Source organism: Pyrus communis, chromosome 3 (genome assembly GCF_041283825.1).
Source record: "Pyrus communis isolate YQ-2024b chromosome 3, ASM4128382v1, whole genome shotgun sequence".
Lineage (NCBI taxonomy): Eukaryota > Viridiplantae > Streptophyta > Magnoliopsida > Rosales > Rosaceae > Pyrus > Pyrus communis.
In genome coordinates, this window is record NC_142567.1 from 6,335,854 (window position 1) to 6,596,601 (window position 260,748).

The 260,748-nt window shown below is 36.5% G+C and overlaps 25 protein-coding genes, 1 long non-coding RNA gene, 2 other non-coding genes and 6 pseudogenes across 44 annotated transcripts; 15 read left to right on the plus strand and 19 right to left on the minus strand.

Moving 5' to 3' along the window:
* Positions 1-1,087: 1,087 nt before the first annotated feature.
* LOC137715081 (protein SUPPRESSOR OF GENE SILENCING 3) lies at positions 1,088-4,697 on the plus strand. Its single transcript, XM_068454303.2, has 6 exons — positions 1,088-1,336; positions 1,797-2,760; positions 2,893-3,187; positions 3,382-3,626; positions 3,873-4,030; positions 4,159-4,697. Exons 2-6 carry the CDS (start codon positions 1,825-1,827, stop codon positions 4,376-4,378), a joined length of 1,854 nt encoding a protein of 617 aa, XP_068310404.2. The 5' UTR covers positions 1,088-1,336; positions 1,797-1,824; the 3' UTR covers positions 4,379-4,697.
* A 5,310-nt stretch (positions 4,698-10,007) lies between these two features.
* Positions 10,008-10,826, minus strand: LOC148697814 (uncharacterized; annotated as a pseudogene).
* A 1,334-nt stretch (positions 10,827-12,160) lies between these two features.
* On the plus strand, positions 12,161-15,518 carry LOC137715599 (transcription factor ILR3). Its single transcript, XM_068454939.2, has 5 exons — positions 12,161-12,572; positions 13,828-13,890; positions 14,519-14,596; positions 14,691-14,853; positions 15,028-15,518. The coding sequence occupies exons 1-5, from the start codon at positions 12,454-12,456 to the stop codon at positions 15,292-15,294; spliced, it is 690 nt and encodes a 229-aa protein (XP_068311040.2). The 5' UTR covers positions 12,161-12,453; the 3' UTR covers positions 15,295-15,518.
* A 489-nt stretch (positions 15,519-16,007) lies between these two features.
* On the plus strand, positions 16,008-17,141 carry LOC148697815 (uncharacterized; annotated as a pseudogene).
* Positions 17,142-17,505: 364 nt separating this feature from the next.
* On the minus strand, positions 17,506-22,781 carry LOC137714174 (putative galacturonosyltransferase 12). Its single transcript, XM_068453454.2, has 6 exons — positions 22,372-22,781; positions 19,655-19,707; positions 19,407-19,562; positions 18,644-19,234; positions 18,212-18,514; positions 17,506-18,111 (listed from the first exon to the last, which is right to left on the minus strand). The coding sequence occupies exons 1-6, from the start codon at positions 22,580-22,582 to the stop codon at positions 17,827-17,829; spliced, it is 1,599 nt and encodes a 532-aa protein (XP_068309555.2). The 5' UTR covers positions 22,583-22,781; the 3' UTR covers positions 17,506-17,826.
* A 16,667-nt stretch (positions 22,782-39,448) lies between these two features.
* Positions 39,449-47,349, minus strand: LOC137715324 (autophagy-related protein 18f). 7 transcript variants are annotated; one of them, XR_015960571.1, is made up of 9 exons: positions 47,003-47,127; positions 46,256-46,894; positions 43,157-43,621; positions 42,639-43,070; positions 42,168-42,395; positions 41,242-42,060; positions 40,961-41,127; positions 40,425-40,779; positions 39,449-39,693 (listed from the first exon to the last, which is right to left on the minus strand). XR_015960571.1 is itself a non-coding variant. In XM_088690790.1 (9 exons), exons 2-8 carry the CDS (start codon positions 46,532-46,534, stop codon positions 40,427-40,429), a joined length of 2,757 nt encoding a protein of 918 aa, XP_088546916.1. In that variant the 5' UTR covers positions 46,535-46,894; positions 47,003-47,169; the 3' UTR covers positions 39,449-39,693; positions 40,425-40,426. The 7 variants fall into 7 exon arrangements, 4 of the variants coding, with proteins under 4 accessions (XP_088546916.1, XP_088546917.1, XP_068310708.2 ...); XM_088690790.1 differs by having other exon boundaries at positions 40,425-40,793; positions 47,003-47,169; XM_088690791.1 differs by having other exon boundaries at positions 39,449-39,685; positions 40,425-40,793; positions 47,003-47,124.
* A 1,588-nt stretch (positions 47,350-48,937) lies between these two features.
* On the minus strand, positions 48,938-49,741 carry LOC148697816 (uncharacterized). Its single transcript, XR_015960302.1, has 4 exons — positions 49,593-49,741; positions 49,420-49,497; positions 49,200-49,308; positions 48,938-49,099 (listed from the first exon to the last, which is right to left on the minus strand). It is a non-coding gene; the product is annotated as an uncharacterized LOC148697816 (long non-coding RNA).
* A 15,357-nt stretch (positions 49,742-65,098) lies between these two features.
* LOC137714806 (uncharacterized) lies at positions 65,099-75,960 on the plus strand. 3 transcript variants are annotated; one of them, XM_068453941.2, is made up of 20 exons: positions 65,099-65,574; positions 65,646-65,734; positions 66,022-66,128; positions 66,212-66,266; positions 66,937-67,025; positions 68,690-68,756; positions 68,845-68,907; positions 69,043-69,213; positions 69,352-69,445; positions 69,550-69,629; positions 69,747-69,822; positions 70,045-70,088; positions 70,489-70,556; positions 71,007-71,092; positions 71,217-71,374; positions 71,470-72,802; positions 72,954-73,240; positions 74,570-74,776; positions 74,852-75,008; positions 75,302-75,960. In XM_068453941.2, the coding sequence occupies exons 1-20, from the start codon at positions 65,463-65,465 to the stop codon at positions 75,601-75,603; spliced, it is 3,645 nt and encodes a 1,214-aa protein (XP_068310042.2). In that variant the 5' UTR covers positions 65,099-65,462; the 3' UTR covers positions 75,604-75,960. The 3 variants fall into 3 exon arrangements, with proteins under 3 accessions (XP_068310042.2, XP_068310043.2, XP_088546918.1); XM_068453942.2 differs by lacking the exons at positions 65,099-65,574; positions 65,646-65,734; positions 66,022-66,128; positions 66,212-66,266; positions 66,937-67,025 and adding an exon at positions 68,359-68,577; XM_088690792.1 differs by lacking the exons at positions 65,099-65,574; positions 65,646-65,734; positions 66,022-66,128; ... (1 more) ...; positions 66,937-67,025; positions 68,690-68,756 and adding an exon at positions 68,524-68,633.
* Positions 75,961-76,244: 284 nt separating this feature from the next.
* On the minus strand, positions 76,245-80,600 carry LOC137714809 (polycomb group protein FIE1). Of its 2 annotated transcripts, XM_068453943.2 has the most exons (13): positions 80,323-80,600; positions 79,713-79,778; positions 79,446-79,568; positions 79,141-79,221; positions 78,968-79,060; positions 78,731-78,806; positions 78,242-78,321; positions 78,076-78,147; positions 77,587-77,646; positions 77,102-77,198; positions 76,870-76,933; positions 76,712-76,771; positions 76,245-76,571 (listed from the first exon to the last, which is right to left on the minus strand). In XM_068453943.2, exons 1-13 carry the CDS (start codon positions 80,500-80,502, stop codon positions 76,508-76,510), a joined length of 1,116 nt encoding a protein of 371 aa, XP_068310044.1. In that variant the 5' UTR covers positions 80,503-80,600; the 3' UTR covers positions 76,245-76,507. The 2 variants fall into 2 exon arrangements, with proteins under 2 accessions (XP_068310044.1, XP_088546919.1); XM_088690793.1 differs by lacking the exon at positions 77,587-77,646.
* A 914-nt stretch (positions 80,601-81,514) lies between these two features.
* LOC137716201 (pentatricopeptide repeat-containing protein At4g04790, mitochondrial) lies at positions 81,515-90,635 on the plus strand. 2 transcript variants are annotated; one of them, XM_068455614.2, is made up of 16 exons: positions 81,515-81,833; positions 82,151-82,198; positions 82,653-83,279; positions 83,968-84,147; positions 84,335-84,399; positions 85,002-85,109; positions 85,299-85,412; positions 86,056-86,151; positions 86,326-86,424; positions 86,618-86,737; positions 87,662-87,766; positions 88,982-89,146; positions 89,219-89,346; positions 89,515-89,593; positions 89,947-90,164; positions 90,290-90,635. In XM_068455614.2, the coding sequence occupies exons 1-16, from the start codon at positions 81,602-81,604 to the stop codon at positions 90,441-90,443; spliced, it is 2,538 nt and encodes an 845-aa protein (XP_068311715.2). In that variant the 5' UTR covers positions 81,515-81,601; the 3' UTR covers positions 90,444-90,635. The 2 variants fall into 2 exon arrangements, with proteins under 2 accessions (XP_068311715.2, XP_068311716.2); XM_068455615.2 differs by having other exon boundaries at positions 81,543-81,833; positions 82,154-82,198.
* A 439-nt stretch (positions 90,636-91,074) lies between these two features.
* CRR41 (potassium/sodium hyperpolarization-activated cyclic nucleotide-gated channel protein) lies at positions 91,075-91,879 on the minus strand. The gene has a single exon (XM_068455616.2). It carries the CDS (start codon positions 91,811-91,813, stop codon positions 91,157-91,159), a length of 657 nt encoding a protein of 218 aa, XP_068311717.1. The 5' UTR covers positions 91,814-91,879; the 3' UTR covers positions 91,075-91,156.
* A 1,474-nt stretch (positions 91,880-93,353) lies between these two features.
* Positions 93,354-96,120, plus strand: LOC137715108 (polyubiquitin). The gene is made up of 2 exons (XM_068454333.2): positions 93,354-93,576; positions 94,830-96,120. The coding sequence occupies exon 2, from the start codon at positions 94,830-94,832 to the stop codon at positions 95,973-95,975; it is 1,146 nt and encodes a 381-aa protein (XP_068310434.1). The 5' UTR covers positions 93,354-93,576; the 3' UTR covers positions 95,976-96,120.
* On the plus strand, positions 93,884-94,009 carry LOC137716643 (small nucleolar RNA SNORD14). Its single transcript, XR_011065708.2, has one exon. It is a non-coding gene; the product is annotated as a small nucleolar RNA SNORD14 (small nucleolar RNA).
* Positions 96,121-99,033: 2,913 nt separating the features above from the next.
* On the plus strand, positions 99,034-103,730 carry LOC137716402 (putative multidrug resistance protein). Its single transcript, XM_088690794.1, has 7 exons — positions 99,034-99,229; positions 99,333-99,383; positions 99,505-99,735; positions 99,852-100,309; positions 100,389-100,929; positions 101,135-103,086; positions 103,184-103,730. Exons 1-7 carry the CDS (start codon positions 99,053-99,055, stop codon positions 103,557-103,559), a joined length of 3,786 nt encoding a protein of 1,261 aa, XP_088546920.1. The 5' UTR covers positions 99,034-99,052; the 3' UTR covers positions 103,560-103,730.
* On the minus strand, positions 102,883-105,366 carry LOC137716403 (protein NDR1). The gene is made up of 2 exons (XM_068455851.2): positions 104,650-105,366; positions 102,883-103,011 (listed from the first exon to the last, which is right to left on the minus strand). The coding sequence occupies exons 1-2, from the start codon at positions 105,241-105,243 to the stop codon at positions 102,967-102,969; spliced, it is 639 nt and encodes a 212-aa protein (XP_068311952.2). The 5' UTR covers positions 105,244-105,366; the 3' UTR covers positions 102,883-102,966.
* Positions 105,367-115,710: 10,344 nt separating this feature from the next.
* LOC137714189 (protein NDR1 pseudogene) lies at positions 115,711-116,794 on the minus strand (annotated as a pseudogene).
* A 658-nt stretch (positions 116,795-117,452) lies between these two features.
* LOC137716322 (uncharacterized) lies at positions 117,453-120,088 on the minus strand. Of its 2 annotated transcripts, none has more exons than XM_068455760.2 (2): positions 119,976-120,088; positions 117,453-117,829 (listed from the first exon to the last, which is right to left on the minus strand). In XM_068455760.2, the coding sequence occupies exon 2, from the start codon at positions 117,783-117,785 to the stop codon at positions 117,579-117,581; it is 207 nt and encodes a 68-aa protein (XP_068311861.2). In that variant the 5' UTR covers positions 117,786-117,829; positions 119,976-120,088; the 3' UTR covers positions 117,453-117,578. The 2 variants fall into 2 exon arrangements, with proteins under 2 accessions (XP_068311861.2, XP_088546921.1); XM_088690795.1 differs by lacking the exon at positions 119,976-120,088 and adding an exon at positions 119,620-119,747.
* A 1,391-nt stretch (positions 120,089-121,479) lies between these two features.
* LOC137716617 (gibberellin 2-beta-dioxygenase 8) lies at positions 121,480-128,688 on the minus strand. 2 transcript variants are annotated; one of them, XM_068456061.2, is made up of 4 exons: positions 128,529-128,688; positions 126,673-127,129; positions 123,132-123,453; positions 121,480-122,230 (listed from the first exon to the last, which is right to left on the minus strand). In XM_068456061.2, exons 2-4 carry the CDS (start codon positions 127,110-127,112, stop codon positions 121,997-121,999), a joined length of 996 nt encoding a protein of 331 aa, XP_068312162.2. In that variant the 5' UTR covers positions 127,113-127,129; positions 128,529-128,688; the 3' UTR covers positions 121,480-121,996. The 2 variants fall into 2 exon arrangements, with proteins under 2 accessions (XP_068312162.2, XP_068312161.2); XM_068456060.2 differs by having other exon boundaries at positions 128,517-128,688.
* A 2,521-nt stretch (positions 128,689-131,209) lies between these two features.
* On the minus strand, positions 131,210-132,540 carry LOC137715000 (uncharacterized; annotated as a pseudogene).
* A 5,169-nt stretch (positions 132,541-137,709) lies between these two features.
* On the minus strand, positions 137,710-142,155 carry LOC137716243 (uncharacterized). The gene is made up of 6 exons (XM_068455667.2): positions 142,022-142,155; positions 140,303-140,395; positions 140,093-140,190; positions 139,652-139,751; positions 138,803-138,985; positions 137,710-138,126 (listed from the first exon to the last, which is right to left on the minus strand). Exons 2-6 carry the CDS (start codon positions 140,357-140,359, stop codon positions 138,004-138,006), a joined length of 561 nt encoding a protein of 186 aa, XP_068311768.1. The 5' UTR covers positions 140,360-140,395; positions 142,022-142,155; the 3' UTR covers positions 137,710-138,003.
* A 7,413-nt stretch (positions 142,156-149,568) lies between these two features.
* Positions 149,569-150,615, minus strand: LOC137716307 (polyubiquitin). Its single transcript, XM_068455746.2, has 2 exons — positions 150,542-150,615; positions 149,569-150,147 (listed from the first exon to the last, which is right to left on the minus strand). The coding sequence occupies exon 2, from the start codon at positions 150,145-150,147 to the stop codon at positions 149,686-149,688; it is 462 nt and encodes a 153-aa protein (XP_068311847.1). The 5' UTR covers positions 150,542-150,615; the 3' UTR covers positions 149,569-149,685.
* Positions 150,616-153,312: 2,697 nt separating this feature from the next.
* On the plus strand, positions 153,313-156,146 carry LOC137714983 (protein translation factor SUI1 homolog 2). The gene is made up of 5 exons (XM_068454178.2): positions 153,313-153,494; positions 154,034-154,120; positions 155,375-155,580; positions 155,657-155,710; positions 155,860-156,146. Exons 2-5 carry the CDS (start codon positions 154,084-154,086, stop codon positions 155,902-155,904), a joined length of 342 nt encoding a protein of 113 aa, XP_068310279.2. The 5' UTR covers positions 153,313-153,494; positions 154,034-154,083; the 3' UTR covers positions 155,905-156,146.
* A 1,787-nt stretch (positions 156,147-157,933) lies between these two features.
* On the plus strand, positions 157,934-160,560 carry LOC137714916 (thiamine thiazole synthase, chloroplastic). The gene is made up of 3 exons (XM_068454077.2): positions 157,934-158,615; positions 159,394-159,882; positions 160,156-160,560. The coding sequence occupies exons 1-3, from the start codon at positions 158,187-158,189 to the stop codon at positions 160,315-160,317; spliced, it is 1,080 nt and encodes a 359-aa protein (XP_068310178.2). The 5' UTR covers positions 157,934-158,186; the 3' UTR covers positions 160,318-160,560.
* Positions 160,561-164,712: 4,152 nt separating this feature from the next.
* Positions 164,713-167,852, plus strand: LOC137715290 (DDRGK domain-containing protein 1). The gene is made up of 8 exons (XM_068454561.2): positions 164,713-165,055; positions 165,165-165,273; positions 165,823-165,926; positions 166,346-166,447; positions 166,547-166,708; positions 166,981-167,037; positions 167,245-167,281; positions 167,401-167,852. Exons 1-8 carry the CDS (start codon positions 164,936-164,938, stop codon positions 167,604-167,606), a joined length of 897 nt encoding a protein of 298 aa, XP_068310662.2. The 5' UTR covers positions 164,713-164,935; the 3' UTR covers positions 167,607-167,852.
* An 895-nt stretch (positions 167,853-168,747) lies between these two features.
* LOC137715288 (COBRA-like protein 10) lies at positions 168,748-172,572 on the plus strand. The gene is made up of 3 exons (XM_068454560.2): positions 168,748-169,663; positions 170,324-171,775; positions 172,202-172,572. The coding sequence occupies exons 1-2, from the start codon at positions 169,063-169,065 to the stop codon at positions 171,745-171,747; spliced, it is 2,025 nt and encodes a 674-aa protein (XP_068310661.2). The 5' UTR covers positions 168,748-169,062; the 3' UTR covers positions 171,748-171,775; positions 172,202-172,572.
* A 2,808-nt stretch (positions 172,573-175,380) lies between these two features.
* On the minus strand, positions 175,381-182,177 carry LOC137715229 (rab GTPase-activating protein 22). The gene is made up of 11 exons (XM_068454478.2): positions 181,536-182,177; positions 180,542-180,637; positions 179,958-180,061; positions 179,228-179,472; positions 178,832-178,954; positions 178,598-178,686; positions 178,217-178,322; positions 177,781-177,878; positions 176,896-177,156; positions 175,868-175,951; positions 175,381-175,708 (listed from the first exon to the last, which is right to left on the minus strand). The coding sequence occupies exons 1-11, from the start codon at positions 181,623-181,625 to the stop codon at positions 175,691-175,693; spliced, it is 1,314 nt and encodes a 437-aa protein (XP_068310579.2). The 5' UTR covers positions 181,626-182,177; the 3' UTR covers positions 175,381-175,690.
* A 2,577-nt stretch (positions 182,178-184,754) lies between these two features.
* On the minus strand, positions 184,755-189,686 carry LOC137716562 (ent-kaurenoic acid oxidase 2-like). 3 transcript variants are annotated; one of them, XM_068456016.2, is made up of 9 exons: positions 189,352-189,686; positions 188,769-189,093; positions 187,732-187,881; positions 187,122-187,373; positions 186,746-186,829; positions 186,235-186,313; positions 185,258-185,364; positions 185,058-185,176; positions 184,755-184,964 (listed from the first exon to the last, which is right to left on the minus strand). In XM_068456016.2, exons 1-9 carry the CDS (start codon positions 189,594-189,596, stop codon positions 184,874-184,876), a joined length of 1,452 nt encoding a protein of 483 aa, XP_068312117.2. In that variant the 5' UTR covers positions 189,597-189,686; the 3' UTR covers positions 184,755-184,873. The 3 variants fall into 3 exon arrangements, with proteins under 3 accessions (XP_068312117.2, XP_088546923.1, XP_088546924.1); XM_088690797.1 differs by having other exon boundaries at positions 189,406-189,664; XM_088690798.1 differs by lacking the exon at positions 186,746-186,829 and having other exon boundaries at positions 189,352-189,663.
* A 9,566-nt stretch (positions 189,687-199,252) lies between these two features.
* Positions 199,253-199,927, minus strand: LOC148697817 (uncharacterized; annotated as a pseudogene).
* Positions 199,928-204,132: 4,205 nt separating this feature from the next.
* On the plus strand, positions 204,133-205,561 carry LOC137716571 (early nodulin-like protein 9). Its single transcript, XM_068456025.2, has 2 exons — positions 204,133-204,432; positions 204,959-205,561. Exons 1-2 carry the CDS (start codon positions 204,237-204,239, stop codon positions 205,372-205,374), a joined length of 612 nt encoding a protein of 203 aa, XP_068312126.2. The 5' UTR covers positions 204,133-204,236; the 3' UTR covers positions 205,375-205,561.
* A 1,690-nt stretch (positions 205,562-207,251) lies between these two features.
* Positions 207,252-215,820, minus strand: LOC137715475 (protein disulfide-isomerase 5-3-like). 2 transcript variants are annotated; one of them, XM_088690799.1, is made up of 15 exons: positions 215,506-215,820; positions 213,730-213,820; positions 213,261-213,355; positions 212,658-212,715; positions 212,352-212,533; positions 212,173-212,230; positions 211,449-211,489; positions 211,196-211,270; positions 210,098-210,154; positions 209,322-209,388; positions 209,043-209,189; positions 208,232-208,453; positions 207,830-207,982; positions 207,647-207,728; positions 207,252-207,571 (listed from the first exon to the last, which is right to left on the minus strand). In XM_088690799.1, exons 1-15 carry the CDS (start codon positions 215,544-215,546, stop codon positions 207,498-207,500), a joined length of 1,443 nt encoding a protein of 480 aa, XP_088546925.1. In that variant the 5' UTR covers positions 215,547-215,820; the 3' UTR covers positions 207,252-207,497. The 2 variants fall into 2 exon arrangements, with proteins under 2 accessions (XP_088546925.1, XP_068310918.2); XM_068454817.2 differs by having other exon boundaries at positions 207,252-207,575; positions 207,651-207,728; positions 215,506-215,800.
* A 3,772-nt stretch (positions 215,821-219,592) lies between these two features.
* Positions 219,593-223,441, plus strand: ETFALPHA (electron transfer flavoprotein alpha). The gene is made up of 8 exons (XM_068454671.2): positions 219,593-219,789; positions 219,914-220,096; positions 220,378-220,589; positions 221,032-221,195; positions 221,456-221,614; positions 222,057-222,109; positions 222,682-222,822; positions 223,143-223,441. Exons 1-8 carry the CDS (start codon positions 219,706-219,708, stop codon positions 223,218-223,220), a joined length of 1,074 nt encoding a protein of 357 aa, XP_068310772.2. The 5' UTR covers positions 219,593-219,705; the 3' UTR covers positions 223,221-223,441.
* A 356-nt stretch (positions 223,442-223,797) lies between these two features.
* TRNAG-CCC (transfer RNA glycine (anticodon CCC)) lies at positions 223,798-223,868 on the plus strand. Its single transcript has one exon. It is a non-coding gene; the product is annotated as a tRNA-Gly (tRNA).
* Positions 223,869-225,041: 1,173 nt separating this feature from the next.
* On the minus strand, positions 225,042-226,170 carry LOC137716123 (vascular-related unknown protein 3). Of its 2 annotated transcripts, XM_068455523.2 has the most exons (3): positions 225,699-226,170; positions 225,502-225,570; positions 225,042-225,363 (listed from the first exon to the last, which is right to left on the minus strand). In XM_068455523.2, the coding sequence occupies exons 1-3, from the start codon at positions 226,065-226,067 to the stop codon at positions 225,226-225,228; spliced, it is 576 nt and encodes a 191-aa protein (XP_068311624.2). In that variant the 5' UTR covers positions 226,068-226,170; the 3' UTR covers positions 225,042-225,225. The 2 variants fall into 2 exon arrangements, with proteins under 2 accessions (XP_068311624.2, XP_068311625.2); XM_068455524.2 differs by lacking the exon at positions 225,502-225,570.
* Positions 226,171-235,788: 9,618 nt separating this feature from the next.
* LOC148697818 (PKS-NRPS hybrid synthetase cheA-like) lies at positions 235,789-238,434 on the minus strand (annotated as a pseudogene).
* Positions 238,435-260,748: the final 22,314 nt, after the last annotated feature.

Here is a 260,748-nt window from a genome sequence, read left to right on the forward strand (position 1 = left end):
TTCCTTTCCACGCCATTAGAAGAAAAAGAAAATATATAAAACAAACGAGATTTAATAATGATTTGGAATCCAGACCCAACATCACAATAAAAGAGGCCTTGTCCTAAGATTTCCCTTCCACGCCATTTCTTCTGCTACCATGAATATCGAACCGTTCATGTTTCTGCGTCCATTAAAACATCATGCTTAAAATTTTTTTTGAAAAACGAGATTCGGTGAGAAGAATAGAGCGTAAACAACAATCGATGATTAAATATAAATAGTAGGTTTATGGATTATGGTAAAGAATTTCGGAGTTGACATCTTCACAATAGTTATAAAGCTTGTCGTTACGAGTAATTGAATTTTTTTTTATTTTTTTTATTTTTTACATTTTCTGATTTTCCACATTTTTTATGTTAATTATTATGATATTTTTATTAATTTTGCACTCAAATGATAAACACTATTCATGATGATTTGGAGGGTTTTAAAAATCTAAATAACAATGTAATCATCGTTTAAGCGCAGAGAATATAATTACGAGCATTTTGTATATTCTTTTCACACATTTACATTAATTATTACGAATTTTTGTTTATTTTGAACTTCTCCTAAAAGCCCTATTCACTAGGGTTTATAGGGTTTAAAAATATAAACGACGATGTATCTATCGTCATAGTGTAGATAATGTGTTCACGAGCTTTTGCTTTTTTCTTTTTTTTTTTTTTTTTTTTTTTACATTTTTTACAATTGTAAAATTAAATATTACAAAAATTTTAATGTGCTTTGGTATTTTTAAATTGCTTTACTATTTTTAATTTGCTTTGAAATTTTTTACTCTCACTTATAGTAAGGTTTTCTTAATGTGCTCTGAAATTTTATGTGAGATTAAATACATTGTAGAAATGTTTTTAGTAGTTTAAAATTATCAAACTTAATTTTATCTTATCAAGTTAAAACGGATTATTCACTCGTAATCTTGTACAACGATCTAATAAGTTATCATATGAAATTATTAATTTCGTTATTTTTATAACGTTTCGACTCAACTTGTCATGTAAAAAAGGCATTGTCTTCTTAATGATTAAGACTTCCCTTCCATGCCATTAGAAGAAAAAGAAAAGATGTAAAACAAACGAGATTTAATAATGATTTGGAATCCGGACTCACAGTAAAAGAGGCCTCGTCGTAAGACTTCCCTTCCACGCCATTTCTTCTGCTACGACTTACTCTCACTCTCACTTCCTCGACCTCGCTTACACTTGGAGAGCGCGTGATTCACACCACCCATCGGGAATCTCTCCCTCTGAGGCACATTACTCCTTTTCCGACTACGATCGGCGTTGTTCATCAGGTAATCGCTCACTTTTCTCTCTCTACCGTCTACTTATAAGAGGGGTTTTGAGGGTTTTTGTTGTAAATATTCAACTTTTGGGCGTAGCAATGTGGATCGGAGTTGAACTTGTGTTTTGATTTTCTGTGTCCAGAGCGTTAGATCTGCCTCATTTCTGTGAATGGAGTGGAAGCTTGCTCAAATGTTTTAGGGTTTTTGCTTTTATTATTATGTGTTGAGCGTTTGACCTAAAAATCTTGTTTTTTGCGCTCTGTTTGGTTGATGGGAAAATGAAGAAAGGTAAAAAAAAAATTCAAGGGACAACTGGACATGGGTTTCCTTATATTTTGGTTAAAATCATGTCAAAATTATTATAAAAAAATAAATAAATCGGAAACGTAGCTGTGAGGAGATTACACGCATGTACATTATTCTGTGAATATTTTCCATATTTTCGTTGCATTTTTTTTGCTTAAAACAGTGTTGCAGAAAAGGGATTGTTTGGTACGATGAGTGCGAGAAGAAGTGGTGGAAATTTCAAAGGAAAAGATGTCTCGGGAGGAAGTAGCCCCAAGATCGAAGAGTTGAGTCATGGTGTTGCAGACGTGAGCCTGGGTTCGGCCAAGGGTGACGGAGAGTGGGAGGTGATTGCCAGGAAGTCAAAGAACAGAGCTGGAAGCAGTGCTGCAAGACAATGGGGTGCTCAAAATTCTAATTCTAAAGCTTGGACACCGGTCGATGCTCAGAAGCCAATGCGGAACAATGGTGGATCAGGAAGGGGTGCCGGAAACTTCTGGCCTTCACAAACTTCTAATACGAGAAAACCAGCGGGAAGAGGAAATGCGATTCCCCCTCCACTGGACCATGGATGGAACTGGCAATCCAGAGCTGGTTTCACTCAACCCAGGGGTTCAGAAGATTTCCACGGAAAAGATGACAAGGACAGTGATGCGGCTGCTGCTGATGCTGCCAATGATGATGATGACAACTCTGATGCTGCGGGTGATACTGACGATGAGCTGTTCAGTGATGAGTTTGACTCGGATTCAAGTGAAAAGAGCCATGAAACTCGAAAGAATAGCAGATGGTTCAAGAAGTTCTTTGAGATTTTGGATAGTTTAACTGCTGATGAGATTAATGATCCTGCTAGGCAGTGGCACTGTCCGGCATGTCAAGGAGGTCCTGGTTCCATTGATTGGTACCGAGGCCTGCAGCCCCTGATGACACATGCCAAAACAAAAGGATCAAAAAGGGTAATGCTCCATAGAGAGCTTGCAGAGCTTTTGGATGAGGAGTTGAGGAGGAAGGGAACTACAGTTGTACCTGCTGGTGAAGCGTTTGGTAAATGGAAAGGTTTGAAAGATGAGGAAAAAGATCATGAAATTGTCTGGCCTCCTATGGTTGTCATCTTAAACACTAAACTTGAGCAGGATGAAGATGACAAGGTATTAATTATGTTTTTCAAATTGGTATCTCAAGTATTGGTCGGTTTACATTCTCATGATTGTTTATAAAGCCAAGGTTCCTTGCGTTGTTATCATTTCCAGTCCCTCATTTTCTGTTGCTTTGAATTTCAGTGGATTGGCATGGGAAATCAGGAGCTTCTTGACTACTTCAGCTCTTATGCTGCTGTGAGAGCTCGACACTCATATGGTCCTCAAGGACACCGTGGGATGAGCGTTTTGATCTTTGAGGCCTCTGCAAGGGGTTATTTGGAGGCTGAGCGTCTTCACAAGCATTTTACAGAGCAAGGAACTGATAGAGATGCATGGGACCGTCGTCGTGTCTTATTTCATCCTGGTGGGAAGCGACAGCTCTATGGGTACATGGCAATGAAAGAAGACATGGACAGTTTTAACCAGCATTCTCAAGGTGTGTTCCTCTCTCTTCCCCTTGCCCTCTATGTGTTTTGGTTTTGGATGGTCATTTTGGGCATAAAATAATGAGTTTTCACTTAAAATCTCTGAAGTTCACATGCTAACTTTGATCCATTGAATTTTATTCTGCAATCAAGATCCCTGGAAATGTTGTATATGGATGTCTGACATGCTCCCATTACTAATTAGGTAAATCTAAGCTGAAATTTGAGATGAGATCATACCAGGAGATGGTTGTGAACCAAATCAGGCAAATGAGTGAGGACAACCAACAGCTTATGTGGTTTAAGAACAAGGTTGCTAAGGAACAGAGACATGCAAAAGCCCTTGAGGAATCTCTTGGTATAGTGAGTGAAAAGCTCAGGAAGACGACGGAGGAAAATCGTATCGTAAGACAGAGGACCAAGTTGCAGCACCAAGAGAACAAGGAAGAGGTAAGTTTCGCTGTCAGATAATTATGCCCCAATATTAGAGTAGAAACTAGTTTACACTTGCATCAGGGTTTGGCTTGTCTACAGTTGGTATTTTTCACCATATTGCGTGGTTTACCACCGATTGTTTTTCCTGTGGCTTCCAAATATTACGTATGTATTTGTTGTTTGTTTTTTTTTGCAGATTTACTTGCTCTTTTGTTTTGTTTCGTTTATTGGTTTGTTTGTTTGTCTTTTTGGTGTGAAAAGATGTATCTGCAAGAACAATTTTTCAAAGACCAGATCAAGATAATTCATGAATCAAGGGATGCAAAGGAAGAAAATTTTGAGAGGCTGCAGCAGGAGGAACGTGACAAGGTGAAGCACTCATATCTCAACCCTTCAACCGAAGAGGAACAAAAATACAGGTAATTTGTGTCAAAGAATACGCGTGGACTAGAGAAAGTTAGGGCCCCAGTAGTGGGTTCAATACTTTTAACCATGTGGTGCTTCTGGTTTTGTTTGATTTATATTTCTTCCATACTCATGGCCGTAGGTCGGAGGAAATTGAAAACTTCATCAAGTCTCAAGAAAAAGAGATGGAAGAATTTGTGGCAGAGCGGGACATGCTGATGAAAGCTCATGTAGACAATAAAGCTGCAATGAAGCGGAGGCATTGGGAGGAAGAGGTAGAACTGGAGAAGGATTTTGATGCCAAATTAACCCATCTCATGGAGAAGTATTCCCCACACCTCCCGGAAGAAGTTGCTAAATGACTTTGAAGGTTAGATGTTAGTAGTGCATTTGGTTGGAGGAAAGAGAGAGAGAGAGAGTGGCACATGAGCTATAAGTCACCGAAAGTTTAGGGTATTTTAATCTCTTTCGTGGTCTGGTTAATCATAGATTCCAAGAATTATGCCTAGAAGGAAAAGGCAAAGAAGCAAACATTTTGAGCGTGTGGTATTTTAGAGATGTCAAGTTTTGGCATCAGTTGCGTTGTGTTACTCGTGCTGTGCAGAATCTATTTTGCATTTCAGTTTGGTTTAAATGCTGTTTTCAACAGCTAATATTAGCTACTAGTGCCATTCCTCTTCATTCGTAAGTACGTGGAATGAGTTTGATATTTATATGCTTTTTTTTATGAAATCTGAACGTCACATACTTCGGGCTGGTTTGGTATTGCTGTTTTTTGAAAGAAAACTACTTCTGTTGCTGTGTTGTGGAAATAAACTTATTTTTGGAGCTTCACGATTTTAGCTTTTTTTTGACCTAAAATTGTGAAAATAAGCTGTTTTTAAGTGTTTACTAAACATCTTTTTAAGCTTAGTTTTTTTTTATACTCATTTTTTATGAAAGCATCTTAGTATCAATTCAGTATTTCATATTGTCGTAAAACGGTTGAGTGGAAGCTGAAAAAGCGTGTGCACAAATAATTTCTGAGTAGGAATTAAGAAGAATTACAAATTTTCTAGAGGATAAATTGAATATAAAATACGGAAATGAGTAGCTTAGTTTTTGGTGAATTAAATTTGGATGAATTAGTGCAAGGAATGCAGGCTAGCTAAGGGCAGTGTTGCCGTTCGGCTAGTGCCATATCATAGAAGTGTAAGTTCATTTTTAGAGGAGATGTCAAATATGCTAAATATGATTATAAGATATTTAGGTGTTCTCTAATAGATATGTTATATATGATGTGACAATTGAGTCGTTTAATATCTTGCTTTTAGCTTTTTTTTTTTTTTTTTTTTTTTCACAGCAAACAAACGAGTCGAATATATTTAATTTAATTTTTCAATGCATAATTCCCATTAACAACTGATAGAATGAAAACTAAAATTAGTTTTGATTATTTTTTAATAGTTAATATAACTCTAAGTTCAATTAAATAAATATTTGACATATTCATTAAAAAAGAAGAAGATTTAGTATTTATATTCAATTTGTCACATCAACCATCAAATAAAATTTTGACATATTATATTTGACGTCTCTTTCGGAGATGCTCAAAGCAAAGAGGACCAGATCCAAAACAAAGGGGTAGGGGGAGGCCACTGCAGACCCTAACTACGGTCTACCCCCGAGACAAGCTCAAAACTGCTAAGTCAGTGCCGGTGCGGTCCGTGAATTCGACAAGAAGAGCTCGGAAGAGAAGAAGAAAATTAGGACAGAATGTACAAAGTCTGTATTTGTGTCCAAATTTGGGCCAGTGTTTTTGTAGCGTTTCCTTTTTAAAGTTGAAATGCATTTGGCGGGGGTTATGGTGGTTTAACATTTCCGTGTAGCCTATGCGACGTTAATAACCCAAACACTAATTTGAGAGGATTTGTTCAGATACTAATTTCTGTTTATACTTAACCACCGTACTTGTACTCTAAACCTACCCACTTTCAACTCTATAAATACAACACTACATGAACGAAAATGTCAAAAGTATAGAGCACTATTTGTAAGTCTTTCTTCTATTCTAAAATAATAATTTTAGGGGGCGTTTGTTTCCCGGTCTTAGCTCTCATTGGACTAGATTAGATTAAATATTAGTCTAGTCCAATGTTTGTTCCCTTGCGGGACGAGTGTTAATGAGATTAACTAGGACTCGCTTTTGCTAGAGACGTCGCTAACCGGTCTTCACGAGTCCCCCCAAAAACCATGGGATCAGCTAAGAACTTCTCTTCGTTTTGCCTGATTCACCACCTCAACCTCGATTGCAACGGCACATCGCATCGTCCTACTCAATTCACTTGAAATGGTTTATATCTTTGGCTTTTTAATCTGCAAATTTCAAAGAGAGAGAGAAGTGCAGGGTGATGGAACTCGAATATGGAAAGATAATTTTTAGGATTTTGATTTTTGTGTTTTGGTTTTGAATATTTAGAATTGGTTTTATTAGAGAGATGTTTTGATTTTGAATATTTAGAATTGGATTTTACTAGAGAGACAAGCTCACTACTATGGTTTTTTCACGTTCAGTGTTTTATTTGATTCTGGGTTTGAGTTGGCCATTTTGGTTATGTGCTTGACATTCTACAGAGAGAATGTGTGATAAATGGTGAGAGAGAGAAAAGGTTGGTATCAAAAATATCAAATTCCAAAAATATTTTAGTCCACTTGCTAGTCCGACACTACATCAAACATTTCATTATTCTTATACTGCTTAGTCGATGTTAAGCCAGTCCAACTTAGTCCCTGAAGCTAGTTTAGTCCGAGATAGTCTGGTGCAACAAACGCACCCTTAAAGGTTAAGATGGCCAAATCACTGTCGCTCCTTAATCATCTTTGTTCTTCTTGGTTCAGGTAATCTTCAAATGTCCTATATATTGCAAGTGTCCATACAATTAATTAGTCTATGTATAGTACGAACTAACTCAGTTTTAATATTGGCTTCTATGTTGATCGATTTGAAGTGAAAGACTAATACGGAGTCCAAGTTCATATTTTTCCCAAACAAGAAAACTGTTGATATCGATCGCCCCACGTCCTATTGCAAGTATCAACTCATTGTGTTGATTCTTGAGAAATTGTACTAATTACATCTCAATTGTCATTTGTCCAGCTACCAATATGGAGGCATTGAGATCCTTGGATACTATCATTGGAAATGGCTACTCCAGATGCAGCTGCAATGTGCATAAATGTCCCCGGCAGCGACTGGATTGCTTTATCTTGCGTATGCACATATCCATGTTAGGCTAACAATAAGAAAATAAAATAAAATGTACATCTATATTTCATGCCGGACTATTCTCCATTGTGTGTCTCTTCATGGATTGAATCTCAATCCATTCGCTAATGTTCACACCAAAAAATGTAAAATTTCAATGGTTTTTAGGATTAAACAACCAAGTTTTATACGCTAAGACTTGGTGGAATTTCCGCCACTGCTGGACTCGCAATTGCTTTCGATGTTTTGAACAGTTTACTCGAGCAGAATATAAACACCACTAGACGTCCCAAACTTTCAACTCTACTCCAAGAATTTAGAGAAGAATCAAGTCGGTAAACATACCAAAATGTAATCAGATATGATCATTGTCGGCACAATAAACCGCCAATAAGAGCTCCCCATCAGACTCAACCAAATAACGTTCCACTGGTTCATAGAGAAAAGATTCTCTTGGCATGCATGTAGTAGTTTGTTCATTGTTTCCAGGCTTGGAGTGAAATATCGAAGGCATCCAAGGCGAATGAAGAAGAAGTATTCCCCACGCCATAGACATACAAAATTCCATCCACATATGCGATATCACTGGCTTCAGCTAGATTAAAATCATAATTACTACGTGCACATCTCCATTGTTTCTCTGTCGAATTATATGTGAATATAAAGCTATATCCTTTACTGCAAGGATAAGATGTTATGTTTTCGCCTAGGACAAGGATGGAACAATCAGGAGAAGTTGGAGTGGTCGTAAAGATTGCAAACCCTACCCTTTCACCCGTGTTCAAATCTAATGGAGGCATTTCCAGAATCTGATTGCAGAAGGGATTGAAGAAAAAGAATGCTGTCCTCACGCCACCGGATAAGTTTTCCACAGTTGAGAACAGTAACCAACCATATTTTGAAGCATGAAGTCGAGCATTGGCAATGAGTCCTTTCCCTTCTTCTATCAGATGCGTGCTTCCAATATGATGATACGTTCGTTTGGATGACAGATCAAAGAGCTAGAACGCCTTCACGGTTTTACCATCGCTCTTCTGGCACCAAGAGGGCACACTATTTAGGCATGGTGATGATGGCAAGTTTGCACTCAGTTGAACCCATTGTAGAACAACCCGCCAACTCTTGCACACCGCAGAAAAGTGACAAGGATCAAGATATGAGAGATATTACGAGTATTTATCAAATATAACCAAATATTTGTTACTAATTTTAAAAATGTCAACTTTATAAAAACTTTCAAATATATCTAAAATATTATTTAAATAGATACAAATACTCTTAAATTTTAAACCTAATAAATTAAAAATAAAATATATCGTTGCATTAAAAAAAATAAATCAAAAACCCTATTAGATGAATGAGTTCTCATGGCAAAACCTAAAAATGGTGTTTTCTCTTAAGTTAATCTTTCGGCTAATAGTAACCAAATAAGTTTCTCTTTGAAAATCTAGTAGTTGACAGGGAAGATGGAACAATACATCAAGCAGTGGTAAAGATAATCAGGAATAGATGAAGAAAGCAATATACCAGAGTGAACAAACAAAAATAAATTAACTTTTACTTGTCTCAAATTTAAAGGATTGTACAACCAATATAAATAATAAAATGATAGAAAGAAAATTGTATTCATTAAACTGTAAATTTAAAAGGGTTCTACAAAGTAGGATGAAGTTGAACGGGATTTCTACAAGTTTGCTTATAATGGCCATTTGAACCACATTTTGAACACTTTTAAGTTGATTTTTCTTCTCCACGTGATGGGATCCTCTTTTCTTTGCGCCTACCATATCTTCTTTGTGTAATTGGATGTAGGACAATTCTTTCACGTACATCATCAGTTACTATCCCATCGGTCTGATCACGAACTGGCCATATAACTTCTGCATATGCAATGACTAAGGAGTTTGTAGTATAATAATGAGAACACGTAGGATAACATGAAATTTGTCTGTGTCTACATGCAGCACAAGCATGTGAGCAAGGTAGTTGGTCAAGATCAAATTGCCGGCATGTGCAACTCTTTTCCTCTAAATTCACAACTTTAATATGAAATCCATATATATATGAAATGAGTAAGCTGCGATGGGCGATACCTACATATTCACACACACACACACACACACACACACACACACACACATATTACTCAAACAAAAGAAGAACTAAACAACAACAAAAAATCCGTATAAAAACTACAAAAAGCAATTTGCATAAAACTAAAACAAAATTACGTTGAAGTTACATTAGATATAGGTTTTAACTTTTTTTTTGTCAAACCCAAGTTTCAACTTTACTTTCTTTCATTGCAAACATACATATATTTATTCTTTACTAAACATGGTGCTGATGGATAAAGTTACATATTATTTGATATGAGAATCATTAAAATAGTTCAAAAACTTGAGAACAAATCAAAATGTGCCAAAATTAAGTAGACAAATTAAAATAAATTCTAGTTAAGTGAATGAAGTAAAATACCTGGAATGATAATCCTTGCTTGTTATTTTCTCGTACCAACTTGTCTGCCCAATCTATCAAATGTTTATTCATTTTGGCTGCCTCGGTTCGACACTTATAAAACCACTTTTGGAGAATATTCATTCTCAAATACTCAAGAAATCGTGTGATAGGTAGCTTTTGAGCATCTCTAGTGATTGCATTAAGGCATTCAGCAATATTTGTTGTCATGATGTTGTACCGCTTTCCATCAAAATACGCACGAGTTCACTTTTCATATCCAACCAAATTTAGTCACCCACCTCAGAGTCGACTTTATATATTTCTGTCATGAGACGATGAAATTCAGGAACTCTGTATGCCTTAGCAGTTGTAAAATACAGTTTGTGTACTCTCTCATGCTTAAAATTGTGCCTAATGTTTTGACTTATATGAAATATGCATGCACCACGATGGGCATTGGGAAAAACAGTCAAGAGAGCCTTCCGAATGCTTTCACGTTTGTCAGAAACGAAGACCAAGTCATCAATTTCCCCAATTGCTCCCCGTAATTTTGTCAAAAACCAATTCCATGATGCGTCGTTCTCTGAATCTCCAACTCCGAATGCTAGAGGGTATATTTGTTTATTGTCGTCCATGCATGTGGCAACAAATAGAGTGCCAAGATATTTACCCCTTAAAAACGTCCCGTCGACTGCTATTACCGGCCTAATAGCACTTCGAAAACCTCTTATGCAAGGTCCAAGTGACATAAAACAGTACAAAACATAATTATTCTCATCCGTTTCAATATGTGTTATCGTACCTGGATTTTTGGCTTTTAATACAGCAAAATAAGATGGAAGTAACGCGTAAGATTCCTCTGGTGATCCCTTAACCAACTCCATTGTATGTTCCTTAGCTCTCCAAGCCTTCACATAGCTTATACTCACACCCATGTCCTTCCGCATATCTTCTATGATGTCACGTGGTCTATGTACTCATGATACACCCTCGTACTTAGACTTTATGCATTGACCAATAAGAGGACTACTTGCTTGTCGATCATGGCGATTGATAACGTCTAATGAGCATGAGTGCATAGTAACATATTTCTTGACCTTGAAATAAGATGATTATCGTAATTTAGAAGCACATAGTTTCCACTTGACTGTATCGCCGGCACAACCATCTTCAAACCTTTCTTTGCTTGATCTCTTCACTTTGAATTCATAATTGTTCTTCATAGTATCAATACCCAACTTTTTATTTATTTATTTATTTTATTTTTAATTTTTTTATATTAAATCCTCCTTAGTCTTGTACAATTGACCTATAACTATCTCTCTATCTGAATTGCACAGGTCCGCTATGTTTGATTCATGTACAAGATTTTTACCCTTGTGAAAATTTGATCGGTTAGAACTGGGTTCATTAGATTGCACATTATTACTAGACATTTTCCTAAACAATAAGCAAAGAAGAAAGTGACATACATATTGAAAAAATTAATTTAATATTGGCCAAATTATTGGTACAACTAATTGACAATTGCAGACTAAAAGAAAGAAAAATAAATAAATAAATAAATAAATAAATAAAAATTATATCATAAAGTAAACCCTAAATTTTCTAAATGCAGTACATGAATTTCTTGGTCCCCATGGCTACGGGAAAACAACCTTGTTATTGGCCCTTGCAAGAAAACTCGATAAATCTATCGAGGCGAGTATTGCAAACCACGAAGTTTACAAACTTCATGACAACTTCATGACTATTCAAATGTTAATCTCAAAATAAATATATAATGGAGTGTAAACCGTGTTACAATCGTCATAAAAGCTTATGTTCTTTTTTTCTTCAGGTTGCAAGGGAAAATTAAATACAAAGGAAAGAACTACAAAAACAAAGAGAAAACGTAGACAAGGAAAAATGCAAGAAATTAACCATCTATACTCACCTTTGTTTTGGGGGTGCACAAGTCTTCACCAATCGTCAATGCTTTCACCAGGTCTCCACCATTTTTTAGGTTTTGTCGTGAGAATTCTTAATCTAATAGAGTTTTGATTTTTTAATTTGTTAGTTTAAAAGCTTAAGGGTATTTGTATCTATTTAAGTGATGTTTTGGATACATTTGAAAGGTTTAATAAAAACTGACATTTTTGAAATCAGGGGCTAATATTTGGCTATATTTAATAAATACTCGTTCAACTACTTTGTTTAATATATCAACTAGAAGATCAGACCATATTTCATCCATATAATATATATTTTTTTTATACCGACGATATTTTACAATAAATTCAACTAAACTACGAGGAAGAATTTGAATTTGTTTACGACGATCTTCTATAGCAAATCACTGATCTTTGTATATGTGACTTTGCTGCCCTAGCTAGCGTTTCAAACTTGGCTTTACTTTATACAAAATAAATAAAAACGTGATGAAATAGAGCCCAAGCCCATGACTTATTACCTAGGTCCATACCCAGCAACCCAGCAAAAAGCGTGTGGGTGAGATGTGTAGGTTTGGATCAACGACGAAACACACACCCAGCAAACACCACGCACCACCTGTGCTGTGCCATCAAATCCCCACGTGAGCATCAGCACACAGATTCTTCCCCTCTTTCCATACGAACCCGCCTCCTCCACCAACCCACCAAGACGGCGAATTGATCCCACTGTTTGGTTCCGAGGATTGACTAGTCCCCAACCGGAAAACCGCTTCCCAATTTTTTCCGGCAGTGTCCAAACATGGTCTCCCCGGAAAACACCAACTGGCTCTTCGATTACGGGCTCATCGACGATACCCCTGTCCTGGATGGCAACTTCACTTGGCCCGTTCAGCCCATCGCTGGTTCGGCTAGCGCCAGGTACATCCATTTCTTCTGTAATTTTGTACTAATGATTAATTAATTTTTGCTTTTGGGCAATTAATCCGACTGGGACAAATTAGGGTTTTTTGAGTTTTCGTTTCTGCTTTGATTTTGGGGTTTCTGGATAACCTCTGCGAAATTGGGTGGTTTTTGGTTCGTGGGTTGGGACTGAATGGTTGTAATTTGCTGATTTTAAGATCCTTTTGTCTTATTCCCAATCTGTTGTTTGGGGCGTTGGTTGTGATTGTGGGTATTTGGTTAATTGGGACTGTTTAGGACTGGGAAATGTGTGATGAGAGAGGCTTGGATTCAAGCTGGTAACTGATTGAATGGCTTGAATTGTACTGTGTTCTTTTGCGGGTGGGGGAAAAATATCGAATTTAACTGATACAATCACGAATTGTACTGTGTTCTTTTGCGGGTGGGGGAAAAAATATTGAATTTAACTGATACAATCACATTTTTAGGGTGTTTGGCTGAATAAAAAATAAAACGTAGCTTTTTAAGAACAAAGAAGCGACTTTTCCAACAATTTAGGGAATCCATGGTTCAAACAGACCAATTGCTTGTGCTATAGGATTTGAGTGTAATACATTTGTGGGACGAACAGAATTTGTCCACTAACTTGAAGTTTTCGTGGAAGCCACTGTGAGAGCGATAACATGTCAGTTTGTTTTGATCACTCAAAACCTTTTTCTATGAATTGTAACATTAGTGTATGAGATTTGCTGAGTACTAGTGTTGGTTGGAGTTGTGAGGGTCTGAGGTTATTTTCTACTGAGAGAAAAAGATGACTTTGGTGGTGGGATTTATACTTTAACGGGGTGACAGTCTGTTCTTGCAATGAGGGTTCCTGATGAAAAGTGGTACACATATATGCGTATATTCATGCATTTCCATATAAAGGTTTTACAGTTATATTTAAGCAATGGCCTTTGCATGGACTGCTGGACCATTTTTTGAACGACTGTTTACAGAAGGCTTCATGGGCTTGGTTTATATTGTGGATTCATTATGTGAGCATCTATTGTCTGTATGAGGTCAGAAAGCTTTGGTCATAATTTTATATATTTTTGGTTGGTTGGAGGCGACAGAGTTCAGAAATGTATTGGATGTTTGTATCATGATCTTTCTTTCTATTGTGTATTGTTTACTTTGTCGTATGCAAGGGTTTGTGTTGTTTATTCATTTTCAGATTGGGTCATGTGGTATGGTTGCTCATTTATTTTCTTTATTCTGTGGCATTCCCTAGTGTTGAACTTGATGGCTCATTGGGGGATGCTGAGGCACTTAAGGAATCTGGCTCAAAAAAGAGGTACAAAACTTTGAATTTTCTCATCAAAGAGATCACCATGTGTAACCACTTCAAAAAGCGTATTCTCATTCTCTTTTATGTACTTTATACCTTGTCATAGTTGACTATTTTCTTTAGGGAACTTTAACGAAAAGCTCTCAGTACTGTTCACTTTAATGAAAATCCACATTTTTACACTAAAAAGTCAATCCTGGTACTATTCACTTTACCCTTTATTTTGTCCTTATAGTTAAAACTCAAAGTTTTCAAGCCCTTTTCATTAGTTTTCCTTTTTCTTTAATGCATGTGCTGCTGTGCAAGAGATCATGAATTTGTGCTACAGCAGCCTTAGTCGAGGATACTAAACTAAAGTTTATAATGATCTGTTCTATCACTAACTTGCATGCTTACTGTCACCATCTATCTGTGGTTTTTCAATCCTGGATGATTTAATTTCTTGTTTTCTTTCAATATGGTTTTAAAACACCTCATGTCATATCTCCACAAATTATCAATAATTGTTCTGAAAATCACCACCTAGAAGTTACATGTTAGTATTACAAGTGAGTTCATCAAAAGCTAGGAAGTTTGTTTTAATTCATCTTATTCCAGCTGTCTTCCTCTGTCTGTTGCTTTTTTCTCATTGCAGGGTCAGATCTGAATCATGCAGTGGAACAAGCTCGAAGGCATGTAGGGAGAAGTTGCGAAGGGAAAGGCTAAATGACAAGTACATTCTATTGTTCTCTTTCGTTTATTAGTCCCCTTCTTTTCCTCTTGTTTGTGACAGGCTTGTCTTATCACTTGACATGTACCAATAATAGGTTTGTGGAATTGGGCTCCATTTTGGAGCCTGGAAGGCCCCCCAAGACGGACAAGGCTGCCATTCTGGTTGATGCTGTACGAATGGTGAATCAATTACGTGGTGAAGCCCAGAAGTTGAAGGACACGAATTCAGGCCTCCAGGAGAAGATCAAGGAATTGAAGGTAAGCCTTTGTTTCTTTTGATAGAAAATTTGAGGATGGATCACGTGTAAGAACCCTTAAATTCTAGATGGTTTGTACTCTTTATTCTACCTGGTAGAAGTTGATAGGACATACGGACTTAGATAAAAAAACTGCAGATGTGACAACGTGCAAGACATGTTTTCCCTTGTGCAGACAGAGAAGAATGAACTTCGTGATGAGAAGCAGAGGCTGAAATCAGAGAAAGAGAAGTTGGAACAGCAACTGAAATCCATGAATGCGCAGCCTGGCTTTTTGCCTCCCCCTCCTGGAATTCCTGCTGCATTTGCGGCTCAAGGCCAAGCTCACGGCAACAAGTTGGTGCCTTTCATTGGTTACCCCGGGGTTGCCATGTGGCAATTCATGCCACCTGCCGCTGTGGATACTTCGCAGGATCATGTACTCCGCCCACCGGTTGCTTAAGTCCGGCTTAATCTAAAATGATTGGGGTGGTGATTTGGGATAACATTTTGTCCCAAACAAATGTATCATTATCGTGTCATTGTTCATGTATTTTTGTTTAACTATGTATTAACTGAATTTGGTGGGTGAATTGACTGTATTTGCAACTGCATTTGCAAACCTGGCTACTTTTATGAATTAGTATGCTGGTATTTACATGTAAATCGTATGAACTATTAAGTTAATCTCGCAACTTCTCGTTACCAATTTTTAGGATGCTCTAGATGTGAATCATCTTATGCACGTTATCGATTCGGACCTATATGGAACGTCTTCACCACAATGTGCGGCCCAATAATACAGAATTCTGGACACTGCGTGGCAGTGAACGCCTTTATTTTACGTAAGTAGCTCTTGAAGGTTGCCTTCTCTCCAGATGGCTCCATCCCAATTTCTGTAGTCGTATGGCCGGTAGGAGAGCTCGTAGATAAGTGGTAGATTGCTCGTCCCCAAATGAAGAGCAACTTTCACCAGTGATGCAATGGTGGCGGTATTACAAGTCTATTATACACTACTACGTATTTTAACATTCTTATATAGCGATGCGTGATTAACTTAAAATTGTAACCAACAAACGCTTGCAAAAAACCGAAGTTAAAAAAGTACCAAAAAGTGGAAGTGCTTTTGTAACCTTATCACGAAGTGCTACTGGCAAACTACCTATTTTCGGCTTTCTTCCCCTACTCTGTTAAAACGCTCAAATGGCTTTCAACCTGCTCAAAATCCACACAAAAACCATCAAAACTCCAAACAACCCCAACCCCACCAACACCAAAAAATCAATTCCCATTCCCATTTCCCAAACACCACCAAAACACTTGCATCTCCATCCCTTTAACCCTCCCCCCAAACCCAAAATTACCACTCTATCCGCACTCTGCTCCTCCTTGTCCTCCTTCCCCACCCCTCCAACCTCCAAAGAAGCCGCCATCAAAAAAGCCAAAACCTGCCTCTCCACCACCCTCTCCAAGCTCCTCAACAATCTTCGCCTCACCACCAAGCTCAAGAAGCCCAAACAACCCCGATTCCGACTCGAAATCCCCCTCGCCGACGACTCCCCGGAATCCATCTCCCACCTCGCCCTCCAGCTCTTCCAAGACCTACCCATAAAACGAATATCCTCCAAAGTCAACGTCTTGATCGTATGGTCAAACGCCGCCTTCGCAGAAGCCGCATTGCAAGCCTTTGGGGCTTGCCCTTCGAGCCCGGTTGAGCATTCGGACATTTCCTCCATCGCCGACGATAATACCGGAAATTTGAATTCTGCTGACGTGGCGGTGTTTTTGGCGCCGGAGGGAACCCAACTGGCGGTTACAAAAACGGTCACTGATTTGTTGTTCCGTGGCTGGTGGTGATCTTCAACCCCAAGTGCGCGTTCGAGGAGGAGGCGGAGTTGGGCGAGCTCGGCGGGTTTGTGAATTCGTTTGAGGTGATTTTTTCGTTCGTGGGTTTGGAGGTGAAGGGGCTTTTGAGCAGAAGGAGGGGAATTGAAGGTGTTTCGACGTTTAAATCGCGGCCCTCGATCGGTGAAGTTGAGAACGTTTTGTATAAGTTGGTGGCCATTAATTCGCCTGTGACGAAATCAGTGAAGTTTTTCAGGGATTTGGTGTCGAATGTGACTGGAAACAAGTAAGTTTTCTTCAAGGACTGTTTGTATACTCTCTGATTGATAAGTTTTGAATGTGTACGAGGTGTTTGTTGAATTGTGTGACTTTTACATGTCCTGAGCTCGCGGTTGTGTATTTTGTTGATTACAAGGGAAAGAATTTGGATTTATGTTAATGGATTCATCATTCAATCTTGCTGTACATGTTCTCTGTCTTCATTGTAAGCTATAGAGGCAAATGTCCTCGTAAAATGATTGCTTTTCGAGAATGTACAAGGAAGAGAGACTCTTATTACGCAGTTTCGCTTTCTGCCATCCTCACTCAAGGGTCTCGATACTCATTAATGGCCGGACTAGTTATGATTTCTATAAATTTAACAGTCGGTAGGAAAAACCGAATCCTGATGCTGTCCTTCCAGCCACCTTGTTAACTTGGCACCGGGAATGCACCGTGCTTTCCATTAAGCGTAGGCAAGCAATTCATAGTTAAACGTATTTCTGACCCTTTCAGTTCTCTTTCTAATTGTTTTCCAAAGAAACAAACTTCACTCTCTTTATCTCATGTATTTGAATCTTATGAAGTATGTGGTCTTGTATTTTATTGCATGTACTACTTCTAACATATAGTCGTTAAACAAAACTGTATGATCAGAAGTTCTAATCACCGTGTAAGGGGAAAAAGGAAAGAAGAATACAGAGTGATAGGTGAAGGAATGTGCACTGAGGGAAGCGGGTTCCGCGTATCAGAGGCCCCTGCTGTTTTTTCATCTTGCATTTAAGTATTGAACGCCGTGAATTGGGGAAGAACTCTCTCTCATTTTCCTTTGCCTCATATGCAATAAACTCTTATCATCAACATATTCGATATATTCCTCTGAAAATCCAACTTAGGTTGCCGTGATACGGCAGCCCTTGATGAATTTATCTGAGAAATTGACATATTTTGCCCAAAATGGCCGAAGTTTTGGAAATGCAATATCTAGCCAGGGCTTTGCTCTCCCGTTGAAATGGATGACACCGGCACTCTTAACATCGGCAGAACTTGTGTTTTCCTGATATCCCAGTCCCAACATGTGCCAGAATGGATCGATAACATGGACATGCCCGTGGAATGCTATTAGGCCGGGGGGCAACGTTCCTAGCTGCCAAAGGCTCAGGTCTGATTTCAAGTTCTGCATTAAGATAGGATGATTTTTAGTAGACAGTAACGCATTTTCTCGCTAAATTCTTCTTGGGAAATTTTGAAAGTTACAAAGTTAAAACTTCTTTCACCTGTTCAAGCCAATGGTGGTACGTGAGGCTTATGTTGGTTTTTCTCCAAGCATCTAGGTCGAAGATGTTCATGCCATAAGCCCAGGCACATGTCTTGGGGTTGAAATTCTTAGATATCAAGGGATGAGAGAAGTTCAGATAACTCTTAAACCGCTTCGACATCACAAAGTTATCTTCTCCCTTGCATGTCTCAACTGCTCCATTGACCTTTCCATTCATTTCGATATCCCATAGCGGTGAAAGATCAGTTTGAACGACTATGTCGTCGTCCAAGAACACTATCTTATTAAGACTAGGAAACAGCTGCATTGAGATTTAGTGTAGATTAGCACGAATTGGAGAGAAAATGCAGCAATTTGTCTAGTTAAAATAGGCTTATGGAAGCACTATAAAATGTTCTAGACGCTATTAAACCATTGTTAAGCATGCTACCTCTGGTAGATGTATTCTGATGTGGTTCATCAGAGAGTTGTACTTGGGACTAAGTGCCTGCAACTTTGCTGCAATAACATTAGGCTTCTCGGTATTATTTGCCACAATGGCCGAGGACCCGCCTCTAAACTGCGACCTCACCCTTTGGTCTTTCTCCATTGCTTCCAATACCGGCACCTTCCCCTTTGTAAACCAATCGAAATGGTGCAGCGCCTTGACCTCAATTATGGCAGGTGATAACGAATGCAGAGAAAACCACGCTTGCATTGGATAATATGTCTTCCTGTCTGTGATAATGTGGAGGACAACTTTGTGAGGGTGCAATGAGTTGCGAACAAGGGATGTGGCAACAACAGAGGCGGCAAGCACATTGTCTGAGGCGAGGACAAAGTGGTAGTAGGAGTTGTCAACGAGGGCAGGGACGAGTTCAGCAGAAGGGAGCTGGAGGCGAGCAGCCGCGTTGGAGGCGTGCTCGTTGGCTAACCTCAAGGCTAGGCAGTGAAGCTGTTTAGGTATGCTGCTTGACGCTACATGCCGGTATAAGTACTCTTGGATTTTGGCATTTCGGGTTCTTTGCTCAAGAAGTGTGACCTGAAAAACATGCACCATGTCTTATAACTCAAAATACGCTTGCACCAAATACATGAGACATAATTTGGAGCCAAAATTTGGAGACCCTAGCATTATCGGAATTTCATTGCCGATTAGAGAAATGTCTTATTAATTACTTTTCGAAAAACTAAAACATTGAGAACAGAAGTACCATTTCTCTGAGCTTGACAGCAAAAGTCCTTGCGTCTAATTTTCCATCCTTTATTTCAACCATAAACTCGTCTAAGGACTGAGGAATATCAGATCTTCCTTGTAATTCATGCTTGCCGATGGGTTCGTCTAATATTTGGTATATTACTTCTGGGACCTTTCAGAAATTAATTGCATTGTTATAGACGAAAATAAAATCAAGTAATTAAATAATATCTCATCAACCAGAAGTAGGGTTTAAGAAATTACCCTTGATTCTCTTCTTCCCAATATTTTTGGCCCTAATCTTTTCCCCAAGCAACCTACCATTATAACAAAAATTAGGTGTTACAAATAACTGAAGTAATGTGTCTAATTATATTTATTTGTCCCAAGTTTAACGTCTAGTCTTCTGTATAGCAATATTTAACTGTTAAAATTAAATGATGTTTTTGTACTGAGCGCTCAAGTTATAACTAGTTAATAAAAATGAGTACAGGTTACTGTCCTATGCTGTTCATCTGATGGCTCAGAATTTATGGTTTAAAAAAAAGAAATTATGGTGGGATAAATTATGATGTTGCAGAGACAACAGATACAAGCAGCACATTTATCAGATCCTGAAAGGAGCTTTGAGCCTTCACACATGACAAAACACATTTTAAATAATTAAGCATATTTAATTATATCATTCAGTAGATTTTAAATAGATTGGATATCGCTTGACATATGACAAGACACATTTTAAATAATTAAGCATATTTAATTATATCATTCCATAGATTTTAAATAGATTGAAGCATATTTAATTATATAATTCAATAGATTGGATATCACATTAACATTCGTATTCACGTCACTTAGTACTACGGTCTAGTGATATTTATTTTCATTTATAAGTGAGAGGTCTTATGTTTGATTCTCACTAAAATAAAATTTGAACCACATTATTTCTAGCTCATTATGATGCTAAGCCCAACCCCTAGTAGATAATATCTTTTATTCAAAATGTTTTTTTTTTTTTTTTTGACAATGATAATATCTACAGGAGAGAGTGGCCATAGCCTTACAATAGACTAGTAATAATGTGGTTCAAATTTGCGAGAATCGAACCTAAGACCTCTCACTTACGTTTGAAGAGGAATATTACTAGACCGTAGTACTAAGTGGCAAAGAAAAATGAAATTTGAGTATTGTTTTTAAACTAAAGCTCAATCAAAGCTTTGGTTTCTAACAAAGTTCTAAAAGACGCTAAACGCTAGTGGGGTTGGTGAGCTAGGGCCTAGCGCCTAGGCGGATTTAAGTAAATCTATTATATTTCGTGTAAATAAGTGTATGTTTATACTTAAGATATATATAATTTCATTATAAACTACAAAATAGAATGACATATATATTAGGAATTATTGGAAAATAATAAAATAATGGGGAACATGCATATAATATGTATTCATTTAAGTATTCAACAAGTCTCTTACAATTTATTGAAGAAAATAAAATGCAAAATGAAAGTTATATATTTTCTGTCTAAGTGAGTCGTAACCTAGGCGGGTGCCTAGACGGGTCTGGATGGGCTAGGTGGGTGCCTAAGAAGGCGCCTCAGCAGGTCTAGGGCCCCATTCTTAATTTTCAAACGCCTAGGCATTAATCCGGACGGTGGCCAACCGCCTAGCACCTAGGCGGCGCTAGGCAGGGATTTTTAGAACAGTGGTTTCTAAAATAAAATTTGTAAGTACTGAATTAGTAATTATTTTGAATAACTTTAGATTCGTTTATAAGTGTTTTTAAAATGACCGAAAGCGTTTTTGGTGAAAATATTTTTGAAACCAATCCTTAGTAAAAATCCAAGCGGATTCTTTAAAAAGCACTTTAAGTGCTTCTTGTCTAGTGCATTTTCAAAAAGTGCTTTTTGAACCAAAAATCAGTTTTACCAAAAGTTCTTTTAAGTCATTTTAAAAGTATGTCAAAATGAGTCATTCGTTAGAATTTTTGTCCTTTATTTAATTCTTCAAGTCTTTTATTTTAAAAGAAAACTATAATTGAGTTACTTAAAATGATCATTGATCAACGTTGTGGTAAATTTAAGAACCAATACTCAAAAGATTAGTTCTTCAAGAACCAAAACTCATAGATTAGTTCTTCAAGAACCAATTTTCCAATTTTCTGAAAGAAAACTAAAAAGTTTAATGTTATAAGTTCCTCTTGTTCTTGCAGTGACCATTGTTCTAAAAATTCCCGCCTAGCGCTGCCTAGGCGCTAGGAGGCTGGCCACTGCCTCGATTAATGTCTAGGCATTTGAAAATTAAGAAGGGGTACCTAGACCTGCTGAGTTGCCTGCCTAGACCGCCTAGGCACCCATCTAACCCATCCAGACCCCCTTAAGCACCCGTCTAGGTTGTGACTCACCTAGACAAAAAATAGATAATTTTCATTTTGCATTTTATTTTTTTCAATAAATTGTAAGAGACTTATTTACACGGAATATAATAGATTTACTTAAATCCGCTTAGTCCGCCTAAGCGCTAGGCTCTAACTCGCCGTCCGATTAGCGCCTAATGTTTTTTAGAACCTTGACACTGACTAGAATCTTTGTTATCTGAACAAGTTTTTCTAGCAGATCATTGCTTGTTGGCAAAGAATTAATAAATTAATCAAGCCATTGGTTGATCACTATTGTAATATTATTTGCCTGCAATTGATAATTTCAAGACAGAAACGACATGCTTTTATATGAAAACCTAGATAATATTGAACAATCTATGATAAGTCTCTCACGTGTGTATCTTAACACTGGCAATTCTTGTTCCTTTCCGTTTGTATAGGAACTACTTTTCGTATCTACAAGATTACAAATAACTTGAACATGTTACGTTGTTAAATTTTCAAGATAAAGGTACATATTTAAACAAGAATCTGTCCGTACTTGTTTAGATTAATCTATAGAGAGTTGCTAGAATAATATTGGGTTTGAAAGTACATGCACGTACCTAGTGAGGAGCACTTGCTTTCCCCATCAATGGTGTCCACAGCAGTCATCACAAACGCGAACCTGAGAAGAAAAGTGAAGAACAGAATGGAGTAGAAGAGCATCCGGTACGAAAGCCGCCTTAATCCAACTTTCACCTTGATGAATTCCCTCACCCCTTTTCCCGGAAACACCGTCACATGCCTCAGGCTGGGAGATATGTGAAGCTGCATTTTTATTGTTTTGTTCAGGACACCAACAAAACTAACACATACGCACCCAAAATGTTATTTTTGGGTGGGAAACGGCAAATTCCAGTCTGATCAGGCAAACCAGGACAGAATAGAATTGCAAGAAGCAATGTTGTGTAAAAGGAAGGGTTTTGATGGTGTTAAGGTAGCTATCTGTTACCTAACCTTGCTTAGTTTTTGGGCTATAGGAGGAGATATATTAGGGTATTAATAATATTATTACGACGTGGAGAGAGATGAGGAGGGGAGTTGTTAAAGGGATAGAGACATGGGACTTGTGGTGTTTGCTTTTCTGGTTTGGGGAGTTTGGCTTGGTTTTGAAGGAGGGAAGTTGACGAGGGAGATGAGAGAAAAAACAAAATTAAAATTCATAAAAATAAAAAATTAGAATATAATAATGCACTAAATGTTTGGTTTGGTGTTTGCTTGGCTTTGCCTCCACATGAGGTTCTTGTTTCGAAGAGCTTCGACTAAGAGAGAGAGTGTGTTTGACAGAACAGTGCTTCTACATGGAAAATGACTCTGCCTCTCTCTCTCTTTCTATGGGCTTTTGGTAGTTGGAGTAAAATTGCAGGAACATTTGATTCTAATATTTTTTTTTCAAGCAAATTGTCATTGTTTGAACTTTGACTTTCAACTAGAGCAGTTTTGGTTAAAATTATTTACATTTGCACCCGACATATCGAGTTCAATTTATGGATGGTATTTATGCACATTTTTGGGTTAGTATTTGTTGTATGTTGTCATGATATCCTTCCTATCCATGGACACTACCCATGAATTTTTGGGGGAAAATCTACTTGTTGCCATGTATTTATGCTTATTTTCTTTTGTTTTTCCTGCTTTTTTTGTTATATTTGTTATATAGGGTAGAAGGCCCAAAACAACCAATAAACCCAAGTAGGGATATCCATGGGTTGAGCAACTCTATATATTTGGTCCTTCACTAGAAGTTAAGGATGGTATGGTTTCAAATCCAGTTAACATACTAAATTTGTTAAAATGTTTGTCTTCACTATCTTTGCAAATTTAATTTAAGATGTAAATTTATCTTTACATACATTTAAAAAATAAAAATTCAAAATCAAAGCATACGTTCTCTCCTTTCAGCAGGTCCCTCGTCTTTCCTTTTAATTCTTTATTATTTAATAGAAATAGAAATTAGTAAGAATTGAAGAGGATTAATTTATCGTTTGGTTTTACAGGATGATGCCTGAAGGACATTGCTAACACCAAAACACTTGCTTTAATGGAGTCTTCATCACCCTCTACAGTGTTGCGCTGGATAATGAAACAAATATTTTTGTGTTGAAGGAATAATATGTCAGTGGCTGAAATTACGATGGCCTCAAGCTATCAATAACATTCATCACATCTCTTGCCTTTACTTTGATCTGGGAAATCTTACATTCAAAGAAAGGCTTTGAAGTCAAGAAAATGGCAACATCATGATACAATAGTTTACAGACATTACAACAAAACCAAGTTGAAGATTATGCTTCACAAATGCTTCAAAATAGACGAGGAAATGTGGTACAGGTCATCTATGCGAATCGAAAAGAGACTGAGGGCGAATGCAAGTAGGATTGCATGAGATCGTCTATGTGGTACAAAACTTTTTGTTTTATATGAAGTCTTCCCAGTTCATTTTATGACAACGCCTTAAGTTTTTAGCCAAAATAGAATACAGGAGAAAAATTGTGTAATAGTAAGAGTTTGATTACTGAGTGTGGGTTTATAATAGATTTTTGTTTTATCGTTACTTTCATCTTATACTTGATAATAATAATAATAATGCAGTAAGGTAAAAAAAACAATTTGTATTTAAAATTTAAATTGATGTAGAATAATGTTATATGAGTTCAAATAAAATTTTCTAAAAAACAAATTGGTTTGAAATGATTCCTTACATAATGGGTATTTCAAATGCATATAAAGTGTAGTACATCAAATTATTTCAAATACATTCAATATAATGTAGAATCTTTAGGAAAAGTAACCGTGTTTCGAACTCTAAATTCGTTACATGCGGCGCAAGTACCAACTTAGCAAAACTGCAGCAAAGAAGCGTGATGAGATGAAAAAAGTTACCGAGGAGTCATGCAATCTTCCAATACCTATAGAAGAGAGGAAGCCGAGTGATATAGTGGTTGAGCATATTTCGGCGCCTTCTCTTGTTGGTCAGAAAGCACCAGAGATCCTAACGCATCTTATGGAACTTTTGGCTGTTAAAGAGATTACAAGGATTGCTGTTTATGGAGGGGGTTCTAGGAAGACTACGCTGGTGAAAACGTTGAATAATCAGCTTGACACTTCTGGCAGAGTTATCTGATATGGTCATTTCGGTCCCCGTGTCAAATGACCTGGATATGAAAAAGGTTCAATCTCGATTTGCTGAGAAGTTGAAGGAGTACACCATACGGATTGGTCCAAGCAGCTGCGATTCAATCTATCTACCGACTCAGCATGATGAGAAAAGAGTCATCCTTCGAGGAGTTGGCCTCTTGCAACGAGGCCTCGAGGGGCTATTGTGCACAGAAAGTTCCCTGGACCTGTTCACATGCGGAGGTATAAGTAGTTTATCTGATATAATTACTAACAAGAGTTTGTGTGGCCTGCCAAACTTGAAGTCGCTCACCATATCAAATTGTGACTGCATAACTACATTGTTAGTCGGCGAAACAACTCTTCGGAGCACATTGCGAAATTTGGAGCACTTAACTCTGAGTCACCTGGATAACTTAGCAACATTGTTGGGCACGAAAGTCCCCAGAGGATGCCTTGAAAATTTAAAGACCATCAAGGTGGTGGGATGTCGACTTCTAAAGAACCTCATATCTTTTGCTATACTTCGACTGGTTCCAAACCTCGAAGAAATCAAGGTGAGTGACTGCAGGATGATGAAGCTGCAGGTTATCGCGAAAGATTTTTTTGAAACACTTCCAAAGTTGAAAACCATTGAAGTCAGGGATATGGAAAGCTTAAGGACTATCTGTTCAAGGGAATCAGGACTGTCAGCTCTAGAGAGGATAGTGGTGAGCAACTGCCCCCAGGGTATTCATGTGCACAAATTGCTATATAGTAAATGTATTTTCTGTCGGATTCTTAACGTAATTTGGAAATTTGCTTGTTTGTAGGCACGAAGATGTGAGATACATACAAAGGTGGTGAGCAAGTCCAAGAATAAGTTCCAGAAACTGTTCATGGGTTTCATCTCCTTGTTTGTAATGTAATGCATAGATAATAACACCATTGTTTGTTGGTGCATTTTGCTTTTTAAGACACCAACAACTTTGTTCTGGTGGAGTTGTCCTTGTCCATAGTTGTACTTTTTGAGATGATATGTTACATTTTTGTTTTGTTCAAGGGACAACACTTTTAGTTACTCTAATATATGAAAATCGGAATTTGAACTTGGCTGCAAAATGGGCAGACACTATTTTATCAATTGACCGAACTCACATATGATATCAACTAGTTCTTTTGATTGTACTATAGTTTTGACAATTCAAACTTAATTTGTAGCCTTGTTCTTGTCTCGGACAGATAAATTAAGAAATTTTAGGTGGTGTTCGATTGAACAAACTAGACCGAACATGAATTTAATTAAAAACCAGATTAATTAGGTCACACCTTTACTAGTAGGGCTTATTTTAAGCCATTTAAGCGTGATACTTAGATAAGGGAAAAGACAAGCCTATTCAAACTAGTCTCCACAATTATTCGAAGCTAAGCATATTCCGTGCAACAAACAACCCCTTAAAGACTTTGAAGGTTATTATCAATAAGATACTAGAAGAAGTTGTGTGACGACACGTCTCCAATTTTACGATTTTATAAATTTCAAAAGAGTGAATTTAGGAAAATGCCACTAGAGGTGAGATTGTTGACTTTTGTTGACCGTCATGTACGAGCTTCTATTTTACCGTATTCTCGAAGTACTCAACGATACAAATGTGTAGCCGTAGACGGAATCGAAATTGGAGCTACGGTTAAAATTTTACGAAATATTGAATATCGAAGGTAAATTGGTAATTTCATGTTTAGAGATATTTTGTGGGTTGTTTTGTGAGCCACGTGGGCGCACACCCCACTCCCGCCTGTCCCATGTCCCTTCTCTCTTCCTAACACTCTCTTTTTATTTTTCAAACTTTTGGACCACTCTCTTGCTGCCATGTGTCCCTTTCCTCCACACATTCCCGGAGCTCCCTTTCTTCACTCACCTCTCTTGTGCTGCCATGACATCCCATTTCCCTCTAACCTTCTCAGCTCTCTCCTCCCTTCTCTCTCATTTCTCTGTTTTGCAAAGACCATCAAAATGCAACCACTTGCCCACTCCGGCAAGACCCCTTATCACAGAAACACCATCGCCGACAGTCATGACACTTTCCCCTTCTTTCATCATCTTTCTCTCTGGTCTCTCTTTACCTCGGCTAGCATGGAGATGCAACAGTGCATCACCATCTACGAAGCTAACTCCAGCGAGTTTCGGTTTTCTGACCAAGGGTAAGTCTCGGGAGCCCTCAACCTTAAATCTTATTGTTTTTGGGACTTTTGATAAGGTCTTTAACCTTCACAATGAAATTTGGTAGAGTTGATGCAGAAAAACATCTCGAGGGAAATTTTCCCAGAAATTTTGGAAGCTTGAACTGTGGCCGTTAGGCATTTTCAGAGGATTTTTTTGGCCAACTTTGACCGTGTCTTGGCCCCGATATAGTATAGATCTATTCCTTGCATTCCTAACTTATTTATGTTGAAGCATGGATTTTGGTTGAGAAATGAGCTTGTTTGGAGCTCTAGAAGTTGGACCAAAAACTTGCAAAATTTTAAGAACTCGCGAGGAAGGCGAATACGTACGTACTTGCAGATGCGTGGGTGCGCGTGGACATGTGGGGTGATCAGCCCATGGCTGCCTGTGCAGCCACCTTGTGGCGGCGCGTGCGGTAGTGTGTGGAGGAAACTGAGGTCCCTCCTTAGGTTTCTCGACGTGCCGAATCTAGGGCTGGGTTCGGTTTTTTTCGGTTCGGTTTTTTCTCAAAACCGAAACCGAACCGAAATTTCGGTTCGGTTCGGTTCGGTTCAAATTTTTTTCGGTTTTTTTCGGTTCGGTTTTTTTTCGGTTCGGTTTTTTCCGGTTCGGTTTCGGTTTTTTTCGGTTTTTTTTTTTTTTTTTTTTTTTTTTTTTTTTTTTCTTTCTCCCTCCAAAATTATTAAAAAAAAAAAAGGAAATATAAAAGTTCACATTCATATTAATAGGCTAGGCGGAATGAAAAATAAGGAGGAGGAGGGTTAGGGTTGTTTTGTTAAAAAGATTAAAAAATTAAAAAAAATCTCACAAATCCTGGAGGCATGAGGGTTCGAACCCATGCCTCCATGCTTGTAAAGTTTCACTGAAACCAACTTGGCAACAGGTTCTGTTTTGTTATGATTGTATGACTAAACTATTTATAAATATTCAAAAAAATTATATATATATATATCGGTTCGGTTCGGTTCGGTTCGGTTTCCGAGCCTCAAAAACCGAAACCGAACCGGTCAGATTCGGTTCGGTTCGGTTTGACAATTTCGGTTCGGTTTTTTTTTCGGTTCGGTTTTTTTCGGTCTCGGTCCGGTTCGGTTTTCGGTTTTTTTCGGTTTTCGGTTTTTTGAACCCACCCCTAGCCGAATCCGAATCGGCAATCCGTTTTCCAAAATTCGACTGTTTCAAAATAGTTACTTTATTAGTTGTACTTTGAACAAAAACGCGTTTATAAGTTAATACGTTACGTATTTACATAAATGGTTTCATTTCTAAGCGAAACACATCACAAGGACTCTCGATGCTATGAGGCGGGTTTGACTCGACAACATGATATGTGAATGGGTCTTTTCTTTGATATATACATATATTCATTTAGTTTCCATATATACATCTAGTAATGAATTCTCTATGTGATTGCCATAATTAAATTAACGCTCGTAAGAATTGCCTCATGGTTGAGAAAGTATAAATTAATCTTACGGGATGCTCAGGTAAGCTTACTATAAGGGGATGCCTTAATTATATTTATGTTCATGAATAATGTTGCGTCAACTAGAATTATCGAATCACTGTGGCATGGTTATATTTGTGTTATCTGCTCATCATTACTGTACCGGTGTTAGTAATCGCCTGGGCCAAGACCAGTCTTTCACATGTATGTGCACATTGCACCGTACGCTCACCTTAGATCCATTGTAGGTGACAGTCATGTCCTAGATTGCTATAGGCAATTATGACTCGTATGTGCTGTGCATAGCGCGAGTTTCACATGATTGTAGTACTAGAACGTATATCATTGTTACACTCAGTCCCGTTCATGTCAGAATATCTCTACATGAACTCGTGTGTCAACATATGTCGATGAGCACTCGATATGATATATTTATTTATGCGAGAATATGTGATTATGGACATCAGGTATTTATTTACGAAAGTTATGGCATATGGCATTCTTGAAATACAACTGGCTATGGTAAGTATTTTTATACTATACGTAGTATGTATATTTTGGAGACTATACTTGTTTTACAGTGAGGGGTTATTATGTTTTCAAAAAGGTTTTTACAAAACTTTATTCTCAGGCCCACTCATCCTTATTTTTTGCCCCTCCAGGTTTTAGTAGCTGAGATTTCGTATCGACGAGGATTCTTGGCAAATCTTGGTATTGGAGAATACCTCCAATGGTATAATTCTCATCCTACTTTACTGTACTTTACTTATGCTTTGACATTACGTGTGAAATGGGTTCATTCTCACTCACCAAGGCACTCTTAAAATTAGGCACTTTTAGGTTTAAATTTATTTACATGTTCCACTACACTACACCTTATGGTTTCATCACCTTCCAGGTGGCAGCTAGCACAGCTTGATTCGAAGTCCAAGTGAACATTACGGGTCGGGGTGTGTCAAGTTGGTTTAGATAGCTAATTAGTTGGTCTGAAAGACAAATGGTACGTTTGATAACTAGTTTTTTTATTTTCCTTTTTTGTGCTTAAGATATGAGTATATAAGGAAAATGAGAATGGAGAAGGGTGATGAAAGAAAAGGAGGTAAGAAACAAAGAAGAAATAAGGATAACTTTTACCAAGTAAAAAATTAAAATAGTTTTTGTTGACGGAAAATTTAGAGAGTGAGGGTAGGAGGGGAATGGCAAAAGAGAGAAAAATGGAGCTTATCTGGTTTGTAATTGCTTGCTTTTTTTGTGGCCAACATTTATTTATACTAATCGCATGGGCTTTACTTGCCCTACAAGATACAAGTTAGGGATTTGATCCCTGATCTTATAGATATTCTACTTGTAGATTTACACAATTACACTCTTAAATAATATCAACTACAACAGTTTTTTGGTTTTAGAATTCTTTTTTATCTCTTCTCTTATATATATGTTTTACATATCTTTGACCATTCTTCCTCCACTTTTTATACCGCCCGCATCTCCTCTCTATTTCCCTTTTTCTTAAATACAAACCAAAAAAAAAAGAGAAAAAGAAAAACTAAAATTTAGGTTGCCTAATAAAGAAAATTAAAAACTAGAAAGAAAACTAATCTTAAAGTGAATATAACTTAATATATTAAACTCATGAATGTCATACTAATATATTGAACTCACACTAATATAGCAGTAGTGTTATAGATATCAAATTCAGGTTGCTTGATTTCTATATGTAGCTATCACACTCACTTAAACTATTGTTGAAGCCCTTAGTATCTTTCTTATTACATAACACATCGCATAACGAGAGATGCCGATAAAAAGGATGTTTTGGTTATGCGACAGCAGCATCATGAACTTCTTTCATGCTAAAGATAAGAAATTTGAACTTCAACGTCCATGTTTTGTCAAAATCAGAAAAGAAAGGTCCATGGTGACTCATATACTAATCTAGTTTCTGGTCAAAGTTGCTTATTGAAGGTCACTGAGGTTTTTGGTTATAAAATTCAATACCTAATAATTAATAATTATGTTAAAACAATATCGATGATGCTAATGGTAAACTATATTGCGCCAACAAAATTTATCACATATTACACAAAAAGGTAAGAAATTTCAACTTCAAGTGCATCTCTTATTAAATCGAAAAAAAGAATGGTCCACGGTCGGTCATACTCATAGAGATTCCAGTTCACATGTGAATCCTTCTCCAATAATTGAACTTGAGATCCAAGACAAAAAAATTCTCATGTATGCATGAACAAGTGGCGTATTGTAAAGCCCTCTGTCCAAAAATGATAAAACAGATTGTATGAATAGCCAAACTTCAAATAGAACCTTTGTAATAGAGTTTGTTTCCATTTCACTCGAACAAGTTGAAGGAAAGAAACTGTAGCTAGCTGCTGCCCGCTGGCTCCTGCAAAACGAAATATGTTTTTGGCTGTCCTTAAAAAAAAACGTGGTGTACCATCTGTATTCCAGCCATAATAAAAAATTTCTCACAGTAGTAGGTCAAAAAAAAAAAATGGGCGGGTAACTTCTTTGAAAACAATTCAGGTTTCAACTAAGTGGTTGAATTAGTTTTGCTGATAAAGTGTGGACTAAAAACACTTAAAAACTCCATTTCAAAGACGAAACTTAATCTGGATCAATTGTTCTATAGTGCATTTTTGCTCACCGCTATGTTAATAGCTGTTAGATGAGTATTATTTAATCTATTTGCTACACGAGTCTTGAAATTTAAACTGATCTAACGACAATTAATCTATTCACACATTGCGCTATATATGATATTTAAGTTGCTCTTGTTGTCGAGCACAGGGGGAGGGGGGTTGGTGTGTGTGTGTGGACAATGGACATCTGTCCAAGAAAAAGATGTATATATGTCTTTGTTTTTTTGGTAGCTCCTTGGTGCAGATGTATGTCCTTAGACTAGTGTGTCTTTGTGCTTTGTAGCTTCTATAGTTTTAACATCCAGAAATACGATGGCAGTGTCATTTCCAAGGAACTTGGAAAACTTTGGTGTATAGTTACTCAATTTTTTATTTAAATGCACTGCCGATGGTTCTGTCATAATCTCGGAATATCATATCACATCTCCCACTCCGGACATAGTATGGACTGTCATTACATACTTGGCATTGTTCTTGTTTGAATATCAGGGAGCCGGGAAGGCCGAGTAAAACGAAGACCTGCTTCACATTGTGATGTAAATAACTAAGGACTTAAAGTTAATGAAGCCAAGTAGAACATTTAATCACATTTTCCTCATTTAGAACCTTGTATCAGATGTCACTAAAAACAAGTTTTTCTTGTTCTTGTTTCCTTCTCTTTCCCTTGCTTCCTATTGGTCCCTCGATGATTTTCGCTCCTCATTATGTTGCTTGTTCTAGGTTTCTGAGACTCTAAATATTATGGCCAACTTAACACTGCCTATAAAACTATATGCTTAACAACGATTAATTTGTAATATCAAACCAACTATCTGAGCTCCCATAACTCCAATAGGGTATCCACTCCCTCCCCCTCAAACCCCAAGCATAAAAAAAAGGTACTAGTATTGTGAAACCATGGAAACCTTGGGTGCTTCCATCGTTGAAGTTAGTAGGTGTGTAGGCAACTCAGTGTGGTCACTGTTGTCCACCCCAAAAATTTTCCAGAAAAACATCCAAACTTTGAAGGAGGAGCTGCAGAAGCTCTCTCGCAGAAAGTATGATATAACAGAAGAGATCGATGTATCAAGATTAGAAGGGAAGCACCCCCCTTGCCAAGTTATAGAGTGGCTTGAAAGGGTTGAGAAGATCGAACGTGAGGTGGAGGGGATTGAACATGAAGGCCGGCTACTTTTGGAGGCAGATCCCATTGATTCTCCCTTTGGCCCGGGTTGTATGCTTGACTCTAATATGAGGCGCAAGTACCAACTTAGCAAAACTGCAGCCAAGAAGCGTCATGAGGTGAAAAAAGTTACCGAGGAGTTATGCAGTCTTCCAATACCTATGGAATATAGGAAGCCAACTGATATAGTGGTTGAGCATATCCCGGCGCCTTCTCTTATTGGTCCAAGCAGCTGCTATTCAGTCTGTCTACCGACTCAGCATGATGAGAGAAGAATCATCCTTCGAGGGGTTGACCTCTTGCATCGAGACCTCGAGGGGCTATTGAGCACAGCAAGTGCCCTGGACCTGTTCACATGCGGAGGTATAAGTAGTTTATCTGATATAATTACTAACAAGAGTTTGTGTGGCCTGCCAAACTTGAAGTCGCTCACCATATCAAATTGCGACTGCATAACTACATTGTTAGTCAGCGAAACAACTCTTCGGAGCACATTGCCAAATTTGGAGCACTTGGCTCTGAGTCACCTGGATAACTTAGCAACCTTGTTGGACACAATAGTCCCCAGAGGATGCCTTAAAAATTTAAAGACCATCCAGGTGGTGGGATGTCGACTTCTAAAGAATCTCATATCTTTTGCTATACTTCGACTGGCTCCAAACCTCGAAGAAATCAAGGTGAGTGACTGCAGGAGGATGAAGCAGGTTATCACGAAAACTTTCCCTGAAATGCTTCCAAAGTTGAAAACCATAGAAGTCAGGGATATGGAAAATTTAAGGACTATCTGTTCAAGGGAAGCAGAACTGTCAGCTCTAGAGAGGATAGTGGTGAGCAACTGCCCCAGGTTGGTGAAGCCTCCCTTTGCAGCCCGTCATGCAGTGACTATTAAAGAGATTAGAGGAGATTTAAACTGGTGGAGAACTCTTTTGTGGAAAGATCGTGCAGATAAAATCAGTCTTCAGCAACGATTCCAAGCGTGCGCAGACACCGGGCTGCAGCCGATGGAGGATTAAATAGGTAGAGATAATTATCTCATAGCATCATCATCTCTTGTAGTTTTTTTTTCATTTTGAGTTTACGTAGTTTTCATCTACGAATCCAACAACCCATGCCATTTTTTTAATAGCAATGATATTCGTGTGCACAAATTGCTATATAGTAAATGTATTTTCTGTCGGATTCTTCGCTTCATCGGAAATTTATTGCTTGTTTGTAGGCATGAAGATGTGAGGATACATACACAGGTGGTGAGCAAGTCCAAGAATAAGTTCCAGAAACGCTTCATGGGTTTCATCTCTTTGTTTTTAGCAGGTGTCTGTCAGCTGCTTGTAATGTAATGCATAGATAATAAATAAAGTGTGTGCGCGCTTTTTTCAGAGGATAAATTATGGGAATTGGATCCCTGAATGGTGGGGATCCTCGTGACCACACAGTACAGACCGTTAGATTTTGATCCAGCAGTTATAAATATGAGGGTCCTTATAAAATTATAATAATTATAATCGTTAGATCAAAATTCAACAGTCCGTGTTATGTGATTATGAGGATCCCCACCATTTGCCACCATTTACCCACCATTTGCTCAGGAGGCGATTCAATTCCTAAATTATGTTTCATTTTTGTTTTGTTGACAAGACAACATTTTGAATTAATTACTCTAGTAAATGAGAATCGAGAATTTGAATTTGTCTGCAAGAAAAGGACAGACTTATTACTCTACCAACTGGCATAATCCACGCATTCTATCAAATAGTTCTTTTGATTGTACTACAGCTTTAACAATTCAAAATTTGTAGCCTTGTTCTTATCTCAAGCAGATAAATTAAGTAATTTTAGGTAGTGTTTGATTGACCGGACTAGAATGAACACAAAGTTAATTAAGAACTAGATTAATTAGTATAACACCTTCACTAGTAGGATTTAAAGCGTGATCCTTAAATGAGGGAAAGACAAGCCTATTCAAACCAATCTCCAGAATTATTCCAAGTTACACATATTCCGTAAACAAACAACCCCTTAAGGACTTTGAAGGTTATTGGTTTAGCTAATTACATGGAATTTGCTTGCCCTACAGGTAATACAAGTTATAAAGGGATTTGATACCCAAATATTATTAGAATTCTACTTCTAGATTTACGCAACCACTCTTTATAATATTAGCTACAACATTTTTGTGGTTTTTAGTTTTCTTTTGGTATCTCTTTTCTTAGTCATATTGTCTACATATCTTTGACCATGCTTCCTCTACTTTTAATACCACTCATATCTCTTATCTATTTTCCTTTTATCTTAAAATAAAATAAAAACTAAAACCAGGTTGCCTAATAAAGAAAATTAAATACTAAAAAGAAAATTAAATTTTTGAAAGTGAATATAACTTATTATTATATTAAATTTTTGAGTGTCATACCAATACATTGAATTCATACTAATATTACAGTATTGTTTTAGGTATTAAACTCAAGTTGCTTGATTTCTATATATAGCTATCATACTCACTCACTGTTGAGAGCTTTAGTATCTTTCTCGTTACATAACGAGAGAATGTTTTGGTTATGCGACAGCAGCATCATGAACTTCTTTTAGATTTTTCTTTGCTGGGATGCCAAAAATAAGAAACTTCAACTTCAAGGTCCTTTTTTTTGTCAAAATCAACTAAGAAAGGTCCATGATGACTCGTATACTTATCTAGGTCAAAGTTCCTTATTGAAGATGACCGAAGCCTTTAGTGATAAAATTCAACACCTAATAACTAATAGTTAAGTTAGGATAATATCGATGCTGCTAACACTCGATTATAACGAGCCTTATTGATGCACAAATCAGCAAGGTTTTGGAACAACATAAAATGCCCGTCACCTGGTGAGAATAATATAGAGATAGGAAGCAAACACAAGATACACGTGGTTCACCCTAAGTTTGGCTACATCCACGGGGTAGAGGAGTTCTCATTAATAGTGAAGAGTTTACACAATGCATAGGTTCAAGTATAATCATCATTAATGGGTTCTGATGATGAGTTTAAGTACAATAATGACATTAGGGATTAATTGTCGAAGAATGGTCTTCTTTTATACTTGATGACAGTCTCTGACTTTCACCCGCGATTGATGTGGGACTCTAGGAGTTTTACTCTGATGTTGACACGTGTCGTGCTGTGATTGACTTCTTGGTTGGAGAGAAACTCTTATGCTTTGGTAAGGGTGCCTTAGCATGAACATTTCAGTGGATCTTTGAAGGTATAAAGTTACTAGTGCTTAATAATTTCAATATTAGTCAAGTATGGTACAAAGAAGCCTAAGGCCTCGTTTGGCAACTCGGACTGTACTAACTATTTCAGTCGGATAAGATAAATAGTCACCATATAGTACTAACTAAATTAGTCAGGCGTTTAATGAAAATCGGACTAAAAATCTTATTATTTATACTGCCATTGTACAGAATAGGAACACTTCAAACTATTATTATTTTTGAAACTTTGATGATCAATGAAAAAGAAAGGAGAAAAATTGCTTCAAACCAAAATAATTTTAGTAACTTTTCACATAACAACCTCTGTTAAATGGAAGAAATGAAAAACTAAAGAAAAACTGAAGGGAAAAAAAAGGGTAAAGTACAAAAAACCACCTCAACTATTGGGGTTACGACAGTTTCATACCTCATCTTTTAAAATTGACAATGTCATACCGCATCTTACGAATTTATGACAATGTCATACCTCCGTCAAATTTTCTGTTAGTTTTTCTATTAAGTGCTGACGTGGCAAAAGATGGGGACCACTTTCTATTAAAAAATTATTAAAAACAAAAAAGAATTTTAAATATTAAAATAATAAATAAAAGTACAAAAAATAATAATAATAATAATAATTGAAAACCCAACCCCACCGCTCCCCTCCCCATCTTCATCTTAATCTTTAACAAAAACAAAAAACAAAAAAATTTGAAAACCCAACCCCACTCACCCCCCCTCCCCCAGGAGAAGGAGGAAGAACCGAAGAAGAAGAAGGAGGAAAAAAAAAAAAGGAAACCGCACCAATTTCAATTTTCTTCCTCCTTCTTCTTCTTCTTCTTCCTTCTGGTTTTTTTTTTTTTTTTTTTTTTAACTTTTATTTATTATTTTAATATTTAAAAATATTAAAAAAATTTTAATTTTTAATAATTTTTTAATAAAAAGTGATTTCCATCTCTTGCCACGTTAGCGCTTAACAGAAAAATTGACGGAAGTATGACATTGTCACAAATTCGTAAGATGCGGTATAACATTGTTAATTTTAAAAGATGAGGTATGACATTGTCAATTTTAAAAGATAAAATATGAAACTGTCGTAACACTAATAATTAGTTGAAGTAGTTTTTTTCTACTTTATCCAAAAAAAAACGAATTAATCATACACCGACCAAATTTTGGGATAGGCATATCAGATAAGCATCTTTGATCCGGCATGATGTACCTTTCAAGCCAACAAAACCCCACCTCTCCAATTCTCATACTACTCTTCCAAGAACCAGATTAAAAGCTCCAAAAATGGCAAAACCAAATAAAACCCATATCAAATTAGATGAAGATTCACTTTAATTAGAACCCATAAAGGCAGAAAGCTCAAATACCCATGAAGAAGCAAGCTTTTTATCCAAAAATCAGAGCTTTGAAGGAGTCTGCAGTTAAAAAGACCAAGTTCTCGATGATGGCGATGAAGAAAACCCAAAAGGCAGTGATAAGAATTTGTGAAATCAATCGACAAAGAGAGAATTTGAAGAAGAAGGAATACTTTCAGAAGAAGATGGCCGCACAAGCAGATCACGAAAGAAAGGGAAAGAACGATGAAATTCTGTTTTAGCATTTTTGAGAACCCGACTTAAATGATACAGAGGTTTTGAGCGGAGAAGTTATACGGCGTGAGCCGTATAAAATGGGCGGGCCCTGATAAATTAACCGATGGCTATTTAATACGTCGTGGCACCAAACATCTTATTCATATTAAATAGTCATATCTGATGTCTAATACAGCATGTTAAACGAGGTTTAAAAACTTATCACATACTACATAGAAAGGTAAAAAATTTCATCATCGAGATTCGAGTCGAAAAAATTTCATCATCTAAAAGCTTAAATAGTCATACCTGATTCGTACATTTCTTGTCAAGTCGAAAAAAGAGCGTTCCACGATGACTCATACTCCATAGAGATTCGAGTTCATATGCGAATCCTTCTACAATAGAAAACCGCAAGTCAAGTTGAATAGAGCGGTATGTTTCTTTCTTCATTCTAGTAAGTTTAGATGAAGATGGCGACTTTGGATACATCTTTGTACGTATATAAATTTCGCTGAGATTTCCTGAATCCAAAGCATCAGTTTTCTCATGTGTTTGCCTACTGAACCTTATTAAGCTTCTGCCATGGAAATTGTGGTTGAAATTTTGGGTAGTTTAGTGGGAGAAACCGTCCGGCATTTATGCTGCTGTCTATGTCATGCCGCCAAAGACCCTGCAAAATTCCGAAACAACCTCAACGAGTTAGACAAGGAGATGAAACATCTTGGGGATCTTCGGAATGATTTCCGGCAGCGGTTGGTCGTATCAGCAGCTGAGAAAGATGGAAAAGCACCAGCACAAGTAGAAGAGTGGTTTAGAGAAGTGGAAGAGCTTGAGCACAAAGTGAGTTTGTTGCAAACAGCAGGAGTGATTGTGATGAACAACAAGAAGAAGAAGTTCTCAGGGAGATCGAAATCCTGCAGATTAAAGCTACGAGTTCCCCAGAAGCTAAAGATGGGCAGAAGAAGTGAAGAATGTGTCAAAAAAATATTAGTATTTTATGGTTATTTGATTGTTTAGAAGGTGGGCCTAACTCATCTGAATTACGGTTTCTAAGTTTTGTTCTCTATAAATATAGTTTATAGGTTAGCATGAATAACAAGTTAGTCACAATGTAACATCTAGAGATTTTTTAGCCGTTTCGGCTTCTTGTTTGTTTAATAATATTTTTATTATTTTATACTCTTGTTCGTTGGCACCTCCTAAGAGTTTTAGGTTGTATTGTGTGAAACAAAATCTATTGCTTAATAAGAAGCATCAACTTTCTAAATTCGCAGCTAAGCAGATTTACACAAACATGTTACTTTGTACTAATCCGATACGTAAACACGGAGAACAATACGTACATGTAGATATAGTGTCGTTTCTAGATAGCCTTTTGTTTTCCTTTTTTCTTGAGCTGTTTCTCAAAGGCAGCATGGACAACATTGGAAGTATTTCGTCGATTCTTTCCATCGCCGGAAAACAAAACAAACTGAGCGGCAGGTATCAAGGTAACGGAAGGAGTCAAGGACCGAGATTATATACCGCTGCAGAAGAGGACTCGAGAGCGTTTGTTTCGTTGAAAGGTAAGGATCCCGTGATTGACCAATCGGTTACAACGATAGTATGATCGACTGAATTCTTGTTGCTTGGCTGGGGCTAGTAGGGAAGAGGGTTGTTTTGCTTGAGAGTCAAGGGAGGCATGCCACAAAACCTCCGGACGCACCGACGACTGGCCTAGGGAGGTAACCTTTGCAGTGCAGTCCGTAGATTGCCCGTAGCACTCGAAAATAATACCACCTCGATCACATGTTCATATCAACACAAGTTGGTTTTATTTCGTTTTCTAAAACACAGTTCCTAATCCAAAACGTCAACAGCAACACAACAACCGCAACCTAACAACCAAGAGTATGGCAGAATAACGCGTTATTACAATTTCTCTTGTTAAGGCGCTGCGTCGGGCACTCGACACCACAACGATTTTCTAAAAGAAATCTTGGAAGCTAACAAAGGTTGTTCACTTCCTAAGCCTACTTCAAAGCTTTTACTTTTAAGTTACTGACCTCCTATCAAGGACTCAGACAACTTTGCAAACCCTAGAGGATTCGGAGTTGGTCCTGGTCTCTTTGACAACCTAACAAGCCCTAGCTGGCTAGACCAATGCGTCCGCGTCCCAGGAGCACCTAAATTACCAAGTTGGACCCTGCAAACCACAAGTAAAACACGCAAGAATAATAGCAGTAGGAATGTGTAAAACCTAGCAGAAAAAAAGGAGATTGAAATGAACGTAGCAACATAATGCTGTTATTTACATATTATGACGGATTATTGGAAATATATATATACGGTCACTTATTTACAACGTCAACATAAGATGAAACCCAACATAGTATCCACAATTCCGCATCGGTAAAAAGCCCCTATTGCTCATGCTTCTCTACAGGCCACCCCCCTTTTATAAACAGTGTTAATATCCCAGTAGAAGTAAAGAATATCTGCACAACTAAACACAAAAATGAAAACAAAGAGGGAATTAGAAAACCGCACAGAGAAAGCGTACTGATGGAATAACATGGTCCAAATTTTGACTACACTAGAAAGAGCAAGGGAAAGATTTGGAAATCATTATTTGGGCAGATGCATTACTGGAAGGCACCACCCCAGAATTAAGAAAACTACTCAGCATATAATCTGCTTGTCTCAAACAATTAATTTTAGAAAGTAGGCAAGTGAACAGCTCACTTTATGTACCAAGTTGGTACCAAGAGTTCATGGATATGACATATAATGATGGATAACTTTAAGAAAAGACATGGGAGTACTTAGAGCTAATGGAAGGCTTGGCGCAAAACCAAGCGCATTGGCATTCTAGGATTCGTACAGCCAGCCCCACTTGGTGGGCTAACGCTTTGTTGTTGTTGTTGTTGGTAGGAGAATTTGCGATAGGCATTGAGAATGCATGTAAAGCATGTTTTAAGGAGATTTAAAATTCAAGAAAAAAAAAACAAACTGAATACCAAGTGGGAGAGGATGAATGTCATGCCTAGAGTATCATGTTTGTACCAGGTCGTTAACCTCAAACTACGATGTTTCATTTTGAACTATATAATCATTCTCACTTCATTCCAATTAAGACAATTCCAGAAGATCCCCAAGATAAATCATAATCCTGAACTTCAGTAAACTTACTAAAAATATTTAACAGAGAAATCTACAACAGTAAGAGGAACATACCTCTAATCAAACTCATCGCCTTCAATTCCAAACAGATTCCCCACTCCCAGGCCGTTTATGTCATTATTTACAGATTTAAGTTGGGCCTCCGATTTTAAGCTGCTCTCTCTATTATTTACAGTCTCAAGCTGAGTCTCTGTCTTTGGGCTGTTATTGTTATTTACAAAGCCCATGCTTTCGGTGGGCATCTGAGAACCACCCCGTCCAGTTACTTCAATCCCATTAGTAAGTTCTGCCACTCCAGCACCACTTTCAGTCATGGTGTCAAGAGAGCTTGAACTGTTTCTGCATGAACGCCCACCATTTTCAGATATACCAGACCTCTGACGCAAAAGTTGCCTGCTAAAATTGCTATCTACAGAAGCAACCCTACATAAGAGAAGATGGTAATTGATATACAAGAACACAAGCACTCCATGCTGTCATGGGTAAACATACATAAAGATATGCAGAGAGCATGTGAATATAAGCAATGGTTACATGACCATGAACTGGTAAATCAGTGAATTCATACAAGGCTTACAAGCTCAGCTCACCTTGTTTGTTGAAATATGGGAGCTTGAAGATATTCAAAAACTGGTACCAAGTCCTTTGATCTTGCTTCAATCATGCAAGTAGGAATCCTCTCGATCTCAATTTCCCCTCCTGAGGCGGTTTCATCATCCATTTTGACACCTTCCATGATCATTGACTGAAAGTATAGCTGGCAAACCATTTTACAAAAGCAAAGAGCATGTTAAACATCACAAACACACAATTTGTATGAAAAACATGCATAACTGCAGTTTTGGATTTCTCCAATACTCAAAAGAAATACCTTAGGTTTTGCCCACACTGGACTCCGTGCTTCATGCATCCGCAGTTCGGCTTCTGAAATATACAACTGATGTTTTTCCTCAGAACTGATCTTTGCTTTTGGGAAATTAATGCAAGCTTCAGGGTAAATGGTGTTTCCCTTCTTCTTCCCTTCGGGAAATATCTTATTGTTGTCGAAATTTACATTCTCACCATATATGTCAGAAGTATCATCACATTCCCTTCGGTTTTGCTTTTGACATACATTCCACTTCCGGATAGCTTCAACTACTAATCTCGTATCACCCTCCTGGCCTGACTCATAAGCAGTGTTCAATCCAGCCACAGCTGTCAAATCTAGACCATTTGATATTCTCAATGCATATTGTATCATGGAACCAGAAGGGGAAAACACCAAGAGGTGGTACTTAGCCTTCGAAGAGTTGCGATCCACATAATAAGCATTGCCTTTGCAATTGTGGAATGAAGAAGCAACTGCCCCAGAAAGGGAACTCATCTTGCCTGTTGCAGCGGCTGCAGCACCAGTTACAGTGCCTCTCCAACTATTATTTCCATTTCTTATTCTACTAACAATAGAGAGGGTAACCGGGGGACCAGCTGAGCAAAGGCTTTGCTGATTAGGCGTTTGCAAACCTGGCCAACGAACTGACGATCTAGTTGTAACCCCCAATCCTGTACTTTTGGCAGTAAAACCAGCATCGGCAGTTGGGAGATTTACTGATCCTCCCCAAGGATTTATTGCAAACAGATGGCTTGTCCCCCTAGAGGAACTAACCATGATCCAGTTGCTGTCATCACTAAAACTGATGTCCTGTATAATCTGGAAAAAAGAAAAACGAAAAGGGAGGAAATTAATATAAAACATGTGATTATTGCAACAAATGTTGTACCCAACAAGGAATCCCAAACCAAGAGAATAGCTTTTACTGCATTTGTTAATCCACGTTGCAGCCTGTAAAGATGTACATATGATGCACCACCATCAGTTGAAGGAGAGCTCCCAGGCATTATCTTAAAAACATTGACGTTATGCCCCTGAGTTGATGCAGTCACTAAAAGGGTGCCACTAGGATCAAAGCGTAACGCAGAAATAGGACTCGTGTGCGCCCTGAACTGCGCAATAACAGCCTTATTGACAATATCTCTGACAATGACCTGACAAACCAAAGTACATGATAAGCACAGGTGACCCAAATAACGCATGAAACGATCAGAACAGTATCACTTACCCTTAGAACAAACTTATTTGGTAAAAAACACAATAAATAAAGCATGTACATGCATTTACTCATGCAAAGCTAGAAAGGTAATTCACTCATTATATGATATTCTAAAAGAGAAAGTGAAAACTACAACTACAGGTGAAAGCAGAATTGAGGTCAACAATATGTACCATACCATTCCAACATTATCAGTATCTGTGGACTGGCCATTGACAGTACCATTGACTTTCCACACAGGATTGGGTGATTGAAGAGAAGTATTACTATCAGGTATAAGCTCAGAGCAGTACCGGGACAGCTTCTTATAACCCATGTCTCCCAGGGTTACAATCCCAGCAGCTAGTTGCTTGCTTGACTCTTTTGCATAGTGAGCAACCAGGCTTCCATTTGAAGGAAAACCAGAAAGACTTGCAGAAGGTTCCAGATGCTGTGGACTGACACGCCCAGAATTAGATACAGCAACAGGGCTTCCACTATAAGCCAGCCATCTATTGCCTAATGCAAGAGGTCCACAACCAATACCTCCAGAACCAGGAAATCCCATAACTATCGGGTTGGTAAGAATGGTATATTCTCTCTCAAATGTCATGGCATCAAAACAGTGTATCTGCAATACGCAAGACTAGATACTCAAACACTGGTTAAGCAGAAGATAATAAATAATGGAGAAACTTTACATAAACAGGTATATACCTGAGCTGCTAGAGAAATAGCAACAACTCGAGAACTGCATTTTAAAGAATAAACAACTGATCTGAACTTTAGAACATGAACATAAGATTGAGATTTCAGAGAATAAAACCGAACAACAGTAGGCACAAAACTGCTGTTCATTGTGTCATGGCTGTTTGCAGTAATACCATTGTGAGGAGTGGCAGTACCATCCTGTATGGTATTACCAACAGAAATGGATCCATCGGCACAAACTACCAGCAATGGACGGCTTTCTTCAAAATTGTCTTCTGATCTCTTTGAAGCTATAGGTTTAGGTAGCATTTGCATGTATGAGACAGCACCATCATATCTGGAAACCAGGTCGCGGACATTATCTGCTTCTTCAACATCCCAAACCTGGAATCCAGAACGGTAACCCAGAAGGAGAACTTGTCGAGTGAGATTCCCCTCACCTTCTAAATTGTCAAAGCCAGCCCAGTTAACCTTTATTTATTCAAAAGAAAAATGAAAAGTCAAATCCAAGTCTCTACTACTTTTAAAAATCCAGAAGAGAAGAGAAAAACTTAAAATCATTTGTACATCAACATAAGAAGAAAGTAATAGCATAATGTTCAATGAAACAAGCAGCTACAGGAAAAAGGTAAGAAAACCAAGTTTAAAACAAAAGGAGGAAATTTACAGAAAACAACGAGATAAAGAGTCATCAACCTGAATGTGCATAATTAACACCCACTCTTAGGCTTTACATAATTTTCCTTTAAAATAACCATTGGCGGAAGAAAGGTTGAGAGAGAGACCTTGATGGACTAACATCAAATTCAAGAATGAAAAATATGTATCAGAATATCCCTGCTGAATGGTAAGCATTATCAAAAAATACCGTTTTACCAGTTCTAACATCTAAACAAAACACTAAAATTTCCAATCAATTACAGACTTCCATTTAGGTACTCATGTTTTGTTCGTATATTTTAAACAAACCTTAAACCTTCTAATTTATTAAATATATTATAGAATCACGAAACTTCTTAACAATTGCAGCTCAATTGCTCCTTCAAAGTTCTAGTGCACCGGCATGTTTGAAGTGAAATAAGTATTTATTTCGGTGTCGAACCAGCAAAAAGGCACTGCAATTTGCATCAAATATTTTCATTATGCAACTGCTTTCTTGTTCCCGGAGTAGCATTGCACAAAAATAATGAGTAAAATCCTGTTAGTATTATGTTTTCTAGACTCGATTCAGTAGATATAAGTATAATTTCCAAAAACTCTTCCATCAGTGAATCATTATTACTCCTTGTAAGAAAAATGTATGCCATCTTCATCATAATGTTTCCAAAAAAAATCATAAAATGTGTCCTCATCAGAAAGGCTTGATTTTTGAAAAACAAATCGTTTACTTGAACAAGATAAATAGAGGCTCTGTTTGGCTGCAATTATCACTGTCTTGAAATGAAATTTTCAGATCAATGTTACTGTTAAAGGAATGATCAGTTCGGGATGCATTCCATTTCTACTGAAATAATTAGTCACTACGTCAATTAAATTATGAAATCTAGTTTACAATAAAATTAAATTATCTATATACTATCACAAGTTCAACTACACCAATCACTAAACGTCAGTGCTAGTTGCACAATATCTTTTAAAAATGACCTGACAATTATAATGTCACACCATTTAAGTCGCAAAAACCCATAGTCCAATTGAACAGATTAGTTATGACTGTATTCTGTATATGCCAACAGAAAACATGTCATCAAAGTCAGCTTCTAACCATGCCTGAGCAACTCCTTTATATAGTAATATTAAGGTCGGGCTAAAGTTGTTAACCGGAATGTATAGTTCCGGTAGCATCAAGTCATGCATGATACGGAAACCTCCCAATGCTACCAATCTACCAATGAATAAACAAATAAGCGCTTAACCAAATGTTTTCAATTGAATCTGGAAATCAGGGTGTGCACTTGTAACAGACTTACTCAAAAAAGTTTCCTTTATATCTGACCTGATTCACACACATTTGTCAGAACCAGGATGGAAAACATGATTTAATAGAAGTCATGCAATCAAAGCTAAATAGAAAACCAAATATTTCCAAATTAAAAGTTTTAATTGCAATGAAAAGAGCTTAAAAAAATAGAAAACTAATGTCATTTAAAATCAAACACGTGGAATATATAGTACAAATCCAACAAAAGGTACGCTACGCACCACACCAGCCATAAGGCTTATGTATATCAAAATATTGATTCAAAAGATAACACGTGTAGAGCCTCAATTACGCAACTGACCAATCAAAACACCTATGCTATCCGACATTAAACAAGCGACAAATCACTTTAGCCTGTTGCGAACACCCCATCTGAAGTTCTGAACTACCTATGACCCCGAACTGCCAGTATCCGACACCAAAACGACAATTCTTTTAAAAAAATTGCGTCAACAAGAATCAAATCTTGTGATAAATATACATATAATCCACTAGATTATCTAGTATCCCAACATGAAACCGACAAAATCCTTCAAAAAATATTGCATCAACTAGAATCAAATCTTACGATGCGTGCATAACAACCTCGACCACTACAATCACTCTTCCAACGAATTGCAACTTCTTCTTTCCACAACTAGTATAAACACTAATACCGTCCTAATTTAATCAGCTTCTACATCAAGCTTTCTTAAACAATTTTCATCAACTTTGATTAGTTAGGTAAATAACCACCACTTCCATAAACAATTTTCATCATCTACAGACAGCTTTTGCATTCTCTTTCAGGTTCAAAGTTTCAGATGCAACATATTCAAACTACGTATTCACGGCTAACAATTTTGGAAACTTAAATACTGCACATATTAGTCTACATTCAATCTGCATTTCAAAGCTTGTATTCATAGAAGTAAACGATTTACACTGAATCCAGAATCCATACTTTATTCCAAAATTTTCATAACAGTAAGTTTAATCAATCTATCCACTAAAGGTAGCAACATCTACACAACAGATACTTGTACAGCTACACAACAAATGAACTGAATTCTACACTTCAAAACTAATTTTCCAACAAAGTGCTAAAATTTCAAATAAAGAAACCAATATTCTGTAACCCATACCTGATCATGGTTGGTATCATCATCCCTATCTACAATCGAGGAAGCCACCGAAGCCGCGGACCTCGCAACGGTGGAAGCACCGGACGAAACGATCCTCAAGTAGCTCGAAATGGCCCGAAAAGAGTTGGGAATGAAGCTGTTGGACCGAGCTGGGCGAGGCACACCACCCTGCTGCTGCTTCTGACCGCCATCATTCCTCATCCCCAGAACCAGAGAGATCAAACTAGTCAATACCCAAATCACGAAAACCGATGATTCTTCGAAAACTGCCTTAATCATAACCCCAGAGCTGTTTCCCTTTGATTATAAGGCAAGACCCAAATAAGAAACAGCCCCAAATTCGCAAGCTTTAGGTCCCAAGTGTCTCCATCTCCTTCTTACACCAAAAAGCATCCGAATTTTCACAAAAACCCAAATTTAAAAACCCCCCAAATCGAAATAAATAGGAAACACTGGGCCTTCGCCTCTGATTCCACGTCTTCTCCTCAATAAAAAAAAACAAAGAAACTCTTACTGCTTCCAAATACAAACAAAGAACCCCAAAGGGACTTTATCTTTAATGCCCAGAAGCTGAAATTCGAAAAAAAACCAGTGAACAAATGTATAATTTTGCTGAAGAATGAGGGGTTCTTTATACTCCTACAACGAAAAAAAAAAATTTAGAGATTAAAAAATAATGGGATTTTTTTGAATTTTGAAAAAAAAAAGAAAAAGAATGGGTACGAATTGAATGGAAATAATTTTTACAGAGGATTAAAGGACGGATTTTTATGGTTTTTGAAGGGAAAACCGCCGAGAAATCGCCAGAAAACCGGGGGAGATCTGAGGAGAGAGAAAGGTGTAGAGAGAGAAAGAGATCGGATAATGGCAATGTTTTTTTTTTTTTGGTGTTTTTTTTTTTTTTGTTTTGTTTTACATTTTTTTGGAATAAAATTAAAACTTAAAAATAAAAAATAAAAGACTATTCGTGTACGACTCTATCTATATGCTATGAACCATCTTTCAAGGCATTGTCAAAATTGGGTTTTTGCTTCGGTTTTGGGTAATTTATTACACGCAGTTGAACCAAAAACAACTTCTTCAACCTCCTCTACACTTTATTAGAGCACTTCCATTCCTAAAAAAACCGGACAATAAGCAAATCAATCCCAAGTGAACAGTAAGTAAACAGTAATTGTCCAAATGTATTTCCACCTAAATTAAATAGCTTAAACAATTCGTATTATAAAATTAATAAAAAAATTTATAAAATAATAAAAGATCATTTTATTTTTAATTTCATATGATAATAAAAAATTGGTTGAAAGTATTTGCAAATATTGAAATGTAATGAAGGTGAAAGAACATGATTAGGTATTTATAGAAGAAAAAAAATTATTTTTAATTAAATTCTATAATTTTTTGTATTTTTCATTAAGTTTTTAATTATAGCTGACGCCACATTGTGTCACATGACCTAGTGACACACCCCGTCCCGAAGGAGGGCATGCTGGCCGTCACGTGAGAGTGACGTAACCATTTACACAGTACGGAAGCTTTAAAGATACAAAAAACAATTTCTAAGATGAAACACCCAAAGGTGAGTCCTAATTTTTGGCCATTCTGTCAGAACACCGTTGAACTTCCTCGTAGTCACCACACCTTTGCAATTCTTGAACCTGGAGGGGCGCAAAACAAAGTTGAGTGGGTCAGCAAAACGAACGTATTCAAAACCTTCTTTCTCTTTGAATATACTAACCCCTCGCCGTAAAACAAATATAGTTTCCCAGAAAATAAACATATATACGTATGTATAAATATGCCAACATGCTCAAGGGTATATCATTCATGCTCAAGAATATGCCATTCATGCTTGAGAATATGCCACATTAGAATCTCATAATAAATGTAAATGCTCAAGCATAATTCATATCAATAACATATAATCTGGCAGCCGGGAGTCACCTAATGTGACATGTACCGCTGCATCTAGAGCTCTAATCTCAACTCAACATCTGAATCTGCACACGAGTCGGAACCACCTAACGTGGTCTGTACGACAGGACTGGGTGTAATATATACGCTCTAGTGCTACGATCACGTGAAGACTGTGCGAATAATCGCGGGTCACCTACGAGTCGGAACCACCTAATGTGGTCTGTACGACAAGGCTTGCACCTACTTGGATCCAAGGCGAGCGTGTGGTGCGGGTGAACATCACGTGAAGGACTATGCCCTGGCCCTGGGCGGGAGCACTAACACCGGGGTGCAGATTATGAGCTCTCTAAACATCTCAACTACTACTATTGCATACAAACATGAATACCACTTACCTGGCACTTACCTGGGCCTCCTCAGCACCATGCAACAATATGCATAATTATGGTAATGCACATATTAAAATATGATGCATATATGACAGGATATATAATTCGTATTTCTTTTAAAATACGTTTCTGGGAAATACGTCAAGCATACGTATATATATATATATATATATATATACTGAAAAATAACTGCCCACTCACATATCACATCGACGTCTCGTAGGTCCCCGAGCCTCCCCTAGATTGGTTACATTCTTCTTTTGTATAATTTTCACCTATACAAACAGTAACCAAATTGACATTATTTAACGCGCATACACCAAACATTCGTCCATAACTTTCTCATACGTTGCTCAATTTGGGTGTATGAATATACCACGGTGATCTACGCGACGTCACGAACACGTGACAATTTTCAGAACTCAATTTGGAGCTCTCACGCGCCCCCACGCGCCCTGTTCACGCGCTGCCCACGCGCGCGTCTTCTTCCTCGCGTCGCCGGACTGGTTTCGCCGGAAATAGTGTTTTGCCGGAATTTCTGGGTAAATTTCAAAGTGTCATAACTTCTTCATTTCTTAACCATTTTCGACGTACTATATATCAAAATGAAGGTATTGACGAGACGAACACATCCATACCTGTCTCGACCCCTAACTCGCCGTGGTTTCGCCGGAAAATGCCCCGAAAGCTCCGGCCAAACTTTGAACTTGTCATTCTCCTTGTTCTTTCGTCCATTTTTCACGTAATCTATACCAAAATGAAGCCCTAATCATAATCTACCACGTTGGACTAGTTTTAGGGCCTAAAAACAACGGAATCAAACTTTTCCAAAAATCACGAAAATTCGGCCGGACTTACAGTTCGTGATCCCGACGTCCAAATCCTTCAAACGAAGCACTCCGAGCTTCCTTAGGACCTCACCAAGCTTCCTACAAGCTTCAAAATCCCAAAAAACATCAATCTTTACGTGTGCATGAACAGTGCACACGCACAGTGAAATTGAAATACATGTTTTCCGAAGTGAAACTCACCTGAAATTGGTACCATCGTGTTCGTGTGGTCCTCAGGAGTACGATGGTGGTCTTAGATCCTGCGTTGGTATAGTTTTGGGGTGGTTTGTGGGTGGTCCGTGTGAGTTCGAAGGAGAGAGAGAGAGAGAACTTACAGAGAGAATGAGAGATTTGTGAGGGAGGAGAGAGAGAGACAAGGTACGGGAATGAGGGAGAGATTTGAGGGATGTGGGGTTCCTACCCAATCCCCAAATCATCAAGTTACAACATATTTTACGCTCCTTAGTCCCGTTTAAGGGCATTTTCATAACTTCACGTCCTCGGAATTAAAATTCTGGGACGAGTTGTGACAACCTTCCCTCCTTATAGAATTTCGTCCCCGAAATTCCAACAACCAACTTAATCATCAATACTCAAACAATAGCTTCTGGTAAATCTCTCTCATCCGATTCTCCTTCTCCCACGTAATTTCTTCCACTGACTGCTTTCTTCACAAATTCTTTACCAATTACACTGTCTTAATTCTCAATACATTCTTTTTCCAATCCAATGTCGTCCTTGGTTCCTCAACCAGTCTAATCCGGATTAATTCTCAACAGTTGCACCGGAACTCCATGTGACGAATCTGCCACTTAGTGACAACGCATCGAAATATAATACATTATGCACCTTAGCCAATTCTGACGACATCACTACTTGTATGCAACTTCATCGATTCCTTTAGTGTTCAAAAACGGTCTGATGTGTTTAAGACTTATTTTGTCTCCTTTCCAAATCTCACTATTTCTTTTCATGATGAAATTTCTAAAAATGTTGAATCATGAAACACATCATGCTCTTACAAACTCTGGAAGTAAATCAAGCAACTTCACCTACTCTTCGATGATCACATAAAGTCCGAGGTACTTAGGACTTAATTTGCTTTCCTTTCCCAGCCGAATCATACTTTTCTAAAGTGAAAACTTCAAAATTATAAGATCATCTACGTTAAACACTCGATTAGTGACATGTTCAACTATTAATCTCTTTTGCCATTCCTGGCTACTCTCAGGTTAAACTTAATCACCTGAATACTTTGAGAAGACTCATTCATAGTTTCAGGGCCTACCAAAACTCTTTCGTGATCGAATCTTCTCTATCCAGAAGTATTTCTTCCACAAATCAACAAAAATCGACACATTTCATGGTCCTTATGGCGTTACATCGGAAACTGCGCAACCAACATACTTAAGAAACTCAGCAGTTCCGTAACCCAAATCTCTTCTCCATAAAACATATAGTATTGTTGCACTGTGGTTGTTACTCAACACTGGAGTAAATGTACTAACTTGGTACATTGATCAACTATCACTTCAAGTTCAATCATAACCATCCTATTCTCGAACTCAGCAATCTTTCTTTTTCCCTTCTTTCTTTGCCTTGGTTAATTCTTAATTTTCTTCGTTAACCATTTGAGTCTTGAGTACGACCTTACTAAAAAGACTTAACTTGAAAATTAACAATTACAACTTCTTCTCAAACTTCCATTCTCAACTTTACTTCAGTTGATTTCCAATCCACAAGAAGACAATCTTGGCAAGCGTGCCAGACATCAACTCTTACCACCGTCTTTTCACCAAGTGCATCAGCTAGAACAATTTTTACGATCCCCCTGGTCGTACAATCATGTTCATTAAACAATTCAATCCACCTTCGCTGCCTTATATCAAAATCCTTCCAAGTAATGGATATTGGAAACTTTTTGGATTCGTAAAAATCTTGCATTCTTACCAAATATAATGTCTTCATAACTTCACAGCAAGAATGGTAATCATGACTTCCAAATCACCAGTAGGGTAATTCATTTCATGAGGTTCCTTTTGTCGTGAAACGTATGTAATCACCCTAACATTTGCATCAACATGCATTCCAATACCATTCAAGAAACATCACTAAAAATTTATGATTACCACTATTCTCTGGGAATACTAAATTACGTGCATGAGTGAGGAAATACTTCAGTTGTTGAATCCTTTGCTCACAATTTCCTTCCCACTCATACATAACCTCTTTTCTCAACAATCTCGTCAATGACAAAGCAATGACTGAAAAATCTTTCACGAACCGTCCATGATAGCTTGTTAAGCTAGGATAACTCCAAATCCCAATCACGATTCGTGGTTGTTCTAAATTCTCAATTTCTGCTACCTTTTAAGAATTCACTTGAATACCTGAAGCAGATATAATATATCTCAAAAATGCTACTTGATTCATCCAACATTGGCATTTGCTAAACTTAGCATACAATCGACATTCCCTCGATCTTTGCAATACCAATTTAAGATGTTTAGCATACTTTGCTCTAGTCTTATCAATCTTTTCAATAGCAACAACAAATCGGTCTAGATATCATTGGAATACTTCATTCATCAAATTCATAAAGTAGTAGATGCATTCGTCACTCCGAATGGCATCACCAAAACTTGAAATGACCTTAACAAGTCCTGAAAGTTATCATAAGGGCATCCTCACCGATACTCTTCAGCTAATAATATCCAGACCTCAAGTCCATCTTAGAAAATATACAACCACCTAGAAGCTGATCAAACAACCATCAATGTGAGGTTACGAATAACGGTTTTCAATTGTTACTCGATTCAACTGCTTATAATCAAAGCACAGCCTTAACGTCCATTTTCTTTCTCACCAATAAACTGGGGTTCCCCCAACGTAATGTACTAGGTTGAATAAAAACCTTTATCAACCAATTTCCAATTCTCTTAGTTCAAAAGGCAACATTCTATAATATATGGTTTGTACCTGGAGACAAATCCATAGTGAACTCTACATCTTTGACTGGCGGCAATCCAGGTAAATTCTCAGGGAAAATGTCAGGTAAATGTTTGACTACTCCCACTTCTTCCACGCTACTAGAAGTGACATCACTTAGCACCACATGATATAAACATCCTTGGCAGCCTTTCGATAATAATCTCTTTGCTCTCACAGCATAATTAACGGTCTGCCTCTCTTCACTTTGCATACTTACAAAAGTAATCTCTAGTCATCCAGACCGATGGAAAATAACATATAATCCATTCAACATTCGGCTATAAACATAGCTCATACTTTTTCATTCTAATCAACTCAGCCCTCGGCTGCATATAATTCATAATTAACTCATCATATCATGTATATCTTGCACACATTCAGTACCACCTCGCGTGGTCTGCAACTCATTACTGTATATAACATAATATGCTCTAGAATAACATCGAAATCTACAATCTAATGGAACAAAAGTAGCTAGCAACAATACATACTCTATTAATACTGAGCACTCTGAATAAGTACAATACTAACATAGGATAACCTATCGGTTTACTTGCTTAACGAATCCACGAATAAGTTATTAATATTACGGTCTGCAGCCCGCAATACTGATAATTCATCGTTGTCTCGATAAGTAAGCAACAACTCTCGAGGGTGTAATATTACTATTTTGCCACTCATTAGGAAATGCATACACACGTCTCGACCGCGTTTAAATACTACTTTCAAGGCAATAACATTAATAACGTAAAATTTCTACATTAACAACAAATAGACTTTAGCTAAGTCATTAAGAATAATTATCGTACCCCTAATCAAATCCAAATAATTCTGAGTATCTTGCAGTGATGTGTGGTTAACACATCTCTGGGCTTGTTGTTGTCTCCCACAACCTCTATTAGTGTAAATATTTCGCTCGTGTACACCACGGCCTAACTGACCATAATTAATAGATCCAGGAACTTGCTGGATCGGCGCCAGTTATGGCAAAGAAAACTGCTAGGGCTTCTGTTGGTTTTGGACATAATTTGCAGTTCTATGTCCCATCTATCCACTTGTAAAGCGTCCAATGCTTTCTTGCCTACATTCTTAAAGGTGTCCATTATTGTACCTACAGCCCAAGGGTACATTTCTTTTACCAAAATCACCTTGTCTCTGAGATCTGGGATTACCAATACATCTATCACTTCGCTTCTGGTCAATGGCATTAAAACCTTTGCCAAAAGAACTAGAATTAGCTTCACTTCTTTTGAAGTTCCGAATCTTTCTATATTCTTGATATGACGAATCATTAACTTTATCGTCCTCTTTTGATTCCCATTCTTTTATCATTCTTCTTTACTTTCGCTGAACATAATCTCAGAGTCCTTAAGGCTCAACAACATCTTGTATACTCCTGATAAGGATTACAATGGATAGTGGTCACCCAAAATACCACTGCCTTATGCCACCCAGCCTAAAACAATATAACACTTCAATCAAAATAGCAGCAATATTCGAATGGGACGAGGCAAGTCTGAGAACTTTCTATAATACTCATTGATCGTCAGCTTTCCTTGTCTCACATTTGCAAACTCTTGCTTTCTACCATCATAAGATGCCGAAGGAATAATTCTTTTCTTTAAACAAATCCTTAAACAATTCTCAATCGGCTGTTTCCTTTGGTGACAACGAATTATACTCCTGTTTCCACCAGGATACAAGTTCATAACTCAAACCAGGTAGTCGTCTCAACCCTTCTGTCAAAAGGAAGATTCCTTTGACTTGCATAATCTAAAACATCTTTTCCAATTGGTTACTCCATCACTTTGCTCCCTCAGGTTCATCATTTCATAAGGTGATTCAAATTCAACTCATAACCCATCTTAAAATGTCCCTTTTAAATAATATACTGAATCACCAAAATAATAATTTCCCCTAACAGCTAAATCAGGGAGACTAAATTCCTCTAACTACGTGGTTTGCTACGAGGCGGTGTAGTTCTGACAGAATTCACTAGAACTTCTCAAGATGTCCAAGATTGAAACTAGGCTCTGATACCAACTTGACACACCCCGTCCCGAAGGAGGGCATGCTGGCCGTCACGTGAGAGTGACGTAACCATTTACACAGTACGGAAGCTTTAAAGATACAAAAAACAATTTCTAAGATGAAACACCCAAAGGTGAGTCCTAATTTTTGGCCATTCTGTCAGAACACCGTTGAACTTCCTCGTAGTCACCACACCTTTGCAATTCTTGAACCTGGAGGGGCGCAAAACAAAGTTGAGTGGGTCAGCAAAACGAACGTATTCAAAACCTTCTTTCTCTTTGAATATACTAACCCCTCGCCGTAAAACAAATATAGTTTCCCAGAAAATAAACATATATACGTATGTATAAATATGCCAACATGCTCAAGGGTATATCATTCATGCTCAAGAATATGCCATTCATGCTTGAGAATATGCCACATTAGAATCTCATAATAAATGTAAATGCTCAAGCATAATTCATATCAATAACATATAATCTGGCAGCCGGGAGTCACCTAATGTGACATGTACCGCTGCATCTAGAGCTCTAATCTCAACTCAACATCTGAATCTGCACACGAGTCGGAACCACCTAACGTGGTCTGTACGACAGGACTGGGTGTAATATATACGCTCTAGTGCTACGATCACGTGAAGACTGTGCGAATAATCGCGGGTCACCTACGAGTCGGAACCACCTAATGTGGTCTGTACGACAAGGCTTGCACCTACTTGGATCCAAGGCGAGCGTGTGGTGCGGGTGAACATCACGTGAAGGACTATGCCCTGGCCCTGGGCGGGAGCACTAACACCGGGGTGCAGATTATGAGCTCTCTAAACATCTCAACTACTACTATTGCATACAAACATGAATACCACTTACCTGGCACTTACCTGGGCCTCCTCAGCACCATGCAACAATATGCATAATTATGGTAATGCACATATTAAAATATGATGCATATATGACAGGATATATAATTCGTATTTCTTTTAAAATACGTTTCTGGGAAATACGTCAAGCATACGTATATATATATATATATATATATATATATATACTGAAAAATAACTGCCCACTCACATATCACATCGACGTCTCGTAGGTCCCCGAGCCTCCCCTAGATTGGTTACATTCTTCTTTTGTATAATTTTCACCTATACAAACAGTAACCAAATTGACATTATTTAACGCGCATACACCAAACATTCGTCCATAACTTTCTCATACGTTGCTCAATTTGGGTGTATGAATATACCACGGTGATCTACGCGACGTCACGAACACGTGACAATTTTCAGAACTCAATTTGGAGCTCTCACGCGCCCCCACGCGCCCTGTTCACGCGCTGCCCACGCGCGCGTCTTCTTCCTCGCGTCGCCGGACTGGTTTCGCCGGAAATAGTGTTTTGCCGGAATTTCTGGGTAAATTTCAAAGTGTCATAACTTCTTCATTTCTTAACCATTTTCGACGTACTATATATCAAAATGAAGGTATTGACGAGACGAACACATCCATACCTGTCTCGACCCCTAACTCGCCGTGGTTTCGCCGGAAAATGCCCCGAAAGCTCCGGCCAAACTTTGAACTTGTCATTCTCCTTGTTCTTTCGTCCATTTTTCACGTAATCTATACCAAAATGAAGCCCTAATCATAATCTACCACGTTGGACTAGTTTTAGGGCCTAAAAACAACGGAATCAAACTTTTCCAAAAATCACGAAAATTCGGCCGGACTTACAGTTCGTGATCCCGACGTCCAAATCCTTCAAACGAAGCACTCCGAGCTTCCTTAGGACCTCACCAAGCTTCCTACAAGCTTCAAAATCCCAAAAAACATCAATCTTTACGTGTGCATGAACAGTGCACACGCACAGTGAAATTGAAATACATGTTTTCCGAAGTGAAACTCACCTGAAATTGGTACCATCGTGTTCGTGTGGTCCTCAGGAGTACGATGGTGGTCTTAGATCCTGCGTTGGTATAGTTTTGGGGTGGTTTGTGGGTGGTCCGTGTGAGTTCGAAGGAGAGAGAGAGAGAGAACTTACAGAGAGAATGAGAGATTTGTGAGGGAGGAGAGAGAGAGACAAGGTACGGGAATGAGGGAGAGATTTGAGGGATGTGGGGTTCCTACCCAATCCCCAAATCATCAAGTTACAACATATTTTACGCTCCTTAGTCCCGTTTAAGGGCATTTTCATAACTTCACGTCCTCGGAATTAAAATTCTGGGACGAGTTGTGACACCTAGGGCTAGGCTAATCGATTTTAGCCTAGGTGAGCAACTACGCTCCCACAAGAGCCCAATGGGTTGGAGGAGTTTTGGTGGGGGAGGGCATTTAATCTACTATCCCAAGGGGATTTGACAGGAGTGGAAAGGCTCTTAGCCTTCCTCCCTCTTGTCTATTACTTTGGTCAAACGGTTTTCACCCTTCTAACCCTAACATTAACTCAACGATGAATAAAAAGGTAACAATTACCAAAGTTAAATGATCACCTACTGTTGAATTAAGATCGAATGATAGATAGCCACACTTTTCTTGGATCATAAGATCTAATAGAATGAGATTACTACTTTTTGTTTTTCATTTTTTGTAGTATTTCTTTACATTTTAGTGATTTATTTGTGGGATTGTGATGACACATGATGTTCATATGCTTAAAACTAAATACTTGTGGCTTTTTTCCAAAAAAACACTTAAAAGTTCTTTTGGAACCCAAAACTATTATAATCAAAAGTACTTTCAGTTATTTTAACAATACTTCCGAACAAGCCCTATGAAAATATAAGTTCAACAAACAGAAAAGATTCAAAATCTCACCAACAATATTTTGTAATGCTTATTTATTATAAATAAGAGGAATTTAGAATATGAGAATGAAAAAAAGGAACAAGTAAGCGAACAACGAGCCTACTAATCGGTTAAATCTCTTAAGCTTTAGGCATAGCATTACACATTTAAATATCAAACTAGATTTTTTTATTCGATGTGATAGTAAATATTGTGATCGTGTCTTCCACATAAAATAAGTTGTGGTGGTATTTTACTTTCATTATAAGCAAATCATTAAAATTCTTATTAATTTTGTAAACATATATAAAAAGACATACCAATTATTACAGGTATTAAAATACATACTGGTTTCTCATTTGTATAAATAATATTATTTATTCAAAAAATATACATACCAAATATTTTATTAAAAATAAAAATAAATAGAAAACCGTCCTAGAAAAAATAGGTGCAAGTTGTTGACGTGATCCGACGGAGGAGACATTGATAAGTGGAGTGGTAAAGTGGGTTAAGCATGCATTTAGGAGGGGAATCCGATGTTGTCTTCCTGCTGCTTGGTTTCCAAGTTTCCTTTTCTTGGACCTCAAGCATAAAATAACCCTTCAAATGCTCCCTATATAATATATATATATATATATATATATATATACATATGGGACCCATATGTGTTACTACTTTTTTACACAAATTTTTACACATGTTTTGTAAAGATCGTTTCGTTGTGTATTTCAACAATTCGAACTGTCTATTTTTTAGGTTTTTTCTCAAATATCGTGTCTATAAAAAATCACTCAAATCTGAAATCATATATAAGAGTTTAGGGTTTACTGGTAGAACCGTATTCGTCCATTTTCTTCACTATAAATGAATATCTTAATGATTTTTTATTTGTCTAATTTTTTTTTTTTGCAATGATGATCTATGAATAATTCTCTAGAAGATAAACGGTTCGAATTCTTTTTTTAGTACATCGATATTTTTATACTAGGGGAGGAGAGTTTGGCTAAGCCACACAATTGGCAACGTAATTTGGTATCAAATTCGTCATCCACGAGATTCAAACCTAAGACCTCTCACTTTCTATGTGAAGAGAAATATCACCAGACCATAGTATTGAGTGGCGACGGTTTGAATTCTTAAATACATTACAAAAACTTGTGTAAAAAATTGTGCAAACAAGTGGTATCATAGATCCGCCCCCCGGGGTACTTATAGGGTGGTACTATCTACATACTCATTTTTGTTATATAACATTTTGCATAAAGTTCATGTGACATGTACCCAATTAGGGTGATTCGTCGTAGACGGTCCTCGTTGTAAGTTATTTTTTTCTTTTTTACAAAAAAATGCTAAAGCAAAGCAAATTTAAAAAACAAAAATAAATAAAAGTGTATGAAAATCATTTCTGCTACCAACCGTTTGGTCAGATAAATTTTTATCTTTGGCCAACATGCATGCACAAGTTACACATTCAATGAACTTTTGCCTGCTAATCAAACTCTGCAAGTTGCAAAGCCAACAAGCTGTAAGTATTTGACTGCATTTTTCTAACTTGCAAGTTGCAATATCAAGAGAAGCTTAACTTGGTTTCCACAAGGTTCCCATGTAATCATATTAATCATGACCATATATAAGTGGAGGGAAAAATATAGAGAAATGTTAAGGAGATTTTTTTATTAATTATCGTGACAATATTATAAAAGATAAATTCTAAGGAGACTCTCAAATGAGACTTTTCATGGAGTTCTTATCACCTCATATGTTAACGTTAATTTTCGTGTCAATATTATAAAATATTGTGTCAAAAACATGATGTGGCAGAAAATTCATGGAGAGTCTCACTTTTAAGTGAGTTTGCTTAACATTTCTCTAAAACATTGTACCAAAAAAATGAGGTGATAGGGAGTCCCACTTTTGAGAACCATTTTAACATTTCTCTATATTTTCAAGAAATGCAAGGGATACCCTCTTAAAAGTACTCTCAATGGACTCTCTGTCACCTCATATTTTTAGCACAATATTCTATAATATTGACACGAAAACTAACATTAAACTGTAAAATGACAGATAATATATTCAATTTTTTTTTCTTTTTTTTTGAGAAGATTCAAGTTTTTAAACAAAATTAAAAAAATATTTTATTTGCCACGTGGCAAACATTTGGCAGCCACATGACATATATGTGGCAGCCACATCAACATTTAACAAATCAATGAATGGAAAATGTAACGAATGTATTATTTTGAAATAAAATAGTACTTAAGGTATGAAAGTGAAATGTTTTAAAGATGTTGTAAGAAATTGAAATAGACCCCAAACCTGAGGTATAAAAATATAATTTACTCTTTTTTTTTTCAATTTTTTTTCTTTTTTTGAGAAAATTCAGGTTTTTCTTAAAAAAAATAAAAAATTATTTTATTTGCCACGTAGCAGACATTTAGCAGCCATGTAGCATACACGTGGCAGACACGTCATCATTTAACAAATCAATAGATGGAAAATGTAACGGAGGTATTATTTTGAAATAAAATAGTACTTAAGGTATAAAAGTGAAATGTTTTAAAAATATTGTAAGGAATTAAAATAGATCATAAATCTGATATATGAAAGTGTAATTTACCTTTTTGTTAGGTACTACCGTATAACATGTGCATGATCCTCACGTCTGGAAAAGGCCATCATGCCGTAATAAAGCCTGCATGTGGTTGTGAAGGAGACTAGTGACTCGAAGACAAGATGATGACGCCATCTGCAATAAAGAGCGGAGGGGAGTAAACTAAATTTAGCATATCAACACACACAGCAAGGCAGTTTTGCTGATGCTGTATTCATTTCGGTTGACTTCCAGATAAGGATTTTGTGACAGAGTGTGAAAAAATTTATAAAACATGGTAACGGTGACGTTTGATTGGCATCAAAATTAATTATCAATGAGTACCTGAGTTTTTTATTTTTATAAACGAAGTATTTAATATATTTAATACGAAAGGGTGCGATTTTCGTCAAGCTACACACTGGTCAATGATTGTACATGAGTATTAGGTTTGTCATTCAAAACATGGCGTCGGGGACTCAGCTCCGGTAAACCTCGGGTCCCAAGGCCGCAGGGTTGGTCAGAATTCAATCCGAAAATATTTGTTTTTTTATTCTTTTTTTAAAGGACATAACTAATAACAAATTACAATAATTTACCATTTTCAAGTTTGAAAGGTTATAGAAAATTTCATCATGTCTATGGTCATAATCAAGTAGACTTATCAGCTCGGAGCATCGAACTCTTGCTTTAAGTTTTTGATCTCTCAAACGTGAAGATTGAATTCTCCACACTCAGGCTTTAACCTGAAAACTTTGATGAATAGGACCGTCTCGATCACGTCACGACCAAACTGGGGGAGCCCGACCCATCTATATCAAAGGTAATAATCATGGTCATTTAGTTGGATGTCATTAGGGGAGAAAAGAAGAACAAAGCCGAAAGCATAATTAGGTTCATGAGATTAAGGACAGCTTGTTGAGTGGCGAGTGGGACACAGGAAAGAGATTAATTGGCAACATATATTCACATATGTAAGATATAAATCTTGAGCAAGCATTGGATTACAGATTTGGGAATCTTTACCAAGCACTTGTCTATCTCAAATGCTAATCTAAACAAAGTCGTCTGGTCCTCATCAAGAGAGCAACTGATATAGAATGATTTCACCGTCACATGATGTCTTGATTCAATAATATATTTATGTGAAAGAAACGTGCACATGACTATGAATTATTGGACAAGAGACGAAATGTAATGGTGAACTCTTTTTATATAAGTTCTTCTCCCTCGTCAAAAATAATAATGATAAGATGATTACTAATGAAATTGTTTTAACTGTTTTACCTTGGAAAATTAACATGTATATGTACATAGAGAGTTATATACAATTTGCTTTAAAAATTGGCCTGGCCTTGTCCCTTATTTATTTTGTATACAATGATATTTTACATCTAACGGGAGGGACTAGCAACTAGGTTAGAGCGTACAATGTCAATGAATCACTGACTAGGTATCAAACTAAACACAAATATAATATGTGTGACCGAAAGAATTTGGGGGCAAATTAGTAATTAGCCCAGCAAATACCAGTTCACTTGGCATTGTTGTCAAGCAAAATTGCGGAGATTATCCATCATCGAGTTACGTAAAGTAGCTTGCGAAGCAACGTAGTAAGCAAAGAACCAACTTATTCTTGGCAACCGAGAGAATTTGGGCTCTCTGCCTCTCTATCTGCTGCGCAAACAAGGCATATATTCAATTTCACATATCGTGGTGGGTTCAATAAAAAATAGTGCGTGGTTTAGAATTTTAATTTCGGGGGATCCTAGTGTAAAATCAAATATTTATTTTTCAACAAAAATAATGCGTTATTTTTTTTTTATAAAGATTTTAGTTGGGTATTTTGTCAAGCATTCAGTGTGTATATCATCCTGCCAAGTGCTATGAAGATATGCTGAATAACTTTTTCATAGAACATTTAATGGATATAAAAAGGTTCCATATGGACCGAATGAGACATTTGAAGAGTCCCTAGAGATGGAGGACATTTACAAGCTTTGTTCTCAACCTCTAAAGTGTCCCGTACCACCCGCTCTCTCTGAGTAGATTTGTCGCTGAATATATACAAAATCTTAATTCTAGCTATATTTATTCTACATTTAATATAGAAGCATTCCTTTCATACTTCTTCTTTGACACGTCTTAAACTCTTAAATCATAACGTATGCTACAATTGTATACGAAAACTGACATTTTCATTATGATGGGTAATACTAGAGATACTAAATCGTTATATGTATCACCACTATATTAAATGAAACTCACATTGCTTCAATACGTAACATGAATGTCTCAATCTAATAGACAATGTTTGTGGTCGGGAACTATTTGATCCAGTCAATACAAGTCCTTTACAAACTTTCATATAAATATTTGTATCTAGGTCCTCATATAGATAAGTTGTGACCATGTCCATGAGCTACTATTTAGTCTTTTGAAAACTATCAAATTGACAAGGTAGCATAATTGTGACGTCCATTTTGGGGGAATAAGTCTTCTCATAGTCAATTTCAGGGTGCTGAGAGAAGCCTTATGCTATAAGGTGTGCTTTGTAAAGCACTGTTTCATTTTTCTCATTACACTTCCTTACATACACCCACTTGTAGCCAACAAGCTACACACTAGATGGAGTTGGAACTACAAGTCAAAATACTTTACCCTTTGCTAAGGAATCAAATTCAACTTGAATTGCTTCCTTCCATTTTGGCTAATCAGTTCTACATGGCATTCGTCAATGAAATGAATTCGACTTCATCGCTAATCAGAATTTTAATATCCACTGCAATGTGTAAATGCAAATGCATCATCGACGATAACCTCATTCTGGTTCCAAACCACATCCAAGCTAATATAGTGGATGAAATCTCTCAATTCTTAGGAGAAGACTGTTTTTCTTCCAAGACTACATACTCTAGAATAATCTCATGCGATGGATCAAAGACAATGATAGGATCCAAACTAGTGTGACTAGTATGTGCTATTTGTTTCCTCTTTTGGGGATACAATCCTTCGAACCAATGGGTCTTCCACGCTTCAAGGTGGGGCATGTGAATGGCTAACCACCGATGTACCTACTGCCCAACATGACCGAGCATGTGGTTGGCTAACCGCCCGTGTATCTGGTTACCCAACGGATCTCCCACCCTTCCATTTTAACTAAATTATTATAGTCATCATACACATGTAAAAAACATTCAATTAGACAAACTCATAAGCACCAAATACACATATTAATAAACATAGCAGTAAATAGGAAAAAGTAAGAAATAATATGACTTGTGGTATTAAGAGAGATGTGTTGTCACTGTCCTAAAGATGTAGACGTCTCCCTACATATAGATTATAATGGTTGTCTACAACTTCAAGATACAACCTTTGAATCTCACAGAGTGCCTTATCCATACGCACGATTATAGTAGACGATGTGCCAATTAGTGATGAATTGCTCATTAATGATAAAGATGAGTAGGAAAATAATAGGGAATATAGATGAGTACTATAGTAGGGAGAGAGAAAATAATTGAACATCTATTTTATGTTTGAGGAGTTTCCTATTTATAAAACTCTCTACACCTTTTTGTAAAGGGTGATTCTAGCCTTCTAGGTAGACCAAATTTTTAAACCAAATTTGCAAACTAAATCACATCTCACTAATAGGAAATAAACACGTTAATCAACACTTAAGTAATAATCCGACCATCAACAACCACATCATTTGGTTCACAAAATTTAGTTTAAAAATTTAGCCTCTATAACATTACCCTTTTGTAAAAGACATGATTATCCCCATTAGACATGACTCTTTAAAATAATGAATATAGCTTTGAATCTTTAATAAAATAAACTAAATGAGAACATATCCTCTCTGGATCTCTTTCACCAATGCCACCGGATCAAGTGATCCGAGTCTTTCAATTTTCATCCAACGGGCAAAAATTATTACAGCTTTTAAGGGGTCAAAACAGGTGGGCCGTTTGATTAAATTTGAAAGGCATGAATTACTTGATCTGACGACTTTGGTGGAAGAGATTAAGAGATGATCTCTTCTCAAACTAAATAACCAACATACACGTCCTTGCTCCACGTTAACTTGACGTTTGTTAGGCACGTGTATCCCTGCATATGCGTTTGCAACTGATATATGTGATCGTGATCAGTGAAAGCCTTTGGCATGCTTTAGACAACACTGTGAAAATCTAAAATCCTGTGCACTTCAGTTTCATACTGGGTGGTTTGGTTTCCTTCGGGATCCTATCTTTCTCGTAGAGACACTTCGTGCTGATAACGTGTTGTGAAACTAATTTTAAAAGCGTGAGAGAGGGGACAATAAAAATAGAAAATTACTCATGTGTATGAGAATATGTCTTTATCCCTAACCTTGTAGCTTTATTTATATTAATTGTGATGAGCTTTTCTTGCCATAGAAATAAGAATTTGATCTCTTTGGTCAACTCTCTTAATGGGTGGACAACAATTAAAAAGAAATCCTATCAAACTACAATTCATTTTGGTTAACTATCTTTAGCGTAAACAATCCAAGACATCTAATAAACCCACCCAAACATCGTACGGAGTCATTAGCAACAATTCTAGATCATTCTTCAGGGTCGGATCTACCAAAACTGTTTTAAAAAAAATTATAAGTTGTTGAATTGTTTGATTATTAATGTCAACATTTTGGCTTTTTAGTGATAGATATAGTTTATTTATTTATACAAAAATTTCTACTCTACAACATATTTGTACACTTTTTAATAGAGATGTAATCCACATATGTTGTTGGATATTACTTTTATTAGAGAGATGATACAAATGATGTACAAATATGTGGTAAGCGTAAATCTTCAATGTTATTTGGCGTTTTCATATGATACCCGTGTTTCCTTTCTACTTGTAATTCAATAAACAAATTAATTGGTTTTGTTAGATTAATTATATACGTTGTATTATCAACAATTTCCACAATTCACTAATCATCAAATGATTAAACAAATTCGAACAACTTTAATTTTGTAAAGATGATTAAATGAATTCAAACAACTTTATTTTTGAAAAGATGATGTTCAAAGTAATATCCAAAAATGTTAAATGACGAAATCTATCGCAATCATTGCAAAATGAAAAGGATCATATCATCACAGCATATATATATATTTTATACAATAATATTTTTACACTAAGAAAATGAAAAGTTTGATTAAATTATACAATAAACAACCTAATTTAATATCGAATTTACTATTTACTAGATTTAAACTTAAAATCCCTAAGAATATAATCAAACTGTTATACTGACCGTCGTCGTCGTCATCATAGCATATTTGTAACCCGACACTGAATTTCTGACACCCCAAGAAACCACCCCCCTCTATCACGTGCCATTCGTACGGTCCCCTCCCTCTCTCACGTGCCACCCCATCCCCGGCTCTTTCCATTCTTACTCTTTTGAGATTCCCACCTGCAACATCGAAAAAAAGCAAAGCGGAAAGGGAAACAAGTTGCCTCTCGGTTTTGGAACTCCAAATGCATGCTCCACCCGCCAGCCAGAGCCCCCGATCCGAACCCGATTACGGTTTTCCACATTTCGCATCGGCGCAGATCCGCGGAGCTGCGGCGGAAAGCTTCCATTGACGATTTGTTTGAATTCTCGAGGGCGTTGTAGAAGTTCTGCAAGGTATGGAGTCGATATTGGCTCGGGCGCTGGAGTACACTCTCAAATATTGGTTGAAATCTTTCTCCAGAGACCAGTTCAAGTTGCAGGGACGGACGGTCCAGCTTTCTAATTTAGGTAAATTTCAGGGATTTGTTTGCTCAATTCGTTGTAGTAGGGTTTCATTGATTTGTTTTTGAATTTGGCAGATATCAATGGCGATGCTTTGCATTCGAGCATGGGATTGCCGCCGGCACTGAATGTAGCCACGGCCAAAGTTGGAAAGTTGGAGATATTGGTTGGTGACTGTTAATTCTGATTGTCGTGTGTTTGGTATAATTCAATTGGTTTCGATTGATATGGTGTCTGGCCGAGAAGTTAAAATGTGTTGGCTTTTTGTGTATACTCTCTTAATTGTTACAAAACTCTCGAATTTAGTTGAGTATATCGTTGTGCAAGATGTGATGCTTTGGTGAGAGCTTAGGGTAGATGTATATTCCAGATGGTTTCCTTTATATGCATTATTTCTCAATTCATTTTCGGATATGAGTTAAGTCAATGACTCTTCTTTGTGTGGTTTGATAGCTCCCATCTGTCAGTAACGTGCAAATAGAGCCGATTGTCGTGCAAATTGATAGGCTTGATTTGGTTTTGGAGGAGAAGTCAGATTTGGATGAGAGGAGTCCAAGGAGGTGCTTGATTATACATTTCAAGATTGAAACAAGTTTTATAGTGTAGTCATGGTTTTACTGAGTAAACAAATTCTTGTGTGCAGTTCCCCATCATCCTCTAGCTCGGCAATGGGTAGTGGTTATGGATTTGCTGATAAGGTGAGGTTCAGTCAGTGCAGTTATGTGTTCTCTATGCAGAATGTAAATAATCTTGTCATTCTTTAAGACTGATGAAACTTCAAAACTCAGGAAGAATAAAAATAATTAGCTATCACTTGTAAGGGGAGAGATTGTTGCCAAATGGCATTGAATTCTTGACGCATTTCATGTTTGTTGCTGAATGGCAATTATAGCTTGTTAACAAGATGAAATTTGTCAAATAAAGCTCCAGTCTTTTTTAGTGTATCTGGCTAATTATCACCGAAGTATGGCAACTGAGATTATATGTGTTTTGTTAGGTCCTGACCTTTCATTCATTCAATTCCTCCCTTGCTCTCATGCTTTTTGTAATTCACTTTTCATTCCTACATTTCGTCTATTTTCTATTCTTGTTTTGTTCTGTGAAGTGGAATTTCTGGTCCTCTGCTTTTGTATTGTTGCACAATTTTAATTGTTCGATAAATTTTGTTTCTTCTAAAAAAAAGGTCAACTCATACTGACTTTTTCAATGGTATCATTAGTAGCTCAAATCAATTGAAAATCCAGGCCTGTAAAGTTTTCTTGCAAGCTTCCTTACTGATGAGTGTCTTCTTTGGGTTTTTTGAGCATGCATAGAGATTTGAACATTTATTCTGGAAGTTACGTTATTGATCTCTTTTAAAATGATCAGATTGCAGATGGAATGACTTTGGAGATTCTCACAGTTAATCTTCTACTTGAGACTCGTGGGGGTGGTCGAAGCCAAGAAGGCGCTAGTTGGTAATTTCTCAGTCCCAGCTCTCTAGTTATATATTCAGAAACGAATATGGCCAGAAATGCTCTTATCCTCAACGAGCTGGCCTTTTAAGAACACTTGATAACTTTTGTAGATTTTTAACCTTAGATTGAAGTTAATATAGATATATCAGGTGGAAATTCTTCAATATGTGATATCATATTTACCATGTGCAGTCACGACGTTCTTATTTATGGATCCCTTTTGGGGGAATTTGGTTTATGATCAAGAACTTTTGGCTCCAAAAAAGGAATTGAGTTTACGCAAATCAACAAGTAGATCTTTTACCTCTTAAAATGGCATGTGTATCTGTGATAACTTATTATATAGGCCAGTTGATATAGGTGGACATAGTAGGAATTAGCCTGTGTGATCACATATGGTATTTGTGGTTTGTGAAGATTTAAATGTTTAAGTTCTGGGTCTGTAAGAGGAGGAAGTATGCTTCAGGAAAATAACAGAAAGGTAGTAGATGTTGATGGCCAAAAGTAGCAGGAAGCCGAAGGTTTTGCTTGCTGGAGGTTTTGGGTGGCAATATCTTAAGTATTCAGGATGATAGTTTAGGATCTTTAGTTAAAAAACTGCAGGACTCACAAGTTCAGGTTTTTTGGCAAAAACACTATAGGGACAGGCTCTAGGATTTCTTTGACATTTAAATAGGCTTATTTTTCGTAAAGCCCCTTATAACTCGACTTCAATCCCACTTTCCCACCTGAAACTAAAATATCACCACTTTGCACCCTGGAACTCTATATCTGCTTCACTTTGGTCAGTTTCCGTTTATTCTGTTAAAATTAAGTTAAATGCGCTGATGGAAGGGTAATTTAGTAATTAAAGCATAGGTGGCACTTAAAAGTCATTTTCTAAGGTAACATGACAATGAGTAGGACTGTCGAAGTCAAAACATAGTCATTGTTGTTGGAAATGTCAGCTTAAGGAGGAGCCGGCAATAGGCACGGGGTTGCAGGTGTTTTGGGGTAGGTTTAGTGGAGCAAAGCGCCACTGTGAAGAACGCATCACTTGCTCTGCGACTTTCTTCATCTCTCTCTCTCTCTCTCTCTCTCTCTCTCTCTCTCTCTCTTTTAATTTAAAATTTAGGTTCTTTTTTTGGTTTTGAGTTGAAACTTCCAGTTACAGAGTTCGCTTGCTTTCACTTTTAACTTTTAGTTGGGCATGAAGGACCCTACCCATTACAACCAAGATGCAAGAATTCAAATTGGCAAATAGCAAATATTGGGATTTGGGGCTGCTCAATTTTGGAAGTGATGTGTGAAGTTTTCAGTTTTTGACTGATGGATTTGGCGCTCCAGTTTGCAGGTTCTTTTGAGAAAGAAGGGAGGAGACTTGATGATTTGACCAAAATACCCTTCTCTCTTCTTCCAATTGTACGTGACATAAGCAAAATATCTTCCACATCAGCACATTTGGCAACCATTTCACGGAAGAAATGGAATCGCTCCAAAGTGGAGCGAATATTGAGTTCCAGAGTTCAAAGTGGTGATAGTTTAGTTCCAGGGGGGAAATTTTGGGATTGAGGTCGAGTTACAAGGGGCTTTGCAAAAAATAAGCCTTTGAAATATGCAGTTGTATAGGTTAGTGCATATTCTCATTCTTCTCTCATTTTTTAATTTTTTTATTTGTACCACAGGGCATCACCTCTGGCCTCTATAACTATACGGAACCTTTTTCTGTATACTACCAATGAAAATTGGCAGGTAATGTGTTGGTTGCTCTGCTCATACATTCATTTCTTGACCAGTTCCGTAATTTCACCAGCTTATTTGAACTAATGTCCCGTTACAGGTTGTCAGTCTTAAGGAATCACGGGAATTCTCCAGTGACAAAAAGTTCATATATTTGTTCAAAGTAATGTACTAATCTTTGTGCATCAGATCACTATTGTGTTCCATATTGTTCTGTGTCCAGCAGTGTTAGACTTCTCAGTTTTGAATTAGTATTAAATGATGATGATGATGATGATGATATATTCTTTCTTACCAGAAACTTGAGTGGGAATCTTTGTCTATTGATCTCCTTCCCCACCCTGATATGTTCATGGATGCTAACATAGCACGTACTGAAGATGGAAGAAACCAGAGAGATGATGATGGTGCAAAGCGAGTTTTCTTTGGTGGGGAGCGCTTTATAGAAGGAATTTCAGGACAAGCTTATGTAATGTAGATATAAACTTTTTAGTTAATTACTGATGGATTTGTTTTTACTCCATATATCAGTGTGAATCTAGAGAGTTTCAAGTGTTTTCTGGGCTTTGTGTCAGTGTATCTTTTTTGACTTTGAGATTATGACCAGATCACAGTGCAAAGGACTGAATTAAACAGTCCACTTGGACTTGAGGTTCAGTTACATATCACAGAGGCCATTTGTCCTGCTATAAGTGAACCAGGTAACAAGTGAATTATATTTGATCACCTGTTTCAGTGGTTCTAAAATTATAATAAGACCATGTATACGTATAGCTTGGTGCTAATATGTAATCGTGTGGTGCAGGACTACGTGCTCTCCTTCGCTTTATGACAGGATTGTACGTATGTCTGAATAGAGGAGATGTTGATTCAAATACTCAGCAGGTTTGCTGTTGGCTTTACTTAATTCTCAATCCATTATCTGCTAACATTTTATGATTCTCTTGTTATTCTCTGTCTCTAATCTCTATCTATCTACATCTTTCATGGAATTTTTTGCAGCGATCCACACAAGCAGCAGGACGTTCTATTGTCTCAATTGTTGTGGACCACATATTTCTTTGCATTAAAGATGCTGGTTTGTGATTTTCCTTTACAAATGTTATAGGGACTTAATACTTGTGTACATTGAAAAAACATGTATTTTATACAACCCAATGTACCGACAAAGAAAAATGGGCCAGGGAACCCAATTTGTTGGTATCTGCGAGGTTGCCTGGTACATTTATTCAGATTATTTCTTTTGTTATTTTTGTTTTTTAAATTGAAGCATTCTCAGAAATGTTGGATTTACTTGCAGAGTTCAAGCTTGAACTTTTGATGCAATCACTCTTCTTCTCACGGGTATGTTCTATGACTCTTACATATATGATTAAACTTTTCCTTACCATCATCTCAGTCTTTGATTGAACCCTTACATATTGGACTCTTGGGTTTACATATTACTGAAATAAGATTCAGTTTACAGAGTGCTTATACTTCAAGGAGGGTCCTGTAAGAAAATATATTATACTTAATAAATTTGCCACAATCAAAATTAAAAATATTTCGAATTTGAATTCTGTGCAATTCTTATTTAAAGCTCTTATTAAGCACTAAAATACATTAATACTTGGAGTCTTTGATTTCATTGTTGGGAGTACAAATTGTAGGTTTTATGCATGCAGTGTAGTGTTTGTGAAGTTCCATGTCTGTTTAACTCAATTAGGAGTCCAGGATCTTATATGGGGATCCACTTTTGCAGGCCAGTCTTTCAGATGGAAAAATTGACAACAACTTGTCGAGGGTTTTGATTGGTGGACTATTTTTAAGGTAAATATTGTTAATTTAGGATATTGCAAGAGATTTGGTGGTAGTATGTTTTCCCATCATCTTCCTGGAGCTCAGTTGGGCTTTGACTAGGTTCTACTAAGTATAGCTTTTGGGTGTTGTTTCTGCTTTTGTGCATTTCTTTTCCTGATCTTTTAGGTAGGAGTTCACATATCTCTAACAGTAACAATTAACAAGGATTATATGTTAACTGTAGGAATTGTTTGTTCATACCTGCATTGTATCTGAAGTGATTTTGTGACTAGTCCTATTGCATTTCTACTTTTGTTGAAGCCACGATGAATTATGGATGTAGTTTAACGGAAAAGTATGATTTTGTAAATTAGCTCTATGTGGGAAACGTTTAAATTTGAGAAATGGCTTCCCCTTTCAATTTGATATATGTTAAGTCCTATGGCTAAGTTATAATTTATGTCGTTGGCTGGAATGTAGGGATACCTTTTCACGACCTCCCTGCACTTTGGTTCAACCATCAATGCATGCAGTTTCTGAAGAACCTCTCCATGTTCCTGACTTTGGTATGGGATAAATTTATTTATGTACACTAGAAAACGAAATTTAACCCAGTGGCCGTGTGCTGGGTGTTGGGTATCTGTAGTTTGAAATTATTCTCTTATCAGTTTTGTACTATTGTTTGGACAGGTAAGAACTTTTGCCCTCCCATATATCCTTTGGGAGATCAGGAGTGGCAGCCAATTAAAGGTGTCCCTTTTTTGTGCCTTCACTCTCTTCAGATCAAGCCATCCCCAGTCCCTCCATCTTTTGCTTCACAAACAGTAATTAATTGTCAACCCCTAATGGTATGTGTTGACATCTTTTATTTGTTTTTCTTAGTGAACCTTCAAGTATCATTTCTCAATTTTTTTTCCCGTTTGTTTTTTGGTTTAAATTCTAGATTGATCTCCAAGAAGGATCCTGTTTGAGGATCGCTTCCTTCCTGGCTGATGGAATTGTAGTCAATCCTGGTGCTGTTTTACCAGATTTCTCAGTCAATTCGTTGACTTTCACCCTGAAGGAATTAGATGCGACTGTTCCTTTGGACATAGATAAATTGTGTGACCGTGCTAACAACAAGGACAGTATCTACCAGAGTACCTTTTCTGGAGCAAGGCTTCATATCGAGAACTTGTTATTTTCGGAGTCACCATCACTAAAATTAAGGTTACTGAATCTGGAGAAGGATCCTGCTTGTTTTTGTCTTTGGGAAGATCAACCAATTGATGCCAGCCAGAAGAAATGGAGTGCTAGAGCATCGCACATCAGTTTGTCACTTGAAAAATGCACCAAGTCTGCTGGCCTTCAGAGTTCTCTTGATGGGAATTCAGGCACGTGGAGATGTGTTGAGCTGAAAGATGCTTGTGTTGAAGTAGCTATGGTAACTGCTGATGGGAGCCCATTAACAAATGTTCCTCCCCCCGGTGGTATTGTCAGGGTGGGGGTAGCTTGTCAAAACTATCTCTCCAACACATCTGTTGAACAGTTATTTTTTGTTTTGGATCTTTATTCGTACTTTGGCAGAGTTAGTGAAAAGATTGTTCTCGTTGGAAAAAATACTGGAAAAAAGAATAAGGATCATTCTATGGACTTAAAGCTGATTGACAAGGTTCCCAATGATACAGCGGTAAGCTTGGCAGTAAAAAATCTTCAGATTAAATTTCTGGAATCATCTTCTGTGAATATTGAAGGAATGCCTCTGGTTCAGTTTATTGGGGATGATCTCTTTATAAAAGTTACTCACAGAACTCTTGGTGGTGCAGTTGCTGTTTCATCCACTATACATTGGGATAGTGTTGAGGTGGACTGTGTAGACAGTGAGGGAAACTTGGCACAGGAGAATGGTTCAGTTTTAACTTCTGTTGAAAATGGTCTTTCAACTGGTGGAAATGGGTACCCTCAGCTGAGACCTGTATTTTGGATACATAACCAAATAAAACATCAATCAAATGGAAAAGCTTTTGTAAATCCATTTCTGGACGTAAGCATGGTACATGTAATTCCTTTAAATGAACGAGATGCAGAGTGTCATAGTCTGAATGTGTCGGCGTGTATCTCTGGCATACGCCTAGGTGGGGGAATGAACTATGCTGAATCCCTGCTGCATCGCTTTGGAATACTTGGCCCTGATGGTGGTCCAGGAAAGGGGCTCTCTAAGGAGTTAGAAAAATTACAAGCTGGACCACTGTCAAAACTTTTCAAACCGTCGCATCTCATTGTTGATGTGAAAGAGGGTACGTGAACATGATTTTGGTAATTTTGTCTGTTTAGGTACATACACACAAGGTCATTTTATCCTGTTCTTTTTTCCCTTGTCAATTTATTATCAGTGCTGAGTTTATTCATTGTTACACAAATGGATATATATATTCCATTTTCTTCCAGATGGAAGTCCAGGAGATGGGAAAGAAAGTGGGGTCTTGCACTTGGGAAAGCCAGATGATGTAGACGTGTCCGTAGAGTTCAAAAATTGGTTATTTGCTCTTGAAGGTGAACGGGAGATTGCAGAAAGATGGTGGTTTGACAATCATGAGGATGTGCAAAGAGAAGAGAGGTGTTGGCACACAACGTTCCATAATCTGCATGTAAAAGCAAAAAATGGTCCAAAGCATATGCTGAATGGTAATGGAAAGTCATACAGGACCCAAAAATATCCTGTGGAATTGGTTACAGTAAGGATTTCTCACTCTTTCCATTGTGGCTTTCTCTTTTTAAGGTTGCCTGCGAAAGGCATCTTGGATGAATTATACATGCATATTGATTATTAAATGTGACTTTTTTCCAAAAGGGTCAGCTTACATGAATAAGCCAACATCATTGAAGCGTTTTGTCATTTTTTTTTTTGGGTTTTTCTTGGGGAAAAAAAAAAGTAAATTATGGTCTTCCTGGGCGATATCTTAGGTATTTTAATTTTTTTTTTGGGAGTTTTAACGAAAAGCCCATGGTATTGTTTACTTTAACGAAAAACCACATTTTTACATTAAAAAGTCAAACCTGGTACTATTCACTTTACCTTTTATTTTGTCCTTATTGTTAAAACTCAAAGTTTCAAGCCCTTTCGTTAGTTTTCCTTTTTTTTTTTTTTTTTTTTAACTTGCATGCATTGCTGAGATTATGTCCCTGTTATGGTGTTGGTTCACTATGTTACCTGGTTCTGTAGTCATAACAGTGACACACATGAAAGTAAATGAGGATGTGGTTTGCTACCACTTACCTTGGATCATGGAATGATACAGCTGCTGACAATTGCTTCACTAGGAAGAGAGAGTGATGAGGCAGGGTTGTTAGATTAGAATGTTTGGCCTTCTTTTTGTTATCGTAATTTGGTGGTGGTCCTACAAGATTTCTCACCCGCACTTTGTACTTGATTTTTGAACTAATCAATTTCTGTTTCATTTCTGAAAAATATATGTACCATTTTCTTAACTGGTTTGTTGAGCTTTCTGTTTGGTTAAGTAGTAGTGAAGTATGATAATGATAATTCTGCGCTTTACCTCAAGTGGGTCATTATAGTAGGGTGAGAAGTTGTCTTGCTCATGCGCTCAGAACTATCTCACGGTTGGGTGCAATTTGGAGATATGTAATTCTAAGCGACCTAACAGTTGGTAGTGCTTTATGTTAGAGTAGAACTGAGTCAATGTCATGCAGTTTGAGATTTAGGCAAAATGAGCAAAAGATCATGCATAGGTTTTGTTCTTTTTTATTTTATTATTTTATTATTTTTAATTTTTTTAATTTTAATTTTTTTAATTTTAATTTTTATAGTTCTAATGAGCTGACAATTCTCAGTATATTCTTAGGTGGACCTTGGTTGGTTGCGCCTGTGCTGCGTTCAAGATCAATATTCCGACACTCTAGATATAGTTTGCTTTCATTAGAATATTATCGAATGCAAATATGTGCAACTGTTTGTGATTGATTTCAATTTCATCATTTATGCACCTGCATTTTAATCAAACAGATATTGAAATATTATCTCATGCATTTTAATATGGTTCCAGGTTGGTGTGGAAGGCTTGCAGATACTAAAGCCACATTCTCAGAAGTCTAACAATGTTGCTGTCTTACCTGCGAATGGGATCAAGGAAACTACTGAGACATCTGCAGGTATAGATCTTGAAGTTCGCATGGTGATACCAGAGGACCCGGTTGATCACAAAATGGTGGAATGGGCTGTGGAAAATGTGAAATTCTCTGTTAAGCAACCGGTAATGCGTTTTTTCAACAACTGTATTTTATCTTCCATAAAGTATTCTGCATTATTAACTTTTTTGTCTCCATAGATTGAGGCGGTTGTAACGAAGGATGAGTTGCAACATCTTACTTTTCTGTGCAAGTCGGAAGTTGAATCAATGGGTCGAATGACAGCTGGAATTCTGCGGTTACTCAAGCTGGAGGGGTCCATTGGTGAGGCTGCAATGGAACAACTAAGCAACCTTGGTACGCTACTAAACTGATTGTCATCCAACATATACATCTCCATTAATTCTAATCAGGGTTGAGTTGTTCTTCCCTTCCAAGTCCTGAGATTGTTACGCTAAAAAAATTCAATCTGTTGACATCTGTTGCCATGCGTTACTCGATTCATTAGTGGAATTAGTTACCTTTTTTAAAAAAATAAAAATAAAATTTTAGCCAACAAGTTTAATCTGGTGTATGTGATTATAGCCGATAAGTTTTAAAATATATTATTTTGGGCCATGTGTGAGTTTGGATATGAAAATGACTTGCAGGAACTGAGGGCATCGACAAGTTACTCTCACCAGCAAAGCTCAGCAGGGGCGGCAGCTTTTCCAGCACGGGGCTCTCTCAGTCAAATTTGATTATTGAAACCCCAAGTACAACCGCAACCTTGGAATCGACAGTGGCTTCACTTGAGGAGGCATTTACAGATTCACAGTCCAAGTGCACTGCTCTTCTTGCCGACCTAGGTAGTTCAGAACCGTCTGCACAGCATCTTGCGACTGTAAAAGAACTCAGTCAGAAACTTCAGAGTATGCAGAGTTTATTGACGCAGTTACGGTCTCACATATAATTGTCATTGTGTGCTATTCTTTTGTCCCCTCCCCTGTAATACCTTGGGACGAAATGATCCCAATCATATAGCCCACCCATTCTTTATCTGTATATAAGGGGCAAAAAGTTGCCCCAGAGATAAGAGATTATGTGTATTCATGTCTAGTATAGCAGTTTTAAAGAAAATATACAGTACCGCGTTGCATCGCTTGTAGCTATGGCAATGGTCAATCGGCGAAACTATGATATTTGTACTCGCCTAAGTAGGGGTGACAATTTTGAACACGACTCAAATCCAGCATGAATTTGTGGTGGATTTGATTTGAAGTTGTTCCAGTGTATGTTTCTGTTGATAAAAGCGATACTGTTTGCCACATTACAAGCACCTTGTAGACGTTTGGTTTGACATTTGGTACTCGTTGGCCGAGGGCCTGCAATTCTTGAAAAGGCGAGAATAGCGATATCATGTTACTTTTTCCTTCCCATAGCGCTTGCAGATTATCTTGAATCAACCAAGGCTTCACTTCTTCCTTAAGAGCACGAACCACGGGAGCCCTCAATGAGCACTGAGAGTGATGCACAACTGGTCTGTGATGTAACATATATGATAACATAAAAAGGTTATGCAACGCCACGGCAGAAAATACCTTGGCAAGAACATGGTTCAAAATTCTATTCTTCTGCAAATTTTGAAATAGATTTGTCATCGACCTGCCTGAGTTACGTAACAACAACGCTAGAGCAAAGGTTCGCCGAAGTATGATTTTCTGTACTCCAAATTTCAATCACACATTACAAATCACTTGTGTTTCTCTATCAGGAATGCCGCCAAATTCATTACCACAATCAACCAAAGCTGGTCCAAATCAATCAGCGACAAGCATTTTTCTAAATTAGTGCCAGCAAACCAACTTGGATAAGCTTTAAGAACTCTCCATAGCATCCCAACGCCAAATAGTTCCGTCCTCACAGCAGCTTAGAATGGTGCTGCAATATAGAATAAGGAAAAGAGGGTACACTTCATCATTATCGAGGGATATGGAAATTGCAAGGTCATATAAAGAATAATGTCAAATAGAAGATGATATGTAATCAAAGCAATGAGAGATAAACTGTGCTTGAATCACCTTCCATCAAAAGACGTAGCAGTTTGCCTAATCGGAGATTTTGATTGAGGATGTAACAACCTGAAAAACAGCGCAAGGTTATCATTAGTGGTTTGCATTTCAAAGTTACAACTTTCTTCAGCATGTAGTTTTGGTAAAGAACAGAAAACCAAACGAACTTTGCAATAAGAACTGGAGGGCTGGATTGTAGTTCCCAAACAAAAATCTTTCCTTCTCTATTCCCTGCTAGACAGAAAACAATAGACAGCGAAGAAGTCAACATATAGTTCTGCAACTCAGAACATCTAAAGTTTACATGGTATGGTCCCTTCATTTTTGAAAGAATGAAGAACTATATCAACTGTTGTAACTACAACTGTTTAAGAAAATTCCTCATGCAGTTTGCGTTACCTATAGCGGCTGCATTGTAGTGGAAATCACAGGAAAACTTGATGAACCAAATATCACACTCCGGAACTGGGTATTTTTGAAGGATGTCGACGGTACCCTAACCAGAAAGCATCCAAATAACAATTTAGGCCACCAGAAAGTATAATTACGGGAATTCTACACAATCAACCAAACTCAGCAAAGATTCGTGGAATAGGTAGTAAAGAAGAAGAAATAGGGTTTGCTTGATAACTGTTTTGTTTTTAATTAGAAAAATAAAGGGGAAAAGGAAGAGATGAAGGAAACTGAGTAGCCAGATGATAGTGGTGAAAGAAGCAGAGAAGATAATTAGAATGCTTTATGGCGTAAAACTAAAAGAAAAAAACTATTTCGAATTGTATTTAGCTTTTAGTATTAGTTTTATATATTCCACTCATTTCTCCTCTTTAATTAAAAGAAAAAAAAAACAGAAAATAAAAATGTTGCCAATTGGCCAGGTTTCTAACCTCCCCAGGAGACTGTTCCTTCATTTTCGGTTCCCACAGCACAATTTCATTGTCAACACTCTGGAAATTCACAGAATAATATATTAATGTAATCATTAGAGAATATATGGAATTAAGCTACCACAGGCATCTAAAAGCAATTCAAGCTACCCATATTTGAAATCTATTTGTTATATCTGGATAAAGTTTATCACACCATGCAAGTTATTCTAAATTGTTAATAAACTTTATCTTGCTTTCAGGTGATCAAATAAGCTATCAATAAGTTGATGCCAAACAAATAGAAATCAATTTTTCAGGAACTGATATGTCTTCCCCGTTAACTCATTTGAACCAGCTGATTGTGCTGATTAAAATTTTGCCAATTAGTAAAGGCAACATACGATTTATGTATTAAGATTTTACATCCTACAAATATTTTCCGTTCCCAAATAACCATCAGATTTATACTGAAAAGAAATGAAAATAGTGGATGAAATTCTGATTCACCTTTGAGAGGAGAAAATCACCAAGCCACCTATTACAGTCAACATAGTTTGTATGAATGGAGGCTATGAATACCTGAAAGGTTCAAGTTAACCTCAGATAAAAGGATAATGAAAACTCTATTATGAAACACACGGAAAAAAAAAAAAAAAAAAAAACAGGTACTCACTGGAAATTGCACATATTTTGTCGGAAATTTTGACGGAAGATCTGTCCATGTGAAAGATTTCTCCACATATGTCCAGAACTCTACAACAAAGCAATGTATAAGAAAACAAATTAGAAATAATATTGATTTACACAGTTGACGCCTGTCCAAACATTAAATCAAGAACTCTGACCCTCAGATGTGGAATTACTTTAACATCCCACTGTTGCATAATCATGCATAAACATAGCTAATTTGCAATAAAAAGAATTTTAAAATAACCCATTACTTTCTTCAATACTAGTAAAACAAAGAAGGCTGCTTCTATTTTCTATGATAATATATATTTTTCCTTTTTTAGAAACATAAGTATTACGTACTCACACTATACTCTGAATGGGTAAATTTGTGATCATTGTGATCCATCATCCATGCCATATGGTTACACAACTATGGTTACCATATCAAAATGTGTAAATTCTCATATGAAGCAAAGCTGTGAAGTCCTACCTTTCATTGACCAAATCTTAACGGTGTTGTCCATGCCACAACTCGCAATGCGATATATGTCAGAAGGATGAAAGTCCTATAATAATAAGAACAAGGTGATAGAATTAGCCCCTCGAGTCATTTTCTTTGATCAAAATCTTAACAAGAAGAAAAAAAGAAAAAAAAGAAACAAAAGATTTATAATTAAAAGATCCCATGGAAAGGTGGCAGGATATAACTCCTCGTCAGATATGTTACCACACTCAGGACTTCATTGCGGTGACCCCCTGCTCCTGCGAATATCAAAATACATATTCCAGTCTGAACATTCCATAGCCGAACTGACTCATCCTGGAAAGTTCTAAGATTAATAATAATGTAAACAACAAAAATATCTTAAAAAGAAAAAAGGAGCAGGTTACTGTGTTCACTTTGCTTGCTGACACCACAAGTGATGACTTCAATGGCTGAGTCCTGATTTCGTTTATTGAGTCCCCATGGCCAACAAAACTCTGCACATAGATGAGTATGTTAGGGGCAAAAAGAATGTAAAGCAAGAAAATCCTGTATTTTCATTGCCACTCAAAGCACTTTTGAAATATTTCAAATATTTCAGCGGAAATAGATGTATGATTGCATCCTGATTGCATGCTATAGAATAGTAAAGAGCACCCAGGCCATTACTACTGCACCACTATAAAGTACATGATCTTACAACCAGTACTAAATTTAGTACCTTGTCTATCTTCTCGCTGCCACAATCAATGACACGCATTATACCATTAATTCCTCCAGCCACAAGCAACGGGGATCCATCAATATTGCAGGCCCAACTCACAGTGTAAAAAGACTCATCCTTCTGATCTATACCAAGCACATGACAATCAAATATCCGCAAAAAAGTTCTAAACAATAGCAAATGAATGCTAAACTGTTTGATAAAATGACCGAGAAAAGAACACTAATCTTGATCAATTACAGAATGATGGCTGTCTTTACTTACATCTTCATCAATGTAAGACTGCAACACAGCAATCACACCCCCTTCTAGGCATTGGTATACAGTAACCTGAAAAAGAAGAAAACAACACTTACAACAAATACAACAAATAGCGGAAAGAGAACCTTGCATTGTCTCTCAGATAAATATTTTACGCAAATGAACACGGGGAACAAATTCACGTTGTTTATTTGAAAACGAAGGAACTATACACTACCAGGTCAGAACAGCCATAATTCACCACTACTCAAGCTGCATTGTAATCCAATGTTGTAAATGTTAAAGGTGATGCCTCTTTTTTTTTTGTTTTCACTCGGATTCTCAGAACACTAACCTTAAAGATCATTTCATTCCATTCCAATGTATATCTTTATTCCATGAGAAGTTCATGTATCAAAATGTTGATAGGCAAAGCCGACATTGAAAACTTCGATAAACCCTAAATCTCTAGCAATCCACTCAATGTAACAAAGCCCAGTAAACTAAATCATAAGAAACCCCAAAAATTTACCAAATTTTCAGCCAAAACAGTATAGAACCCATGTTTGGTTGGCGAGAAAACGCACGAAAATCCAACAAGCAGTTCCGGAATTACAAGGGAAGAGAAACGAACCCGATTGCCGCCGACTGTGGCGAAGACGTTGAAGTAGCGAGAGTCAATGAAGTTGAAAACGATGGCGTATAGGGGGCGCTTGCCCTCTTGGAGTCTGTTGGTGACTCTGTACTCTTTCTTCTTCGAGGGTGCGAGGGAACCCACCACCGGTTCCGACCCTAAAGCGAACTTCGCCGCCATGTCTGCGGCGCAGGATACCAACAGACCTACCCTCTTCCCAAACAACGGAAATTTCTGTTCAACAAGACGGGAGACTACTTGGTGCAATAATTTCAGCTTAATTATTTACCAAAAAGTTAATAGACAAATCTAATCTTTATTACTAATTAATAAAACACTTGTTATTGACCAAAATTTTATAAAATTATCAGTTTAATTATCTAATTAAAACATAATATGAATAAAAAATATAGGGCAAAAATATAATTTCACACAACCAAATTTTACTGTTTTTTTCAAAGCCTCACCTATATGTAATCCTAACATATATCAAATTAAAAAACAAAAAAAAAAAGCTTTATACCTCCATATTCTCTATCACTATCTTCCTCTCTCTCCTTCTATTTCAAAAACAAAAATAAATATTTTTTGCTGTTTATTTTTTCAAAGACTCACCTACATGTAACCCTAACCTATTTCTAATTACAAAAAAAAAAAAAAAAAAAAAAAACACTTCTCACTCCCACGTTCTCTATCACTCTCTTCCTCTCTCCTTTTATTTCAAAAACAAAAATAAAAAAGTTTTCTCACACACTTTGTGTGCCCATATGGTAGTTTTTTTTTTATATTAACATATAAGAGTCTAAGACGTTGAGTTTCCATACATAGTTTTTGAGCTTGAAATTCCTGCCTTCCTTAAATTATTTAAATAGTTTCGAATCTGCGTAATCTAATATCCCATTAAATAGAATGTTGATTCCACTAAATGTCCCGAAATCAAAATTCTGCCTCCTACCTTAATAGTAATAAAATTAGAAAAACCAATAAATTTACTGCTTAGTACTATAGTATAGTGATACTCCTTATCATTTGTGGATGAAAGGTCTGATATTCGATTTTCGTTAAAAACAAATTTAAATCGTATTGTTGCTAGATTATTGTAAAACTAAGTTTACATTCTCAGCTTAGCATAGATAATAATAATGAATAGAAATTTTTTTGATTTTTATACAAAATTTAATTAAATTTTTAAGAAAACAGGGGAGGACCTATGTAATTAAATACCCAGTATGCAGCGAGGGAGTGAGAGAGAGAGAGAGGGAAATTAATCAGAAGTCAGATGCCAGCCTCCTCCAACGCCAAGAGCTTAAGCTCTATTTTCCGCGGCGCCATCAAATCCAAACCCCCCGCCATACCTCTATCCTCCCCCGCCGAGGACGCCACCCTCAAGCACTTCGTCTCCACCCTTGACCCCATTTCTCAGCGCTTCACCGCCTCCAAGAAGCCACCCTCCGACCTCAACGTTCCTTCTGCGCTCGCCGCCTTGAATTTGGACTCGCCCTCCTCTCCCGGTACGGCATTACCTCTTTGTTTGGTTGGTTAGAAAATGTGGGAAAAAAGTGATGAAATGGGAAATGGAATTCTGGGTCTTTTGTGTTGTTTTGGTTTATGCGTAGTGAAGAACTCGCCCAAAAGAAAGATAAATGATTTTGTTAATTTGGTTCAGATGGATAAAGGGTTTTCCTTTCTTTGTCTAATTGTTTTTGCAAAGAATAAATAGGTTACTTTTCCTTTGTTTTCTTACTATTCAATTAGATTGGATGCAGTAGAATTTAAGTAATGTAGTATTGGTTGATGTTTTGTTTTGAGCTTTTGTGTTTGACTGCAGAAGATTCGCCGAACGGACTGCCTCAGGATATATTTTCGATATTAGACGGTATGTGCGTGTTAATTTTGTTGTGAAAATCCTAATACATTTATACACTAGGTTGGTGAGTTTATTGTTTTGCAGTGTAGTTCTTTTTTTCTCTTCAGTGAGAAACCGTCATAAGTCGGCACTTTAATTCACGTATATAGATACAATGCTTTATTGCGTTTAAGTAATGAGTCAGAGGGAAATTTTCTGCTGAGTGAAATTTCAGAAGAATTTCGTGGTGAACTTAAACTTTGATGGTAAGAGGGAAATTCAAATTTGTCAGATTCATTCTTTTGATTGGTTAGCATTTAATGATTCCCTTTAGGCTCTGTTACCTTCTTGTAATAACTAATCTCTATTCTGTAATAGCATGACTGTTTTTAGCCATATACTATGTGTCATTGTTATTTTATTTTTTCCCTAAGGTTTTCTTGTTGACGGATTGTTATAGCCGTGTGATCTGTTCCTTTTTCAGGCGGTACTTCTGCAAATTCTCTTGATATCCAGGGAGAAGAAGGTGAGACATTTAAGGAAAATACATTGCTCTTACCATTTTATCCTGAGGTATCTCATGGTGCAATATCATTACGTCGCAAAGAAGTCACTCGTGAAAGGAAGCAAAAGTGGACTTTCAGTAGCGGTCAGGTTAATCGTTTTGGTCGTTTAGTTGACATGTGTGCCAACAAGCTAGGGACACACACCACTCTTCAGGTTTTTGGTAAATTGGGACGAGAAACTGGCGTGAAAGAATATAATTCATTGATTAAAATTTGCATAGAGAGGGCTAGGAGTAGTACAGATGAAGATGTTGGAGTAGAACAGTTTCACATGGCTTATCGAATTTTTAAAGCAATGAAGGAACAGGGTTTTCCGCTGGAGGAAGAAACGTATGGCCAATTACTTGCATATCTAATTGACATGTGTATGATAAAGGAATTTCAATATTTCTGTGGAGTTATCAAAGCTGGAAACCCTAGTTCAGTTGGCAGATTAGGATACTACGAGATGCTGTTATGGATCAGTGTCGACGATGAGGAAAAAATTCAAGAGCTCTCTAATTACATTGTAAGTGATGATGCAGGAAAGGAGTCCAATTTACAAGGTAATCGTTACATTGGTAGTGATGATTAGTTATTCTAATTGTCTGGACATCTTAAGTTTTTCTGAAACAATATATTTATTGCTGGGTCATGTTTTGTTACAATTCTGTTTGACATCACTTGCAAGCTAGGATGATTTATTGTTAATCAATACGCATAATTGTACCAAAAAGAAATTGTGGAATGGAGATCTCACCTTGTCACTCCTTTTTTTGTAACATATTCAAAATACCTTGTTGAAACTGTATAGATGTTTATGTGTTTGAGAACTAATGGTGCTTGGGCACTTGGAAATAGATCTCTTTTGTAAATTTTGGTCTACTGACTCTTTGGCAGGTTTTTGAATAATGGGTGTTTTACTGACTAAAGAGAATGGAAAATGAAAATAAAATACAAAAGAATGTCTTAAAAACCTTTAATTGATGTGAATGACACCATCAGTTTGGACTTAGACACCAACTGATTGTAAAAATTCTATATGCCACTAACAGTTTCAAATTCAATGTGGATTAGATAAAACTCTATGGAGAAATTTAACTTTTGGAACATGTCCAGCATGGATATGCATATCCCAATGACGATATTATGAAATCAGATGCTGGTATTTTCAGTGCATCATGGCGTTTTTGCGACCATGACACTGCTCTTGAGATTGGCATGAATGAAAGTCTTACTGTTTTAATGTTGCAGAGAATTATCTTTTGGCACTTTGTGAAAGTGACCGGACAAAGGAGATTTTGCAGCTGTTGGAAAGGATGGACGTAACCAAAATCTCATCTCTGCCTTTTGTGGATAGTATCTTTAGATGCTTAGGAAGGCAACTACTGGATTCCTTCGCAGAGAAGTTTCTTCTGGAATTTAAAGCCTGTGGTATGTTCATGATATTTTAAAGCCACTGGTATTTGCATTCCTATTTAAAATCTCTTGTGCTGGAAAAACAGTTGGCAACTTATTATAATTTGGAGAAAAAATATTAGAGTGAGTGTTCCATTGGTTCCACAGTATCTATGCAATGAAATCCTTATATACACTTGATTTCTTTTTGCTAAAATTGCAGACTCTGCTGCAGAGAAGATTACAAGCTTCATCTACAGTTATGTTGTTGGCATTCCAAATTTAGCGGTGAGGAACTTCTCATGAATGCTACTGGTAATTTCTCAAGTCGACAATTATAAGAGGCAATTCTGCTTCTCACGCAGTTTGCTTCTATGTAAAAGCTGTACACATGTTTTTAATAAAAAAAATACATAAATACTTTGTTATTTGCATTAGTTTTTGGGCTGTAGTGTAGCAATACTTCCAAAGTCAAAGGATGTCACTAGATGTTTTATTACTTGAAGTTTGTTGGGATGTAAGCCTTTTGGGATTCAAATTATTATGAGAATTCTAATTGTAACTTAAAACACATAATATTAAATCTCGGGTACAACCAATCCCACAAGAGAATGATCTAGCGGTGATACTTGAGCAAACTGAGGGGATGGAGGTTTAGATCTGCTGCTGATGGACATGATATGAGTGGTGTTATGGGTTTGGAGTTTGCCGAATAGGGGGACTCAAATTGGGTTTTGGTTTATGACTTTTCTTTGTATCGGGCAGGGAATCAGATTTCATTTTTTATTACTTGAAGTTTGCATGATCCATTAATTACAGAAAAACTTTATTTTTTTACTCAATATTTCTATTGAGAGTGTTGTGTTTACACTAATTATCAATTGTTGAAGGTTGAGGATGTCATTTCAGAATTCAAAAAATGGCACAAGAAATTGGAGGTGACACCTTCCTCTGCGTCATATGAGAAGCTTATCATGTACTGTTGTGATTCACTTAAGGTATGTTTGATCTGCTGGCTTAAGAGATGTAGCAATTGAGATTCATTATTGATCCTTCCATATATTCTTATATGTTGGAAAATGAATATCTTGCTTTCTACTTTACACCAAAAAGCTATCTTTTCTATTTCTTTTGCCAGCTTAGAGATTGCTTTAACATTGATTATTTGTCCCTTTATTTCTATATAGGTGCATGTTGCTCTTGAACTGGTTAATGAGATGTGTGAACTGGGGTTGACCTTTTCGATTGAGGCAGTACACCCCATTTTACGTGCTAGTGACGAGAGCTGTGATTTTAATTTGGTATGATGCACTATACTGTACATATTTTTCAACCCTTGAATTGTATGACCTTTGTTATTTTTCTTGCCCTTCAATGTGAAGAGACTTGCTATAAATCGCATGTGGGTGCTGTCTATATTATGGCGTGCACATATGCTAGAAATTGTAATGGTTAGAAGAACCTTAGTGAAAAGCAGAAGAATATATAGGATTGATGTAGTTGCAGAAAATGTGGGTTAGAAATACAGGTCTCACTGCGTCATTGGGGTGGGGTACATGGTCAGAAAATTTACCAATCGAAATGGGTGGAAGGGACCATTAATCTCTGCATGCAATGTGCATACAGGGTCAAATTACACAGAAATTAGACAGAATTCTCAATTTGAACCGAGATTGGTATGATTTAAAAGGAGTTGGAACCACAGTAGTTACATTGAAATATGATCCATGATAATGACTTTGTAAAGTTGACCAATTAATAATGACCTAAGTGTTGACCCTTTTGATACCATGAATAATTTGGTGGTTTGCGATGTTTTCTTGTATTTCCAGGTCGAATAATCTCTTTTTCATTTTTGTGCATGCTACTGAGTTTCACATTCAGTTATTTTCAAGGGATGACTTGTATGATTTTCTGATATTTGTCTGCTTGCCGCATGTCCAGGTGCACAAAATCTATTCATTGATTTACCAGTACAAATTAGAGCCAAACTGCGAAACTTTCAGGTGTATGATAAGTTTGTACGTGAAAATGAAGGATGTAAGTTTTATATGGTTTCCCTTTGTGTTACTGTGCACACTTGCATGTCTAAGTTTTCATTTTCTGTTGCTTTTTGCCTAATATTTGTATTTTTACATTCCAATAACATGGAAGTTGAACCACTATTATCAACGAGACCCCAATTTCAGTTATTGTATCTCTTTACTTTTGCAGTATGAAGGTGCTTATAGCATGCTGAGAGACGTGGAGGAAATGAATTTGACACCCACTGCTAACATGTACAATGCTATAATGGGCGGATTTTTCCGAGAGGTAACGTTCTTTTTCATGTGCTTTTCTTTCTTTCTTCCAGCTGTATAAAACTAAGCCCGCTTTTTCAAACAATTACTATGATATTCAACATGAATTATTTATTTTTAAGCTTCAGTAACGATTTGTTCTATTTTTAGTTTTCAATGAATTTGTGGCTGAAAGTTGAAACTTTGTTTCCCTGAATACCTTGCAGAAGAACATTTATGGTGGGTTGAGGGTTCTCCAACAAATGAAAGCAGCAAATGTCAAACCAGATTCCCAGACATTCAGCTATCTAATTACCTACTGTAACTCTGAGAAGGATATTAACAAGGTAACCTGGAGTGATAACTCGTTCATTTCACTGGAAAGCTTGTACAGGAATGGGAATTGCTCTCATTCTCCTGATTGTCCCAGAATGGAATTTATACTAATCTTTTCGGTTGTCTATCATTCATCCCTTAACTGCACTCTACAAAAAAAAAAAAAAAAAAAAAAAAAAAAAAGTGAAATTGTCATCTGAACATGAACCATATAGCCATAGATTTCAAACTTGTTTTCCATCGTTTCCTTTTTATGTTTTGTTAGTTCAGCACTGCAATATAGTTTGAGGAACACCATAGTAGTGGTATGGTGCTCCAGTGCAGGTTTAATGTCAGTCTGTACCTGTAGATTATTCAAATGTGTAGCAAGGGACAAGGTACTGTCCATTGACCATGTCCACAAGAAGGGCTGAGAAAATTTTAAAGAACTGAAAATGGGGGGAGGTTGTCGACGTGGTGTTGGATCCTTTGGATCTCGTGAGGGTGTAACTAATTGGGGCTGGGCATTTAGGTTTCTGAGGACAAAAAAGCTGGCCCAACTTGAGAGTGACCGACAGGAATATCAAAATCATTCTTGGACACATTTCTCTTCTGAATCTCAGACAAACAGGGGGAAAAGTATTGAATTGTTTTTCTTTTTCAATTGACACTCCTAGATTGGTAAAATGGTATCTGCTCTAAATTACATTCCAAGGAATTAAAACACCATCCTCCCTGTTGTTCTATTCTACCTCTTTAAGGGAATTGGTTCCAGTCAACTAAGGTCATTTCTTTCTAGTTTTATTTCTTTTACTACCGAGCCAAACATCACATCTTGATGGAATGGCATTCCCCATTCCTGATTTGAGTGCCAGCCAAATAACCGACGCCTGATTCAATTTGCTTATAATTTATGAGTGAGTTTAAAAGTTGCTGATCTGAATATCTACTTATAGTATTATGAAGAAATGAAGCAGTCTGGAATTCAATTTACCAAGCAAATTTTCATGGCACTAATACATGCATACGCAGCTTGTGGGCAGTTTGAAAACGCCAAACAGGTACATATTCATTTCGCAATTTCTTACCTTATGATCCAAGATTAGAGAAGACTATACAATCTGTGATTATCTGTGCATGTTGGGGCAATAGGTGCATATCACTGAAGAACTTATGTTACAGTTTATTATTGAATGTGACTTCATTACATCAGTTTTCTTTTATTTGTCTGCTTGTCGTCTACCATCAATAGTCTATCATATCGACACAATGCTTATTTAGTGATGCAATTACTATTTAAAGCAGCGACCAAATCCATTTTTTATTCCTTGGGAAAATATAAATAACCATAAACATTCGGAGTCTGCAGCCAGTCCTAAACGTTTTGAATTTTTTTATTGGCATAATTTGTTATTGCCTGATTAAAACAAACAGAATGGCCTGCCTCCTAGAATTTAATTATTTTCAGCAACATTAAAAAATGGAAATTCTTTTAAAGAGTGGGGGAAACTGAAGGGTTTTTTTTTATTGATTTATTTTATATTTTAATTTTAATCAGTGTTCTAAAATCGTAGTTTTGATACTCGCCACGGCTTTTTTTGGGCGGGGTTATAGAAAAAGACCTCTGCCCAGCCAGACTAGAAGGCATACGGTTGGTGCAAGGTTTTATAACCTTCTTGGCCACTTGGACTTATCAGATTTTCTTTGTCCTTTTTTTCTTATATTTTTAAATGTTAAAATAATTGTGAATTTTTTTTTTTTCCAAAACATTTCAAGGCCCAATGGATAAAACAGGTCATGAAGAATAACAATGGATATTTGTTTTACAAAGTATTATATTGTGTGTGTGTGTGTGTGTGTGTATAAGGTTATAATAATTTTAAGTACTGTGAGGCTATCGATTAGGCTAGGCAATTTATGCAACGACTTGTCTTTGCCCTTGCCTTTTAGGACATTGATTTGAATAACCATATGGTTCCTATTAATACTGTAAATCTCATTTATATTTGCTTCCTATTAGTGCCTCATTTATTTCCCTGCCATATTGTATTGCAATCATACACAATATTTGCCTGGTATTCTAGCTTTTAGCATTCTCCTGCTCATGAACTGTTTATATGTTCCATTATACCAGAGTAGAATCTACAAGTCTATAGCAGAAGTTCTAGGTTTCTTTGTCGAAATAATTTTTTAACACATTACAGCTTTTCAAGGTATTTGCTTGGCTGAGATATGAATGGTTTCTGGTGATCTCATTAATACACGTTCTATGGTAGGTACTCTTGGATAATGGGATTCCAGTAAAGAACTTGAATGAAATTAAAAGCGTGCTTATCCAAACCCTCGCATCACGTGGGCAATTGTGTGATGCATTTAATATATATGAAGAGATGAAGCAAGCTGGATGCAGTGTAGAGCCGAAAGCTGTTATAAGTCTTATTGTGAGTTCCTAAATTAGTGCTTGAGTTCTTTGTCTTGTCAAAACATCTAACATTTTGTTGTTTATCTTTTAGGAGCACTCTCAATCTGATGAAGAATTCAGCAAATTATTCTCTCTACTTGATGAATTAGATGATCCAGACTATTGGCTTGAGGGTTGCGTGAGAACTATCTTACATTGTGTTCGGAACAAGCATTTAAGGTCTGTTCATACTTAATATCACAGCTATGTTGAGAATATAAAACCCCACGTTAGTTATTCTAGCCTCACATTCAATTTGGTTTGTTGGATGCTATCCAACTTTAATAGTTTTCATTCAATTGTTTTGTTGACAACTCCTAGTTGCTTATTTCCATCTCTTTTATTTAGATCTGCCGTCAATTTGATCAAGCAGTTCAGGGATAAAATCTGTACTGACGAATTAGCTCTAGATATAATTTTTGATCAGGTTTGTTCTCATTCTCACATCTTATGTGTGAATCTAATTTTGGTAGCTTCATTGTAATTATGTTAATTTATCTCCCTTCCTCTTGGGCAGTCAAACTTTTACAGATCGGTGTAACTCTTTAAGAATCTATTTCCTTTCTGAACTTATAACATATTTCCTTCCTTTCTTTTATCTAGGTTCCTTTATCTTTTCTAGTTAACTTTGCAGACGTTTTTGGCGTTTTCTTCTTGTTTAGTGAATGTAATATATCTATTCAAATGTCTGTTCTCTGATAGTCTGGGACATGACATCCTTGCAGTATGTTGTTTAAACTGACGATACGTACTTTGTGCCTTTCCATCCCAAATTTGTAGGTATTTTCCTTAATTGCAGAATTAGAGCCTACATATTTGCAGTTGGGATTGGACTTGCTTCATGCTATGAAGAATGAGCTTGGCATCACACCTTCACGAAAATGTCTTGATTTTCTTCTCCACGCTTGTGGTAATGCCAAAGATCTGAAAAATGCTCGACTAATTTGGAAAGAATACGAAGCTACTGGCCTGCCTTACAACACTTTAAGTTTTTTAAGGTGAATAATCCTGCTGCTTGGGAATTTTAATTTTTTTTTTGTTTTGTCTCTTGCTCAAACACCTTGCTTCCTTGTATTGGAAATGATTTTGTAACAACTGGGTTTCAATCTCGGAATGCTTGCAGGATGTATCAAGCCCTTTTGGCTGGAGGGGACCTCAAGGCTGCGAGAACTTTGCGTTTTAAAATGCCTAAAGATGATCCTCATGTTCGCTATATCATTCAAGCATGTAAAACCGCATACTCAGAACCGAAGAGTAGAAAGAATAAGAAGAAATAAGATGGATGAATGCATCCTTGACATATGTAGCCACTTTTGCCCCTGGTAGAACGGCCCAAGGTGGGATAAAAAGTTCCACTGGGGACGCTATCAGCGGTGTGTAAACACATTGAGCCGTGTACTGGGATAATTCTCACTTGTGTAACTTGTATATATTCGTTCAATGTTATTCAATTTACATTGGTTCCTTAAGACTTCTGGCTTTACGCGGTTCATGTTGGCTGTAGAATCTGCTCTTGCGTTTTCATTGTTTGGTTTGCTGGACATATTTTAAGCGACATTACCGGGGTTCAAATCCCTGCTGACTTGTGGAACTGAAGATTTAGCCATCAGGGTGTTTCATCAGGCCAGTTCTCATGCATTGCTTTCTCTAAAGATGTTTTACAATCCTTACGATCTTATCCGTCATAATGTATGTGTTTCTACAACATTAGCGGCGCTTATGGACGGCAAAAGCTTGGTTGCAACCGGGAGCATCATCTTCTTTCTATATCTCTCCTCATGTGTCACACAAAAGAGACATAAGGAGATGTACACCCGGTTACAACAGGTTTGTTCTACAAAGTTACATGAACATTCCCTTGCAAGTTTTTCTCCGTTCTTCGCGATATACCAAGTTACAGATCTCTAATTCGGGGAAAAAAATTTCATTTGCTCAATTTCTACCAAATGTACAATCCAGAAATATTCAAAAAAAAAAAAAAAAAAAAAAATCAGAAAGACAAAGCAACAAGTATAGCTTGCCTGCACCTTGCCTTAGCCTGCTCAAGCCTCTCGTTCAAAGTCTCTTCTTTGACAGCAGCTTTTACCATAACCATGTCCATCTCTATCAACCTCAAAACCCTAAACAGCTCAGTCACCATTCTGTCCTCCACTTTGCCTTCGTCTCTCAACACTTGCGCTTCCTCTCTCGCTCTCTCAGCCACGATCTCCCCCACTTTTAGCAACAGTTCAGTGGAGCCATATTCTTTTCCCATCAGGTCCTCTAACTTCTCCAAGAAGTCAGCTATGACGTACCCTATCGGCTTCTCTAGCTTTATCTCTTTGGTTCTCTTCCAACCTATCTCGAAGTTCGGGGGTTCCGGCTTTGCGAGGCCGGTTTCTGACCTGCTCCTGTCTCGGGTGATGTCGGATTTTCTTCGCTTTTCGACGGGGAATGTCTCGGCGCTGGTGGTGGTTTCGGAGTCTGGACTTGGGAAGTCAGGTTGAGTAGGGTTTGGAGTGGCGCATGTGGTGGTGGACAAGTGTTTCCTGGGTGGTCTATGGATGGAAAGGTGGGAGGGGGCTGCGGTGGTTTGGGTTGGGAGGTGGTTTAGTGGTGGGTGAGGAGGATTATGAGTTGAGAGGAATTGTGGGAAGATGGAAGCCATGCCTAATGCTTATGCTTTCAGTTGGCAAGTGGAAGGAAACCAAACTAGGAGCTTGGAAGGGGATAAGGCCGTTTGTCCCTTGTTACAATGTAAGGCAATCAGTCACGTGCAACTTCAGTATATATTGACACTCTAAAAATCTCATTTTGTATTTCAAACTTTCTATAATTAAAAAAAAAATATATATACTAGTGAAAAATGTAGAATAAGATTTTTAGAATGCTAATAACAGTTATATATATATATATATATACTTTTTTTTTTTTAATTTCTCTGGTAATTTTTGAAAATGAAATATGAGCTCTTCACATCTGTCTCCTTTTGTACATCTCTGGCTCTTTCTTTGTATCATTTCAATTCAAAGATAAGAAGCACATATGAGGTTAGCCAACTTGGTTAAAGCTACATGTTTCCCCTTCGGTACCTAAGTTTGAATTTCTCTCCCAGTAGTTTATATTAATTTAGTAAAAAAATATTGCTTGTATAAAATAAAATAACATCGATGAAGCTGTTGTGACCTTATGGACTTAGAATTTGAGAGTAACATATTGATGAAACGATCTTAATTTTTGTGTATTGACCCCAAATTGAATTGTTTGGGATTCAGAAGTGAAAGAAATTATTTTATCTGCTAACGGTAAACAAATTAGCGTATTACAAAATTATGCACCTATTTCCACAAGGGAAGTGTTATTGGCACTCCAAAAATCTCATTCTACACTCCTCACAAGTGTATTTTTCTTTCCAAATATAGAAAGTTTGAAGTGCCGATAACAATTTTCTTCCACAATTGTAGATTGCAGTATTAAATTCTCAAGTACAAAATCCATGTAAAAAAAGTCAGAAAAATGGATCTTATTAGTGTGATCCACCCTATGCACACAAGTACGAATCTTTCTCTTATAAATTTAGTGTATTTACTAATTATTATATAGTTTGTTAAAAAGTGTATTTTTGAAAGGAAAAAAAAAAATATTAAGAAGTGAAAGAAATTATTTTATCTGCCAACGGTAAACAAATTAGCGTATTACAAAATTATGCGCCTATTTCCACAATTGTAGATTGCAGTATTAAATTCTCAAGTACAAAATCTGTGTAAAAAAAGTCAGAAAAACAGATATTATTAGTGTGATCCACCATATGCACACAAGTACAAATCTTTCTCTTATAAATTTAATGTATTTACTAATTATTATATCGTTTGTTAAAAAGTATATTTTGAAAAAAAAGAAAAAAAAAGAAAACTATCTGGCTAATTTTTTTTTTTTTTTGAACAAACGATATTAGCTACATTAGAGAGAAGGTGATGAACTTAGCTTTATAATGGGCTAGTAATAATGTAGTTCAAATTCGTCATTGACGAGAATCAAACCTAAGATATCTTATTTACAAGTGAAGAAGAATACTATTAGATCGTGATACTAAGTGGTGGCTATATGGCTAAATTAAAGAAAAGAAATTAAATTCTCAAATGCAAAATCCATGTATAAAAAATTCAGAAAAAGGTATATTATTTTTGGTCAATTAATTTATGCCAGGTACAGGGATACTAAACTTGGCATCCAAGATTTTTTTTTTCCCAACAAGTGGCGGAAATTCATTGGATGGGTCCTCAAAGGATTCCCCGATAAAGTCGGTAGTCGCTCCTATAAAAACACGGCTGCCTCCCCCGCAAATCCTCCATCGTTCAGAATTCGTGGAACAATCAGAGACACGCCAATTCCTTCAACCTCTTCAAACTTCTCTCTCGCTTTGCCTCCAAGGTTCGTATTCTTGCGATTCTTTTTTTTTTTTTCTGTGATTTTTTATTTGCGGATGAAAAATTTAATTTATTGTTGCTATTAATCGAGATCTGATTGAAATTGCTTAGACTCCGTATATCTGAAGAATTTTTTTTCTATTTAATTTTGTGTGTTTTTATTGACTAATGCGGCCGATTCAGATTACTGATCGTTGTTGGATGAAATTAGGTTAATTTTGTCAAACATTCGTTAGGGTTTTGTTGATTTTGATTATGCTGTTGTGAATTTGTGATTTTTTTTTTAATTAAATTGTGTTTGGCATATATATTATCGATGATGACGAAACCTAAGGCTTGTTTCTCAAGAACATTCGCAGTGGTCGCCTAAGAGCTTTCGCCTTTCGCCGGGCTTGAGAGCTAGTGCTGCTTTTATCCTTCCTTGGATGTCTGAGGTTATGTTAAAGTTTAAAGTGAATCCGTTGCGGGTCTATTACTACCGGGGTTTTGTGTTGATTTAGATATAGAAATATATCGGATGGAATTTTTGGTTTTTGTTTGTGTTTTTTAATTGCTTTTGTTCCTATTTGTTTTTGCTCAATTGTTTAGTGTTGGATGAAATTGTTAGTATGTTGCTAATAATCAAATTTGAAATAATCTCTTTAGAATATTCAACGTTTTTGAAACAATTTTTGTTGAGAAGATAATGCTGATGTGATTCGAGAATCATACTCCTAAAGCATTTCCTAGGATTTTCTGGGTATTGATTCTGCTGATTTGATTTGAGGTACTAATACTATGAATTTTTATTATTCGAATTGTGTTAATCATAGATTCATATGTTATATCTATGATGACAACACCTAGGGCTTGTTTCTCTAGAACATGTGCAATGGCCGCCTAAGAACTTTCGCCTGTACCCAGGCTTGAGAGCCTAATGCAGCTTTATTCTTCCTCGGATGTTTGTGATTTGTTTAAATTTAAGGCTACTTTGTTCTGAGTCTGTTAGTATGGACATTGTGTTGATTTGGATCTTAAAATTATCATATGGAATTTTCGATTTGCTTCTCCAATTTACTGTTGTTTTAGTGATTCTAGTTTTTTATGCTTGTGTATTGGGTATTAATCAAATTTGAAAGGAACTATCTAGAAACTTCAACATCTGTATGAAATCATTTTTGTTGATTTAATATTTATGTGATTACATCAATTATATTTGGATATCCAGTTTTGCTTTCAGAATGAAAAATGATCGATAGGGATGTTTTGTGTGAACAGATGCAGATCTTCGTGAAAACCCTCACAGGCAAGACCATCACCCTCGAGGTTGAAAGCTCTGACACTATTGATAATGTCAAAGCCAAGATCCAAGACAAGGAGGGCATTCCCCCAGACCAGCAAAGGCTGATCTTTGCTGGCAAGCAGCTTGAGGATGGCCGCACCCTTGCCGACTACAACATACAGAAGGAGTCCACCCTCCACCTGGTGCTTCGTCTCCGTGGTGGCATGCAAATATTTGTTAAGACCCTCACCGGAAAGACCATCACTTTGGAGGTTGAGAGCTCTGACACGATTGATAATGTCAAGGCCAAGATCCAAGACAAAGAGGGTATCCCACCAGACCAGCAGAGGCTGATCTTTGCTGGCAAGCAGCTTGAGGACGGCCGCACCCTCGCTGACTACAACATCCAGAAGGAGTCTACCCTTCACTTGGTTCTCCGTCTTCGTGGTGGTATGCAAATCTTTGTCAAGACCCTTACCGGTAAGACAATCACCTTGGAAGTTGAAAGCTCGGATACCATTGATAATGTCAAGGCAAAGATCCAGGATAAGGAGGGCATTCCCCCAGACCAGCAGAGGCTCATCTTCGCTGGTAAGCAGCTTGAAGATGGTCGCACGCTTGCTGATTATAACATTCAAAAGGAATCGACTCTCCACTTGGTGCTCCGATTGCGTGGTGGTATGCAAATCTTTGTGAAGACCTTGACTGGGAAAACCATTACCCTGGAAGTTGAAAGTTCTGATACAATTGATAATGTGAAGGCCAAAATCCAGGACAAGGAGGGCATTCCCCCAGACCAACAAAGGTTGATCTTTGCAGGCAAGCAGCTCGAGGATGGAAGGACACTTGCTGACTACAACATTCAAAAGGAGTCCACTCTGCACTTGGTGCTTCGTCTGCGTGGTGGGATGCAGATCTTTGTGAAGACATTGACTGGGAAGACAATAACGTTGGAAGTAGAGAGTTCTGATACCATCGATAATGTGAAAGCAAAGATCCAGGACAAGGAGGGCATTCCTCCGGACCAGCAGAGGCTCATCTTTGCCGGTAAGCAGCTGGAGGACGGGAGGACCCTTGCGGATTACAACATCCAAAAGGAGTCTACCCTTCACCTTGTCCTTCGCCTCCGTGGTGGTTTCTGAATTCTGAATAATGCTTGTGATCTCATCCTGCACTGAACATTGAACAGTTTCCTTTTCGGTTTTGGATTTTCGTATTCGTAAGTTGGCCACTGGATGAGTCACCCTAAAACTATTTAGTTAATGAATAAATGTACTTTTATGTGCATATGCTTGGTTTCTGGTTGCAACATACAGAAGATGCTTTGTTATATTCTTTCAAGTAGTTCGCTGCTTGTCTTTACCGTTGTGCACTTCGTTAAAACGATTTGTGGGCAAAGCTTTCACGTCTTTGTATCATTGACATTGACACGGAATGCTACTGTGGTGTAGTGTGATAATGAGACATTATTAAATGGTGGTAGCTGTAATACTATGTCGACAACATTCTAGCTCAAATCCGATTGGAAGAAAGAGAGAGAGAATGAGAATATCTCCACAAGCACAAGTCCAAGAAGACCAATTAATTTGAGTTTTTGGGAGTAGGTATGAGGTATCCCTAGTCTCCGATTTAGGCCAATGATAGGAGAAATTTTTCCAAGTGATGGGAACATCATGACACGTGGTGTTCCCTCACACATTAGGATTTAGTTTTTTATATTTATTGAAATATAAAATTGAAAGATATTCAAGATGTCAAATCCTAATGTGTGAGGGAACACCACGTGTCATGTTGTTCCCGTCACTTGGAAAAATTTCTCCAATGATAGGTCGTTTCAAAGAGAATAGGAGTTGAACAAAAGGCATTGCGTTGATATTTTAAACGTCGTTTGCTAGTCAGAATTTTGCGAATTTTCAGATAATTCTGTATCTTTTTTTATTTTAATTTATCTATGGAGCTAGTGTTTGGGAGTATTTAAACAACTGTGATCCGACTTCATGATCTCCATTGTTGGTTTGCCCTCCATCCAGGACACATCGACAGACACGTATTTTATTTAGCGAATTGTATCCATTGGGGTGGGGAGAATTCAATGTTGGTTTTAAGAAGGAAGACTGACCCGTTGAAAGGAGAGCAATTTGAGTGGACATATCGGTTCAATAACACATTACCATATAAATATAATTTCACATAATACTTACTGTATTATTGGATCAAGACATTATAGTGTATTTAGTCCATCTAAGGCTCTGTTGCTATTTTTTTTTAATACAAAAAACCGGTTTCACTTTAAAGTTAAGCAATAAAAAAGCATTTGGTATAAATAAAATAGCATGCTTATTTTAAAAACAATAGCCTCCTGACAGCAGCTTTTAAAAGTAACATATATGCTACTTTTAAAAGCTGTTTTAATAAAAATGAGAGTTGAGCCTTTAATGAATATTTTCAGTTTCTGGAATACCCTCATTAGTTTTTAAAATGACAGTGTTTAATCTTCTAAACTCATTTTTTCCTTTGGAGAACAAAGTTACTGCCACCACCTGCCAATACAAACATAACTTAACACCACAATTGCTATTATCCTCGTCATTATTGGTAAGACCACCACCACAATTGTTACCACCAATATTGCCACCACTAATGTTGCCACCATTGCCGCCGCATTATTGTTGTCACTGCCACCATCACCACCATACACCTCTATTGCCACTACAACCACAACCGCCCCTACCACCATTATTACCTCTACACCCCAACCACCAGACTTGACTATTGGCCCCAACACCATACCACTACCTTTGTCGTTGTCACCACCACTACCGCCACTAGCACCACCACTGTCCTCGCCACCGCTTCTCATCGTCACCATCCTCACTACCATGTCAATTAAGCCACAGTAAAAACAGCTTTTAAAAAAAACATGACAATTCCAAATTGACCCTAAATCTGTCTCCAGACTAGCATGACGGGAAATGAATGGTCAGATACTCATTTTCGGCCACGTGTCCCAAAAACAGATATTGAAGGCAGCATTCGGCGGTCCCGCCCTTGAGAACTACCCCAGAGAAAACAGTGAAAAAAAATATCATCGTGTTTTATATTTATGTTTTTGGACTGGACAATACTCGAGTACATATGCAGAAAAACAAAAAATAATAACAATTACTTGGTAAAGTCGAATGGACTTGGCTTAATGTACGGTCTTAATTTGGTTGAAAATTGCAGGCTTTGGTATCGAATGATTGAACAAAAAACAAACCATATAGTTGTCAACCGAATTGAAATGCGTGACTTTTATGCCAATTTGTAACAATGCAAAAGGCAAAAAACGTTACAAAACCCTCAACATCGCCAACTCAGTCCTTATTGTTACTTAGTTTGTTAATATATTAGATGTGATGTGACGGAGATATACGAATTGGCCAATTACACTTTGGCTCCTCGTTAGTTTAGAATGTTTTACTTTCGTTCTTGTGGTTTCGACTTTAGCAATTTTAATCATGTAGTTCGCTTACTTTTACTGTTTTGATCTGTGACGGCTTTACCCATTAAAATTGAAGATGGAAAATGTTGTTCCTCCATATGCATGTGTTGTTCATGCATTTTCGACATTTTGGGTTGTTTTCCCAAGTTTTCATAACACCAGTTTAAGAAAACAATGAATTTTGAGCCTGTAAATTGGAGCTTTAGGGTTCTTGGGGAATTTGGAATGTCGCTTTGGCTATGTTCTCACAAAGTCATGCACTTCAAACGTCAAAAATGTTCAACCATGACACACGCACATCCTACCATTATAAGTTTCCCCCAGTTTTAAAAAGAGTTTTTAACGATTGGGACCAAAATTGCAAAAATAAGCAAATTAAGGAGCCAAAGTTGCAAAAATAAGTTAAGTAAGCACTAAAGTTCGTCAAATTTAAAACTACAGGGACCAAAAGTGAAAATTTCCAATTTTAAGTACAGTAACTCTCAAATGGAATATTTCTTATCATGCAGAACGAAAGCATGAAGACAAATTTAACAGTTGCCAAGATAACACTAAGCCTTGGATCATGAACTAATTGGAATTACAGCAGCAAACATTCATACAGGATGACATTGCCGGCTTGTTTTTGTTTTAATATATAAATCTTGGTTCTTAATATTTGTGGTTAAATAGGTGATGAAGTTGTATAAAGTCTAGAGCCTTGAAAGTTCTAACATTTCAGATCCTCCTGCAAAAATGGGGCACAAAAACAGCATGTTTCGATACGCAGATGGCACCGATAAGTTGTTGATGTTCTTCGGGACGTTAGGCAGCATCGGTGACGGGTTGCAGAACCCTCTCATGATGTATGTTCTTAGTGAGGTTATTAATTCTTATGGGAAGGGTCAGGTCACAAATGCAGATGTAGACAAGGTAATTAAGCATGGTAAATTTTCTCAGTATTTCTTGCAGTACAAGGCATTTAACTGCGTTGAGTATTTGCAGCACTTGCTAGTTTTGATTCTCCTTTTTCCAGTTTGCACTCAGGTTATTCTATGTTGCAATTGGAGTTGGATTAGCAGCATTTGTTGGTACGTAAATTCGAATGTTAATTAGTAATTACTAGCTTTCCGGGTTATCTGAAGTTTTTCCAATAATTTTCCCTGAGTTTTCTTGCTTGAAGGAAAGAATGAAAGATTAAACATTAGAACATGAACCTAATCGCTTTCGTGGTAATTAATACTTCTGCAGAAGGGTTATGTTGGACACGAACGGCGGAGAGGCAGACTTCTAAAATGAGAATGGAATATATGAAATCTGTTCTTAGACAAGAAGTTTCCTTCTTTGACACCCAGACTGCTGGTTCTTCAACAACATTCCAAGTTATCTCGATCATCTCCTCCGATGCCACTGCGGTCCAAGTTGCCTTGTGTGAGAAGGTAAGAGTTATTTTCATTATAAATCCAACATATTCTTGAGAGTTTATGCACCGATTTGAAGAACATGCGCATGAATTTGGCGATCAAGTACATGTTTGCTGCTTTCTTTAATGCAGATACCTGACTGCCTGACGTACATGTCAACTTTCTTCTTCTGCCATATATTCGCCTTTAAGCTGTCATGGAGGCTGACGTTGGCAGCTATGCCGCTTTCAATCATGTTCATAGCTCCGGGACTTGTATTCGGAAAGATCCTGATGGGGCTGGTAATGAAGGGAATTGCAGCTTATGGAGTTGCTGGGGGACTTGCTGAACAAGCAATTTCTTCAGTAAGAACCGTGTACTCATACGTTGGAGAGAACCAAACGCTGAATAGGTTCAGCACTGCACTTCAGAAAGTTACTGAACTTGGAATAAAGGTAGGTTTGGTAAAGGGAGTGCTGATGGGAAGCATGGGAATGATCTATGTTGGTTGGGGTTTCCAAGCTTGGGTCGGGACTTATTTGGTTACTCAGAAAGGCGAAGATGGCGGTCATGTTTTTGTAGCCGGTTTCAATGTCCTCATGGGAGGCTTGTGAGTTAACTTACCACTGCATTTCATTTCAATAGTTCACTTTCGATCTTGAACTTATAATCTAAGGTTGTTATTGCAGGAGTATTTTAAGTGCACTCCCAAACTTAACTGGCATCACCGAGGCATTAGCAGCTACAACTCGAATCCTTGAAATGATTGATCGAGTTCCTTGTATCGACACTGAAGACAGAAAAGGGAAGGCTTTGTCACATGTCAAAGGAGAAATAGAATTCCAAGACATTTACTTCAGTTACCCATCGAGACCTGATACCCCAGTCTTACAAGGCTTGAGTCTTAAGATTCCGGCTGGTAAGAGTGTAGGTCTAGTTGGGGGCAGTGGTTCGGGCAAGTCAACCACCATTGCATTGCTCGAAAGATTTTATGACCCCATTGAAGGAGAAATTCTGTTGGATGGACACAAAATTCGTAGACTTCAGGCGAAATGGTTGAGATCCCAGATCGGTCTAGTTAATCAGGAACCTGTTCTGTTCGCAACTTCCTTAAAAGAGAACATACTTTTCGGAAAGGAAGGGGCCTCAATGGATGAAGTAATAACTGCGGCCAAAGCTGCAAATGCACATGACTTCATCGTCAAGTTACCAGATGGATATGAAACTCAAGTATAATATCTTCCACACGGAAATCAACTTCTGATTTCCATGCTTAGTTTTCTTATTAAACTCAACGATTGAACTAGATTTCTATAATGTTATGGTGATAAAAAAAAAAAATTAAAATTTTAGCATGTAATTGATCTGAAATGAACTTCTCAGAAACTGATCACGTCACATGTTACTGCTTATAACATCATTTGTATTTTTCCAGGCTGGCCAATTCGGATTCCAACTGTCTGGTGGGCAAAAGCAGCGGATTGCCATAGCGAGAGCTCTGCTGAGAGATCCGAAAATTCTGCTTCTTGATGAGGCAACTAGCGCACTGGATGTGCAATCAGAAAGAGTAGTGCAGGAGGCAATTGATCAGGCATCAAAAGGGAGGACAACAATCATCATTGCCCATCGCCTTTCTACAATCCGAACAGCAGACTTGATTTTTGTTCTTCAAGCCGGGAAAGTAGTAGAATCAGGCTCACACAATCAACTAATGCAAAAGAAAGGGGAACAAGGAGGCGAATACTTCAATATGGTACAAATGCAGCATATGGCAGCCAAAAATGAGGATTATGAGGATTTCAGTTCTCAAATATATGAAAAGCCTCGCCGTAGGAGTGTTACGCCAAGCCCCATTAGTTTCAGATCAGTTACTCCTTCTCCAACCTTCAACCCCACACCGATGTCTATGTCCATGGGAACACCCTACTCTCTCTCTATCCAATATGATCCAGAAGATGAAAGTGACGATGAAGGCTTCAAGCACCCGAATCATCCTCCTCCTTCCCAATGGCGTCTGCTAAAAATGAATGCACCAGAATCTGGACAAGCCTTACTTGGATGCTTGGGTGCAATAGGATCCGGGGCAGTACAACCTATAAATGCCTATTGTGTAGGATTGCTTATATCAGTCTACTTCCTCCAGGACAAATCTGAAATTAAGAGACAATCCAGAGTCTTGTCCCTCGTTTTCTTAGGCATTGGCGTTTTCAACTTCTTCACCAATCTCCTCCAACACTACAATTTTGCAGTCATGGGAGAAAAGTTGACGACAAGGGTAAGAGAGAAGGTGCTTGAAAAGCTGCTGACTTTTGAGATCGGGTGGTTTGATCAAGATGAGAACACAAGTGCAGCTATATGTGCAAGGTTAGCCACCGAAGCAAACATGGTTAAATCTCTTGTTGGGGACCGGATGTCATTGCTGGTCCAAGCAGTTTTCGGGGCTTGCTTTGCTTACACAGTAGGACTTGTGTTGACATGGAGGCTAGCCCTTGTGATGATAGCAGTGCAGCCACTAGTCATAGGGAGTTTTTACGCTAGAAGCATCCTAATGAAGAGCAGTGGTGAGAAAGCACGAAAAGCTCAAAAGCAAGGAAGCCAATTGGCGAGCGAAGCTGTCAACAACCACAGAACTATAACCGCTTTTTCTTCTCAAAAAAAGATCTTGGGGCTGTTTGGTGCGACCTTGAAAGGTCCAAAGAAGGATAGTATTAAACAGTCTTATGTTTCAGGTGCTGGTTTGTTTAGCTCCCAATTCTTCAACACTGCCGCTACAGCTTTAGCATACTGGTACGGTGGAAGGCTACTGGTGGACGGGAAGATAACTCCAAAGGAACTCTTCCAGGCATTTTTGATACTGCTATTCACCGCTTATATCATTGCAGATGCCGGAAGCATGACTTCTGATATATCTAAAGGAAACAGTGCCATTCAATCAGTTTTCGCAATGTTAGACAGGAAAAGTGAGATTGATCCGGATGACCAATGGGGACTTGAAATCAAGAGAAGGATCAAGGGTCGCGTCGAGTTCAGAAATGTTTTCTTTTCATATCCAACAAGACCTGAGCAGATGATCCTTAAGGGATTGAGCCTCAGAATCGATGCAGGCGAGACAGTGGCGCTGGTTGGGGGAAGCGGTTCTGGAAAATCCACCATTATCGGACTCATTGAGAGGTTTTACGACCCAATGAAGGGAACAATATGCATAGATGAGCAGGATGTCAAGAACTATAACTTGAGACTGTTGAGGTCACACATTGCATTAGTCAGTCAGGAGCCTACTCTATTTGCTGGAACAGTCCGCGAAAATATTGCCTACGGAAAACAGAAAGCGAAAGAATCTGAGATAAAGAGGGCTGCAAGTCTTGCCAACGCTCATGAATTCATCAGGTAAGAGATTACATTTGACAATAATACACGAAAAAAATTATGTCGATTTGCAGTTTCATAATATGTTAAGATTTCTCACTTTTCGTATATTTTGTAGTGGAATGGATGATGGTTATGATACATATTGTGGAGAAAGAGGAGTTCAGTTATCAGGTGGTCAGAAACAAAGGATTGCAATAGCTCGGGCGATACTAAAGAACCCGTCAATCCTCCTACTAGATGAAGCTACCAGCGCGCTTGACAGCGTGTCGGAAAAGGCAGTTCAAGAAGCGCTTGAAAAGATGATGGCTAGCAGAACATGTATCGTCATTGCTCACCGGCTATCTACGATACAGAAGGCCAACTCCATTGCCGTGATCCAGAACGGCAAGGTAGCGGAACAAGGCTCGCATAACGAATTGATTTCGTTGGGGCGCAACGGAGCGTACTACAATCTAATAAAACTACAAGCTGGTAGCTCATCTCCTAGGTGAACCAGAGAAATGTTGACGAAGTATTTAAGGATGTTGCATTGTAATGTGTAGATTGGCTTTGAATAGTTACCTCAATTTTTGTTAAATATGACAAGGAATTTATATGCAGCTTGTACTTTTACATGGCAGAGGGAGATTAATTTATATTATACATAGGCTTGATATAAGAAACCCATTACCATTTGTATCCGTGTCATGAGAAGTTATTCTAACTCAAACATGACCTATTAATTTTTCGTGTCCAAATACACGAACTCAAACTCATTTGCAAATTTAAAGCGTCGTGCCTTTCTCTCTCATCAAGTATCAACTAATTAACAAAATAATATCAAGTTTTGTATAAATAAAAGTAAAAGTCTTCTAAAACTACAACAACTTCAAGCATAACGGAATCTCCAAAAATATCATGTCACTATCATGTTTTACCCATTTTTGCATACTTATCAAAGAAAAGACGGAGAATTTTTCAAGGCTTTACTTTTCTTCCTTGGCATCATTATTATTTTTTTCCAACCCATTTATTTTCCAACCCACCCACACACCACTCATTAACTCCAGGGAGGATTTATAATGAATAGCATAGAAAGAAAGAGAAACAAACTCAAGAGTGCAGTGGTAGATTTGGGTCAAATCAGTGCGTTTGGAAAAATAAACAACATGACGGTGTTATAAATCTCGATCCTTAGGTGAGCAGGATTGTGATTTGACTAATATTGCATTGTCTACCGTCTATCACAAAAAATTGAATAGAATATATTTTTGGTACAAAAAGTTGGGACTAATTTCTTCATTCTAAGTGAAAAAATAGAAAAATGGATCATTTCCGGATCCCTTCCATCAAATCTTTTTAATTAATTAATTCGATATTTAAAATTTGATCTAACGACTACAAACAGATGTTTTTATAAAATTTATAATAACTTTAACTTTTAGATCAAATTTTAAAAATTCGAATTAATTGATTAAGAGAATTTGATGGAAGGATCCGGAGCTTTCCAAAAAATAGCACTGAATGCAAATCAACAAAATAAAAAAAAAATCACAAAAAATTGAGCAAAATCAAAACCAAGAAATTGGACAAAATCCCGACCTGCCCAGAAAAGAAGCCAATCAGGTGATGATCTGGTGCGGCAGAGAGCTTGATATCCTTCTTGTTGACTTTCCCACCGGAGTCATTGACCAGCACGTCAGCCCCAACATTCAGCCGGTGCCTCTTGGTCTTCCAAAACATGATCTTGAACCTCACAGCAGTGGCCAAATCCACCCTGAAACTCACACTCCCATTGCGGTGGACCCCACTGGACACCGCGGTCCAGTTGAGCCACTGATGGGGGCCCACGACCACGTCCTTGGTGGCCTTCTTCTGGTGGCCTTGGTAGAACCGGGGCACAGCAGAAGTTGCTACGGGCTTGGCGGTGGCGTTGGGCTGAAGCCAGAAGGTGAGGTTGACGGCGTCGTAGAAAACTCCCTTGTCGTTGTTGATGTTTTTGAGGCGGAGGGTGACGAAGAGGGTGGTGTTTTTGGTGTCGTTTAGGGTCCGGTTGAGGGCAGGAAGGTAAAATGAGCGGATGGTGCACTTGGGGTTGGAGGTGCGGAGGCTCAGCCACATGAAGAGGGCTGTGAGGCCGAGCGAGAATATGAAGCTGAAGCAGCACCTGCAGCACCCTTCTGACTGACCCGCCATGTTTGTGGTTGGAGAGAGAAATGTGAACAGGGTTTAGAGAGAGAAACTATTGGAAAAAATATTATTGATACTCTGGGTCTTGATCACTTCACTTGGTGTTTGTTTAATCTTTATTAAGTCTGTGGTCTTTATATAATCTTTATTAAAGTCTTTGGTCATTTAATCTTTAGTAAAGTCACTTGGTCCATATTTATATTCTTGTAAGTTTGTAACGGGTATATACTCGGCAATATGCTGTATGTTGCTTCCTCGAGTGTGTATGCTTTTGTGTTAACCTCAAGAGACTAATGCAAATCTTATCAATCAAGTTTTTAAAGTTTAAAATTTAAAAAGTGTTTTTGAGTTAAAAAAAAACTTGATTCAAGTACCAAACATTTACTTTAAGTTATCTAAGATTTAATTATCACTTAATAAGTCACTTAGTACTATGATCTAGCGGTATTCCCTTTCATTTGAAAGTGAGAGGTCTTAGGTCCGATTCTCGTCAAAGGCAAATTTGAATCGCATTATTACTAACTTATTGTGAAGTCAAGCCAACCTTCTTCCATATAATATAGATAATATCGTTTGTTAAAAAAAAAAAAAAATTATCACTCAATAAAATTCATATAAAATATCAAAAAAGTTGTTGGGTGTTTTGAGCGATTTAAAAATAGGATTGAAGGACGGTTCCAAGAAATTTGGCAGAATAAGACCACTCCCTTTTAATAATAAAGTAAAATGCCCTCACATACAACTCCAAGGAAATTGCCAAGTTTTTACCTTCAACGACTCAAGAATTCAAGTCGATGCGCAACTTGATTGCTCAGAAAGTAGGGCACAATGTGCCCCTTGAAACCGTGTGATACATATTTGTTTCTCTCCATCTTACTTGTCTATGAATTGATACAAAAATGAATACATTACAATATCTATCATAGGACTATTTTAAAAAAATGAATTCAAGATTAACTTCAGAAAAAAAAAGCATATTATTTAAAAGGGGCTTTTGGATCTAGGTCCAACAACATAGGTAGTTTTTGGGACTGAGTCCAGTTATCCAATTATATATTTTGATATCAATTTTGCCCATTCAGATAAAAATATTTAAATTCTTTAATTTTTTATCATTTATTCAGTTTTTAAATTTTGAATATTTAAATACTCAAACTAAAATATTATCTAGTAACTACCTATTATTTATAAAGAAACCAAACCGATATAATCTAGTAACTACCTACCTATTGTATAGGAAGAAAAATGCTTTATACCTACAAAGCAAATATAATCTACCTGCAAAACAAAAATAAACTACCTATTGTATTGGAAGAAAAACACAAAAAATGAGTTTTTAGAATTTTTAAACTTAAAACTCACTCATTTCTTTTCTCTTATCCAGTTTTACTCCGAATCTATCTCTCTTTTCTTCTTTCTCTCTGCTTCTCTCTCCTCTAATCCGTTCTCTTCATTCTATCTCTCATTCCTTCTTTTTCTCTCCTCTCAATCTCCCCTGATCCTCTTTCTTCTTTCTCTGTCTTTGATTTATTTGTCCAGTTTAAGTTTTAAGATTTAAAATTTTTAAATCTCATACCAAGTAGTTTTTAAGTCTTCAAAAAAATTCAAGAGATGTTTTTGAGAAATGATGATTTTTTTTTTTTTTTAAATAGGATACCAAATAGACCCTTACATTTTGCACGCTCAAGTTTTGGTGTAATTACAACCTCAATGTCTGACACAGTGGTGGGTCCAGGAAATAATGTTAAGGAGGTCAATAAGAATAGCGTGCGTAGTGCGCAATTTTTTTTTACCAGAAATAGCATGCATATCGCCATTTCATCAAGTCTTGGTAGGCAAGTCATTTGGAAATACATATTGCAAACCTGTTAATGCCTCATTTGCGAGGGTAACTACATGTTCCAAGACTGCTTCCATATGAATGCTTAATAAAAAAACACACTTATCTTGAACACACTAATAATGTTTGATATCATTGCATCTCATTAATATGTTTGTCCAATAATGATGATGCTTCGTTATTCACTAAGATCACCATTTCATTCACTCTTCTTTCAAACATTTTATCAAACAGTTGGAGGGCATGTATAAAGCCAACTCTAATATTCAAAAGGGCAGCACCCAAGGTATCCAAGGACATTCACCGAAGTTTGGAGGAGCACCCAAGGTATTTATAGATATTCACCGAAGTTCAGTGGGGGTCAGCTGACCCCCCTTGCCCCTTAATGTATCTGCCACTGGTCTGACACAAAATTTTATTGTAGTTGTAATTTCACGCATTCGTTAGTTAAACCGTTAATTTGACTGTTAACTGATGGTGTGTCAACTGCAGATCTCATATTTTTGCTGATGTGCTTGTCAAATTTTTCCACGCGGACAAACGACAAGGTCACCGGGCGTCGTAAACGAGAGATGTTCATGGCTTAGTACTGCCTTCTATAGTGGTTCATTGGGGCGAAACTTGGGTGGGTTATGCTCGGCGTGAAGAGAGGAGTTGAACCCAAGTGGTGGCATCGCCTGAAATTGCCGGAATCAGCCGAAAATTTGGTCGAAAAAATGCCCAGAAGACCGGGTCGTGGACCGCGACTACCTAAAGCTTCTATCTCTCTACAATACAGAAGGCCAACTCCATTGTCGTGATCCAGAACGGGAAGGTAGCGGAACAGGGTTCACATAACGAATTAATTTCGTTAGGGTGCAATGGAGTGTACTACAATCTGATAAAACAACAAACTGGAAGCTAACCTCCAAGGTGAACCAGTGAAATGGTAACAAAGTATTTAAGCATGTTGCATTGTGATATGTAGATTGACTTTGAATAGGTACCTCAATTTTTGTTAAATATGAGAAGAAATTTGAATGTAGGTTTCAATTTGTATAAGAAATCCATTGCAATTTGTATTCGTGTTATGAGAAATTATTCTAAATTCAAATCTGATCCATTAACTTATCGTTTCAAAATAGATGAACTCAAACTCATTTGCAAGTTTTAAGTGTCGTGTGTCATGTTTACCCATTTCTATGGGGATCATTCCCTTAAAGGCTTCCTATATCAGGCTCTTTAAAGAAAAAATCCTCATTTTTCAAAAAAAATAGGGACACCCTCTTGACTATTAGATTTGACTTTAAAGAAATTATGTGGATGAAATTAAATCACAGACCACAGAATCTCAATCATAGGATTTCATTTAAGTCAAATCTAACGGTCAAGATGGTGTCTCTATTTTTTTTGGAAAATGAAGATCTCTTCTCTTAAATGCTTCCTCTCTCTCTCTCTCTCTCTCTCTCTCTCTCTCTCTCAAAGTATCAACTAATCAACAAAATATGAAAAATAACAAAATAATATCAAGTTTGTATAAATAAAAATAAAAATCTTCTGAGACTACAAAAACTTCCAAGTGTAACACACCACATGACCAAATCTCCAAACAATCATATTGTCATTATCGTGCGAAACCGTGTCAGCTCAATACGAATTCAACTCCTGTAAGGTAAAACCCAAAACCATTTTCCAAGTATGTTGGCATCATATTAAATTATTAATGTATCGGATATGATTTTCCAAGGTCTACTAACAAGCACATAAATTCATGGTCTAATACCAACCTAATCTTCATAGTACCATTTTAAGTAGGGTAATGTTACATTTTTTTTTTGTATCGTTATTTGTATTATCTCTCTAATAAAAAGAGAATCTGTCAACGTATTTAAGTTTCATCTCTATTAGAGAAATAGTATAAATGGTTAGAAATCTAAGGAAATCTCCATGTCTAACCCCTTTCAGACTCTATGGAAATCTGATTCCGAAAACGTCAGAATTGGTAGCCAATTGAAATCCAACCACATTCTTTTGTGGGACTACCTACTTTTGCAAACTTCCAAAAAATAAAAAATAAAAAATAAAAAAACACCCTCAAGGCTTAATTTTTCTTCATGGGCATCATTATTATTTATTTCCAACTAATTTATTTTCCTACTCACACACACACACACCACTCCTTACCTCCAGGATTTAAAATAAATGGTATATAAAGAGAAGGAGGCAGATTGTATGCTCTCCTGTTACCGTGTCCTTTACATCCTCTTCTATTTATACGGTTATAGTTAAGCCACGTTAACATTTTATATTGATTTTTTAATAGAAATAATAAGACAAAAAACAATAAGAATATAAAATGTTGACGTAGCTTAACCGTAATCGTACAAATAGGAAGAGATGAGAAGAGTATAGTAACATGAGAGCAGACAATCTGCCTCCTAAAGAGAAACGATAGTACAGTGGTAGACTTGGTTTAGACCAATTGGCCAAATCAGAGCGTCTAGACAAATAAACATGTGACAGTGCCCAAAAAAAAAAAAAAAAACAACATGTGACATTGTTATAAATCTCGGTTCTTAGGTGAGCGGTATTGTGATTTGACTAAGTTACATTGTCTACAGTATATCACAAAAAATTGAATAAAAAATATTTTAAGAACAAAATAATGGGACTAATTTCTTCCTTCGTTGGTTAAAAAATAGCACTGATTGCAAATCAACAAAATAAAAAAAAGAATACTTTGGATGCGATTCCTAATTCCTAACATCCTTTGACTGAAACCTTAATGATATTCAAAGTTCGATCAAAATCCTTTGACTTTGTACACCTCATTATATTACTATTAATGTTTATATTTTTATAGTTTTGACATTAATTGTTTGATATTTTATGAGATTTATAATCCTATAAAATTAAAATCTTTTATTATAATACTATTAGAAACGGTTACAATAAAAAAATTCAAATATTTTGATTGAATAAATGGATAAAAACTATGTAATAATAAGAAATAATAAATGGCAAAAGAATGTATCCATAGTGTTAAAAAAATTGGTACATTTTACCCAAAAAAATGGTACATTTCACACATAACAAAGTGATACATTAATAAGGAAGAATGGGTACATTATAAATAAATGAGGGTACAAATAAAAGATTAAAAAATTATGAGTACAAATGAAATTTAAAAAAATAGGGGCGAAAAAAGAAATTAATACATGGGTACAAATTAAAACTAAAAAGAAAATATTACAAATTAAAAAAAAAAAAAAGGTTGCAAATTAAAAGTAGGTACAAACTAAAAATATAAATATATGATACAAAGTTTAGCCATAAAAAATAAATATACCATATGTAATTTTTCTATCATTGATTAATTATACAGCAAAATTTGTTAGGATTACATGTAGGTGAGGTTTTGAAAAAATACAGCAAAATTTGGTTGTGTGAAATTACATTTCTACCCCATATTTCTTATTCATGTTCTTATTTAATTAGAGGGTTAAACTGGTAATTTCATAAGATTTTGGTTGACAATGAGTGTTTTATTAATTAGTAGAGATTAATCTTTATCAAAGCCAATTGGTCTTTATTTATATTCTCGTAGTGTGATGAAATCTGTGATATTCCGATGAATACGCTTTTCCACCAATCTCACTCGTTCCATAGCCGAGTAAGACGAGAGAAACAAATATGTATACACAGGGTTTCAATATTAAGGCTCTTGGAGTCTTAACTAAACTACCAGCTAATTGTAGAAACCCTAACGTTCAAATCTCCTTTCTAAGCACAAGAAGCAAAATATGGAAATAAGACGAAGAATACAAGGACAGACAATGTCATACCCCTACCCGACCACGAAAATATTCCTTTTGTGCATTCGACCTAACAAACGTCTACATGTATGCTTATTACTTGGACATTTGATCTACAATCCCTATACTCACCTGTCCATTCTGTGTCAGTCTTAACTAAACGTCTACACATATGCTTATAAATTATAATTACTTGGAGATTTGATCTACATTAATATTCCTTTTGTGGCCCTGGTAGAACTGGGGCACAGCAGAAGTTAGCTACGGGCGGGGGTGTTGGGCAGCTGCCGGAAGGCGTGGTTGACGGCGTCCTATAAAACTCTCTTGTCATTGTTGGTGTTTTTGAGCCGGAGAGTGACGAAGAGGGTGGAGTTTTTGGTGTCGACGCTCAGCCACATGAAGAGGGCTGTGAGGCCGAGAGTGAATATTAAGCTGAAGCAGCAGCTGCATCACCCGGCTGTTTGATCCACCATGTTTGTGGTTAGAGACAGAGAAATGAAACGACGGTTAGAGGGAGAGAGAAATGATTGGAAAAAATACTCTTGGTCACTTCACTTGGTGTTTACGTAATCTTAGGTACTGTTAAGGTCTTTGGTATTGTTTGGTCTTTAATTAATCTTTATAGAAGTCTTTGGTATTATTTAATCTTTATTAAAGTCACTTGGTCTTTATTTATATTCTTGTAATCAGGTATATACTCGCCAATACATTGTATGTTGCTTCCCCGAGTGTGCACACTTTTGTGTCAATTTCATGGGACTAGTGCAATAGAATTTGTGATATTCCGATGTATACATTTTTGTATCAGTCTCACTCAGTCGCATAAACGAGTTAATTGAGAGAAACAAATATGTATACACACGGTTTCAAGAGGCACATTATGCCCTACCTTCTTAGCAATCAATTTGCGCATGGACTTGAATGCTTGAGTCGCTGATGGTAAAAGCTTAGCAGTTTCCTTGGAGTTGTGTGTAAGGGTTTTTTGCTTAATTATTTAAAGGGATTAGTCTTCTTCTAGCAGACTTCTTGGAACCTTCCTTCAATCCTACTTTTCAATCACTCAAAAACATCCAACTACATTTTTATATTTTATATGAAACTTCAATAAAGTGATAATTAAATCTTGGATAACTTGGGTAAATGTTTGGTATTCTATTTGAATTTAGCTTTTTTTAATTCAAAAACACTTTTCTATGGTTTAAACTTTAAAAACTTATTTGGTATGACTATTTTAAAAAACTGAACTCAAGCTTAACTTAAAAAAAAAACATATTCTCTAAAAACATCAAAAATGAGTTTTTAGGGTTTTTAAACTTAAAACTCACTCATTTATTTTCTCCTTCCTCCCTTCTTACTTTGAATCTTTCTTTTCTTCTTTCTATCTTCTCTAATCTGTTGGAGAACAATTTAGAAACAATAAAATAACAGAAATACAGAACCGAAATACTTATACTTTATTATTAAAAAATACTTGCAATACAGAATGCAATAATGTTATAGTAACAAAAAATTAAAATGATACTAACTTGAATGAATTGAAGGTAGAGGCTAGCGCAAACGCTATGTCCTTCGAACAGTATTTCCATCCCACTCGTGTGCTTGTGGTTCTACAACATCTGCTCGACCAGGATACAACTACCTAATTCTACAACCCACACTGGATTATAGAACTCTAGTGAATTGATTTGTGTGTTTACTCTCTGGAAATTTTGTACGGAAGACAAGGAGGAAGAAAATATGATTTTTTATGTAACTGAGGACTCCAGTTATATAGGTTCTTTCATACCTCTTCAAACACCTTTTGGATGTATCTGAAGCTATACAACTCTTTCCAAAGAGTAGTGTCTATTAATCAAAACGTTTTTAATTAATTTAATTAAAAACTTAATTCGAAATTAAAACTAATTGATCAGATTAATTTTAATTCCTTGGCCCAAGGCCCAAGGCCCTTGTCTTGATTAATTAATAGTAATTTATATTAATATTATAGTATAATCATCAAACCTAATCCACACAATTAGCGGCCCAAACCTCAATCCTCATTCCAAATGGTCAAAGTTCTAATTACTAAGAATAAGGAATAAGCCTATATAAAGGCTAGTGAAAAACAATTGTTGCCCGATGTGGGACAAGAGGGGTCTCAAAACTCCTACATAATCTACTCTCTTCATTTTGTCTCTTCTTCCTTCTTTCTCTCTCTTTCTCTCCTCCTCTTTATCTCATCTAACCCTCTTTCTTCTTTCTATCTCTCTGATTTATTTCTCTAGCTTAAGTTTTAAGATTTAAAATTTTTAAATCTCATACCAAGCAAGTTTTTTAGTCTTAAAAAAAATTCAAGATATGTTTATGAGAAATGTTTTGAGAAATGATGAATTTTTTTAATAGGATACCAAACCAGCCTTGACATTTTGCAGCCTCAAGTTTTGGTGCAATTGCAACCTCAATCCCTTACACAAACTCTTATTGTAGTTGTAATTTCATATATCCATTAGTGAAACAGTCAATTTGACTGTTAACTAATGGTATGCCAACTGCGGATCTCATATTTTTGCTGATGATCATGTCAAAATTTTCCACGTGGACAAACGGCGAGATCACTAGCGGCGGAAACGAGAGATTTTCATGGCTTGGTGTGAAGAGAGTTCAACCTAAGTGGTGGCATTGCCTTAAACTGTTGAAATTGGCCTAAAAATTGGTCGAAAAAATGCCCAAAATACTGGGTCATAGATTGCGTCAACCTGAAACTTCTCTCCCTCTACAGTACAGAAGGCTAACTTCATTGTTGTGATCCAGAACGGGGAAGGTAGCATAATAGGGTTCACATAAACGAATTGGTTTCGTTAGTTTGCAATGAAGCGTACTACAATCTGATAAAACTACAAACTGGAAGCTCACCTCCTACATGAACCAAAGAAATTGTAACAAAATATTTGAGCATGTTGTTGTTGACCCTAAAAACTACTAAGCCTACGTGGCGCGCATGTCAAGTAATTAATAAGCTAACTACGTCTTTCGGTTGTGTGTGGGGTGTGCCAACTCTTCGGCCGAGTTCGGCCGGGGAGTAAAATATGTTGATGTGGCGTTGGGCGCGTTGTTGACTATCTTGCGACTGCTGTCGAGGAAGGAACAAGTCTCGGGCTTTAAGTTCTAGAGCCTGAAGACAAGGTTGCTAGTTCTGCGAAGTTCAATATCAAATTCAGCTTTCAATGTGCCGAATGTAGTAACCTGGTAAAACCTCACTTTGCTGAGAAGGCTGATGAAATGACCTCTACCAACAAGGACTCGAAAATTCTTGTCGACCGAGACTTGAATAAATAACCAGTCGATCTCGAAGCAGTGTTGTTTATCCAAATTAAAGATGCTCATTGATTGGCTAATTCTACGACTCTAATGTTGTTTATCCAAATTGAAGGTGCTCTTTGATCGGCTAATTCTATGACTCTAGTGTTGTTTATCCAAGTTGAAGATGTCGTCAGTTACCTTCACAGTGATGTTTATCCAAACTAAATATGTGTTGGCGAGAAGAAAATAGGAGAGGATAAAATCTCAATGGTTGTTGAGAAACTTTGTATAGGGCAATTTTGTGTGTTGAATTGGAGGGGCTTTGAATGATGCATGCCCTTCTCTATTTATAGTAGCAAACCCCCTCATGGCCGAGCTAGAATCGTATTCGGATTAGAACTCCTTAACCTAATTTGATTAGGTCTCGGCCAATCCTAACTCCAATATGACTCTAAACCAAGCTTTTTAACAAACGATATTCATCCCCTAATTCTCAGCATGATTAGCCTTACGACTCCTTGTTGCACTAGGTTTCAACTACCTCACTCTTATCTAAACCAATCCCCCTCGCAATAGGACTCAGCCTACCCTGACTGGACGGCCCATGACAATTCTAAATGAAGGTTTCTAGGCCAAGAACGGCTCTAAGCTCGGCCCAAACTATCATTTTGGGCCCAAACAGTTGCATTGTGATATGTAGATTGCCTTTGAATACTTACCTCAAATTTTATTAAATATGAGAAGGAATTTGAATGTAGGTTGTACTTTTACAGAGCATATGAAGATAATATTATACACATAGGCTTGATATAAGAAATCCCATTGCAATTTGTATCCGCGTTATGAGAAATTTAAACTCAAACCCAACTCATTAACTTATAATGTCAAAATAGATGAACCCTAGCTCATTTAAAAATTTAAAGTGTCGTGTCATGCTTTACCTATTTTACTCTCTCTCTCTCTCTCTCAAGTCAACTGATCAAAAAAATTAATATCAAGTTTTGTATAAATAAAAATAAAAATCTTCTAAAACTACAAAAACTTCAAGTGTAACACATTACATAACCAAATCTCCAAACATATAATATGTCACTATCGTGCGAAACCGTGTCAACTCATTACGAACTCGACTCCGTAAGGTTTAACCCAAAACTATTTTCCGCGTATATTTGCATCATATAATTTAATTAACTCATCGTATATAGTTTTGCCAGGTCCTACTAACAAGCACATAAATTCATGGTCAAATACCAACCTAATGTTCATATTTTAAGTAAAGTAGTGTTACACTTATCATTTACTTGCACTATCACTTGTATTATATCTCTAATAAAAGTAGGATCTGCCAACGCATATTTATCTCATCATTATTATTTATTTTTCTTCCTGAGCTTCATTATTATTTATTTCCGACCCATTTATTTTCCCACTCACACACACACACACAACTCCTTAACTCCAGGTTTTTAAAATAAATGGTATATAAAGAGAAACAAATTCGTTAGTGCAGTGAACTTGGGTTGGACCAATTGACCAGGTCAGTGCGTTTGGAAAAATAAACAACATGACGGTGTTATAAATCTCGGTCTTCAGGTCTTCAGGTGAGCAGGATTGTGAATTGACTAATATTACATTGTCTACCGTCTATCATAAAAAATTGAATAGAAAATATTTTCGGTACAAAAAGCTGGGACTAATATCTTCCTTCCCCAATTTAAAAAATAGCACTGAACGCAAATCAAGAAAATAAAAAAAAAATCACAAAAAATTGAGCAAAATCAAAACCAGGAAATTGGACAAAACCCCCACCTGCCCAGAAAAGAAACCAATCAGGTGATGATCTGGTGCAGCAGAGAGCTTGATATCCTTCTTGTTGACTTTCCCACCGGAGTCATTGACCAGCACGTCAGCACCAACATTCAGCCTTTGCCTCTTGGTCTTCCAAAAAATGATCTTGAACCTCACAGCAGTGGCCAAATCCACCCTGAAATTCACACTCCCATTGGGGTGGACCCCACTGGACACCGCGGTCCAGTTAAGCCCCTCTTGGGGGCCCACGACCACGTTCTTGGTGGCCGTCTTCTGGTGGCCTTGGTAGAACCGGGGCACAGCAGAAGTTGCTACGGGCTTGGCGGCGGCGTTGGGCTGAAGCCGGAAGGTGAGGTTGACGGCGTCGTAGAAAACTCCCTTGTCTTTGTTGGTGTTTTTGAGCCGGAGGGCGACGAAGAGGGTGGTGTTTTTGGTGTCGTTTAGGGTCCGATTGAGGGCAGGAAGGTAAAATGAGTGGATGGTGCACTTGGGGTTGGAGGTGCGGAGGCTCAGCCACATGGAGAGGGCTGTAAGGCCGAGGGTGAATATGAAGCTGAAGCAGCGGCCGCAGAACCCGCCCGATGGATCCGCCATGTTTGTGGTTAGAGAGAGAAATGCGAAGAGAGTTATGAGAGGGAGAGTGCGAGAGAGAGATGATTGGAAAAACTATTATTTTGGTCTTCGTTAAAGTCCTCCGTCTTTGTTTAATCTTTATTAAAGCAAGTTGGTCTTTATTTATATTCTCCTAGTGTGGTAGAATCTGCGATATTCCGATGTATACGCTCTTGTAACAATCTCACTCCTCGCAGGGCCGAGTATTACAGACACAAACAAATACGTATACACAGCGTTTCAATAAGGCTCTTGGAGTCTTAAACTAAACTACTTCTCTTCCTAATTGTAGAAACCCAAAAGTTCAAATCTCCTTTCTAAGCAAAAGAAGCAAAAACGGAATTAGGACGAAGAATTATGTCATACCCATACCAGACCACGAAATTGGCGTGAGATCTACATCGCGGTCGAAGCTAGGATTAATGCAGACATTAATCTAGATAACCCATAGTTCAATCACCACATGAACTTTCCTTTTGCACATTCGACCCTAACAAACGTCGACATATATGCTTATTACTTGTACATTTGATCTACGATCCCGATACTCACCTGTCCATTTTGTGTCAGTATCTTTCCTAGAACTTGCATAACATATTAGGACGATCTTATATGAAATAACAACCAAAAACCTCCAGATTTCCAATGAGCTAAGAGAAAGAGAGGACAGAGAAGGCAGAGCATGCCATAAATTCTTATAAAGACTAGCAAGGTGTGAGTCGCGTGCTGAATAGTTTTTGTGAAGCTTCTCTAAGATTTCACATGAACCGTCTAATTGGTTGGAGACTTAAAGCGTCGACTTTAGTTTCTACCAAGAGAATCCAAACGAGTAGCGACTAATAGAATCTTGAATGACCAATATTGAAAAAAGCACTAAATACTGAAAAATACTGAATTTATTTATTCGAAAAACAAATAATTATATACGGGGCTGGTGTCTTTCACAGTAAGGGTTACCTTTTCCCTGACTACATTATCAGCATAACTGAGTTACTATTAAAAGATCAAACCTTTGATGACAAGCTTGCTTCAGCCTCTTTCTGACCTTTTTCCTCCTCAAACTTGTTTATAGCCACTTGTAATTCATCGGTTCCTCCAACAGCTCTCATGGTGTAGAAATATACTCCGAAAACAAAAGCTGACAGTCCCCCAGCAACTATAGCATTCTTTGTTTTAGGTGCAAGGCTCCTAAATCCTGAAATCCCAGCCATCTAATAGCAAAACTCTACAGCAAGTTCAGCTTTATGCTTCCAATCTGCAAATCCGAAAAGAAAAAGAAAAGAATAAACTACATTTGTCTGCTCTCTGAAAGAAAGATGTTGTTCAGGCTAAAGAAGACACCATAGTGTACTGCTCTCTCTTCTTTTTCGGTTTTGTATGGAAAGATGATTCCGCCAAGCAATTTAAAGGGCAGAGAAAATATATGTACATCAAATATCAAACAGTAAGGCAACATTACAAACAGGAGCCAAAATTTTTCCCTTATATCCCATTGCTAATTAGGGATCCAAAACGATAAATTAAGATTAAGGGGGCGCAAAATCAATATCAAGCACACTGAAAATACATTTTCGAATGACTAATACAAGGAAAATGTAATTTACAACCAAACTTTGCATTACTTCAATATTTACAAGGTGAATTAATTTCAAGGAAAAAATATAATAAAGGATCTAATGGATATGTTATACACTTTCCTGGCCTATGTTAGAGAGTCAATGTAATATTTGAAAATTGAGTTTTACATTCAAAACAAACTATAATGAAGCATAAGATTGATGCAGGAGAGTAATCTTTGAAAAGTGAATTTATGAACACAATGCTCAATAGTCTAAAAACCTTTTTCCACTACATACACAAGTTCCCAAAAGACTGGATAGAATAGTGAAAAAACTTTTGAAGGTATCCTTTAGCTCAAGAAGTTAAACAACTTTCAACCAAGACTTCCACAGTTTTCCAATGCTTCAGGAAACTGGTTGGGGAAGGGCTGGACCTCTCTTGGTTGACCGAAGGCCCTACTTCTCTTCCCCGAGCTCATGGACTCTGATCATGGAGGGTAATAGGCAACCGCAAGGTCACTAAATGAATTCCCGAAAAAAAATGCTTAACTTTCTATACCACTGGAAAAAGAAGGTGCAGGGAAAGAGGAACAACCATTTGACTGCCCCAAAGGCTTCTATGGCCTTCTTGCCGTGCTTACTTAGTGCTTGCTATAAAGGAACAAAGAATAGATAAGGTCGACAACGTAACGATCAACTCCTACCGTACTAATCTATTGTATAGTAGGGTATAGTAGGCGAGCGAGTTAGCATCTTACTTGAATTAAGAAAGACAGAGCTCTTTAGCAAAGACGTGTCAAAATAAACCCTGGGATTATTGAACGTTAATCTGTCACTCTTGGACAGAGGTGCAAAAGCTCTCATGAGGGAAATCTCCTATTTTATCTATTGATGAGACAAAATGAATGCAAGTAAGCAAACAGCAGGGAGTTGTCCCAGTGAAAGTCATCTCACTTCCTCCACTAATAATAACGTTCATTTGAAGCTTTAGACCACATAATGAAGCATGGAATCTTGCTTCACTATTAGTTTTCATGCGGTGGTAGTAGGTAGCAGGTAAAATTCATACCAAAACTTAAAAACACACAAAATATAGACTTGTCAATATCAGCTAGACTTTCTCTACCACAGTCCATTATTGCATTGACAGTGTTTAAGAACAATATATGGTAATCAAGATTGAAACTTTGCATAGATACGACTACCCCTACTCCGTTTCCTTCAGTTTCTACAAGCTCAAGGATAGTAGTTCGCGAAAAAACTATCAAGAACACCTAAACTTTCAAACTCCACAACCTTCTTGCGATTTCCCAACTCGGGTTTTTAGTGTAAACAATAACACCTAAAGGAATTCTTATTTACAAAACGAAAAGGAACACCTAAATATTCAAATTCCACTACCTTCTTGCAATTTTCCTGACGCTGGTTTTTTATGAAAAGAGTAAATGGATTTTTTTATTTATATAACAAGAAAAAGAACACCTACCTTTCATCTGCAGGAGCAACTTTAACCTTAAACCCTGTATGGTTTTCTAATCTATAAAATCCAGTTTGATATATCCAACCTGAACAGATAGAAGAACACTTCAATCCCAACTTCTATAAATTCCCAATAATCTAAAAGTTAATGACAACACCAAGAATTCAACTTGCCTCTGATTACATTAACTTCCGGTAAAAAGCAATCAAATTTTGGAATTCAGGATTCGAACCTCCATGCCAACGTTCCAAATTTTCAAGCAAACAAGGAAAATATTTCTAACAATATTGATCACCATTTTCAAAATTGATTCAAACCCAAAATTTGAAATCAACACAACTAGAGAGAGAGAGAGAGAGTACCTGAAGGTAAAATCGACCGAGATGGAGAGAGAGGTAATCAGAGAGTCTTTCTAGTGTGTTCTTGTTTTAGGTCGTTTGGTTTAGGGCAGTATGGTATTTCCATTCCAAATTTGGGCTTCCATTCCGAATTTGGGCTTTTGATCTTTCATTCCCATTTCGGCCCGTTTCAGTTCCTCAACTTTAGGCTTTGTCAAGAAAAAGAAAATTCCCACAACAAAAACTATTAAAAAAATAAAAATAAAAAAAAACAAACAAACAAACAAAAAAAAAAAAAACAAAAAAAAAAATACTAAGGAAAATTAATGAAAAAGGCTTGAAAACTTTGAGGTTAAAATAAAGGGTAAAGTAAATAGTATCAAGATTGACTTTTTAGCATAAAATTGTGGTTTTTTTTTATTAAAGTGAATAGTACCAAAAAATTTTCGTTAAAGTTCTTAAAAAATTATAAGGTGGTACTATATGATTACAAAAGTTTTCACATTTTCACAACCAAAAGCAGCATGACAACCTTTTTCTTTTGGGTAATGTTTACAGACACTAAATTTGTAGACTAAATTTTGTAAACTAAATGACATGTAAGTAGATGATTAAATTATTACTTAAGTATTGATTAACTTGTTTATTTCTTATCGGTGACATATCATTTTGGTTTATGAATTTGATTTAAAATTTAGCCTACCTAACATTACTTTTTTTTTTTTTTTTAACGGTTAAAACTAAAACGACGTTGTCACCAATGTATTTTAGAGTGCAAAATTAGAAAGATCACGTTAGAGCCGCCACCGCATTTTCCCATTTTTCATTAATGTTTGTTTCTTAGCACTTTAGTTTTACGGATGTCGGAAGATTTCTATTTTGGCCATGAGGCATCCACAAGAAGATGTCAAATTTGGACTCAATAAGTAAAGAGCTTCCACCCCCGCCCCCTTCTCTTGCGTGGAATAATACTTAAAGAGTTGTTTTGTACTTTTTTACATTGTGTTTTTGCCTTGATTAGTTAATAGAGTTAAGAATCTTTGGCAGTTGCTTAATTCGCAAGCAAATTAGGGTTTGGTCTTATAAACGGTTGGTTTCGATAATTAGTTGGTTTGATATATAAATTAACCAAAACGGTGGACTAGATTGTGTGAGTGCGTGTTAGTGCGTTCGTTTATTTTTTATACAACGATATATTTACAATAGGTAATGGTTTTTATTTTATTTTTAAGTACATTGATATTTTTACATTAGGAAAAGTGGGAATTCGGTTAAGCCACATAATAGGCAGCTTAATTTGGTATCGAATTCGTTATTTACGAGATTCAAACCTAAGACCTCTCACTTTTAAGCAAAAAAGAATATCATTATACTGTAGTATTGAGTGACACGTGTTAGAGGAATACTTTGATAAGGCACTGGATCCAGGTTAACCTCTCAGCAGAAAATAAAATGACAAGTCCGGCAGAGACGAGGCCGAACATCCACAAATTTAAGTGAGGGCCGATGGTCTTGTAACTTCCACAAATTTAAGTGAACTCACGCCACTTCAAATTGATATATGGGATCAAAATCCAAATTCCCAAATCTCCACATCAGAAGCCCAAACTGGTACAAAACCACTCAAAATTAAACCCAAAATGGTACAAAGCCGCTCCAAAACATAAAAGACACAAAACAGCCATCCAAATCGGAAGTACATGTGACCCACAACAAAATTCTAGATGCAACAGCGCACCTCCCAAATGGTAACGAGCTCGAATGAATTTTTCTAGAGATGATCTTTAGATGATAATAAAGAAAATTTATCCCTAGAAAAAGTCATTCAAGTTAACAGTATCTAGTGGCAGCAAGTCTTCATTTTGTTGGAGAAGGACCAGAAGGTCACGATCCTTCAAATTCAATAGGAAGATAGCTAACATTAATGAATAGAAGAAAGAAAAAAGTGGTTCACAGACCATACATTTTTATGTCACGATTATTGTCCTCTTTTACATATATCAGGTAGATATATAGTTTACTTGCCATCAGTTTTGAGACGTTTTTCAAAGGAGAAATCTTGAGAGCCCTACTTTCTCACCAGTTTTCTGAACATCAATTTGAGTTTGGAGTATATACTCCCTCAAAGTGAACTGCCTATAAGTTGACGGTTCATTACCGCAGTTTCGGACCACAGCATCGTAGGAGGGGCAGTAGAAATATGCCACAGATAATCTTTCAACTTCTTGTGTGCTAACCACTCGGTGTTTGATGCTCTTGTATGCGCCATTGCTCAAGGCCTGCGTTATATCACACACACGAATATATATTAGGGTACATGTTTTCCAAGAGACATATTTTGAAAGCTGGAATTGGAACATAAAATAGTAGGTACATACATGAAGGCATGAAGTTGAGTTTCACATCGGAAAATTAAGAAACCTTACAAGGGTTTAAGCGCAGTTGGGTCACTTACCCAATTTCTAATTGGATTCAGGGTGAAACCTTAATTTCCATAGTACTATTTCACAGAAATTATACAAAAAGATAATATATATTTCATCATGTATTTCTACCCAAAAACATTCTATTTTGCGCAAAGAAAGATCTTGATATGTTGAATTTTAATATATATCGAAGTTCCTATTTAACATAAAAAGATCTTAATTTGAGTTAAACCCTAATCCCAATATCTAAAATCCGGTTATACTTAATTATATATTCCCTTTTTTTTTTTTAAATAAAAGTAAGGACTAGAATGCAAGACTCAACCTGCAAAACATATATATATATATATATATATATGTATATATATATGTGTGTATGTATGTATGTATGTGATCTCAGAATGCAACGTTTGAACAGTTTTTAATATCCTTAAAAAATCAACTTTACAAAACCATAGTAAAACTGAAACCCTTATCCCTTTTTTTTTTTTTTTTTTTTTTGTGAGAATCTTAATGAAACACTTCTGATATTGTTCACTTTTAACGTTGACATTTTTACCTTAAAAAGTCACTCCTGATATTATTCACTTACACCTTTATTTTGTCTTTTTTATTAAAACTAAAGTTTTTGAGGATTTTTGGTTAGTTTTCCTTTTTTTTTTTCTTTTTCTTTTTGGTCAATAGAAACCCTTTTCCCTCATTAGTTATACAAAGTAAAATTTGAACAATTAATTAAAAAATACACAAGTTTTACCTCAAAGAAGTCCCCAATGTTGACAATAAGAGCTTCAGGATTAGGTTTAACAGCCAACCATCTTCCATCTTTAAATATTTCCAGACCTCCAACTTGGTCCTGGTGAACTATAGTTAGGAAATCGGTATCGGTGTGCGAGATGAGGCCAAACACTTGCGAAGGAAATGGACATGGAGCATATCTATTCAGTCGAAGATAACTAGTTCTTGTTGGACAATTCTCTTCAAAGTAAATCGGTTTGACACCCAAAGGCTGTGCCAGAATTTCAGCTAAGCGTTTAGCCAAACCAGACACCGTCTTCACGAATGCTTCAATTGTTGATCTGTAAGACGGTAATTAACCAAACATCGGACAAAAATTGGGAAAATAAAAAACAAACTAAGGTCGTTTTGATAACCATTTTGGTCAAAATCAAAACTTTTTGGTTATTGTTTTTAGTTTTTATTCCAATGAACAGAAAACTACATTTTGAAAGCTACTTTTGTAAGTTTTCAAATTTTGGCTTGGTTTTTCTTTTAAATTTTCAATTGCTTTTTAAACTGAAAGCAATTATCAAACAAGTTTCCAGATGAAAACTAAAATGACAATCAAACAGACCATAGATAATTTACTAGTCTATGACTAGAAGCATATTGTAGTGACAAAGTACTTGGGGCAGGAGCATAACATTTTCACATGGTGTTGTTAGCTTATGTGATATAATTATGGTTAAGCAACATACGAGTTTTTTTTAGCAGATAACACTTTACTATACAGTGACAACAAATAATTATACATGTGCATCTTGGTGTAAGTTTGATCCTCACTGAGGCTATTGTTTTGATCCTCACTGATGCTATTGTTCAACTAAAGAAAATGTAGGAAATTTTATTTTAAGCTATATATCAATAAACAAAACAAACATGTGTTTATAATATTTTTGGACTACTTTCTCACTTATTGTTAGAACCAATTAAATTAGGATTAGGCAAAGCCAACAAATATGTAGCCAGAATTTGGACTTGCTTACCAAAACAACTGTCACTTTTCATAATCTTTTCTATATATACAATGATATAATTACATTAAGGGTTGAGTGAGTAACACAATGAATTAACTACAATAAATTAGTATCAAACTTACAATTTACGAGAACACAAGACCTGCTAATAAGTGAAGAAAAATATCATTAATGACTATTACTTGCATTATTTATTTTTTATCCGATCACTATATAATTAAGAAACGCCACTAATAATCCATCTTAGTTAACTCAAAAGTGGTATAATATCCCTAGAGACTAGAGAGGTTATACAGTTATGGCAATGTGTCTTCTGTACAACGTATATACCAAGGGGCATAGAGCACGAATATTCAAGTTTGTGAATTACCTCTATTGAAAGGGTGATTATAGTGCTGTTCATATACTTATTTTTACCTTTTATATGCTCTTCTTAATTTTCAGTCATCAAATTAAATGATTTAAAAAAGATCAATAAACAAAAATCATCAGAGATATATAGAAGTTAAAAGATGGAAGGAGATCGTCTCCGGATCCCTTCCACCAATTCGGGTCCTTAAAATTTGATCCAACGGCTAAAGTTATTATAACTTTTAAAGAATTCCCTGTTTTTAACCGTTAAATTAAATTTCATAGGCTCGAATTGATGAATTTGGTGAAAATGATCCGAACAGAATCCCTTTCCAAAGAAAGATAAAACTAACCATATCGAAACTACCCAAAGCCTAAAACCCCAAATTATGCATGACGCCTGCAAAAGTGCGGAGTGTTGGCTTGTCAAATGACAATAGGTCTTTCACTTTCAGTACGACATGCGACATACTTAGGTGCTCTTTACCATATAATGCCAATCTATATTACTATAGATGGATTCTAAAAATAAAGGTACTCTGTCTATTATACATCCTCATATGAGAACATAATTATGAGAGTTGCCGTACAAGTACATTCTTCAGTGATCAATATATTGATTTGGAGATAATTCACCTAAAAATACATAAAAGTAACTCCTAACAACTAAAACAAGCACAAACACTTTCGTATTAGTACAAGCACTCCAGTACAAAGATAGAAAACACATCAGTGGAATTTGTTATAGTAGGGGTAGAAAAAGGGCTGAAGGAATTAGTCCATTAATTTTTCTCCCTTTCCTTGGTCACTGGTCAGTTGTCTTGCAAATGAACATATTATGAAATGTTATAAGTAATTTATTGATTTTATACTCTATATTTGTGGTACATCAATTATGTCATTTATGCATATTATAATACATCAATAAATAATACATGACGATACTATCACACTAAAATTTAATTCAAAATTGGGATGGTTGTTACTTGTTAATAAAGAAAACCAAGACGATTCGTGCCAAAGGCGAATTTGAACCACATTACTGCTAGCCCATTGTGAGGCTAAGTTCATCCCCTTTCTTCTCAGTGTAGATAATATCATTTGTTAAAATAAAATTAAATAAAGAGAACCAAGAAGATCATCTGTCCTATTTCTCTGTAGTTTAATCCAAAGCTTCCCATGTTATTTGTTAGCGTTGTAAAGATGAATATAAATACACCTACGAAAAGCAGATGAATTTAAATAGGAAAGTGAGTTTGACACACTTTTTAACCTCTTGCACAGTTCTGTTTAATCTTGGTTGTTGATTTGTTAGACTCAATCTAATGGCCATAAATAAAAAAAGACTTGTGAGAAGCTACAAAGAGTAAAAATCACTTCCCATCTAAACATATATGATCATCGTCTGCTTGTTTTTATAAGGAATTTATATATATATATATATATATTAAATAATTTAAACTATTTTTGAGGGAGGGATTTCTTATTTCAAGGGATATAGGGCAAACGAGAAATATATGTACTACAAAATGTTAGATACGAGGGATAAGAAATGCGCTACTTGATTAATTATTACAAATGTATGTAAGAGGTATTTGTAAATGATTCCTTTTAAAGTAATCATTTATAGATCACTCTTATATATATACCTTTGTAACGCTCATGTGGTGCATTGCATTCTAACTTCTCCTATTAATATTTTGTGATCTATTCCTTACTAGCTCGGCCACAATCTCTTGGGACTTGATAAAAATCGCTCATCCGAAATAACCTTAATTAAGATTTACAGTTCAAGCTTCAAAGTTTATGATGATTTAGCATTCAGACTATTGCACCACAAGAAAGTGACTATTTAGTCACAACACGTTAATAACAATATGAAACTTCTTGTATCTAAATGCATATTAGTCGCAAATTTTAAAAATACATTTTACAGTCTAATTAATTTCAGCAAGATATCATTATCAAGGTATGCTTATCCTATACCTAAACAATTTATAAAGTATCGTTCTTACATTATCCATGTCATTTTCATTCTCAGAAATTTAAGTATAGCATCTCCACTGCTATATATTGTTTTTTTTTTGTGGTAGTCATAAGCCTGTTAATTAACAAATATATAATCATATATTTTTGTTTGTTTTTCTTTTCATAATGTACAAGAATGTTTTAAAAGTGAAAAGTACGTACCTGAGACTGTTGTGATGATCATTCATCGTTGGAATTTCGGTGAGAGATATATGAAATGCTTCTGACCATGAGAACTGCCTCAAACAAGTAGCTTGTGGATTCCCCCAGCGGTAATTCAAGAAATTCTTTTCAACCTTTTCTGCAAAAGGCTTATGAAATAGCCTCTTTTGCTCATTTTGCATACTCTTTATAACTTCTTGTGAAACTCCATGATTCACAACTTGGAAGAAACCCCATTGGCTGGCTGCTTGAGCGATCTCATGCATACACTTGTCTCCCTCAAAGTGACCCAAATTTAGATGGCTAAGATCTATCAGAGGCAGTTCACATTCCTCAACAAGAGAAACCTTGTCATCATCATGACTTGATAATGCTTCATGGGTGGAATTCTGTAAGAGTATTGCCTTGCAGGTTTGTTGGAAGGGAGGTTTGAAATCCATTAGGACTGCCTTCGAATCTGAAACAAGCTTTCAAACCCTCAGAATTTGCAAGATTTGAACCCTAAGAAATGGGGGATGTAATTAACTGAATGCATCCCACGAAATTAGACATTCCGAAATTAAGCCAAGCACAAATTTAATATTTAATATTTAATATGAAACACAAGCAAACGACTCAATTATAGATTAAGAGCATACACTCTTGTACCTAAGATTTCCATTTGTTTTGGATTCACTGTCTCTCGATATCGCTCTCAAACTCTCGATGTCGCTCAATTATATATTAATGATCTGAAATGTTCAAGTGTATTTAGTTCTTTCAAGGATTTTCCTTGTAAAATCATCAAGCTAGATTAGAAAATTGTTTGGTCTGATAAATTATGCCTCTAAGCACCAATTTTCATATCAAATGACATAGTAATGATTGATAGTTTTAATGAGCTGATTTTTAGAATGAAAATGATTTTGAAGAGAGTTTTGTTTAGAGAATAAAGTACTGTGCTGTATTTTGACAAAAAGGAAGGTACTTTTTTTGTTGGCTAGTTCAGTATCACTCTCATACTGGTTGAACCTAGTTCATCAAATACCTGAAAAGCTGTTAAACACCAGTCTCATGTGTACATTGCCATTGTTGGATATACATACATACATACATACATACATACATACATATACATATACATATATATATATATATAGCAACAACAAATTTACGAACACAGTAGCCTGAGAAAACACTAAAACGACAACAATTTAATTGAGTGATTTAGTGGTTTCCAACTTGAGTGGGTTTTTACAACACTGATCATTGAAAGAATACCTAAATTTATACGCGCGTGTGTGTGTAAAATAGTGTTATAGGGTCTATTGAGCTACTCCATCCACCAGCTTAACCAGCGAAGCTAACAAATTTATTAGCTTCAATTTTTTTATTGTTGAGGGGTCAGTGGAAAATGAGATTCAACTAACTACACATAATTATGGTAATCACGTTTCCATTTCTCTTGCAGACCATTTTAGGAAGAAGGATGATAAAACCCTAAGACTAGAAATCGCAAATACTTACACTGATCTCTTTGTTTATGCAGAAACCGTCAAACAGATGTAAGGGTTGGTGAACAAAATATTTTGCCAACAGAAAACAAATTTGTGTACAAGAAATTAAGATTGTTTCCAACTTGAAAACTTCCAATATACTTAAAGAAAATTAAACAACACGCAGCAAGTAGTTTCCGTTTTGTGATCTTCATATTTTTTTATCTTTAACTTGAATAAATCAAATGAGAATCAAGAGACATAAACAGAAATGCATAAAAATTGAAAACATGTGTGCGGAAATCATTCTCTTATTGTGATCACTCTTGGTGCAATAACTAAATGAACTATGATGATCAATAAGTGCACCTGATCGACTACCTGTACCCGTCCTCAGAGCTCCAAGTTAAGTCATTCTTGCCAATCAATACTTCGAAATGACTTAAATATAACAGAAAATTCTAGGAATCCAGGACAGTACGAAGATAAATATAGAGTGATCTACGCGAAGTTTGAAATAGAATTTATAACAGCTTCGGCAGTGGAGTGATCGGTAATAGTAGTGCGTTGATTGGAAATTTATGGCTGAAAGGGAGAACACGCGTTTGAATATGTCAACATACAGATGTAGAGAGAGATATTATGATCGTGGTTAAAAAGTTCAAGACTTGAACATCTAGTCATTTTACAGTATTTTTATTTACTTTGTATAAAACAAAATTTTCAGTGTTGCAGTTCCAATTTAGTTAAGAATATGATTATGTAAATCCTTATGAGTTTCTATAGTATCTTTTAGAAGAATTGGTGAATTCTAAGGTGTGTGTTAACATGATTGTGCCTTTATTTATAGTAGTAAGGAAGGGAAAATCCTTGCCTTTCAATTAATACATATTTTATAAGCCACTGTTAGCACGAAAACATTCATCATGATGCATGAACCCCTTGTTTTGCTTATATTTTATAATTGTATATTGCATACATTGTTCAATATATAGCAATTCATGCATAAACAATTAATATTTCCATCATGCAAATTACAATATATAATGCTACATTGCTATGTTGACGTATGAGGGAAAAAAAAAAAAAAAAAAAAAAAAAAATAGAATCACGAACTAGGATTTCAAAACCCTAAGGGCTAGTTTGGTATTGCTGTACTTTGAAAAAAAGCTGCTTCTGCTGTACTGTAGGAATAAGCGGTTGTGAAATAAAGCAGCAGAGTGTTTGGTAAACTTTTTTGTAAAAGTGATTTTGGAAGGAAAAAAAAAAAAAACAATATGATAGTGTTTGGTAAACTTTTTTGTAAAAGTGATTTTGGAAGGAAAAAAAAAGAAAAACAGTATGATAGTGTTTGGTAAACTTTTATGTAAAACAGTTGTGATTGTGTGAAATGACCAAAAAGGCTATAATACTAGATGTGCTATTAATTTAATTTTCTTAACAAATAAAGGTGAATTACTAAATATACTTTATTTTTAAAAGAAAAATATTTATAAACTTTATCTTAAATATTAATTAGTATGACAAACTACTTCAATTGAAATATTTTAGACTGAATAGCTAGGATTCATTAGTACAATATTGTTAATGTACTTGAAGGTAGTCTAATTAGATGCATTCATCAAACTTGCCACTATTCTATTTCTTAATGTCTCTATCTCAATTGATCCTTCAACTTCATAATTTTGGTATTCTTCTTCATCATCATCACTACTATCGCTCTCTTCACAAAAATCCCTGGGGTCATCAAAATGACGATCACGTTCAGAATACCTACGTATGTAGTTACGAAGAACCATTGTAGCAATGACAATCTTCACTTGCTTATTGAACGGGTAATTAGGTATATCCCTTAAAATTGCCCATCTTTTCTTCCATACTCCAAAAGTTCGTTCAATGATGCTCCTAAGAGAAGAATGCATGTGGTTGAATACCTCTTTATGACCCATTGGTTCGGCACCCCTATGAAAGTCCGGGAGATGATATCTTTCACCTTTATATGGTCCCAAATAACCTCTCATTTGTGGGTACCCCGCATCTACCAAGTAATATTTTCCTGACAATTAAAAATTTTGTTTTGTATTGTAATAATTATACAAAGCAAGTATGTAAAATGTTATAATAATACAAAGCAATTATGAAGATTACCATTTGGAGGCTTAGAAAAGTTAAAATTTGGATTCCGTAGCACGGATAGAAAACCCCTTGTATCATGTGCAGTGTCTTCCCATTTGGCACAAGCAAATGTGAATTGCATGTCAAAATTACATGCAGCCATAACATTTTGAGTCGGTATTCCTTTCCTACCAATGTATGGAACTTGATCCGGAGGTGGTATTGAAGTCTCAACATGTACACCATCTATAGCACCGATACAATCCTAAAAATAATAACATAGAAGAAAACAGTCAACCTACACTTCTAGTTTGCAAATAAGTTAGGAGACGAGTCAAACGTTACCTTAAAATAAGGCATGTATCTTGTATCTTTCCTTATTTCTTGGGGAATGCCACGAAACTCTGAATCCATCGGTTTGATAATATCTATTGCCATCTTACATATGATATCCGACATAGTTGGATAATCTATAAAAGTCATCTTTGTTCATCCTAAACATTTTATAGCATCGCACATGATTTCCTTGTAGTACTTCCATCAACCAAATATTACCTGTTTGGGAAGAATTCATACATGGAGTTTTGTGGACATATTTTAAATAATATCTTTCAACAGCTTTCGCTACAGCGCATATAATTAGACCATCCTCCAAATCCTCAACATCATCATCATAGGTGTTCATATTGAATATACACCTGTAACATAACACATAATTCAACATTCCACAAGTCATAATCCAACAATCACTAAGAAATCATCATCCAACATTCAAGAATAACCCAACGTTTAATAAGAAATCATAATCTAACATTCAACATATAATCTAACATTCAACAAACACAAAGTACAAGCAACATTCAATAAATACAAAGTACAAGCAACATTCAACACATAATCTTAATGCGAAGTACAAACCACACAGCCTAATTCATAGTTTTAGCTCCTTATTGTTCATTGTTGAACATATATTTCAACCAAGTTAGATGCACTTCAAGATCCTTCATAGTGGCAAACACCTTTCGCTTCTCTGCACTACAAAATAAACATGTAGTAAACAACCATAACTAGCTAGGTGGCTCATAACCAGGCAATTGTGTAACAGACGCTATCACTTCCGCAATACTACAGCCTATATGCAGCGGCTTCATCAATGAGTTTGCAAAACTCCTACTTTCATAAACTTCAACAAGACGGTCATTTTGACCACAAAGTTTTGCAGCTCCTCCAATTTTTTCCCCTTTCTTATCAACCTTCTTCTTTTGCAATTCTCTTGGTTAGCCGTTTTTTTTTTTCCCCCTTCCTAGTAGCTTGCCTTAGATCCTGCATAGTCTCACTTTCTTCCTCATCATCTAAATCAATTTGTCCTATGGATTCCTTTCTTGTCTCTGGTGGTAGTACTCCAGATGAAGGTGCACGGGCATGTTCACCGGTAGCAACTGTGTTCGAGAACATCCTATCTAACTTTTCCTCCATCTCAGGACTAATGCCCTTTTTTCGCAATTTTCCATATTCTTTGTTTATCTACAAGTAAAGAAAGAATATGGTTAATACATATTGCATGATATCATAATACATATTAAAAGATAAATACACAAACCTGAATTTTATTATTCCACCACTCCTCAGAGGCATCAACGGTACCCTTGCTTGAATTCCACCCTAGGCTAGTTTCTTTACCAACTAGCTCTTTCCATTCCTCTCATTTTTAAGTGCATCCCACTTATTTTTCAGTTGTTTTCTTTCATAATCATGCCATGTCTCTGCCTTGAAGTTAGCTCTAATATTTGCATATCCATCTTTGTCAAAGTGAGTGCCCGGAAGATGTCCAACCTCAACCTCCTTGATGCATACATCACAAAATATAGATATATTGTGGGAATTCTATCTAACTGTAGGATTTGACGAAGACGCCCCCTTCTTTGCCATCGATACCAACTAGTGATTTGTATATATACATACATATATATATATATATATGTATGTATGTATTAAAACAAGAACAAATAATATTGTAATATAACCAAGCAGAAAACAGGTAGTAAACCTAACATAAGTAGAAGCAACTCGCAATCATATGTGTGTGTGTGTGTGTGTGTGTGTTGGAGGTTATGTCTAAGTATCTAAGTCGATGATGGTTCCATGGTTTTCAATGATAATCCTGATTCAGCCATTCCCTTTGATATACCAAATAAACATACAATGCATCTAGCATATGCATGAAAAAGAATATAGATGCAGTGACTTCATTGTTGTTGTTCACGGTCACAGTTACCATTGGATAACCTATGTGAAAAAACAAACCCACATTGCAGGAAACAGGTAATACTCGTGATTAACAGCTACATGTTCAAGAAAACTGGCTGAAAAGAAACAAAATGAAATACATATTTCAACACTTGCAACTTGGCATGAACAAAAAGTAGAAACAAATAATGACTTTGCTAACGTTGCCTGCTATAAAATCAAAGGCATGCCCCCACAAAACTTAAAAAGTAATTGTCAACTGCTACCTGCAACTATATATATGCAATCAGCTAAACTAACAATTGAATGAAGAGGTGCTCAAAAGGATCAAACTTTCAGAAACCACAACTGAACCCTAAAAGGTGGGATGCTTTAACTCTCCACTCCTCAGAAAGACCCACACAAAAGATTGCTCAACAACATTTCCTATTGGCACACACAGAGGAATGAAAATGAGAAAATCCCAAATTTAAAGATAAACCATGTGAAAAAACAGAGCCACATTGCAAGAAACAGGTAGTGTGTTTAAGAAACAAACAAACAGAGTACATAAACAAAAATTAAAAATAAAAAAGGGCAGAAAAAGAGGAGGAGATTTGGGTTCATGGATCTCATGATAACAAACATAGCAATATTATCGTTGCCAATCAAACCCTAAGAATTGAAATTGCTTCATGGATCTCATGATAATAATTAGAACCTTAATTCAAACCCCAAAACTGAAATTTAGAGAATTAATTCAAACCCGAAAACTGAAAATTAGAACATTAATTCAAACACCAAAACTGAAATTGCTTCAATGATGGAAGAGAGAGAGAGAGAGAGAGGGGGGGGGGAGAGGGAGAGAGGGAGATGGAGAGAGAGAGAGAGTTATGTTTACCTAATCAATGAGATCGAGCTCGTTCGTTGGTCACCAAATAAACCCTGTTTCAGAAAACCCCAAAAAAATCGGTTCATCATCCATGTTAGCCACTAGAACCAAACCCTGAATTTAAATTAAACTACAAAAATACAAGCAAACTAGAAAGAGCAGCCAAACCTTAACCTAAAAATTAAATTAATTAATAACAGCAAATATATTCAAGCAAATTGAGCACCTGGTACCTGGAAGGCGACGGCGGTGTCACGTTGAGACAGACGGAGAGAGAGGGAAATGAGGAGTTGTGCAGCGGCATGAGGGAAGAGGGGCGTGCAGAGTATTTTGCGAGAGAGAAGAAGGCGTGCAGAGTGTTTTAAGGAATCAGGAGAAAGGAAGGGGCAGTATTGGCAAATTGGAAAAATTCATTAATAAAGTAATGTAGCTTCATGTTTTGTATAATAAACCGTTTCTTGAAGCTGCTTTTTGCAGCTTCCACTGTTTGGTTTTTTTTTTTTTTTCATCTGAAACTTTGAAATAAAGTTGTTTTGGGATGTTTATCAAACACCACAAACTCTCCCAGCTTTTTTTCATACCAGCTTTTTTAAAAATCACCTCAACCCTAAACTGGGTCTAAAACCAATGGTAAAAATGATACAGCGCGGCTCAGCCGTGCCTAAAGCCGAGCCAGGCATGGCTAGAAGCTAAGCTGCACTGTGCCACTGGGTGAATTCGAGCCAAGCTTGCAGTTCTTGTTCCAAACGACTGCGTTTTGGCATTTGTTTGCAGCTCATGTGTTGGGCCTTCTGTCGCACACCGAGCCCAAGCCTAAATTTTTCTGAGCTTTTCTCTATAGCATGCAGCTACCTTGATGGGTCCTTATTTCTCGACCCGCCTTGCTGCTGGGCCACTTTCTATTTTCCTGCACAAATTTATGGCCAACAACCCAATTTCGTAAATTAATGATTCATCTGAAGACATATGCATGATGCACTGCAAACCAAATACCCTGTAAAAGAGGATCCATGTACTCTCTGGCTAGCTCTGGCGGATCATTTTAATCGCCAGAATGATATCTTATTACTTGAAGTAAGACATGACTAGTAGCACTTATGCCTCCAAGACTTCAAGTTTGTAAATGAGTACAATTATGAAGTTTGTTGAATCCAACCACTTCTCAAGTTCTGTAATGAGGGCTTGACTAAATAGGATCTCCTAGAGAAGACGTATTCAACTTTTTATGCCAGCAATATTGTCCTACAATAACAATATAAGGCATAGAATTCATTAAGTTTTTGAATTTAATCTCTCTTTCTTACTACTTGCCGAAAAGCACAATTAGCTTTTGAAGAAGAATTATCAGGCTAGACTTACTAGCTCGAACGATGTACCTGAAACACATTCTACCACTTCTCAAGGATACAAAGGATGCAAGAGGGGTCATCGCCATGGTAAAAGGCTGAATCCCTAGCCACAAGCCCAAGGTTGACAAAGCAGAGGCCCATCAAAGGGATAAATTCGGCCCTGAATTGTGATTCCCTGACTCCTAAGGCTTCTAACTTCAAGAATAAGGACAAAGCTCAAACTAATCAGGATTCAACGAAAAAATCCATTAGATAATAAACTATTGGTTCTAAGCCATCTTTGGCGATGAATTAACAATTTGAAGTACCTTTTAGAGGAATTGAAATCCGTACTTCAATATAATGCGGAACCCCTTTTTCTTAAAAATGAAATAAAGGATTTTTTTTGTTGTAAGACAAGAACTATTTCATTCCGAATTAAGACCTAAGAATATTTGCAATTCTGGAATGAATCAATGGAAAAATTGGTTAAGAAGTCATTATCACTATCAAAGTGATCAGGAATTGGATCAAACAAGCCCTTTTAACTCAGTGGTAGAGTAACGCCATGATAATGTGTAAGTCATCGGTTCAAATTTGATAAGGGGCTTTGATTTTTTTCATAAATCATAAAACTCTGGTAGTAATATTCATATTTGAAGTGTGAATAAAGATATTTTTGATAGAGAATTTCTCTTATATTCGAACCCATAGCTGATAATAGACTTAGAATAGATATTTTTTGTTTCCTACTCACATGAGCTCATATCCTTGCTCTTCTATCAATCTCTAATTCTAATCTTCCCCCCTTTTTACCTGCTTATGTGTTTATAGCACAAGACTTTACTACTCAAGCTGGATTATATACTCATCACCAATACATTGGAGGATTCATCATGACAGGGGGCGAGCTATGTTTTTTATTAGAGATTACAATTCAAAACATTACATTGTGTCTATTTTTCATTGATAAAGGAGTATTTCCATGGGTTTGCCTTGGTATCGTGTTCATACCGTCGTATTGAATGATTCCAGTCGTTTGATTGTTGTCCATATAGTGCATACAGCTCTAAAACCAACCATACTTTGTATCCACTTTCAAATCCAAATTTAAAATGAAAATTGGATTGAGTAAGTTTTATTAAATTAAAAAAAATTATAAATTAATAACGAAATTCAAATTATTATACATACCAAATAAAAATTAGGGGCCTTATTATTAATGGATATGATACTAGAAATAGACCGATTTTATATGACTGTTCAATTTGAATTAGCAAAAGCAATATCTCCTTACATAATATGGATTGCAAACATCCATGATCTAGATGTGAATGGTCAAAGCGAACCTTTTCATTCCGAATTACAAAACTCAAACAAATCATGATTCAACTAATCTTGATGTGTTATAGTTGTAGTTCCAAAGAACATTGGTCCTGCATTTGCTAAGCTTCACCTGATGAAATTGCTAAGTATCATTCACATCGTTAGAAGTTTGAGACAAACTTTGCTCAAGTGGATAATCCTCGAAGATACCACCATGGAGATTTTTTATTTTCAGGAGGCATTCGGCCAGATGGAAGATGAGATAACATTATTAAGATATGTTGGCGGTGTTCCCTTAGTGGTTGAACACCTAGTGGCTGAAACCACCCCTCCCCCCTTTTTAATTTTTATAGTTTAATTTTTCGAACAATTTCTATATATATGGATTATTTGTTTGATGTTTTGTTTTAAACATTGTGGATAATTACTTTATGGATATTATTTTTTGAATAATTAATTGAGTGAATGGAATTCGAATTTTACCTTATGCATGTGACCAAGGCAATTAATTTATTTCTAGGTATGTCTTGTGGGAAAGTTAGTTGTCTACCAGATAGTGCAACTACACACACCATTTTACTAATGTCATACTTAAAAATTCACCTCTAACAACCCTTTGGGCTCATCCAACCTAATTGAGGGATATGGCGCTACCCTATCATGTTGTCCAATGGCGCTACCCTAACAACCCTTTACTCACCCCATCCTGAAAGAACGTTGTTGAGATTTAGGGATATTTGAGAGAATAATTACCATGTAGAAATCACTGAAGAGAATTGTTTGGAATATCTTTGTATCAATTCATACGAATATGCCCAGAAGCATATTTATGAGAAGATGGAACGCCTCCCGAATGGCTTATATGTTACAACTATTCGAGCCGCACCAACCATGTGGCCGCCCAGGAGCCCGGGTTTAAGAGCATTTCCTTGCTTTGGTACAACTGTTTAGGACATTCAGAAAGAGATGTGATGCACCGTATCATCAAAGTATCTCACGGGCATCCTCTTACCATAAGTTTGAAAATCATTGATGAACTTCTATCATGTCAATCTTGCTCTTTCGGGAAGTTGAGTACTCAATCCTCAAATGCAGAGATTATTCACGACTAACCACTAATAGCTTTGTCGCATGCGGGATATAGGGCACTTCAGTGCACCGAGAATGTTTCTTTTTCATGTGCCTGCACCCTCAATGGTGGCCAGAATTTTAGGATTAATTGGCATTTTGGGCAGAATATGGCCCAAGAATAGGTTTTAACCCAAATTTGCTTTTAAGCCCAATGATTGGAGCAACTTTGGGAGAGTTTAAAACTTAAACCGTTTTTAGTTTTAATCCAACTATTGAAGTTGGTTTTAGTGTAGATAAAATCTAATGTATTAAAAAGAGAAAGAAAAAAAGATAGCTCTAGGTCCCAAATTAATTCAAGAGCAAATTGACAGTGACCACTATGTTAACAAGGCCGATTGGCAAGTAATTGATTGTCTTGATGGTTAAAATTTTCCTCTTCAACCTACCGCCTCTAAGGTTCAAGCCCTCCCCTCCTGACTCAAACTAGTTGTGGAATATTATAAGAAAAAAAATGAGCAAATTAGCAAAAACAGGCTCTTTTTTTCCGTAGATCTCGTGTTACAACCACAACAATTTATATAACTACATTAATTAGCCATAATAATTCCAAGTAAAATAACTACACTTTGTTGAAAACATATAGATTTGATTATTGTTCTTACAACCCGTTCCATGAAAAATAAGATGAGAGTCGCAGAACATGCAAATTGCACATTTTAGCCGTTAAAATGATTCATCGGAACGGTAAAAACTAAATGGCGAGTAAATAAAAACACGGTTATCCATTGTGCCCGCGAACGCGTGCTAAAGAGATAACAAGCTGCAGCTAACATTTGACTTCAAGGAAAAGGTGGAAGCAGAAATAAAACTGTTTATGTATCAGGTTAGTGCAAGCATTTTACTCATCGTCTTTGTACGGGTACTCTTCTGGAATTTGCTTCAGGAGTTTAACTTGCAACTCGAATGCATCATCACCTCGAAGCATATCACGGATCCAACTAATCTCAGTCTTCATTGATACCTGACCATGGAAACAACGTAACTGTAAGGCACGAGAGAAAATAAAGAGACGGAGAAAATTCATGTCTGACATCAAAACAGACTCTCCACCACCCTTTCACTTTTTTAGGTTTTAACAGAACCTTCAAACCCCATATTCCCATCAGAAAGTGCTTTTAGCCTTGCGAATCAGGTGATTCCCCTCAAGCAGGTAATACAAGTTTTCTTAGATACTATAAGTAAAAGTGCATGGGGGAATAGAAAATTGAAATCATTCGGTAGGAGAAAAAATGGAAAACTTTCTACCAATACATGATATAAGAAAGGAACAATAAAATTTAACTACGACTGAAGCTGAGTCAAAGCATGATAGAATTATGTAAGGACAAGTTTGAAAAAATATATAAATAGATAGATAACGATTTCACTAGCAGCGAGCTGGCTTTTTCGGCTACAACTTCCATAACTAATATTTTAAATGGTAGAAATAAAATTGAAATCATAAGCAGAAAGTTATGGTATTCTCTATATAAGTCAAAATAAAAGCCAATATCAATGAGGCATGTTAAGAATAAGAAATTGTCTTCTGTTATATAGCGGCCACATAATTCTAGTGACAAAAAGGGAAAACCATAAATCTCAGAGGGGGCATATGTCAAAGCAGTGCGGTAGAAGAGACTGTTACAGGTACAACTCACCATTTCTAAGGCACCTCTTACGACTCCACTTAAGATATTGCAATAGTAAAGACCTTGGCAAGTATCTGGAAGCTCAACAAAGTCTACAAGAGGATTGTCCTCCAGAACAATACTGCAACATGTTCCATCAGCATCCCAATTTGTAACAGATGCAGTGACCCCCAAGAACATTTTGAAACCAACCTGTAGAAAAAATATCGATGGACCAATTATGAAAAAAAAAACTTCACATATCTTCGTCTAGAAGCTTGTGGCAATTGAAAAAAGCACAGCAAAAAGCGAACATTTTTCAATCTATCAAAGCATGAAAAGATTGCAACAAACACTTGAGGAACTGTCTTGTGGAAGCCAATACATGTACTCACAACCCTGGCCCATTACCATTTTCATCGCCAGACAGCCTCAAACCCAAACAAATTTAGTATACAAACCTTAATTCCACTTCTTAATGATTCTAAATTCAATATTGTTAGGCCTACTAATATGTTTTGTTGCACAAGCAGTGGATGGGATTCAGCATTTAGCATTTTGATCAATCAGCCTTTAACCATGATCCAAATCGTGGTTTTCACTAACAAACCTCCGCTGTCATCCCCAAGAAGGGAGAAGATAGAATAAGTGAATTAAATTTCCACCAACATTAAGTGGAAGATATTGGTACCAAACAATTCAAAACATTATCGGAAGTAATAGAAGATTCAATAACTTCCATGCAACAGGTGGTAGACTGAATTGAAATGTGCAGCACATACTAAACTTCAGCACAGAAGAAACAGTTTACCAGGTTTTAGAACAATTAAGATCCACAGAATATTCAAATTTGAAAGGAAACAGACGTTAATGACAAACCTTTGCAATTACTTCAGCTGTCTCTTTGAAGTCAACACATCTAGATACATTAGACTTTGCTAGAAACTCATCAATTAATCGAATGCCGATATTATAGCCCCTGAGATGCAATTAAATTGTCGTGTAATCAGCTAAACTGAAAATTAATTACATTTATATCAAAAGTTATGGTTGCTGGTCATCAAACATTGCACGTCGCCAAATAAAAGTTGTCCTCCTTGCAACACATTTATAGGTCAAAACAAAGATTGACATAAATTAACAGACATAAACAGAATCCCACAACAACGAAAAAACGAAGAAAAAAAGATAATTGTCAATGCACGCAAGCACACACTTCCATATAATGTAAAAGCTAGAAGTAAACTTCTAAGAAAGGCATAATTCTCAGAGAAAAAAGAAAGAAACAAACTTAATTAAAGTAGAGCATAAAAAAATTACATTTGATCAAGCTGCTTGTTAACCTCTTCAACCTCCTCAAGATCCGTGAGCAGCTGGCGCACAATCGCACCGTACGTCAACGTAAATAACTCCGCATTCTGAAACCCATTCAATTTCCAAATTAAGAGGATAAAGAAAACATTAGTGATTTTAAATATGTTTGGATGCTGAGAAAAAATAAAAAAAAAGTAAAGTAGGGGTTTCACTTACCACCCGTTCAATGTTGGCGAAGATTGCGTCACCAGATCGAGGGCCAACTGGAGGCATGGTGATCTAAGCTAAGACTGAGAAGTTTGAAGGTTTCTGTGCAAAATTACAAAAAATAACTCAACTTTTAGGCCTCGTTTGATAACCATTTAGTTTTCAGTTCACTGATTTTAAATTTTAGTTTTAGTTTTCATTTGAAAAACACTAATAACATAAAGTTTGTTTGGTAACTGTTTACAGTTTTTATTTTTTGGTTTTTTATCAAAAAGAAACAAAATACCCACTTAAGATGGTTTCTTTTCTCGTAATTGTTTTACGTGGCTAGAAAATTAGTAACGTATGTTTTTCACACAACTATAAACATAAGAACAAGTTAAAAAGCAAGAAAACACAGTAAAATTATAATATAACAACATTAACATACATCAATGTCTGTAGTAAGAACAAACCAAATGACACAAATCAATATAAATCCATCCACCTTCGCTATAACATTCAAATAACATAAAAGCAAAGCACCCAAAGAGTGAACACAACCCCATTCATTTTCCCACCAAAACTCAATCCACCAATATTATACACCAACAAGCCATTTTCTCTAGACATTGTTTTTCGAAGGCAGCTTTTACACGCTATTAATTACGTTCAATTAAATATTAATGTTATGGTAACTCCATGACATATTGACATACCTTATTGTTCTTTTGAATATAGGACATGTAGATTAGATACTATGGATAGGAGTTTATCACTCCACTTTGTGTACAGAGTAGTCTAAGGTCTTGTTTCCTAAAGGAAGAGCTTCTTATATAAGTTTTCTTTTTGAAGATGGATCTGACCAAATGCATTTATCGATTCCTTATGCAATGTTTAGATGAGGGACTTTCAAAGTCCCAAAAAACATTGGACTCTATTCTTAAAACAGCACTACAAGAGACTACTGAACTACTCAAACACTTCAACACTACTCTAGAACACTAAAATTGCACTACAAATGTATAGCACCCACACTAGAACACTACAAATGCACCGCAAATGTATAGCATTACGTCAATTTCACAGTCGATCCACATGATTTTTGTAGTGCTTTCATAACCATTTAGCCTAAGTTCTATAAAACTTTCAGAGTCCCTCATCCAAACGCACACATAGTACAATACGGAAAAACAAACTATAACTCCCTTAGCACAACAAATATTAACGGATATCTAGACGTTTAATGTTTGCCAACGGCGATAATCAAGGGAGCTCACACAGATGAAGGACTCAAGTACAGAGCTTGAGTGCAGGTCAGTAGGCTCCTTATGGCCATAGTCAACACATCCAAATGTGTCAACTTTCAACCCCTCTCAACATAAATCAAATTACCCAAGATCCTTTCGGCCATAGCCGTGTTGATTAGAAGCAGACACCAAGAGCTTCAGTCATCAAACAGTTTCTAAACCCTAATCACCAAATTCTCTCCATACATCAACCGACTACGAAAATATGCCAATTCCTAAATTGAAGCAAAATTCATAAATGCCATGAGGAATCAATGCACAGAACCAAATCCCATACAAAAAACATCATTAACAACCAAATCTCGGTGCAAAACTCACGCAAATTATCAAGAAATCACAAGCAAAACCAGTTTACTGACAGTGACAGACCCCTAAAGAAACCCAATCAAATATATCAAATCACATTTAAAATTCAATTGTATACAGAAATTTTTCGTACCTTTTAAACGACAAATTGCAATTACAGTGAGAGTCCACAATTCCAGCGTGAGGAAGGAGAGGAGGGTGAGATCTGAGAGAGAGGGAGAGGGGTATGAGACGAGGTGAGGTCGTGTCTCGACTGGAAATGGTACTGGGCCTTTCTGTGTTGGCTCCATGGGCCTAACTTATACAATAGATGAACAGTGACAACTCCCCATTGCAAAACGAGTAATGCGTAGACCAAATCATTAAACCACATTTGTAAATCATGTGATGTGTCATCATAGATAATAACACACGTTAATTAACAATCACATTATATGGTTTATAAAATTTATCTAATATTTGATCTCCACTTATGTGCAATCTCCTGATTAGATCATGGACGAGAACTTGCCATTGGTAACTACACTCCTAGCAACTGGTCATGGATAGATCTTGAAGAAACTCCCACGATCAATTTTGGAATTAAAATGGTATTGCACAGTTAGGGCTAGCTAGCCATGTAAGTCGATCATAGCTAGTTTACATCGCTGATGAGGTACTTCATAGTTTATTCATATCATATGTAGTTATTGATGCGAGAAGCAGCAAGGGAGGGCGTTGTTAGCATAGCAATTGTCACACATTTAGCAATAACAACCCTAGCAACAACCGCATTTGCTCTGTGGCAATTGGCCTTTTTCCTAGCAACAACCACACTTGCTCTGTGACAATTAGCCTTTTTCTTGTAGTGTATGTACTTCGCTTATTTGTGACTTCCATCCCAAAACTGGTCATGTATAGATCATGAAGTTGGTGGAGTCATTTTCAGAGTTACATTGGTCATTGGAAAAGCTAGGCTACCAATTTTGCTATGAGTTGTTATTTGCATTGCAAATGAACAGTTAGGCTAGACCGTCAATATATGATATATTTCACCAATATTTATTGCGACCAACAAATGTACCGACAAAGTATCGATATATTTTCAACAAAATCAAATACAATACCGATGCACACACAAATTCAGTGCATTTTTCTGGATAATGAATTAGTGACATCGTTAACAGAATTTTTCGTAACACACCAATATACACGCACGTAAGGTATAAGTTATACCCCAACATACAAATGCTAGGTTGTTATAGAATTAGTGGGTGAATGCCCACTCAAAAGAATGCCCAAAGACTTAGTAATAGTGAGTAATAGTGTTTGATACTTTCAAAAGTGTCATCATTGTATTTTGATGGTTGTAGTTACAGGAGTCGCTATATAAATAGAGCACTTCGTCTGTTATAAAATGCACTGCGAAAGAAAGCAAGAGAAATAATATCAGTATCCCTCCATCTCTTTATCTGCCATCCCCTTTGTGTTATAGCTATTAAAGTCCTAGTGTGATATTTTGCACCTGCTTCGCTCATGTCCTTAGAAAGTTATCTCTCTAACTTTTATTTATTTATAACACGTTATTAGCATAACTCTCTAACCTTAAATAGTTCACATCTCCCTTCACCGAAAGAAAGAAAAAAAATGCTTCCTTTAAGGTTTTTCCTGTTTTTCTTCTTCTTCTACTTCATCTGCGTGATGCACCCTCGCAATGAACTGCTAACACCATGTCTGCTTCTCGTTCTAAATTTAACAGTTACTTATATCTTTTATATCTTTGATCTCTTGTTTGGTGTAGTTCCTAATTTCTAACCCAGTGTTTATTTATGTTAATTTTACTGTAATCAAAGATGGTGCGGTATAATCGCCCATCTTGAACTGCAAATTTAATTTTTTACTGCAATCAAAGATGGTGTGGTACAATTGCCCATCTTCAGCTGTAAATTTAATTTTACTACAATTTTAGTTGGTGCAGTATAATCTTCCACCTTACTCTACATATTTAAATCAATTATATCTTGTTCTGCATATTTAAATGTTTCTATTGTTCAAGTGGTGCGGAATAATCGTCTATCCTATGCTTGTTTCAATGAAAATGGTGAGGTACAATCGTCCTTCTTATTAATCATGAAAATCTCAAGCCTGAAGTTTCGAGTGCTTATCATTTTTAGCCTGAATATCAAAACGAAAAATTTGTAAGAACTAGAAGTTCTAATGCTACATTCCTCCAGGAATACATATTATTGCAAGTTCTTACACATCTCATTTTTCTTTCAGAAAGAAAAGAAAATTGCGAACTTGGCAAAGCTTGATTTTGCTGCCCTTGACATTATTGGGAAGAATTACCTTGCCTGGGTACTTGATACCAAGATTCATCTGGAAGCAGGGAATCTTAAAGATACCATTAGGGAAGAAAACAGCTCATCCTCTCAAGATCGAGCGAAGGCCATGATCTTTATTCGTCGCCATTTTAATAAAGGACTAAAGAGCGAGTACTTAACGGTTGAAGATCCATTAGCTCTCTGGAAGACATTGAAAAACAGATGTAATCACCAGACAACTATGATTCTTCCAAGGGCTCACTATGAATGGACTCACCTAAGGATCCAGGATTTCAAGTCAGTGGCTGAGTACAATTTCATGTTGTTCAGAATTACCTTTTAGATGAAACTCGGTGGGGATACCATTACTAAAGAAGATATGCTGGAAAAGACTTTCAGCACATTTCATGCCTCTAACGTGCTCCTGCAGCAGCAGTATAGAGCGCGAGGTTTCATTGAATACAACCAGTTGATATTTGTGTTCTTGGTATCTGAACAAAACAATGAGCTCCTGATGAAAAATCATCAGTCCCGACCTACTGGATATGCACCATTTCCAGAAATGAATGATGCTTCACTCGAAGTGAACACCACATCCTCTGGTGGCAATAATCATAAACGAGGACGTGGCCATAAGTGAGGCCGGTGGAACAGAAAAGGCAAGAATCATGGTAGTCAGTTTCACAAACAGGTTCCAAGGCAAAATTCATGCCCGAGCTTTTAAAATGGAAATCACCACAAAGGCAAAGCTCGTATAAACAATGCTCCTAGAAACTCTGATAGAGCCTGCCATAGGTGTGGTGGCAATGGGCACTGGGCACATACCTGTTGTACCCCAAAACATTTGGTGGATCAATATCAAGCCTCCTTCAAGGAGAATGGTGTCAAGACTAATTTCCTCGACCAGGCTAGACCAATGGATATACTTGATCTAGTGTGCAACTTATCAGAACAGTTGAACACAACTCACCTAGATGTCTCAGACTTCATTATGGAAAGGGGGAATGAAGTGTATCAGTCCGACTGAATCATTTATATTTGATGTACTTTTATTATTCTGAACTTGTAGTTTAAAAACTCGCATTTCAATCAAAGAGGCATTTAAATTTCTAAATTGTTTTTAACCATGATCCCCTTTACTTAGAAAACATGGATAAAAGCTATGGTTATTCTCAAAACATGAGAAATGACGGAGATATTTGTCTTGCAGACAGTGCAACAACACATACAATACTTCGTGATCGAAAGTATTTCTCAAGCTTGATGCTTACAATAGTAAAGGTAACAACAATATTAGGTCAATCAAATGTAATTGAAGGCTCAGGGAAAGCCCATATTATGTTACCAAATGGAACAATATTGTCCATACAGAATCCATTGTATGCTATTAGATCTACTCGAAATTTGTCGAGTTTCAAATACATACGTTTAAATGGATACCACATTGAAACGAAAAGTGCAGAAAACGTGGAGTATTTATGCATTACCTCCAATGATATCCAAAAGCGTATATTGGAGAAGTTACGTGATTTGTTGAGTGGATTGTATTATACATACATAAGGACAATTGAATCACATGCTGTCATGAACCAAAAGTTCATTGATTCAAAAGATTACATGTTTTGGCATGACCATTTGGGTCATCCAGGATCCACCGTGATGTGTAGGATCATTACCAACTCCAATGGACATCCATTATTGAGCAGAGACATTGCTAACTCAAATGATAACCCTTGCAAGACTTGTTCTAAAAGGAAGTTGGTAATTAAATCATCACAACTAAACGTTGATGTTGAATCTCCATCATTTTTGCAAAGAATTCAAGGGGATATTTGTGGACCTATTCAACCATCTTGTGGACCATTTCGATATTTTATGGTCTTGGTTAATGTATTTACCCGATTGTCACATGTTTGTCTCTTATCTACTCGGAATGTAGCTTTTGCGAGACTTCTTGGTCAGATAATCAAGTTGCGAGCACATTTCCCAGATTATCCCATTAAGTCAATTCGACTTGATAACGCTGGTGAATTTACGTCTCAAACCTTTGATGATAACTACATGACATTGGGCATTGATGTTGAACATCATGTTCCTTATGTCTATACTTAAAATAGTTTAGCAGAAGCATTGATTAAGCAGCTTCAGTTAATAGCTCACACTCTGCTCATGAAAACAAAATTGTCAATTTCTGCATAGGGACATGACATCTTACATGCTGCATCATTGGTTTGATTAAGACCTATAGCCAACCACCAATACTCCTCAGTACAACTCGTGTTTGGACATCAACCAACCATTTCACATTTACGAGTTTTTGGCTGTGCTATTTATGTGCCTATTGCACCGCCGTAACGCATTAAAATGAGACCTCAGCGTAAACTAGGAATTTATGTGGGTTTTGATTCACCATCTATCATTAGATATTTGGAACCCTTGATAGGTGATATGTTTACAGCTCGTTTTGCTGATTGTCACTTTGATGAGACAGTCTTCCCGTCGTTAGGGGGAGAAAAGACCGTTCTAGAAAAACGGCAAGAGCTAACATATGTTGTACCCACCTTGTCTCATTTTTATCCACGTAGAACTCAATGTGAAAATGAAATGAAAATGATCGTTCATTTTCAAAGTATTGCTAATCAAATGCCAAATGCATTTAATGATGCTATGAAAGTGACAAAATCACATATACCAACTGCAAATACACCTACAAGAATTTATGTCTATGTTGGACAAAATAAAGTGGCAGCAAATGATTCATCTGGTGCAAGCCTGAAGCGTGGTAGACTCCCAAATTCAAAAGATTCAGCCCCTCGAAAGAGAAAGACAATGGCACACCTGAATTCAAATTCAAGAAGAGAAAATGAATGAAAAATTCGTAATTCATGATTCTGTACTTCCAGAAGAAAAAAAAATGTCCTTGATGAGACACATGTCCTTGAAGAGACAGCAGTACATGAAAGCAAAGAAATCTCCATAAATTATGCATGTAGAAATGAATTGTGGGATCAGAATGAAATAATCATTGATGATATGTTCGCATTCACAGTAGCCACTAAAATCATATTAAGTGATGATATTGAGCCCCGTTCTGCTGACGAATGCAAACAGAGACAAGATTGGCCTAAGTGGAAAGATGCAATCTAGGCATAATTAAATTCCTTGGAAAGGCGAAGTGTTTTTGGATCGGTAATCCAAACTCCACCTGATGTAAATCCTGTGCGTTACAAATGAGTATTCACAAGAAAACACAATGAGAAAAACAAGATTGCAAGATACAAAGCACGACTTCTTGCACAAGGTTTTTCACAAAAACTCGGAGTTGATTATGAGGAGACATATTCTCTTGTAATGGACGCAATTACGTTTCGTTATTTAATAAGTTCAGTGGTTTCAGAAAAGTTTCGCATACGACTTATGGATGTCATCACTGAGTATCTATATGGAGAATTAGGTACTGACATATACATGAAGGTCCCATAATGACTTAAGTTGCCTAAAACAACTAACAAACCACGAGGTATACTCTCGATCAAATTAAAACGATCATTGTATGGGCTAAAACAATATGGACGAATGTGGTATAATCATCTCAGTGAATATTTGATTAAAGAAGGATATATCAACAATGTCATTTGCCTTTGTGTGTTCATTAAGAAATCCAATTCTGGATTTGCTATAGTGGCAGTATATGTTGATGATATGAACCTAGTTAGAACTCTTGAAGAGCTTAATAAAACTGTTGAATATCTGAAAAATGAATTTGAAGTGAAAGACCTCGGAAAACAAAATATTGTCTCGGCCTGCAGATCAAGCATTGTGCTAATGGAATTTTGGTCCACCAATCAACTTACATTGAAAAAATCCTAAAGCGATTTGGCATGGACAAGGCTTATCCACTCAGCACGCCAATGATCGTTCGTTCTTTGGACATTAAGAAAGATTCATTTCGTCCAAAAGAAAATGATGAAATGGTCATTGGTCTAGAAGTACCATATATGAGTGCAATAGGTGTTTTATTGTACTTAGCACAATGTACTAGACCAGATATAGTTTTTTTAGTTAACTTGTTAGCAAGATATAGCTTTGCTCCAACAATGCGTCATTGGAAATGAGTAAAAGATGTTTTGCGATACCTTCGTGGGACAACAGACATAGGTCTCTTTTACTCAGGAAAATCCACAAATGACCAGATCCTTGCTGGATATGCAAATGCTGGTTTCCTCTTTGATTCGCATAAAGCTCGCTCACAAACTGGATATGTGTTAACTAATGGAGATACAATAATCTCATGGCACTCAACAAAGCAAACATTAGTTGCTGCATCTTCAAATCACTCAGAAATACTTGTTTTACATAAAGGAAGTCGTGAATGTTCCTGGTTAAGATCAATGATCCATCATATCCAGAATTCATGTGGTCTACCTTCGAAGACAGACAATCCAACTGTCATCCATGAAGATAATGCAGCATGTGTTGTCTAAATGAAGGAAAGATTCATTAAGGGCGATAAGACTAAACATATATCGTCAAAGTTTTTCAGTGCACATAAGATTTAGAAGGATAAAGTTATTGAAGTCAGACAAATCCGTTCCAATGAAAATTTGGTAGACCTGTTCACCAAGTCTCTACCAAAGTGCACATTTTAAAAGTTAATGCATAATATCGGATTACGTCGACTTACCAATCAACTAAATTTGAAGAATGCGGAATCAGGGGGAGATAAATATCAGGAGAAGCATCCATGATACATGCTTGTTGTACTTTTTTTCCTTCGACTAGGATTTTTCCCACAAGGTTTTTCATATCCAGGTTTTAATGAGACAACATAAGCATACTTAACACTATATCAACAATCCAGGTAAAGTTGTACTCTTTTTCCTTCGCTATGATTTTTTCCCACTGGATTTTTTCGAGCAAGGTTTTAACAAGGCAACTGATGTTGATATGTGGGCATCCAAGGGGAAGTGTTATAGAATTAGTGGGTGATTGCCCACTCAAAAGAATGCCCAAAGACTTAGTAATAATGAGTAATAATGTTTGATACTTTCAAAAGTATCATCATTGTATTTTGATGGTTGTAGTTACAGGAGTCGCTCTATAAATAGAGCACTTCGTCTGTTATCAAATGCACATCGAAAGAAAGCAAGAGAAATAATATCAGTATCCTTCCCTTTCTTTATCTGCCATCCCCTTTGTGTTATAGCTACTAAAGTCATAGTATGATATTTTACACCTGCTTCGCTCATGTCCTTAGAAAGATTATCTCTCTAACTTTTGTCTATTTATAACATAGGTTAAATATTCTCAACATACAATTTAAACAGATGAATGCATGAGTACCAAAATAATAGAAATTGCAGCAGCAGAAAGCACATACTAAAGCAATATTAATAACCCAAATTACTGACAATACACAACCACAAAAGAAAACATTAGATTCACTTCTACTCCTCAGACCAGGAAGCTGGGACAAGCATCAATGAGCTCGAATTCAAAAACCACCGCGGAGGCGGAGTACAAGATGAAGGGTGGACTCCTTCTGGATGTTGTAGTCGGCGAGGGTCCTTCCATCCTCGAGCTGCTTACCTGCAAAGATCAACCTCTGCTGGTCCGGAGGAATGCCCTCCTTGTCCTGGATTTTAGCCTTGACGTTGTCAATAGTGTCGGAGCTCTCCACTTCCAAAGTAATGGTCTTCCCGGTAAGGGTCTTGACGAAGATTTGCATACCACCACGGAGACGGAGAACCAGGTGAAGGGTGGACTCCTTCTGGATGTTGTAGTCGGCGAGGGTGCGGCCGTCCTCGAGTTGCTTGCCGGCAAATATCAGCCTTTGCTGGTCTGGGGGAATACCTTCCTTGTCTTGGATCTTGGCTTTGACATTGTCAATGGTGTCGGAGCTTTCAACCTCGAGGGTGATGGTCTTTCCGGTCAGGGTTTTCACAAAGATCTGCATCTGTTTACAGAAAAAAAAAAAATCGTAAATCAATGCCCTTAATTGCTTAAGATCCCGTTTGGTATCAGTATCTTTGTTTTCGAAACAAATGACTCCTTACATTCATCATTTGTTAAAACTAAAATTTGTTTTTCAAATTGAATACAAAACAACCTCCAATATTTTCCTGTAATTTATACAAAATTTATTGTAGCAAAGTAACTAATCAAATCAAACGAATATATAAAATTTTAATCAAAACTTGTGTCCTAAATTTCCAATGTTCTCAGGCGTTCATAAAAAAATGAAAAATAAAAAATAATTCTAGGAAATAACTGATTGAATTAAACAATCAAACCCTAAAAAAATACTGAAGAACGTAAACTGCAGAATATGATGGGAAATATGTACAAACCTTGAGAGAGAACGAGAGCCAGCGAGACGGAACTTCTATATGCCTTTGCTTTCAACGATGAATGATTTGGCATCGAAGAGCCTTAATTTATAGGACCGATTGCCGACTTAATGCATTAGAAGCCACAAGTCTACGCCACGCGTAAGGATTAATTATTTTCCTTGGCATGCACGCCAAGATTAATTAGGATATTATTAGCTCTTATAAAAAAAATAGAATCCAAATTTTAGAAAATCACGGATGCTAGATTTCAAATTTATAAACAATTTGTTTGGAAGATTTTGAAATCCCAAATCTAGTAAGATTTTATCCTGGATAGATAGAAGACTGGTTGAACCATACTTTTGAGTTTTTAGGATACCAACTGTTTCTGAAATTGGCTAAAGTTACTTTTGTTTTTTTTGGGTAAATTACATAAAACTAACTTAATTATTAAGTCATTAACAGTTTCATGCCTCGTTTTTAAAAAGTTTCAATGTCATATCTTATCTTCGAATGTATTGCAATGTCATACTTTCCATCAGTTGTCTGTCAATTCCTCTGTTAAATGCTGATGTGGCATGAGGCGGGGCCCACTTTTTATTAAAAAAATTAATTAAATAGTAACTAAATATTAAAAAAATAAACCAAACCCAGATCCCATCACCCCCCGTTAGAAACCCATCCCTTTTCATATCCTCCCCATCCGTCGTCCCCCCCCCCCCCCCCAAACCAAAAAAAAAAAAAAAAAAACCTTCCTTCCAAACCCAGAACCTCACCACCCCCACCTCCCCCGCAACCCCTCCCTTTCTCCCTCCCGAGCCTCCCAACCACCTCCTTCTCCTCGACTCTTTTCACCTTCCCTCCCATTGAAAGAAAAAAAAAACCACCAGTTGAGGTGGTCCGACTTCGACGGGAAGGATGAGGTGGTCCAGGGAAGGAGGGTTAGGTGGGGTGCGACGGACGGAAGGAAGATTTTTTTTGGGGGGGAGGGACGGAAGGAAGCTTTTTGTTGGGGGGGGGTGGATGGATGGATGGAAGGAAGCTTTTGTTTGGGGAGGGGGGACGGCCGGAAGGAAGCTTTTGTTGGGGGGGACTGACAGAAAAAAGGTATTACATTACAACAAATTCAAAGATAAGGTATGACATTGAAACTTTTTAAAGAAGAGGTATGAAACTGTTAATGACTCAATAGTTGAGGTAGTTTTATGTAATTTATCCTTCTTTTTTTTTTGGTACAATAAAATGTATTTGTGACTGACTTCATGGTTACAAGACGTACAGTCATATAGAAAAAGAAAGAAAAGAACTTTTGAAACACACATGTTAGATGTCTCACTTAAGCCACTTAGTACTATGTTCTATGTTATTAATCTTTACTTGTAAGTGAGAGACATTAGGTTCGATTCTTGTCAAACGCGAATTTGAATCACATTATTGCTAGCCTGTTGTGAGGTTAAACCTACTCTCCTACTCGTTACTGTAGATAATATCGTTTGATAAAAATAAAAAATAAATAAAAAAGATGTTTCACTTGTATTATGATACTTGATGTACCAGACAAAATATTTATTACGACACTACGTACTATTGAAGGAGGAAAGTAGGAAGAGTGTGGTGAGGAAAAAAGATAAACACAAAGTTTAATATCCAACTTTGTGGTGAGGAAAAAAGATAAACACAAAGTTTAATATCCAACTTGATTATCTCCTCCAATTTAGGCACAAGATTAGTGAACTTAAACCAATTGTACATGTGGCCATTATAAAGTACTAGCAAAGGTAACACAGTTTGTATTGAGAAATATATTTTTTAAATATTTATTTTTTAATTTTTTTTAAGAGAGCAATTATTTGTTTTTAACAGGTTGGTAGACATCCCAAAAAAAATATGGGTTGAAAGTTAGGAAAGAGAGAGAGAAAGAGAGAAAATGAGTTGAGAAAGTATTGATAAAGTGACATAGTTGTGGAGTTTAGAAAAAAAAAAACAGTAAAAACTTGTTTGTACAAAATTACTTTAATGCTCACACTGTTTTATTTTCTAATATCTTCTTTCAGTTTTGTATTAGAGGGTATAGTAATAATTTTATTAGTTTTTGTTTGATAATAAGTGTTTTACTAACGCGGAGTTTACCCTAAATTGTATTAAGTGGCTTTGAAGATAATTTTGGGTTTGATTTACCCTAAATTGTAAATTCTCAATTGATGAAACAAAAATAAATAAATAAATAAATACGAGTGTGATTTTTTTCTCTCTATAACTATATTTTACGCAACTATATTTGAGATTTTCTAGTCTAAAGGAATGGGTATTTAATTTTTATACATATCTTTTGATGTATCAAGAACAAGACTTTTCGTTTTTTTATTAACACAAAAATATGACTAAATTGTAATATTAACTTAATTAAATCTAAATGAAGTTTTTGAGAAGACTCTTGCATAACTTCATGAAGTATTTCCATACAACCGGCTCTTTTTCCCGAATTTTACTCTTAGCAACTCCTATATTTTGCCCTTCACGCGGACGTCAATTGCAGACGGTGCCGTTTATTGCCCAGAATGGACAAGGTCATTAGACCGACTTACCAACTCAGAAAGCCAGACATTGTTTTTCTGTTTCAACTTCTACTCGCTCCCAGCTACCCACAGCTGTCACTCAAGTTAACCAAACCCAAAACTAGTGCTCTCATCAGCGCGTGGATATCTAATGAAAACGCCTGCGCGTGCAAATGACCAAAGCCAGTCTCCCCCTTGCAGGCATTTTTAAGTTGATTTAATTATGATTTATTTGTTTGTTTATTCAATAAATATCTATCTCAAAGCCCCAATTTTTTGTTCACTTTTTCCGTCTTCCCAAACAGCTATCTATTAAACGCGGTCGAGAGAACTCGCTCAGGCTCATCTGATATTTGGGGTTAGGGTTTTTTTCTCGATACGACTCGCCAATTCCAAAACCCTAATTATCAGATCAGGTAATTCGTTCTTCGATCCCCTTACCGATTTCTGTTCGTCTTTGTTCTAGGGTTTTTGATGGTTTAATTTCTGGTCCGAATTTTAGGGGTTTTGTATAAATTGGAAATCTTTTATTTTTTTTTATTTTTTAAAATTGATATTATTCTGAGAGGTAGAATTAAATTAATTTTTCTTACTTACAGGACGCTCTGGAAAAAAAAACTGGGAATTAAGTTCTTTTTGGTGTTCATTTTTAATTTTTCCAGGAAAGTACCTGAAAAATATATTATTTTCATGTTTGATTAGATGAAGCCGAAAAGTTTGGTGCTTTTTTCGAACCCTCTTTGTTTTTGGGTGTCAATTAGTTTTTCCGAGGGTGAGGTGGCAATTGATTCGATATAGATTTTGTTTATTCCCTTGTGATTACGCAGTTGATTATTCCGGATGAGTTGCGAAAATTCTTTTCGATTATGTGATCTGTTCTTTTTATGTGTTATTATCTTGATTATATGTGATGGAGGACATGAAGATTTATATTTTTTTGTTTAATGTGATCCAGGTCTGAGCATTCCGGTTAGCAGGGCCGCTTAGTTGAATCAGCTAAGTTTCATGTCTGACACCGACGTACAGCTTCCCATTCCCTTTGGTATGTTTAGGGCTAATTCGTAACTCATTTGTGTGTGTTTATGTGCTTGAACGCATGCTTGTGTGCACCTGTATTCGAATCCAGTTGGATAGGTTGGTCAATAGCTCCAGGACGTTTGACTGGTTGAAAAACTCGGTACCTATATGCTCGAGAGCATTTTTAGTCACTGATATTCAGTACTGTTGCAATTTAGTAGACGTGGAGTTTGAGAAATTGGTTTGTTGTTGTTTATCAAGAGATAGTGTCAACTAGTGTAATTCAGCAATCTGACCAACCTGATTTACTCAAGAAACCAAGCTAAACTGATTATCTGGTCATTTTGGATAACATACATGGTTTGATTTGGCTACAATTCTTTCGGAAGGCGTTGGTTCAGTTGTTTGGAACGTGGTCTATAAGATCTGATTTAACCGACCTGGACCAATATGTATATGTACTGGTCAAAATATAGGGTTGTGAGTGTGGGGATTTGAACTGTAGGCATTAAAGTTATGGGTTACTGTTGCTTCTTAGCTTCTTATCTACTGAGCACAGCAGAGCAGAGACGATCGGAAGTCATTTTCATTTTTATATAATATAAGCACAGCAGAGACGATCTTGTGCATCAAATCCAAATTCACTAGGATAGATTACATCTCTTTTCCTAAAAACTTATGAAATGTGATGGTAGTTAGGCTACTCCATTATAATTTAGTGGGCTTTTTACTGCAAGGTATATAGATTTGTGTCTAGTTGTTTGATATTTTCTAAATAATTATACGTAAAGTGGGAGAGCATATCATTCTTAGGAATCTGAAATATGCGCAAAACTAAAAAATTTCACTGCTTTGTACGGAAGTGATAAAAATGATAAGTTTATATGCTTGTAGAAGGCTACCCCCTTTATTTTCCCTTCAGTTCTCTTGATTGCTGATGAGTTTTTCTGTGCTTATACATAGTTGGAAAGTAAAAAAATTCTGATTTATTGATCCTTCAGAGTGCGAAACGAGAGTATAGAAAATTTTGTTAAGACCGTGGAAAAAAATGTCTGCTGCTTGTTGGTCTAATTTTGCATGAGGGGGCTGGAGTATGAAAGGCTATTTTTCATGACATCCTCACATTAGGTTTTTGTTTTCACTATTTGAACATTGGATTAGTGCTTTAAATTTTTATCATCTTCTGAGATATGACAATTGATTGTGGCCTTGCTTGTTTTTCATCCCTTCTTATGTGTCCCTCCATTTATCTAATTGAATTGCTGTTTCTTGGGTTCAGATCCCTTTGCCGAGGCAACTGCTGAGGATTCGGGTGCTGGGACAAAAGAGTATGTACACATCCGTGTACAGCAACGCAATGGCAGGAAAAGCCTGACTACTGTGCAGGGATTGAAGAAAGAGTTTAGCTACAACAAGATACTCAAAGACCTTAAGAAGGAATTTTGCTGCAATGGTACCGTTGTCCAGGACCCAGAACTAGGACAGGTGCGTGCTTAACAGTAAAATCTATAATATAGTTTCTAATACAGCCCCTAATTGTTGTATTGCTGTTTGTCTGTAGGTCATTCAGCTTCAAGGTGATCAGCGAAAGAACGTATCTACCTTTCTAGTCCAGGTAGTTCACTGAATGGTTTGATGACGTTAAATGTTGTACATGTCGTATTATAAAACTGTCGAAGTTGCTTCCTCGATTATTCCATTAGATGGTCTTACAGAGCCAATTTGGAGGAGTCTGGTCCTGATTCACATTTTTGTTTTATACAGGCTGGGATTGTGAAGAAAGATAATATCAAAATTCACGGTTTCTGAGCTGTTGCAACTTGCGGCAACATCGACCTCTGCATAATGCGTCTCTCTGAAGTTCTGAACCCTCAGTTGAGAAGTTTGTTATCTGAATATTGTATCATCTATAAGCCAGTCTGCTATGTGGATTGTGTTTCCGGTGTCTATTAAGTTTCGATAAACTGTGTGATGTGGGTGACTTATGGAGCGTATGACAACTTGTGGCTGTCTTAATTTCAATGTCTATGAAAGTATTGCGCTTTTACCTAGATTTCACTTGCATACTTTTTATCAGGGCCAAAATAAAATTAAAACAATTCTAGAAACGAGATAAAATGCTGTATTTTGTCAGATTCTCGTTAAATTTTTTGACTGTTAGATGATGACGTGGCAATGTCAAAATCGTTGACACATTCATATCCTTGAACTTAGAGGATACGCCACACCTTGAGGTTTTTTCAATATCGTTAAGAAATTATTTTGTCTCGTAACTCGTAAGTATGAATGAAATTGTACATCATAAAGAACAAATTATTATATCAAAACATGAGCCTATGGCTCTTCGATTTTACATGATTGAAGGCCTGAAGTTCCCTAGTTTTAGTTGCATAAACAATCCAAATCAATTTTTTTGGTGGATGTCTCTAGGCATTGAGCATGAATTTACCATACAATAACCTATTTAGTGTATTTTTACAAAGTTTTGATTAAAAAACAAATAAAAAGGGTAAATTACATTTTACCGTCTTAATTTTGAGTCATATTACAAATTCATATATTATATTTTAAACATTGCAATGTCATACATCAACTTATGAATTCATTATAATGTCAAATTCTCGTTAAATTTTTTGTTAGTTTGGCTACTAAATGATGACATGGCAAATGTAGAGCTATATTTTGGTTGATATGGATGTCAAGTTTTAGCCACATGAACGAAATACTAATAAAAAATTGTTATTTATTTTAAATGCAAAAACTTTTTTATAGTATCAAATGCAACCCCCCATCCACATATGAAAAAGATCTCACGAGTAGTGAGTGGCAACCAAGTATTTCTGATACCACTTTTTTAGGTAAGAATGTTGATTTTCTTTAAATGTTGCCAACTTTATATGGCTAAACAGTAAACAGTGAGAGCCCAATCTATTCATTTCTGAAATGAATATCTGTTCAGTTAGATCATTTTTAAATTAAGTTTATAATCAATAGAAAATAACCATGTTAATTAACACTTGAGGAATGAACTAATCATCAACAATCTCATCATTTGGTTTACAAATTGAGAAATGCTAAGGAGACTATCTCGCTCAAAGTAAGGGCTGGTTTGGTATTGCTGTGCTTTGAAAACAAAAACTGCTTCTGCTTTCTGCTGTGCTGTGAGAATAAGTAGCTGTGAAATAAAATAGCAAAGCGTTTGGTAAACTTTTTTTGTAAAAGTGCTTTTGGAAAAAGAAAAAAAAATCAGTATTATAGTGTTTGGTAAACTTTTATGTAAAATAGTTGTGATTATGTAAAATGACCAAAAAAAGGTATAATACTAGATGTGTCATTAATTTAATTTTCTTAACAAGTAAAGATGAATTACTAAATATACTTTATTTTTAAAACAAAGGTATTTATAAATTTTATCTTAAACATATAATCCAACGTTTAACAAGAAATCATAATCCAACATTCAACATATAATCCAACATTTATGTTGCTTCACGCTTTCAGTTTTTTTTCAAAGCTCATTTTTGCTGCTTCACATTTTCAGTTTTTTTTTTTTTTTTTTTCACCAAAAACTGTGAAAATAAACTGTTTTTAAGTGTTTACCAAACATCTTTTTGAGCTCAACTTTTTTTGGTACCCATTTTTTATAAAAGCACATCAATACCAAACCAATACTAAGACTCTTCGTCACCCCCATATTCTTGATACAAAATTTTATAACGTTAACACAAGAATTGTATAAAAAAACTTGCGATAGTGAAAAGTTTATAGAAAGTCACATTTAAAATAATCTCCTTATCATTTTCCTTATAAACTTGATCTCTCTAACATTTCCCTCTCCATTCACTCTCCTCACACACAAACACACTGGAGACTGGTTCATGCTTGCCACTTGGACCTCCCAAGAGGTTCTAGACCCTTCATATCCTATCCTCTTCCCACGTGTCCATCTTTAATTTTACATATATGTCGCCCTCCTCCTCGTTAAAGAACCACTCTCCTCACTTCCATCTTCTGACTTGCAAACGCTAAACCCCCAAATCACCCCATCTTATCATCTTCTCTCTCTCTCTCTCTTTCTCTCGCATCAATCAATGGCAACCATGGCTTCCACCCTCACCTCCTCCTCCCTCACCGCCAAGCTCCAGAAGTCCTCCCTCCTCGACTCCTCCTTCCATGGCGCTCCCATGGTCCGCCTTCAGCCGGCCAAGGCGGCCCCCGCCAACAACGGCGGCCTTTCCGTCTCCATGTCTGCCAACGGCTTGACCCCCTCCTACGACTTGAGCGCTTTCAAGTTCGACCCCATCAAGGAATCCATCGTCTCCCGGGAGATGACCAGGCGCTACATGACTGACATGATCACCTACGCCGACACAGACGTCATTGTCGTCGGTGCTGGCTCCGCCGGGCTATCCTGCGCCTACGAACTCAGCAAGAACCCCGACGTTCAGGTGGCCATCATCGAGCAGTCCGTCAGCCCCGGTGGAGGTGCATGGCTCGGTGGCCAGCTCTTCTCTGCCATGGTAATTACTGTCATTTATGATTAATTTTAATATTTTTTGAAAATTATTAATTATTTGAAACTTAAATTATTGATTTGTTGTTGTTTAATTATCATTTTTGGTCGTATTAAGGTTTCCCGGGTGCTTAATTTTTGGCCTTTTTCTGGGGAATTGTTTGTTAATTTGAAATTCATGTTTCTCGGTAAAATAAATGTAACGATCGACTGTGACACGTGTCGCCATGCCCCGTCTTGTTTGGATAATTTGACCTATATCATTGTGCATATCTGTTTTCATTTGCATAAATATTTGTTAATTTATTTTTTGTAATTTATTTCTTTATTTCTATTTTTTGTAATTAATTAAATAGTTTGATATTGTTGTATTTTCATTCGAAAATCAAACAAATTTTGTAAATTTTGTAGCAAAGTAATTCCTTATTAATTAATTCCAAATATACAATATATATCTATAGATTTCATTTGTGCACTAATTAATCACAATTAGATTGCTTTGATTATGGTGAAATTCATGGAAGCCAGATTATCCCGCTATTTGGTTAACATTACAACAATCGCAACCAAGTCTTATTCCGTTAAATGGGGTTGTCGGTATATTTGGTTTTTGAAATACAAATTGTACTTTTAATTTTCATAGCGTTCATTTCTCACTAGAACATTTTATCTTGTAATTTGGAAAGCAATATAAATTTCGAAAATATTTTAATGTTCTAACTTGAAAATATTTAGTCTTGTATTTTGTAGTACTTAAGATTTAATTTATATGTTGACGTATATAGGTTGTGCGCAAACCCGCCCATCTCTTCCTTAACGAGCTCGGCATTGACTACGATGAGCAAGACAACTACGTTGTCATCAAGCACGCCGCCCTATTCACCTCCACCATCATGAGCAAGCTCCTTGCCCGGCCCAACGTGAAGCTCTTCAACGCTGTGGCTGCCGAGGACTTGATCATTAAGGGTGGCAGAGTTGGTGGGGTGGTCACCAACTGGGCCTTGGTCTCAATGAACCACGACACACAGTCGTGCATGGACCCCAACGTCATGGAGGCCAAGGTTGTGGTGAGCTCATGTGGTCACGACGGACCCATGGGAGCCACCGGCGTCAAGAGGTTGAGGAGCGTTGGGATGATTGAGAGCGTGCCCGGGATGAAGGCCTTGGACATGAACGCAGCTGAGGATGCTATCGTGAAGCTCACAAGGGAAATTGTGCCAGGAATGATCGTCACCGGCATGGAAGTTGCTGAGATTGATGGATCCCCAAGAATGGTACATTTCTGTCTCGCTTGATTTGTTCTTGATTTATTTACTGTTCATTTGACTAAATCATCCTTGGTGTCGAATCCAACTACTCCAAGCCAGCGCAATCACATTTTGTTAAAATGGTGATCGCGGTGGTGGGCTTAGACGGTTTAGATAAAACATCAAGGACTACAATAGTTGATTTTATCGAATTTCGACATGTAAAATGCATAGTGTAGATAAACTTAATTATATAAATATGGTCCTAATAATATGATTCTTACATTATTGGGGATGCAGGGACCTACATTCGGAGCCATGATGATCTCAGGGCAAAAGGCAGCTCACTTGGCATTGAAGGCACTGGGACTCCCCAACGCTTTGGATGGATCATACGTCGGAGGCATCCAGCCTGAGCTGATCCTAGCTGCTGCAGAATCCGCTGAGATCGCCGAGGCTTAATTGTCGCGTTATATGTTAATAAACAAGGGAAAAACCAGTTTCAAGCCGAAAATAATAGCGCGGTTGAGGAGTGAGCCATTTTTTATGGTAGCTAAGTGATGGTTATTGTGGATATTTGATGTGGTTTGGGACCTATGTGAGTTTTGATAATAATGTGGACGGATGGATTATGTCTCTGTGTGTTGGATGTTTGGCACAGGCTCTGTTGGAAAAATAGAATTTTACGGGGGTAATTTTCATGTATTCTATAATTCTCAATATAAGTACATGCAATCTTTGTTACATAAGGAAATACGATAAAGGACACGAATAACCTTCCTTAAACATGACCCTAATAATTACACATATTTACATTCGCTTTCTGCATGCTAACTCATGCAATACTCCCTCTCAAGTTGGTGTATAGATATCACACATGCTCAATTAGATAAGTGAGTCATCAAAATTTTTAATACACACAACATGAGTAAGAACATCTGCGAGTTGCTCTTCTGAATTCACAAACGGAATTGATACAATCTTCTCTTTGAGCTTCTCTTTAATGAAATGTTGATCAACCTCCATATACTTCGTCCTATCATGCTGCACTAGATTCTCAGCTATCTCTCTTACTGACTTATTATCACAATATAAATTCATCGCCTCCTCCTGTTTAAAACCAAAAGCCTAAAGCAACTTTCGTAGCCAAAGGATCTCACACACACGATGTGCTATACCCCTATACTCGGCCTCGGCAGAAGATTGCGACGCCACTTTCTGTTTCTTGCTTCGCCAAGTAACTAAATTACCTCCAATGAATGTAAAATACCCAGACGTAGACCGTCTGTCAGTCACATCACCTGCCCAATCAGCATCAATAAATCCCTCAATCCTTATATGCCCATAATGCTTATACAAAATCCCCTTTCCCAGCGCAGACTTTAAATATGCCAAAATTCTCATCACTGCTGCCATATGATCCACACTCGGTGAGTGTATAAACCGACTAACCACACTCACTGTATAAGAAATATACAGACGAGTGTGAGACAAATAAATTAGTCTCCCTACCAGTTTCTGATATCTACCTTTGTCAACCAGTTTCTGATTGGGATAAATTCCCAAATAATGCTTCTCTATAATAGGAGTATCCACAGGTTTACATCCAAGCATGCCTGTCTCTTTTAATAAATCTAGAACATATTTTCGTTGAGACAAGAAGATACCTCTACACGAATGACCTACTTCTACTCCAAGGTAACACTTTAAATCTCCCAAATTCTTCATCTCAAATTTGGCGGCAAGACTCTGTTCTAGTTTCATCATCTCTTCTGAATCATCAACTGTTATTATCATGTCATCTACATAAATAATTAAGGTTGTCACTTTACCACTCATCTATTTTAGAAACAACGTATGGTCGGAGTGACTTTGGTAATATCCAATCCTCCTCATAACTCGAATAAATCTACTAAACCATGCAAACGGTGATTGCTTCAGCCCATAAAGTGACTTTTGCAACCTACATACTCCGATTTTCCCTTCGGCATTATACCCCGGAGGAAAATCCATGTATGCTTCTTCTTCCAAATGCCCATGAAAAAAAGCATTTCTTACATCAAACTTTTTCAGTGACCAATTCAAATTTGCAGTTAAAGAAATAAGAACACGTACCGTATTCATCTTGGCTACTGGTGAAAAAGTTTCCTGGTAATCAATACCATACGTTTGAGTATATCCTTTTGCTACTAACCTTGCTTTATACATGTTTATTGATCCATCGACCTTGTACTTAATTGTAAAGACCCATCTACACTCAACCGGTTTTTTTCCCTTTGGCAGTTCCATTACCTCCCACATATCATTTTTATGTAATGCTATCATTTGTTCATCCATTGCAGCAGCCCATTTAGGATCCTTCAAGGCCTCCTTAACTCGAGTTGGTACTTGGATTGCTTCCACATTATTCACCCATGCTTGACGTTTCGATGCAAGATTCTTGCATGACACATAATTTGCTATTGGATAGCTCACTTTTCCTTCGAGAGAAAACCTGTTAGGAGGAACACCACAATTTTTCCTTGGCGGCAACTTATATGTACCCATAGCATTATTGAGATCAGTTACAAGAGTATTGGTGGTAGTTACCTCAAGGATATTCAGAGAAGACACATCGGGTGGCACTATCGAGCTTGAGAGAGAAGGGGTTGTAGGTTTGGCAACAGCTAGTGGCTGGATTGTTCCAGATTCCTTTGCAGATCCTTGCCGATATGCTGTGCTTGTCTCGGCAGCTAGCGGCTGAAGCTCTGTCACATACTCGACAATTTCTTGCCGAGACCCATTTATCTCATTTTCGACAGTTTCTTGCCAAGACCCATTGTCTAATATTTCCAACCATCCAAGATCACCCTGATCCCTACTAGTGTTCTCCCCCTGGGGATCTGAAGGTGATGGGAGTGAAGAATAAAAATACTCGGATTCAGAAAAGGTAACATCCATAGTCACATACATATGGCAACTGTCAAGGTGATAACACTTATACCCTTTCTGTTGAGATGCAAATCTAACAAAGACACACCAAAGAGCACACATATCCAATTTTCTATGATGAATCTTGTGAATATGAACACACACCCAAACACATGGGGAGTGAGGGTGTTCATGGATACTACATGAACATGTTCTGTCAATACTTGAAGAGGTGTATGGAAGTCCACAACCCGAGATGGAATGCAGTTAATCACATACACAGCATAGGTAACAACTTCAGGCCAAAAACGTTTAGGCATGGACACACCAATAAGCAAGGCACAAGCAGTTTCCAAGATATAACGATTCTTTCTCTCAGCAACCCCATTTTGTTGCGAAGTATGCGAAAATGTAGTTTGATGAATAATTTCACGATCTTGTAGAAATCGGGATAACTCAAAATTTATGTACTCTCCACCATTGTCAGAACGCAAAACTTTAATATCAGAGGAATATTGAGTTTTAATCATCTGTTGAAACAGATGAAACACATCACAAACTTCACTTTTATTTTTCAACATATAAACCACGTTATACAAGTGCAATCATCCACAAAAGTAACAAACCACCTAATTCTCGAAGTAGTACTAACAAGGGAAGGTCCCCACATATCAGAGTGTAGAGCCAATCTTTCACGTGTATATTCACCTTCACACTGCACGCTCGCCTTGGATCCAAGTAGGTGCCGGTCCTGTAGTATAGATTGCATTAGGCAACTCCGACTTGTAGGTGACTTCGAATAGCGCTAGTCTTCACGTGATTGTAGCATTAGAGCGTATATTATGATTACACCCATTCCTATTGTACAGGTTGCATTAGGCAACTCCGACTTTTGTGCTAGTATAGATTGATAAGCATTAGTTTAGTCGTACAAGTCGCATTAGGCGACTCGGACTTGTATGCTAGTATAGATTGATTGAATACCTAATTTTACTTATATTACTGTTGAGATATTGTGATGCGGCATACTTATGGATTTACTGTTGATTTGCATTTGATTTCATACCTATACGTAGTATGATTTTCTGGAAACTATACATGTTTTACGGTGACGGGTTAGTATGTTCAGAAAATAAATGGATTTTATAAACTTTTGTTTTTGCCCACTCACCCTTCTGTTTTTTGCTCATCTAGGTCCTAGTTAGCTGATTTACTTTGTGGTATACGAGGATTAACCGGCGATTTTGACATATCCCTAATAAATGTAGGAACTGTTCCCAGTTGTGTATTAAGTACCTAACTAGTTTCGACTGCACTATTTTGTCATCTATGCTCTGAACATTTGTATTCTATGAGTTCTACCCACTACTGCTCACTCACTTTATTAGTTTAAATAAGTTCTAGTTTCGGTTTTAATTTATTCACATTTTTACATCACTTACACTTTTGGCTACGTCACATTCGGATGACGGCCAGCATGTCTCGACTCCGGTCGGGGTGTGTCATTAACTTAAACATACTTAAATTTTTGAAAAAGTGATATTTGTGTGAAGAGAAGTGCTAAGGAGACTCTCTTAAAAGTTGGTCTCTCAATGGACTCTCACACCTCATGTTTTTGTTACAATGTTTTATAATGTTGCAATAGAAATCAATGTTAAACTACGAGGGGCAGAGAAACACTTTGAGATAGTCTCATTAGCATTTCTCTTTTTGGATGTATCCATGTGAAAATGTGGAATGGCTGAATTCGTACAAAAAATACGAGAAATTATTTATTATGCACATAACACGAGTGGTAAATCAAATGTCATTATATGAGTAGAGGATTGTTTTATTTTTGAAGTTTTAAATTTTTTAAAAATGACATATGATACATCACATCGTGTGTTCTGGATCCACTTTACAGAAATAAAATGATTTATACAGCAGAAGAAATAATCTAAGGTTAATGATTCCTAATTCTTTCGAATTTGTAATTACATTTAGGTCCTGTAATCACTATTCAAATCGTTCCAGACTCCATTGATTGTCTGAAGCTTAACCGCTCTCAAGCTATCCCCTTACCCTAACTCCTTGTTTGGTTTCCGAGAATTCCTAAGAAAATAGAGACCAATCGAGAGAAAGAAAATAAACATCAAATTTTGGTGGCCGGGCCTGAGATTGAGAAAATATGGACGAAATGTTGGCAATTTTTCTTTCCATGCTTCTTGTTTTGGGATTGATTCCACTATTTCTATTGAAACGCCGTCAAGATTCTCGATCGCCGCATGAACACGAAGGAGAACCTCAGGTTTGATTTTTGAGCCCTAATTCTGTTGCAGCGTAATTGTTTTCAGTTTTGTAATTTTTTATTTTATTTGTTATATATATTTTTTCTGGATTTGTTTATATTGGTTTAGGTTGCTCAGAGGGAGGCGGTGGTGCGTGCGCCTGGAGGTCGCCGGATGCGTAGGAGGCCGGCTTCTGGAGCAAGCACATCAGCAGCTGCTGCTGCACCAGGTGTAGAAGGTTTGTGTTTTACTTTGAAGTGACTAAATTTGATTTTATATTAGGAAGAGATTGGATTAAGTTCATGAGTAATTGTGACTCTGCGGTGTTGTGATGTTCGTTTCTCTTTGATTCGAGAAGCGATTGTAATTGATTGAATTGTGATTGAAATAGATATCAATTGGTAAGCAGTGGTGAGATAATCAGGAACAAAAATATAAGTAACCGTATCCGTGAGAGATAAAGGTCTGATCAAATTAGGATTTTGGGGGATGATAGTTTACACGGTTTGATCTGTTGGGGTAGACCGATGATTATTTCCAGAGACGGAGTCATAAGGTTTATGGATTCATGAGGAGGGTACAAAATTCGAGGAAGTAAAGGATGTATTAGGTATTCTGTATGGAAATGTACCTGGCGTATGAAGTGCAAATTTGGACTTGTATAGATGCAAAATTTGTATATGAGCTTTTGCACTAGCTAGCTAGCTTTAAGTGCTAATGATATTAAACAAGTTGAAAAATGTGTTATTCTGTCAAATGAACTCATAGTATGTATTTTTAAATATAGAATCCGTTGAGGGAAGTGATGAGGAAGATGTTGAGGGCGAGTATGATGCTAAAGCATCCAAGAAGAGGGAAAAGAAGCGCCAAGAGCGGGAAGCACAACGACAAGTATTCTTTCTTTCTTTTACTTTTTGATTTGAAGGATTGCACATACTTTATCTCCCCCTCTCCAGTCCTGATTAAAATTTCTAGTTAATGTGTCCTGTCCTGTCCTGAATACCCAACAGGCCTTAAATTTTAGTGAGTTTCTAATTATCTGACTATCTACATTGAGTAATAAAGACATAAACCACTTCTATGTAGTTACGGAGGTGTAGGACATGTTAGAAGTTTGATTGCTACATCATTCAATATATTTAAATTACCCAAATGGTGGAAATAACTGCAACATTCAATTGAGTTTATGCTTATGTTCTTGGAGGATCCTTGATTATGGTTTACTTGTACTGCTTTTATATTGTTTTCTTCCTTTTCCCTTCAATTGAAGCACAACTAATTATTTACTTGAGTCCATTCTTTATTTGAAGGCTGAACAAGCTGCACGTGAATCTAGGGTAACAAAACAAGACCGCTATGCTGAAATGCGGAGGAGGAAAGATGAGGAGCGTGAAGCACAGGAGCGTCAGCTGGTGCGTTGACGTCTCTCTTTTGTTTCTGTTTTGGAAAATTAGGATATGTATTTTTGTGTTGTTAAGTTACTGCCTGAAGATTTGGCCACTGTTTTGTAGGAGGAAGAAGCCAAAGCGCAAAAGGCTAGGGAGGAGGAAGCTGCTGCTTTAGAGTTTGAGAAGTGGAAAGGCGAGTTTTCAATAGATGCTGAAGGTACGACCAAGAATGAAGTGCAGGATGGACGTCAGGATTTGCTTTCTGATTTTGTGGAATACATAAAGGTAGAGTTCAGTTAATTCATTCAAAGATATTGTTCTATACTCTAGCTCCCTAATATCTCCATCGCCATCGGGTTGCACAAAAACTAGGGATGAAAAGGAGCTTCTAAGTTTTGGGGGTTTAAGGTTGGGTTGTAGTTTCTAACTTATCCAATCCAGTTTAGAGTTTATTAATATTTTAACTGTTTGTGTCGTTTGTTTCTATTCAAGACATGAGGCTTTCAAGTTGAGTTGTGATTTTGTTATTAATACTACTGTTAATTTTGACATTGCAGAAACATAAATGCATTCCTCTGGAAGATCTTGCTGCTGAATTTAAGTTAAGGACTCAGGTAATTTATATTTATCCTGAATTAACACATAAATCAACAATTTTCAAGTCTTCTTCGTACCTCAGAGTGCATTAATAATTTAATAGATGAAGTTTTTATTTGAAATTTATTAAGGCATATGGAATTATAATTTCTAAAAGTGATTAGTCAACTTAATTTACCAGATTTGGCTTACTAATTTTTCAATGCAACTGATGGTTCATGCAGGAATGCATCAATCGAATTACCAATCTCGAGAGTATGGGTATGTGCAGAGCTATTTCCTCATTGACTTGTCGTACCTAATGAATAATTCATTCCTTTGCTTCAGAAGGTAAAATACCATTTCGTTGAGAATGAAAATGTCGTATTTGTCTGTGTTAGGGCGACTTTCTGGCGTCATGGATGACAGAGGGAAATACATATACATCTCCCAAGAGGAGATGCAAGCTGTAGCAGACTACATTAAGCGTCTGGGAAGGGTAAGCATTTCGCATCTTGCTAGCAAGTCCAACCAGTTCATAGACTTGGAGCCCAAAGCGCAGTTTGTTGAAGAAATCAGCGGCGGGGCGGAGATAACTGTCGCTTGATTTGGTTAAAGTAATGAAAATCGTGCACACTGAATTAACAGGATATGTAACTATAAGAGATTGTAGGGGTAGGTTTCTTAATTAGCGTTTTGATATTATCTTCGGTTATAGCTGTGTTGCCTTGTTTATTGTACTGACTGGATACCCTAGTTCCCAAGTATTAACGAGGAGCTAACTTCTTGAACAAATGGTGACTCTGCTGCGAATAGACGTGGAAGAAAGCAATTCAATTAAAATTGTATGAAATTATAGGGGTACTCTTTATTGAAAGTGAGCACTTTAAACTACTTGAGCTATAAGTCATTGACGTAATTATATCCATTATAGAATTAATAAAGGGTAATTAAAATACTGAAAAAGTAAGGAAGAAGATAGAACTGACTTTTTAGCTAAAATAGTCTTTGAGATTGGATCTCCTTACTTTGGTATTTGACAATAATAATCGATAAAAGCAGTTTTTGAGTTTGTTCACCGTAAATCATTTTGGTCATTTTGCGAAAAAAGTTGTCAATATTCGCATTAAATTGTCACGTAAGCGGCTACGTGTTCACCTTTCTAAAGAGTATTTTTGTCAAACCAACATCTCCACTTAAACGAGAATATTGAACAGATTTTTTACAGAATGATCAAAATGATGTACGGTAGACAAACTCAAGGACCATTTGTATTGATTTTCATTATCAATGACCAAAGTGAAGAGTCATGTCAATCTTAAAAAACATTTTGGCTAAAATCCTTAAGCAAAATAAACCTAGCTAGGATACCCATAGCTACTAATTTTTCATGCCAATCCCTTTGTGCAGCACATCACATAGTGATATCCAACAAAGATTCGACTCTCACATTTTCATGCCATTTTTTTTAATTTTTTTAATTTTAGTACTTGAACTTTGTGAGTAATAAAAATAAAAACATGATTAGTCCAATGCAAGTTATGTGACATGCAGTTTTTGCCAGCTCAAAACAGTTAATTAGAAGGTGATCACAGCAACTTTTTTCGGTGGTTTTGGTCCGAAAACAAGAAGAGAAAAGAAAAACTCAGAAACGGCGTAGTTTATCATACCGAAATCTATTTACAGCGTGTGTAACAGATATATTTCCGTACAATGTCGACCAGAAAACAAACAGTATCGGTTTCATGGACAACGTTCCGAACCTGCCGCTAAAACTAGCGGAAGAAAATAGAGCTTGACCCAGTCTTTTAATGTCGCTCCTCTTCTTTATACCTAGCCATCTCTCTCTACCCTGGGGTTTACACAGACCTCCCAGGGCCTCATAGCATCTCTCACTCGCCGCGTCCTCGCGCGGCCGCCTACAGTTCAATAGATCTCTCTCTCTTTCTCTCTGTCTCTCTTCCAAGCGACACACGAAACAACCCTCAACCTCGAAAAATAGACAAAAACAAAAAGAAAAGATTTGAAACCTCAAAGCTTGCTCCACGTTATTGTAAAAAGCAATGATGGAAACTAGTAATATGGTCATGAGAATACCCTGGACGTCCCGCGCGTTCTTTCTTCGTGCAATGCTCGTGGTGTTTTTGGTGTTTTCGTGTTTTAGGGTTGAGATTTGTTACGGACAAGACGAAGATGCTGTTGTGGCAGCTCCTCCTCCCGAGCAAGAAGACTGTGACGGCATTTTCTTGTCGTACACGTTTACCTCCAGGGAGAAGGAGTTGCCGCATACGAAAAATGTGTCGGCACAGGCTTGGGCCTTCAAGTCAGAGGCGACGATCTTGAACGCCGGGTCGACCGAGCTCAAGGCGTGGAAGATGTACATAGGGTTTCAGCATCGGGAGATCTTGGTGGCCGCGGAAGGAGCTCAGATGGTTGACGGTGGTGATTTGCCCGTCGATGTTGGAACCAAAGGGGCATACTTTGCCGGGTATCCAATGACAGATTTGAAAACTATGATTGATACCGCCGGAGATTATACCCAGATTCAGGCTAAGATTGCGTTCAAAGGGACGCAGTTTGGGATGGGAGAGAAGTCTACTCCGATGCCCAAGACCATCTCCATTGTCAATGATGGCTTCAAATGCCCTGCTGCTAAATTTAAAGGTAATTAGTTAATTAATTATTGGATAAGGTTGTTTGTGTTATTATTGATAATGTTTAACATGCATTACATTACATGTCATATTTTGAGAAATATGTTTGCAGAACATATGATTTTATGAGATTCAAGATTGAATATTTTGGTTTTGATCAAATTGGCATTCTTATTTCTGGGCTTTACATCTTTTAGGACGATCGATTAGATTGAACATCAAGAAATGTATATGGTTTTTAGTCCAAGATATAATAATGATATTAATCAGACATATAAAACTTGAAAAGAGTATCAATTCAGTTCCTAATTCTTCCAATGATTCTGTTGTCAAACCGTGATCTCAATTCCATAAATCTCTTCGTACTTTTATTATGTAAATATGTATTAGTTACTATTTTCCTTGTCGTATTGTATACGGTCAACTCTTTAACTGTATATATAAATTAAACTGACATCGACACGCTCTCTAATACATGCGAGCTCTACCTGTGTATGACATCGTGTGACTAATAATGTCAGTATCATATGTCGAATTTACACTATTCCAATTCACTATCTGACAAGATAACAAATCAAATATTTTGGCAAAAAGAACATACTAATATACGAACCTTGAAAGGGTTCAAATGCATGCATTGACACATATCCTTTTTGTTTTCCTCATGCAGGGAAGACTGCAATGTCTGTATGCTGTAAAAAGGACCCAAAATTCAAGGCGAAGAAAGTCGAGAAAACCAAATTCATGCCACGTCAGAACGGGGATCTCTCAATCACATACGATGTAATGCAAACCTACACAATGAACTACCTGGCTCAGGTCACCATCGACAACGTCCACCCGCTTGGCCGCCTCGACCACTGGAACTTAACCTGGGAATGGATGAGGGGAGAGTTCATCAACACCATGAGAGGAGCCTACACTCACAAGAAGGACACAAGTGCATGCCTCTACGGCCAAGCCGGAAAATTCTACAAGGACTTGGACTTCTCTCAGGTCATGAACTGTGAAAAGAAGCCCGTCATCACCGACCTCCCAGCCGAGCGAAAGGATGATCCCAAGGTCGGCAAACTGCCCAGCTGCTGCCGCAACGGGACCATCTTGCCGAGGCTCATGGACAAGGCACAGTCCCAGTCCATTTTCCAGCTGCAAGTGTTTAAGATCCCACCCGACGACAACAGAACTGCCATAACTCCACCTCAGCAGTGGAAAATCAGTGGCGTTCTGAACCCTACTTACAGATGCGGGCCCCCTATTAGGGTTGACCCTACTCAGTTCCCCGACCCAAGTGGGCTCCAGGCCACGTCAGACGCCATTGCCAGCTGGCAAGTGGTGTGCAACATCACCAAAACCCCGGTCCCCAGATGCTGCGTCTCGTTTTCGGCCTATTACAGCACCTCTGTGGTTCCATGCAGCACGTGCGCGTGCGGGTGCAAAACATCTGAGACGGACAAATGTAACCCTAAGGCTCCCGCCATGCTTTTGCCTGCCGAAGCTCTCCTCGTGCCGTTCGCAAACAGAACCGAGAAGGCAAAAGCATGGGCCAAAATCAAGCACTACGACGTGCCTAAAAAGCTTCCGTGCCCTGACAACTGCGGTGTCAGCTTGAACTGGCACATCGACTCTGATTACAGCAACGGGTGGACCGCCAGGCTCACTCTCTTCAACTGGGGAACCGACCAGTTTCAAGATTGGTACACCGCGGTGAAGATGAACAAGGCCTACCAGGACTACGAAAACGTCTACTCCTTCAACGGGACGAGGATGGAAAAGGACGTCAACAACACAATCTTGTTCACAGGGCTCAAGGGTTTGAACTACTTGGTGGCGATAAAAAACGGGACGGATCCGAAAAAGAATCCGATGATCCCCGGGAAGCAGCAATCGGTGATTTCGTTCAAGAAGAAGCACTATCATAATATCGATATCAAAGCGGGTCAAGGGTTCCCAACGAGAGTGTTGTTCAATGGAGAAGAGTGTGCTCTTCCTAAAGTGTTCCCCAAGAACAATGCAGGACATCTCAAGTCTAATGCTCTTTTGGTCCTATGTATAGCCATCATGTCTTTCCTTTTCATGACAAATCGCTTCCACTAACCATCAGCAAGGCTAGTTCTATCTGCAGGTAATTAGTAGTTAATTGTATATAAATATCTAATTAATTATGTTCATCAATGGCAGTTGTCATCGGATTATATGAATAAATGAGGTTCAAATTGGAAATATAAACAAAATGAAATGTTAATTATAACGTCAATTAGGGTTAGCTAGCTTTTGTTTTTCTATTTGGGCCCCATGTAGATTTGAACCCTACGTCACCTTTCAAGTAAAGTAGAGATTGAGTGACGTTAGACCAAACGGTGATGACCACCAGTTACAAAAGATAGTTTTTTTGAGTTAGTTTCAGTAGCTAGTTAAAGATTATTGATATATCTAGCTTTCACTAGCTAGAAAATTAATTAATTAGTTTTAATATTTCTGAGAATTCATGATTAATGATCGGATTTATGTGTTTTGTCATCCTCATATGATGGGTGTTGTCTGACGTCAGCTGCAAGAAGACCGGTGTTTACGCACTCAAGGCTGATAAAGAACCATGTATGAGTGACGATGCTACCATGGTTTCGAGGCCTGTCCATGCATACTCGAACTCGAGACACATAAAGCAGATGATGAAGAGATTGTAACGAGTCACAAAACAGACGTTATGATAATTTGAATAAGATTTTATGTGCAAAGTAGCTATTATTTACAAATCATGAGGATGGATTCGCGCGATCTTTTTGTTTTCCTAGCATTTTTTTTGTGTGTATCTAGGATCGATGCAGTCTCTAATGTTTGTAGTAGTTCCAAATGTTGGAACAGGGTAACTAGAAAATTCAAGATGACATATTACAATACAAACATCGATTTTTAAGACAAGCCAGATTGATGCATACACACACACACATATAGATGAACACGTGTGTTAATTTCCAATGAACACTGAAATAATCATAATAATAATTCAATCGCTAAATGATCATCTCTATTAGCTGGTCTGTGGAAAGGATGATGAACCTAAATTTGTATCATAGGACTATGGTCATTAATTAGTATAGTACAAATCCACTTTTAAGGATTTGGCACTAATCTAATTAGTTCATGAAAATGGTGTTTAACTTGTTAATGTCCTGGTAGAGAAATTAAGATGGCAGCTTGTTTGAGGAGTTCTTTCGGGTTGGTCTCCCCCTCATCGTGGCATTTTCAAACTCGATATTGGTGGCGGCAAGTTCCCCTCTGCAATACCACTTCCCCGAAACATGCAGAATTCGAGCATTTTACTTCGAATTGAAACTGTCATTAGATGCTGGTTTTTCCTAACCAGATGCTCTATCTGTAAGAGCAGAAAGATCCTGCCTCTGATGGTAACCTCTTTGAGGAAGTTAATTAAGGGGTGCATGGATCTGTTTCGTAAGATTTCAATTTATAATTTCCTAGAAGTTGTAATAATGTGGCTCATACATAAGCAAAACATTCTCTAAACTTTTATGATGTTGTTACCTGGGATGAGAAGCTCCTCCTAGAGTTCCTTATTGAATGTTGTGTACAACTAGAAATAACCATATACCATTTTTTTTCTTTCTTTTTTAACACAACTATATTGGAGGAAGAGATGTGGGTTAGATGTGGGCTAGTCAAATAACGGGTCAATCATAAATAAATATCGAACTTGTCATTCGTTGGAGTCGTACATAAAACTTTATATTTACAAGTAAAGAGAAATACTACTAAATTGCAGTACTAGTGAAGACTATGCTACACATTTAAGCTAACATCAAATTCTGCAGTGGTCCTTCTTTCCTTTGTTTATGATAAGTTAATATGGGACTATACCAGAACTGGCATTTATCCATGCCTCCTCTCAATATACAACAATCTAAAAGTCCGTTTGATAACTATTACGTTTCTTATTTTTATTTTTTTATGCTTGTAATATGAAAAACTTATATTCGGGAAATGAGGGATGAAGAAGGTTGATAAGTGAGAGGTTAAGAAATGAAAAAGAAAGAACACAACCTTTACCGACCCAAACTATCCAGACTTTTGAAAGTAGGTTTAGTCAGCATGGTTCATATTGCCTACACTAGGGTAGGTTTAGTCAGTGTGGATCATTCACGCAAGAGGAAAGTGATCTCTCCGGATCTCTTCTACCAGGGTCATCGGATCAAGTGATCGTGGTCCTTGAAATTTGATCCAACGACTAAAAACAGAAGTTCCCTTTAAAAGTTATAATAACTTTAGCCGTTGAATTAAATTTCAATGATCTGGATCACTTAATCCGAAGAGGATCTCTTTCCCATGTAAGAAACCATTTCTCTTACATGACGACATGACAACATTTTACAGTACAAGCATTATAATTGAAAATTTTCATTTTCTTTATCATTTAAATCTTATCTCTAGAAAGTTCATTAAGTTTGGAGACCGTTTGATCATTTATATATATCGAATAAATCCAAGTAACAACTAGCACCCTCATAATGAATCATCAATTCATTCATCTTTGCTAAGATCAACTCCAATGGTGGGCTAAAAGTTAAATTACCCCCAAAAATTTCCCCCCAAACCCACTCCAACCCAAGGGGAAAATTTGGGCTAAATGCTAAATGCTAAACCAAGGCCAAATTCCCCCCAAAATTTAGCCCAGAAATCGGAGTGGACTCCACCCAGTATTTATTTGAATTTAAATATTTTTAGATTAAAATGTTCATAAAATTAATTTACGATAGTCTACATATTTATTTAAAAAAAAAAAATTAATTTAACAAAAAAAAAGTAGCCTAAGTTCATTCTTTAATAATCCCGGGCTAAAATTTTAGGCTTGAACGGTTGGAGTAGAAAAGCTGTTTCTGGGTTAAAAGCTAAATTTTCCGGGCTAAAATATTTGGCTTTTAACCCAACCATTGCAGATGGTCTAAACAATTTCCAAGTTAAAAAGTTTTTTAAAAATGATCTTTATATAATTTTTGTATAATAAAATAATATCACGTCGTTATGTAATGAATGACTCTTTATACAACGATAAAAGATAAGTGACAAGACTCAGTTTGAATAAGTACCTGGCCTATTATTTAACTTGTTAAATGCTCACTTATTATAAAAAATTAAAAAATAAAGGTCATATCTTGCACTCTTGAAACCCATCCTCCCTTGCATTTCTATAGAAGTTTGCCTTCACAAAATAGGGCATGTATTGGGATTGCTTCTGAAAAGGCTAGAATACGTTATGACAACAAAAAATGATTTTAATTACCTTTGGTTGTAGACATGCTTCCAAAAAACACTTGGATTTTCGACAAAAAGAAAACTTCTACATATGTATAATGATAGTATTCCGAGCAAAAATGCATATGAACATAACCGTTTCTTATTTAAACAATCCCAAACGAGCCCTAAATTTGCGAACTTGTGGCCAGTCTTTTCATTTCTAATTCTTTTGTTGTGTTTATGTTGCGATGAACTTTTGTGTAGGTTATACCTATTGCATATTCACTTCTTTCTAAAGACAGACACACTATGAGAACTACCCACATCTTTTCCCAATATAATTACCGAATGAAAAAAATTAAGTGCCTGCACTAACTGCATATGGTTATGGGAGGAAGGAAATACAAGAAGACATTTTCAGAAAGAAAACTGCAAGTTAATTTCATGTCTTAGGCTTGGAGCACTGCACAAGCTTCAGCATTTTCCAACCCTCATAATATCATTACGAACAACGTATCGTTATACAAAATATACGCCTCCGTTATGGTTGTACAAAAATATAGGCCTATAAAGAATGTTTGTAATGTACAATTAATTTGGACTAATCTCACAAACAACAATTTCTATTGGGAATATTTTGCACAGTGGACCAACCGTGCAGCCTCTCTCAACTCTAAGCCAAGACCATGTGCGAGTAAATTATAATCTCTTGCCAAATCAGGTAAAAAACAATGTAAGCAACATCGTCTTACTTCTTTCGGGTGGCCAATAAATCGTGTGTAAAGTGATGCTATGTCTTCTTGGGCGCCTGCAGTAACAAATCAACAAATGATGTTGCAACTTTGAGTTATTAATATAAGAACATTTGACATGAGCGCACGCACACGCACAAGAAATGCACAAATATAGTTATGAAAATTGAATAGCAACATTGTATACTACACTGCTCCAAAATAAATTGAAGTACCTTTTTTAGATATTTCTTGTGGAGTTTCAATGCCCCAGTGCAAGCTTTTTTGGCATCTAAATTTCCAGTTATGTCATTCAATATCTGGTGGAGAGAATAAGTGAGGTAAACGGGTGAAAGTTGTAGAAAAATTAAGATCCAACTCACTCGAATGAAAAATTGATAGCTCTTGAGTATTTGTTTATCAAACGGATCAAAGATTCTTCACCAGTCCCTAATGACTCTAGAGAATTATTTTGAACTTCTCCCTTAGGGCGTTAGAAATGGCCTAAACACAATTTTAGTCCAGGCAGTTTGCTAGGGCTTCCAATTTTGTCCGGAAAAACTCCTAACTACATCCTCGTAGTTAACATTAGGTTGCAATCAAGCCAAAAATCCTTAAAATGATGACTTTTAATGTTTTCTTTTAAGGGATTAGACAACGCATTTGATATTTTTAAGAACCATTAAGGTAAAACCATGTCAAATTCATGGTCCAATCCCTTACAAAACAACATGAAGATGTGATCATTTTTAAGTGTTCTGATCTTGATTGCAACCTAATGTAAGCTGTAAAACTACACAGACAAAATTGGAAACCTAAGATAACAACATTGGAAAAGTTTCATTTGGCTTTTAGAATTTATATGTAATCATTTGTGAATGAACAAAACGATAGCAACATATTCTTCTCCGAACCATGTTTGACTACTGTAGCTGAAATCCACCTTTTCAAGGAAAGATTTAATAGGGTTGGCTGATAAATGTCGCTGCTCCAGTCTCCGATTCCTATTTTTCTCTTACTTCATTTCACATTTCAGAGTAAATTACTATATATCCCAAATCCACCCAGCATCCTGGACCCTAGTTTGGCCAAGGCCAGCGGCTTCTTACTATTAGTAATTCTTGTTTATCGTTTTAGATGACTTTATCACTAGGCTGTCCCCACATGGACATGTTTTCTGCTTAAGTCATGTAATATCATTCTCAATATAATCTGAAAGTTGATCGGTTCTAAGAATTGCAAATAGTCAACTGATAATGCTAACCTTAACAACATCATCCAGACCCCGAGCTTCAGTAAGTAGCTTTGAGCTCTTATCTTTCAGGACACTGGCAACAAGGAAAATAGAAATTGGGAGCGGTGCTTCTGAATTCTTTGCTCCACTTTTCATGTTTTCCCTCTCATACTTCCCACACTGACGTGTTGACTTTGGTTTGCCTTTAGACCCCTCGGCCTTCTCACTATCAATATCAGATTCTTCGTACACACTGAACAAGTCAGGGTCGTATTCAAGGGCCCACATCATCTGTCAAAGTTTAAATGAGATAAATTCTTACCAATATAAGTAAAGTTCTTTTAAGTTCGGGATGCAGCATAAGAAATGTGCAATAGTTATTATAAAAATATACATAACCATATATACATACACACAAAGAACAAGGATATATTTGGCCAAAAAACGAAAAAGAAAAAGCGATATCTATGTAGCTATAGAAATTTACTGTGCAGGACGCCCTTTCTTTATTATAGAGCAGAAGTGCATAGATACTATTCAATCAGGAACACATATATCCCGATTACACAAACAAATGATCTGGGGTATTGGTCCTTAATATCAAATGCGTGCGATAGTTCTTAAAACCTATGTTCAAAAAGTACTTGTCAAGTAAGTATTAGCTTGCCAATTTTTAGTTGGAAGAAATAAGGTCTAATACAAAAACTCTGCATGTATTAAAATTCAAGGAACTATATATAAGTGGAATTATGGAGAAAATTTTGATTACTTAGGAAAGAATGAAGTGGTTTCCCAGAAATAGTTTCAAGGATTCAATAAAAGTATTTATACATGCAATTATTAGATATAATAAAAAAAATCCAAAAGGGAGAATAGAAAAATATCAAAAAGTTACTAACAGTAACTTATTCTCACCTCCCAAAGGTATAAAGAATCACAAAAAGAGAATTCTCGACGGAACAAAACCATAAGCATCCGGAAAGCAAATAAATAGTCACCTCCACCTAGTGTCTCTGCACTCCGAATTAAGTATATCTGTTACTGTCTCCCTCATTTTTGAGCAATATGTTGAGCGATGTAAGAGAAACATGACACAAACATAGCTAATTTGATATTCAAATCCTAATAAACGTGACATTTTTTTTCCTTAAATAAATGTATCGATTATCTTCCAAACGGTTGGCGAACATGAATTTTCATGATCATTTCTGAGAAGAAGATTATGAATAATTAAATATGATGAAAATCACATATGATGTCTCCAAATTTTTTGATAAAGAAACATATATTTTCTCTATGTTTGACAAGTAAATGGACATAAATTGTAAACAGCAAATTAAAAAGACAATACCTAAGTGCTCATGAAGTTTTGGATCAATGACTTGAGTAATTGAAGCCAGATTACTTAGTTGCACCTCCACCCCAACAGAGCTATCGGTACATCTGAAATTTCCTCGCTTTAAATTTCAAATAAGAACAAGTCATAAGAAACTGGAAACCAAATTAACCGTCAACAAATAACTTTGTAGCTTTAAAGAAACAGCACGTAACTTCAAATGAAAAAAAAAAAAAAAAAAAAAACCATTGTATCAATTTAAGATTGCACATCTCCTCTGTTAATTTCTGGAAAGAAGAGCTTAACAATCCTAGTTTTTAGACACACACGATAGGCATTGATTTGATGCAACACCAGAATGAAAAACAAAGTCAAATATTTAGCTCAAAGTTTTACCAGTCTGCGCATCAATCGTTCAAAGCACCAAAATGCATCTGATTCATCATCTAGAAGGATAATCATGGGGGAGCAAAGATCACTCATTCCTGATCATCGTGTCATGAATTGCGGAGTTTAGAAACATAATTTTCTTTTTCGTTTGAAAAAATCAAATACGAAAATATTGTCCCTTCCCAAAGTGCAGGGAAGGGATGCAATCAGTACTAAAATGATCACTCTTATGTTACCAACCTTGACAATAGCCGACATCTGTATCTATCCAGGCATAAACAGCTAGAATATCCCAAAGTTTTGATAAGTTCTCTTGCTTCTCGTAAAATACTAGTGTCCTGTCAGTACGAACCACATCAAGACCTGGCATACAAATAAAGACAAACAGAAAAGTTATCTACCCTATCAAGATAAAACATGAAAAATTCTGCAATCCATCATGTTCACTACTTTTCACATCTTGCAGGTAGGTTATGTAAAGACGTGATGAAAACAGAGAATTGAACAATAAAAAAGTCTGAGTTGTACATCCAACAACAAAAAGACAAAAATGCCGGACCATAAGAAAAACATGTTCCTCCAAAATAACCATAGGATGCATATTAAAATATGAACACATACAAATATATCACAAACCTATTTGGTGTAGAGTAAGCATCCACTGGATTACTTTTTTGTCAGTTACTGGTTCCATAGCATTATTACGATTTGTGCTTGAACCATTATCCTGAGAACCCTTGTCTGGATTTATTTGTGAAAGTACTATGGGATCCTGAATGGGCTGACCATCTTCAGTGATTATGGGGGCAGTCATAAACCTACCACTCCCAACAACAGGAAACATTTGGCGGCAATCTTCCTTCCACCTAGCATATTGCACTCTGAAAATGGCAAAGCATGATACTTAATAAATAAAACCGCATAACGGGACAGGTGAAGCATAACATGTTGGAATCTGACAAGATAACATTATGTAGAGCCTGTACGTTTGGGAATATACACAGCCCACACAAAATAGAGATGCTGGAGTCTGGATCACTATCGTATGAAGAGGAAACCCTTAGTCTTTTGCTAGCAAGTTTCGACATTGCTGTCAACTAAATTTATTTACTCGTGTACATTGCAAGTTATAAAACTCAACTCATGGTATTGACCATTCCTTTCCCAAAAGGTCATCTTTGAATTACAAAACATAACGGACTGCAGTAATAAAAGATACATGAACCAGAAATAAATTTCTCCTTAGACTGTTCTCATCATTTGCAAGTGTACTACCACCAGGAGAAACTTCATTAGATAAAGAGAAAGAAAAAAGGCAAGTGAATAAATAAATTTCAAGTAACCCAAGGCAGGAAACAAGATATACCTTCGACTTTGCCGAATCTGCTCTCTTTCATCAAATGTGCTCTTAGGATCATAACAACCTAGTAGAAATTCCCAAACTTCTCCTCTAATTGATGGATGAATTCCCTGATTGCCAAATATAATATAATTATGGATTGAAGCTGACTACTAGCCTTGCAAATTGATTATTTCATGAGGAAAACTATTTAAAAGAATAAGTTAAAGATATCCACAAAATGAAGAACTAGTACCAGGCTAACAACAGCTGGAAGGTCAAACAATAAAGCATCTATGTTATTTCGTGCGCAAATACTACTTAAATAAAATTAAGTAATAGTTAATCTGATTTTTTCACTAAACCGATGGCTCTGATTTCATAGATATTTCCTATCATGTAAGCAGGCTAAGGGTAGGCTTTTCATTTGATTTTACAATAAAAAAACAACAACAACAAAAACAGAAAAAAGTGATTCCATAAAGACGAGTATTGATAGGATTGTCGAGACACTCTGATAGCTACACAGAATGAAAAACTGATTTTTATAAATATAACGAAAATTCTAGCATACTAAGTGGCGCAGCTATGAATTATGAAGATTCACTCACCCCGCGATAAATTCGACTTAAAGTCTTGCCTATATCCAGTTGGCCTTCAGGACTAAATGCAGCCTGCCATTTCCTTACACTTAGAGTTTTACCTGCCTGCATAAGCAAATAGAAATAAGGTGTGGAAATTGGAAGAAGCACATAATGGTAATGAGACATTGAAATCATTATGAAGTAATAAGATAATTGCAAAATGCAAACATATTTTATAGAATACACAATGAATCTTTATCAGTTTCTCAATGTTTACAAGCCTTAATATAATCAAATCATATTCTTATAAGAGCTAACCCCCATGAACCATAATCTAGATCAATGTTCCGATCCATAGTTCTTTGGTGATCCAGCAAAAATTGGCATTACAAACATATCTTGATATATGGAGAAGGAGAAAGAGATAAAAATGTCCAAACTTCAGAAAAATTTCAAACAAAAGATTCTGACATGCTGGAGTTTGAGGAAAAAATTTGTGCAAATATAGCTATATTTCCCTTAAATGCTCACAATTTATCAATTTCATGTTCGTGCACGTAAGTGTTTATGCATTTTAAAGTTGTGCATAACAACACCAGACCATCCCCAACATACTGGGTAGGCGTTACCGAGTAGGAGCATATTGACTCTCGGATCCATATTGAGAACCAACAAGATCCTGATAACTCCGATTTTTATCACCCGAATAATCCTATATCTATCCTACATTCTCCTTGCAAAATTCAACAAGCTGACCAATTAATGTTTACATTAACACTGTCCCCAACATTCTTCCTTCCAAAAATTCTATAAAATTGGAAAATGCACAACATTTTGTGATCCATATGAACACAATTCATGATCTTAACCAGAATTAATCACCACCAATTATCAAGTCTGATGCATTAGGCAAAATCTTAGTCTTCAAATGGGAAACAGATCAAAATTAAGATAATGGATACCCAAAAAATCAATCTTTATATCCAATTCCAACAATCAAACAAAGAACAGATGGAGAAACCTTGATCTTGAAGCGGGTTTTGGGCACATCTGTACACTCAGGGCGGACTTCATAGAAAGAATCAGCAGGAATTCCGGCGTCCCTCCACATTCCAATCCCCCAAAGCACTTTCACAAAAACACAAAAGCAATTTCCCCAAACCAACAAAAATGGCCCTCAACCAGCACTCAGAACAACCACCCCTTCTAAAAAAATCAACCAAAGCCCAGAAAAAATCTATCAAACCCCAGAAAAATTAAACTTCTGCACACCCTTTTGGATCAAGGTTTAAGGGGACCCAGATGAGGTGGTTGGAGTGCCCAATGAAGCTCCAGCTACACTAAAAAGTTCAAAACCCGACCAAAAAATGCTCTGTTTTTCTTTATTGCCTTTTTGGGTACCATCTTATCTTTTTTTTCTGTGTAAAATTAGCTGGTGTGGGGGTGTGGTTGTTGACGACGATGATGATTGTCGCGGTAAATACGCTGTCAAAGTCGTGACGGGACGGCTGCCATCGCACACCACCACACCTGAGAAAAACCCACACAAATATTTATTAACTTTTTACTTTTGTTTTTAACCTCCTCTGTTTTCCTTTGTTTTGCACTCACTTTCACTGTCTCAATTTCATCGACATCTATTTATTACGCATGTAATTACCTTACATTTTAATCCTGAAATAAATTACCTGTACTTGGGTCTCCTTTTTCTCTGCGGTTAATAAATTTACTGTTTTGTGGGATATTTTTTATTGGGTTTTTGTTTTTTTATTTTTTTTTATTTTTTTTGTGGATGGTTGAGAAGTTGAGTGATTTCCACGGTTTCGCGGGAACATAGAAGGAGGTAGATTCTTTGCCTTTCTATTTTTCGTGCCTTTTTGTTTTGTGTGGTCACAGTTAAGTTACGTTAACATTTTATATTATTTTTTTTATAGAGATAATAAGACAAAACTGAATAGTAATATAAAATGTTGACGTGGTTTAATCGTGACCACACAAAACAGAAGGATACGGAAAATGGGAGGGCAAAGAATCTACCTCCAACATAGAAAGCCATGGAAGTTGAGAGATTGAGTCAAGTCCATGCAATAAGTGAAGTGGGTCAACTTCGTTAGCATCTAGAACGGTTAAATATAATTTGTGTGAATTGACTCAAATACTATATCATTTTATACAAAATTTAGAATTGTATAATAGTTAAACAAGCCTTTTAAGGGAATAGATCTCTATTTTTTAAAATGGAGATTAGTTGTGGAATCCACTTTAAATCGAATTTCAATGATCCGAACTGTTTATTTTGCAAGTCTCAATTCATAGATTAAGGGTTAAAAGACCCATTGTGTGAAACTTCAAATGTTGTTGTCATGTGAACCGAACGGATCATGAATTAAAAAGCTTACAATAATGGTTTTCACAAAATGATTGCATTGTGGGGATATGAACTCTATGAAATTATTTTTTACGATCCAACTGTCAAAATTGTTTCAATATAGTACGAGAATGCATACGTAAAACATTATCAAAACTAACGTGAAGGGAGTAGGGATTGGTTCAAAAGGTTGGAAAATTACAAACTTAGCATAACGATATAATGGATATATCACTTTTGATTTCTATTGTTTTTTATAAAGACGCTATTTGAGAGTTCAAACCCACATTGAATATACCTAATCATCAAACTCGGTTATCGTAATATCGTTGAATTGTTCCCAAAAAAATTTCAAACTTTGGAGATATTTTTTAATTTTATTACTTGCCCGATGGGAAAAGGTAATTTCATGGGGCAAAGTATAAAATTTCGTTAAGCCAAACCTAAAATTTATTGAGCAATGTGAAAAATATCCCCCGATTTTTTTCTTAAAAATCGAATTTCCCACCAAATTTTGGGTTTGCCCATGACTAAAAAGTCATTGGCCGAAGTGCTTTTTCCACAATTTATTTGTCCAAAATTTTGGCCCTTTTTTTTTCTAGAACAAGTGTTCGTCGGAAAAATTAACATTTTACCGTGTGTTTTAAATTTAAGACACTTGCTTGACAAAATGGTTCATCGGGCAAAGCCCTGACGTTTTATATTAGGCCGAGACCCCTTCTTCATGCAGCAGATTATTCTCTCTTTTCTCTCCAAAATGCCCCCCCACCCCACTCAAAATCGTTTCCCCTCTCTCGAACTCTCACACTTGCCATCTATTTCAACATCTATTCAACTCTCAAGCTCTCACAAAGGTCTGATATCTATCCTCAATTATTTTGAATTTGTAATTTAATTTTTATGAGAATTTGGGTGAAAAAATTGGGGAGTTGGTGTGGGAAGGGTTTGGGAGGTGGGGGAATGATTTGATTTGAGGGGATCAAGAAAGAGGGCGGTCCGGCTATAGGGATAGGTGATATGAGAATGGGTACGGTTTGTTTTGGGAGACGCCCCGCGGGAGCGGGAGCGGGGGCGGGGGATGGGTGATGTGAGAGTGGTTCTTTGTTTTTATTTTATTTTGTTTTTTTTTATATTATAAAATTAGTCTCCTGAATTTGAGCATAAGATGGATGAGTGGCAATGGCTATGCGGTAATTTTCAGGATTTACAAATTCTAAAAATGAATGCCTTTCGGGTTAATGGGTGAGTGAACCAGTTTTTCATTCAGAATAAATTTACCTTTTAATTTTCAATATAATTGTGCAAACATTATGTTTTTGTTAGTGAAATAAATTTGTTTAATATTTTGATTTTAATATAATAAGATTTAGTTTATTGAATTTAAATATACCTTTGATTTTTTTAATATTAAATAAATCGTTATTTTTTAATTAATTAAATTTTACCACCAAATCATTCGTTGGGTTAAGATTTTAAATTTCAGATTCTTTTTTTAATTATAAATCTTGCCTGACGAAATATTTGTCGAGAAATTTTAAGGTTTAATTTTTAAATAAAAATTTAAGTTTTGTCTAAGGAAACATTTTCGTCGAGTTACTTTGGTCAACACCAACTTATCCGACAGACTGTTCGTCGACGGTGTCGTCAGGAAAATTTTACTTGCCTGACAAAGTTTGGGATTCATCAGTTAAAAAAATTCTAATGACAAGTTTTGCATGGTGACCTTTAACCGACGGATGCCCGTCACCGTACATATTACACGACGAACTGCTACTTTTGGGGACAAATATATTTCATCCCGCAAGTGGTTTTTTATTTTTTTTATTTTTTAGTGCAAGTACTTTCATATTGAAATTTAAGAGATAAACCACATACATAACTTTGTGCGACACAATTCAGGACCAAAACATAAAAAGCGTTTACAACTGATCACTATTTTCTTGGTTCAAACTTTATTGAGACTGGAACTATGTGAAGATCGACGAGAATGCTTAAATTTTGCTGAACATGATATCAACCCCGTCAGCTGGCTTTGGAAAAGAAAGATACACCACTTCGGCATTTGGATTGCGCAATTCCCACCTGACATTCACATACAAAATTGTGTTAAAATTTGAAAGCATACATTATATTAATCAGTAAAACTAGCTAGCTGCTATGGGTTGCGTTCCTTACTTGTATTTTGTTGACAAATGATGTAACAAGATTGCAAGCTCCATCCTAGCAAGCATGTTGCCTGCACATATCCTTGTTCCGCCACCAAAAACTTGGAATGTTCCAGGCTTTGCTGGTTCCTAATTAAAGGAGTGAAAGTGCACTGATTATGCACAAACTATTTTTAATTAATTTGCATTTGTTTCAGTAATTATGCTTACATTCCATCTATCTGGGTTAAAGATCATAGGGTCATCAAAGTTATTTGGATCTGTGTGGATATACCGAACCCAAAGAATCACATTCCAACCCTTAGGTATTTTATAACCTGCAGGAATTTACAAACTTGATTAGAATCACAGGAATTCCAAAACTTCATCACCATGCATCCAGTTTTGACTTTAATATGGTTAGATCGAAAGGGCATTGCAGCAACAATTGTTAAAGTTAACATAATGTTTGTTAGTTGCATATTTTGCATGTCCGTTTATAGGCAAATTTTTGTGGAATTTAGAAAGCAATATTAATTGCCATGCTATTCTGGTGTGCGGCTGTTTTATAAACGTATAGGGAAGTTTGTTAAACACTTGTCCAAGAATGTAAGGTTTCACGTCCGAAATCTTACAAAATAAAATACGACTTATTTTAAGTGGTTACCCTATTAATTGCATCGAGACTTTTTGACTGTTGATCCTTTCTTGGTGTGCTCTTTATTTTCCTTATTTTCTTTCTTCATTTTTCTTTGGATGATGCTAGATAGATCAAAGTTTTAGATCATTTTGGTAGACCACATGATATAACGGTTGATGATTGGAGTCCTTTAAATCATTAAAAAAATAGAGACCGTCCATTAACCGCCACATCATGTGGTCCATCTTTTGTAAACCACGTGATCGATGTAGCAGTTGATGGTTTGACTCATTCTTCAAATCATTGAAAAAAAAAAAGCTCAACCATCAATTGCCGCATCATATGATCTACAAAAATGATTTAAAATGTAGCCTGAACATTTTTCAGTTCTTTTGTTTTGTGCTTTCTAGATCGGTCAGCTAGGTGTGCGTGAAAGACAGAGAGTGCAAGGCTTAGACTAAAAAGCAACAACTCGTTCTCTTTAAAAAAAAAAAAAAAAAAAAAAAAGGGCAAAAAGCAACAACTCGAACCTTTTTCTCTTTTTCTTTTTATCTATAAGTTATCGTACCTTTATATTCAGCCTCCTTGGTAGCTAATCGGAAGATACATGGTGCAGAGTTAGCCATTCTTATTGTTTCTTCTACCACCTGTAAGTTTGTCTTCTGGTTAATTCCTTCTAACAATTATTATCGCTAGCTCTGTTCATGCAAAATATTGGAAAATAGTTGCATGCATCCGCGGGCTCATTTCTTCGTTCTTTTTCTTAATCACCTAAAGATCATTTATGTAAAAAAAAAAACAAATCAATTTGGAGATCGTTTAGTCATCTATACATTTCAAGAATGTTATTTCTTACCAAAAACATTAATTTGTAGAATACTTTTAGATGACTAAACAATCTTCAGTTTACTTGATTATCACGAATGCTCTTGTAATGGTGATAAAGAAAATGAGAAAATGAATTCCCAATATATACGAACAATGATATTCGTATGGTAAGAATATGTTAATCACTAGCGGGTTGATAATTAAGGAGATGAACTCCGGATAGAATTTGTACTTAAATTCACAGATAATACCATGTTTGTGTATTTCATTTTAGAAACATCTTCACTCGTAATCAAGTCTCCCGTCTTGTTCCGACTTATAGATAAATTCTCGTCCTGTACATATAATATAGTTCCACATATGAGCAACCTCATCAGCAAGATAACCGTAAAAGAAAATGAACATTATTACATTACTTGATCTATTTTTGGTGTTGTACATTTATTAGATTGATATACTGAATACTTTGCTTTGGGAGAACGTATGTCATTTGACTATGGGTCAGAGTGAGTGGAAATGCCTCCCACTAGAGATTAGTCATACCCTTCAAGGTGTGAGGTACCTCATGCTTTGACAAATATATATATATATATATATATATATATAATGGATATTGATCATACATACCCGAAGCTTTTCAAGGACATTAGGGTATTTGGCAAGACAATATATAGCCCACATTGATGCAAGGGAAGTAGATGCATATCCGCCAACAACAAGGCTCACAATGTTATCGATCACCTCTTGGTCACTTAATTTATCACCTTTATCATCTTTAATTTGCATTAGTCCATCCATCAGGTCATTTGTCAACCCTTTTTTCTGGGTTTTTTTCTTTTCTAGCTCCCTGCCGAAAATGGCCTCGAGCTTCTTCCTACACTGCACAATATTCATTCACATTCACACGTAAATGAATATATTAACGAGAAGTGATTTCCACACTCCCATTTGATCTAATGCCCACCTCTAGGAAAAAAACAGAGAGATTATATTCACACATCCCAAATTACTTTTCTCACTCAAGTGTTAGTGGTGTGTAGAAAATATTAAAATATTACAAAATTAAAAAAATGTGAGAGAAGTAATTTGAGGTGTGTGAATATAATCTCCCAAAAGAAAGTACAAGAGGTGAAATGAGGAACACAGAAATAGTGTTCTTAATTAAACCCTTTCCGGTAGATTATAGAAAAATGAACGGACATTATATTTTTATTTTTGGTGAAATTAAAACTAAAACCTGGAGAGCATGGTGAAAAGCAGATCCAGGAATATTAAATGGTTGAGCCCTAAGTCCATCAGCCAATCCACCAAACAGCGTATCAATGGTATCTGGGAGTGGTCCCGCCTCCAAACTTAAGAACAACTTTCCAATATTTTCCAAAGTCATCTGCAAGTAAAAAATATTGTGAGTATCGATGACTTGTCAACTAAATTACTTGATTCCAGTAAGTTATTATTTAAATGATTTAATATTCGAATGATATTGCAGCCTTAATATAAATAAAATAATAGTCTTAACTCTGATTAATCTATTACGGAACTCTATTTGAAAGACTTATTATGGTATGATATAAAATATACAATTGTCATTTTGAGTATTTTTCATTTTAATAATAGGCTTTATTGAGAGATATTGTAGTAACCATATAAGAATTGTTTATGCTATCACAGTATACGCCATATTCCAATTCTAAACCATATAATTGTTGAGAGTTTAAGACATTCTTGACCATATGCCGACTCTTCTTCTGTATATAAGTTAATTGTATTTAATTCATGTAATTTTGGTTTATTAAATTTGTGATCATGGTGTCTTGTTTTTATTTCATCATATATTTTACAGCAAATGTCACTTATATGCAACGAGATCAACCCCTAGCAAGCTACAATTATAATCGTACAACTCCAATTACCACACATCAGTAAAACTGCCGCATCAAACATGCATATAACACTCGAGAGAAGAAAGATGACAAGCACTCGAGATCAACTCAAGGAGTGTCAAGATGAACTTCTTACTGGCAATGAGATTTAGGTAAACAAAGGGTTGAATGCAGTTAAAACAAAAGGGACAGTTAGGTCTTTTACCTGAAAAAAAAAATTAAGGATAAAGTTTTTAAGAATTTTGAAAAGAAGGGCAAAAGTCTTGTTGTCCCTCTGATTCTTTTTTTTTCCAAATTTCCCTAAGCCTTGAGCAATTTGAAGAACTTTGGGGTTCTTTATTTCTTTCCCCTTCTCCTTTGAAGCAAAGTTAATATATGCTTGATATCTTACCTTCTTAACCTCATCATATGCATTAATTCTACCCTTTTGAGTCCATGATTCAAGTGAAGCAATCATGTGGGGTTGGACAAGGAGAGCAATGCCTCGGAGAGCGTCGGGCTGATTGATTACTTTCGTGATGTAGCTTTTCAGTCGTTCATGGGACTTTCCATGAACGGCAAACAACGATTTGTGACCCAGAAGATCATTACTTGGCCAAACTAGGGTGAAGATATCCGATGATTGGAATACAAATTTGTTGACCGCCGGAAAGCATGTTATGATGGATGGTGATCCAAACAGGTGGGTTCTATACATTCCTACTCCATCACCATACCTGATCCATAAGTTAATATTTCAATATATATTCAACTTTCAAAAATTGTTCTTTAGGTTACCTGGTGACGAAAGAATGTATGATTACTCATTTTTGAATTTGATATCAAGAGTAGAGATTGGTTTAATCTTAACTCTTAATAAATATGGAATCTAAAGTTGAGTGTTCATAAATCAGTCATCTCACCTGATGACCAAAAGAACGAGCCTCATGCTATAAGTAGAAATTTGAAGAACATTGAAGAAAATAAAAGCATACTTAGCCCGTTTAGCGTTGATAAATTCATCTGGACGACAAAGGAATTTGAAGTACCAAAGGAAGGTGAGCAGTTCACCAATAAATGGAAATCCCATATGACCGGGTGGAAGTTTGGCACCAGTAGCTGAACGTTGTAGTTTGAGAGGAAGCACGTACCGGAGCTCATTCCACCACCAGAAGAGCAACCCCAACAGTGGCAAACCTCCCAAAACCACAGCCGGCCATACTCCTTCAGAAATTTCCATGCTTTTGGAACAAACAAACACTGCAACACTAGTCGGTTTATCTTTTGACCAAAAAAAGTCGGTTTATCTTTAACAACTTATCCCTGATCTGTTAGATTGGATTAAAATAATGCATTAGGTATACCATCTTGGCATCTTGCTATGCGCCAAAAATCTTGTGAGTGTTTGGGAAGAGAGTTGAGATGGCAACTCGGATGCGTTAAAATCTGGGCTCCACATGACAGCATTTTCACTTATTTTGGTAGAAAGAACAAAAAAATCTTTAAAATGTTTTTTTTTATTAACATCCCATATTTTTTTACTATACTTCACATAATAATTTAATATTAAATTTCTCATAAAATGACTATTTAAGCCTTTAAATGTTCTAAAAATTAAAAAAATGATTCTAATTAAATACACCCCAAGTTCCTTTTTTGAGTCATGCCTAAAATTTACTTCTACGCTCTCACATAAGCAATATGACTATTTTTCCAGAAAAGAATGAAGAAGTTTTCCATAAAAGTTTGAAAACTCAATGTGAAACTTCATCACTTCACTATATATACATACAACTGCAAGACTTTGCCTTCAAGTCATTCTGGGTAAGGCTTGTGTCCTTTTGTCTTTACTTTAATGAAAACCCATTTCGACTAAAGGAAAGATTGAAGAATTATATAGGTTACTGATATGAAAATTGAAAAGACAAATGGAGGAAACAAGTTTGTGAAGACGAATACACGGGTTTGATGTGGGGTGCATGTGAAGAGTTTAGGGTGTGAGGGTAGTTTGGGAAAGAATGTGGGTGTATTAAGATATTTTTTTTTTAATTTAAAAAGTAGATGTGGGGTGTTTTTAGCACTGGGGGTGTAATCAACAAAATATTGGGTGCCAAACAAACAACACATCTTAAAATTTGTTTGAGTGGATATTTAATGCTGGGCCTAGTGAGAATGGAGGCCCAAGAACACAAAAAACAAAGGAAGGGTTAGGCTCAGATAAGTCGACAACCCAGGAAGAATGAAAAATCATTTTTTGCCAAGGAATAGGCAACAAGCCTATGTGAGAAGTGACAATCAGAGGGCAGCTCACCTCTAGCAAAAAGCACTTTTCAAGGGCATGAATAGGTAAATAAGTGGTGACTCACCATGTTCTGGAGGCCATCACCAAAAGGCAAGGCTTGGATAGTCGGGATAAAAAGTCTATAAAAGCAGTAAGGGGGACACCAGAGACAAAGACACTCAACCAATCAATCAAAAGACATCCAACTTTGCTCTCAGACAAGCAAGAAACCAGAAAGCTTCATTTTCTCCAGACTCTACCCTTTTAGTTATAGATCCATCATATAAAGCCATCTTTTGTCAAGTTTTAGAAGCTCTGCTACCTTTCCCTAGTATTGTAGTATTGAATCCTTTTAGTAAACTCGATTTACATCTCATTCTCCAAAGATTACAACCCTTGTAAAACACAAAGAAGAGAAGTTGCAAGAGGATGAATTTTGCCTAACAAGGTTATAATCTTGCCCGAGTCTATTTTGTTTGTACTTACATAAAGTAGATTTGTTGTACAAAAATATCTTCCGTTGTGTTTTAAATCAGTTTCAACTGCTTTTCGTTCAAAGTTTCATTATTGATTAATCTGGCTAAACTAATTAACCTTGCTTCTTTAGTATTAATTGTAATCAAAGAAATGGTTGGAAGGGCCCTGAACGCCCTTTATTTAGACATACAATATTATGAGTAAAAGTCTTTGTTTACAAGGCAAGAAAAAGAACTTTATACATACTTAACCTATCTATAACAATTCAATAGAATCAAGAAGTCTAAGTAACTTGTGGTGCAAGTAATCAACCAAGTTCATAACAAAAAAAGAACAATATGTTATACAAAGATGACAGTGGCACACTCAGATCCTTATTAGCTTTGATTGTGAGCCTCATGCCTAACAAAGACCCCATAAAGGCACCATTCAAACTAATAGTAAACTCATATTGCAAAACATTAAGCAGCAAACCTTGCCTGATAAGCAAGACCCGAGAGGAGTTGTGCGAGGGACATATCTAGCCTGAACATTAATTTTGGCATGTCCGGTGGGACCTATTTTGTGATATTGTATGCCAAGACGAAGGAATGATCAGACTTTTAGGTGGAAGGTGCAATTTGGGCAACCTCTTTGTCCAACAGAAGCATGCATGATAGATCACCCAGAAGACATTCCTTTACTACGCGGCCCCGGAATCTTAGAAAGCTCGACCTCTTCTGAGAAGTCGGATGGAAATGTTACCAATGAAGATTTGCAAGTCACTATGGTGCAAGTGTTGAGGAGTATGGAGAAGATCTCTCTAGAAACCAGAGAAGAAGTTAGCAAGTTGTGTTCTTTAACAGAAACGCTACAAAGAAAGTTGGAGTTAGAGCATTTCACACCGAATGATGGTTATACCAGGGAAAGAATCATGGAGGCAAGCCTAGAAAAGGAACCATCAATTCCTTTGTTTCCCTTACTTGAAGAAAATAAGAACAAAGGGAAAATAAAGAAAGAGGCTGAAACCAGTCGGCAAGAAGAAGAAAAGTTTCAAGAGACAGGCTTGCCTGATGCTCTGCCACCTCTACCAGATGTTAGAAGGCAAGTCGGGTAAGAAGGAATAAAGATTGGTGTGTCTAACTTGATGGGAGAAACAAGCCTCTTCTTTGCAGACCACCACCATTGGCTAATAAGGGAGAAAATAAGCTAAATGGAGACAACCAAACACATAGAGGGAAGCTTTCTTGAGCATCGATTATAGCCCAAAATGGGAGACTTCTTATACCCCACACAATAATATGGCTAACCAAAACTCAAGAATGAATTAGCATAATTGAGAAGGATGGTGGTACAGAATGCTCAACCGCAAGCCTGCCCAATGTTTAAGATAACATATCAGAAGCCTTATCCTGAGTACATTGATGAGCATAATCATTTCCCTCTCAATTTTAAGATGCCCGCATTCCTGACTTTTAGTGGAGAAGACTGTAATGTATCTTCCAGATATCACATTTTCAAGTTCTCAAATCACTGTGTGGCGTTCGAGGATAACCCCAACTACAAACTAAGACTGTTTGGAAACTCATTGGTAGGCTTGGCTTCTCAATGGTACTCTGTATTACCCCCTAATTCTGTTGCCAACTGGGGGTAGATTAAGATGGCCTTTCATGAGCAATTCTATAGGGTGGAACCTGAAATGACCATTAATGATTTGGTGAAAGTAAAGCAATATGAACATGAGTCTACAGAGGATTTTATGATGAGATTCAGGAAGACCAGGATGAGGTGCCAGTTCCCAATCAACCATACCTAACTCATAGCCATTGCCCAGAAAGCTTTGAGACTACCTTTGAGGAAGAAATTCTATGATGTGCAGTTTAATGAGCTGCATGAGCTGGTGATTGAGGCTACTAAGTATGAAAAGCTATTGGAAGAAGAACAACAAGTGAAGCATTCATCTAAAGTAACCCTTTTTTATAAATGCAAAGTGCCAATACATCAGCCGGAGTTTGAAGGTCTAGAGGCAAGAGAAAATGATAACAGCTTGGGAGAAGGGATAGTGTTATATGCTGCAGAAATGACCACCCATTTCGAACCTTTAATGGTGAAGGGATTGGTTCAACCCATTAAATACTAGAAGACCATGATGAACGATGGAGGCTTTGTCCCCATGAAGCCTCCAAAGTATCAGTCATATTCCTTTGATTTAACTAAGGTCGCATACATCTATGAAAAACTAGTGAAGACCGAGTAATCTTGCCCGATAGCACTAAGAAGATGCCCAAACCGGAAGAACTTAGAGGGAATAAGTATTACAAGGTCTACTACACCTTAAATTATTCCATTTCTAATTGTGTGCAATTCAGATATTAGATCCAATACCTTATAGTCAAAGGAAAATTATTGCTAGAGAAACCCCAAGCCAACATGATGATTGACACAAATCCATTCCCTAAAGTCCCAATCAACATGATAAATTTTTAATTAGGTTGAGAAGAGGAAAGGAAAAGTTACCTTGGATGAAAGAGGAGAAAAAATAGAAGCAGGTAGGCCAGCAAAAGACGTCAAAAGGTTGCCCAACAAACCCCAAGCAGCTGTGGTCAAATAAGTAATTTTGTGTAGCAGATATCAGGTGGCATCATTGGTCGAGAGTTGGTTAGAAGGAAAGAGATAAAAGAACAGGATGTCCGCAAGAGTATTCTTCGGGTAACTGAAATAAATAAGGAGACTACTAAGAATGTGTTCCAGAGGTTAGGAGGAGATTTAGAGCCAAATGGTCTATCTGAAGTGTTTAGAAACTTTGAAGCCTTTGAAGAAGTAGAAAATAAGGATATGAAGTTGCCACGATGGGTGGATGTTAAGACTCCTCAGCTGACCAACCACAACAGCATGAGATGAGGAAGGCGAGAAAGAACCATGAGCCCGATATCACCAGTTACAAAGGGGAATTCAGCCCGACTGGGTCAAAAATGGTACATAGTGGGCAAAGACAAAAAACATGTCAAAGAAATTGGGACATCTATGATAAGAAAGATTCAAATGCAACACAAGGCTTATATAAACTCATTAAAAATTCTTGCTATTTCAGAAGCTTCTGAAAATGTTAAGTTCGAGAAGTTTACCTAAGGAGGAGAGACGACTTAGTTTGAGAAACAAGAAAGAAGTAAAGATGGCTAATAGCAAGGATGAAGGTGGAGGAGATCATGTTCCTTAAAACCCTCATCCAGGGAAGTACATAATATTAAGAAAAGCCCAAGAGAGCATGGTGATGGTATATACATCAGGTTGGAATCCAGAGCCTATTTGTTTTGGAACCATTTCTCCTGAAAGAGGGATGCCTCCACTACCACAAGAGGATGTTCCTTTTGAAACTCCAAGGTAGCTGCATGATTTCAACGCAATAAGAGAAGAGGAGGTGCCCGAGTTGATGTTAACCAAAGATGCCTAAGTATGGATGGATCAGTTTTTGTGCGAGATTAGGGGAAAAAAAGGAAGTAACACCTGGACCTAGCAACTTTCATGTAAACATAACCTATGTATTGTCATCCATGTTCTGTGCAGAACCAAATCAACTAGCAGTAATTATTTGGCACAAGAGCCAATGATGACACTTGTAAACATTGAAGAAGTTAGTAAAGAGGAATCAAACTTGGTAGACTTACCCGATCATACAAAAAAAAAAAGTGAGAGAGTTTATTCTGATAAGATCGTGTTCAACAAGCCAAATATGGTTTTAGCAAACCATCTAAAACCCATATATATAACAGCTCATTTGGAAGGAATTATCTTAAAAAAGGTGTTGAAAGATGGGGGGCAGCAGTTAATGTGCTACCACTTAAATAGATAAAGAGACTTTGCAGAGGTGAAGAATACCTTATACTTAATGATCTCACAATGTTAGTTTATCTGGGGCCATCACCAAAACTCATGGGATACTTCCCTTAGAAGTAAACTTGGGATCCAAGAAGATTATGTTGGCATTTTTTTGTGGTGAACAACTCTACTTATGGGGTGTTATTGGGAAGGGATTGGATATACCAGAATTTGTCTGTACCATATACCTTGTACCAACAAGTTGCTGTCTATCATGAACCCACCAGTGTAGAACAAGGATTTTAAGAGATAGTGGAGGTTGAGTCACGACCATTTCTCCCCACATCTAATGTTGCTGAAGCTAATTTCTACAATCCCAATGTTGGGATCCTACAATGTCTAGGTGCTGATCAGAACAACTGTCCCACCAAGGTGACAGCCCAAAAACTCTTAGAACAAAGACTTTCTCTTAAGCAAGAGGAATGAGACATGCCTCATATGACCAAGTAATAGCAGTCAGGTCCTTAATCAAGAGACTGTTGGACTATGGGAAAGAACGAAGAGAGATCAAGGAAAACTTAGCCAAAGAAATGGTAGATTGGGGAGAATGAGCTTCAGGCACCAAAGATGACCAATGAAGGGAAATTTTGGAAGAATAACTGAAGGCAACCATCTACATGAAGAATTGAAAGTAACTATCCATATTCCATAATGTATATATGACTTGGATTGGCTGAAGGATAAACCCAAGGCTCCAAAGTCAGTAGAATTTTTGTCTACAGAGCCCGATAAACTAGCACCCGAAGTTCAAAACCCCTTGAAAACCATTAATTTGGGAACTGATGAGAATCCAAGGCCAATACAACTCAGTGGCCTGTTAGAAGCTGGAGATTGGGCAAAGATAATTGATCTTTTGCACGAATTGAAAGACTGTTTTGTATGGCATTATATAGAAATGGCAGGATTAGACTCTAATTTAGTAGAGCATAAAATACCTATTAAAGAAGGGTATAGAATTGTAAAGCAAGCACCAAGGAGGATGTCAAAAGAAATAGAAGAAAAAGTTAAAGAGGAAATTGAGAGGCTGGTAAAGGCAGGCTTTATTAGGCATGCAAAATATGTAGAGTGGTTGGCCAACATTGTACTTGTACTAAAAGCTGTAACTAATGCCATTCGATGTTGTGTCGATTATAGAAATATTAACAAAGAAACTCCCAAGGATGAATACTATATGCATATGGCTGACCTATCCATCGATGCAGTTGCAAGACACAAAGTATTATCTTTCATGGATGGAAATGTTGGGTATAATCAGATAGAAATGGCTAAAGAAGACGTACACAAGACAACATTCTGATGCCCAGGAGATATAGGAGCTTATGAATACGTTGTCATGCCTTTTAGGTTGAAAAATGCTGGTGCTACTTACCAAAGGGCAATAAATGTTATTTGTCATGATTTGATCGAGCATAGCATGAAGGTATACACTGATGACATCGTGATGAAGTTTAGAACTGAAGATCAACACCTGAAAGACCTTAAACATTCCTTGTTAAGAATGAGAACCTATAAATTGAAGATGAATCCTAGAAAGTGTGCCTTTAGGGTTAAATCAGGTAACTTTTTGGGGTTCCTGGTACATCAAAGAGGTGTGGAAGTGGGCAAAAACAAGGCTAGGGCTATAATGGAATCACTTACCCCACTAACAAAGTGCAATTGCAAAGGCTGGTACGGAAGATTAACTTTTTGAGGAGATTCATTGCTAATCTTGCGGGCAAGATCCAATCGTTGACTCCTTTGTTAAGATTGAAGAATCAAGATAAACTTGAGTGAGGCCCTTAACACCAAGAGGCCTTTGATAAAGTGAAGACTTGTCCAGCCTCTCCTCTAGTGCTCATGCCTCTCTCGAGATGGAAACCTTTGAAGCTCTACATCTCAGCATTCGAGAAATCAATAGGGAGTTTATTGGCTTAAAATAATAAAAGGGGAAAAATAGGCAATATACTACCCTAGTAGGATCCTTACCGAGGTAGAAACAAGATATATCCCAATTGAAAAGTTATGCTTAGCCTTGTACTTCACTGCCAACAAATTAAGGCACTACATGTTGCCTTGCCATATCTATATAATTGCCAAAACTGATGCAATCAAGTACATGATGTCCAAGCCAATGCTAACTGGAAGAATTAGGAAGCAGATCCTAGTACTATCAGAGTTCAGTTTTCAATACGTACCTCAGAGGGCAGTAAAGGGACAAGCAATTACAAACTTCCTAGCTGAGCACCAAGAATCCAAGAAGGAACTTGTCAACATCCCTGGAACTCTGGAAGTAGCTAGCCTCTGGATCCCACCTAGTAAAGCTCATTCGAGCAAGGTGGAATGAATCTAGCAAGAAGTAAAAACAATAACTAGCCTATGGATCACTCCCTGGAGATTATATTTCGATCGATCATGCACACAACATGTTGCAGGAGTTGCAATTGTCATCATTGATCCAAAAGGGATTTAGCATTGCTACTCATTCCTTCTATATTACAAAGATACTACCAACAATAGGGTAAAGTATGAGGCACTGATTATTTGCTTAGAAATTCTAATAGAGTTGGGGGCAGCTGAAATAGAAGTATATGGTGATTAATCAATTAAATAGAGAGTACAAGTGCAGACATATCACAATGGCAAGGTATTACCTGGCTGCTACTCAATTATTAGATTATTGGGGCAATGAAGCAACAATTAACCATATTCCTAAAGAAGCAAATGTGATTGCCAATGAAAAGGCACAAAAGGCTTATGGAGCACAGGTTTAAGTGGGCTTGAGATGAAAGTAGAGATACAAATGAGAAGTCTCATTTTTATCTTTGAAAGGGGATTTAGCCTGGATGTAATGACTAAAGAACCTGAGATGGAAGATTGGAAAACATCTATCATTCAGTTTTTGAAAGATAATTCTCTTCCAACTTGTAAGAATATCAGACGACAGGCAACTAAGTTTGTTATGTGGGATAAAACTTTACTGAGAAAGACTCCATATGGGCTTTTGTTGAAATTATTGGAAGACTTCATATAGGCTTTTGTTGAAATCTGGAAGAGTCAATGAGAATGATTGCTCAGGTACATGAAGGCATTTATGGAGCACACCAAGCAGGGACAAAGATGAGATGGTTCCTGAGAAGATATGGCTATTTCTGGCCTAACATGGAGAAAGATTGTAAAGCTTATGCTAGAAGATGTGAAGAATGTCAAAGGCATAGACCTCTCCAGCACACACTATCATTGCCTTTGAATCCAGTAGTAAAGCCATGACCTTTCAAATGGTGGACCATAGACTTTAATGGTCAAATATACCCAGCTTCCAGCAAAAGACACACTTTCATAATTGTGGCGATTGATTACTTTACTAAGTGGGTTAAGGCTTCAGCTGTGAGGACCATTAATTTAGCTACTGTGAAGAGGTTCATTGAGACCAAAATCCTACATAAATATGGGGTACCTGAAACGATTGTTACAGATAGAGGCTCATCGTTTATCTCAAAAGAAGTAGAAGAGTTTGTAGCTAAGTTCAAGATAACGATGATCCAGTCTAACCCTTATTACCCCAAATCTAATGGTCAAGCATAAGTTAGCAATAAGATATTGGTGAACATCATTAAAAGAATGGTTGCAGATAGCCTAAAATGGTGCATAAGAAGTTGGAAGATACTCTTTGGGCTTATAGAACCTCAAAAATAGCAGGAACTGGGACTACTCCTTATGCGTTGACATTCGGGCAAGATGCAGTGCTCCTTATGGAGATCAATATGAGTTCTGGGAGGCTTCAAAACCAATTTGGTCTACACAATAATGAATTCATTCAGGCCAAGTGATTAAGGATTTTGATGTTGCCCGAATTAAAGCTTTAAACGAGATCCAAGAAAGAAAAAGGCTATTGCCCGATCCTGCAACAATAAAGCAAGACTGAAGACTTTCAAAGAAAGAGAATTGGTATGGAAATCAATTCTACCCTTGGGAGCTCAAGTTAGAGGTTTTGGGAAGTGGAGTCCTACTTGGAAAGACCTTTTTACAATTACCAAAGTATTAGACATATGGGGTATTACTTGGCAAATTTAGAGGGAAACTTACAGAAACATCCATTCAATGTTAAATTTCTAAAGAAGTACCACCCAACTCTTTGGGATGTTAGAGACTGTTATATTAGTGAAGTATAATACTTAGAGAAGAAGTGAGGGCCCTTTTTGTGCGTTTAAAGTAGTTGTTGCTATTAGAAAAGAGTAAATAAGTAAGTAAATTAGTGAAGCAATGAAAGATCTTTTTATTCAATAATTTGGAGTTGTACAGAGGCCCTAGCCTAACAGGTTTACATCCTTAGCCAAGGTATCTATCCTATAATGATAAGTCTGCATAATGGTAAAAATACGGCCCAGTTCTTCTAAGGTTATGTTGCTGTTGGCTAATAGAGCTTCAGATTCCTCCACTTCATGATTAACTCTCTTCAGTTCCTTGATCTTCTTGTATAACTTGCTTGAGAGGGTTATCTGCTCAGCCTTGAGAGCAAAGAGTTATTCTTCCAGCTTCTGGATCCTAATGGCTACCACCATTATTTGATTTTCCATGGCCAAGCCCTCTTCCACCAGCTGCTGCAGAGTAGTGGAAGTATTAGTGTGCTTTTCCTTATAGCACGTCACTCTGTTTGCTTGCCTCTCAGCCTTGAGATGATAATCCCTCAAAGCCCTAAAATTTTCAAAGAATGAGATGAAGGATTGATACTGCACCTTAGTCATCTGTTAAGCTTGGTATAAATCAGTGAGAGCTCTCTCGGCCTCTTGAAGAGCCTTGAGGTTGAAGGAGGCAAAAAAGTCCTTTTGCATCCATTCTCTGAAGACCCTGCGCTGATCTTGAAGATGCTGAGGCTCAGAGGGATGCCTTTGGGATCTCAGCTTTGTCCTAATTTGCCCAAACTTTCTAACTCGTTCGGGTACAGAGGTTGTGGCTAGAAGAGAAGCCAGAGGAGAAGGCATCACACCAACACCACTGGAGGCAGCAACAACAGTGGCAGCATTAACAGAGATGGAAGACAAGTCAATAGAGCAATTTAGACTTGAACTGAGAAAATACAAGTTTGTGAGTATGTTTGCACCTAAGAGAGGCTTTGTGTTTTGGAAGAAGGATATGTTGTTGCAGTTATCTTGTAGGAAGTTGGTTGGCTTGCCTGACGAAAAGCATGAAATACCTTGGGACTAGTCGCCTTTGAGACAACTGGTATCTCAGAGACTATAGGCTCCTCAGCAATTGTTGTTAGTTGAGTGGTAGTCTCTGGCAAGGTGAAAGACTGGCAAAGACAAAGTACAGAGCATAAAAATTCAAAATGAAACAACATTAAGAAAAGCTTAGAATGGCAGAAGAAGAGAGAACTTACAGAGGTACTACCATCCTCAACGAAGTGAAGCATCTCTCCAGTGGTTAGATTGAACTGAGAGGTAGGTATCACTACCATTGCTGGATGAATGAGAGAAGAAGAAGGAGCTGGTGCTTACCCGACCTGAGGTGCTGAGGTGTTTCCCCTTACCTAGAAAATAAGAAAAGTAAAGTCAACACCTAGGACTTAGAAATATAAAGTTGACAAGTTTTGAGAAGAAGAATTTTACCTCTAAAGGCCTAGCTCAAGGAAAAGAAAGATGTACAGGTTGGGCTGAAGGTGAAGAAGGCTCAGTTTGACAAGTCCCATATGCTTTGGAAACCTGTATTGGAAAGCAACAAGAAACTAGCTAAATTTAAGAGGAGTGAACTTCAGAATTAATTAAATACTCAAAGTTCAAGAGACTACCTTCAACTCTTCTAAGATCTTGGCAATGACCTCCTTATCGTTTTGCTGCATCTCTGCACTTGCCTCCATCTCCTATGGGGTAGAGTCTAGGTTCTTGCTGATAATAGGTCCTAATCACAAGGAAATACATGATTAGCTCAAAACTTAAAGAGATAAAATTAAATAAAGAAAAATCAAGATTGAATCACTTACTGGCAAACTTCTGTTTTTTCCTGCTCGCTTCATTTGGAAGGGCAAAAAGAGATCTAGGAGCTTGATAGGTCTAAGAGCTAGTTCTCTTCTTGGTCGGAATGGCTCTTGGAGCAGAGAAATCAAGTCTAGCTTAGGGATTCCCCTCGGGCTCAGAGTCAGAAGATTATACAATAACAGATCTTGCCCGACGAAAAGCCTTGGTCTCTGCTTCAGGCCTAACTTTTATCTCTAATTCATTGAACATCATAAAGATTTCCCCAGCATCCCCAGGAACACGACTAGAGAAATCAAGGCATCAACAACCTTTTTTTTTTCCTAGCCCGACATGCAATTCATCAGGGTTGCCTTGGGCTGCTAGATCAAAGAAAGAGTTAAGCAATCACAAACTATAAAAATATGAAGTAAGAAAGAGGCAGCAATATAGGTTACCTATCAACAGAAGTTGTCTTTTCTGATTGATGGCCTCATTCCAGCTTTCAAATTCTTCTTTCTTAGGAAGAGACTTGAAGAAGACCTGCCGAAAGAGCCTATTATGGGCTTCTCTGAGATCTCCATCATACTTACTAGACCACTTAGCCTCCCACCAAGTGGTGAACAGAGATATACACTCAAAATTAAGGGTTGCAGGTTTGGGAGCTATCTCACTCATTACTTACAAGTTGTGTTTGCTTGCTTGAAATGTAGCCTCTAAAGGAGAATGGAGGCGATAGGAAGTTCCGTACTAGACAAAATCAAAGAAAGGGATTAGGACTGCCTGTCTAAACCCAGTTGCCTACCACAAAAGTTGGGGTGGTAGACTTCCAGCCCATGTTCATAACCCGCTCTGTCACTCTAGACTCCCCAAGCCAAGTCTCTATGCTAGATGCAACTAATAGATTTCTCCTTATAGAAGCTGTTGGCATCCTCCCCAAATGAATCCTAGAAGAGGTTGTCCGAGAACAAGGGTATCTCCTGAGCATTAAAGCACCACACTCCAAATCAACCTGAGTCCTACAGATTTTAAAGAAATAGAGACAGGCTAAGGTGGAGTGGTTGGTGGTGGGCGCTTCTACCAGAATTCGGATAAGAACTACGCCATCTAGAAACTCCAAGTTAGCAGCCCAAAACTCTGGGAAGTACCATTGAAGCCAAAGCTGCACCATCTAGGTAACTCTATTGATATTAGTCTCAAAGGGTTGGTCCTTTGTCATGTCATAAAGAAGATGATAGATATATGCTAGAATGAAATGACCAGTGGCGACATCATCGAAGGAATACAACGCCTCCACCAAAGGAATCCATTCCAGCTTTATTCCTTTGGATTTGTTGGGGAACACATGCTTTTTCAACCAATAAAGGAGAAAGTCCTTACACTTTCAGGCAAAACCCGAACCAGAAAACTTCAATCCCAGATCTCTTTCGTTCTCCAGGTCACGTTCTCCGACTCGACGTCCTTCCTCAAGTACTTGGACAGCCTGACTGTGATGGCCATCTCCTTCTGCACCGCCTTCATCTGCGAGGCGATCTCATGGGTTTTCATCGACAGCTCTCCAGCTTTCTTCAAAATCCCCTCTTCTTCTCTTTGAAAAGGTCACCTGCCTTGCCGGTAAGTAGTTAATCTTCCTGATCTTGATCTTCTCCCTTATCATTTTCTCCAATTCTTCCTACCCCTTCTGAATTCAGAAACAATAATTCAAGTAAAATAAAATAAACCAACCACTTCGAATTTCCACATATATATAAATGTCCACAAACTCAAAAACTATCTTATATTCTCTGGGTTTCTGATAATTTTAAGAATTATTGACCACAAACCCTAGCAATTCAAATCTAAATAAGTAAAACAAAACCCAGATCAACCCACCAACCACAATCAACTGTCCAATATTTCGTATTTACCATAAATAGAAGAAGAAGAAGAAAAAAAAAAGGAAAACCATACATAAATTAATCACTGGATTTTCCTCTGTTTTTTTGTTTACCTTTGTTAGGGTGGTTTCAAGTCTGAAGTTTTGGTCCGACCAGGAAATTTGCATAGCAGTGAAAGCCAGCAATTTTGGAAAGAGAAGAAGAGAGAGAGAGTTGGGCCTATCACCGATCACCACCGTTTAGTTTATATGTGGACCGATCACAGATCTAAGATATTATCGGTTTTATTTTTTCTCAGCCACTGGTTGTGCAGTTGACATGCAGCTGCCCTTTTCGAATAACCAAGTTATTCAAAGAGATACAGAGGCACACATAGACACACATATGCATGTTTTTGTAAATTGTATGTGTTTGTGTATCATAGTGCATAAAGTGTGGGTTGTTGGTTAAGGTCGGTTTTGTTTGCACTCAGTCTCGATTGATGAATGCATTATTTCAAGTATATTAACAATATTGTACTAATGAATCATAGCTATTCAGTTTAAAGTATTTCAATTGAAGTAGTTTGTCATACTAATTAATATTTAAGATAAAGTTTATAAATATTTTTCTTTTAAAAATAAGGTTTATTTAATAATTCACCTTTATTTATTAAGAAAATTAAAATAATGGCACATCTATTATTATACCCTTTTTGGTCATTTCACACAGTCACAACTGTTTTACATAAAAATTTATCAAACACTATAATACTGTTTTTTTTTTCCAAAAGAACTTTTACAAAAAAGTTTACCAAACACTCTGCTGTTTTATTTTACAGTTGCTTATTCTCACAGCACAACAGAAGCAGTTTTTTTTCAAAGTATAGCAACACCAAACCAGCCCTCAGTTCTTCAATCCAAAATATCATTATACAAGATTTTTATTACTAAGTTCCAGAACTCCACTGCAAATTGACATAGGCAAATGCCAGAAGAGAGACAGACAGACAGACAGAGATCTTGAATTATATTTGCATTTGAAAGTGGGAAATGAAGGGCACATAGGTTTTGTGTGAATGACTGATCACATTGACTGATTAATTAGTCTAACCCAGAACACAAGCCATGAATATTCTTGATAATGTATAAGCAAAGAATAAACCCACACAACAAGTTATTTAAAAGTTCCCAAACATAAAGTCCCAAAGAACAACCCTTTAGCAATTTGAAGGTGCACGTATGCTTTGCTCTGAGAGCCAAGAAACCTAAAAGGTAAAGAAAAAAGAATAAGAAAAGTAGCAAAAGCTTCACTGACTCCATAGCTTGTAAAAAGTATTTCATGCAACTTGCCCTATAAAAACCTCTCTGGAACACCATTCATTCCACCCCATTTTTCTTCGTCTTCCAAATTTAACTGGGAAATACAAGCAATATTTGGTTCAAAATATATATTATACCAAATCTTGAATTAATTTTTCAACAATGGCCAACTCCATTCACAAAAATAATATTAATGCAGTTTTTGTTCTGGGGATCGTATGTGTGATGCTGTTGATACAGAAGAGTGGTGCAACTGACTTTGCAATTGGAGGCTCAAAGGGTTGGGCTGTTCCAGATTCTTCTACTCACTATAGTCAATGGGCAGAAGGAAACAGGTTTCAAATCGGAGACTCCATTGGTAAGTTTTTTTATGCTCTATATTTTAAGGCTCTACATATTCATCGCAGCTTTCAGTATGTCAAACTTTAAGGATAGAATTATATTACTTTTCAATGGATATACTTGTCATTATTCATGTTCATAAATTGATCAACGATGATAAAAATCGAAGTTATGTGATTAGAATAAATATAAAAGTATATTTCTTCGACCTTACTACACAGTCTGGTATGTTGTATATATATGTCGCTAGACAATTTCAAATTTATTGACTAACTGTAATTAGGATTGTTGATTTCGTGGAATTATGTGTATATGGGTGATTTTAATTTATAGTTTCTCACGACAACATAACACGTCAAATAATCATAATGAATTATGTCCATACTAAAAAAATAGAGTTCAAATTCCCCTCCTCCCTTCCCTTCTCTGTATAAAAAAGCACAATAAAATTGTAAAAAGTAAAAATAAAAATAAAAGGTTTGTGACTGCCACATAGCCATGCTTGCCCTTGTTAATTTACTTGAGATATACTTCAACTGCAGTGTTCAACTACTCTCCTGGACAAGACTCAGTGCTTCGAGTAACCCAGGATGACTACAACAACTGCAACACTGATTCGCCTTCGGCAGAGAAATACTCTGATGGCCACACTGCCTTCCAGTTTAACCAATCTGGACCGTTCTATTTCATCAGTGGGAACAAAGACAACTGTCTCAAAAATGAGAAGGTGCTAGTGATTGTCTTGGCAGACAGAAGCAACAGAAATGCAACTCCTCCTTCACCTTCAAACTCAACAGATATGACCCCATCTCCAGCTCCCTCTGGTGAGGCGTCTCCACCTCCAACTCCAGCTCCTGAAACACCTCCTCCACCTCCGAATGCGGCTTCTTCAATTTTCATGAGTTTTGTTGGGTCCGTCGGAGCATTTGCTGCATCCTCAACACTTTTACTACTCTAACTGGATTGGATTTCTTTTCCTTTGTTTCTTTTTATTACTTGCTTTTTTTTTCCTTAAAAGCTCAGTGTAAATGTTTGTACTGGTGGTTGATATTTGTTTCATACTCATTTGCAGTGTGCTTGTGAGACTCCAAAATAAAGGCCAATATTGTAGATATATGCACAAATAAATAAATTGATTGATTTTACACGGTGCATGCAAATGTATGTGTGCATTCCCCATGGAGATGCAAGTATTATCCTTCTTCCATGACTCGCGATTATGGAAGCAATAAGATATTTGAGGTGTTCGTCCATCCAAAGACGTTAAATTTAGCTAGCTAATCCATACCAATTTAAAATTTATTGTGAATTTAAGTTTTTATCGTTTATAACCAAAATTTAGCCCCTAATTCCACAATTTTAAATTTTTATAAAACTTTCAAATATAACAAAAATCTCACTTGAATATATAGACCCAAAAACCTTCAAAGTCAAAACCTAGTTATACCCACAAGCCAAAAATCTCTAAATCTTATGCTTTGTTATAGTTCTGTGAAATTTTCATCCTGTTCTTGGTTTGTAGATTTTGTAGTTCTGAAATTTTCATTGTGGATTTTGTTGTCCTGTGTAGAACAAAAACTAAATGCTAAAGAAAAAGAGTAATGTTAGGTAGACAAATTTTTTAAACAAAATTTGTAAACTAAATGATATGGTTGTAGATGATTGGATTATTAATTAAGTGTCGATTAATGTGCTTGTTTCTTATTGGTGACAGATCATTTGGTTTGCAATTTGGTTTCTCTAGCATTACTCCAAAAAAAAAAAAATGGCTTAATAATATAGTAAACATAATTTCAAAAAAAAAATTGAAAATCCTTACCTATGCCAGAAAAATAGCATGCTAGATTGAATTGTATAAGTGGATTTTGACGTCCATCAATGAATATAGGAATACGATCCAACTGGCTAAGTAATTGAAACCAATAAAATTGAAGGGACTAGCTACAGTACATGCGCATTTACTTAATATCACTAACTAACAATCACATATAATATATTTTTTTTCGTTTTAGTTGCATATTTGACAGTTAAATAATAAAAATTAAAATTAGACAGCGAATTTGATTTTTATATCAACGCCTCACATTTATCCCTACTTTCTGCTCTCCCTTGCAGCCAAAAACACAGAAAGCGAAAGATACATTCTGGAAGACAGAAACAAAGCAGAAGTATAATTGCTCCTTCGACTTATCCCTCGTAGACATGTTCCAGAACAAAAGGCGAGAGTATCTAGTTTGTGTTTCCCTTTTTAGTATAAAGTTACCTCACTAATAATTACAATATCATGGGGACTGATAGGTTGCACTATCTTTTTACGCAACTTTTGATAAAGATATGTCGACTAAAAAATCACCTAAATCTAAAACAATATGATCAATGGATTAAGATTTTAGAGTTTTTTTGTAAAGTCGTATCCATCTACTTTCTTCCTACAAACTAACGTCCTAGTGGTTTTGATTTTTTTTTTTTTCTATCTATAAATAATATTGTAAAAGATAGAGTTCACATCGTTAAAATACATTACAAAATGAATCCCAAAAAAACATATAAAAAATAATACACAAAAAGTAGTGTCACGAATCCGCTCCCATCATCAAATTATTTTCGATAAAAATAAAATAGAAGCTAAAACATATATTGTGACATCACACATCGTCCAGGAAAGTGATCCTTATATGTATATTTTAATCTCTACCTAGCACGAGACCTTTTGGGAGTTCACTGGCTTCGGATTCCGTAGGAACTCCGAAGTTAAGCAAGAAAAGGGCTAAAACAATCCCATGATGGATGGTCACTGAAAGTTGCTCGTGAGTTCCCAAAAACAAAACCGTGAGAGAATGGTAAGCCCAAAGCGGACAATATCGTACTACGGTAGTGGAGCGGGCCTGGAAAGTAATCCGCTCCGGATCGGGATGTGACATATATTACAGGAGTTACGAACCATACAGGCATATATAATGTCTATAACACCGTTTCTTGTACTGAAAAACTCGAACCGAAAAATTGGCACTTGTGATGCTCCATTCCACTTTTTTCTTTCTAAAAGAATTCTTGTACACTAACGAAAGCTTTGCCTATCTATCAAAAGTTTTTGCCTAGTTCAACCTTCCTCATCATTCTAATTGTGTTGTGCAGAATTGAATCCATTATCCCCGCTACCTGCAACCCAAAGGAAAGAAAAAATCAGCTCGCTTTCTTGAGAGAAGTAAAGAACGACGGCATGAAGATACCAACCGTGAAAACGCCTCCGATAATAGCGCAAACATTGGTGATAAAATGTGAAAAGGATTTCTGGTTTTCTGTTATTAAAACCTGGTTATGGAAGACAATGAAAGAGAAATGAGAAGCGAAAATATTAAAAACTAAAAGACATTTACGGTATTGGCTTTTTTGTTTTGAAACAAAAATTAAACCTGCATGGGGGAGAGCTCAAAATGGAACTTCGCAACTGGTACTTGGAGACTTTGCACCAAGCTGCTGTGGGCCGTATACTCGTATTCCTCAATTGATTTGTGAGATCTCCCTGTTATAACTTCCGATTTTACTATTTGAAGGTAATGCTCTATCTGCACATACAATTACCAGAAAACGTATTTATAAACAGCTTAAGCATTAGCTATTCTTTCGAAGCAAAATAAACTTCAATCACGATCTCTTCACTACTGAATAGATCATATGTTAAAGACAGAGGAATAATGAATAAAGATTAGATGAAGGAATATCACAAATCAAGAAGAGGAATAAACACTATTTAGTAAAAAATAGAGCAGCAAACACAACAAGATAGGAAGAATCATGGATGGTGACAAACTTACTGTAACATTAGCACCTAACTCCTGGTGATTTATGAAAGACCGACCATTCAACCTATCATGGCTTCCACCAAGATAAGGTACCAACCGCTTGACATCACTCATCACCTTAGGAGCAATCATCCTACCGAATGAAAAATGTGATATGACGTGAGACATGTTCATTTGAGAAGCATCGAATGAATGGGCTCCTGAATGTGCAGAAATGACAAGGTTTCCTGGAACCTGCACGGTACAGGACAAATCATACCTATGTTCCGACTCAATTACAACTAAGAGTTTCATTGTAGGGTCAATTGACAGGTCAAAGAAGGTCAGAATTGTGAAAATGAGTAAATGCATTTTACTGGTACAATATTCTCTCTTTTGTTTATTCATGTTAACCATCAAATACAAGAACTTAAAAACTTAAAGAGGTACCAACTACACAAAGCCATAGTTTATTTGCTAGCCAAGGCCAGCCATGGCTACCATGACTGCACTTGTGGTTCTCAGGGTGTGAGGGCAACTTGTGTGCATGGGTCTGGTAACCAAATTGAGTAGTCATGACTGACCTTAGCATTTCTCTTTATTCATACCAATTTTAAGCATGTGAAACACCTGAAGGCATGCTTCAGGAAAAGAAAGATATGAGTTGTACAATCCTTATCACTTCTCTACTTTCATCGCATTTCCAAGCATGTGAAGCACCTCAATCCATGCCTTGGGATCAAGAAGAATAAAGCAAAGAATTCTATGGGAATAACAATTGTCATACGATTAGGTCTAACATGCCCAATGATTCTAGTAAATTCAATTTCAACTGAAAGATCACCTTCTTTACACGCACATATCCTTCAATTCTACACCCTCCTGTCAATGGTGCTGGTCTTTTTGCATTCTCACCCCTGTTGTCAGATTTGTCCTCCAAAGAAAGTTTTTCAGACTCCACAGGGATAGGTGCAACCAAAGCTTCCATTGTCTGCAAGGATGGAAGCTTCAGATCAGATTTACAATTTCATTTGGGGCATTGAATATCAAGTGCTAAAAAGTTCAAAGACAAAGTTAAACATGTGATGCAGTGAGGCTAACTGAAACTTATGAATGCTTGTACCTTAACCAGGCTATCTGTATCTCGATCTCCATAATAAGATTCATGCTCATGGTGTCCATGCTCATCCCTGTGAAAAAATGCCAGATAAAGAGTTTGCTTAAGTTAAGCCTCATGTGTACAAGACAGGCATGCCATGGGGATGAAATTGAGAATCGGAGGTATAAATCAAAATAATCCGGTTCTATATAAAGAAAGGACACTGAAACAGTTAACCTTTTTTTAACCTTTTTATAACCCAGGACTTTCACTTCAAAATGGACACACACCCCTGGAGGAAAGAGCCTGGACTGTTATCATCAAAAACCCAGATAAGACCTAATTGGCCCCAAGGTTGTATTTAGATACATGACTTGATATTAAGGATTTGAATTTGCATTTTTATTATAAATTGTATGAGATATTAGACATTAAAATTCTATGCTAATTGAATAAACATGTAATTGAATATTAGATTAAATATTTGAGAACAAAATGTTATTTCAAGTTACCTCCCTAATTTAGTCTACATAATTTTCCCACTTTATCCCCTTTTTTGACACTTCACACACAATATTAAAAAAGCTCAAATTCAAATCTTGCATTAAAATCCACATGTTGAAAGATAAATTGCACATACAAATTAGATGAAGATGGAACACAAAAAAAAGTACAAAGCATAAATAATGCGATCTAAAATGTAATGTTAAGACTCCAAGAGCTGAAATCATTTCGATAATAAATAAATGATTAGAAATCTGTTTGAAAAGAAAAAGTTCGTAAAATTTTGTAGCATTTACCTCACATCACTTCCTTTACGAAAAATACGAATTGATGGATATCCTTGAATGTGATTCCTGAACATTATGGGAAAGCATAGTTAATAACAGCAAAAAACAGGGAGACAGTGGTACATGCAGCAAACTTGAGAGATAAGTAAAGAAGAAAACAACAAAGTTGTATCTAGAGCGATGTAAAGGATTGAAGTATAACAAGATAGCACATAAAAGCTTAACTTGATGGATATGAAAAAAATTCAAAACGGTGGTTCAATTCTGGGATACTAAAGAGTGATGGCTTAACTGGGCAACATTCAAGAATACGATGTGAAAATGTAGAAGATACAGACAGTCTAAAATGAGCTCATCCATGTTCCCAACCTGAGGTTAACAGTTCTCTGTTCATGGTGCTAGCAAAATGCTATGTTGGTAAGAATACTGCACTTAAGATAAAATCTAGAGCTCTAACTGGGCATTTCAGAAAGGGTAGTGCTATTCACAAACCCCTTTTTACCCCCCACACACCCTTGTTAATTTTTGTCCACTGATCTTCTTCAATTCATTTGATCCAACGGCCGGAAATTAAGAGGGTGTGTGAGAAGTAAAATAGGTGTGTGGATAGCACCACCCTTTAGAAAACTAAATTCTAGTACTGATTCGTAAACCACCCCAGTTAGGTACTGGTAGGCAGCTCAGAGTACTCGTTCCAAAATCTTCTTAAAAGGTAAATAGGTTTCTCTTCCACTTTTTAAGTCTTGACCACATTTTCAAGCAAAATTAAAAACCACCCTGATCATTTCGAGTTCAATTTATTATTTAAAATATTCATTAATGAAAAAACAATCTACTATTTACAAAATTACAATTGCAGCGCATTAAGTGGAGTTTTGCCTTCATTTTTCTTGTCCGCCATAAGTCAGCTATTATATATAGCATGTGTAGCTCTCTTTTACAATGAGAAAGATGCGAATACAACTGTAGAGTGGTTTTACAGCTAATAAGAACTGAAAATGCATATGCTCACAATGAAATGTATAAAAAAAAATTACAAAAAAAGAAACAATTTGTATTCCCTAGAAAATCAAGTGAAAAGTAGGACTAAGCAATTTAAAAATATACCTCTTACACAAGTCAACTTCTTCAGTACAATCCACCTTCGCCATAAGAATACGGCCATCTATTTCTGGATCATACCTGTTAACCATGGGAGCATGAGAGAGAAACACAGAGAGAGAGAGAGAGAGAGAGAAGAACTGTGAACTTCAAATTGTAAGGAATGAGTCCAGGATGACCATTTAGGAGTGCCAATAACAGCTCCCTTAGAAAATCATATTATGTGGAAGAAATCAGCACAATTTTCAGAGTGAAGCACCTTTCTCTTATTATTTTGGCAGCCTTCTCCCATGAAGGTTTCTGAAAAGAAAGTGATAACGTGAAGTAAGTAATAAAAGAGGAAGAACCAAATGCAGCAAGAAAGATGTGCTTTTGAATGGATTCAACTAAATAGTTCAATTACATCAACCAAACAATTAATGCACACAAAGTATCTTCTAAATATAGAACAGTTCCATCTAAAATGAAGAGAGGGCAACATGAATTAACCCAAGGATCTTGTGACTCATCAAAAGATAATGCATATACACAGGCACATACATGATCAAGAGTGTGAAATGAGGGGAAACAATCAAGGCAGTAAATGATAGTAAAACATGTCTCCAAAACCCAAAAAAATTGTATGTAAGAAAGAAGTCAGATGAAACAAAATACATATATTACAACCTCTTAGATTTCTTTCTTTTGGCAAAACTTAAAGATTTAAATAAATTGAAGAAATCCTCAGCTTGTGCTATTCCCAATGAAAACTGAAATTGACAAGTTTTCCCATGATTGAACGATCTCATTCTTGGCATACATGATCTAACGTTTAATTTCTGGCCAAAATATGAGATTCTAATTTCTCTGCAATCATGCCAAAAACATAGAGCATGCATATGCATACGCAATTATAAAACAAGATTTGTAGAAATTGATTGATTAAGAAAGCTAAAACTTTCATCAAAAGAGATTTGAAAAATATGTGAAGCTATTTTATTTACCAGGCGATTGCTCCAGTAGCACCAAGGAGCATAAAAATTAACAATCAAAATTGGGTGCCTGCAGAAGAATTGTTTAAACAAAATTAGGAAAGGTATCACTTTGCAACATAACAACAGTAGTGTACCACATCAGGGGCATTAAATATCAAAAGTATGGACCTAAACGTTGCTCCACTTACTGGTGAGTAAACTTTTCAAAATTCTGGGCAGTTAGCGAAATAGAGCCATCACCAGAATACTCATCTCCATCCCCATGCTTAATGCTATGTAAAACGGGTCCGGAACGGAACTCGGAGCCAGTTGGTCTTAAATCTGTCCCTATAGAGAACTTGCGAATTGTCTTTGTTATATTCAATCTGTTCTGAGAATAAAAGGGAACTGGTTCAGGACAGATGGATACCACATATAGAATATAAAAATAACTAACAAAGGACCAATAGCATTAGGCAGAAAAAATCAGCAACAGAGTAGAGAGAGAAGCTTACTGTTCCCAACACATCACTCACGTCAACGGATGCAAATTCACATGAGAGTGCGGGAAAACTACATGAAAAAGGAGATAAAATTAGTCAGGGAGCCAAGGAACTGAGACAAAGGCAGGGGAAGAAATACTGCATAAATAATTATCGAAAGTGAAAAGCCAAGAGTTTTTTTTAGTAAAGTTACATAAGAGAGGTGATATCACCAAATTTTCCAGGAGTAAGAAAGGGGGCACCTTGATAGTCTAATGCCCGCACAATATAATTGCCTCTTTCGGGCCGATTAAAGCATTGCCTACTAATTCGCATGTAGTGCACCTAAGAATCATTTTAACCTAATCAATTTAAATGCACGTGAAGCCATGAACCGAACTAGGCATCACTTTGTCAACACTTCATAAGTCCTACCACTCTCAACCATGACACTTACGCCCCTCTTAATAATTTATAATAGTAATAACTATTTGTTCATAACTTCATATACAGGGTCTACATGTGTACCACCACTAAGAAGATAATGTAGACTTACAAAATGATGGTTAAAATAGTTATCTTTGAACAAACTGACTTAATAACTTCATGAACGTCAATGCCGCTATGAAAGTTTACCTGACATTAAATTCAATGCGTAAGAAGTCCCCATCAGAACTCTTGTCAACAATAACAGATGTAGAGGTGCTGACAGTCAAATAATTATTCAGTTCCTGTAAAATGAGCATAATAAGTTCCACCAGGATGTAAAGGAATGTCATGATTATTAAATTAAAGTAATAAAGTGCTGAAACAGATTACTGAAAAAGGAAAATAGAAAGGTAAATGCAGATATGATGATGTATATTAACCACAAGAATATCTCAACAAAATAGAATTATGAAAAGAAACGAACTTGGAAAACGAAACAGAAGTACTGGAAATTCTCATAGATATTATAAAATAGAAAAAAGGTTAAGCATCCATACAGGACCAAAACAAACATCATTGGAGATAAAACTTAAAAAAGAATCATCACTCCATGTAAATTGGGTCAAATTTGAATATTCGAGCGCATTAGTAACCAATAGAGATATGAGCTGCTTACCATTCCAAATAAAAACATCATGGCAAGAGCTGCTATTATAGATAATCCTGCACCGGATAATGATGCTTCTGTCAAATCTCTAGGAATTTTCCTGTACATAGGTAAAACATTTGTAGCTTAAATACATATTTATAAAAATATCAGGACAACCCCTATAGGTGAAAATATTGCACCGCAATTACAGCACAGATTATATATTTTATATAGAAAAACTGATAAAATCCACCAGCACCATTAGGGGTGTGTGCAAATACCACCCAAAAAGTACCACCTAGATTCATGTTTCAGCGTGAATGTACCACCTCCATTAATTTTTGAACATTTAGTCAAAATGTATCATCTGCAAAGACTTTTGGACATGTGAGACGAAGGCCTACTGACGCTCTGGTTAGAAGATGCGATTACGGGACAGGGCCAAAGGGGTAGAGGAAGACCTAGGAAAACTTCGGAAGAGACTCTAAGAAAAGACTTAGAGTACTTGGATCTAACGGAAGACGTGACACAAAACCGAGCACAATGGCGTTCTAGGATTCATATAGCCGACCCCACTTAGTGGGAAAAGGCTTTGTTGTTGTTGTATCATCTGCAAAGACTGCAATACATGTGAGCCCTTTACAAGTATATTTTTTACACTTAAAAGGCCCCTAGATGACTTAGGGTAAGAATTCAGTTGACTAAAAGCTCACATGACATATCTTCCGCTTCCTCAAGACAAGCTATAGTCAAAGAAATTCTTACCCCAAAATATGCAGGAAAAGTGCTCACGTGCTCATCTAATGATGAGATTTGATGGAATTTCTAACAGAAAATGACAGAGTAGGCATATCCACACTAAAAATGGAGTAAGGGTGGTAAATTGGCAAGATTTTTTGTTTGGGTGGTATTTTGCACACACCCCTAATAGTCCAGGTGGTGTTTGTGAAAATTTCCTTTTCCTTCTATTTCACAGGGTTAGAAGAGATGCAATGCGGCACAATATAACTTTAGTTTCATACATGCATGAAGAAAGTTTACTCAATTCCTAGCACATGTAATTAGAAATTTTTATGTCAATGCTATGCACTACCAACTCTGAAAGCAGATTTGCTTTACAATACTTGTTTGTATCATTATTTATTATCTTTTGCCTCAGGTTTTCTTTTCGTTTAACTTTTTGTTTTTATAACTTCTGTCCCCCCAAACAATAACAATAAAGGCCAGATACCCAGCAGCTAAAACCCTTTAATCTTTTGCTATTAATGCCTCCACTAAGCACATCCAAATAATCTAGTAATGCTTCCTCACTCTTCGGTGGTGTGGTTGAAATGGACCTTTCAATGGCACCAACGTATGGATGGAATGCCTAATTCATCTTTTGTGTAACAGCTAAATAGGTATTCCATAGAAAGTTCGATTTCGAAAAATTATGGATAATAACAATTTCATTACTTTCCAATGTTCATTCATGCAATCAAACACTATTCCAACTCCTCCAAAAAAACAATCAACCTAAATCTGAAAAGAAAAAAATTACTATAGTAATTCTAAGCAACCAAACTAATCAAATCACCAATCTTTTCCATTAGTATTGATTAAATTATTAATCTTGATCATAATCACTTCAATTCCGTTTATAATTCCAAGCCATTCATTCCCTTGTCCATAAAAAATTCACAGATCACACACACCAAAACCAATTACACAAAATCCAACTGAATTTTCCACAATCAGATCCAAACCACACACACAGAGCTGATGAACAGTGAAAGAGAGTGAAGGAAATGCGAGAGATTTAACCTGTAAAAATCGACGGACTTGATCTTGCCGGTGGAAATCATGGCTGAGATGAGCGGACTGGATTTGATTCCAGAGCAACGGAGAGCTCAAATCCCAATTTCCCGAGCAAAATCACAGAGAGAATGAAATGGGAGAGAGAGCTGCAGCGTTCGTCTCTCGCCTTTTGCTTTCTCTATTTGTTTTTCACTCCTACTTATTGGTCACTTGTGCGACGGTGATAAGCAAAGGTCCCCTGAGGATGTTGTGGCCAATAGGTGCGGCAAGAGAATCAGATCGAGTGGAGGGAACTTGACTTGATATTATAGTAATATCACTTGAATATTATATGTTCATTTTAAAATTTAATGGAATTCAAAAAATGAAATTTTAACGAAAAATTCTCAGTACTGTTTACTTTAACGAAAAATTATATTTTTATATTAAAAGGTCAATCTAGTACTATTCATTTCTTGATATTACAATAATATCACTTGAATATTATATGTTTATTTTAAAATTTAATGGAATTCAGAAAATGAAATTTTAACGAAAAATTCTTAGTACTGTTTACTTTAACGAAAAATCATATTTTTATACTAAAAGGTCAATCTAGTACTATTCATTTTACCTTTTATTTTGTTCCTATCGTTAAAATTTAAAATTTTCAAACTTTTTTTATTAGTTTTCCTTTCAAAAAAATTATTATATTTACAAAAGAACTTAGGAGTAGAGAGCTAAGAGAGGATGAGAGTGAGAGAAAGAGAGTGACAGATAAGGGAGTGGACAGAGGGGAGAAGTTTACTTTTAATTTTTGTTTAATTTTAAATAATATAGTTGTTAAAATCACATATAAGTGATACTATTAATATGTAGTTTAGATTACATATTTAAAATTTAAAATTAAATTTTTTTAATTTACTAAATAACTTAACTAATGAGCTTAGGGAAATTGTAAGATGTATTTATACTTTATCTTGCACCATGATATTTATGCTCTGACACTTATTTTTGTAATAAAGGTTTAACCTCACTCACATCTGCACTTTTATCCAATTAATTTAAGTTTTGATTTATTCTTAACTTTCCACTTCAATATCACTTTATGGTTTCGTCACTTTACAGATCTCGGTCAACATTCTTTGACTCAAGTGTCCATGTGAAATCTAATCACTGGATTCCACTATTCAATTATTCGTATATCATATTTTTGGAAAATTATTATTATTTTCCATCAAATTTAGAGTTTTGGTTACTTAGTTATAAAGTTTGATTTTCGTAAATGGTCATTAAAAGGTCGTAGGCCCTTCGAGGGCACTCTTAGTTTTTTCGGATAAAGCTCAATTCTACAAAAAGGTAGGTGAAAACCGTTCGCGAAATGGAGTTTTAACGAAGAAGAAATAAACAAGCAAAGGTGGGCGGATTTTTATGATTAAGACCTTTATAAGTGGAAGGCTCAAGAAGTACTAGAGAAGCCTTCCCACTTGGGTGTTGGCTAGCATTGACCTGAGTACATGGCCCATTAACTTGTGTTCAATCAGACTTCCTGAGGTTTTTTCGGCGAGCCCTTACGGCAAGGCTTGTTGCCACCACCACCATTAAACTCCTTATCCTCATGAACATAACCCACCAACCTTGTGCCTATTTGGCCATGTTTTCTAAACGTATCGAGATCAATAGCTCCGAACCTCACAAACGACAAAACCATACTTCCGTCCACCCCCGAGGTCTATCATTACCACTAGTTAATAGCCCAGGACCCCAAGATGTGATCCATGGGTTCCGATCACCCATCGAAGCATCCACGGTGACAACACAAAATTACAGCAAATTCGTGACTTCCATGACAATTTTCGCCGTCCTCTGGCCAGATTTACACTCCAGTGAAGATATGAAAAATACTTTATTCCTCACTATCTTAATGCTAGTATAATTTGAGTCATTTTGGTGATCGTTAAAAACTCCAACGAGTCAGAACCGCCAGTCGCTACGTGTGTGGAGGTGGCGCGTTGCCAGTTACCCAACTTTGTCTTCTTAGACTAATTTATATGCCTTGATTTCATTTTCGATGTCCATTTGATGAGATTTCATTGTTTAAACCTAAATTCACAAAGAACCGTCACTAACAAAGATTCGACCGTTGGATCATCACGAAATATAGTATGTTGTTATTCATTTTATGTAAGAATCTTAGGAATTTATGGATCAAAAATTCAATGTGCAGATCTTTCGTATTGAATTACATAGGGTTGTTGACTTTACTGTTAACCATGTTGACTGAAGGTTGACTTTTGGTCAATATGTTTTGAATCATTCTTAGGAGCGGAAGTTAGCACTACTAGAGACCCGATAGAGTCTAGTGGGTCTATCTTAGTTAGTGAACCACCTTAGGGATGTGTATCTCAGTTTGCATGCAAGTGGCACTTTATTGGGATTTACGTGTGTATTAAGCTTCTAGATAACAATAATGATAATGTGTGATTACTAGTATGAAAAGATATGCCGAGGACCGTATAAGAATTATTCTATAAAACTTGTACGTCTCTGTGATTACATAATTGTTGATCGTGTGGAGTCTGTAGTGTATGTGCTTACAATCATCATTTATGTGGAGTCTATAGTGTATGTTATATCCTATGCGATGAAATTACAGCACCATGTGGTAGTGTTGTACATGGATGGTCTCGCCTGGTTAATCTACATTGGGGACTATAAGCATTCTAGTGGTGACTCTCCATGGTTAATCCGCATTGGGGGATCATACGCATTCTAAGGGTACTTTGCGTAGTTAATTTGCATTGGGAGGTCACTACCTACTTTGTCACTAGATCATAGGTGGTCCTATCTAGTTAATCCATATTGGGAATTGCACTATCAGATTGATACCTAGAGTCCGCCTAGTTAATCTGCATTGGGGAACCCTATCTTTGCTGGATTGTGGTCAGTGATTCGGAATCCCTTTTTCTATTCTATTCTGTTGAGTTGGCCCGGAACCCTAGATTCTTATGCACATAATTTACTCAGGTTCACGCTTGTGATTGTAACTTAGAGTTACGATGTTGAATACTTGAATTTCAAGTAGAGAATATACAGTAAACCATATATAGGTTGGCTTATTAAAATCAGTGAAGCGATGCTTGATCTTGTTGGGTGATCAACATAGTTAAGTATTAATATAGTGCATCTTTGATTCATGGAATAGATTGCTTGTGGTGATTGTTGAATTGTGTTAGAGAACATGGTGATATGTGTGAATAACGAAATCACAATCTTGATTGGCATATGGTTTTGTTATGTAGTCTACAATCTAGTGAATCATGCTAGTTGAGTTCTATTAAGTGATTCTAGAACTTTATGTTTTTCTGCTATAAAGTACTATGAGAAATATCAGAGTTTATCAAAAGCTGAACTATGAATGGCTTGATTTCGTCTTAAGGTGCGTAGACAGTCTAGCACAGAGGTTAGATGTAACCATGAAAAAAATGACTATGTTATTGAATAGCTTGGTTATTTTTGGTCGTGTGTCAATCCTTGACGTATCTAGGGTTCGAGGCGTGAAAGTCTAGGTGTATATTCCAAATCGTGATGTGTCAGGTTTGGAAGATGCCATAGACCCAAAAAGTATCTTACAAATCATGCAATCTGTAATTTATTCGCGATATTTTTTGTTGAAACTATCTCCAATAATTTAATAATTTCAAGTGAATCATGATACATCATTTTGTACTTGTGCATTGTGTAATTTTACAATCTCATCCATGTTTGTCCAATTATTAATATCAACAATTTAATGCCATCTATGGTCACACAAAAAAGAGAGTAAAATTTGCAAGGAAATATTAGAAACCTTCTCATTTTTTATAGGTCAAATTCTAAAGATTAACTCTAAAAAATCAACTCAATAGAAAATCGTTTAATAATTGTATTAACATATCTATAATTAAATGTTTAATCGAAAAAAATTGTTTATTTATTTATTTATTATATAGCCGTTAGATGGGATCGTCATCGTTAGTAAATTGGTAAAATGAGAAGGTAAAAAAGTGAAGACCCAAGTGAAACGCACCGTTCTTTCTTAAAAACCGTTGTGATAACTGATAAGAATGCGCCACGTTTATTAGGACGTTTGGAGCTCAGCCGTTTCGATCGTTTGCCTATGTCATTCTTCCTCCATCGTCATCGTCCCCAAAAGCTACACACACAGAGAGGGAGAGAGCTTCAGAAATGGCAGCTTTCAGAGCCTTCAGGAAACGAATCGTTCCTTCCTTCAAGTCACGAATTTTCGCTTCATCCTTCAATTCAAGATCCGTAAGTCTCACTTTCCTCCAGTCACCTCAGAATTTTCAAAATTTTCGCTTCGACTAATTTACTGAGAATTCATTACCAGTTTGTAATTGTATAATTTTCTGATTTATTTCGAATAATTGAGCAGATTAGCACATTGGTTTTAGCCGAACATGAAGGTGGTGCTATCAAACCCCAATCAGTCAGCGCAGTGAAGGCTGCAAGTTCTTTGAGCGACGAAAACTCGATTTCGTTGTTATTAGCAGGCTCCGGCCCTGCCCTCCACGAAGCGGCTGTGAATGCCGCTTCGTGTGACCCGTCAGTTTCTCAGGTATCTCAAATGGCACCCCGCATGTTCTTCAAGCTGTAATTAAAAATCTTGCATTTGAGGTTGTTTTAGGGCCCGTTTGATAACCATTTCAGTTTTTAGTTTTTAGCATACAGGATATTGTTACCAAACGAGTTCTCGGTTTTCCAAAAAATTTAAAATTGAAAACGAAATGGTTATCAAACCGCCTTTATATTTCCAAATGGGTTACTGACCCATATGATGATATGGGATTTTGAAATATGTAGAGTGTTATGGTGTTTGATTGCTAACTGTTTGTGTAGGTGCTTGTGGCTGATTCTGAGAAATTTAGTCATCATCTAGCAGAACCTTGGGCTAGACTGATCCATTTGGTTCAGCAGAAAGGCGGGTACTCACATGTAATCACTGCTTCGGGTTCATTTGGGAAGAACATACTGCCACGGGCTGCTGCGCTTTTAGATGTTTCTCCAATCACGGATGTGATTGAAATTTCTGATTCTCATCTATTTGTCAGGTAACTTTGTTGTTAGGTTGTTGTTGTGATCACTTCTCGTATTATGTAAATTATTGTTTGGTGATTTTGTTTTTCTTTTGTACATAACGACTTTGGTAAAATGAAATTAACGAAACAACAGTACAACATGGTGAAATAGCAATTCACCGAAGTATAATCCATCAAAGCCATTACAACTGTGTTTACAAAATCATATCCTCATGCATCAGGAAATACCCTGCTCTTCAAACTAGAACTATCTGCTTACTATAACTCAGATGCATGCCAACATGAAATATGTCTTTATTCTTGTATCTTGTTTCCCTTATGGAAAGGTCTAGAGGGGTTAGTTTCACGTTCCGGTGTAAGCATGTCTTGGTTGACTTTTGACTGTGTATCTGTGGTACATGTCGGTTTCATCAAGCTACCAGTAAGAATGTAAGATTATCTTTTCATATGGCAGGCCAATATATGCCGGAAATGCCCTTTGTACTGTTCGATACACTGGTGCTGGCCCTTGTCTGCTGAGCATTAGGTCAACATCTTTTCCAGTGTCCCCCATCTGGGCTGATTCGAAATCAAATGAAGCTCCTATCTCCCAGGTTGACCTCTCCACCTTTGGTGAAGGTCAGATTGTCATTTTTGAATGCATAATATCTGCTAGTCAAATATACGTTTAAATCTAATTTAATTAACAAGAAGTTATGTGACTGCTTCTATGCCCACCTGTGAATTCATTTTCACTGGTCAACGGTAATGCTACAAATGTCTATGGTGTAACCCTAGAAAACGTCCTTTTGATCATAAATGGAGCTGTTAAATTTTTTACCTAATTGACTATTAAAACATAGGCCATCTTTTAAAATAGCTTTATATCTCATTTGCAGATTCTGTTGGTAAATCTCGATATGTAAAGCACACATCACAGGATACAGAACGGCCTGATCTTGGGAATGCTCGTGTTGTGGTTACTGGGGGCCGTGCGTTGAAAAGTGCTGAAAACTTCAAAATGATAGAAAAACTTGCAGAGAAACTTGGTGCAGCTGGTAATTCCACCGATCCTTTTTGTGCTCAGAACTCCATTCTTTTTTTCTTTCTTTCCAGCATCTGTAATCTTATTAGTGTTGCTCTTCGTGCATCTTATTCTTGTTACTTTGTCGTGTGTGAGTTGTGGCTGTGTGTATGCTGATAAGCTGAAATGTTTCTGGTTGATTACTTGCCATGCTTTCTTATGACTTAATATGATATACAGAATTTAGTTGAGTTGTATAAACATTTATTCACAATTTATAAAAAATTTAACCTTCCATATTTGAGTCTATACACATATTCTGTTCTAGCAATGTGATATGTTGTTGAGTTATATCAACAACATACATTAAATTCACAATTTAGATGAATTTTAGCCTTCCATACTTGAACTTATAGGCATGTTCTGTTTTTGCAATGTGGATAAGAAAAATCTGACGTTTCTTCTCTTTTCATTAGTTGGAGCTACCCGTGCTGCTGTTGATGCAGGATATGTTCCTAATGAGCTGCAGGTAACATTTATAAATGTTCTTCCCAACCTTGAAGAATATTTTGTGTTTAATGTAATGACATGATACTCTCAAAACTCATCTGTTATAAGTTGACATTATGCAACAAGTGAATAATTCATCCCATATAGAAGGGTTTGTTGAGTCCCAATTCAGAATCCTTTCTGGGATCCAAAAACATCTTCTGTTCTAGTCATTGGACTGTTGGAGTAGTTAGTAGTGCAGATGCTTCACTGGACCATTGGACTATTGGATTATTGGAGTAGTTTGTAGTCCCAATTAAGTAGTTTGTAGAGCAGATGCTTCATTGGACTATTGGAGTACCTGTTCTAGTCAAAGCTAGTATGCTTTTTCCTCTTTAGTTTATACTTCGTCAACAGGCAAAACATCTCCTGGAATTGAATGTTCTGATTTCAAAATGGTTCGCCATAAAGATATCATGAATGTTAACCATTTGCACTATCTCAAGGATATGATGTCTCACATCCTTGATCCTGTTATAGTTAGTCCTTTGTTCTGTTTGTCCTGTATTTTGGTTCTAACTTCTCTTAGAATGTGATTGCTTTGTCTGTTAGGTTGGCCAAACTGGAAAGATAGTAGCCCCGGAGTTGTACCTGGCTTTTGGTGTTTCAGGAGCCATTCAACATTTAGCAGGCATGAGAGATTCCAAGTACATTGTTGCTGTGAACAAAGATGCAGATGCCCCAATATTTCAGGTGATGATTTGAACTCTCTCGAAGTTTTGTCAAGGTTCATCCTATACAAGATGCATTCATTTCTTAAAAATTAGTATTTTCTCAAAGATCCAAGGGTCCAAGCCATTTTTACTTCCTCCGCTGCTGAAAAGAAAAAGGGAGAAGCGTTCTTGAAATATGAATCAGATTGTGTTTTAGGTTTAGGGAATTTACGTTCCGCAAAACTTGCTTTGCGTGTAGTTTTCGTAGTTGCAAGACCTTTTGGAATGATATGACATGGATGCACTTACATGCTGCTGATTTTGCCATTCCAATAGTAAAATAAAATTCAATCATCACAGGTTGCTGACTATGGACTCGTAGGCGATATATTTGAAGTTATTCCGGAGTTGCTGGAGAAGCTTCCTGAGAAAAAATAAACCCGAAACCTGCTCGTTTCAAGGATCCAAAGGGTGCTGCAAAATAGCTGAACAATTGAATAATTGTAACAATATTCAAAACTGATGGTGTAAATTTGAATAACACCAAATTGATAATTCTTTTGGTGAATCCTCTTCTTCTTCATTTTTATGAACAAAAGAGTTACTTATTGGAAAGAAAAAAAGAGAGGCCAAAGGCGCCTGTGGATTTCCCATCTCAATCAGTCATATGCGTTAGCAAACGTAGATATTTTAAAACAGAAGTGGTAGAGGCGATTCCTTTTGTTAGTTTTTGTTTATTATTAGTAATGGTTTCTCGGGCTTTTTTGGTATACATCAGTGTACGGTATATATCGAGATATTCGACTGTTTAATTTTTGGTAATTAAATCATTGACAACACATCCATCTCTTTATTTCTCCAGTCGGATGCATGCCACATGTCGAAGCACAGTAGAATTTCGGATTGGAACGAGCTTCTATTTGGCTAGTGAATTTAACGGTGCTTCATAAATCAAGAAATAACAAACTGGGAAAATGTAGTAAGTATACTTACTATAAATCCTTAGAATAAGCAAGCGCATCTGGTGTAGTGGTATCATAGTACCCTCCCACGGTACTGACCAGGGTTCGATTCCCTGGATGCGCACACCCAATTTTTTATATTTTTTTTACACATTTAAAACATTCAACTTCATCTCATTCTCTCTCCCTCTCTCTCTCTTAAAATTGGCAACCCAATTAAAGAAGAAAGGAATTACAAAACGGTAGACTGTAGACAGCCTTTGTTAAAGCTCAGACAAAGTGTATCTAATGAGAAAAATTCAGCGAGCCACCAATACCACATAAGATAACAATGACGAAACAGAAAGCGAACTCGCTTTTAAGTTCAATTTTACAATGGTTGGGTGAAACCATCTCCGCCAGGAAAATACACTAATGATGATAAGAGTGAGTGATCGATCATGAGAAACTTGGATAATGCTCAATCACTTTGTAGTGAGAGAATGCGAATATACATGTAGCATATAAACCAAAAAATGTTATGTGAGGGAACCGCATGTGCATGTGCTGGGTATCCAAATGAAAGGCTACTAACAAAGGATGTTTCTTCAGTACACAGATGACAGATATGTGAGTATGTCTAGTACTTTGTGTTCGGTGTGAATGGTATATCTCTGATATTTTTAAACAAGCAATCTAATCCACGTTTGTTCTTTTTTATTTTTATTTTTTATTTTTATTTTTTTTTTTATAAAACAAATGATATTATTTATACTAAGGGGGAGGGGGATGAACTTAACCTCACAATGGGTTAGCAATAATATGGTTCAAATTTGCCTTTGACGAGAATTAAACCAACTTCTTACTTGCAAGTGAAGAGAAATAACACTAAATCGTAGTACTAAGTGGCAAGCGTTTTTCTTTGATGTGTCTAGTAGTTAATGTTTATTTTTTAAGGTAAAGATAAATTCGAAAAGGGATATATTACAACAAAATGGTCCTTTAGTGGGGATCTTCAACAATGAACTTATTTGATTTCCTCACTGTAAGACAGTTTCGACGAATATAATCAAGTTAATTTGTGCAGTTTTGGCCCATTAAATTAATGTCTCTTACCTCATCTAACACTAATTCTGCCTGCTATATTTTGTATATGCAAATTTAATCTAGCGTGGTTAACTACACACTTTCAAGAGATGCTAGTGTACATATGCCGTCGATACGTCGTTTATAATATTGATACTGTTGATACCATGACTATATGATTGTGATCATATTATAAACCTAACGGGAAAAGACTACATATATCGTCTACAGCTACTGGACAACTGGTTTTGATTTTGTTATTGCTGAAATTGATGATACATGGAGTGTACTTGCTCAATAGCATATGATAAAAGCAATCGATCACATTATGTACAGAATCAATGATCATGAGAGAGAGAGAAGAGATTTACGTATTCACTGAGGTACTAGTAAATATGGACGATGATAGCAATGATTCATCCAAAATAGTTTGCTACCGTAGAAAATGGAACCAAGCAAAGTCCTCTTTTCTTCAGTTCTGTGCAGTCACTCTCTCTCCCAATAAATCCCGATTCATTTCTCTCATCCACCCCGCCAGAAGTACTTCCTTTCTCCTGTAAGAGCAAAAATTCAAAGCACACCATCAGTTTAAGAACTCAATGTTTGCAAAAATAAGCACCAGATTAATAAAAGACAAGGCTACAATAAAAAGAAAACAGATGAAAAAATAGTGCGGTAAATTTCTTTTTTACCGCGTTAGGTATGTCTATATAATCTTTTTGGAGTGTTGGTTCCACAGTTGACCGGCTTAGATTACAAATCTAATGAAAGTACAAATGAAATTAATTAAATCTGGGAAGCATAAGTTAAACATTTGACTTGTAAACAGCTAGCATGATTAAAAAAACATTGGACCAACAAAAAAACAATCAGGAATTAGGATAGCCACCTTGGGACTATTTACTGGAGAAGTAGCTGTGTCCTCCAAAGCATCATCAAGCAAAACTTCTTTGGGTTGTCTCTTAAACATGACGCCAGATCTATTATAACCTCCAACCACGCCAAACCCTAAAACTTCTCCATTAATAGTAAACTTTCGGGTGACTGAAGAACCGGCGTCGGAGATTATGGAACAATTCTCATAACCGTATGAGGAGAAAGAACTGCGTTCGTCATCGTCATCGTCTTGACTATTGGTTGTCATGAAATCTTGCAAGTACATAGTCCAACTACTCTCCTCAGGGGACTCTTGAGGAGTGGTTCTTGTATCAGAAGAATTACCTCTTCCGATCATAGAGTTTCTGGAGCGATCTTCCATCTGTGTAGTGCTTTTTGAATTAATAAGATGATGAAAATAGAACAGGGAAATATAGGAATATGGTGTTGGTAGTAAACTGTTGGGAAGTTGAAGAAAAGACGTCCAGAGGAGAGCAGGTATATATAGTAGAGAAGAAAGAGAATATTGGGATTAAGAAAATACTAGCCTGATCAATATTCTTGATCATGTGGGGACACCTTAAGGGAGTAGGAGCAAAATTTGGCTGCAGCAACTGCCAGAGAGAGGGTTGGACCCTTGTGACTATATTTGCCAAAGATTTCTAGGGGTGGACTTGCCTTTCCACCAATCGTGTTGAATGCGTCACTTATTTAGTCACCCGAAGACTTTGTACTAGTTCTTTGGCCATTTGGTTATTATATATATCTCACTAGGAGAAATAATTGTTTGTTACGATCGATGTCTACTTATGAAACACAGAAAAAGTTTGATGAACTGTAATAGTTCTCTATGTATATACACATCTTCCAAAATATTATCTCATTGTCTTTCCACTACAGATAATGCCCACCATCAACATTTTAATCAAGACTAGCTAGTTATAATTTCAAGGTGACATTCCATCAGCGTGTTATTAGTGACGATTAGTTAATTGTTGAAGGATGGTAATTAACCTCTTTTTTTTTTTTTTTATTTAAAAGATCCTATGTTACTTGATGATCAAAATCGTTTATTTTATAAATCACTCTATAAATATGATTCATAAATAATCAAACAAATGGAAAATCATTTAACCATTCAATTAAAGTTGTCATGATTTCTTTGTTCAACTAAAGAACATCTTTTGTCTATTATTGGATAATAAAATTAGATGACTAAATAGATTTTGTTTCAGCTAATTTTTTTGTAGATATGATATTTAAAGGCTGACTTAAAAAGACAATTCAAATATCAAGTAATATTGTAGGATCTTAAAAATAAAAAACAAGGTGAAAATAGATGATAAAAATAGAAAGATAGCTAGCATTCCTATTAATTATGAGAACAAATATATGCATCCCACAAACTTATTTCCCCACCAACTTTTTAATAACAAAATTAATGACACTTTTGACCTTGTGTCAAATGACTTCTAAAGCCCTACTAAAAATTATCCTAATCTATTTTATATTTTATAGCCAAAAGAAAAACTAAAATTAAAGATCACGAAGAGAACGCATGGCTTTCTTCAAATAGAAAGAAGTTGTCAACTGAAAAATTAGAAAAAAAAAACAAGAATAAAAAGGAAAAGCCCAACCATCCGTTTCAAAAAACACACTTGTTACAGGACTACGCAGAACGTCCACATGGAACAGAGCGATGCGTCAAGGCTGTCAACAAGCAGAAGGTGCTCAAGGGCGGGTTCACGACGCACAGTGAAAGAGGTTTGTTGTCAATCTGTGTTGGGTGGTGTGGGGGTGAGGTGAGGTGGGGTGGTTTTCTTATTTTCAATTCGAATTTTTAATTGGTTGTGATTATTATGATTGGTTGTGTTTGTTGCGTCGGGGTGACTAGAGATGAGTGATGGACGACGAAGAAAAACCCAAAAATCGGTGGCCTTCGAACCGCCCTCTACGGTGGTTAAACAGCCGAAAAATGTCGAAATCATCGTCGAAAATTTGCCCAGCGAACCTGGGTAGATCGTGGGTCAAACGGGTAAACTGGTTAGCTATCTCGGTTGGGTTTCCAAAATGGGAATGACTTCTTAGGGAATTTATAAATAGAAAGCGACAATATACCAAATTACCTTTGACTTTGATCGCTTATATCTCTCGTTAAAACTCTGTTTCACAAATGATTTTTGTCTATATGTTCGTAGGATCGAGCCCTATCTGAAAATTCTACGAGTGACCCCAAAGGTCTACGGATTTTTAATGACTAATTACAAAAAACCAAACTTTGTAACCAAAGTAAAACTACAAAATTAACGAAAATAAAATAAAGTTGGAAAAATACGAAATATGAAAAAGAAGTAGCGACATCCGGGGACGGGATTTCACATCAGCTCCAAGTAAAGGGTTCTTGTTATCTAAGAAAGGTCATTTGGAGGTTGAAGTGTTTACAGATGTCGAGTGGGCAGGATCAATTGACAATAGGAGATCAACATCATGTTACCTCACTTTTGTAGGAGGTAATTTCGTTGCTTGGAGAAGTAAGAAACAGAATGTTGTTACTCGCTCGAGTGCCAAAGTAGAGTACAAAGGTGTTGCTTTGAGAACTACTAAAATGCTTTGGTCATGAAATATCTTGAGGGATTTGGGATATGATTCGAAAAAAGTTATGAAGTTGTATTGTGACAATAAAGTTGCGTGTGAGATCGTAGCTAAAACAGTTCATCGTGATCGAACAAAGCATGTGGAAGTATATTGGTTCTTCATCGAGAAGAAGCTAGATTTGGAGATTATTGAAATACCAAGAGTCAAGTCGGAAGATCAACTTGCAAATGCCTTAACAAACACTGTATCAAAGAGGATATTTGCAAAACTTGTGGGCAAGTTGGGCATGTTCGATATTATGCACCAACTTGAGGCGGATTGTTAGGTAGGAATGCAAATATTGTAATTGATTATATTGAGGATTCCTTTCCTTAATAGGTTTCCTAGATTAATTGTGATTAGGGTTATACAACTACATATATTTCCTCTCGTTGAGAAGAATAATATTGAAGAATTCACAAATTCTAATTTAAACAAACTGTTCAATTAATCATAAAATTTTGACAAAATTAATCAAATAGATAAATGATTTCTAGTTTGGTTATTTTTTACAGAGTTTATCTATAAAGGGTGAAATAAAACGTAGACGGTTTAGATCATCATACAAAATTACATGATGAGAAGGGAATATGAAAACGTAAAACGAGAAACTAGAAGATAACATTCCCATCTAAAATTTATGCTTTTTTAAAATGAGTTTTTTTTATATTAGATATAATATGAGTAGTTGTTAAATAAATAAATAAAATATTAGATTTAAAATGAATCGATTCAGCTCAACTGAGTAGCACTTAATCGTTTATTCCCTCCAATAATGAAAAGAAAGAAAAAGAAATATTTCCAATCATTCATACTAATAATTTGCGTAGGATCATTGTCGACTAAGGTGGGTATGTAATTGACAGTAACAACTTTGCAGGTTACTGGATATCCGAGAAGAAAAGAGAGCAATGTATTTGGTCACCATGTTGGATTTGAACTCCTTTTTTCCTCAAGTTGGCCGTTGAAAACTCTGCCAACAGTGGATAGGTGGATAGAATGATGTATCAAGTTGACTCAACCAGAAGAAACAACATAAATAACTGTTGAAAATTGGTTTACAAAACACAAACGTGGCTGACGCCAATTGTCAATGTTTAGTTTAAGCCTTTGATTAGTTATAGGTCTTATTGCTGGCGTTGGTTTTAATTTTCTTTATAGCTTTGGCGGTTATAACATATGTCACATGGAGGAATGTTAGATGGACTCTATAACACCTATAGTCTAACATCAATTTTTGTACCAGTATTATAAAATATTGTATTAAAAAATGAGTTGGTAGAGAGTTTATGGAGTATTCTATTTTTGAGAAAGTCTCATTACCATTTCTTATGTCGCATATGCACGAGCCCAATTAGTATGTTAATTTTTTTTCTTTTCCGGTGGTTATAACGTATGTCACTTAATTAAGCACTTTTGTTTGTTTGTTTTCTTTAAAGTAGGTAAAATATTAGTGGCAAGCCGGAGAATTTTGAATCGTGATTGTAATTAATTAAGCACATAGATAAAGGAGAGTATCAATATTAAGAAATTTATATTCTAAGAAGTTCTAGTAATCTCCTAAAAAACCTTAGATTTGAACTAACCAGAGTTTGAATTGTATGCTTCAAATCTAGGGTTTTTGGGACTTTTAGGTTGTTCATATGTCCATAGTTCACCTGGCGTCTCGTTTGACCATACTTTGGATGTAACATTTAAATAGTCATTTTGGAATTTATTTTATTAGATCACAAGCGATATTTTTACTTTAAATTAAACTAAAAGAAGAGGAAGAGTTCAAATTCACTACCTATGCATTTAGCCACATTAATAAGCATTCATACTATGGAATTCATCTCTCTCTCTTCCCCCCCCCCCCCCCCCCCCCTCCTCTTTTCTCTCTTCTCTCTTTCACTCTCAAATTTTATATTATCACACTGCATAAGCGCGCGGGAGCACCATGTCTTAATTGTTGATCAATCTATCATTATTGGCTTTGCATCATTCTTATGACATTTTTAGTTGAAGATCTTTCTGTTGATTTCTTTTAATAAAAAAACACTATTCTTTATATTATTAGTGTCAATCATGCCCATCATGGCCCGCCTTCCCATATAATTAGATGTTGGGGACTAATCATTTCATCCACAAAGAATCTAATTAAGGCATCACATTCTCTTCACGTGTGCCAAATTATTCAATTTTCCAAACTTCAATCTATGAATTAGGTTATAAAACAAAGGATCATAGAGAAGCCTATATTCCTAACATGTATGTGTGATATATAACCAAAATGTGGGTGACTTATAGAGGCCTCCCCTTGGGTAGGACAAGAAACTTCTATATTAATTTAATTGTACAAATTTTAGGGGGTGATGGGTCTCTTTCCAATGACCTGGAGAAGTAGTTAAATTGAGGGAACTACCCTAATTGTGGGTCCAAACTAGCTAACACATGATTCCTTGAGAAATTGCTCCTAATTTAGGTCAAATTGCTTTGTGTTTTCTTTTCAAAGATGCAAACTAATCATGGATTTTTTTTTGGGTCATAGTTAGAGGAATGGTTCTTTCATGGGGCATATGGGTACGTATAAAAGTGTCATATGGGAATTCATGCACGTACGTGTGCCCTACCAGCTGCTTTGTACAAGCCATCACCACATGCATGTTTGGTTTGGGCGTGCAGAAAAATAAGTCACCAAACCTGAACTTTATTAGTATTGTCTCTAGAAAGGTTGCTTATAGAAAAACAGAAGAAGCTGAAATTTGGATTCAATTTCTTTGGTTAGGTCGGACTTATTATCCTATATACTCATACTTCTGATGAGAAATTTTCCATAGTGTTATTAGTTTACCTTATTTATAACGTACCTACAATGATTAATTCTGAACTCTAAACTTTAAATGGTGAACTTTAGGACATAGTAAAACTCTTATTTTTTGTATGGGAATATATACCAATTTTTTATAATAGTTTCAAGCATATATGGATTAGGCTAGCTAAGTCATTGCGTATGCATTCAGTTTTTTGGTGTAAATAAGAGTAGTTTAGGATTCTTCTTCTTTTTTTTATTTTTATTATTATTAATTTTTTTTTAAACAAACGGTAATATCTACATTAAAGCTTAAGGGGTGGGAGAGTGGGTTAAGTCTCACAATGGATGTCACATCCCGGCCCGGGAGGGACTACTTCCCGGGCCTGACTCCACTACTGTAGCACGATATTGTCCGCTTTAGGCTTACCATTCCCTCACGGTTTTGTTTTTGGGAACTCACGAGCAACTTCCCAGTGGGTCACCTATCATGGGATTGCTCTAGCCCCTTCTCGCTTAACTTCGGAGTTCCTACGGAACCCGAAGCCAGTGAGCTCCCAAAAGGCCTCGTGTTAGGTAGAGATGTGAATATACATTTAAGGATCACTCCCCTGGGCGATGTGGGATGTCACAATCCACCCCCCTTAGGGGCCCGACGTCCTCGTCGGCACACACGCGACCAGGGTTAGGCTCTGATACCAATTTGTCACATCCCGACCCGGGGCGGATCACTTCCCGGGCCCGCTCTACCACCGTAGCACGATATTGTCCGCTTTAGGCTTACCATTCCCTCACGGTTTTGTTTTTGGGAACTCACGAGCAACTTCCCAGTGGGTCACCCATCATGGGATTGCTCTAGCCCCTTCTCGCTTAACTTCGGAGTTCCTACGAAACCCGAAGCTAGTGAGCTCCCACGGAACCCGAAGCTAGTGAGCTCCCAAAAGGCCTCGTGTTAGGTAGAGATGTGAATATACATTTAAGGATCACTCCCCTGGGCGATGTGGGATGTCACAATGGACGAGTAATAATGTGGTTCAAATTCGCCTTTGGCAAGAATCGAATTTAAGACCTTTAGCTTACAAGTGAAGAGAAATACCACTAGACTGTAGTATTAAATGGCAGAATACTTCTTGTTAGACGCAAAAAAGAAATTCTCTTTGGGGAATAGGAAAAACCCTAGCTACTAGTGGAGGGGTAGGAAGCTTCATTGTGACATCCCACATCACCCAGGGGAGTGATCCTTATATGTATATTCCCATCCCTACCTAGCATGAGGCCTTTTGGGAGCTCACTGGATTCGGGTTCCGTAGGAACTCCGAAGTTAAGCGAGAAAGGGGTTAGAGCAATCCCATGATGGGTGACCCATTGGGAAGCTGCTCGTGAGTTCCCAAAAACAAAACCGTGAGGGAATGGTAAGCCCAAAGCGGACAATATCGTGCTACGGTGGTGGAGCGGGCCTGGGAAGTGATCCGCCCCGGGCCGGGATGTGACAATTTGGTATTAGAGCCTAACCCTGGCCGCGTGTGTGCCGACAAGGACGTCGGGCCCTAAGGAGGATGGATTGTGACATCCTACATCACCCAAGGGAGTGATCCTTATATGTATATTCTCATCCCTACCTAGCACGAGGCCTTTTGGGAGCTCACTGGATTCGGGTTCCGTAGGAACTCCGAAGTTAAGCAAAAAAGGGGCTAGAGCAATTCCATGATGGGTGACCCACTGGGAAGTTGCTCGTGAGTTCCCAAAAACAAAACCGTGAGGGAATGGTAAGCCCAAAGCGGACAATATCGTGCTACGGTGGTGGAGCGGGCTATGGAAGTGATCCGCCCCGGGCCAGGATGTGACATTCATCCCCTCCTCTCATAATCTTTTTATTTTCCTTTTCGTTTAGTGTCTTGTTTCAAATGAATAATATTCCATTCTGATGATTTCTCTTATAGTGATTTGATCTAATTTTCCATCATTGTTTTCTTCTCCTTTATACAAAGTCTACTTCCAATATCATTTCTCAAAGATGTCCTACTTTTTCTAAACTTTGATCCATCATCGATTAGGACTTTATTGCAATATTTTCATATGTTTTTGTCCAAGTCAAATCAAGACTTTGGTTTTTGTACACAATTAAATCGTAGAAGACCAAGTTCGAGTCTTACTGATTCATCAATTGCTCCACAGATTCTTCGTGGCGAAATGGAAATGATCGCTTCTTTTCTTTTCCATTTTTTTCTTTTTAACTTGCCATTTGTTTTTCCCTTGCAAGTTTTGGGGTTTAGAGGGCCAGCACTGATTCAAGGAGGCTTGGGTTACGAAGGGCCGAATCCTAAATTAAATGACTCTAAACAAGCTAAATTAGAGATGACCTTACTTTCTGTAACTTTATTATGTTTATCGGGTCTCATGAAAACTGTTTTGTGTTGAAGTGCCTTAAGTGAGCATTTTTTTGAATTAATAAAATGAATTGGCGCAACAATGAGTAGTTCAATTTTGTTGAAGGATAAAATTGAGTGAACTCTTATTTTATTTTTCATAAAAACAAAAATTCGAGCTAACTGAAATATTTGCATGGTTAATATGCGTTCTAATACGTGAAAATAAAACGAAGGCCATTGTACGAGGCAGATAGGTGGATCACAATGCATGTAGAATAAGCATATAACACTTTCCTAAAATTGGAGTTGCCAGTATAAAACGAGACCTGGAGAGCATATAAATGTGATAAATAATTTTATGAATGAATGATGCATCGCTAGCATATAAAGACGGTGCACATTCTGCCATTCTGGCAGTGAGTGGTTAATTTGTTTGGTAGAAGTTCAAGTCGAATGTGTGGCTTTCAATACTTGAAAACCATGAGAAATGTACGACTACGCAATTACTGTCTCTATCTCACGTGGTCGACCCTTTTGTGTATAGGTGTTCCACCACTCCGAGAGGCGCTGTTAAAACAAGGGGTGTGATATTCCCACACACCTAACTACTTTTTCGACATTTTTTTATTTTTTAATACTTAATTGGTATCCTACAAATTAATCTTCCATATGTACCCTTCTTACTTTTTGACCTTTAGAATTTTAGAATACTTTTGTTATTTTATTTTAAACTTTTTTTTTTTTGAACACTCAACCATATATGCCCATTTGTAACTCTTTGGGTGCGTTTGTTGCATCGGACTATTTCGGACTGGACTAACTTCCGGGACTAAGCTAGACTGTCTTGGCTTGGACTAAGCTGGATAAGAATAATGAAGTGTTTGGTGTACTATCAAACTAAACCACGGACTAAAATATTTTACTATTATTAATACACTTTTTTATCTTAAAAAAAAAAAAAACAAATTACACCTATTTTTATTTGACTCTCTCTCCCCTGTCTCTTTTTTTCTTTGTTCATTTGCTCTGGTTCTTCACGCCCAGATTTGCTAAACTCAAACCAGAAAAAATAAAACCCATATCTTCTCTTCTTTTCATTTACTTTCTCTTGAATTCAAACCCATATTTATCTTCTTTTAATTTACTTTTCTCTTCAAATCAAACCCATAAAAATCCCCAATTTTTTTTTTTTCAATTTGCAGAGGCTTCGTCGATCATCGGATCTGCAAATCGACGAACTTGAGCTCCATTTGGTCCAAAGGGTCGAGCGTTGGCTCCTCCCTGGAACTGAAAACAACCCATTTCTTGAGCCTTAGAGGGAAATTTTGGGTTGTGCAAGAAAGTGAAGGAAGAAGACGAGTGCGGGTGAGAAAGAAAGGGGTAGTGTTGGTGGTGAGGGAGAGAGAGAAACCGTCCATTTCTAGAAAGAGAAGGGAACAGCCAAGCTCATCAGACAAAGATCTGGGTTCTGGGCTTTGGGTTCTCCGCGATTCGAAACGAGCAGACGAAGAACTGGCAATTCTGGGTTCTCCACGATTCGAAACGAGATGACTTGATTCTGGATTCTAGGTTCTTTGCAGTTCTGGGTTGGTGGGTGTAGGTGATGTTGGCGAAGCGAGCAGGCGAGGTCTTAGCAATCCCATGGTATTTGGGGGGTCTCGCTAAGACCTCCTAGTGACGGATATAGTCCACGCGAGTCCGGCTTTATCCCATTAAACTTAGTCCGTGTAAGTAACAAACACAGGATTACACTAATGTGTAGTCCAATCCAGTCCAGTGAGGGTTAAGGAGCCCAAACAAACGCACCCTTTAAGTTCTACCGCCTAACCTGAGAGATCCCAAAACAAGTATAAAACACCTATTATAAAATAAATAAATAAATAAATAAAGTTTCAACAATATATAAATAAAAATAAAACAACTACCTAATGATATAGCATATATACAAAAGTTACATGAATTGTACAAAATACTAGTAAGCAATCCACATACACTTTAATCCCCATAATAGTAGCCTCATGCCCCAAAAAATATATTAGATATCATTACAAGCTTTCACATCTTGCCTACACTATGTTTGGCCTTTAATCTTGCGTTCAAAACGAGATGTCAATGTTACCAAAAAGATATGAAACTCATGCACTCCAACCTACAAGAAAATAAAAACATGTCAACAAAAGGAAAGAAAATTACAAACTTGATTAGTATTTTATGGGGAAAAATCAACAAAAATATCTGTACCTTCATGTGTTCTTTACACATCTAAGCTATTATTAACAAAAAGTTTCTTTGGCAAATCATTATACTCCTCACACCTATAAACAATGAACATTAAGTTCTACGTATATATAAATAATCATGACCATAGTAGACAATATTAAAAGATAAATAAAACAATGACATACTTGTCGAGCACGTTTCTAAGCCTTCTCCACTATTTCAAACTTTGAAGGACCACGCTTTGTAGAGCTTTATTCTTTTCTATTTTTAGACCCCATTGGACAACCCTTGTGAGGTTTAACATTAGGCTAAAGAGTTAATGGAAGAGAAGTATCAACAAATTCACAAAGTTGCCTTTTGGTATCCTCTTTTTGAGTAAGAGGCAACTTTTCATACTTATCTTTAATCTCCAATAGAAGGCCACTTATTTGATCTCGTTCATTGTCCAAGCTTACATGACGATCATTGACAAACAATCTTCTATCAATCCTCCATTGTGGATGTATGTCATTTAGTTGCAAGACTTCAATATTCATCTCTTTAATCATGTGAGCACAAGGAAGACCCATTGTCTTGAGAAACTGACCCTTACATTGAGATGGAAGATCACAAGAACTTGATGCTTCATGTTGATTATATAACTCATTCAATGCAAATCTAGATACATGAGTAACAACCTCTCTGAAGAAGGGAAGTCAAAACTTGTGTGAAACTCTAACTTTTTCACTTGAAAGTTGAGTTTTAATTTCTTGAAATTGATTTTCAATAGCAAGGCATATTTTTTCTTTTACCTCACGAAGAGCTCCGGTTGACACTTGAAGATATTTTTTTAGCGTTGCATGTGCACCTTCGGCTCTTGAAGTAACACAATTACCAAAGTGGGTAACTTTCTCAGACCATGCACTTACAAACTTTTCTTTATATTTCAAAACAAATTTCTTCTCCTTGTACTTAACTTCAAAACGACTCCAAGCTTCATTGAATGATGTTTCATTAGGAGATTGGATTAAAATTGTCCAAGTAGAAATGAAATCAATCCAATCAACTTCTTCCTCAAAATAAGCTTTACAATTTGCAAGTATATTTTTCTCAATATGCCACACGCACAAAAGATTGGAAGTACTTGGAAAGACAATGCGTATAGCATTCATTAATGCCAACTCCCTATCCGTTATAATCACCATAGGATGATTATCAACTCCCAAAATCTTACTAAACATTTTTAGAGCCCACACATAATACTCTTCTTTCTCATTTTGCATGAAAACAAAACAAGAATAAAAGGATGTGTTGAAACTTGAAACTCCTATGATATCCAATAATGGCATCATATACTTGTTGTTCTTATATGTGCAATCCATCACAAAAACATATGAGTAGCTCTTGGTCAACTCTATAGACAAGGGATGAGCAAATATCAAATGAGTCAAGTGACCTTCATGATCATACTCAATATTATAAGTGAAACCACATTCACCAAGTTCTTCTAATAATGCTTGAATAACTGGACGCCTAGCCAGACTCTCCTTCACAATCTTACTTATCTGATTATAGATGTTTCGAGAAACTACTTGAAGATGAGGATTGTCTTGCCGAAGCGAAGAGAGAATTTGGTGTGGTTGTATACCAGCCTTACTCATTTCTTTAATTCGTAAGATTTCCTCTTGTGAAAATTGACGACAAGAAAGATGTCCACACATGTCATTCGAAAGTTCATGGTTATGCAATAAACTTTTTATCTCTAGCTTCCAAAATTCTTCACTTTTCTTTTTACGCCCCCTGACTTCAAATGGACAATTTATGAGGCGAGATCCTGAGTTTCTTTTTCTTTCATCTAGTGAAGTTTTAGAGGCTCGATAAACCCCACCTCTATCACAACCAATAGCAACATATGTGTTTGTCTTAGATCTTCTAATAACGGTTGCAAACCCTTGCATTAATGCTATCTTACTAACTTCACCGATGAGGTCTTCTCGACTTTCAAAACATTTCGTCAACAAATAGAGCATTTTATCAGGCGCATCAAGCGTTGGTTGACTTCCTATATATCACAAACCAACACATTTATATATGTAGAATATATACTTTGGTTTTATCAATGGGCTAGACATTTAAGTATCAAATTTATACCAAAGCATTGTATGCATTATATCAAGTTTACACCAAAACATTGTATGTATCAAACTTAACTCTAACATTGTAGGTATTTACTAGCAGCAGACTCAAAATTTAAGCTGCAAAGCAGCTCTCTACATCGATTTTTGCACATTGAGATTAGCACCCAATAATTCCATATGGTCATGGAGCCTAGGTAAAACCATTTAAACCTAATACCAAATTACCATTAAGTTAAAGTGTATTGGGGACCAATACAAATAGCATTCCAATAGAAAATTAATTTCCCCAAAACCAACACAAATCAATTTTTAGTTTTCTAATCCATAATTTGAAAATCTTCTTTAAAAATTAAAACTACACCAATTTCATTCATTCGATTGACATTTGAAACACAAATTTGGGAAAGAAAAAAATAAACCTAAAAAACAAGTTGAGATAAAAACCTAACGCAAGAGGAGAACAAAAACTCTAAATTCCAAAATCAATCTTAATAATTTGAGAAAATACTTTAGAAACTTACCATCAAAAGTGTTAAGAGGAGGAATGCATTCTGAAATTTCCTCCATGCCATCCTCCTTGCATGCCATATCCAATACGTTCTGCAACTCAATGTCCATCTAGAGCTCTTCATTTGTTATTATCAGGTCATCCATTGTGGTTTTTCACAAGAAGTAATAAAGAAGGGTAATAGATTGGCTTTTCATGGAAGGTATGAATGGAAGCAAAGAGGACAGGGGAACGTAGGCACAGAGGAAGGGGAGAAGTCTGGGGGTATCTTTGAGTGTCGGTTCTTCTTAAGTAAAAAAATCAAAAATAAAAAACAACTTTCAAAAGTCAAAAAGTAGGAAGAGTATATATGGAAGATTAAATTGTAGGATACCAATTAAGTATTAAAAAATAGGAAGGGTGTGGGAAAAGTAGTTAGGCGTGTGTGAATATCACACCCCTAAAACAAAACAAATTAATAGATTTTGTGTTTATTTATATTTTTTACATTGACGGTGTCACATCTCGAGGATAGACACATGACATCAGAATATAGCTGGATAACAAATATATTCATACCAAAAGTCCAATAAAACTCCAATTAAAGATACTATTTTTATTATCTATTTATATCATCATTTGTACCATATTTCTATTAGATATGAGATCCACATGTGTTAGTGAGTCTTATCTCTATTAGATCAATAGTACAAATGATGGTATAAATAGATGGTACGTTCAATATATCAGATCTTTGTTGAAAATGCTAGTGGGTAATGAATGCCCACAATAATATTGAAAACCTTGGCAGATGAATGTGGACTTGGAAATGAAGGAGATCATTCGTCAAAAGGTGTTGTAAATTTTCAACATGTAATAATACGGAGTTGCTCTATAAATAGAGCACTTCGACTGCTATTAACATACATAGAGAAGAGAAAGAAAGGAAAGATAAATAATGTCAATATCTATTCCTCCCACTTTTATTAGTCATTCCCTTGTGTTACAATTTTAGTGTGATATTTTACACCTGCTTTGCTCCTATCATTAGTAAAGGTTATCTCTCTAACTTTTACCTATTTATAACACGTTATCAGCACGACTCTTTAAAATTGTTGATATATCCTTCTTTAATCAAATACTCACAGAGATGATTATACCACATTCATCCAAATTGTTTCAGCCCATACAATGATCGCCTTAATTTGATTGAGAGCATACCTCGGGGTTTGTTAGTTGTTTCAGGCAACTTCAGTCATTCTGGGATTTTCATATATATGTCAGCATCTAATTTTCCATATAGATACATGATGATGACATCCATAAGTCACATGTCAAGTTTTTCTGAAACCACTAAACTTATTAAGTAATGGAACGTAATTGCGTCCATTACATGGGAGTATGTTTCCTCATAATCAATTCCAGGTCTTTGCAAAAAGCCTTGTGCAACGAGTCGTGCTTTATATCTTGCAATCTCATTTTTCTCATTGCGTTTTCTTGTGAATGCCCATTTGTAACCCATGCGATTTACAACAGGCAGGGTTTAGACTACTGGTCCAAAAACATTTCGCCTTTCCAAGGAATTTAATTCTACCTGGATTGCATCTTTCCACTTAGACCAATCTTGTCTCTGTTTGCATTCATCAATAGAGCGGGGCTCAAGATCATCACTTAATATGATTTCGGTGGCTACCATGAATGCGAACAAGTTGTTGATGATTATTTCATTCTGATCCCACAATTCATTAGTACAAGCATAATTTATGGAGATTTTTTTGCTTTCATGTACCTCTGTTTCTTCAGGTACATGTGTCTCATCAAGGACAATTTCTTTTTCTGAAAGTACATAATCATAAATTGTGGATGTGTCACTCATTTTTTCTTCTTGAATGATTTTATTTGGATTCAGTTGTGCCTTCAATTTTCTCTTTCGAGGGGTTGAATCTTTTGAACTTTGAGGACCACCACGCTTCAGGCGTGCACCAGATGAATCATTCGCTACCACTTTATTTTGTCCAACAGGGACATTAACTCTTGCAGGTGCATTTGCAGCTGGTATATATGATTTTGTCACTTTCATTGCATCATTAAATGCGTCTGGCATTTGATTAGCAATACTTTGAAGATGAACAATCATTTTCACTTCATTTTCACATTGAGTGCTACGTGGATCAAAATGAGATAAGGTGGGAACAACCCATGTCAGCTCTTTGCGTTATTCTGGAACGGTCTTTTCTCCTCCTAACAACGAGAAGACTGTCTTATCAAAGTGACAATCAGCAAAACAGGCTGTAAACATATCACATGTCAAGGGTTCCAAATATCTAATGATAGATGATGAATCAAAACCAATGTAAATTCCCAGTCAGCGCTGGGATCCCATTTTAGTGCGTTGTGGTGGTGTAATAGGTACATAAACAGCACAACCAAAAACTCGCAAATGTGAAATGTTTGGCTGATGCCCAAACACGAGTTGTATTGATGAGTATTGATGGTTGGCTATAGGTCTCAATCGAACCAATGATGCAGCATGTAAGATGGCATGTCCCTATGCAGAAACTGGCAATTTTGTTTTCATAAGCAGAGTGCGGGCTATTAACTGAAACCGCTTGATCAATGCTTCTGCTAAACCATTTTGAGTATGAACATAAGGAACGAGGTGTTCAACATCGATGCCCAATGTCATGCAGTAATCATCAAAGGTTTGAGATGTAAATTCACCAGCGTTATCAAGTCGGATTGACTTAATGGGGTAATCTGAGAACTGTGCTCGCAACTTAATTATTTGAGCAAGAAGTCTCGTAAAAGCTACATTTTGAGTAGACAAGAGATAAACATGCGACCATCGGGTAGATGCATCAACCAAAATCATAAAATATCGAAATGGTCCACAAGATGGTTGAATAGGCCCACAAATATCCCCTTGAATACTTTGCAGAAATGAAGGGGATTCAGCATCAACCTTTAATTGTGATGGTCTAATTACTAACTTCCATTGAGAACAAACCTTGCAAGGGTTATCATTTGAGATAACAATGTGTCTGCTCAATAATGGATGTCCATTAGAGTTGGTAATGATTCTACGCATCATGGTAGATCCTAGGTGACCCAGACAGTCATGCCAAAGCATGTAAACTTTTGAATCAATGAACTTCTGGTTCATGACAGTATGTGATTCAACTGTCTTTATGTATGTATAATACAATCCACTCGTCAAACCACGCAACGTCTCCAATATACGCTTCTGGGTATCATTGGAGGTAATGCATAGATACTCTACATTTTCTGCGCTTTTTGTTTCAATGTGGTATCCATTTAAATGTATGTCTTTAAAACTCAACAAATTTCGAGTAGATCGAGTAGCGTACAACGCTTTCTGTATGGACAATATTGTTCCATTTGGTAACTTAATATGGGCTTTCCCTGAGCCTTTAATCACATATGATTGCCCTGATATTGTTGTTACCCTTACTTTTGTAAGCATCAATCTTGAGAAATACTTTCGATCTCGAAGTATTGTATGCGTGGTTGCGCTGTCTGCAAGACAAATATCTCTGCTATTTCTCATTTTTTAGAGTGACCATAGTTTTTATCCATGCTCTTTGAGTAAGGGAATCATAATTAAAGACAAGTTATAACAAGAAATTTAAATGCCACTTTTATTGAATCTGAAATGCTAGTTTTTAAACTACAAGTTCAACATAATAAAAGTACATCAAACATCAATGATTCAATCGGACCGGTATACTTCATTTCCCCTTTCTACCATGAAGTTCGAGACCTCTAGGTGGGTTGTGTCCAACTACCCTGATAAGTCGCACACTGGATCGGGTATATCCATTGGTTTAGCCTGGTTGAGAAAATTAGTCTGGACACCCTTCTCCTTGAGGGAGGCTTGATACAGATCCACCAGATGCTTTAGGGTACGACAAGTACGCACCCAGTGCCCATTGCCACCATACCTATGGCAGGCTCTATTAGAGTTTCTAGGAACATTGTTCATACGAGCTTTGCCTTTGTGGCAATTTCCATTTTTAAAGCTTGGGCCTAAATTATGCCTCGGAACCTGGTTGTGAAACTGGACACCATGATTCTTGTCTTTCCCGTTCCACCGTCCTCTCCTGTGGTCACGTCCTCGTTTATGATTATTACCACCAGAGGATGTGGCGTTCACTTCGAGGAAAGCAACGTTCACTTCTAGGAATGGTGCAGATCCAGTAGGTTGAGAATGATGATTTTTCAGCAGGAGCTCATTGTTTTGTTTAGCAACTAGGAGCACATAGATCAGCTGGTTGTATTCAGTGAAGCCTCACGCTCTATACTGCTGGTGGATGAGCACGTCAGAGCCACGAAATGTGTTGAAAGTCTTTTCCAGCATATCTTCCTAAGTAATGGTATCTCCACAAAGCTTCATCTGAGAGGTAATTTTGAACAACGCAAAATTGTACTCAGCCACTGATTTGAAATCCTAGATCCTTAAGTGAGTCCATTCATAGCAAGCCCTTAGAAAAATCACCGTTGTTTGGTGATTGTATCTGTTTCTCAATGCCTTCTAGAGAGCTAACGGATCATCAACCGTTAAGTATTCGCTCTTTAGTCCCTTATCAAGATGGCGACGAATAAAGATCATGACCTTCGCCCTGATCTTGAGAGGATGAGCTATTTTCTTCCCTAATAGTATCTCCAAGATTCCTTACTTCCAGATGGATTTTGGTATCCAATACCCAGGTAAGGTAATTCTTCCCAGTAATGTCCAAGGCAGCATAATCAAGTTTTGCCAAGTTCGTCATTTTCTTTTCTAAAAGAAAATTGAGATGTGTAAGAACTTGCAATAATATGTAATCAGGGGGATGTAGTGTTAGAACTTCTGGTTCTTACAAATTCTTCATTTTGATCTTCATGCCAAAATGATAAGCACTCGAAACTTCTGGCTCGAGACTTACATGATGAATGAGGAGGGCGATTGTACCACACTATTCTCATAACATAGGATGATCGATTATTCCGCACCACTCAAATAGCAGGAAAATTTAAATATGCAAAGCAAGGTGGGCGATTATACCACACCACCTAAAATTGCAATGAAATTAAACATCAGGCAAATTTAAATATAGAGGGTATGATGGGAAATAATACCGCTCCACCAAAAATTTGCAGTAAAATTAGATATGCAGTCCAAGATAGGCGATGATACTGCACCATCATGGATTGCAATAAGATTAAATTTGCAATTCAAGATGGGCAATTGTACCGCACCATCTTGAATTGCATTAAAATTAACATAAATAAACACTGGGTTAGTAATCAAGATCTACACCAAACAAGAAATCAAAGATATATATTACTATTAGGTTGAGAACTAAAAGCAGGCATGGTGCAAACAGTTCTTCGCGAGGGTATATCCAGCATTTAAGGCAGAGGAAGAAGATGAACAGTTTGAGGAAACTTTTTTTTTTTTTTTTTCTTTCGGCGAAGAGAAATGATTTCTTTCGGTGAAGAGATATGAGAAATATAGGAGCATATTTATGCAACTTAGTTAGCTTGTTTTCTTGCATTTACATAGCTAATTTCTACTCGTCAGATTGTTTTAAGCTATTTTCGTGTGTTTTCAGGTTCAATTGACAATGTTGGCAAGAAAGTGCAATTTGGAGTATTTTAGAGCAGTTTTGGGCTTGGAATGGATTGCACATGCATGGAGCAAGGTGGATGGACGAATTTGAAGATCAAGAGAGGCTAGGAATGTGATTAACATCTGGAAGAATTAAATTGAAGACTTGGAAGATAAGGAATCAACTACAAAGAAGGAATATTATCCAAATTACCTTATCTTATTTAAACCTTATCCAACCTTATCTTATCTTATCTTATCCTAATCTTTTCCTACCTTAATTCCAGTTTCAAAAAGGACTCATTTTCACATTAAATCACCTAAATATCAGGTTTTAGAAGCCCTATTTTTGTGCCCTAAGTTTATGCCACATGTTACCTTTCTGGAAGTTCTAGAATCTGCCACAAGGACCATTCCTTGTTCTCCTTGGAATCTGATTGAAAGTGTTCTTGTTCTTTGGTGATTTGGAGTCCTAATTCCTCTCCTTTTCAGCCCAATTTTGTGCCTTCCCTGCACCCTATAAATACATGATGCCGCAACACTCATAAACCACCACCCTCTACCACAATTTCACACCACACCATCCACCACACCTGGAGCCGTGCTGGCCATTCAAAACGTTGGATTGTTGGAGCGTTTCTAGGTGTATTCTATTCTTTGTTTTCAATGTTTAAATTTAATTATCTTTGTTTTGCGAACATGAGGAACTAAATTCGTTTTAGTTAGAGGTGAATTCAAAGCCATGAACATATATGTGATATGAATTGATTTCATCCAATTATTGTTTCATAAATCATGAATGCGATTTACTTATCTGTTTGATTGATAACTTATTCTTGTATGTTGATTAAGGAGGCCTACTTAGTTTGCATGCATGAATTTGATGCTAGAATATAAGGGAGTTTCACGTACTAGTTATTCACTTATATTCACAAGTAGTGGAAGTCACTAGTTATAATTGTGTTAAGTGAATCCTTGGCATAAGTCTCATGCGTTTCATAGTGATGAATGCCATGTCAATGCTTATGATTTTCATGGATTTTAATGACTTTTTATATGTATCTTTATTATGCGTTTCATATAAAGAACTTGAGAAAGATAATTTGGTTGTAATGCATATTCATTCAATTCAATGAAATAAGGAAAATATGATGGTTAGTTGTGCGATGCAATTAACTTGGGGCATTGTCATTCATGGTTTAAAGGAATAATAACTGGAAATCGATTTGTATGCATATGTGTCATGTGTGGAGATGAACCCTCTAACTAGCCATTCACCCAATTTCGTGCAACTTAGTTTAAGTTTACAATCCGCTTGTTTTTACCTTAATTTCGTCTAAAATCCAATCCCCCTTTACTTGGTTGTGTCTTTTAGTTAGAATCTGTTCAAATTTATATTTTTAAGTGTTTTGAGTCAAAGTTAAGTTAGAATTCGTCCAAATCACCCTTTAGAGTCTAGTTTGAGTCTATTTGATTGTTTTTGTGCTGTTTTGAGTCTTTTTAGTTTGTTTTGAGTCATATAAGTTTAGTTAAGTGTTTTTAAGTCAGTTTAGAGTAGATTAGCATCCCTTCTAATCCCCATTCTAAAACGATCCCTACTTTCATATACTACAATCATAGAGTTTTAATTTGAATGTTAGAATATTTCACATCAACAATGTCATTTACCCTTGTGTATTCATTAAAAAAATCCAACTCTGGATTTGTTATAGTGACAGTATATGTCAATGATATGAACCTAGTTGGAACCCCTGAAGAGCTCAATAAAACTACTGAATATCTGAAAAGCAAATTTGAAATGAAAGACCTTGGAAAAACAAAATTTTGTCTTGGCCTGCAGATCGAGCATTGTTCTAGTGGAATGTTGGTCCACCAATCAACTTATATTGAAAAAATCCTAAAGCAATTTGGCATGGATAAGGCTTATCCATTCAGCACGTCAATGGTCGTTTGTTCTTTGGACATTAAGAAAGATCCATTCTGTCCAAAAGAAGATGATGAACTGGTCCTTGATCCAGAAGTACCATATTTGAGTGTAATAGGTGCTTTATTGTATTTAGCACAATGTACTAGACCAGTTATAACTTTTTCAGTCAACTTGTTAGCAAGGTATAGCTCTGCTCTAACAATTCGTCATTGGAAGAGAGTCAAAGATGTATTGCAAGACCTTCATGGGACAACAAACATGGGTCTCTTCTACTCAAAGAAATCCACAAATGACCAGATTCTTGTTGGATATGCAGATGTTGGTTTTCTCTCTGATCCGCATAAAGCCCGCTCATAAACTCGATATGTGTTCAAGAATAGAGATACAACTACACCTTCAAATCATTCAGAAATACTTGCTTTACATGAAATAAGTCGTGAATGTTGTTGGTTTAGATCAATGATCCATCATATTCGGAATTCATGTGGTCTACCTTCAAAGATAGACACTCCAACTGTCATTCATGAAGATAATGCAGCCTGTGTTGCCCAAATGAAGGAATGATTCATCAAGGGCCATAAGACTAAACACATATCTCCCAAGTTTTTCAGTGCACATGAGTTTCAGAAGGCTAAAGTTATTGAAGTCAGACAAATCCGTTCCAATGAAAATCTGGTAGACTTGTTCACCAAATCTCTACCAAAATGCATGTTTCAGAAGATAGTGCAAAGTATCGGATTACGTCGACTTACCAATCAGATAAATTTGGAGAATGCGGAATTAGGGGGAGATATATATTAGGGGGAGCATCCATGATATATGCATGTTGTACTCTTTTTCCTTCGATTAGGATTTTTCCCATTGGGTTTTTCCTATCAAGATTTTAACGAGGCAACATAAGCATAACAATCCAAGTAAAGTTGTACTCTTTTTCCTTCGCTATGGTTTTTTCCCACTGGGTTTTTCCAAGCAAGGTTTTAATGAGGCAACTGATGTTGATATGTGGGCATCCAAAGGGGGATGTTGAAAATGTTAGTGGGTAATGAATGTCCACAGTAATATTGAAAACCTTGGCAGATGAATGAAAACCTTGGTAGATGAATGTGGACTTGGAAATGAAGGAGATCATTTGTCAAAATGTGTGTTGTAAATTTTCAACATGTAATAATACGGAGTTGCTCTATAACATACATAGAGAAGAGAAAGAAAGGAAAGATAAATAACATCATTATCTATTCCTCCCACTTTTATTAGTCATTCCCTTGTGTTACAATTATAGTGTGACATTTTACACCTACTTTGCTCTTGTCACTAGTAAAGGTTATCTATCTAACTTTTACCTATTTATAACAATCTCAACAAAATAACAATTTACAATAAATTTTACTTCACAAGAGAATGAAATCAAACTGTCTAAATATAAGGGTTATTAAAAACCTACTTTTCAAATGCTCTGTGATATATTGTGTTTGTTTAGATGAAAGACCAATAAGCTATAAAGCTGATGCGAATGACAAACAATAACATTGGAATCACTAATTTAAATGATAAATGCAAATTTAATCTCAGATCCTAATTAACATAACAACTTTATCTGTATTCAGTTTTCGTATAATTTAATCACAAGCTCTTCCATGTCCAACATTTAATTTCGGTGTAACACCTCGCACATATTGTAGCACTTGATCATTAATACTTGTTTACCTTACACATCCAACATTTAAATCAAGTATAAACTCCAAACCCTAAACCATAAAGACTGCGGTGGTCCGACTATTGGAAATCCAAACTTTAAACTTCAATAAACGCCACAACAATTTACATATTTAGTTAGATCACAAATAGGAGAGAAACTTCCATACTTTGGCCAGCGCGATATTCCTTCTAAAAAATGACGAGAATTGTCAAGAAACTCATGGGTATCCAAAAGCTTTGCAGCATCGATCGGTCGCCAGCACTGGTTGGATGGCGGTGGGTCTTATAGAGTTTTTCCCTTTGGTTGATGAGCAACGTACGTGTTGATGGCTATCGAGCCTTTATATGACTTCAAAGCAGCTCCGATATGACTTCACAACAACTTAAAAATAAAAATAAAAATCTTGGGAAGAGATTTTGACATAAAGGAATTAGACCCTTAATCTATTTTAAGTGTATCTCTAATTGAGAGATACAAATTTGAGATGTATTCATTTGCATCTTTTGGAGCCAAATTTTCAAAATGCCAAAGTTGTCCAAACTACCATGCCAAACTTGCAAAACAAAGGAAGAGATCATAAAAGAACTTACGCACTGGTGTGGAACAGGCCAAAGACTCTCCAACGATTAAGGTAGTAATAACCTTAGAACTCAAACAGTAGGCTTTGGAGTAGAGATACATAATGCCTTTGATGATAGCCGGGATGGATAGTCCGGAAGGGCTATGCGTAATGTTTCACGTAGAGTCATTTTGAGGACAGTAGTCCTTAGCAACAAAGAATTTGTTCGGGCGAAGATTTCTTTGGAGAAGGATCCGTAGACCTCAGTATAGCTCCTTAAGGGATTGGCATTTTGGATGTGTAGTCGGGCTCTTGCTTGTTGATATGCTACAAGAAGAGGACAAAGTTAGTTCTGAAAGGTGCCTTTATGGGGCCTTAGGTGTAAGCCTTGAGGCTCGCAATCAAAACTTACTAAGTGCTAGGTGTGCCACTGCTATCTTAGTATAGTAGATCTAGAACAAGTGTGTTTTAAGTCGATTACTTGCTCTCCAAGTTACTCGGACTTTTTGTTATCAAAGGATTGTCATGGATGGGTTAAGTCCACATTATGTTCTTTTTCTTACCTTGTAAACAAGGACTTTTAGTTCATAGTCTTATATGTTCAAATGAAGAGAGTCTAGAGCCCTTTAAGCCATTTACTTGGTTCTTGATTGATTTTAATGATGACATATCTATTAAACTAACCAGATCCAGATGCAAATGGAACTAGAACTCTTAAAATAGGAAAACAGGTGGATATGACTTGAATACATACTGGAGAATGCATAAAGTAATAGATCTATTAACTTAGAAAACAAACAAAGAGCTTCAGGCAAGATTTCACCTTGTATGGCAAGATTGAACCTCTTACAATCGCTTCTCTTTGAACTAACAGGGCTTTATACGCTAAAAAAGGATGGATGGTAAATAAATTTACACAAGGGAATCGATACTGCACCATTAGGGGAGATAACAGAGCTTTAAACTAGACAAAGATCGTTTTTGTATGGAATAATCCTGAAAATGACTGAGATCTGGGTTGATTACATCTTTTGGATGCAAATCTGGCTTGAGAGCAGAGTTTGTATGTTTGTTTGTTTGATTGGTTGAGTGTCCTTATCTCTGGGGCCTCTTCTTCCTTTTATAGAAAAATTAGCCCAACTGCTGTAACTTTGTTCCTGCCCGAAAGCATCTGAAGGGTAATGAGTCATCAACTTTTTACTTGGAATGCCACTGAAAAGTGTTCTTTGGCTGGCAGTAGGTTAGTATCCATCAGTTGTCACTTTAATAGTAAGCAAGTGGCTTATATTTGGCTGAGAAGGGCTTCAATTTGCCTTTGGGCTCGGTGGTGAGCTTCAGGCAAGTCTTCTTTAATTTAGGCAGTCTTGGGCTTTCCTTCATTTAAGCCCAATGTTCAACTATTAACCCAAACAGAATCTAAGAGGAAACTTAGATCTCATTTTGTTTTTTTTTCCAGGAATGTGATTACTTATGGCATAAGCCAATCCCAGTTAAACTAGGACTCCCAATATCTTTGGGAACCCTTCCTAATCAAGGTCAAATTAGGTTTCTTATGCTTGGGAGGCAAGAAATCACCCCAAAAGAATAAGATTTGTTTATGACCTCGGAGCTCAAAGAATTGCCTAAGTTTAGGTAGTCTGATTCGGACAACTGAACCCTATCCACTTACACACTATAGGCATTCTGATCATTGTGACCATCTTGAGTGCCACATTTTTTGGTTTGAAAACCACAGTACCGCACATCTCATTTGTATCTTCAGAAGATATACATGTAGTTTTGCTCCAGTAGAGATATGTAAATTAAGAATTGGGTCTCCCACTTCTTTCTTTCTTTTTTTTTCTTTTTTTTTTTCTTTTTTTTGAAAAAGATGGCTAAAAGCAAGAGCCCAAACAAACTTGCTCAATAATAAATCCAGATCAAGACATCCCAAGTTGATCTTCATGAATAAAACTAACTGAATAAGGAGAATCAAAATAAAAATTAGATAAATATAAATCAAGACTATAGATCGCTAAACTATCCGTCACAAATTATTTTCTCTGTAGACATGCCAAAGTTCGCATTGCCAAGATCTTGAGAGCAAATCTCGGCAAGCCAAAACAAGGGGACCTAAATGATGATTATTGCCAGCAGCTTGTAACACCAAATGAACTGTAACTGCATAGTCTAATTCCACCAATAATTTATCAATCTGTAATCTCCATGCCAATTGTAAGCCTAAGTAAAGACCCCATAGCTCAGCAGTGGAAACTTTACCTATGTCCAAATTGGCGTAAAACTCATAAGTTCATTTGCCATCAGAATCTCTCAAAACACCACCTACTCCAATAGAATTTACATCCCATTACACTTGCCTATTGGACAGCTTTTCGACAAACAAGAGTGTATATGAGTTTTTTTTGTTATGGTTAATTTAGCCCCCCGTATGTGAAAGCATGGTTGGTAATGTAAAATATATAATTGTGTGTGTGTTTTTTTTTTTTTTTTTTTTTTTTTTTTTTGAGATGAAATATATAATTGTTTTTAACATGCATGGTTATTAGAACTTTGGATTCTTTTAAGGGTAATATTAGAGAGACCAAATTTTTAAACTAAATTTTGTAAATCATATGACATGGTTGTTGATGATTGGATTATTACTTAAAAGTTGATTAATGTGCTTATTTTATTGGTGACACATCATTTGGTTTGCAAATTTGGTATAAAAAATTGATCTGCCTAGCATTACCTTTCTTTTAATTTGATTAATTGATTCAAGTGATTGTAGTTAATCAATGTGTGTAAGTAAATGATATCAAAACATAGAAAACATGCAATAAACTAATAGTTAGTGTTGAGAATGAATCTCACATTGATGAGAGGAGGAACCTTGCATGTGCTTATAAGCAGTTGGGCTACTCCCCATATTGCCAATTGGTTTTATGGTGGAACTTCAACATCTTCATGATATTAAAGCAGGTTGTCCCACGTGTGAAGCCCAACAGCCACATGAGATCCACGTCACCCCGTTTGTGTCCTCGTGTTAGGCTTGAAAACTCGCTACACGTGAGAGGGCGTGTTGAGAATGAATCCCACATTGATGAGAGGAGGAACCTTACACGTGCTTATAAGTAGTTGGGCTACTCCTCATAATGCCAATTTGTTAGTATCCACACGAATAAGTCTCCTATTGGTTAAACAGTTGTCTGCTAGAACACTCCCCTCAAATTTGGTAGGGATGGTGCTTTGTTTTCTCAATTGCAAAAACCTGGGCAGGGGAATGTGGGGAGTTGTGGATGTTTCCTTGGAAAAATTGTCTCAACTTCCATCAATAAACTTTCGAAGACAACCATCTGGCTGTTTTGATTCAAGAGATATCAAATGAATGGTTTCAGGTGACCTTGCATACATATATGTAGTGTTGGTTTCCATTTACTTTGTGTGTATATATAATACAGTGGGATATGCTTGCATCAAACCATGACTTCGATAAATATACATACTTTACTATTGGCGAAACTCCAGGAAATAGTGTTTCCATATTGCAAGCCTTTAAATCGAATGTGAGTTGCATTATGGACCCTAACTTTTATTCTGTAACCCTTTTATAAGATAACAATGCTTTAAGCTTGACTTCAACTTGTGTTAACAAAATTTTATTCAATTTGGAGGATAAAAAGGAGGTCGATATATTCTACTTGCAAGCAAGTTATACTGACGCAACAGGCTCATACGTTGCTTTTGCACCGATTGATATGTATGCCATGACGGAGCTCATAAATGGTGGAAACCCAGATAATTTGGCTATTTTTCCCACGCTCCGCGTGTCACGAGATATGGAGCGTTCTAATCAAAGGGTTATACTTCTCGTCTCAGTCCTATTAGGGTAAGGCCAATGCACCAGCCAGCCGGTGTGGCGGCGCAGATGGAAGACCGTGTAGCTAGAGGACGCCGGTTACTGAAAATATCCTTTTTGCTGTTAGGAAGTAGCTTAATTTCCTTAACCCCTCAAACCTTCCTTTCAGAGTCTTCCTTTAGATTAGAATAGTTAGAATGGGCTTATTCTTCAGCCTTTTTTTCGTTTTCTTTTCCCACCCTCTCGCCTCCAGTGAGAAAGAAAGTAAAGTCAAGAGGGAGAGCCGAGACTCAAAGAAAGCTTGGAGTGTTTCTATACTTCCTGATAAGCCAATTCAGCAGGACGATACTGGCGGAAGTCTCTTGACAATTGCCTTCCACATCGCTGTTGGAACTTCAACTCAAGAACATGTGTCTTCTCACCAACATGCCAATCTTATGTACTTGTTCTCGCATCAAACAGTTGAGGAGGGATTACAATCTATAAGCTAATTGCCAAATCTAAAGTCAGTGAGTTATTCAACTTCTGTAGTTTTTAAGTTGATGTGCTAGAAATTCAAAGAAACTTCAATTGATTTTAGGATTTAATTTCTTCAAGGTTATGCTTTAAATTCCTTTTTGTTTATGATCTAGCTATGTCTACTTTATAGTTTATCTCCTGCAAGGTGAAGTAGCTCATAAAATAATGGGAAAAAGCCACATAATAAGAAAACGAAATTATATTTTTGCACTTTTTTTCTTCCTTCTTTATACCTTTGTTTATATTTTCTCTTTTACTTTATTCAATTAATCGGCCAAACACGACTAAGAGTGTGCAGGAAAACAAAGAATGTGAGTAACTCACTTCCCACAAGAAAAATAAGGCAAGGAACATGACTATATACTATATGTACATACATTGCATTAGAGATTAAATTTAATATTTCTCAATAGAGATTACATTATGAAATCTAACAACTATATGTTGTAAATTGCAGACTCACAAATGTACATGCCGAAAAAGGGAGGCAGCTTTATTAGTTGCAGTATTGAGCTTCCCCAATGGTGTTGACATTATATATACAGAAGCTTGGTAAATACATGTAATTAAGCCCTCTTGAATTTTGAAGTGTTTGTTGATGAGCTTCGGTCTTTGCATATCTTTTACCATGTATGGTGTTTAGGCTACTACGTTTGTAACCCTTTGTTTAAAACACGGGTAGCACTTTCGCAACAGAAATGTGGGGATTTTTTTGTTGCAATATTTATTGTAAAAAATGCCGCACCATACTGGGAGAAATCTCGTTAGGGGCCTAATGTGGTCTCCTAATCACTTATAGATTGTTTGGAAATCCAACTGGGATTTGGAATATTAACTTCTCATATTTTGTACCCACTAAGGTTGAATTTGAGTAATATGGGCAAAAGGGTTTTCTATTGTATTTGAACTTAATTTAACGAATTATAGATGCATAAGGGTTCCTAGTAGGCTTATTAGGGTCGGATACTATAGTGTTTTGTACTGTGTATAAGTAAGGATATGTAGTAACGTTACACGTCTTATAAAATAATACTCTCCATTCGGTATCATAATTTTATGTTTTTTGGGTAAAATATCATAACCAACAACCTCACCCTCCCTCATCACTGCAATGCTGAACAACGTTTGGCTGCCAGTATTGTAATGCTAAATATATTATTTCAAATTCAGAGAAAAATCAATGAGAATATTGTACCTGGACAAAGTTTTTTAGGTAAAATATCCACTAATTATCTGGCCAAATAAATTAGGTCTCACGAGATTATATTCCTTTTCTGGTTAAGCTATCAGTTGACCACAATCATTTTGCACCTGAGCCCCCCAACCCCACCTCCCACTTTTATAAGAGTGGCAGCAAACTCCTTGTCCCAAAACCCTAAGTAAGTACACTTCGCAGTGTGACGAGAACTCCTACCCTAAATCTCTCCTTGGTGGAAGCCTGGAAACAGTTCTACTCAGTTTCGCTCACCGTTATCATCTCCAAGCGTATGGCATGTATTTCATAACCACTTCATTATTATTTTCTTCAAGTTTAATTTTTTTACGTTAACTTTTTAGGTTTAAACTCATGGATTCATGTTTTCTTTGGTGTATGCAAGTTATTACAGTTGAAAATGGCTGCAAGGAGAAACACTAAATACACTCCTATTCCAAGCACCGAAGCTGATGATTATCTCAAAAATGTAAATTCTTCTGCGAAATTTAAAGCAACAACATCAGATCATGAGGTCCAACGCGTTTTGAAGTAAGTTTCTTTGCACTTTGCACTATATGTATATAGGCTTCGCTTGGTTGTTCACTTTTCTAGGTAGTTTTTTTTGGGTTTAGTTTGATGTCATTATTTATCACCATGATTTCTAATGGATTTTAGAGTTTTTGTTATCTTCAGCTTCATGGAAGTGTGTGAAGCTTCAAGCGGTGGTACTCCTAAGGTAGAGGCTTATAGCGATTCAGGGTTAAACCTTTGGGTCGATTTAAAGGTATTAATTAAATTTTAAAACAAAAATAAATAAATAAATTTTATAGAAAACTTTATTTTAATACTTAAAAAAGATGAGTTTTAGAATATAACCTTGTGTAAAATTAAAATCTAATTTTAGTCCCTATTACATTTAATCATCTCATTTATTAGTTATATTTTGATGTTTTATTTATCTTTTTATTTTAATTTTAATGTATTAATTACATTTAAATTTAATTTTTATTTCATCCCTCATAATATATTTTAATGTCTACATTTAGACAACTATTTTTTCTTTTATAATATATATTCCGATAACAATTTTGTATGTTCTTCATTTAGGTACATTAATACATTTGAATATTTTGGTATATCTATTGATACAAACATATAGTTACATTAATTCAATATAATGCATTTCGGTATGTACATTTTGGTACACACATTTGAGTATTGACTTTTAGGTACATTAATTCAATATACTATATTTCGGTACATACATTTCGGTACCTACATTTTGGTACATACATTTTGGTATTGACATTTAGGTACATTAATTCAATATAATACATTTCGGTACATACATTTAGGTTCATTATAATATATTTCAGTACAATCATGTAGGTACAAATATTTTGGTACATACATTTAGGTTCATTAGGTACATTAATTCAATATAATACATTTCGGTACATACATTTAGGTTCATTATAATATATTTCAGTACAATCATGTAGGTACAAATATTTTGGTACATACATTTAGGTTCATTAGGTACATTAATTCAATATAATACATTTCGGTACATACATTTAGGTTCATTATAATATATTTCGGTACAATCATGTAGGTACAAATATTTCGGTACATACATTTTGGTACGTACATTTCGGTACATACATTTTGGTATTGATATTTAGGTACATTTCGGTACAATCATGTAAGTACAAATATTTAGGTACATTAATTTAATATACTATATTTCGGTACATACATTTCGGTATTGACATTTAGGTACATTAATTCAATATAATACATTTCGGTACATACATTTAGGTTCAATATAATATATTTTAGTACAATCATGTAGGACAAATATTTCAGTACGTACATTTAGGTTCATATTTTGGTACAATTATGTAGGTACAAATATTTCGGTACAATCATGTAGGTACATACATTTCGGTACAAATATTTTGATACATTAATTCAATATAATACATTTCGGTACATACATTTAGGTTATTATAATATATTTCAGTACAATCATGCAGATACAAATATTTCGGTACAAAAAAATAAATTTTATATATTTCATTTGGCACAGTTATTTCTGTACACTTATGCATTTATATATTTTTGTCTCACAATTTTCTTTTAATATTTTCTCATTTATGTTCATTTATAATTAAAAGAACTAAATACGTGCATATTAATAAAATTAAAATTTAATGTGGAGAGATTAAATAAAAATGCACATTGAATAACAAAAATTGAATATAAATTTTGATAAAAGTACACTTCAAGGGATTAAATTGAATATGTAATCTAGCATCAGGTTTTTTTTAAATTTTAATCTTTTGCAAGGACTAATGTTTAAAAACCCCTAAATTTTGACAAAAACTAAAATACTGGGGTTTGTGATACATTGTTTTATACACGAGTAATGTCATTTAAGCATACAAGACTTGCCTCATTGTTGACATACTCTCCTATTTATGTGTGTCTAGGAACACTCACATTTTCTAGAGAGTATATTAGCAATGAAGTCTTTTTTTTTTTTTTTTTTTGACTGAATAATTTTACCAATTATATTGTTGAGGTCACATTACTACAGTTAGTAGAGCATACCCAACTTGTAAATTTCAACTTGTAGTTTCTCAAATGGGGTGGATCCGTGGCACCATTTTTTTGTTACACAATTGTTTACATATGTTTTGGACACAAATAGTTCAGATTGTTAAAATACATTATGAAACGGGCCCTACAAAAACGTGTGTAAAAAATTATGCAAAAAAACTGGTGCCACGAATTAGCCCCTCATTCTCAAAATTAATTAGCAAAATAAATAAATAATAATAACACTAACATTACTGTTTATATACTTGTGATATATATTCATGTTTCCTTTTGCAATTTGACTACTTCGATTGGAATATGAAGAGTTTGACAATCTCATCAAATTAACTATCTACCCTTACCATCATTTTGTGTTCTCGTCATATTCAAGTTCCATTTTACTTTGAGCTTTTGTTTGTTTTCATTTTGTTTTACTTAAGTCAATATTCAACCTTTTGGCTAATTTTCAGATAAATAGCACTCCAAAAGATGATTTAGATGATGGGGACTTGCCTCAACCTACTACGCCTTGTCAAAGGTCACCACCACAATATGATTTAGATCTTAACGACTTGCCACAACACACTGTGACACCGCAATGCTCATCACCGCAATATGATTTAGAACATAGGGTCTTACCTCAATCTACTGCATCAACTCAAGGTTCAACACCAAAGTATGATTTCGATCTTAACGAATTGCCTCAACCCACTGCATCCCCTCAAGGTTCACCAGCACAAGTTAAATTCTCAGATTTGAGGTCCCATCAGGACTCACATGTTGAAGAATGAAAGAATATCCCACGTGGGATAAATTGAAAAAATATAATATAATTTGATATATGATAATGAATGATTCTATATCTCAGTTTTTTGTTTTCTTTTACTACTAGTCATAATTGTACTGAAATCTCTTGTAATAAAATTGTACAACTACCGTGTTGTGCAAGTAGTAAAATGCATGTTATTAAGGACTATATGAGTGTCATTAGTGGTGGGTCATTACCCATCTCTTTTATTTTTGGCCCTCTCAAGACTCATCCATATCACAAGTCTAACCCACCGATTTTGGTTCGCATACACTTGTAGGAAGCAACTGATTGTTCAGTTGGACACAATCAAAATCACTGAACTTGCATCTTACGCTATGCAAGAGCTCTGGACATTGGCTTTGGTCTGAGATCCTCTTTGGGAAGTTGCCAAAGAAAGCATTAATACTGAAATCATAAGTGATGTCAAGTGTATACGACTACATAAGGCGATGAAATCTTAGGACCCGTTGATATCCTATTTAAAAAATTTATCATTTCTAAAAACATTTCTTAAGAACAATTTTCTTTGAGATTCAAAAACTTATTTGGCATAACATTAAAAAAAAAAATTAAAATCTTAACAATTTAAAAAGAAAAGGAGAAAACTTCAACCTAAAACAACTCCATAACGAAGTCGAGAAAATTCAACAGGGGAGAGAGATACGAAGACAGAGGGTCGGATCTAGAAGAGGGAGAAAAAGGAGCAAGAGAGAGAGAGAGAGAGAGAGAGAGAGAGAAAGAGAGAGTAACATATTAGAGGAGGGAGAGATAAGAGAGCAAGAGTGAGAAGAAAGAAAGAGAGGAGAGAGAAAGGATAGTGTAGAAAAAGAGGGTGAGGAGAGACCGATAAGACAAAGAGAGATATAAGAGTTTGACTTAAAAATTCTCAAAACTCACTTTTGGTATTTTTAAGAAGTAGTTATTTTTTAAGTTGGTCTTGAATTCAATCTTTAAAAAAATTCTAGCAAATAGGAATTCATGACCTGAATCTCAAAAAATAATTTTGAGTTTAAAAAGTTGAATTAAAATAGAATAACAAATGTGCCGTTAAATTCTCCCAGACTTGGACATTAAACCAAAGGAATTTGTACCAAATCGTATTAGTTTTGAATCATCACGAGAAACTGAGTATTTCCATATGAGGCTGTTTAGTATTATTGAACTCCTAATGGGTTTGGTGTGTTCTCCCTTTATAAGATTTCATCAAGCAACACATTAATAACCTTGATATCTATGTAAATGGCTTTCAAACTTGATTCATCACCAACCTTGGCCAATCCAAAGTCAGATATCTTTGGGAAATAAGAAATTTATCTTCTTTAAGAAAAGTACTAGAAAACTAATATGGGTCAACCCGACTCGTTACGTACTGCTATAACTTAATTTTTTTAGGAAAAAGTACCTCTAAAATGGAATTAATAAAGTTTAATGTTGTTTGTGCATATTACACAATTTGTATTCGACTTATGTGCTTATATTGTACTATTTTATGTGCTTATATTGTACTATTGTACTATTCTCAAAACCACATTGATTGTAACCATCATCTATTCTTTGTTGAAGTTTGAGTCCAACCTTGGATCCACTAAGTTCATCAAATTCCCGTCCGATTTTAGTATATGTACCTTAAAACATGAAGGGAACAAAAGAAAAATAAGTTTTTTTATCTTTAGAAATAATCGAGGGAACTTTGAACAAAAAAAGAATATGAAAACCTTCGATCTAGCTTGTAAATAGCATCAACAAAATCAAAATTGAAGTCTAATTAAGAAAGTTACCCAATCAAGAATATAAAAGTCTTCTACGTTTTTCTATTAACTTCAGTTCTTCTTCTCACTAATAACCTCCAGTACAGGAATTCCAAAGCTATAAACACTGCTTTATCAATTAGACAACCCTAAATTGCACTTTGCAGTGCATACATCAATTGCAAATTAAATCATGGAATAATGCAATCGTCTAGCTTAAGAAATTCCAAAAAATAATAAAATAAAATACTGAGATTAATAAGTTTCACATCAATACAATAGTTATATAGATATGTTGTAGTACAACTATATGGGAAAGACAAACATAAGAAAATAAGTTAAAACATAGAGACTTACAAAGTTCTAGCAATGCATGACTTAACCTCTTGATCAAGCTTGGCCAATCCAAAGTCAAATATCTTTGAGTTAAGATTTTCATCAAGCAACACATTAGTAGGCTTGATATCTCTGTGAATGGCCTTCAAACTTGATTCCTCACTAATCTTGGCCAATCCAAAATTAGATGTTTTTGGGAAATAAGGAATTTATCGTCTTTAAAAAAAAGTACTGGAAAACTAAATACAATATATTAATATTTAATTATCTATTAAGTTAAATAAGATAGTCGGGCAAGAACCTGAAAAGTGTTCACTTATGACTAACTGGGCCGGCCCAACCCACTACCTACTGCTATAACCTCTTTTTTTTTTTAAATGGTACCTTGAAAATGAAATTAATTAGTTTAATGTTGTATTGTGCACATCACACAATTTGTAATCTACTTATGTGCTTATACTGTACTATTTGAAGTAGTAAAGATTATGGAAATAGATGAATTCACACATAAATATTACCATGCTGAAAAACAATTAACTTTTCTTTCAACAATATTTCTAAACAGAAAAAAGAAAGTTTATATAGGGTAAAGTTAATGATTTATGAGCTTGTATGTTTGAGCGTTAGGTTTAGTTATGTTGATAATCTATCAAACACTATGTCATTTTCTTGCTTCTCTAATGTCTCGGCGATATGAATAGGATTGAAAATATTTCTTCACCCTCGCATCCATCTCATTACTTAATGAGGGATTTGGGTCTGAGATAAACTCTTGAACAATAGCCCTACCTTCAAGCGTGCTCACAATTGAATGCATGGTGGGCCTAAGTTTTGAAGTAGCATTAGAGTAATGAAGAGCCACATTGATTGTAACCGTCATCTCTTCTTTTGAAGTTTGATCCCAACCTTGGATCCACCAAGTTCATCAAATCCGCATCTGATTTTAGTACATGTGCCTTAAAACATGAAACGAACAAAAGCCCACTAAGTTATTTACCTTTAGAAAAACCCAAGAGAACTTTCAACAAAAGAAAAATATAAAAGTCTTCTATCTAGTTCTAAACAACATCAACAAAATCAAAATAGATTTCCAATTAGGAAGTTACCCAATCAAGAATATAAAAGCCTTTTCGTTTGTCTACTGACGTCAATCCTTCTTCTCACTAATAACCTCTAATACAACAATTCCAAAACTATAAACATCTGTTTATTGGTCAAATAACCCCGAATTGTATATTCCAGTGCCATATATTCACTCCAAATTAAATCATGAAATTAAGAAATTGTTTGGCTTAAGAAAATACCTTGCAAAAGTAGGGTATTTTTCTCTTAATTGAAAGCTTCATATCAATACAATAGTTGTACATATATGCAATAATACAACTATATTAGAAGGACAAATATAAGAAGATGAGTTAAAATATAGAGACTCACAATGTTCTAGCAATATAGGTGCTTATGTGGGTTTTAACCCCTTCATCAAGTTTGGCCATTCCAAAGTTAGATATCTTTGGATTAAAATTTTCATCAAGCAACACATTAGTAGCCTTGATATCTCTAAGAATGATCGTCAAACTTGATTCCCCATCAAGCTTGGTCAATCC

What these genes read in the sequence shown, in the direction of transcription:
- LOC137715108 (XM_068454333.2), top strand. Translation starts at nt 94,830, where the DNA reads ATGCAGATCTTCGTGAAAACCCTCACAGGCAAGACCATCACCCTCGAG.
- LOC137716243 (XM_068455667.2), bottom strand. Translation starts at nt 140,359, where the DNA reads ATGCCTCCAGTTGGCCCTCGATCTGGTGACGCAATCTTCGCCAACATT. An exon ending in AACAAGCAGCTTGATCAAAT is followed by an intron (nt 139,752 to 140,092) that starts GTAATTTTTTTA and finishes ATTGCATCTCAG; the next exon opens with GGGCTATAATATCGGCATTC. An exon ending in TAAGAGGTGCCTTAGAAATG is followed by an intron (nt 138,127 to 138,802) that starts GTGAGTTGTACC and finishes TTCCATGGTCAG; the next exon opens with GTATCAATGAAGACTGAGAT.
- LOC137716617 (XM_068456061.2), bottom strand. Translation starts at nt 127,112, where the DNA reads ATGGATTTCAAACCTCCCTTCCAACAAACCTGCAAGGCAATACTCTTA. An exon ending in GATCATCACAACAGTCTCAG is followed by an intron (nt 123,454 to 126,672) that starts GTACGTACTTTT and finishes ACCGTCTTACAG; the next exon opens with ATCAACAATTGAAGCATTCG. An exon ending in ACATTGGGGACTTCTTTGAG is followed by an intron (nt 122,231 to 123,131) that starts GTAAAACTTGTG and finishes GATATAACGCAG; the next exon opens with GCCTTGAGCAATGGCGCATA.
- LOC137714174 (XM_068453454.2), bottom strand. Translation starts at nt 22,582, where the DNA reads ATGCAGCTTCACATATCTCCCAGCCTGAGGCATGTGACGGTGTTTCCG. An exon ending in CTGTCAAGCTCAGAGAAATG is followed by an intron (nt 19,235 to 19,406) that starts GTACTTCTGTTC and finishes CATGTTTTTCAG; the next exon opens with GTCACACTTCTTGAGCAAAG. An exon ending in TCAGAATACATCTACCAGAG is followed by an intron (nt 18,515 to 18,643) that starts GTAGCATGCTTA and finishes ATCTCAATGCAG; the next exon opens with CTGTTTCCTAGTCTTAATAA.
- LOC137714983 (XM_068454178.2), top strand. Translation starts at nt 154,084, where the DNA reads ATGTCTGACACCGACGTACAGCTTCCCATTCCCTTTG. An exon ending in ACAGCTTCCCATTCCCTTTG is followed by an intron (nt 154,121 to 155,374) that starts GTATGTTTAGGG and finishes TCTTGGGTTCAG; the next exon opens with ATCCCTTTGCCGAGGCAACT. An exon ending in AGGACCCAGAACTAGGACAG is followed by an intron (nt 155,581 to 155,656) that starts GTGCGTGCTTAA and finishes GTTTGTCTGTAG; the next exon opens with GTCATTCAGCTTCAAGGTGA.
- LOC137714916 (XM_068454077.2), top strand. Translation starts at nt 158,187, where the DNA reads ATGGCAACCATGGCTTCCACCCTCACCTCCTCCTCCCTCACCGCCAAG. An exon ending in GCCAGCTCTTCTCTGCCATG is followed by an intron (nt 158,616 to 159,393) that starts GTAATTACTGTC and finishes TGACGTATATAG; the next exon opens with GTTGTGCGCAAACCCGCCCA. An exon ending in TTGATGGATCCCCAAGAATG is followed by an intron (nt 159,883 to 160,155) that starts GTACATTTCTGT and finishes TTGGGGATGCAG; the next exon opens with GGACCTACATTCGGAGCCAT.
- LOC137715324 (XM_068454607.2), bottom strand. Translation starts at nt 46,534, where the DNA reads ATGATTAAGGCAGTTTTCGAAGAATCATCGGTTTTCGTGATTTGGGTA. An exon ending in CTATTTCTCTAGCAGCTCAG is followed by an intron (nt 43,071 to 43,156) that starts GTATATACCTGT and finishes TGCGTATTGCAG; the next exon opens with ATACACTGTTTTGATGCCAT. An exon ending in AACGTGGATTAACAAATGCA is followed by an intron (nt 42,061 to 42,167) that starts GTAAAAGCTATT and finishes TCTTTTTTCCAG; the next exon opens with ATTATACAGGACATCAGTTT.
- LOC137715081 (XM_068454303.2), top strand. Translation starts at nt 1,825, where the DNA reads ATGAGTGCGAGAAGAAGTGGTGGAAATTTCAAAGGAAAAGATGTCTCG. An exon ending in AGCAGGATGAAGATGACAAG is followed by an intron (nt 2,761 to 2,892) that starts GTATTAATTATG and finishes TTTGAATTTCAG; the next exon opens with TGGATTGGCATGGGAAATCA. An exon ending in ACCAAGAGAACAAGGAAGAG is followed by an intron (nt 3,627 to 3,872) that starts GTAAGTTTCGCT and finishes TGGTGTGAAAAG; the next exon opens with ATGTATCTGCAAGAACAATT.
- LOC137715290 (XM_068454561.2), top strand. Translation starts at nt 164,936, where the DNA reads ATGGACGAAATGTTGGCAATTTTTCTTTCCATGCTTCTTGTTTTGGGA. An exon ending in AACACGAAGGAGAACCTCAG is followed by an intron (nt 165,056 to 165,164) that starts GTTTGATTTTTG and finishes ATATTGGTTTAG; the next exon opens with GTTGCTCAGAGGGAGGCGGT. An exon ending in AATTTAAGTTAAGGACTCAG is followed by an intron (nt 167,038 to 167,244) that starts GTAATTTATATT and finishes TGGTTCATGCAG; the next exon opens with GAATGCATCAATCGAATTAC.
- LOC137716307 (XM_068455746.2), bottom strand. Translation starts at nt 150,147, where the DNA reads ATGCAGATCTTTGTGAAAACCCTGACCGGAAAGACCATCACCCTCGAG.
- LOC137716562 (XM_068456016.2), bottom strand. Translation starts at nt 189,596, where the DNA reads ATGGAAATTTCTGAAGGAGTATGGCCGGCTGTGGTTTTGGGAGGTTTG. An exon ending in ATGTCCTTGAAAAGCTTCGG is followed by an intron (nt 186,830 to 187,121) that starts GTATGTATGATC and finishes TTATATGTACAG; the next exon opens with GACGAGAATTTATCTATAAG. An exon ending in AAATGAAATACACAAACATG is followed by an intron (nt 186,314 to 186,745) that starts GTATTATCTGTG and finishes ACAAACTTACAG; the next exon opens with GTGGTAGAAGAAACAATAAG.
- LOC137715475 (XM_088690799.1), bottom strand. Translation starts at nt 215,546, where the DNA reads ATGATTTCCACCGGCAAGATCAAGTCCGTCGATTTTTACAG. An exon ending in CGCATTGAATTTAATGTCAG is followed by an intron (nt 212,716 to 213,260) that starts GTAAACTTTCAT and finishes TTTTTCATGTAG; the next exon opens with TTTTCCCGCACTCTCATGTG. An exon ending in TTGAGCTCTCCCCCATGCAG is followed by an intron (nt 207,729 to 207,829) that starts GTTTAATTTTTG and finishes TTCCATAACCAG; the next exon opens with GTTTTAATAACAGAAAACCA.
- LOC137716123 (XM_068455523.2), bottom strand. Translation starts at nt 226,067, where the DNA reads ATGGAAGATCGCTCCAGAAACTCTATGATCGGAAGAGGTAATTCTTCT. An exon ending in CTCCAGTAAATAGTCCCAAG is followed by an intron (nt 225,571 to 225,698) that starts GTGGCTATCCTA and finishes TACTTTCATTAG; the next exon opens with ATTTGTAATCTAAGCCGGTC. An exon ending in ATATAGACATACCTAACGCG is followed by an intron (nt 225,364 to 225,501) that starts GTAAAAAAGAAA and finishes TTGCTCTTACAG; the next exon opens with GAGAAAGGAAGTACTTCTGG.
- ETFALPHA (XM_068454671.2), top strand. Translation starts at nt 219,706, where the DNA reads ATGGCAGCTTTCAGAGCCTTCAGGAAACGAATCGTTCCTTCCTTCAAG. An exon ending in CCTCTCCACCTTTGGTGAAG is followed by an intron (nt 221,196 to 221,455) that starts GTCAGATTGTCA and finishes TCTCATTTGCAG; the next exon opens with ATTCTGTTGGTAAATCTCGA. An exon ending in CAGATGCCCCAATATTTCAG is followed by an intron (nt 222,823 to 223,142) that starts GTGATGATTTGA and finishes CAATCATCACAG; the next exon opens with GTTGCTGACTATGGACTCGT.
- LOC137715288 (XM_068454560.2), top strand. Translation starts at nt 169,063, where the DNA reads ATGATGGAAACTAGTAATATGGTCATGAGAATACCCTGGACGTCCCGC. An exon ending in CCCTGCTGCTAAATTTAAAG is followed by an intron (nt 169,664 to 170,323) that starts GTAATTAGTTAA and finishes TTCCTCATGCAG; the next exon opens with GGAAGACTGCAATGTCTGTA.
- LOC137715599 (XM_068454939.2), top strand. Translation starts at nt 12,454, where the DNA reads ATGGTCTCCCCGGAAAACACCAACTGGCTCTTCGATTACGGGCTCATC. An exon ending in GCTGGTTCGGCTAGCGCCAG is followed by an intron (nt 12,573 to 13,827) that starts GTACATCCATTT and finishes GGCATTCCCTAG; the next exon opens with TGTTGAACTTGATGGCTCAT. An exon ending in AGGGAAAGGCTAAATGACAA is followed by an intron (nt 14,597 to 14,690) that starts GTACATTCTATT and finishes TACCAATAATAG; the next exon opens with GTTTGTGGAATTGGGCTCCA.
- LOC137716402 (XM_088690794.1), top strand. Translation starts at nt 99,053, where the DNA reads ATGGGGCACAAAAACAGCATGTTTCGATACGCAGATGGCACCGATAAG. An exon ending in AAGTTGCCTTGTGTGAGAAG is followed by an intron (nt 99,736 to 99,851) that starts GTAAGAGTTATT and finishes TCTTTAATGCAG; the next exon opens with ATACCTGACTGCCTGACGTA. An exon ending in CAGATGGATATGAAACTCAA is followed by an intron (nt 100,930 to 101,134) that starts GTATAATATCTT and finishes GTATTTTTCCAG; the next exon opens with GCTGGCCAATTCGGATTCCA.
- LOC137716322 (XM_068455760.2), bottom strand. Translation starts at nt 117,785, where the DNA reads ATGGCTGGGATTTCAGGATTTAGGAGCCTTGCACCTAAAACAAAGAAT.
- LOC137714806 (XM_068453941.2), top strand. Translation starts at nt 65,463, where the DNA reads ATGGAGTCGATATTGGCTCGGGCGCTGGAGTACACTCTCAAATATTGG. An exon ending in GTTATGGATTTGCTGATAAG is followed by an intron (nt 66,267 to 66,936) that starts GTGAGGTTCAGT and finishes TAAAATGATCAG; the next exon opens with ATTGCAGATGGAATGACTTT. An exon ending in TCCTGCTATAAGTGAACCAG is followed by an intron (nt 69,446 to 69,549) that starts GTAACAAGTGAA and finishes CGTGTGGTGCAG; the next exon opens with GACTACGTGCTCTCCTTCGC.
- LOC137716571 (XM_068456025.2), top strand. Translation starts at nt 204,237, where the DNA reads ATGGCCAACTCCATTCACAAAAATAATATTAATGCAGTTTTTGTTCTG. An exon ending in TCAAATCGGAGACTCCATTG is followed by an intron (nt 204,433 to 204,958) that starts GTAAGTTTTTTT and finishes CTTCAACTGCAG; the next exon opens with TGTTCAACTACTCTCCTGGA.
- LOC137714809 (XM_068453943.2), bottom strand. Translation starts at nt 80,502, where the DNA reads ATGGCGGCGAAGTTCGCTTTAGGGTCGGAACCGGTGGTGGGTTCCCTC. An exon ending in GCAATGAAGTCCTGAGTGTG is followed by an intron (nt 78,807 to 78,967) that starts GTAACATATCTG and finishes TTATTATTATAG; the next exon opens with GACTTTCATCCTTCTGACAT. An exon ending in CTACAATGCAGCCGCTATAG is followed by an intron (nt 76,934 to 77,101) that starts GTAACGCAAACT and finishes TCTGTCTAGCAG; the next exon opens with GGAATAGAGAAGGAAAGATT.
- CRR41 (XM_068455616.2), bottom strand. Translation starts at nt 91,813, where the DNA reads ATGGCTTCCATCTTCCCACAATTCCTCTCAACTCATAATCCTCCTCAC.
- LOC137716201 (XM_068455614.2), top strand. Translation starts at nt 81,602, where the DNA reads ATGCCAGCCTCCTCCAACGCCAAGAGCTTAAGCTCTATTTTCCGCGGC. An exon ending in TGTACGTGAAAATGAAGGAT is followed by an intron (nt 86,152 to 86,325) that starts GTAAGTTTTATA and finishes TTACTTTTGCAG; the next exon opens with TATGAAGGTGCTTATAGCAT. An exon ending in CTGAGAAGGATATTAACAAG is followed by an intron (nt 86,738 to 87,661) that starts GTAACCTGGAGT and finishes ATCTACTTATAG; the next exon opens with TATTATGAAGAAATGAAGCA.
- LOC137716403 (XM_068455851.2), bottom strand. Translation starts at nt 105,243, where the DNA reads ATGGCGGGTCAGTCAGAAGGGTGCTGCAGGTGCTGCTTCAGCTTCATA. An exon ending in TTGGCTTCTTTTCTGGGCAG is followed by an intron (nt 103,012 to 104,649) that starts GTCGGGATTTTG and finishes TGTTTTCCGTAG; the next exon opens with GCAATATTTTCGCGGACTGT.
- LOC137715229 (XM_068454478.2), bottom strand. Translation starts at nt 181,625, where the DNA reads ATGTGGAGGGACGCCGGAATTCCTGCTGATTCTTTCTATGAAGTCCGC. An exon ending in AAACCCGCTTCAAGATCAAG is followed by an intron (nt 180,638 to 181,535) that starts GTTTCTCCATCT and finishes TTGCTTATGCAG; the next exon opens with GCAGGTAAAACTCTAAGTGT. An exon ending in ATTCTTTATACCTTTGGGAG is followed by an intron (nt 177,157 to 177,780) that starts GTGAGAATAAGT and finishes AAACTTTGACAG; the next exon opens with ATGATGTGGGCCCTTGAATA.